The following is a 269,106-nucleotide window of genomic DNA, read 5'->3' as shown; positions in this document are numbered from 1 at the left end:
TCAAACCCCACCTCTCATGGGTAAGGCAATATAGCTACTTATATATTATCTCGGGTCGGGTCGGGTCTAATTTTTTATGGGGAAATCCGAGATTCATAAACCTTACCCTACCCAAAGACAGTTTCTTCTCAGGTTGGGTTTTTATTTTTTTAGTGTAGGATAATGACTAATTTCAAAAATTGTAAAAAAAAAAAAAAAAAAACAAATTTCACCCCAAAAATCACTAAATTTATGTCATCATGTGTATAAATTTAAGAAGGAAACTATTTTTCTCACATGAGAAGCATGTTCTGCAAACAGTAAGGTTGCTTGGGGGCAACGGTTGCTCGATTGTGACCCGATGGTCATGGGTTCGAGTCATGGAAATAGCCTCTCTTCAAAGCAGGGGTAAGGCTGCGTACATCCAGCCCTCCCAGAATCCGCAATGGCGGGAGCCTCGTGCACTGGGCCATCCTTTTTTTAGAAGCACGTTCACCTCAATAAAAACAATTATATCCATATAGTGGAAAATAAATTGTGAGGTTATTCAAGAGATATTTAAGAAAGTCATTGTACACCTATAAGAGTAAAAGTCAGGTTTCGAGTTTTTTTTTCTTCAAACCCGACCCTACCCAAGATTGGGTCGGGTTTTTCAACCTAAAACCCAACCCTAACCAAGAACCATGATTTCTAAACCTGACCCAAGTTATTTTCGAGTTGGGTCAATGTGGGTCGGGTTATCTCGACCCAAGTTGCAACCTTAATTATACGGTAAATGTGCAAGAAAAGCCTTGAAACCTATTTGTGAAAGTATAGTTGAGGACCAAATCTTAGATAAATTATGCCCAAAAAAACCCCATTGCTAGCCCTTCAAATTTTTCACTATAAAAATGGACATTTCGAAAAATTTAAAAATTCTAATATTAGCAGATCCGGGTCCATAATCGTATGTTCTAATACGCGAGATCTTGCAGCACTTACTAACGAGGCCCTATAATTAGTATTACACAAAAGAACTCACTTGTAGGCACCACTACAATTAGATAAGCTCTTCACAAACAAACTTGGGATTTGCAAAATCTCCGTGTAAATCAAAAGGTTTGTTGTAAGTTGTTGGAAATTTTTGACATATGACCCATCCCCGATAGCTAAATGGGCTAGATCACAAACCAATAGACCTTAGCCACCCCAATCAACCTAGAATAGGACCTTCTCCCTCCTGCGGATGCTTGTTATTTTGTTGTCTCCTTTCCTAGATCATCTCTCCTAGAGCTCCTTTTTTTGTTTTAATACTTCTTTACCATTAAAAAAATAGACCTTAAATGTATTTTTTTGGCCATGTTTGGCAACCATGAAATATTTTGGGAAATGATAAATGCGCCCATTTTCATTACTTGGGACACCCAGCTACAGTGTATCTATGACTTGGACAAACTGGGTTAGGGAATGCACCTTCTCTCCCTCATTCTCTATCCTGATTAATGGTTCAGCTAGAGGATTCTTCAAATCCTCAAATGGTTTGAGTCAAGGGATCCTCTTTCTCCTTTGCTGTTTTGTATTGCAATGGAAATGCTTACAATTATTCTCAAAAAGGCCTTAAACTCTGGAATTATCAACTCCCCGTTCAAAAAAAGAGATATCCAGATCAGTCATTTACTATTTGCTGATGATCTGATGATTTTTGCAGAAGCCTCTACTCACACAGCAACAGGTATCAAGCATTGCTTCTAACAATTCATGGAATGCTCGGGTCTTGAAATGAACATTCACATAAGTAACATCTTTTTTGCTGATGTCGAGCACTGTCACAGAATTCAATTATGCAATATTCTTTCTATCAATGAAGGCCAGCTACCCATCAAGTATTTGGGTCTTTGATAACTTCTAGACTCACTGCCCATCATTGCCAGCCTCTCATCAGTAAAATCCGGTCCAAAATCGCCTTTTGGACTAATAGATTTCTTTCTAGAGCAGGCCGGATTGAGCTTGTAAAGACAGTGTTGAACTCTTTTCAAATTTATTGGTCAGTTGCTTTCAACATACCCCAAGGAGTTCTTAATACTGTGGAGAAGATTTTTCAGAATTTCATCTGGACAGGTCTAGATCATCAGAAATCTTATCACCCCATCAGTTGGGAATCAATGTGCCGTCCAAAAACTGAAGGGGGATTGGGTTAAGATCTCACCGTTGGATCATCTTAGAGGTAGATTGGGTAAGTTGGCTAAATGAAGCAACTAGATAAATTAGCCAAGTGGATTAGAAGAGGCAAGCAAGAGAGATTAGGAAAGTAGATTTGATTAGGATTATTTCCTTCTATAATTATCTTAATTCCATTCTATGTTTATCATGTAAGTGCTCTATATAAGCACACCTTGAGATTATTGTAAATCATCCAAGAAATCCAAGATTAGTGATAATCTCCAAAAACTCTTCATGGTATCAGAGCCAACGATCCTGCGCTGACCACAACGCTAGCGAATCCGTCCTCCGGCGGACGGCAGATCTAGCCGTCCGCCCGTCCACCATCTTTCTACCATCCTTGTATCCGATCCCCATCATAGCCGCAAATCAGCTCCTTCTTGTGCCCATTCCTTGCACTCCATAGATGACGCAATAGCCCTCTAGCATTGCCTTTGCTGTATCAATCCTGACTCCTCCCTCTGTCTCGAACCTACATCCTTGCCAGAAATACATTGGAAGCCACCAGTTGCAGAGCTTCTTTTAGCAGGAAAGAAAGACATTGATTTTTCTTTGGCGATGCCATGGTTGCAAAACCTCCAGACTGCCGATTTGGTGCCAATTTGATGCCGGTTTGGTACTGCGTCTGACTACCGGTAGCAACTCATCAATGCTAAATACGCTGATTACCATCGATCGATTGCAACGGCTCCTATGCCCATGCTTGGATCCATGACATCATCATCTCTCTCGCTGCATCCATTGCTGCTTGGATTGTGACATACACACCGTTTACATGGCAATGTGTGACCCTTTTTTTGTTTCAGGGATGTTTTTCTTGATATAAACAACAGTATTCATGTAATATATATTGGAGATGGTGCGGGTATTGAGATTGTTCTGTGATGCTACTTGATATCCGTGAAGGAAAAGGTAAAGTAGAGCAAAAGAGAGAAGAGTTCAAGCATGGCCTCAGAGGAAAGAAGGAAGTAAATTAAGAGCTGGTAATGGCACACTCTTATTTTACACAAAACACCCTCCGTATCTTCCATTTAAATTCCACCCCAAATTTAATATCAGCAACCCATTTCATTTCCATTTGCTTGCTTTTCACTCCCTTGCAAAAGCATGTCTAATCATTTGTCATGCAAAACCTCTCTTTTGTCATTAAAAGTGAAATATCCGTGTTGTCGTATTTCTCCAAATTCTCAATTTTTTTATTTTTTTTAATTTCAGTTGAGGTACCTTTTCTTAAGGTGTGTGCCTGAAATAGTGCTCTACTCGGTTGAGGTGCGTGCCCGAGAGTAGTTTCGAATTCCCATGAGGATCGGTATTCTAAAACCGACCCATGTTGTCTTGCCTATTGTGGCCATTTCTTGCCCATTCCGGCATCGGTCCATAGTGACCCATATCTACTCGCCCACCAAGGCTTGAGTATCCTCTAGCCCCATCGAGGCTATGATCTAATGGCTTTTAAGCCCTCTTCGTGACAAAATGTCAAGCGGCATCTTCTTTGGCAACCATCATCAATCATCATTGGCAGCAACATCAATCTTTATCAGAGGATCTTCGTCATCGACTTCTGGAAGTGTGCATCAAATCGGTTGATTTTGATTACATTTGTAATTTGGGGAATTCTATTGTATTGGGATTTTTTATTATTGTCAAACGTATATCGATTTTCAATCCATATACGTTTGAGGAGGCATGTTAGAATATGTGTGTGAGATCCAACGGTTGGATTGGGTTAAGATGTTAAGATCTCACCGTTGGATCATCTTAGAGGTAGATTGGGTAAGTTGGCTAAATGAAGCAACTAGATAAATTAGCCAAGTGGATTAGAAGAGGCAAGCAAGAGAGATTAGGAAAGTAGATTTGATTAGGATTATTTCCTTCTATAATTATCTTAATTCCATTCTATGTTTATCATGTAAGTGCTCTATATAAACACACCTTGAGATTATTGTAAATCATCCAAGAAATCCAAGATTAGTGATAATCTCCAAAAACTCTTCAATCTCTAGACCTCAGTCGACTTTGTCATCCTGGTTTCTTCATAAATACATCAAAGGGAGGAGCCTCTGGTCATCCCCAATCCCTTACCCATCCTGGATCTTTAGGAGTATTTTCCAAATCAGAGAATCTTTCAGTTCCCATGTCTGCTATCTCATTGGCTCTGGGAATAAATTCAATTTCTGGACTGACCCTTGGCACCCAAATGGATCAATAGATGACCAATCTCCTATTGGAAAATGGTTTTCAAGCATCCCAAGAAATGCCACCCTGAGCTCCTTGCTTTGTAATGGTCAATGGGATCCATTGTTTTCATCACCCCAATTCGCTAAACTTCAACCAATTTTATCTGAAACCATTCTAAACCAAGCTTCTGAAGACTTGCCTATCTGGAAACCTTGTACTAATGGAGAGTTCTCCATTAAAAGTGCTTGGAACCAAATTAGATCAAAAGACCAGAAAGCAGATTGGTTTTCCTCAGTGTGGTACTTGGGTCACACCCCTCGCCATAGTTTCACAACCTGGCAGGCTTTACACAAGAAACTTAGTACCAGAGATCGTCTCTTATTCCTTGGCTCCTCAAAAAAAAAAAAAAACTAATTGTGCTCTCTGTGTACATGGAACAGAGGATACAAATCACTTATTCTTTTCTTGTCCCTACTCTGCCTGGGTATGGCGCTCAATTCTTTGGAGGTTTGAATGCCGCAGAAAACCAAAAAAAACTTTGCTCCTTGAAGAACTTTGGATCAGAGAGCAATTCAAGGGGACAACCCAATCATCCATTGTTGTAAGAATTGCTTTCTATGCCACTGTATACCACCTCTGGCAGGAAAGAAACAGAAGAATTCATGGTGAGGCTCCATCTCATAAGCAAACCATTCTGCACTCTATCATCTCCATCATCAGAGATAAGTTGATTCATCTAAACCTCCCAGACTCTCCCAACCCCAGAGTTTTATCAATTGCAAAGCACCTCAATCTCTCAATCCGCAAACTCAACAAACCAGCAAAAACCTGTAAGTGGTCCCCCTGGTCACAATGAACTAAAGCTTAACATAGATGCCTCCATTACCAGTTCAGTAGCTGCTATTGGAGGTCTCATTCGTGATTGGAATTGCAATACACTGGCCATATTCTCCACTGAAGTGAAGCAAGACTCCATCAATGTTCTAGAAATGCAAGAGATTAGCAAAGGATTATCTATTGCAACAAACTTCACTTCAGGAAATCTTTGGATTGAATCTGACTCCAAAATAGCTGTGGAAGTGATAAATGGTTCATATAAATGCCGCTGGCGTTCTTGGTCCACTCTCACCAATATTTGGAAATGCCTAACCAGATGGTCCTCATGGAGGATCACCCACATTCTAAGAGATGGTAACAGTGCAGATGACTTCCTGTCCAAATCAAGCTGTCCCTTCAAAGGTATTGCTTACCATTCATGGCCATTGCCCCGCGCTCTTCTCGAACATTGTTTTGGCTAATTAGAGAATGACTCCTTAAGTGTTGTTTGGTTCTATTCTGTTGTTGTTTTGATGATCTGATTGTTGTATTTCTTTGCTCCTGGAGCTTGTTGGCCGTTATAGCCCGTCTCGTCCTGTAATTCTCTTCTTTTTCAAATATATCTGGTAGGGGTCTGCGTAACCCCAGCTTACTCACAAAAACAAAAAGTGTATCTATGACTGCAAAGGGGTTGATGTTCATCACATTTGAAGGAGTGAATGGACCTGATTGCCATGTACAATGCAGCTGGGTGTTCCAAGTGATGAAAAAGGGGCGCATTTATCATTTCGATATTTTTTAATATTAGTTTGCCAAGTGGTGAGCGAGGGGTAGAAAAAGAGGGAGAAGGAGACAAATTTGAGAGGACTGGAGTGAGGAGATGGAGCTAAGTGGCTGAAAATAGGAGAATAAAACTCTATTTTGAGTAGAGTTTTTCTTTTCCCATTCAACCACTTCTCACCCTCGCCACATGGCATGGGAGAGGGTAGTTTTGCCTTTTAAGAAAAAAAAAAGCCTAAAAGAGAACAAGATTTCTAACGTGTGAAGAGGCTATTTGTTCGAATACTATTGGAAAAAATTAATAATCAAAATGCTACGATTCTTAAGATTGTTGAAAAATGATATAGAAGATGGACTAATCTTTTGATTACTCGAACACGAATTGGTGACACTTGAATCCAAAATTGGTTACTTGAACCAGAATTTGGTGTTACTCGAACCCAAGTTTTATGTACTGTTGTAAAATTAAGAATAAGAATAAAAATGTAGAAGTCGGTTTCCAGTTATCGATTTCACGAAAATCCCTTTGTAAAAATTAGATTGTTGATGAAGAAGGAAGAACGGTTGAGTCGTGCCACATGGTCATTCTCCTTAAGAATCGTATTCGCCCCCTACGGTGCAACCGGGAACTGTGAATTGACGCTCCAAGATAAAACTGCCCTAACATGCTTAAACAAACGTGCACTCACTTACTGGTCCACTTCGAATCACCTTAGAAATATGCTCAGACACATATTGGAATGGGGGAACATAGAGTGAAAAACGGGATAAAAAAAGATTTATATTTCTGTAAAAATAATATGCAACCTCCTCTCTTGCATAGGAGAGACACCCCTTAGAGGAGAGAATGCCACTTCAATAAGAGAGAAGATGAAATGATTCAAAAACGGTAATAACCTTAATGGCGCAATTACAAACCCGTTTAGAAAATAAAAAAAAACCATTTATAATTTATGTAAAAATAAAAATCATTTTTGGAATAAAAAGATATTTTTCATTTAACCCAAACCCAAACCAAAATCCGGACCACTGCTCGGCCCAATGTGTGCGTGTGTGTGTTTAACTTTCTTCTTTGTAAAATTGGGTCAGCTAACAAATTCCAAAACCCCCAGAAAGGCCCAAGCCTTTGCTCTTATAAGAAGGTGAAAGTTTCTTAAACTTTACAATGTGGAACTAAAAAACTAGCATTGGAGTTCAAACTCACTCACACACCACTCTAGGTTTTGGGTTCAAATCTCAAAGCACCACAAAAGACAAGAGCTTTGGAAAACAAGAAGAGATTCTTTATTTTGAATCTACCATCCAAATTTTTTGTTCAAATTTTAACTTTCTGACTCCAAAATTTCCAAGAGTTACACTCTCAGTCCAATTGTGAGCGTAAGGCCCTATTTGTTTGAGATTGTAACAACCAATTGTGAGCCCAAAACCTATTATTGGACTTAAAATTACGTTTAAAATTGAGTCCGATAATAGGTTTTGGGCTCACAATCGATTGTTACAATCTCAAATGAACAAGGCCTAAAGAGATTGGGCGAGCTTAGCAAAAAGGCAGGGATGGGGATACGAGCTCTATTATTATTGGATTTAAAATTACATTTAAAATTGAGTCTGATAATAGGTTTTGGGCTCACAATCGATTGTCACAATCTCAAACGAACAAGGCCTATCGAGATTGGGCGAGCTTACCAAAAAGGGAGGGATGGGCATACGAGCTCTATGTGTATTTCTAGAGAACACTTTAGGTGCTTAGTTCAATACTTACTTACTAGGATCAAAATTTTATGATTTGAAACTTGAAGTAAACTTTCGACTCTTAAAAGTAACTTCCAGAGCTGCATGCTAGACAATAGAGTTTCAAATCACCCAAGTTTACTCTGTAAAACTACACTAATCACTACAAATAACAGTATATGATTAATTTATATTGAGTGATGTCTGTATATGGATCCTAAATGACAAAAATATGATGAGAAAACCAATATTTACACGGTTACAGCGCTGGTTTTGATAGGACAAAATTCAAATGGCACATCTTTGTAAATTACACTACCAGATCTCACGGGATTGATGGGCATCACTAGTATATAACTCTATGGGAAATGGCATATTCATCCTTTGTTTACTTGGGACAGTCCCCTCTAGTGTAAAAGCGTAGTCATAAATACACTAAGGGGGTGGTCCCATGTAAAAAAGGGGTGAATATATGACTTCCCTATACATGTGGGCCACGTTGGCTTTTCCAAATGACATGCAAACGAGAGGAATATCTTTTTAGGAAAAGGCTTTCTCTTAAGTATTTATTGTACCAAACAACGTCATAGCTAGAGAAAAATGCCTTTCCAGGATAGAAAAACCTTTCCTTCAAACCAAACAGGTCCTAACAGGAAAAAAAAAAGAAAGAAGCAAGCGTAGCACGAGGGACACGGCAGTGGTACAATTAGAATGTAAATTAGCCGTTGATTGCCAGTTGTAACGTGCGTCATGGGCTGGACCTTGGACATAAGTTGCCAAAATAGAAAGATCAAAGAAGAAAAGTCATGTGATTCTTCCAACTCCACAACAGCATATGCGTAGACAGTGGAGTAAAAATGACTTAGAAAGTGGGGTTCATGACCTACATATTTCACTTTCCTTCACTTTGTTTTTTTTTATTGGTAAGCTGGGGTTAGGCGGACCCCGACCGGATATATTAAAGGAAAAAAGAAAATTACATGGGGGGGGGGGGGGGGGGGGGGCCCTGAAACTTCACTTTCCTTCCTTGTCATGACTTAGAGAGTGGGGTTCATGACCTGCATATTTTTCTCTCCATCCTTGTGCCTGACCTTGACTTGAGAGCGGCCACTGAGAAAGTGACAAAGAAAGTTACTCTTAGCCATTGCATGGTAACGTGGAAATGTGTTGCACACTTACACATCTCTCTCTCTCTATATACACACACATCTCTCTCTCTATATATACATGTTAAAAGCAGTGTTGGTGTCACAGCCCTTTTCCCATGGATAACCATTCGCACGCCCTCTTCCTGTTCTCTTTGCTATCCACTTATCTTCTCTTTGCCTTTGGAATTGGAGCCGAGTCTGAGAGCTATTATCACGTCATCAAACTAACCTCTCTGCTACCATCCCCGCACTGTTCCACACCCAAAGGTTATGATACATATTCCCCATTTTTTATTTTATTCTAATTATCGTTTCATCACTTGATGCTTTTATAATTAAGGGATTTTTGTTGATTAGTCCCTACATGGCAAAATAATTGCTTATTAGTCCCTAAGAAAAGCATATTAACTTAGCAGTCCTACTTTTAGAAAATATTTGCTGAAAGGTCCCTAAAACTCACCAATGTAATTTTCTCCGTTAAAAATTTTAAAATGGCAAATTTACCTCCTAACTCATTCAATCCGTTTTAGCGTTTCTCGATTTCCCTTCCAATATTTTCGGAAAATAACTAGGAAATAAGTAAAAATATTATCTATTCTCGTCAAAAATTCTTCAACAAAAATATCATTTTAAATAAATTGAAAATCCTTCTAAAATAATTTAAATAGGGTCGTTTTGAGTTATCTTTTCTTCATGGATAAATAAAGTAAGAAATTTTAGGAATTTTTTTGTTTCAAACTTTTCCAAGAATTTCCTATCTTCGTTGGATTGCAAGAAAATATCTCTGATGGAAAATTAGTTCTATGAAAATCTTTTTCAATGATTTAAGAAGGGAATTATGTCTATTAATTTAGAGGGAGAATGTCAAAGGGAAAGTCAAAATGGGATAAAACGTTAACAACTTTGAAGGATTTTACAAGATTTTTGAAGAGAATATTGGAAAAGATACCACTTTTTCTTATTTCCTAAATTTTTTCAGAAAATATTGGAAGGGAAATCAAAATACGCCAAAACGGATTAAAGGGTTTGGGAGGGTAAATTTGCCATTTTAGAATTTTTAACGGAGAAAATTGACGTAGGTGAGTTTAGGGACTTTTAGCAAATATTTTCTAAAAGTAGGACTGCTAAGATAATATCATTTTCTTAGGGACTAATAAGCAATTATTTTGCCATGTAGGGACTAATCAGGGAAAATCCCTATAATTAATTGGATTAAAGAATGACTTTTATTTTGGGGGCTGATAAACTCGCCCCGTCTAGCTATGATAAGTTCACCCCTCAACCAACTCTCTCTCTCTCTCTCTCTCTCTCTCTCTCTCTCTCTCTCTCTCTCTCTCTCTCCCTGAGAACAAACCCTTGGTGGGGCCAACAATGGCCGGTCTAGATCTTTAAAGGTGGGCACCATAAAAGTGTAAAAAAAAAAAAAAAAAATACTTGGCCCCATATGGTTCAAAGATCCAAACCGTTCATTTGTTGGTCCCCAACGTAAATGGGCCTTGCCAATAAAATTATCTCCATAGGATGATCCAAACCCTCTAATTAGCCTCCACATATCAGAGAGTTATAATGATCATATGGAAATATTTTTTGAGGAAGGGCCTATTTACATGGGGATTTGCTAGCGTCCATCGCAGGGGCATTTCGCAAACCATCTGTCGCGTGTCAGACCAGCCACAAAGGATCAATTTTCAGCAGATTTTGTCATCATTCACGAGGTGGCTAGTTTGACATGCGACAAAGCATCTACAAAATTCCCTCTGCGATGGACACTAGCAAATCCTTTTACATTGAGGCCCATCAAATGAATGGTTTGGATATTGGAATAACATGGGCCGCAATGAATATTCTAATAATATGGTGTATGTACATAGGTGTATGTTTTTTAAAATAGTAGAGTAGGGCCCACCTTGTTCAAAGATCTAAATCATTCAGTTGTAAGGCCCCAACGTAAATAATAAGTTGTACCACGAAAATCATCTTGATGATCCTTAACTCTTAGATGTATAGAGATTTCTATATGGTGTAGTTTATATATCTACATATTAGAGGATTAGGATAATCCAATGGAGATGATTTTGGGCACTACAGTCTAGTAATACTGAGGCCGAACAACTGAATAGTTTGGATCTTCATACAAGGTGGATATGATTATATTTTTCAAAATGTATGCACACGTATGAATGGACATATACACTGGGGCCTACCAATTATATGGTACCTACGTGCGTAAATTCGCTGGCGCCACTTTGTTCAAAGATCCAATCCGTTCATTTGTTGAGCCCTAACGTATGTAGGCTGTTCCCCAAAAATCATCTCCATCAGATGACTCTAACCTTCCGGTTGGGAGCCTAACTTGTTCAAAGATCTAAATAATTCAGGTCCCGGCCCCACGTGTTAAGTTGACTTGAACATTGATACGAAAGAGAGAAGAAAACCAAAGCTAATTAATTTTCGTCTCTGTATCATCACAGGTTCCAATCATCATGAGAATAAAAAGGGGAGGCTGAAACTAGACCACCTTTACGGACCTTGCTCACCATTTGGGCATCGTAGAAAGCCCACTCCACGCCAAATCCTAAGCCAAGATCAAATCCGAGTCAACTCACTTCAATCCCGATTGAACCCACGACCCCACAACGTGGAGGACACCAAGACCACTACACTCCCCGCTCATATGGGAAAGGGTAATTACTTCTTCACCATCGGATTAGGCACCCCTAAAAGTGAGTTAACCGTGAGCTTCGACACTGGTAGCGACCTCAATTGGGTTCAATGCCAACCATGTGAAGGTCAATGCTACTCTCAACAAGACCCCATTTTTAACCCCTTAAACTCATCTACTTATCTCAACATATCTTGCACCTCCCCAGAGTGCTCCCAACTTCCTTCTGCCACAGCAAACCCCACCCTCTGCTTCTCCTCTACTTGTGTCTACACCAGCACCTACGGAGACGGGTCCTTTTCTAGGGGATACTTTGCCCATGAAACACTAACTCTAACACCCTCCGATGTTCCAAATTTCGCTTTCGGTTGCGGTGAATCAAATGTAGGTCTTTTCAACACAACAGCCGGGTTGATAGGGCTCGGGCGAGACGCCCTCTCTTTAGTTTCTCAGACATCTAAAGAATATGGCAAAGTTTTCTCTTACTGTCTGCCCTCAACATCGAGTTCCAGTGGAGGATATCTCAAGTTTGGGTCAGACGACGCCACCTCTGTGAAGTTCACGCGGCTATTGACAAACCCCAAGGCACACTCCTTCTACTTCCTCCAGATGGTAGGAATAAGCGTGGGTGGAAAACAATTGGACATTGCCCCGTCCACGTTTGCTTCTCCGGGAACACTCATCGATTCTGGTACGTGCAACCAATTACTTAAGCTGGTAGAGTTATATTTATTAGGTTTTGCTAAGGTGCATTGGAAACTTAATTTTGCAATTATTTTACACATATTTTGAGATTTTTACACAATTTTTAATAAAAAGAGTCTCAAACATGTGTACAGTTAAGTTTCCAATGCACTTTAAGGAGTGCCCTAAATGATTAGTGAAACCCATTGTCATTTAATCATTTATACTTTAAGGCTCCCCCTCATGTGTGGCCCCTCTTTTTGATTGGTGATACACGTGGATTCTTAATATCGAGTTATTGGGTTCTGAACCCAACCTGTGACCTGGAGGCAATACTATGTGAAACAACCAATTACTCCAAAGGCTAAAGCTGGTAGAGTTGGTGTTATTTAATCATTTATACTTCAACAGGTACCACCATCACTCGCCTGCCAATGTCGGCCTACATTGCCCTCCGATCATCTTTTCGGGAATTCATGTCCAACTACACGATGGCTCCCGCATTGGGGCCATTAGACACATGCTATGACTTCAGCCAACAAGATATGCAAGCTCCCAAGGTTGTGTTACATTTTGGGGGAGATGTGGACGTGGAGGTGGCAGAATCGGGGATTTTCTTCTTAGGTAGCCAATCACAGGCCTGCCTCGCCTTTCTCGGAAACAGTGATGCAAGTGACTTCGCCGTCTTTGGGAACCATCAACAACAGACGCTCCAAGTGGTTTATGACTTGACGAGCGAGAAGGTCGGATTCGGGGTTGCTGGTTGCAGCTAATGAAAGCAAGAAGGAAAGAAAAAAAAAAAACTCCTTCCCTTTCTCCTTGGCTATATTCCGACGAAAGACTGGAGAGGGAGAGTTGTAATATGCTGTAGAAATTGATATGCATTACCGTCTCTTAGAGAAGATAAGAGAGTAATAAAACGTAATAAATATTCGTATGTATGCCCTCCTCTCGGTGAGAGAAGAGATGAATCGTGATAAGGCTTAAATATGCTAATGTATTCCCCATCTTAGTTTATATTGTTAGAAATAAATCGGTTACCTCCGCCTATAATGATCAGATTGAAACTGTTGACGATGTACGTAATCCCACTGTTGCTGTTGCTGACGTTCCCCAGCTAATATCCTTAAATCAATGGGATCGCCAATTGTTATTGGTAGATCAGGACCACTTAGAGAAGACAAAGCCCTAAAAGCCTTTAATTACGTATAGCTTCCATTAAGCAAAACACATCTTTAAAAGTTAGGGATAAATCAGTTTCCTAATGACACTAAAACTCTTATTCACTTTAGACTTTTTTTTAGAGTTATCTCTAATAATCTAAAACCCATAAGTTAAAATCTAAATCAATGTGGGCCATCCTTAAGTGGAAAACACTTCTCCAACATATATGCCTACAACAACAAAAAAAAGCTATCAGGGGTTGTTTCGACGAATAAAAATGGGAAATGTTATCAGCACTTCCAATCTTCCATCTTTTGATATTCACGCTCTCCTAGATTGTCTTTTAGTACTTGAAGGGTGGTCAAAAGGTTATTACAGTTCCCAAAAGGCTCTCACAAGTCTATTAAATACTAAAAGACGAGCTAGAGAGCATGAATATCAAAAGATTGGAGTGCTGATATCATTTCCCATAGGAATTTTCTCCATGGGAAATGAATTTCTAGTGTTTGGTAAAGTTATTTTTCATGAAAAAAATTTCCCAAAATAAATTTTTTTTCCCTCTTTTCAAAGAAAATTTCAAGCCTACTAACATTGGAATATCTTTTCACTGAATTTTTTTCACAATCTCTTCCCTAGATACAAAAACCTCATAAAATCTGCACTTTTAAAATTTATAGGTAACTTCGAATTGAATTTCTCAACATTTAATTGTTTGTTATTTGCTAGTAGCTCAAAAGTGTGATCTCCCATCCCTTCTTAGTGTAGAGAAAACTTCTTGAGCTTCTATAGTAGGATTTATGCTTACAGGTGAGAACTCATGAGAAAGACTTGCCCATATTGTCGAGTGATTCTTTTTAATGTGCATTTTGGACTGGTCGTCATGTGCGTCTATTCCGTGTTCCATTTCCAATATTTTTACTGTGATTTATTTTGCGAAATGATTTCAGCACAACTATGTTTTGATACACGCTCATGTATCTTGTCTTTTATATTTAAAGGGCTGTAAAAGGGTTTTTATGGTCCCAGAAAGCACTTACTGACAATTAAATGACAAGAAACATGAGCGTCTTGTATCAAAACATGTTTGTGTTGAAATCATTTCCCTTTACTTTTAGGGCGATGACATTTTGATATTCACCCCCCCCCCCCCCCCCCCCCACACACACACACACATTACATATGCGCCCCCCTTATAACGTGATTTGACGTCAACATACTAATGTCACTAAATCAATTGCCTATATTAGACGAAAATACGTAGATGCATGTATTTGTTTTTAAAAATAGGGCGGGCCCCACCTTGTTCAAAGATCTAAACTGCTCAATTGTTAGGCCCCAACGTAAATACATTGCCCCACAAAATCATTTCCATTGGATGATCTAACTCTTCGATCTATAGAGATTTCTATATAGTATAGTTTATCTACAAATTTGAGGGTTAGGATCGTCCAATGTTGATGATTTTTGGGGCGCAGTCTAAAAAAATTGGAGCCTAGCAACAGAATTGTTTGGATCTTCGAACAAGGTGGGCATAATTGTATTTTTCAAAATATAGGCTCATCTACGAACAGATATTTTTTCATTGGCGTCTACCTATTATATGGCACTACATACATCATATAATGCATATTTTTTAGAAAAATTCATTGGGGCCTGGTTGAAGATCCAAAGCATTCATTAGTTGAGCCTCAACGTAAACAGGCTGTGTCTCAAAAATCATCCCCATTGGACGATCCTAACACCTCGTATAAAAAACTCTAAGGTTCCAAGTGTTGGGATAATCTTTGGGTGATAATTTTTGGGGCAAGGCCTATGTACAATGTGAGATCTTCGAGCAATGTGAGATCAAGTGATTTTTACATGTGCTTTTTTATGGTGACGACCTTCAAAGATCTAAACCATTCATTATTGTGCCCCCATTCGGGTTCAAATAGAAAAGATAGAGTATACTAGTTGTGAGAATACGTATGGGTGGGGCCTAGCATGTTCAGAGATCTAAACAACTCAGTTCTTGGGCCCCCTAGGCCCCTACCAAGGATTCAGGGAGAAGAGAGACAGTATGTACTTTACAGAGAAATCAGTGTAGGCGTGTAGCCCCTGTGCATTGTACCAATGTGGTACCGGTTGTAGCTTCACTGGGTGTGAATTTAGTCGGGACCCATCGATCATCGAATAAGGTGGGGGCCACTATATAATAAATAAGAAAAAAGAAAAGGGCGCTCATAAATTCGCCCCCTTTCACGGATAAATTCGCCCCTTTTTTTCTACCGAGTACAGGCCAATTTCCACTCGCTTTTCCCGCCAACTTTCATCTCCATCAACATCACAAATTAGAAACCAATTTTTTTTTATTTTAGGGTTTTGCGACCCAGACCAAACCCTAACTACGTGAGATTTCTTTCGATGCTTTCGATGCCCTTCTCGCATTTGAAAATGGCAGAAAACGACGAGAGAAAACTCCAAATCTCTCACAATCTCCTAAGTTTTATTTCGTTCCGTTTCGTTAATTTCCCTGGGTTTCAATTCGATCTTCGATGGGTGATTTCCCCATGGATTCTTCTTCGAGATTTCGTTTCAGAGATCAAGATATGGAGAATTCAACCGATTCCGAAACTAGCACGGAAGGTTCATCCGATTCCAGTACAGGTGATGACGAATTGAAGCTCGAATCCATGACTGGGAAGGTGATTTCTCAGAGAATTTCAATTTTCTAGTTTTATTGGGAATTTTATTTTGATTTTTCATTCTATCAAATTGATCAGTTTGTTTAGTCTTATCTCTCTTGTTATTGTGGGAATTTAAACTGCCTTTGGATTTGACTGAGAAGCTAATTCCTCGGTGATTTCGATTTTTCAGTTTTATTGAGAATTGGAGCTCGATTTTTCATTCAATCAAAATGATCAATTTGTTTACTCTTTTCTCTGTTGTTATTGTGGAAATTTATCTGCCTTTGGATTTTGACAGCCTGTTTAGGAGATTGCCCTAAACCAAGTACAAAGAAGATCCCTAATTTGGAACATATGACACAAATATCATTCTCTGGAATTTCTCGGCAAGGGAAAATCTCGGGATATTTGTGTCATATGTTCCAAATTAGTGTCATATGAAACTAAAAAAGATATTTGTGTTTAGTTGGTTTAGGGCAAGGGAAAATAACTTGGCGATGGCTCCTCGAACTAACAACTTGATTTTATTTTTTTCTTTGTTCCTGATGATCAGGGGATTAAGCAACTTTGTTCAGAGCTTCTCGAACTAAAGAAGGCATCAGATGATGATTTTCACAGAAATATCTACTCAAACCATTCAGCATTTGTTAGGTAACTGCCTCAGCAATTGTGACACATATTTAAGCAGATGGCTGAGGATATTGTGAATGCATCTGTAAAGCCTCAGCCATCGGCCTATTTATTATTGAGTTAGAATACAGGCAAACTTTATAGTTGTTAGAATGTAGACTGAATTGTTGTATTGCATTTTTTTTCTTGTCTAAATATCTACCCTGCATGACGTGATCTCTGGTGTCTGAAGTTGATGTGGTGGTTTCTTTTAGTATTAATGAGTGCGGTCATGGAATACACATACATTCCTAAAAGTGCTCTTTCGTAAGTTTTTTCCTGTATTGATCTTCAAAAGAAGTCTTATCAATGAAGGACGCTGCTGCTAGCTTGCTGCCCTTGCCAGGATACAGGTTTTAGTTGTATTAGTGCTTATTTGTCATAGCTAGACTAGACTCTTTCCTGGGATTGAACCATTGTTCATGGTGTAAGATTAAAAGTTATTTTTGGGCTAATGAAACTCCATATTGCGGTCTTCTTGGGTTTGTGGTTTGTCATTGCATTGCACTGTTGGAGAAGTCACATTGAATGTCCCGTAGGTTGATCATTTTATTTGCCCGTGGGTTTGGGGTTTGTTATTTGCTTATCCACTCTATTTTTGTTAGAATAAGCATGATATGTGGTAGAGGGGATTCTTCTGCAGGAGTCAGCATATTAAGCTAGATAGATTCTTACATAGGTTCAAGGTTTTAAATGTTAAAAAATTTCGCTTTCGGCTGAAATTTTGGCAGAAATCATGTAAAATTTGGTATAAAAAAATCGGTGGAAATTTTGTAAATTTCAGATTTCGGTGATCACGATCCTGTAAAAAACCAAATCAATGTACTTTCGGTTTCGGTCCAAACCGAAACCGAAATATTTCGGCCAAAATTTAATATGCATAGGTTAATCATTATACTTGATCATATCATGTGGTTGTTATATGAGAGCCGTCGATCATACAAGCAACGAGATAGATGGTTGCTCTCGTGATACTATGTTTCCTTTTCTTCTCATCTTTTTTCCTTGTGGAGATTAAAAATGCTTGTTAATGGTTACCTTCTTCTGATGATCATCATTATTGATCCAGGAATTCCAATGGTTCTTTAGCCCAAGAAACTGACAGTATTTTTTTTATGTGCAGGATATTTGAAGAAGTGGCAAGCTTGGACAGTGAACTGATGGAACTGAAACAACATGTTTCAACCCAAAGAAAACTGGTAAAAGATCTTACGAATGGGATCTTTCTAGAGATTTTATCAAAGGAGTCAATAGAATCAATTATTGAAGAAGCTATAGATCCTGAGCTGTGTCCGCCGAGTAAGTTAGAAATCCACACCAATGAAATTACAGACATATTGGATATTCTTCTGTTGGAACAGAGACTAGAACAAGCACTTCTCATTCTAGAATCGGAGCCCACAGCCTTACAGAATATACAGTCAGAAGAAATTCCCCCACTACAAATTGTAATGTCTTACAACTTCGCAATATCAGAAAGAAGGAGAAGGCTTTCAGATCAATTTTCCCTGGTGGCTGAACACCCAAGAGTATCTCTACCAGAATTTCAAAAAGCTTTATCTGGGCTTTGTAGGCTTAGTGACGACCAGCGAGCGAACTTTTTATTGCTCCAATTTTATCGTTCACGTCTTGCAAATGGTATAAATGATTTGCAGCGCTCAAAACCTTTTTTGCGTGAAACATACATAAGGGAACTTGCAAAGTTTGTCTTTTCTATGATTTCTCAAGCAGCTAGGAGCTTTGCAATGTTATATGGCGAAATGTCTCCATACACCTCGGAACTTGTTCAGTGGACAAGGGAAGAGACAGAAGTGTTTGTTCGCCACTTTGAGAAGTATGTTAAGTCCATCTCGGAAACAAGCGGTGGATTGTCTTTGGCAGTCGAAGCTGTCCAGCCTGTAATTTCATTTTGTTCTTTGTTAGAATCCCAGAGAATATTATTGCGGCCATATTTGGTAAAGCTAATTCGCCCTTGCATGGAAGAGGTGCTACAGATACATTTAGACCATTTTAAGAAAGTCATCAGTGTCTTTACAACAACTGACACTTGGGTGCTAGGTAAGTTCCTCATTTCGGGACTCCTAAGGGATAGATTCTCTCATTTAGAGCGTGGTGGAAAACTCGAATATTGCCTGCTTACTAACAGCGGACGGAAGTTTGTTACACTAATGCAGGTGTGCTCAAATCCTTTCATCTTTATTTATTATTTATTATTGGTGCAGAAAATAACAAACACCGACATTATGAAGGGCAAAAACGTATAAGTAAATAATAGGGCATGCTACGCTAGTGTTAGGGGTGTTCGCAAAATGAAGAAAACAACACAAAAAGAAGCCATATCATATAATCACAGAAATCATCTAAAAAATAATTTTTTGAACCAAATTGGAAAAGAACTTCATTTGACATGATAACCAACTCCTTGGACACTACTACTGATTATAGTTTAGTGTGTTGAATGCTTTATAGGTTGCAATTTGCAAATGTATCGAGTGGTTATTTCTCATCTACTCACCTGTTAATGTCAATCAAGTCAACTACTTGGTATCAACTATCAATGTAGATTTGTGATAAACTATTAACCATGAGCTATAGAGTATATATGCAGGCTCTAATATTTGCTTTTTACAATTTGATTGCCAACGAAGTCCTCAAATTTTATCCTTAATTTTGAGCCCAAAATGAAGGAAAATGCGTGAGAATGGTTTCACTTTCAAGTCCATCGTTGTTTGTAGGTTGTGAACGAGCAGCACATGGGGCTTGTTCCGTGCCTCTCTATAACTTTTCGTCCAAAGCATACCTGTTTTGGTATCAAAACTTATGTACAATACATTATGATTTGCATACTGTTTTCAGATTCTCTTAGGCCGGAACCAATGAAACAATAGCATGACTTGCATATTGGCTGATATATCAATCTGATCTCTGCTGAAATCTCAAATATGATATCATGGTGGGACTGGCCTGGTAAGATAGCCTGGTATGATATGCCCTGCTCCCCCCTATACTATCATGGGTCTTATTGATTCCGTCAACTCAAGGTCAAACTACTTCCCTTATGCTGCTAGGTCATTTTTTTATTTTCACTTCAGTCTCCAAATTGTTTGCTTTAGGGTGTGGGTCGCAGGGGATATCGAACTCTGTTTGAACAATGCGATTTGGGTGGGATTTAGGAGTCCTAATCCTCCCCTAATCATGAATTTCGTATTGATGGGGTTTATGAGTCCTAATTCTCCCCTAATCATGAATTTCGTGTGGTTTGAAGTACTTATAAATTGTAATGGCCTATGACCTTAGCTACGATGATTTGATTGAATAAAATTGAGTTTATACTCTCTAGCTTGGTTGTCAACCTTTTGGTCTCTCTCCTTTTTTAAGGGAGTATCAATCTTCCCTCCTCCTTCCCTTTCTTTCCTTCTACTCTCTTTCTTTCTCTTCCCAAAAAAGTAGTCAAGGATCCCCAAATTCGTATCAATTTGGTATCGGAGCCTACGTTCGAATGACTACTTGGAATATCAGATTATGGCGGGAAGATCCAAGCCTATGGATCATAATCAATATACTATGAGGATTAGAGACCTACCGGAATTTTACGGAGTTAATGAACGGGAATGTCAATTGTGTAGAAGCACTGGAGACGTATTTATGACCGCACAATCTGGGCGATGACCAAATGATTTGCATTACCCAAGATACATGATTGCAGAAATCAAGAAAGCATCCCCTCTTGCATCCTACTTCTACCCCTTTCCTTTGTTACTTTATTTTCTTCTTCCCTTTCCCCTCTTCTCAGCTAGGTGCTACAGAACATCACTCCCTTTTCCCCATCTCTTTCCTTCCTTCTCCTTCCTCCCTTCCCTCCTTTCTTTTTTCTTTCCTTTTCTTCCTTGCTCACCCACTCGGCTAGCCTGCAGCCGAGAGGACTGCGGTCCCATATCTAATCATCTTCCTTTCTCCCTCTCATACACAACTCCCTTCGCCCCTCCTAATATCCTTCCTGTCATCTTCTTTCCCCTTCTTTTCTGTCCTTTCCCCCTTTAATTTTCCCCTCCTCGTTTCTCATCCTTTGGCTGTTGTTACAGCACCCTTCCCCTTCCCTAGCTGCAATAGATCACAGCCCCTCACTCTTATCCCCATTCTTTCCCCTCCTTTCTCTACTTTTCTCCTTTTTTCCTTCCCTCTTCATATTATCTTATCCTCTTGTGGCTGAAACAGCCCCTTGCTTATTATCTTACTAGCTCCCTCTCTTCCTCTCTTGGAGCCCTTTAGACCAGGGCGACCAAGGCCAAGACCCTGCACGACCCAGGTACAAATTTTCCTATTTATGCTACCATGATCCCTCTTAGCTTTGTTTGGTTTCCCCTAGAATATTACTTTTCTTTACACTAACCACCCCCTTCTTCATCACACCCGACCTCCTTACCTCACACATACCCTTAAATTATCCCATGATCCCTCGTAGCTTTGTTTGGCCATAGATATTCTTGAATATTTAAGTATGGGTAATTAGTGAAATGATTTCTTAGCCTTACTATCTATTGTTTGAAAATTCACTTGGGTACTTGCTTTTATTGATGATGAATGTATTTTATTAAAACATTGACCGTTTATTGACTATAATGTGGTGCTATTTAGTTGTGGGAATGTTTTTTACTGTTAAACTAAATAAGAAGCCATTTATAAGCTCCTGAGTTCCCAGAAATTCATTTGCGAACCCTAGGTTTGCATCAATTTGGTATCAGAGAATGACTACTTGGAATAACAGATTATGGCGGAAAGATCCGAGCTTATGGATCGTAATCAATATAATCAATACACTGAGGATTAGAGATATACTAGGATTTTATGGATTTAATGAATGTGAATGTCTTGATTGGGTAGAAGTATTGAAGATGTATTTGTGGCAGCATAATTCGTGCGATGAACAAATAATTTGCATTCCAAGATTTAACTTTGGCTGGGGGTGCCTTAGAGTGGTGGCTAACTGGTGGCTAACACCGAAGCAGAAATGACACATAATGGGAAAATTACTTGTCATTCGTTGGATTGATACAAGGGATTAAATTTTGAAAAAGTTTGCTCCGAAGACTTTTCAGGAATGTAAAATACTATGAACTAGAACGATACATAGGTAGTTAAGGCCATAGGCCTTTTTTTTGTATATAGTCCTTTACAATGATATAATTGAATTACATTGAGTTTATACTTCCAAGCTTAGCGTCCAAACATTGCTTTCTCTCTCTCATTCTCTCTCTTTTCTCTCCCCTCTTTAAGGGAGCATCAGTCCTCCCTGTTCCCTCCCTTCCCTTTTTCTCTCTCTTTCTCTCTCTTCCCAGAAATGTAATTTGTGAGCCTCATATTCACATCAAAACCCTAGCTCCATCCTATTAGATTTTCAGTTGTTCACGCATCTTAAACTTCCGAAGTCCTTATTAAGCTGGAAGCGCAACACTTAGGTCAGTATAGCCCACAGTTGTGGCCACATATTCTTTTGTGTTATACAATGTTAAAGAGTTGTGAAACATTAACTGACCTGCAACCATATCCGGGGAAGCATGGAACAAAGCTCAAAATCAAAGCCATAATCATACACTAAATTGGAACTGAATGCTCTGAGTTGTTCATATACTGACCCTTTATTTATAATTCCGACCCGATGTTATAGTTAAATCTTAAGTCTTATCATTTGCTAGTAATGGGTTTTCGTTTTTATCAATCAAAATTTAACTCGTACTATGACATTAATCAACTCTCAATCACACAAAGAAGGTAAGCAAGCTCATACAATTGTGCATCAGACATGACTCAAAATTATCATCATTAATTACTCACATCACATCTTTTATTATGATAAAGACTGATAAGGAAAAAGAATTCCAAGAACTTGAATGGAACAATGTGCTAATTACGTTCAGAGATAAAGTACACTACCCAAATGTTTCTTATGTAATTACCAATCAAAAGAAGAAAAGGTAATCACACAGTTGTTTACGAAATAATGCTGTAAGCATTAAAAAATAGTCCCACAATGGTCGGAGTTTGTTTGAAACTAAGAAGCAGGCTCGGATATATTTTACCTAAGAACTTTAAACCAAGAGTTCCCATTGTTTTGTTCAAGTTTTGTAAATGGATCGCCTTTGTTACTACTATTAGATTAGTACTTTATTTATTTTAAGCTTTTGTTTGCTAGTTAGGTATCTTTTGTGCTATTAAAGTAGCTCATCCATGTCATATGCATTCAGCGTTTTGCTCAAAGCATACATCCTGCTACTGTGCCCAATTTTTCCCATGGCCTTTAACTTGTTAGACTGTAATGTTACATTTTCTTGTCTATTTTCAGGCTGTCATGGAAGATGTCTCCCCATTGGTTATACTCCAAATGGAAAATTCAATCCTCAAGGGCTTCGCATATCTCTTTACTGAGTACATTGACATTCTACATAGATCCATCCCAAGAAAAGGAAATGGTGTAGAAGTGGGCAGCCCAAGAGTCAATTCAGCAAAAACATTGCCCCAACAGATTTCTCTTTTGGCCAATTCCTCAACTCTTGTTACACATTTTTTATTGAGCACTGCAGGAGGCATCTTTGAGGGAATCAAACATTCGGACAATGAGCCATTAACAGACGGTACCATGCATTCTCGACATGCGGAACTTGATAATTGGATATCCTCAATTTTAGAAGCTGATGATCGACTTAGAAGTCATTTTTTCCAGCAGTTTGTCTTTAGTATTGTGGCCCCGATAGAAGGTGGGCCCAAACTAAGCCCAGAAGCTTATGTTGATGGTCCGAGTGAATCTGGTTCATTGCAAGATCCGATGCCTTCTGCCGTATTTCAGGTTTAGCTACAGAATTGTATATTTCTGCTTTCCTATGCTCCTGATCTTTTATAAATTCCATTAATAATTGCTCCTCAAGTGGTATGTGTGTGTGTGTGTGTGTGTGTGTGTGTGTGTGTGTGTGTATATATATATATATATATATATATATATGAGTTAAGTGAAGCTACACATACGTGTAGCTAACTTAGCTACACCGACGGCTTAAATACAGTGGGCCCACATTGTTTGAGTGATCCAAACCATTCATTTGATACGCCCTCACATTGATAGGGTGTGCCCAAAAAATCAGCTCCATTGGATGATCCCAACCGTTCAAACTGTGGAGGCAAAAATGGACAGATTTGTGAAGGTTTTTACACGTCCATTTTTGCCTCAACAAATCGTAGGGTTGGGATGATCCTATGGAGCTGATTTTTTGGGCACACCCTATCTATGTGAGGGCCCGTCAAATGAATGGTTTACAACACCGAAACAATGTGGGGTCCACTGTATTCTAAGGCGTCGTGTAGCTAAGTTAGCTACACGTATGTGTAGCTACACTTCTCTCTCTCTCTCTCTCTCTCTCTCTCTATATATATATATATATATATATATATATATATACATAAACATTTTTTTTGTGCGCTTAAGTCATTATGACGCCTCCCATATATATATATATATATATATATATATATATATATATATATATATATATATATAGAGAGAGAGAGAGAGAGAGAGAGAGAGAGAGAGAAGTGTAGCTACACCGACGCCTTAAAATACAGTGGACCCCACATTGTTTTGGTGATGCAAACCATTCATTTGATGGGCCCTCACATAGATAGGGTGTGCCTTAAAAATCAGCTCCATAGGATCATCCCAACCCTACCATTTGTTGAGGCAAAAATGGACGTGTAAAAACCTTCACAAATCTGTCCATTTTTGCCTCCATAGTTTGAAGGGTTGGGATCATCCAATGGAGCTGATTTTTTGGGCACACCCTATCAATGTGAGGGCCTATCAAATGAATGGTTTGGATCACCCAAACAATTTGGGCCCACTGTATTTTAAGCCGTCGGTGTAGCTAAGTTAGCTACACGTATGTGTAGCTTCACTTAACTCATATATATATATATATATATATATATATATATATATATATATATATATAGAGAGAGAGAGAGAGAGAGAGAGAGAGAGAGAGAGAGAGAGAGAGAGAGGAAAGTGAAGCTACACCGCCGGCTTAAAATACAATGGGCCCACATTGTTTTGGTGATCCAAACCATTCATTTGATAGGCCCTTACATTGATAGGGTGTGCCCAAAAAATCAGCTAGGTAGGATCATCCCAACCCTTCAAACTGTGGAGGCAAAAATGGACAGATTTGTGAAGGTTTTTACACGTTCATTTTTGCCTCCACAAATCGTAGGGTTGGGATGATCCTACCTAGCTGATTTTTGGGGCACACCCTATCAATGTGAGGGCCTATCAAATGAATGTTTTGGATCACCAAAACAATGTGGGCCCATTGTATTTTAAGCCGGCGGTGTAGTTTCACTTTCTATATATATATATATATATATATATATATATATATATAATACAGAAACATGACTCCTCCCATTGGTTCCTGTATGTGGGACCCAAACATTTAAACCAATGGGAGGTGTCATAACGACTTAAGCGCACCAAAAAAATGGCCCTCTTAAGTGCACCAACACTTTCCTCATATATATATATATATATATATACATATAAGGAAATTTTTTCTAGTCGGCCGACTAGAGAAGCTTCTCTAGTCCGTCGACCAAAAAACACAGTGGGTCCATGTTGTTTGGATGATCCAAAGCATTCATTTGATGGGCCCTATCATAGATAGGGTGTGCCCAAAATCAGCTACATAGGTTCATCCTAAACCTTTGATTTGTGGAGGTTAAAAATGGACAGATTTGTGGAGTTTATACGCATCCATTTTAACCTCCATAAATCGAAGGGTTAGGATGATCCTATGGAGATGATTTTTTAGGCACATCCTATCTATGTCAGGGCCCATCAAATGAATGCTTTGGATTATCAAAACAACGTGGGGTCACTGTGTTTTTAACCTCCACTGTCCATTTTTAACCTCCACAAATCGAAGGGCTAGGATGATCCTATGGAGCTGATTTTTTTGGCACACCCTATCTATGATAGGGCCCATCAAATGAATGCTTTGGACCATCCAAACAACATGGGCCCACTGTGTTTTTGGTCGGCGGACAGTATCGATACTTGATATATCATGAAACCTTGATGAACACTAATATATAGTCTGTAAATTCTCCTGACATAAACAGTCTCTAGGACTTGATAGAGTGGTTGGTATGTGGCTGATGGGTTATTTCTTGCATGATCTTTTTCCTTTTTAGCATAAAAAAAACATTTAGAAGTACAAGAAGTAGATAGAAAATTAATATTCCAATTAACATTCATATGATTAGTTGAGATTAACCTACCAGCACTCAAATTTACTAAAGTAGTCGCATTCAAGAATTGATGTTTATTACCATAAATTAGCTGCTTCTTATATTATCAATTTTGGGAAATAATGATCAGGTACTATATCTACAACTGAGGGAATTACAGAATGTTGCTAGTGACGTCTTTGATGGAGTGGATGGGATGGTGGTGGAGCTGCTAAGGGACCTGATGGAAGCCGTATTTGATTGGCTTTCAAATAACCAAGAGTTCTGGGCAGTCATTGAGGAGAACTCGATTGTCCAACAATCCAGTGGTTTTGAGCAGGTACATGGATTTATTTTCTTACTGTGGTAGAAAATTGCAGAAAACTAAGTTTCATTAATCTCTCTCTCTCTCCCTCTCTCTCTCTCTCTCTCTCTCTCTCTCTCTCTCTCTCTCTCTCTATAGATAAATGTATCTGAGGTGTGTGTGTGTGTGTGTTAAAGTACAAAATGGCACATGTGGTCCCACTTTGGGCCTACAATCGCAGGTCGATTTTTGCTATCCCTGAGGTTTGAACTCGAGACCTTTGGCTCTGATACCATGTTAACTTACCAACTTCTCCAAAAGCTAATGTTACTGCTTCTTAAGTATTATGCTTTGTTGAATTCATTTTTTCTTAATTACTTAATCATTCATCAAATAATCCTTTGTATTTCATTGTTAGTGTATCCATGCACATGCTGGTGCAGCTATCTAATCTTGTTCTTATTGTCCTCTACCGACGGAATAGTTTGTTCTAGATATGCAATTCCTGGTGGAAGTCGCAAGGTTTGGAGGGTACATTTCGAACAATATGACAGATGCTTCCTCAGCCCTCATAGTTCGCATGGAAATGGCATTCTTTGCAGATGAATTGGACTCCAACAGTTCCCTACTTGATGATGAATGGGTGGCAAGTGCTGCTAGAGGAGCCATTGACAAGCTACAAGAGATGGAGAAAACGGAGTCAGCACCCATGGAAGAATACACAGATATTATTGAAAAGCATTCTGAGAATCAGCAACTTAGGGATACAAATAATTCTCCTGAGCACAGTGCCATAAGTACCTTGGAGAGCTCTCTAGACTTGGAAGATGGACCCACTACAAAATTGGCTGAAGAATCAACAGGTGTCCCTGAAGAGGTTGACTTTGATGAAGAAAGTTCTCGACATTCCTTCAACAATTCCGTGGATTTGGAAAATGTACGAGAAACAAATGTAGCTAATGTAGCTAGTAACAGGTCAGAAAATTCAAAAGACTCCATTGCTGTTCTTGAGGAGGATTCTGATAAGCTGGGAGAAAATGCCATAGTCTTGCTAGATGAAAGGGTAGCTAATGTAGAGGTTGACAAACTACAAGAGATCACAGAAACAGAATCATCGCTCTCGAAGTGACTGAGTTTGTCTTAGAAGAAAATTCTTATAAACTTCACGGTGGAGATGCAAGCGATTATTCTGAAGAGGATGCAAAAATTTCTTCTGAAAATTCAGTGGATTCACAAAATGGGCGGTTGGAAATTGCGGCTAAAACATTAGTTGATGAGCTGCGAGAATCGGATAGAGTAGACTTACCATCTATGGAAGGGTACCAGTTTGTTCTTGAGGAAGGTTTTGAGGAACATCAAGGAGATATCAGGCGAGTCTATTGAGGATGAGGACACTGGTGGTATTTTAAATAGTTCATTGGAATTGGAATTGGAATTTTGCATTGAATTTTCATAGACATTAATGCAGCACACCTCAGAAGAGGAGACGAAGATCGGGCGTATCTACATTCACTGTGTAAGAAATTTATAAATGTTATAAACTAATTACCATTCCAAAAAAACATGTTATAAACTAATTTATGGTCAGCAAGAAATAAAGACAACGATTTAGTTCGGAATATGCATACGAAAGTATTAATTGTTTGAAAAAGTACCAAAATATTTGAATTTTATCAGCTTAATTGTGACAGGATAATGATGATGCAGGACTCATTTGTTCTGATCTTCGTAGCTTTTCATATTCTGTGCGCGCGTGCGCACACATAGATTGCATTGTTTTCGAAGCTGTAATATATTGTACGTAAAAGTTTTTTAAAAATAAAAAAAATGAACTATACTTCTTGAAAAGAAGAATTGAAGTCTTCAAATAAAATTCAATAAACTTGTTGTGGATGGAAGTCGAAAGTGTAAAGAAGAGTACAATTTTAAAAGAGAGGACAGATATAATTCCGATTTATGTCGATGGTATATAATCCAATGGGGTGCAGATGCCATTTTATATACAGGGCCTGATCCAAAGAACAATGTTTTGATAATGAGACGAACTCACCTTGTTTTACATTCTTTAACTAGCTGTAAAAGGCTTTAACGATTCCCAAAAAACTCTCAACAGCCGATCAGAGAAGCATATAATATAGTGAGTCATCTCACTATCAAAACATGGTCGTGCAGATATCAGTAGCCTTTTTAAAATCCAAACGAAGCTGATGCCCCTGCTCACTTTTTTTTTAGGGAATGTCTACGATAGCTTTTATTGAATTTCAGAAAATTAGAATAATGAAAACTGAATAGAAGAGTTGTTAAAACAAAGGGGAATTATATCACCACTACTGTATTTTGATGATTGCACTCCTCACTTTATTACAAAGTACGGTATGGCCCGCACCATAGAATGATCCAAACCATCCATTAGATGGGCCACATCCTAAATAGGTTGTGCCCTAAAAATCATTTCCATAGGTTGATCCTAACCCTCCGATCTAAAGAGGGACTGAATATTAGAGGGTTGATCCTAACCATCTTAGATCGGAGGGTTAGGACCAACCTATGGAAATGATTTTTGGGGCACAACCTATTTAGGCTGTGGCCCATCTAATGGATGGTTTGGATCATTCTATGGTGCGGGCCACACCCCACTTTTTAATAAAGATAGGAGTGCGATTATCAAAATGCATATAATCCAAAGGGAGCTGATACTAACATCAACGAAAGGTAGCTGATATTCCCAACCCTTTCCTTGTACTGGTGCCTTCCAACCCCACTACTTGAAACTTTTAGATTGTAGTTTTATAATTCCACATGACCTGTCTATGCCCAATGAAAAAATATCTGAAAAGATGGAGGGTACTAAAACCTAGGGTGGAAATATCAACGTCAAGAAAAAAATTATAAGATGACAGAACAGAATCAAACTTGGCCAGTAAAGAAAAACATTGAAATAATTAACAAAGACTAGGGCAAATGGGTGGAAAAGTTGTTGACAATTATGAACATCAGAGGCAAATTATAAGATAGTCTAGCATCCACTGCACTAAAAAGATTTTGTAAACGATGATGAAAATAGTTAGGATCCATACACTCTTCAGATGCATAACAAAGTCCTACCAACACAAAACTAACATTCTAACATTCCTCCCAGCTTTTTAATAATAATAATCATCATCATCATCATCATCACTCAGAAAAGTTTTGAATCTCTTCCACGTCCATCAAGTATACAGTTGAGCGCTTCATCGCTGGTTTTCCCTGCGCCTTACATATCGGGTTCTATCATTATATCTGGGCCTGTCTTGAGCTCTCTGAGGCACGGGCTCAACCCTCCTCTGCCTTTCTGGTGATCTTTGAACTATCTCCCCATTGACGAGTAGTTCAGCTGCAAACGGGAAAGTAGAGAAAAAAGTATGATTAGAGCAAACTTCATTAAGGCAAAAAATAACAATATCCAAAGCCTCTGAAGATCAACAAAATTTTAAATTCACATTGAGTTTGGCTAAGCCCATGAAGGGGTGGTTTACATTGGTTTATGTGAGTCTAATAGAATTCAAAGCAAGCTATAGCCTTTTTAAGGCTTATCAGATCTGCCAAGATGGACTGCAGGAGTTTTACATATAGCATGCATCCATTATTAATCTGCTCCAAAAATAACTTGGGCCTTTAAACAATGATGGTGCAAGTCTTTAGAATTGAATGTTTCCTCCTTACTGATCCCATTTTTATTTTATTTTTGTTAAATATGAAAAATGAGACTCCTTGAAAGAGGTTTGACTTGAGTCCATTAGCATTCAAAGCAAGTCATTGCCCTTTAAGGCTTATCAGCTCTGCCAAGATGGACTGCAGAAGTTATGAATATAATGCATCAATTATCAATCTGCTACAAAAATAACTCGGGCCTTTAGACATTGACCATACAAGACTGTAAAATTGAATGTTACCTCCTTACTGACCTCATTTTTTGTTAAATATGAGAAATGAGAATCGTTAAGAGAGGTTCGATGTGAGTCCATTAGCATTCAAAGCAAGACATTGTCTTTTAAAGCTCACCTACTTTGCCAAGATGGACTGAAAATGTCCAAAACATATGATGAAATGTGAACATATAAATAGAGCATGCATCCATCATCAATCTGCTCCAAAAATAACTTGGGCCTTCAGACATTGACTATACAAGGCTGTAAAATTGAATGTTTCCTCCTTACTGATCTCATTTTTTGTTAAATATGAGAAATGAGAATCGTTAAGAGAGGTTCGATGTGAGTCCATTAGCATTCAAAGCAAGTCATTGCCTGTTAAGGCTTATCAGCTTTGCCAAGATGGACTGAGGATATACTAAAATATAACATGCATCAATTATCAATTGCTCCCCAAATAACGTGGATCTTTAAATTGATGATCTAATGCTGTAAAGTCGAATGTTCCCTCCCTCTCAATCTCATCTTTGTTATAAATGAGTAATGAGAATCATTAAGGGTCTGGTTGGGGGGGGGGGGGGGGGGGGGGCGGCAGCATAGACTTGAAGAGTAGTGGAATTAGTCAACAGGGAGAAGACAAGCATTAGATATGCTTGGAACTTAAATCGGAGAATAGTGGTAAGTAGCGTCAACCTCGTATGATAGTAGGGGATGTCATTACCAATATAGACTTATATATATATATAGATAGATAGATAGAGAGAGAGAGAGAGAGAGAGAGAGAGAGAGAGAGAGAGAGAGAGAGAGAGAGAGAGAGATCATCATTCCAAGAAAGCCAAGCAAAATTCCACCCTTTTGTGGTTTTGGGTTGGGGTATATCATAGGGAGGAGAAAAAGGGTGACACATTAGCAAACATGCAATGAATTACTAGGAGACATCCCTGGGAGTCTCCAGGGATTTCAATGCTATATTGGCAACCAGACAGTTTTGCTGACATGGCACCCAAATGGCAAGCAAAACCCCTAGGCCATCCTGGCTTTTTTGTGCAACCAAGCACGGCCTAAGGGAGGTTTGATGGGAGTCAATTAGTATTCAGAGTAAGACATTGTTTTTTAAAGCTCTCCTACTTTGCCAAGATGGACTGAAAATATCCAAAACATATCATGAACTATAAACATATAAATAAAGCATGCATCCATTATCAATCTGCTCCAACCAAAAATAACTTGGGCCTTTAAACATTTGACTATACAAGGTTGTAAGATTGAATGTTTCCTCCTTACTGATCTCATTTTTTTGTTAAATATGAGAAATGAGACTCGTTGAGAGAGGTTCAATGAGAGTCCATAATCATTCAAAGCAAGTCATTGCCAATTAAGGCTTGCCAAGATGGACTGAATATGTTCTAAATATAGAATGCATCCATTATCAATCTGCTCCAAAAATAACTTTGACTTTCAAACAATAATGATCTAAGACTGTAAAGTTGAATGTCCCCTCCTTACTGATCTCATCATTGTTATATGTGAGTAATGAGAATAGTTAAGGGAGGTTTGATGGGAGTCAATTAGCATTCAATCATCTTTTAAAGCAAGTCCTACTATGCCATGATGGACTGAAAATGTCCAGGACATATCATAAACTCAACTCAACTCAACAAAGCCTTTGTCCCAAACTAGTTGGGGTCGGCTAAATGAATCCTTTAGAAGAAAAAAATTCATGAGGGAGGTAAAAGGAATCTACCCAGAACATATCATAAACTATAAATCTATAAACATATAAATATAGCATGGATCCACTATCAATCTGCTCCAAAAATAACTTGGGCCTTTAAACATTGACGATACAGGGCCATAAAATTGAATGTTCATAGAATTGAATGTTTCCTCCTTACTGATCTCATCTCTTTGTTATATATGAGAAATGAAAATCGTTAAGAGAAGTTTGATGCGAGTCCATTAGCTTTCAGAGCAAATCATTGCCTATTATGGCTTTATCAGCTTTGCCAAGATGACTGGGGATGGTCTAAATATAACATGCATCCATTATCAATATGCTCCCCTCAAATAACTTGGACCTTTAAACAACGATGATCCAAGGTTGCAAAGTTGAATGTTCCTAGGGCTGGCAATTAAACCTGCCAAAAAGGGGGATCCGCCCCGTTCGGGACAGGGATTTCCCAATTAAAGCGGGGTATGGGGGACGGGGATTGAAATAATCACCCGAAACAGAGATAGGGCGGGGATGGCAATTGCTATTGCTTTGGCCCCACCCCGCCACGTAACCTCCGTACAAAATTGAATATTCCGCTATTAAATTTGGGTTTGTCGCTTTTAATTTGGGTCGTCGCAACTTGCCATAGAACAAATATCGTTTGGTATTCCTAAATTTTCCCTAATATCTTTCTCAAATGCATTTTTATTAGAATTTTGCTATAAAGAATCTATTAAACATGTTTCCCCATAGTGTGCGGGGTGGGGATGGGGATTAGATTTTCCCCGCGGGGCAACGACGGGGATTTCCTGCCATCCCCGAGGTAGGTCGGGGAATTTTCCTTGATGCGGGAGCGGGGCGGGGAATGCAACATCCAGCCCCGCCTTGTTGCCGCCCCTAAATGTTCCCTCCTTACTCATCTCGTATTTCTTATGTATGAGTAATGAGAATGGTTAAGGGAGGTTTGATGCGAGTCAAATTAGCATTCAAAGAAAGACATTACCCTTTAAAGCTCTCCTACTCTGCCAAGATGGACTGAAAATGTCCAAAACAAATCATGAACTGTAAACATATCATCGATTGAACATGTTCAACACTGTTTCTATTAGCTATCTTCTTCTGAAAAAAAGAAAATTTGGAACAACCTAATTCCTCAGCAAACCCTAAAGTGCATTTCTCCAATTGGCAATAATGACCAAAAAGAAAAGAACATGACTTATAAATATCATATAAAGCAAACAAATTTACACCAATGTACATATGAAAATAAAATGGCAGATGAAAATTCAGGTAAGAGAAAAAATGAGATATAAAGAAGCCAAAAGAACACCAGGCCAATTTAAGATGCAGAAATGCTTACCTCCATAGTCCTTGTTCTCAGCATCAACATAAGAATCTGGGAGCACAAAGAGAACACCAGGAAGGCCTGTGGAAGAAGGGAGACAATTAAGCGCAAAGTATAGCAGGCAGCAATTTTATAAAAATATCTAATGGAAACTAACCTTCAAGCTTATTTGAAGTCTCCTCATCAATCTCACACCCGAAACCGAAGTATCTCTCACAAGAAACATTATAAATCTTCTTCTTTGCTTCCTCTTCACTGATTAAGCATAACAAAACAATACATGCATGCATGATAAAAGGAGCAATGGCAGAGAAAAGTCCAACAATTCCAGAATATTTTAAACACGTCAAAATTAATCAGACTGAGATTCCTCAGTTTACTAAGAATCGCAACAATAATCGAAATTCCTTTATTTTTCATACACCTATGTGTATATAGAGTACCAAAATCTAAAGATGAAAGAAAACAGCAAACACAGTGTTTCACATATATCCCCAAAAGGAAAAATAAGAGACATAATACAGCAATTATGACAACTAGAACCAAACAAGAAGATCATTGCAATACCAATCTTGGGATGAAATGAATCTTGAAGAGGGGGGGGGGGACTAAATGGTTAGAAGAAATATATATAAATACCAAACATACATACAAGAGGAGAAAAGTCAAATAAATAAAAAGAACCATATCGAGCTGTTTCCATTACAAAAGGAAATCCTTTATTTAGAGACAGCATAATGAATAGGCATTAGATTCATATAATTATGCATGGTTTAAATTTTTTCTAAAATGACCAAAATATTTCCATTTCCATTCCCCACCGAAACAAAATCTACATAATTTCCTTTTACAACGTTATTTTCCTAAAATTTGACCGAAATTTCCATATTTTGGCCGAAATTTCTGAAATTTGACCAAAATGGTCGGAACGACAAAAAATGGAAAGATATTATATGCATCATTTCATTAATGTAGAGAATGATATTTGGTAAGCAACATCATTAAATTGCACAACAAAGTAACAGTATCTTATGCATAGGATGTCAGATCGGCATGGGACCAATAATACCTCGCAACTCTATGTGGTATGGACATAGAGTTGGATATGATTCCAGAGGGGATACGGGTCATTGCACTCTCTTATACTTCATTATATTGTACTTCTTTATGAACTTTACTATTCCAAACATGTACCAACAACGCATGTCACTAGGTGTTCGATGTGATTTTCCACAAGTCAATGGTATTTCTTCCCGTCGCCCACTTCGAATGATTGAGGTTTTATACAACTTCTTCCACTTGCTTTAGTACTTAACTCAAGGAGCTACTTTATACCGGATTTTCTCTTAGAAAGTGTGCGTCGTCTTTCATACCATGTTCTACCAATTCGAGTTGAAAACTTGACTTCCGGCCGGAGATTCGTTCTTGCTTGCCTACTTCCTGCTGCTTGAAGTACGTCCGCTCTCGTTTCCGAAGAACCTGCCTTGCTAGGCCCAGGCAATGACGCATCGACTCGATTCGTAAGTCAATCCTTATATAAATCCGCTACCGAAGGTCCTTGGTTTGCATGTTATTCTAGATCATTCAAGTGGTCTAGCTTATTCCCCATCTAACCAATAGAGGGGGTCTGGGGCTCATTCAAAGTCAAATCAAGGGGAGGGGTCCTTGGTTTTTCAGAAATCCTATCAGTTGGCCTTCTTTTGGCAAATTTAGAAGATTGATGTCTCAAGAAAATGTTGAAGCATAGCAGAGTGACTCCCTGTTTGGATAATATCATCTACATATATAAGGAGACCCATGACCCCACAAAGAGAGGAAGGAATCAGGGAAAGGAGGCCTTCCCCAATCAGCTGAAGCTAGGTCTTAAGCAAATGACGGCCTAAGAATGGATCTACCATTCCGACTGAAATCGAGAAAGCAGCTCATTCAGAAGCCGTCTGATCCAGAAAAGACCAACGAATCGGCTTTCTTTCCACTCGACCGAAGCTTGAGATTGGATCACACCCGTGGTCTTAGGGGGTTGATGCTCAAGAGCTGGGACGAATTATGGGATAAGTGATAGTGATTGAACGAAAGTCATTATGGATAGCTTTCTTGCTTGTGTGATGGTTTCTAAGTATGTACTTATGCTTATTCTAGCATTTCCCAAAGTTTCATCTTAAAATTTAATCATTTGCATATGTTTTTTAAAAGATTAAAAAAGTCATCATTTGCAAGTGTTTCCATACATAACAGAGAACATGACCTTGGATAGGATAGAATGGAAGAAAATGATCCACGTAGAAGAACCCAACTAGAACCAGGATTAGAGCGGGGTAGATTCCTTTTCCCTTCTTCATGATTTTTTTATAAAGGATTCATTTAGCCGACCCCTACTAGTTTGGGAAAAAGGCTTTGTTGAGTTGAGTTGCATGTGTTTCCATATGTTTTCATGATTTTACAAGATTTCCACCGAAATTTCAACCGAAACCGGAATGTTTCCGTTTCCGTACTGACCACCAAAACTGACACCGAAACCAAAATTCAAAACCTTGTAATTATGATGGAACCGGCTACAATGGGCAATGCTTGAGTAGCCCACCGATTCAACAAATTCAATTATGTACATGTGACATGCATTAGTGTATACGTAAAAAATAATCATTTTAAAGGAATGCATGTATTATTATGTACTCTATAACAATGTGGTGCAAATATTCTTCACTGGCAGTTTCCTAAAAAGAAGAAAAGAAAAATTACAAACCAACTATCTTACAATCTAAATTCAAAGATTTTTGACACAAAAAAGGAAGGAAAAAGGGAGAAATAGCGGAAAAAAGGAAAGTTGTCTCAAGACCCATGCATGTAACATGTACATAATTGAATCTGATGAATTGGGGGACTACTCAAGTATTGTTCATTGTAGAGTGTTAGATTTGACAATCCGCAAAAAGAATTATTTGTGCACTCGCTGAAATCTTTTAATCAAACCTCAAATTTCAATGGTTATAACAAGTAATACATTGAAAATTTTAAAAGTAGATAAAATAGTTTTTTTCCCATTTGAGAAACTTACTATTAGGATGGGTAAAACTCAAAGCATGCAGTAATTGTAAATTGTTGGCAGTAGTATGCCAAAAAATAAACATAATAGAAGAGATCTATAAAATGGGCGAAGTACCCGTGTCGGATACATCCTGGATTCCAATATTTCAATATGGTTATTTTTTATGTATGGTATTTAAAAGCTACACACAAACTTATATTCATAAGATATATTTAATAACTATAGAGAAACTCACATTGTTGTATATAAATTTATGTTAATAAGGTATTTAATTCTCAACTAAACTCAACTCAACACAGTTTATATTTATAAAAAATTGGGGTCGGCTAAATGAATCCTTTATAAAAAATTCATTACGAAGGAATCTACCCACTTAATTACTATAGGGAAATTTATATTTATAAGGTTTTAAATAGCCTATGGACTTATCCATGGTCCAGCCAACTTCTTATTATATAAAAAATGCAAAAAAGAAGTACTGAAGAAAAAAAACCCAAACCTGCCTAGGACCTTGGCTAGGGTTTGAATGTAGCAATCAATCATCTGATGATACCCTTCTAAATTAACTATAATCATATCATTTCACTCTAAATAATGGAAAGAAAACAAAATTCCAAAAAAAGAAAAAAAATTCCTTTTTCTTGAAATCCAACCAGGGCCTAAAACCCCAAAATATTACCAAAAAAAAAAAAAAAAAAAAAAAAAAACCAAGTGCTGAATAAGAAAAACCCTAACCCGCCAAGGACTTTGGCTAGGGTTTGAATGTAGCAATCAATCAGAAATCAAACAAGGCCCTGTTTGAATGTAGGAATCAATCAACTAATCATATCATTTCACTCTAAATCATGGACAGAAAAACAAATCCAAAAAAAAAAAAAAAAATTCCATCTTGCAATCCAAATCACCTAAAACCCTAAAATATTAAAACAACAACAACAACAACAAAAAAGAAACTACTACAGAAGAAGATAAACCCAAACCTTCCAAGGACCTTGGTTAGGGTGTAAATGTAGGAATCAATCATCTGCTGTTTGGTAGTGCCCTCACCGGGCTTGTCCATGACGATGAGCCAGTGCTCGTAATCGCAACCCGGAAATAGCGGGGCCATTTCCGTGGGCGGCCGGTCACTAAAGTTGGACCCCGAGTTCAACGGTGAGTAGGCCGAGTCACCGCCAGAGCGTTGAACTCGGCACCGGATCTGATTCAGCCGGGTAGCGGCAGGGCCGGCGAATCGGACCGCATGGGTGAGGGGTGTGGGTTTAGGGTGGGACCGAGCGAGACCCACGAATGGAGAACCCAAAGATTGGGAGAAGAATCTTTTGGGAAAGAAAAGATTGGGAGAGCGAGAGATGAGTGCTCGGCCTAAAGCTGCCATGGCCATTGAAAATGGGGAAGAGATTAGGAGATAGGGTTGGGGTTTTTGAGGGGTTGAGGGTTTGGAGGGTATTTATAGTAAATGTGTATTCTAGATATTTCTGGTGCAGTGAAATGACGATACTATCTAATTGGATTGGTAGCTTTTTGGGGATAAGTTATACGGTGTTTGTTTAGTCTAATGGTAACTTCTCACGAACTAGGTTTATACTATCCATTTGATCATCCCATTGGAACAATTTTGGGTGAGAGCCCCACATGGGGTTGACTCATCATTTGGATATCCTGGATCAAACGTTATTTGAAGTGACTATATGGTCGCATATGCATTATCATTCCTTTCAGATATCAGCTTTTTAAACTTAGCCAAATTTGCATCAGATTAGAGAGGTCTCAAGGGATGTTGAAATCTGGATCCAATTTGTATCTGATGTAATATGATGTTTCTATAACATGAAACATACGAAGGAGATACTATAAACAGGGTAGACAAAGCAATGGTACGAAAAAAAGGTTTATAGGCAAAGCAATGCACGGAAAGCATCGTTTTTTACTTTTCCTTGGTTTAAAAACCAAGGCAACAGTTTTTGTCTCCTTCCGCCTTTTACATTTTGACGGTCGGGCATCATATAATTTCTCATTTTTTAATCCCATCTTTCCAAAAAACAAAAAAAAAAAGTGCTTGGTCATTATGCACTTAGTCGTGGTGGAGGTGAAACAAGCTCCTATTTTGAGGAGTTATTCGTCCCTACTCAGGGGCTGCATCTCACATCACACCGATTCAAGACATCGACTTTGATGGACACTTATGAGTTATGAGAGAGAAAGAGAGGTTTTCGTCGCATAAAAAATTTCCCACTAAGATTTATGAAGGTTGTTAAATTTAGAGATTTTACTAAACTTGGATATATTACAAAGACAGTCAATCGGTGCTTATAAAGAGCACTTGCATGATAAACATAGAATCAAATCTAGATAACTATGGAAAGATATTATTCCAACTCAATCTAGGTATCTAATTTATCTAGATTACCCAAACTAACCAACTTGCCTAATCTACCTCCAAGATTATCCAATGGTTAGACTTTCCCACATCAGATCTGACAAATCTTATCACGCCCCCTCAAACGTATATAGATTGAAAATCAATATACCTTTGCTTACAATAAAAATTCTCAAATTGATTACAATAAAATGTCCCCAACACATTTAGTGGGCACAATGCCAAATCTTCTTGTGCAATGCACATCAAGCAGATGAAGAAGGTCTTGATTGATGTTTTTTGCCAAATGTAAGCGAAAACTGGTTGCTGAAAGAAAGCCACAATTGACTAGATGAGACTCAAGGCTCCTATGGATGAGTCTACATGAAATGGGTCACTATGGACCAATGCCAAAATTGGCGAGAATGAGCCTCTATGTGCAGGAAAACTCTCTCAGGCAAGCACTCCAAGGTCCGAGGCATACACCTCAATAGACTGATGCACCTCAACTAAGTAGAGTGGCTACCATTTCAGGCACGCACCCCAAGGGTCCGAGGCATATAGCTCAACGGACTGAAGCACCTCAACTGAAATAGTTTGAAGAATGAAGATTTGATAGAAATGGAAAGACATAGAGAAGAGGGACAACTAGCGGCTCAATTATTGGCAAACATCAAAGAATCAGGGGGGTGCAAGTATCAAATATGAGGGCAGACATCTCAATTTTGGGGTTAAGATGTTTGGGTAAAACCAAAAGGGTGTAATTATCAATATCAGAGATGAGTTTATTGCAAAAGATAAAGAAAGGGGTGCATGATTATTAATACCTGGGTAGCTATTTTGGAAGGACAAAAGAGTGAGGTGTGAGGAAGAAGAGAGGATCAAAGGAAAGAAAGAGAGTAAGTGGTTGAGGACATGCATGACATGCCACTATATAACTGCCACTTGCACTTGTTTTCAAAGAAAACAAATGAGAGATAAGTTTCTCCAGAAAGAGAACTTTTCTTCGTTTTTTTTTGTTTGTTTTTGAACTTTTTCAACCGGTAAACTCTCTTTGAGCCCTTTTTTTTTTTTTTGTAGGCACCATCATTGCTAGCAACTCTTCTCCCGCCGTTCCCACCTTTGGAGTCTTACATATGAAATGATCTTGAGCTTTTTGCTTTCTGCGTAAATGCTCGTTCTAGCATACAAAGTGTTTGCAGATATTCAGCAAAGAAAAAAAAATCCATAGAAGGATGTGGCAATGGGGATTCGGCGAGGGCGCGGCTTATCCGGCGTTCGATCTACTGAGCAAGATGTGGATCGGAGCCACAAAGACCCCGGTGGAGGCGGCTACTCCTATCTTGCCATGCATGCTGGGAGGACAAGCCCTCTGCGGTAACCTGGCAGATGTTACTGGATTAATGGAACCCAATTCTTCACAACTGGTGATGTGATTCCTAGGTGGTTTTCCCATGAGAAAGGGACACGAGAATAATAAGAAGAGTGGTTTTGATTTGCAGTGGAAGTATCTATGATAGCCGGGCGGACGACCAATGGTTAGATCGGCGCTGGAGAAGTAGTCACTAGGGCTGTGATCAGGCCCAAGCTCTGATATCATGTTAACTAGCCAACTTCTCCAAAAGCTTAAGCCAGTGGAGAAAGGTGTTATTTATCTTTTATACTTTAACACTCTCCCGCACGGGCGGCTCACTTGGCAAACACGTGGCACATGTGGTCCCACTTTGGACCTATCATCGCATGTGAATTTTTGCTATCCGGAAGGTTTGAACTCGAGACCTTTGGCTTCAATACCATATTAAATTTAGAGATTTTACTAACACGTGGCACATGTGGTCTCACTTTGGGCCAACAATCGCATGTGGATTTTTACTATCCGGGTGGTTTGAACTCGAGACCTTTGGCTCTGTTACCATGTCAACTTACCAACTTCTCCAAAAGCTTAAGCTGTTGGAGAAAGCGGTTAGGTAACAAAGGTGATCAAGAATTTAACAGGGCTGGTATCATAGCGAATGAACAATGGTGCAAGAATTATGTCTGTTTTCTCCTAGCCCCTTGGTTAGTGACTTAATAATGAGTGATTAGGATTACTTGATCAATGAAATTGATCACCGTGTAAACACTTTACCGCCATGTGTAAGCCCCATGTAGATGCAGATTAAATAGGCCAACATCATGTTATGGTGAACCCCTCCTGAGAGAGCGAGGGGGGAGGATTTGGGTAATTTCATCCTAGGTATTTGGGTAATTTCAACCTAGTAATAAGACAAACTTTGTTCATTTAATCGAACCCTACGCAGAATCTGCACCATCAATTTCTCTCTCCAAACTAAAAAGATTCTCACCGTCTACTCTATTTTATCTCACCAGTCAAAAAGGAATTTTTCCCTCTCGTCTCCTCTCTTGTTTTCCTTCCAAAGATATTCCTCTCAAAGCCCAAGTACGCCATTTTTGGCACAAAACCCTTACCTCATTTTCCCAACGCACCCCATTTATCTCCTTCAAAGAGCAAAAAACACACAGAGAAAAACAATAGAGACAAAGAGAGGCATGGATTCAGATCAGGGAAAACTTTTTATTGGTGGGATTTCTTGGGACACGTCGGAGGATAAGCTTAAGGAGTATTTTGGGAAGTACGGGGAGGTTTTGCAGACTGTTATAATGAGGGATAAAGTCACTGGAAGACCAAGAGGATTTGGGTTCATCGTATTTTCAGATCCTTCGATCTTAGATAGGGTTCTTCAAGACAAGCATACCATCGATGGGAGAACGGTGAGTTTTTAGGTTGATGATTCTTTGGACTGATTTGCTCTTATTTTAATTTGTTGTGATTCGTTTCATTAATGGGGATTTTGGGATTTGGTTCTTTTTATTTCAGTTAATGGCTATAAACTGATATGTTGGGGGGTGATTGGGTTTTTCTTTACCATTTGTTCCTTTTTTATTTTATTTCTTAGTGGGGTTTGTATTGTGAGATGTTAGGTGCTATGGGTTTTTTTTTATTGATTGATGCTTGGAGTTGGAAAAGACAGAAAAAAGAGAGCGGAAGGGTTGATTTGTGGCAATTGAACCTCCTAACAGTTCAATTCGAGAGGAACCGTGATTAGTGAAATATAAGTTTATGTTTTGGTTGCAAATTTTCTATATTTTCATTAAGACACAACTCCTTAAATACAAGGACAAAAGTATGCTATGTCACCAACCCATTTACCCACCTACATGACACATAATAAGTAACTAACACCCACAAATCTAAAATGCATGATCGTATGATAACTACTTTGTAACTACATCATATACACTGTAACATGTACATATAATTGACTTTATGGTTATTGTGGTCATTTGTATCTTGTTTATTTATTTTCCACGATAATTAAACAGTGAAATGTTTGGAATTTTTTTGTTTCGTATCGTGTTTCCTTTTTTCTTTTCTTTTTTGTTTGTTCACATATGACATATGTTCACTTGTTCTCTAGATGGAAATGCTGCGTTGCGTATTCCTTTATCAGCTGCTGATACACCAATGATCTTTTATTGTATACATGACTTAAAATTGTTAATTTGGTAGTTTTATTTTGTTTCTAAGGTGTCTTTTATTGTGTTTTGGGTGGTGGATCTTTTTACCATCTGCCTTTGTTTATCTTTTTATCTTTTATGTCATCCTGGGTTATCTTTGTCTTACAATGATCCTCCCAGTGGAGAAAACTTTAACTGAGGTTTCATCTCATTTTTAAAAGACATTGTGCTATTTTATTTGGCAATGCTTACCGAAAATTAGTGAATTCTTTGTTATGTTCTTTGAAATCACTTCTATGCTGACTTAAATCCTACATTTGGTCAGCTTTTTTTGGTAAATAATGGATATTCGTGTTCTAAATTTTCTTTTCAAGGTCTGCTGAATTTGAAATCTAAGGTGGCCCTTTGTTGATATCTTGATGTCATAGCAGTTTTCATCGCATGTTGGCAATGTGAATTGTTTGTGCTTTTGTATTTGTATCTTCTAGATTGTATTGACATAACTACTGCTTGCTCAAAAATTTTGGGGCGTTGTTGCGATGGGCATTACTCGTGTAGACCCATTTAGTCATTGCTGGGCCTAGGTAGTTGTCATTGACTCGGGATTTCGTACCCCTGTAATCATCATTTTTGTAGGCTGTTCTCCTATTAGTTATTTCGGTTATTTTAAGAAATGATAAGATACTAAATGGTGTTTTTTCTTGCATTTATAATATTTTTGTTTTCCATGGCTAATGTTACACATCGTGTTGTTTATTTTAAGGTATGATAAGATACTAAAGGATATCTTTTTGCCTTATATTATTCATTGTTTTCCATGATTAATGTTACACATCACGTTGTCTAGTTCATATCTTTCTTTAATCATTCATGTCAAAGTATATATGCTCTCTGATCTTTTGATGGATCACACATTGATTGTGTTGGTGTACAGTGTGGACTGTGGACCTGCTTATTGATCACCCTTTGTGAATCCTTTGAAATTATTGATACATTTTAACCAGTACATTGTTTTAAACATCTATGATGGATGACTTTGCCATGGTCTCTGAACCACTTTTTTAAAATTCATTATGTATTTCTTCCATGAACTAGATTCAAGGTACCTTTATTAACGGGCTTTATAATTAATGGATGTTGTATTTATTCATCCACTCTTTTTTCTATGAAACATTTTTCTTTAATAAATCTATTACCATTTTTAAGTATTCATTTTGTTGCTTCTCTTCTGGAAATTATACATACACACACATGTATGTATCAATCTTCATTAGTTATGCTCTTATTCATTTTTTCCTGCTCGAGTGTAACCCCTGCTTTGGTTATTCAGGTGGAGGCTAAAAAGGCTTTATCAAGAGATGAACAGCACACCTCATCTAGAACTGGAAATCCCAATGCAGGGAGGAGCTTTTCTGGAGGTGGCAATCTTAGGACCAAGAAGATATTTGTGGGAGGGCTGCCTCCCACCTTGACGGAGGGAGAATTCCGTCAGTATTTCGAGAGTTATGGCTTTGTAACTGATGTAGTAGTAATGTACGATCAGAACACCCAACGTCCCCGTGGATTTGGATTTATCTCCTTTGATACTGAGGATGCGGTTGACCGAGTCCTACATAAGTCATTCCACGAGTTGAATGGTAAACTTGTGGAAGTCAAACGTGCTCTTCCGAAAGATGCAAACCCCGGCAGTGGGGGCCGCTCAGCAGGTGGTGGGCCCTATCAGGGCTATGGTGGTTCTGATGGTAGAATGGATGCTAATAGGTACATGCAGCCTCAGGCTGCTGGCGGTGGTTTTCCAGCTTATGGTTCGTCTGGCTATGGTGCGCCGGGCTATGGACATGGAGCAGCAAATAATGGTGTTAGGTATGGCAGTTATGGTGTTGGTGGCTATGGTGGTGCTAGTGCTGGGTACAGTGGTCCTGCCGGGGCTTATGGAAACCCAAATGCCCCAAATGCAGGTTATGTGAGTGGCCCGCCTGGAGCCCCAAGGAGCCCCTGGAACAACCAAGCCCTTTCGGGATATGGTTCTACAGGCTATGGTACAAATCCAGGCTATGGAGCTGCAGGTCCTTGGAGTGCTCCTGGTGGTGGTGGTGGTGGTTCTGCACCAACTGGTCAATCTCCAAGTGGAGGCACTGGTTATGGGAATCAGGCTTATGGGTATGGTGCTTATGGGGGGAACGTGGGATCCTATGCTAATCCAAGTCCCTATGGTGCTGTTGGTGGACGTGCTACTAGTGGCCCAACTAGTAATGCCAGTGGTGGTGGTGGTGGTGGGGGAGACCAACAAGGGGCAGGTACTGGTTATATGGGCAGTGGGTATGGTGATGCTAGTGGGAACTCAGGGTATCCAAATGCGGGTTGGAGGTCAGACCCTTCACAAGGTGGAGGTTATGGGGCTGCCCAGGCAAATGTAGTCTCTGGCGGGAAGGTTGGTTATGGTGGTGGATATGGTGGTGCTCAGTCCAGGCAGTAATCTTGTTCTGAAGAAATTCTGTTCTTGGCTTTCTCTTGATGTGTGGTGGTTCATTTCGTTGCACTGCTCGAGGAACAGAAGGATGCTTCTCCAGATGGAAGCAGAACTTGGGCTGGTTGGATTGCTTGAATCCCAGTAGTTAGCAGTATTAGCTATTTTGCAAATATATAATGAGTAGTAGTTCTGTGGACTAGTATTTACCTACCTCTCTTTATTTGCTTTCAAGCTGCAGCTCTTATGTTCGGTTTGTTTAGGTGTGTCTGGTAGCTTTATCTGTAGCTTTTACCTTCTCTAGTGTTAAAGCTAGAGTTAGCTTATATTAGACTTTTTTTTACCTTGCGTGGTTGAATACATTAGTTGCTAGCTTATTTTATTTTATTTTTATGATATTACTTTAGCATTAATATTTCGAAGCCGAGTAGGGAATCTGGCAATGCTGTTAGTAGTCTTTATGATTACAACTTGTGCTTCATACTCGGTAGCTTTCCTGCTATGATATAGAGTAGAGATCTAAAGAGTAGCTTGTGTTAAGGATGGAGCTGTATAGATATAGTTGGGTTGAATAAATAATCAACACTTCAACAGGATAGGGATAATCATATTAGTAGTTGAGATATTTGTCAATGGCATAATCGTTTTCCTCCTATATTTGCCCTTTTGTACAGGAGATGCTGCATTCTAATTTGGAATCAGATGTCTACCTACTTTGCCGAGCTCAAAGTTTTTTTTTTTAATTGGGGTGAGGCGTGAAAAGCATCAATGACTCTGATTTGCTCGAATATTTGGTGTTTAACTTGAAGCCAATGTGTGGGGGAAATGCAGCCAAACTCAAGGTTTCTCTTTGAGCCCAGTTCATGTTCTTTTGATGGTCACGACTATGTACTTTCTCCCCGGTGCTATGTCTGACAATTTTATGTGGCAAGAATTCGTTTGACTCTCTGTTGCATTGGGTTTTTATGTTGCTTTTTGTGAAACATGTGCACAAAATCATTCTTGAAAGTCTAATATGAAAAATCTTTTGAAGTGAACTCATGGGTAACCAAGTAGGTTGATATCTCTAAGATCTATTTGATAATTTAAACTGTTAGACTAGACCAACTTTCCTGCCTTTTTCATGCGGCTGGATGTAGTATATGTTGCATAGAAGATATTTGCACTGTTAGGTCCATATATCCTCATTATTATTTTTTTATTTTTTATTTTTTTGAATGATAAACTACATTATTATATGATAGCAGATTCTTATGTGAGACTTTTCTTGTCTCTTTGGTTAGAAGTGTAACAGGGTAGTGGGTCTTATTTTTGGAATAATGTTAGTGCCATAGCGTGAACTAGCTACATGGCATTTGGTTGAAAAATGTATGGATGGATCTTAAGACGGGAGAACTATAGGCCATTTAAAAAAAGACTGGAGAACTCTAGCCACTTTTGCACTTCACAATTTCAGTGGTTTTGCATGGGCGAACCACACCGCTTGAATAATAGGAACTTGTTTGGCCCCGTGGGAAAGTGCGAAGTATCTAGCACTTGGCCAAAAGATAATCGGCTTAAAGATCGATCCTTACTAGCATTTTAGCAAACCATGTCTTTGAGCTCTGGGCTCTGCATCTTGGGTCTGTTTGGTTTGCAGATAGCAGAGCCAGGAACGAAACTCACTCAGGGTTCCACTTCATCTGCTGTTTGGTTCACTCACTCACTCACTCTCTCTCTCTCTGGGTTTCTGGTTGACCCTATTTTTCTTTCTTATCTGCAAAGTTTTGTAATTGAAACTGCTGTTTTGGTGAATGAAATTCACCCTCATCTGCACATCGAACAGCCTCTTGCTCTGTTTGGTTGCACTTAGTTGCCTCGTAGAGTAGTGGTGAATTAGAACTGACGTAATCAACAGGTGTAATAATAGTGAAGTAGTATCCCCGCATAGAGCAGTGAAGTAGTCTCATCAAGGTTCCACCTCATCTGCTGTTTGGTTCACTCTGTGTGTGTTTTTTGAGAGGTAACAATTTATTCTAACTGAAACATGTTACATCTATGATTTGGCCGACACTTGGAATTTATTGCCGACACACGTGTTGTGTCGTGTCCCCAGGACACCCGTGTCCACACGTGTCGACACTTCTTTAGACACTTTTAGATGTACTGCTAAAAGTGTTAGCAACTTTATGTGTATATGTATGTGTATGAGTGTGACACTATTTCTAGTTTTTTAGGGGTTTCCATGTCACATACCTCGTATCCGTGTCAAAACTTTATCGAAACTCGGCACACGAATCCGTGTCCACAAATCATGAGTAAATGTACTTTCTATTTTAACCGTCCCCGTTTCTAAATTTTGGGAGTTTGCCGTGTCCGACATCCCGTGTCCATGTCAAGACGCGACACTCGTATCCATGTCCACAAATTATAGGTTACATCATTTTGGGACAAGGCGTCCCACTAGTGCAATACAAATACAGACAAAACCGCCAAAAGACAGTATTACCCCAAACCTCACTGTTATGTCACTTTACATAACAGTTCACCTAATCAGCATAATCGAGGACACCGCCCTTAACTTATATCAAGTCCCACTCTTGTGTTTCTGGTTGACCCTATTTTTCTTGCTTATTTTTCTTGCTTATCTGTAAAGTTTTTTAATTGAAACTGCTGTTTTGGTGAATGGACCTTTTTTTTTAATGGCACTTGGAAGGGTTCACTAATGCGGACTGCAGACAGGAGGTCGACTACATGGTACTGAACCTTTGTTGGAGGGAACTTAGTCTCAGAATGAAATTCACCTCGTCTTCACATCAAACAGCCTCTTGCTCTGTTTAGTTGCACTTAGTTGCCTCGTAGAGTAGCGGTGAATTAGAACTGACGTAGTCAACAAGTGTAATAGCAATGAAGTAAAAAAAAAATAGCAATGAAGTAGTCTCCTCATAGATAATTGTTTCATTTACAACTTGTGCTTCATACTCAGTAGCTTTCCTTCTATGGTATAGAGTAGAGATGTAAAGAGTAGCTTATGTTAAGGATGGATCTATATAGACAGTTGGGTTGAATGAATAATCAGCAGAATAGGGATAATCATATTAGTAGTTGAGATGTTTGTCAATGGCATAATCGTTTTCCTCCTGTATTTGCCCTTTTGTACAGGAGATGCTGCATTCTGATTCGGAATCAGATGTCTACCTGCTTTGACGAGCTCGAAGTTTTTTATTGGGGTGAGGGGTGAAAAGCATTTATGACTATGATTTGCTCAAATATTTGGTGTTTAACTTGAAGCCGTGTGGGGGGGAAATGCAGCCAAATATGTTGCTCGAATATTTGGTGTTTAACTAGAAGCCATGTGTGGGTCAAATGCCGCCAAACTCAAGGTTTCTCTTTGAGCCCAGTTCATGTTCTTTTGACGGTCACTAACTGGGTGCTTTCGCCGCGGTGACAGTTGTATGCGGCAAGAATTCGTTTGTCTATCTGTTGCCTTGCGCTTTTATGTTGCTTTATTTGGAACATGCTGCACAAAATCATTCTTGAAAGTCTAATATGAAAACCTCTTAAAGTGAACTCATGGGTAACCTAGTAGGTTGATACCTGTAACATATACAGTTACAATAAATCTTTCCTAGCTTTTTCCATGTGGTTGGATATAGTAAAGATTGCATAGAAAATATTTACATTGTTAGGTTATAAAATTACTTTCGTGCATGGTTTTAATTTTTTTTCGAAATTTCCTCGAAATTACAGAGATGTTTCCATTTTCATCCCCACTGTAATGATATATCTACATGATTTCATTCCACGTCATTATTTCTCCAAAATTAAGACCGAAATTTTTGAAATTCGTCTAAAATCCTGAAATTTGATTGAAATGTCTGAAATTCGACTGAAATTGTCAGAATGATAAAAAAATAAAGATGTTATGATTTGCATTTCATTTCATTAATGAAGAGATGATATTTGGTAGGAAACATCGTTGGACTGCACAAAGTAACCGCATCTTATGCATAGGATGTTAGATTGGCATGGGACTAATAATCCATCATCACTCAATGATATTGACATAGAATTGGGGTCCTTAGAGGGCAGACTATATTCTTCATTACATTATATATCTTTATTGACTTTATTGTTCATGTGCGACAATGCATGTCACTAGGTGTTCAATGCGATTAAGCCATATGGATGGCTTCTTGCTTATTTGATGGTTTCTAAGTATGTATCTGTGCTTATTCTAGCATTTCTCTAACTTTCATTTTAAAACTTCATCATTTGCATGTGTTTACGTTTCTCTAATTTACAAGATTTCCACGAAACCGAAATGTAACCGTTTCTATGCCAACCGAAATTTAAAACCTTGCATTCTTCTATGAGCAATAGATTCTTATGTGAGACCATCTTGGCTCTTCAATTGACTATCTTGGCTCTTCAATATTTTTTTGTTTGAAAATTGACATATTTCATTAATATTGAGATAGCAATCGGGGCCAGTAGTTTCATCTTGCATTACAAAATATTAAGGTGGATTGGACCAACATACCGGCACCAATCCAATTGAGCTAAACAGAATATTGACATTGGATCATCCCTGCACTAAACAAAAACGGTATCCTTTACATCTAATTACAGCCATAATGTATGTACCACCTGTGCGTGATAAGGCCACAATTTACTAGTGGCCAACAACTTAGGATCTCAGAGACGCACCTCGAAAGACTGGTGCACAAAACAGATGGCTAATGCCTCCTGTTTTGAACTAATCCACTCCTAGGAAAGAAGACATAGCTAAAGTGTCCACACAAAACGAAGCGAAAGAACGAATCTCTCAAGCTACGGCATTAGAAAGTAAATTATGGTTATGTTACATGTCGATCAGCAAGCCATTTAGTCAGTAAATTTCTGGGTAGGAGTGTGTCTTAATCTTTGGCATATATTAGTGGCCATTGCTTGAACTAGGTACAGAGCATTTGGTTAAAAATGTATGGATAGAAGGTGATCCCTACTTGTACTTTTGGAAGGGGAGCGCATGCGTAATGCAGGGGGGGGGGGGGGGGGGGGGGGGATGATCTCCTTTTGGAAAGCCCATAGAAGGCGAATGCTAACAACCCACCCTCAATGCAGGGGGGGGGGGGGGGGGGATGATCTCCTTTTGGAAAGCCCATAGAAGGCGAATGCTAACAACCCACCCTCGGCTTTATGATCAGTATTACTTGGCTTTCTTTCGAAAGTCCATTCAATTCGACACAATCATCTTAGATTCTGTACTTTCAAATTGGATAAAATGTATTAACCCTATGGTAATTTGCAATTATATTGCAAGTTAATTTTAATTTGCGGAAGGAATATCTATTTGAGTAATGATAGATGGAAGGGCGCCCTTGCATTGAGTCGGAAAAGGGCCCTTGATTGGTTCCACACGTCATTTTCGGGAACGGTTTAAAATTGGTTGAAAAAGTAAATCCGGTTTACTTAATGATGTGGATCCAACCAAGGGCCCTTTTTGGCTCCTTATGCAAGGGCATCCTTGTATCTAGCATTCCTCTATTTTTTTAAGCTGAGATTTCAATCCTCTCTGCCCATCCCATTGGTGAAAATACAGGGCGATCACCGCCTTTTATTTTCTCCCATCTTAACCAAAGCAGATCTGAGAGTTCACCCCAAAAAAAATAAAAAAAACTTTTTTTTAATGGCCCTGTTTCCACCTTCCTCACAGCTATCCATGGTTTCTCAAATGCCGGTCCCAAACAGTCATTGTGGAGGCTGGGATAACAATCCCTGGATAAGCTGTTCCGGAGTTCGGCTATTCCCCCTGGATAAGTTTTTGAAATATCCAAGATTCGTGAGCATAATATTGTTGTAATAGTATTTTATCCGGGGAGAGAGGTACAAGTGAACAGAAAATGGCAGGTTTATCCAAGGATAAAATAAACCCCGGCTTGCGGCTCCCATGGTGAACAACCCGATTGCTTAAAATTAGTTATCAGAAGAAAAGAGAAAACCCTCCTTATTAGTAGGTATTTTTTCATGGAATTGTCTACCAAACAACATATTCAAGATTCCAGGAAACAAATAGTTGCAAACCAAACAATAGGGAAGACATTTTAAATAGAAAGAGTTTTCCCAATAATCCAAACCTAACAAAGTTTTGGAGAGTGAGCAATAGATCCACGCGAAATTGTGCTTGATCAAGAGGCCAAGATCACTCATTTTGGTTGTACAGCTGAGCTCCAATCATCCTAACATGTGCCCCGAAAAGGAAGGGGGAGAGAGTGATATTAGCAAATCTAATTTAATTATAACTGATGATTAAGTCTGCAAATGAAATCACTACCACTAACAGCTTATTTCTACGAAGCCATCAAACTGCTAATATCAAAATAATTCCGATTTTGTTAAAAGAGAACAATGTCTCCCTGCTGCTCGTTTTCTAATGTGATGAAAGATAAAATGCTTGAAACTTTGAAGGGAAAAATAATGTGATGAAAGATAACAGGGAAGTGTCAGGGGCCTTACTTGATGTGAGGACCATGGTAGCTGAGCAAGTATCAATATTCGCCTTTGTATGGATCAGCAAATGCCACAAGGTTTCCAGGGCGAGAGAATACAATCTACAAATCATAACCCCAAGTATTAGATCTATCTCCCAAGGTTAAAATCTGTTCAATTAATCTACTGCTATGTCAATTAGAAGCAGAAACTTGTGTTGGTGTCCATTATCAGTACAAAGAAAAGCTAACACTAATGCATCAGTTATGTGAGAATATTGGAAAGCTTATTATTGTAAGATTATTCGTTCATGTAAGTATATAACATTTGAAAAAAAAAAGCAAGATGGCAGCACCTACTATTCAAGGGACAAGAACGGATATGCATCGAATTAGAATCTTACAAAAAAATAGAAGAGAGAAGATCGTATGTTAATAGGATCGTCTTTAGAAAGGGGCATGTGGCAAAAAGTGGTATATGAAGGCATCCCAAGCTACTAGGCCATGAGAATGACAGATATAAGGCGGTGAAAACCCAGGTAGGAAAACTGTTAGAGAAATAGATAGGATACTGTGATAAAGAAAACCGAGCTGGCATGGGTGGAAAAACAACCAGGGACGGAGGGTGAGATAGAAAAGGAATAAGTCGACCTGGGAAAAGAAGTGTAGGATAAGGCCCTAGAGGCTGCACAAAAAGATTAAATGGAAATCCAATATGCAGAAAATGTAGAGGGAGACAACAATGAGACTAAAGAGAAAAGCAAAGAGAATTATGTAAAACATGGGCTGCTATCTGACGACAAGAAAGTTCTTGTAGAGGAGTTGGAAAAGGTGCAAAATCAACTGAAGGCAACAAGGAAGGATTCTTTTGTCTAATCTAGAAATGTTAGAACCAAAAAAAAAAGAACTGGAGGCAAATGTGTAAGAAGATTTGACTCCGGTCACATCTAAGGAAAAAAAAAGAAGAATCGAGTAGGTGTCACCACCCGGATTACAAAAAGATCTGGAAACCAGTCATTTTTTTTTTTAATGGTTCTGGAAACCGATCTTTATGATTAATGAATTGGTCTGTGATGCGACATGCGAGAGGGGTAGGCAATATAGCCACAATTGGTAGGATTAAAAAGCTAATTGAAATACACAAGATGTTGTTTTGTGCTATTATGGAACCCATGATTGGAGAGGACAAGATTCGAGAGTTTACAAGGAAGATTAAAATGGAAAACTACAGTACAAACCAGGATAGCAACTCTCAAATTTGGTAGTTATGGGATGAATCTCTCGAAGCGAACACAATCTCTAGAAACCAGCAAGCCATAACTGTTAAAGTAGGAAGGCCTCAAAGCCATAAATGTTCACGCTAGAAGCTCTGTGGTGGTTAGGAGAGAGATGTGGGAATACTTGGAGGAGTGTAGAAACAACATATCAAAACCATGGGCTGTAGGAGGTGACTGCAACACCATCCTAAATTGAGAGGGAAAATTAGGTGGGAGCAATGTATGAGTTTCAGGAGGCTGTGGAAAAATCTGGACCAATAGTGTCAGCTACGGAGGAAACAAATTTACTAGATATAATAATCAAGTGGTGGGTGATTGTATATGAGCTAGGCTAGATACGGTTCTAGTAAACACTGCATGGATGTCGCAATTTCATTCGACAAAAGTGAAACACTTGGCCAGGATCGGTTCTTCCTGATCATTGCCCTCTCTTGATTTAATGTAAAGAAGACAAAAATCCAACTACATGCCCCTTCAAATTCCAAAACATGTGGACGCTGCATAAGGGTTTTATGGACATTGTCCGTGTCGAATGGATGAAACCAATGGAAAAAAGGCCTTTGGACGCAGTGACTATGAAGCTTATAAACCTTAAAAGCGATTGAAAATATGGAATCTTGAAGTATTTGGTAATGTCCAGCAAAGGGTCAACGACGCCGGAGACAATGTTATAATGGCAGAATCTAACTTGAATGATTCTCCAACTTCTGATAATAAGATTCAAAGAAAACAGTCTTTTATTAGCAGTTGATTATTTTAGAATCTATTGATGGAGGGGGGCCATGTGTAAATGTGGAAATGCTGGATCATATACCAAGACTAGTAACAAATGAAGAGAATCAATTTTTGATGCAAACCCCATCCAATGAAGAGGTATACGAAGCGGTTAGGACTTAGGAGTATTCTCCAAGAAAGCTCTCCCGGATTGGATTAGGTTCAATGGAAGATTTTTTGTGTGTTGTGGGGAACTCACCCAAAATGACATGGTTAAAGAGATTGAAGAATTTATTGAGAGAGGACAGCTGTCCAGACATTATACTTCCTTTTATAATGTTGATCTCCAAGAATGAAAGCCCACAGTATTTTTCTAACTTCAGACCCATTAGCTCTTGTCATTTCATATACAAAATAGCTGCAAGGTGATGTCGAAGAGATTAGTCACTCCGTCTCCCAAAATTATAGGTGAGCAAGCAGTGCTCACTAAAGGGAGAAGCATGATTGACAACATATGTCTTTTGCGACAACATATGTCTTGTGCAGGAATTGATGCAAAGCATGGAGTAAAATCAACGGTAGGGAATGTGATGTTAAAATTTGATATGGAGAAAACATATGATCGACTTAATTGGAAATTCATGCAAAATGTGCTGGAACGTTTTGGGTTCAAGGAGAACCGGATAAACTTGGTCATGAATGCGACTCAAGAATGTTAGCATTCAGTTCTTATTAATGGAGAGCCTCAAGGGTATTTTAAATCAACAAGAGGATTGCGTCAAGGAAACCCCATCTCCCCCGGTCTGTTTATTATAGATTAGGAGGTTTTTGGATTGGGGAATTAAGCAGATTTTTCAAGGAGGAGCAGTCCAATACTTCAATGTGCCGAGGAATTGCTTTCCTATAATGCATAGTTCATTTTTCGATGATACTATTATCTTCTCTAACAGATCCAAGCAGACTCTTCAAGAAATCATAAAGTTCCTTGGTCGCTATGAAGCTACATTGGGTCAGAAAATTAACAAAAGCAAAAGCTGCTATATATTGTCGAGTAAAACTCCTCCCACCAGAGACCAAATTATTGCTAATACAACAGGCTTTTTGTGAAAGGAGGGTTACTTTGAGTACCTGGGAGCTCAAATATGCAAAGGAAGATACAAGGCTGAACATTTTGAAAAGCTTACAGATGAAATCAGATTATAAGTGGAAGGATGGAGGAGTTAGTTACGGTCTAGTCGAGGAAATGCAATACTTACGAACTATGTCCTTAACAGTATGCCCATTTTGACCATTTCTCTCGTGCATACAAGCTCTATTCATAACCGGGTTGAAAAGATTATGCTGAACTTTTGGTGGGGGCAAGATGAGGAGAAGAGGAAAAGGCACTGGGTTGATTGGGAGAATATTTGTCGGCCATGAGTAAAAGGTGGTCTAGGGACCATTCCTCTAAAGGAGTTTGGTATGATATTCCGCCTAAAAGTAATTCATTATCTATCCATGGACAGATCCATCTAGAGCAGATTCATGAAAGCCAAAGATAATTAGAAGTGGGAGCTTCTATAAAGTGCATTATAAAAGGCTTGGATTTAAACAATGGAAGGAAATGTTAAAACTAAGTGAGACCTGGTTCAAGCATAGAAGGTGAAAGAGGAGAGGTGAAGTTTTGGATTGATAAATGGGTTGGGTGCTGCCCTTTAATAGATCTTGTATCTGATGAGGACGGGATAAACCTGGAATAACAGATAAAGGACGTAGTGGAAGGGAATGGTGTTTAGAATGTAGCAAATTTTAGCAACAACCTCCCAATTAGGGTAGTTGAACAAATTCCGCAAGTTAAAGATCTGTCTGAATTATGAGGAAGATAGATTAGTTTCACTTCCATCCAATACGATTGAATTCAACATTAGAACGACAAGGAAGGTTGTCCGAAATGGAGGATCTGATCAAGCTTGGGGTGAGCAAATTCGGGAGCAAATTTCTCCCAAAGTGAGTGCCTTTATATGGAAAGTCTTCCATAATGCTGTTGCGGTGGACCTGCACATCAAGGATGTGAACATTTCTCTAGTGTCCAAGTGCAATTGTTGTGATAAATCTGGTGAGGAAGATGTCAACCAATTTGCAGCTTGGAGTCGGAGATTCCCAGTGGCAGAATTAAGAATGGATGAGGGGCAAACAATTTTGCAGACTCAAAATATGGGTTAAAGAAGCCAGCAAAAATCTCTTTATCATGGGATTTATTAATAAGGTGGAGGCTATGTTCCTAGTGAGGGAAGTATGGATTAAGCGCTGTGCGAGAAGGATGGAAGGAAAGATCATGAACCTGGGGAGGATTATAAAAAAACACAATGAGATGGCTCATGGATTCGGTTAAGACAGTCAAACTGAAGGGTATCCTTTGTAGTGAAGGTTTGGAATTCTACAGGTTCATTGGAATTGAAGTAAGGAACCCAAAGATAAAATCGATCCAAATTATCTCCTGGACGTAACCTGAGAAAGGTAACCTCAAGCTAAACATAGATGGGCCATCGAAAGGGAATCCAGGGCTCTCTGGTGAAGGAATTCTCCCGAACTACAAAGGGAAAATGGTTGTGGCTTTCTCATATTTTTATGAAGAAGTGATTGGCACGCAGGCGGAATGTAGAGATCTTCTTTCTGGGCTTCCCATCTGCAAAAGTCTACACATCAACAAGATTCAAATTGAATTAGACAACAAAATTCTGGTGGATCTTGTGAAGTCTAATAGTAGATGGCCTTGGGCCGTTAATTACTTTTTTTAGTATCCAAGCTAGGATTAAACCTTCGACCTCTGACATGAAGAACAAATCCTTAACCACTTGAGCTAGAGATTCAATCCCAGACTGTTAATTGCCATCGCCATGAGATACAAGATCTTCTATCAGAAATGGATTTCTTGGTTTCTCACCAATACAAGAAGGGGAACTTGGTGGCGGATGTGCTAGCAAATGAGACGTGTAAAACCAGAGTAAGTAGAATCTTTTCATCATGGGATGAGCTACCTGGAGAAGCAAAGGGGCTGTTAGGTGTGATAGGTTGGGGATTCCCAAAATCTGCATTTAACCCTTAGGATGCTTTTGCTTGGGATTTTCGGCCTTGCTTGGTTTTGGTAGGGGGAAGGCGGCATGTCCTCCCCTTGTAGCTATTTCTTTGCTTACTAATAAATTTAAGGTGCCGGCCCGGGTTCCTAGCTAAATTCCGAGTTAAAATAATAAAAATAAAAAACAAATAAAATAGTATGCAAGTAAAACAGATACAATTGAACCATATAAATAGTAGATAATCATACAAGAAAGTAAGGAAAGTTTTGGTATTTGTTCTTTTACTTCATCAGTAGGCTGCAGGTGATTTTTTTTTATTTTATTTTTTTGTAAAAATTTGCATGGAGTTATATTACTGAAGACCAAAACTCTCCATACAAGTTTCCAATCACCACTATAAAATTTTCAACAATCTATTGGAGCTAATGGTTGAAAAATTTAGGAAGAATCATGCGCCGCAAAGTTGGTCGTGCTTAAACTACGTAGCAGTAGAGCATTACGACTATGAATTTATTATAAGAATTATGGTTTAAAATATAATATAAGTTAATAACACGTATGAATTGCTGAACCACTTTGCTGGAGTCATGGTTTTCAAGTCCAAATGAATCAAGTCCGTCAACTATACACTTCAAAACAAGATCACATTTGGTACCGTTGTTGTTCGATAAATAACTGGAAGTGGACACATAATTTGTTTGACAATTTGAGCCTCCCATTATGAGCAATCACCGGATGCTTCTAACAATGGGAAAGATAAGCCAAAAACCTGATATGCTAACCAAATAATACCTGATAATTTCCAAGTGTATGTGTCTTGAACCCAGCTGCACAATAAAGAAAGTAATACTCCCATGTCCGTATGAACTTCTCATCAAATCCCAGTGCAAAAATTTCACTGAAAGGAAAGAATAAGTGATAGATATCAAAATCAACAACTTTTTGCAAAGCCAAGAACTCAGTATTTGATTGAGATGGATTGAGTGCAAATTAAAACATAAAAGACCTAATGAAGAGTAATACAAAGGATATCACCCAACATGAAAATGAGGCATCAAATAGAACCAATAAGCCCAAAATTTAAAAACCTAAAACTCTATTCCTATCAGGAAAATAAATCCTTCCCATGAAAATAATTTAACGTAATTTTGTAGGGATTTTCTCATGAAGTTTACAGGTGCTTTCTGCCAAAAATCCATGCATGTATGGCCATATAATTGATTAAGGATATTTTAGGGGTGATTTATGCATTACTATTTTATCCTTTATGCATGAAACATATTCTAATTCTTTTGAGTTAATTGTGCACCATGTATTGAGGCAGGGGAGACGGTGGACCACTTATTAGTTCACTGTAAAGTGGCAACAGAAGTTTGAGGCAGATTATTGAGTAAATTTGGGATTGTATGGGTACTCCCGGAAGCCTCCTGGAGCTTTTTGAAAGTTGGGCAATGGCTCCATGGAAGCGGAAAGGTAAAATTTTGTGGCATGTTTCATTTTTAGCTACTATTTGGGTACTATGAAACGAACAGAATGCTAGAATATTCAAGGGAGTGACCAAGGGAGCCAAATTCTTGTTAAACAAGGTGATAGCTTTAACTATATCATGGGTTAAAAATTTAGAATGTTTTAGATTTGTTTTGGCCTATGACTCGAGGTATGGATGTAAAGGGATTTGCTGTGAATCTAGTAATGATCCCAATTCCCAGAGTTATTCAAGTGTGCTCCCCGCCATCACAAGGAATCCTCAAACTGAATTTTGACGGTTCAAGTTTGGGAAACCCGGGCCGGTAGTGGAGATTTGTTGAGGAATAAGGAGGGGGAAGTGATTTGGGCTTTATGGTCCCATAGGAGTAGCAGATACCAATGAAGCGGAGGTTCGAGCCATCCACCATGGTATTAAGTTGCTCCAAAATGAAGATCTAAATAGGGTGGTACTGGTGGTAGAAGGGGATTCTCTCAATTTAATAAGATGGCTAAGAGGCCCACATACTGTCCCCTGGAGGTTTGGCGCATTTATGGATGAGATTCTAGATAGAATTGGCTCTTCTTCAATTTCCTTGAATCATATAAGGCAGTCAGCGAATGGAGTTGCTGACAAATTGGCTAAAGGAGTCTCTTGGGAGAGAGTTGAGCTTTTCGACTTTCTTCCCCCTTAGCTATTCTTAACTTGTTGTAACTTTTGGGTTGATCGGCCCCTATCTCTCTTGTATTCTTTGGGACCCTTTTAATGAAATTTCCATTACCATTTAAAAAAAGAAAAAAAATCTTTTGAGTTGATTAACACTATAGCAGCTCTCAGATTTTGGAGAGTTTTCATGGTGTTAGATCTGGGTTTGGAATTGGATCATTTTTCAAAGTCCAATGATTCAAACCTTGATCCCCATTTTTTTCTCATGAAGTTTACAGGTGTTTTTTGCCAAAAATCCATATATGTATAGTCATATAATTGATTAAGGATATTTTAGGAGTGATTCCTGCATTACTATTTTATCCTCTATGCATAAAACATATTCTAATTCTTTTGAGTTAATTAAAACTATAGCAGCTCTCAGATTTTGGAGAGTTTTCACGGTGTTAGACCTGGGTTTGGAATTGGATCATTTTCAAAGTCCAATGATTCAAACCTTGATCCTCTTTTTTTTTTTTTAAATGATAACCTTGATCCTGTTATTAAGGTATTAATTTCATGCATTTATTTCTCACAAACTCAGAATCCCAACTGCTTCTGTTCATGTCCATATGTCAGACACCACATCCATACAACTGTTACCAGCTATCAATTTACTTTTCAATCATAGGGATCTGAATCAATTTTATTTTTTGGAGCTGTGGTATTTTTCTTCACAATTTTTTAAGGCCATCTTGAGGTGTTTTCGAAGAGATCTACCATGGAAAATCGAATGTGCAGATTCTGGTTTGATTCATCTTTGGGTTTATCCAGTCAATACTTTGGTGGATTTGAATATTTTATTATGGGGAAGAATTCAAGACAAGTTTGGTCTGATTTGCTGAGAATCAAGCTCTTGATCTTTTTTTTTTTGAACTTTATCCATCTCTAGCAGTATGATTCCGTTAGATTTGAGTAATTTGCGTTCTTTTAATTAGCTGCATTGTTGGACCCATCTTTGCTTTTGGAATAATTGGTTCCCATTTGAAAATCTTTTTGTGCTTTTCAACCGATTTTTTTCTTCGAGTGTTGAAACAGAGTGTGAACCTCTACAAGCTATTCCTATTCAGTTAGATGGTAAGAATTAAATATTTTGAGAATTCTTTATGAAGAATTTTCTTGCTGGTTGATCTATGCAATATCTTGACGGTTCTATCGAAGAGCCAAAGACAATAGAAGAAAGCTATGCCAAGATCGTTGAAGAATGCAAGTGAACAATCGAAGACCATTGCTTGGATTGCTAACTCAATTGTGCAGATTACGATGACCTTAGTAAATTTTAGGACTGCAAAGGAATCCTGGGACTACTTGCTTGATCATTATGTGTATTCTAGTTTTGCTAAAGCCTATTTTTGGAGATAAATATTTGGGCTTCTAATAAGGGAGGATTAGCAAATTCTCAATGGTTTCTTTTGATCCATTGTGAGCTTGAGGTGGGGTAAAGTGCTAACATGTATATGTTTATCAGTCATATAACTTGAATAAGGATAGTTAGGTATTATTCTTTTAGTATTCATTTATAAAGCATATTGTAGATCTTTGTTGAGTAAATGGAAACTATATCAACTCTCATAACTTTTTGGAGTTTTTTCCATTTTAGGTTATGTATAGCTCTTGTGTTTTTAGGCTTTTAGCCTCACAACGCTTAAATAGTTGAAAGTTCAATATAGATAAATCTCCATTTTGGTTATCTATAGCCCTTATGTTTTAGGCTTTTAGGCTCACAATGCTCAAATAGTTGAAAGTTCAATATAGATAAATGGGTGACTGAACTAAACTATGATTCATACCTCTGTTTGGCCATTAAATTTTTCCTCCAATGCATCAATGTTTGATAGTAATGGATGCCTATGTTTTCCAGGTGCTCCACACTGCATTTTACAATATGTAATGTGGGTGAATTTCCAAACTAACAAGTGAGAGAGAAAATGAAAACAAATGTAGTGATTGATAAGATTAAAGTTGACCTGAGTCGGGATGCAACTGCCATGGCTGATGTTACCCTACTCAAAGAAGGAGAGCATACTCCAGGGAATATGTATTCCTTTATAAAATCAGAGCTTCTCCTGTATTCATCATATCCTTCATCTGGTATTGATGTAAACTGAGCAGAAAAATGCACCTCAGCCAACCTTTAAAAAAATATGAAGTAAAATGATCTCTATGCCTACCATTCAAAAAAAAAAAAAATGCTCTATGCCCAGAAATTCTCTAAATAATTTACCTTTTAAGGCATAAATACACGATTGATGTCATCCAGGGAGGGGGGAAATCGAAGATAGAGGGGAAAAGAGAAGAAGAAGAGGAAGAGAAGAAGAATAGAAGAAGGGAAAGAGAAGAGGAGAGGAGAAAAAGGTTAAGAAAGGAGAAACAGGGAAGGAAGAAGAAGAGAGAAAGGGAAGAAGAGGAGAAATAGAATCTGTATTCTCAATTCATTAATTCATCCAAAGTTCTAAAATCCCAAATACATAAGGACCTTATATAGGCAATTGAAAAAAATTCCATGGAAATAAATGAAAATCCCTAACTCTAAATAACATGGAAAATAAATTCCCTAAAACTAAATACCAAGTAAATAAAAAATCCTAAAACTAAATAACAAGAAAATAAATTTCTAAGAAGTCCTAATGACATATACCGCTTATGGGGCCTACAATCTGCGTCAACGATAGAAGGAAATATTGAGAAAAAATAAACTCAAATAGTCAGCCAGGATGGGCATATTTTCAATTCAGGAATAACTAAAACATTGTAGAAATAGGGAACCAGTATTTTTAGTGAAAATATAAGGGTGTACCAAAGAAATAAAGGCTATTGGGCATACTTGACTAGATCTTTTTCCGTATAAAAAACAAAAGGCATCGGTGAATAAGTTTATGATTCTCGAGGTGTATATCAAAAAACCAAAGGGCAGTGATAGATTCATCCCCTTGAAGGATGAATTCACCCCTTTAAGGTTAATCGTTAGAAAAAGTTTAAAGGTGGAAGGAGGAAGCGGTGACAAACGATTAAAGTTCCCTTAGCCACCTCTAGGAAATAAAAAGCATTAGTGATAAATTTATGCTTGTCAATGTGTTATATCATTGACACCAAACCATACAAAGAAATTCCCTTGGTGAATATTATGACCTGTAGAACAAGTAGACCATCTTTATCTAAAACTGATTCACAGCAGCCAAAGAACTCCTCAATGTATTCATGACCAACTGCTTCTATCATCTCACTGTTATAAAAAAAATAGTCAGATGGAGTAACATTTAATTCTGTAAGTAAAAAATGATCAAGAATTCACCAAGATATAATCCTGTCATATTTGTGAGAACTGGGCAGCTGGCGGTAGTCACATAACAAGAACTTTATGTGGCCCTGGAAGTACAAACAATTTAAGTCAAAAGTATAAACTGAAGTAGAAATATAAGGCCAATCTTTTTGAAGCATAATAATGTCTAAATACATGTAGGATTAATATATAGAACCAGTGGACAATAAGAAAGCCTTCATGGGTTACACATACATGTGGGAAACAGAAGCAATTTATGGACAAAGAAAGCTTCAGAGGAATGACTTCTGTTGTCATATTGGGAATGCAAACCAGAGATAAGTTCCCTAGAAACTACCCAACAACATTGTAAAATATTAGGCTATTAGCTGACAGCCAGAAAGCGACTAGGCAGATGCACAGTTAAAAATCATTCAAAAAAAAAAAAAATGCACAGTAAAAAGAAATAATGCACATACCCATTGCTCTATTGCGTATTTGTTTTGCTCAAGGAGATGTGTCTCCCATTCTTCATTTCGGTATACTGTTTTCTAACCCGAAATTTATCTAGGAACCTGGGCCGGCACCTTAAATTTTTTTGATATGATAAAAGCATACAAAAAAGGGAACATGCCACCTAACCTCCAAATCCACACAATTAATACAAAAACACCTACGTGCTACAAATACTTGGAATGCCCAAGAAATCACAAAAGTACATGGGAGGGACATACCACCTTACCTTAGGAAATAAAAAACTAAAAAATACCCAAAAATCTTACTGGCTACAAATGCCAGGGATTCCCTATAAATCACATCTCATAGAGCATTTAGCCAATGTAGGAAGATCTCTCCAATGCCAAAAAACAATGTTTTCCTTACACTTAAAAGCATAGTTAGCCAGGTGATCCGCAACCTGGTTACCCTCTTTGAACTGATGTGTCATTTTAGGCTTCAAATCAAGGATAAGAGAGTGAAGCTCCTACCAATAGTATTTAATCGACCAAGGAGGATCTTTGTTAGAAACAATCATGTCAATAAGACCTTGCTATCAAATTCCACCCAAACATGTAGGAATCTAAAGGTTTCACAATATCTATGGCCATCATGAATGCTTCTGGCTTTTGCCTGGATATTACTTCCCACACCATAATAATGAGAGAACGCAAAGATAGTCCCACCAACATGATTTCTAACGATCTCACCACCCCCAGATAAGCTAGGATTGTCCTTTGACACCCCATCAGTATTCAATTTTATCTCACCTAGCTTGGGCCTTTTCCAACACACACGAGTAACTTTAAGGCTTTTCGATGGTTTAGAAATATCTCAATGTCACAAAGAACAATCTCTTCCCAAGAAGAGCAATCTGAAGATTGAGAGAATGAAATGGCAAGCATTTTTCCCCAGGTAGTCACAACTTCAATTAACAAATTTATTGGCTTAGAGGAACCCTCCACACGCCTATTGCATCTGTCCTACCATATCTCCAGGTTTTAAGTGAATGAATGACTGTCAAAATAAAATAGAAAGTTGACTTACTTGTCCTCTTGGATAGATCGAACCACTAAAGCAGTCTAGTTATAATGGATTAGTTCACAAGAAAAGGCATCCCAAGATAGATAGAAAAATGATACCATATAGCTCTCGCTGCATCATTGTCAATGAATACATGATTCAGCTCCTCTTGTTTAGGCATGGCACAACACATATACTTGAAAGGAAGAGGGATAAATATTCCATGAGTAGTGAAGTCGTCCGATTTATTAGGGGTCCAAACCAACACATCTTCAGTATCAGTTATCCTGACCATAGATGTTTAATAACATTAACACAACTCCTTGCGAAATATTATGCTCTACCAGTGAAAGATTCCACACTACAGCTTCATTTATATCATTCTTGACCAGCAACTTCAGATTTAACTGCTCCAAGTTGAATACCTAATTAATCAATGCGTAATTGCCAAACCATTTATCAGTCCAAAAGGAAACATTAACTTTCTCTATGATCCATATACTAATCCACTCATTTTTCATCATAATCAAATCCTTCCATTGCTTGGAAGTACCTGTTTTTCTTTCCGTATGATAGAAGCTTCCACCCTTTAGATACTTGGCTTCCATAAAGTCACTCCATTATCTTGGAATACTTGTTTTTATCGTGTTAGTACCTTCATGGCACATACATATTGATTACAGAAACAAGTACCCTGCAAAATGGCTGTTGTTTCAACCAAGGCAGAACTCGATGCAATCAAATTCCAGACCTTGTAGCAAGAGTACAACAAACCACGCAAATCCTACACTAACTGGCAAAATAAATTTTCTTTTTGAATGGTGGCAAAATAAATTTTTCTTTTTCTTTTTTGGTAGGTAAAAATGCAAATGCTTATTTAAAGGATGGTGAATCCCAAACCCATACATAGGTGGATCCGATCCAAATTGGGTCCACTGGCAGCCCTACAAGGCATGATATGGGTTTAGCGACCACAACATTTGAACACCATCAGGGTCAGGCTTTGATTTTAACACCTACAATTGCCTTATCCATCGGAAAATATCCAAAGGTTTCTAGAGTTCCAATTGAAATATTATTTAAAAAATATAAAAGAAATAAACCAAGATTTATATATTAAACATTTAGCTGATATTTTTTTACTTATCCATTAGTCTATCAATTAAAAACGTTTTTGCATAACTATTTTGAAGTGCATATAATATATATAACTTAGAAATAATTGTTCCGTATTCATTGCGTGATGCAACTTCAGAATTAGAAAAAATTCAAAGAAACTGCACACCTCAAGACCAGCTTCTTTCACTTTCCTTTCTGCGAATTTCAATTGCTCTTCAGATAGTGTGATGCCTGTATATTTGCATCCAGTTCGTTTGACGACTTCTATGGCAAGGCTTCCCCAACCACAACCAATCTCAAGAATTTCATGCCCACGATCAATTCTTGCCTACATATTTTTGGAAAGTATAAAAAAAGTCACAAAAGCAATTGGTAAGTGAAATATATCTGTAATACATTAAGTAGAAACTGTTCAGAAAGGGCCTCACCTTTTCAATTAGGAGAGAAATTTTTCGTAGTTGTGCAACTTTTAAGTCTTCATCCTCCATCTTTCAAACAATTTCACAGATGGAAGTCAAAATCCTATAAACTATCATATAATATGGAAATACAAATGTTAGTTCAAGCTACTGTTACAAGGAATTGAGGCAAACCTTAAATATTGCACAGGAATATGTCATTGTTTCGTCCAAGAATAGAGCAAAGAGGTCATTACTCTACAAACATAAAATCAAGGACATGCTATCAGATTATATTTTTTTTACATAAAACATATACGGTGCGGTGATATCAAGACAAACATGAAGGCCATGTTTAGCTACACGAAAAAGAAGTTAAAAAAAAATTTTGTTAAAAATTTTTCATCGAGAAATCTCCCAAGAGTAAAAAAACAGCTTGGAGTCTTGGGGTCCTCCTCCCTTTCGTTTTTATCTCTATTGGTTGGATGAGCCTAAGATGGATGAGAAACTTGGCAAATGGTGGAATGAGGTGTCAGTTGCTAGCCCAGCTGATGTCACTATTGGACATAAACTTAGAGCTCTTAAGTCTAAGCTTAAAGCTTGGGATAAGGATAGAAAAAAGGAGGTGGCTGTAAAGAAAGTCTCTCTTATGGCGAGGATCCGGGATTTAACTAGTAGGGTAGAAGCCAATCTGATCAGCCTAGAGGGATTGGAAGAGTTGGAGCGAGTTAAGGAGGAACATTGACAAATCATTCTTCAAGAATAAATATCGTGAAGACAAAAATCTCGAGTTAAGTGGTTGAAGGAAGGGGACAAAAATACAGCTTATTTTCATGGGATAGCTAGTGCGAGGAGAAGGGGAAATCGCATATCCAATTTAGTAGCAGATGGAGTGGTGGTTGAGAAGAAGGATGAGGTGGTAAGGGAGATAGTATCTTTTTATGAGAAGATCTATTCAGCAGAGGATGTATTGCTCCCTAAACCGAAAGGTGTTGTATTCAATACGCTAAGGGTACAAGATCAGGAATGGTTGAAGAGACCTTTTGTCGAAGAGGAGATTAGAAAGGCTCTGTTTGCTCTGGGAAGGGATAAGGCGCCTGGGCATATGGTTTTTGTCGAGCTTTCTTTCAAGAATGCTGGGAGTATGTACATACAGACATGTTGGGATTTTTCTTGGAATTCTACGACGGGCATCAGTTGGATAGGAGTACCGGAGCTACGTTTATTACCCTTATCCCGAAGGGTGAGGGGGCTTCCAGTATGAGGGATTTTCGTCCTATCAGTTTGGTGGGATGTCTGTATAAGTTGTTGGCGAAGGTCCTTGCCGAGAGACTAAAGAAGGTTCTCCCAGATTTGATTTCTTCGAACCAATCCGCTTTTGTGAGGGGTAGACAAATTATTGATTGCGCGTTGATGGCTAACGGGGTTGTGGATTGCTATTTTAAAAATGAGAAGAGCGGAGTGGTTTGCGAACTTGAAAAGGCATATGATTGAGTGGAATGGGATTGCTTAGTTTATCTTATGTGTAGAATGGATTTTGGTCGGAGATGGCGGAGTTGGATTTATAGGTGCATCTCCTCTGCTTGGTTTTTCATTATTGTAAATGGGTCGCCCAAAGGTTTTTTAAAGTCCTCCAGAGGGTTCAGGCAAGGGGATCCCCTGTCTCCTTTCCTCTTTATGATTGTTGCAGAGATGCTGAGTAGATTGTTAGACAGAGATAAAGTTCTGGGGTTAATGAGTTAATCAAAGGCTTTAAGCTGAGGAAGGATGGAGATTGAATTTCCCATCTTCAGTTCGCTGACGACACTTTGATGTTTAGTGTCCCTTCTTTTGAAAAAATGTTGAATCCGAAAGCAATTCTAAGATTTTATGAGGTTATCACCGACCAGAGATCTAATTTCTCCATGTCAAAGATCCTTCATATTCTTGTGGCTCAGGGGGAATTAGAAAGGTTAGCCTATCTTCTTTGTTGCAGTACTGACTCTTTCCCAACCTCCCATCGAGGTTTCCCGTTGGGAGGGGTAGACCTAAAAAGAAACAATGGGATCCTATTGTTGATAGAGTGGAAAGAAGGCTAGACAATTGGAAGCGAAATTTGGTTTCTTTGGGTGGGAGAATTACCCTCATTAAGGCGGTTTTGACCAATATTCCAATTTTCCAATTATCCGTATTCAAATGTCCAATGAGTATCATAAAGCGAATTGAACTTATTCAAAGAGAATTCCTCTGGGGAGGCCCTAAGGATAAAAGGAAAATGGCTCTTGTGAGATGGAAAACTGTAGGAAATGAGCAGACCAAGTTTGGATTAGATTAAAAAAAAATTAAGATGAACATTCTCCATAAAGTTTCACCAGTTATTCACGATGTACTGCACCAAACCATATAGTGCAAAATCAGCAAACATAGCTCATAATAGATATGAAAACTTAAAGAGTGAAAATTGTTAATCTTAAGTTTGAAGAGGCAGATTGCAGCAGGACAGAGACCAAATGCAAAACAGAAAGCCAAAAAGGGCAAATGCATTGTTGATGGATTTTTTTTTTTTTTGAAAACAGTAACATTATATTGCATAAATTAAGATTGTTACACCGGGACAAGCCGTCCCCCAAGGCAAACTACGCATGATTGATAGATGTATATTTAAAATGCAGACCAGATCATAATGACGAGAGATGTTCCGGCAAGCTTGCGTGAGGGCATTTTTCCTTGAAATGTGCCGAAAGTAATATTTTGCAGAGCCCAACCCAGCTGTGAGAAATGGTGGGGTCCACCAACCCCTGGAGCAAGAAAACAGTGTTCCGTATGAGATATTAGAAGTTGGGAGATAGATGCAACAATACCTATTCCATAATTAATGGATAATCAGCATAGAAAATATTTTGAAGATAAATTTCAATTCAGAGAATACCTTTTCTTATTATGCTTTGTCCCAGAACTACTCATATCCTTGTTGGCAATGAAAATCTGCAGAAAAGTACGAAGGCATATTAGGAGAAATAAAAATATCAATTTCTTTGATCATTGACATTGAGATGCCAGATATCTGCACTGAAAATTATTATTTTACCATGAAAAAATTTAAAAAACCTTCGTCTTTATAAGCAAAAGAAAAATCCCCATTGATATATGCATCTGCAAGGCCTAAATCAGCTTGTGTAGCAACCTGGGCAAACAAGACTAAGGCTAATCAATACATGGTTGTGCATTTTATGTAATATGAAAATCCATTTAAATCATTGCATCTACCTTTTGGTGAACAAAATCAATATCAAGTGGGATATGATCAGTATGGAGTATTCTTTAATATAAATTAAGAAGTCATACCTTCCAATAGAATAAAGGATGATGAACTTTAAGGACCGATTTCAGGCGACTCTTTTGGTTGCTTCCTTGAAAAATAAAAATTGTACCTCCTTCTTCTAGCAAACTGTAGATATCACAATATACTCAATACCAAAATATTTTCTGTAAATTGTGGGTCAATTTAATATGAATTAGGAAAGTGACATAAACATCTAGACAGAAAATGTAAAGACCCAACCCCACACAGGCCTAGAAAGTTAATAACCTTAATTAAATCTGGACCGTAGATCCCAAGACTAAAACTCACAACAGTGTATTTTCGTTTTTTTTAGTATAACCAATTTTTTGGGCATAAAATATTGTCCGTTCGACATGATTTTGGTCCCGGTAGATGGGTATTTCGAATACCTATCCAACAGATCCAAGATTTAGCGATTCGGACGTGATTTGAGCAAGTTATGACCTTTTTCTATTAGGGTTAGGCATAGTGACGGGTTTTGTCTTATTAGGCAACTTTTGGGTTTTTATTTTTATTTATAACTATAGTTTAGTTGTTAAATTTGATAAAGTACGCCCTTAGGGAGTTTTAATAAAGATAGGAAACTAACTTTTAACATTAAATCTAATGGGGAAACCTACTTTAAGCACAAAACTCATTAGCTATTAAAAATCCAAAACATGGGCTTTTGCAACCCTACTTGTGCACACCAAGAGAGAGAGAGAGAGAGAAGAAAAAAAAAATCAAAAGAGAAGAAAAGGAGAAGAAGATTGGTGTTTTTCGTCGTTTTGGGTTTTCGTCTTCGAATGAGTGCCCGAAAACTATGTTTTTCGTAATTTCTTATTTAAATTCAAAGTTTTGCTTTTATTTATCTTAATTCAACCTAATTAGGGTTTCTAACAATGTTTTATTGATTTCTTTACTTTCTTTTAAATAAAAAAACTTATTTTAAATTTTCTTTTTTAAAATTTTATGCCTTAAAAATATATGTATTGTATTTACTTACTAAAAATCCCAATTGGAGTAATCTAGAGTATAGTAGAAATTATTTTTGGATGTCTAAACTTATACGTGTGATTTTCTAGAGGATTTGTCATTGTTTTCCTCAAAAATCAGCACTTAAAAGTGATTGTTTTTCCGAGATTTCATCGAGTATTTCTCATATAAATTATGTAAGATGTTTTTCATGAAAGATATGATACATAGGTGTGTTATATATGATTTTTATGGTAGTTTTTCAACAAAATCAGCACAAAAACAGTGTGTTTAAGGACTGTTTTGTAAAGATTCTATCGTATATAAGTTATATAACTCATGTAAGTGTTTTATGTAATGTATGTGATATATAAATAATGTATCTAAGTCTTATAGTGCTGATTTCCAAGAAAATCAATAAGTATGGGTGTTTAAATGGGTTGTTTTGTATACACATCTTCGATAAAATTATTATAGAACATACCTATATGGTTTTGCATGAAAGAGATAGTATATGTGTGTATTATATAAGCATTAAATGGCTGCTTTTCATTAAAATCAGCACCTAAAAGGGGTTAAATAATCATTTTATTTTGGTTTTCAAAAGAAATCAGATTTATAAATAATGATACAATAAGTTATAACAATTGCTTTACGAAGAAATCAACTGTTAGGTTTGAGTTGAAGCCTCTCGAGTTTTAGTAATAAATTTGGTATAAATACGAACAAGTTTAGTACAAAAGAATTGAACACTTGAACCATTGGTAACACGCTTGATATGTAAACTATACAGGGTTGCTTCTCGATTGATACTTAGAGCCTTTCATCTCCTTCCAGTCAAACACTAAGGCAAGTGATAGTGGACTCTCATAATAATAGTTCTTTTAATGGTTTTGATATTATAGTTTTATTCCCTATGTTCATGCATCATATTTCTGTACCTTGGAATTTTTTTTAAAAAAATGAGAGTTTTGAAAGGATTTAATTTGAAAAAAAAGACTAATGCATATATTCCTTGTCGCCGTATGGTAACATTATTGACCTATATATATGAATGACATATATATAAAGACCTATGCTTCCACCCGCTTCGGCCTGGTGATGATGACTTGGGATATATACATATGATGATTTGGATTTGAGACCGCATACTTTGGTATACGATGTGACTTTTTTTTTCAGTGCTTATCTATGTTTTTCCTCCAATACGAGGTTTTGATTCTTGCGTTATTTATCTCTACTATGATCCATTGATGTCCTCTTTGTTTGTTCTCATGTCTTTTGACTATCGTACTCATACTCTTATTTCGATTTCCATATCTCTATTCAAGTTGTTGCCTATTCTGTTAATTGATATAAGGATCATTGTTATAATGCAATTTCATTACTGTGCCCTTTTATTATGTGAGCCCACTAAGGGATCTTGTTCAGCTCGTTCTGACTCAGTTACTATAGTTCTTGTAGGCTGACACGATGACATCAAAATAAGGGAGTTTAAAGGGATCGAGGAAAGAGTGTTTGGCCATGTGGCCTTGTCGGGCAAAGTGCCTTTACCTTGTGAATTGTAGTGGGTTTTTTTAGTCCGCTTGTTTCCCTTTTGGGGTAGCGATTCGGATTTTGGGATTTATTTATTTTTAAATCATGTCTAAAAAATTTGCCCCAAATCCGGGTCGTTACAGAAAATAAATAATAGCTTGGAACCAAGTAATGTACATAACGAGTCATGAAACAATGTCAATAACTGACAGAAAAATTCTGAGCTTATTAACTCTTTGTTTGCAGAAATACATGATATTCCATGCTATAAAGATTCAGACTTACGTTAAACAACCTGTGGAAATATAACGCTCGAGGAACCTTGTAATAATAAGCCTTGCCCCAGTTTCCGCCAGAGAAAGTACCATGTGTTCTCTGTTCCTCGGGAGAATGCAGTTCTTTCCAAGAACACTATTTGCTGCAACCATGCCAGCCTGTAGCTAAAATCTCATGAGTTGCAATCTATTTGATGAGTGTCATTGATATGAGAATTCTAGATGAGTGAAACCAAACAAGTCTAAGGTACTCGGTATGTCTTAGAAAAGCTACTTTTGGTCATTATATTGTTATAGAAGAACCATATAAAAAATCCCCTTGTTTTCCATGTATGTATTTGATTAAGTCGAATTGCATGCACCAAAATCTCATGCATACTCCTTACCTTAAATCCATCCTCTTGAAATCCATAGCCTGCAGATAAAACCCTCTTTGTTATAAGGCATTGGACAATGCTTATATAGACCAGGAAAATAAACAACACCATTATATTTGTGACAAGAAAATGAAAGATAAATGACCTAACATGGTTTTGGAAAAACAACTTTCCATAAAGTGAAAAAAAAACCTTTAGAGTCGAACTTTGTTTCTTGTGCTGAGTCTGATGACATACTCCATAAGGGTGGAGGTAAAGACATGTATTGAGTAGATGTTTGCAATTTTTCACCAGATCTTTACAACTTAGTTTGCTTGTTGCCTTGCCCTTGTCTCATTGTATATTAGTCTGAAACTAACATAGGAGGATTTCGCTACTCGTCTGAAAGATAGTAGACTTGTATTTTACGTATCTTAAGTTACATGTCTACCACTTAGGACAGTTTTCCTACTTTGCCCTTATGTCATTCTATATTATTGTAACTCAATGGGTGCATTTGTAACTTGCATTATGATTAATATAAACTGGGGAGGAGACAAGTCATGCGGCAATACTTGAACTCCAATTCCTATAATTTTTGTACACCTCAGATGTAAATCTTTGTCGTTTTTTTTGGTAGGTCAGCTGGGATTGAAGCTCTGACCTCCGGGTTGAAAGTACAAAGCCTTGACCATTGAGCTAAAGGCTCAATCCCCTCAGATGTAAATCATTTTTTTAGTGGTAGATGTAAATGTGAAAAAGTAGCATAGAGGTCAATTCCATTCCATTTTGGATGGAATTATCAGAAAGTTACATTCCAATAACAAAAGTAGGGGCATTGCTACGGACCATCGCAAAAGGCATTTCGCATTACGGCTGTTGCATGAGAGAGCAGCCACCTCAGAAGGATTAAATGAATAAGACAAAATCTGTTGAAAAGTGGGCCTATGTGGCTGCTCTCTCTTGCAACAGCCGGCCCGCGAAATGACTTCTGTGATGGTCCCTAGCAAATCCCCAAAAGTAGAACCTCTTTTTACATAGATATCGGATTGTACTTAGATTACATTCGCTCTAGTCTAGATGGATGTTGACATTATTTTGATGAACATTAAGTCTAGTAAAATGTGGTAAGAGTTGATATGGTTGATGAGGTCCATGAACCTTCCTATGTCCTAGGTGAGAGAGATCACCTTCCTGTTGGTCAGTGAGAGAGCAGATTAGCTAGCCAGAGATGGTGTGTAACAGTTGTCGTTGATTACTTTGAGCGGTCTTCCTATGGGTTAGGGGTGCTTTGCCTTTTTTTTTTGGTCTGTGATGTTTGTATTGGTTTCTATTGGTTTATCTAGGGTTTTCTTACATATTTATAGTTTTTTAATAGCCTTCAACTTGTTTAAATTTGCGTCGTGTCTTTTCTAAAAGCGAACACCGAAAAAGACAGAAAACTAAAACAATTCAAATTGAAACAAAAACAAACTTCCAATGGAATGGAGTGATACCTATGCAACTTAGATAAAACCCTCCCGTGTTCTGATTTACCATAAAGTGTGAACAAAGATAAATTCAGATCCATTTAGACAGAACTTGACAAAATAGTCATATAAAACTACGTTTTTGTGGTGACATGATATTTCGGATGGAGTGCAAATTTTACACTAAGCCTTCTAATGGAAGTAAAAAAAAAAAACATTTTATCCTTGTACTTTTTAAATTTTAAAATATCTTACCATCTCAAAAAATCCTTTTCCAATTCTGCAGTATTTATTGAAGGGAAGTGATATATCCGCCCCTTCTTATTACTTGGAACACCCAACAACAGTGTATCAATGACTGCAGAGGGGCTGATGTAATTCACGTCAGAAGAATTCAATGGGGCTGATTGCCACGTACACTGCTGCTGGGTGTCCCAAGTAAACAAAAGGGGCGGATATATCACTTTCCTTTATTGAATGGTTTTCTAGTTGATCTGAATCACCTGCCTGCTATAAAGTAGACAAAAACGGAAACTAAGTCTCACCTTGGTATGTCCTACAAAACCATATTCCTCTCTTCCCTTGGATACCATCGAACTCGAGCAAAGCTTTTGAAGCCGCAACTGATGGAACAGGACGGCTTGTTGACCATTTAAGCAAATTATACTGTGGCGTATGAGGTGGATTGAGAGTCACAAGGAAAGGAAGACTGGTATCTTCAATATTCTGCTAGTTCAATAATTCATAAAATAATTAGAGTTATCGATTAGAGGCAATAAAGTCTCTTCTATTGAAGGTAGCAATTTCATGGCCATCATTTGGCACCACGAATAAACAATGAAACCCACAACACTACCATTCGGGAAAAAAAAACCCCACAAATCATTTCAAAACAAAACCCACAACATTCTTTTCTATGTTCACCAAGGCACCCACACGAAGACTTCAAGAAATAATAAGTTATCAAAACATACTAATGCTGAATTAATGATGTATAGCACTGAGAATAACTTCAGAGCATGTACAAAGAGACTTTATTACAAACCTGAAGCACATTAAGCCAATATGTCAAACATACTTTGTTTCCTGTGGTCCCAAGAAAATTCCATGCACTCCACGCTGTTGGATTTTGGGGCATTAAGCTTTTGTCACGGTGAAGGAATACATCACTGCCAATACAGCATCATAGAAGGATTGCATTTACATGAGAAAGACTAAATGAAAAACATATTGTCAGTTTTGACCCAAAGGTCTGAAACAAAATGCTCACTATTTATAAAGCACTAAGATAAGGCTGCAAGCCTTGGCGCAACGGTAAGGTTGCTCCATTGTGACCTGGTGGTCACGGGTTCGAGTCACGGAAACAGCCTCTCTGCAAAGCAGGGGTAAGGGAGCCTCGTGCACTGGGCCGCCCTTTTTTTAAGATGCATACTAGTATTGGCCATATCTGTAATCGTTTAATTTACACTTTTCCATTTTCTAAAGTCTTTGCTTTGAAGATGCACATATCAAACACAAGCTTAGTTATCAATTCCATTCCGCTCCATCCGGAATGCTCAGAAGTTACGTTTCAGATTGGAAAACAGAGCATAAATTCAAACAAAACAAAATGCCCATCAGAATGAAATTGATAAGAATAGGAGTATATAAAATATCAGAGATAGGGTGCAGGTTCCTGGAGCAATCAAGAGATTAACGACATTGGTGGCCACTCTTGGACATGAAAAACCAAAAGAAACCTCCACCAATGATAATTTGAAGATCTCCCTGAAGCTGGAAACAACCTCATAAAACACCCTCAGTTCAGGTTACAATTGGCATCAAGTTATCCTCTACTAAAAATTCAAAGAAGCTAGATCTTTGATGGTCATCTTTAGTGGGCGCTCTTTTCCTTGGAGCCTGTCATTTTTTATTTTAAATGATAACGAAATTTTATTGGAGCTCCATTGCTAAAACAATCCTTTTTTAAGGGGATTTGCTAGCATCCATCGCAAAAGACATTTCGCGGATGGGCTGTCGCATTGCATGTGAGAGCAGCCACACAGGCTCACTTTTCAGCAGATTTTGTCTTCATTCAAGAGGTGGCTGCTCTGACATGCAACAGCCCATCTGCGAAATGCCTTCTGCGATGGACGCTAGCAAATCCCTTTTTTAAGATGATGATACAAATTTTATTGACAAGAAGAAAATGTATTACAAAGGTGTTGGGGATTGACCAAAAAAAAAAAATTCCTTTGGAATGCCACTCATGGTAATAGAATCCACTAACTCATTACCGCTTCTAGAGCATGCAAAAAGAAAACTCCTCTCCACTACATAGGCAACAATCTTATCTATGATGTGTATGCCAAGGTTCTCAATTACGATTCTTCGTGCAAGCAGTGACGTCAGTAGAGTCACTCTCCGTGCTCCACTCATAAGCCCCCAACAAATTTGTTGACAAAAAAAAATTGCAGACTGGTTAAGAGAGCGCACTTCTCCGCTTAAAGCAAGTTAGTCACACAAAGTGTGTCGGGAAATTGCATCACAATCACCCCCAAATTATTCAAAAATAATATCTAGGGACCTTGCGAAGGATATCTAGGCGTTGGGAATGCCTTGTGGCAAAAGGCCTCACACAATTGAGTGGCATTGACCATCAGGAGACTTCTACCCTAGTGCTAAGTTAAACTCAGACGAAATCCCATTGATAGATATAAAACTCGCCCTGTGGCAAAAGGCTTCACACAATTGAATGGTATTAACTATTAGGATACTTTCTCCATTGTTGCTAAGTAAAACTCTGAATGTTAGTACGTGCTCTTGTCCATTACATCGGCTAGACGTGAAGAATGTATTTCTTCATGGAGATCCCCGGGAAGGTTTTAAATTTCAGTTTTGGGCCGAAATTTCGACTGAAATCATGTAAAAATATGATTATGATTTCGTTTATTTTTTTTAAATTTCGACCGAAATGTCTAAAATTTCAGTGTCAATTTCGGCGATTTCGGTTGAAATTTCAGATATTTCGGTGGAAATTATAACATTTCAGTGTACATTTTTAACATTTCGGTGGAAATTTTGTAAAGAAATCCAAAATAAAATTTCAACCGAAATTTCGGTGACATTTTGGTCGAAATCTTGTAAAGAAAGGACTTCATGTGAATTTCATCTCGGTTTGTGCCAAAACCGAAAATTTCGGTCAAAACGAAACGTTTCAGCCGAAATTTAAAACCATGATCCCCAGAAAAGTAAGTCTACTTGGCATTGCCTTAGGGTTTCATACTGAGCGGCTCAGTATAGTTCTTTCTCAATATGACTTTCGCCGGAGTAACTACGATCACATAGTCTTTATCAGGAAGATACCAAATAATACTATTATTTTGACACTACGTATGGGAAAACACTGCTAACTGGTGATAGTTCGAGAGAGATTGAGAATGTTAAACAACATTTGCAAAGTGTGTTTGATATAAAGGATACAGGGTTTAGGGTTTCTTAAGTAATTTATTGGGATTGGAGTCGCTCATTCTAAGTGAGGTATCTTCATTTCTCAATGCAAATATGATTTATAACTCCATAATAATGCTGGTTTACTAGGAGCACAGTTGGTTGATAGTTCGCCGGAAGTTAATCATCAACTCTTCAGTAAGACTAAAACTCATTCGCAAGATTATGTCACGCCCCGACCCCACTGTCTAGATATTGTTTGGTTCTGGGTCATCTACCATCCCCGGTTTTGTTTTCCAGCAGCACTAACCGTGCCCGACCCACTCCGCGGGGCTCGCCCCATGGAGATGCTGAAAACGTGTCTACATAGGAAGAGGAGAAATCCACATATATAGCCTGGTAACTTTTCCTCCCTTTCCGATGTGGGATCTGTCAATCCACCCCCTTAGGGCCCAGCGTCCTCGCTGGCACACCGTACTGTGGGAGGTCCCACTCTGATACCATAATGTCACGCCCAAGAAATATTGTCCATAATACCAGGGCGTTACTAATTATTATAATATAAGTGTGAAAAATAAAACCGGGGAGGGCTGCGGCCTAGAACCGTACAATATCTACACGGTGGCCGGGGCATTACAAATTTGGTATCATAGCAGTATCTCCTCTAGTACAGTGTGCCAGCGAGGATGATGGGCCCTTTAGGGGGGTGGATTATAATAGTCCCACATCGGAAGAGGAGAGAGAAAGTTTCTGGGCTATATGTATAGACCCCCATCTTCCCTGTGTAGACGCGTTTTTTGAGGAAAAACAAAACCAGTGAGGGCTGCGGCCTAGAACCGGACATTATCTACACGGTGGCCGGGGAGTTACAAATTTTGCAAATATCAACAGTTGGGTAGAAAGCTTATATACCTAACCATCACACACCCAAACATTATATATGTCGTGAGTGTGACTAGTTAATTCATGTGTTCTCTATGCCATCATCATTGGGAAGCTGCAGTTCGCATAGTCTAATATCTTGAAGGATCTCCAGGAAAAAGTTTGTTGTATCAAAATCATGGGTATTTGGAAGTAATGGGATATTGTGATGCAAACTGGGTGAGATCTCCATATGACACAAAATCAATCAATGGCTATTGAATGTTTTTTTGCGGTAACTTACTGACTTGGAGCAGTAAGAAACAGTAAGAGGCGGCTCGTTCGTCAGCTGAAATTGAGTAAGATCTATGGCTCATGCTACTAGTGAGTTAATATGGCAATGTTAGTTGAGGTTTCTATTCCCATGAAACTTCATTGTGACAACCAGCCTGGTATTCACATTGCATCCAATCTTGTCTTCCATGAGAGGACAAAGCACGTAAAAGTCAAATTGTCATTTTGTTTGAGATCAAGTGGCTTCCAAGACCACTGCTACACCATTTGTCTGTTTTCCTTCTCAGTTAGCCGACTTCTTCACCAAAGAGACTATTCAAGCTATCTTTCATGATATTTTGGGCAAGCTGAGCAAGTGTGATATTTATGCACAAGCTAGAGGGAGAGTGTAGAAGATTATAATACACACACACACACACACACACACACACACACACACACACACACACACACACACGATGGAGTTTCTTGGGTTTTTTTATCTTTTCGTAATGCGCTTAAGTCACTTGAGTGACTTAACACAAGGATTGAACCCACCTTAGGAATTGCACAAATGTTAAATGGTTTGTGGGTTGGTTTTTTCCGTCTCTCTTCCAATGTTTTCTCTTCTTCTCCTCGCTTCACATCATCTTCTATTCTTCTTCCTTCTTGTCTACTTCTGATTCCTTGTGTTGAGAGTTTATATTATGTTGTAGATTAATAAAAATCACATTTGCAGAATCACCTTCCATACACAAATTTCCACTCACCTTGTTGACAAAAAATCTGGATGTCGGTATGTAACTATGTACACATCCTTGCTACCATTGACGACATGTAAAACAAAGAAACAAGACGTCCATCTAAAGCAGTGAGTGATTGAAACTATAAATACTTTTGAGTCGCATTGATTGGTGAATGCTCTAAATCGATGAGAAGGCAAACTTACCCACTTCAAAATCTCAAGACGGGTTCTGTTATCGAGTAACCATTGAGACAGTTTTGATAAGATATACTAGTAAAAATTTTGGATTTAATTATTACGCTTAGAATCAAACATAAAACCCAGATGGTCACTAGTCAGTGAACTGATCTATATACCAATTCTACACAGCATGGTTTTAAATTTCGTCCGACACACTGAAATTTCGGATGTAGGACCGGACTGACACCGAAAGTACCAATTTCGGTGTCGGTCCAGATTTAGGCTGAAATTTTGGGAAAATGTAATTTTTTAATTTGTTTTTTTTCCACAATTTACCTTTTTCCAAAATTTCGGCCAAAATTTCAGCCGAAACCGAAATTTTAAACCTTGCTACACAGTGCATAGTGATAGGAAGAACATTGCATAAATTGGTGTCCTGCTCTACACAGATGCATGTACCCTATTGGACATAATTTAACGAAGTTCATTCAATTGGATCTGTAAAACAAAACTACAATCTCAGGTCCATCCAACACCTGTTCAAAAAAATTTAGTAAGTTTTCTGCAAGTTCATCATGATATCTTAATGAGTGTAGTTTAGCACTAAGACCTGCGGTTAAATTACATTTAAGTGGCAGTTAAACGTGATTAGTCCATTCTGCAATATAATAATCCACTGTTATGTTACGTTCTCATAAATGGTGTCAATGTCAAGAGGCATTCTGAACAGAGAACTAAGTTATGGAAATGTGAAGTCGAGGCTACCTGTAGACATATTGAAAAGCGCCAAGTACTCTTGATTCCTCATATGTTGCTCCTCCTCCTAATGTCCTCAAAGCATCTGGTGCATTGATGGCCATTATACACCCATCATACATCTCTTGTGAACCATGTACATCTAACACACAGCAACCTGCCATAACATATTTAGCCTTGGTAATGAAATAGATAAGTAATATAAATACAATTTGTCTGGACAATCGGTTCTATTTAAAATGCTTGGCTAGTCGTACTTCATATTAAATTCTTATCAGAGATTTGTATGGACTTAATAATCCCAGTTTTAAAGATTTTCTTATTCAAATCTTGTATCGCCAAGCCAATCAATATTTGTTACCTACCGATATCACTTACATTAAGTTTTCTACAAAATTTATGCTCGGAGGCTGTCAAGGACTTAAGTTCCTAAACGTGGAGGATATGCTCCAGGACCAAGCCCTCTTGCATTCTTGATGGCGGCCTAAGAGAGAATTTGACAAGGAGTGCAAAATTCATCTGGTTGTTTGGCACAAAGTACTTCATGTCATAAATCGTTTGCAGTGAGTAGAAACTCGAACTTAGAGATGGACTCATCTAATGGACTGGCAAGTTGACTCAGACAAGTCATTTTTCATTGACTTGGCTGAATTTTTTGTCTGTTTGTTAATTTTTTTGTTTTCTATATAAACCCATCCATAAGTATCGAATAGATTTAGAAAATTGCTACTAGTCTGGAAATTTGACACCTTAAAGTTCATGGACTTGCTTATCAACAACACCAAGGTAGTTGGATGCACAAAATTTGTAATGGTGCAATCAACATTTTCCTCTGGCCGACCTGCCCCTAGGGTGTGCAAGCATTAAACAAAAAAGATAATTCTTCTTGAGGCCTCCACTAACATCTCTGGACTGCCGAATGTTTTTGGCTGCCCAATTCCTTTCGAAGCTCGCGTGTTGTACGCTCTCTGATTGGCATTTCCCTGTCTCATAGGATCGATATGTGCAAGTGCCAAATTATACTAACATTATTTTGGGGTGATAACTGATTAGTACATAGAACTTACACAATTAATAATGCAAGAGCACTGAGTTTCAAAAAAGTTCTGGCGATGGTCTTTATTAGCTTGTACATCATTTGTTGGAGATTTTATTGAAGAACGTCTTTCTCGGTCCGATGATATTTTCCCAAGATGATGAAGGAAGCCGCCAACGGTGCAAACCTAGGGTTCGCATGTTATTTTCTGGGAACTCTAAGAGCTTAAATATGGTTTCTAGTTCAATTTAGTAGCATCATACACCCCCAAAATAGAATAAACGGCCAATAATAATCAAAAGACAGCCATGGTTTCCATAAAGATTCAGAGCTTTTAAAACATGTCGTCAATGGGAATCAACTCATCCAAGTAAGTTCCAACAATAAGTTCTAATCAATGCAAATCATCTAATAAAACAATAAAATTCGATCTCAAGATAGGTCTATCAAATAAATCAGATTTTAAAAAAAATACCAAAGGCACAACGGAAATTTAGGCAGATATTGAAAGAAGGGTGGTTGATAGGCTCAAGGTATACTGTAGGGACCTGAGATGGGAATGATTGGTAGGGTGAGGTTGAGAGGAAAGCTTCAAAAGGGGGAGACATGGGTAGGCTATAGGGAAAAGAATTATGGGATCTGTACCGGGAAGAACTCAACTTTCTCCAGTAATTTCTTAGACAACATGGAACATGGTAATATTGATCCTCTAGAAGTCGTCGTACCTTAGCCTCGTCAATAGACGAACAATCGATCAAGGCTCAATCTTGTCAACAAACAAGATATCTACAGTGTGGTCTGCGACGACCATCTGTACTCTGTAGTCATGATATACACAATCTCGTCAATTTGATCCTCTGTAGATGAGCTCACTCTAAATAGTAATGTGGTGATGTTGTCAGGCTCTAGCAAGTCTACATGAAATAAGAATAGATCGACAATGTTGAAGATGGGAGAATTCATCACATCCTCGGGGAGGTCCAATAAATATGCATTTGGACCCAACCACTTGAGGATCTTGTATGATCCAAAGTCCTTTCTCTTCAACTTGTCGTACGCTCCAATCGAAATCATTCTCGTCGAAAATTCGCCACACTAGATACCAACACTAAAAGAATGGTCTCTCTTGTGCTGATTAACAACGATCTTCTCGTTACTCGCTCTAACACCTCTTGTTGTACCTCCTTGATGTGATGAACGAAATCCTCAGCCCTGGCATTACGTCTCCCAGAGAAGCATAGAGGGGTATGAACTAGGAGGTGAGGAATGACTCGGCCATAGATAGCTTCAAAAGACTTTTTTTTGGGAAATGATTAATGGAACTATTGTAAGCCAACTCTAACTAGGGTGGAGTTGTCCCATTGATGAGGTCTTTCGCCAGCTAAGCATCTCAATAAATTTCCTAGGTTGTGATTGACCACTTCCGTTTGTCCATTCGTTTGGAGGCTAATAGGCACTATTGAATTGAAGTGTTGTCCTCATTTTACTCCACAGAGTTCTCAATAAATGACTCCATGGAGATGTACAGCCTCTCTAAAGAATAACTCAGCAACATGAGACACTTGAATTTTTCTGAAATGGGATGAGATGGGCCATTTTAGAGAATCTATCGACAACAACGAAGATGGAATCAAACTCGCTAGCAGTTTGAGGTAGAACTATATAAAATCCATACTAATAACCTCCCAAGGTCTACTAGGAATCCGTAGAGGAGCATAAAGACAAGTATTCCCAGTTATCCTTTAAAAGAATGGCACATACTGAACTGACATACATAATGAATCAATACCCTTTTGAATTGGAGCCACAAGTACCGTTGCTCCTCTAGAGCTATGGTCTTTGCTTGCATAAAGGGACCAACATTACGAAGCTTGTGGATAAGGCTCTCTCATAAAGATCTCTTAGATATACGAAAGCAAGTGCCATAGAACATAAATCTATCATAGATGACGTAAGCTGGGCACGAGTCAGCGCCCGTCAACTGACACAACTCCAAGTTATGACCGCGTCAACCGAGTACTCAGCCGCATCAACTGTGTTCTTGGCCGCATCCGTGCCGAGTCGACAAGCATTTCTCTTGGCCGCATTCCGCCTCACATCCGTGTTTTTAAACACCGGTCCCGAGTAAATAGGACCTCCTACTTAACCCATTGGACACGCGATTCATAACCCCAGGTTTGTATGTGAGATTGAACGTGTATAAGAATGTAACCCACTTCGCATTAATCTTATTCAATATATTTTGATAAATTAATGTAGAGCAATGTATGATGGTTTGAATTAAACACAAATTCATGTTGGATTAAGTAATGCTCCAATGTTTGAGAGCTTGAACGACGGTGTATGTTGAGTACCTCAAGTGTGCACATTTTGCGCCTCTTTTTTTATGATGAAATTTTATTATGAAAAAGGACAAGGCCCCACGATCGAGATGGTCTGATACAATAAAAGAGAAGGTGAAAAGAAAGAGAAAATAATAGAACAAACACCCTCAAGTGGGAAGAAAATCAAAGATCTCCAAAGAGGCCCTATCAACTCCCGACCAGACTAATCTTCCAGCGTCACTATTATCCAATCTTCTCACGTGCTGGAAAGAAATAGAGGAGCCCGCCACTCGGTCATGTATCTCGTCGAATATATGAGTAAATCTCCAAGGATGGGGATGGATCCCATCTAGCAACGCACATTCTTCACGTCTCATCATTTTTAGGAGTTAAAAGGGCAGGCAAAACACACGGGCTTATAATTTTTGTAAAATGTAGCCCTTCTTCAACAAGTCTAAGATTTGCACATCATACTTGGCTAGGCTCAGAAGATAATGAGGTAGGTGGGGCTCAGGACAAGATCGGTACAATGTTGAATTCCAAAAAAACCCTTCCTCAACAGTCATAATATTAAATATTTGAAACCTAATAAAACTTATGAATTTGTTCACTATAATGTTAAATTCCTTCTAATAAATATATGAGAAGCATGCACTACCTTTATACTCTCATCAATCAAAATAGAAAAACTAAATCTGCACAGATTCATCCTTCAAGGTAACTTGGATATGCATTACCAATCTATGATTGATTGCCCCAAAAATGAAGTTATGAACCCAAGATCAATAATAATTACATGAAATTATGCTTCTTGAATTACGACCCAAGCGAACTAACACTCTCTCAGAAAAAAACTACTCACCCCCATTAGCTCTTGAAACAGACTGCACCGCGCAGCCTTTTCTTATCTGACAACGTCTACTCTCCAGCTCTTCTCTCACCTGTCATTTTTCACAATGATTACCAAAAATGCCATGGCTGAAATATATAAGTACACCTAAAAGTTTTACTACCTGGTGTATTCCGAAAGAAAAGAAACAGACAAGTCACCTTATTGACATAAGTATGAGAATGCCATCTAACAGTAAGCCATTGTGGTCTGCCAAAGAGCTACAGTGAAAATCCAAAGTAAAATAAGATTCCACAACATTATTTCCAATTGCTTCTAGATGAAAACCTCCAGCGCCCCATGGAAACAGGATTGGAACAATGCAATAAATGAATGAGAAAAATAATATTGGAATGCATATTTACAAATGCCAACATCCAAGGTTTGACTTAAGAAATATACCTCAAGAAGGTGATGATTGTGGAAAAATGAAAGAACAGAACAAGCTGAAAAGTTCATTACTCCTTCTGAAGGACAGGACCAGATTGAAGCACAGATAGGCACCTGCATGGTTTCATTATTGAGATATAAACATGGTAGCAACAGGGAAAAACAAATATAAGAGAACTTTTCATACTACAAATATATAAAGGAAAGCCTAAGAGTGTGAGAGTTGCATTCTCCAGTAATCTCACAAGATAAGCCTCCTGAAACAACTGGGAATAGCCATGTGATTCAATGAAACGCCCCAAGGTTTCGTTGCGATCAATGACAGGGTTGTTCTCAAGTACTTCAAGGTACCTGCAAGAAGTAAATAAAATTTATTTTTAGATGAATAGTATATAGGAAAGAAAAGATGAAGTTAGACAAGTGACTGCCCAAACCCAGAACACTGTAAAAATAAATTCTTGAGATACCAATTATACAAGATTTTAGTATCCTTGTGGAAGAGAATAGACCTAACATAGGCATAATTATCTCTTAGTCAAGGTGTTAGTTGTGAAATTAATGATATCATCATTGTACTTCTGCCATAAGTGGCTTGCATTTTCATATTCCAATCTGTGATCAGCTCCAGTTATTTGGAGGATTTCAGGGGCAGCTGAGGGCAACAAAAATATCTCCATGATTTTTTATTCTACTACTGCTGCACTATTTCGGGTATACACCCGGAAATAACTTGGGGCATTAAGTGCAATCTCTTCCAGAAACATCCCGACAAAGGCTTTAAACTATTCCTAAGCAACTTAATGAATTGTAGAAATGATTTCTGAAAAGGTCAGCTTGATCAGGTTTATTGTCATGCTTTTGGTGTCATCTATTGATTTAAGAAATGAGAAAATTGTTTACTTGTGACCATAGTTGTCAGAGTGGGAAGCAAGTGCGAGAGGCGAAAGTGGGAAGTGAGAGCGGGAAGCGATTGGTTTAGAAAAGAGAAAAATGCAAGAAGCGAAAAGCTCTAAAGAAAGTGAAGAGAAAATGTATGTCTTCCCGTCATTGAAAGTTAATATGAAGCATGTAAGAGGCTTCATTAGAAATGAACAAGTACATAGAAATAGTAAGATTGAACTACGCTAGGATTCTAGGAAAGAATGGTTTTTTTTTAAGGAAAGAATGGTTAATATAGGTAAGTATTATAAGTAGAAAAAGAAGACTTCATGACTAATTAGAATTGCAAGTTTTAGGAATTTACAATTTCACATGTTTTATTCATGTATATTTAATGTTTAGTTTTTTTTTTTTAAATATCCGCATAATTTTCATTTAAAACTTAATATCAGTTTGCAAGTTGTAAATGGTTTTTTTTTTTTTTTAATACGCTCCTTCAACGTTATCAAACGGGAAAAAATATTCATTTAGAAAAAACCCTGACATTGATCGTGTGGGAAGCGTATGGGAAGCATGCTTCCCCTAAATTTGGAAAGCGAGAAGAACTTAGCTTCCAAAGCAAGCTTCCCATCCTACTAGCAAGTTTCCGATAACTATGCTTATGACACAATTATAGGTACCCAAGTATCTCAAAACTTTTTCCTTCTATAATTGTAAACTGGTATAGTTGAGATCTCAGTTGTATACACATATACTAACCAGAAATGGTTTCAGGAAAGCATGGTAATATACATTTATAGATGAAGAAACATATGCAAGTAGCTGAATTTATAGGGGCAGTTTGAGAAAGTTCGCACCGGGTGCTAATAATCGAATGCTCATCACATATTTTCTAGTGTGAGTGAATGGAGTTCTTCTTCAATCTTCTTCACGAGATGCACCTTTTCTTCTTCAGTCAGCTGCTCAAGCGGCGAATTTTAAGAGTTAGGTCGGGAGGTTTTTACGGCTCCATGCTTTCAAGGGTCTGTGTATGGTTCTCGGGTCTTCTTCAACCTCCAGACACAAGCTCCTCTCATATTTTTTGTCAATGAAACCAGATAGTCTCTTGGACAGAATTCCGAGAAACCCTAATCCAAGAAAACCCTAACTCATAAAAGAAAACTCAGCAAGGGCAGAGTATTCGGGTTTGGGGTGTAAACCCTTGAGGAAGATCTGTCAAGCTGAAAAGCTACAAATTTGAAACCTTCCTCTTCTTCCTCGTCTTCTTCTCTCTCTCTCTCTCTCTCTCTCTCTCTCTCTCTCTCTCTCTCTCTCTCTCAGGCACCGAAGAACAAAACCAAAGGTTGTTCTCTACTCCTCTGTTTTCCTCTGGGGAGATTAATCCAAACGCCAATATCCAGTTTTGAAGAAGGCAGGGCGCCACCCATAGGAAAACAGAAGAGTAGAGAACAACGTGATTCATGAAAATTAAATAAAAGAAACTTTCACTTCGTACGCATCAAGGGTTATGTCCTTTTTTAGTTCTCTAGAAAACAAAAGTACCTTCTGAATATATCCGCTTAGCCAAAATCCAGCCATCAATGGCCTGGCCAAAGTAGAAAGCGCCGTGCTTTGTTGAGAAGCTGCTTCTATCCCAATGGCGAGCCGGGAGGATTTGTTTTTTTAGGTAAGCTGGGATTGAACCCAGGACCTCAAAGTTGAGATACAAAACCTTAACCATTGAGATATAGGCCCAACCCCGACTTTACTCGCCACTGGGATAGAAGGAGCTTCTCCGCAAAGCCTCAGGCCAAAAGTATTTTAAAGGGCGGATTATGTCGCTTCTCCGCCGAGGATTTGAATGATGCAGAGATATCTATGTATATAAAGAGGAAGGGTTGTTTTACTGTTCACGATGACGGAAAAATACGACAACATATTTGAAGGGAATTGGAAACGATTCCATATAATCTAAACGCCCTTCTCAGTATTTATTCACATTAGTCCAAATTAATGGAAATCATCCATTTCGCCTTCCAACAATATCTCTATAAAACAGACTCCATTAGAAGCACGTCAGACCCAATTGATCCATAAAACTGACTCCATAAAAATGTTTCCATCTCCCCTTTAACGCATCGTACCATATTAATAAATCCTTCCTCAACACGTAAAATACCCTTTACGTTTTCAACAATATTAATCCATTACCTCTCTCTCTAGAAGAAAATGCTTTTCCACTGAGAAATGGGCATCTCCATCCACCACCAAATGCACATCCAGACAAATCTCCAATTTGGATTTTTTATCTGTAAGTTTGTTTGTATTCAGTTTATCTGCAGCTTCGATCTCTAACTATCAACTCCTTTTGTAATTTAATTTCAAGCATTTCTTGCATCGATCTAATGATTTGTTGGTTTCATGTTGGTTGATTTTGGTAGGCGGTTAATATGTAATTTCATATGGAAGTAGCCAAGTTTTATTCAGCCTGGGTGTGTCTCTTTTTGTGATGAAAGTAATGCAATTTCATGTTTTATTGGGTTTTTCTATTTCGGTTCTCAATTTTTTTCCTTTGATCTCTTTCTTTGTTTCATGATTTATCGGTGTTTAATTTTCTCTTTCTTACTCTGTTTATATGTTGAATTGCGCTTCCGATGGGCAGATGTCCGATGGGTGAATTTTCATTTGCACATGTATGCATGTACGTATGTAAGTACAAAACAAAAGTACCTTGTGAATATATCCGCTTAGCCAAAATCCAGCCATCAATGGCCTGACCAAGTTCTCTGGAAGAGTAGAAAACATCATAGCCATTCTTTGTTGAGAAGCTACTTCTATCCCAATGGCGAGACGGGAGTATTTGTTTTTTAGGTAAGCTGGCATTGAACCCACGACCTCAAAGTTGAGATACAAAACCTCAACCACTGACATATAGGCCCAACCCCGACTTTATTCGGCACTGGGATAGAAGGAGCTTCTCCGCAAAGCCTCAGGCCAAAAGTATTTTAAATGGCGGATTATGTCACTCCTCCGCCTAGGGTTTGAAAGATGCATAGATATCTATGTATATAAAGAGGAAGGGTTGTTCTACTGTTCACGATGACGTGAAAACATGACAACATATTTGAAGGGAATTGGAAATGATTCCATATAGTCTAAATGCCCTTCTCAATATTTATTCACATTAGTCCAAATTAATGGAAATCATCCATTTCGCCTTCCAACAATATCTCTATAAACCCGACTCCATTAGATGCACGTCGGCCCCAATTAATCCGTAAAACCGAGTCCATAAAAATGTTTCCATCTTTCCTTTAACGCATCGTACCATATTAATAAATCATTCCTCAATAACCTTTACATTTTCAACAATATTAGTCCATTACCTCTCTCTAGAAGAAAATGCTTTTCCGCCGAGAAATGGACATCTCCATCCACCACCAAATGCACACCCGAATAAATCTCCAATTTGGATATTTTATCTGTAAGCTTGTTCGTAATCACTTTATCTACAGCTTCGATCTCTAACTATCAACTCCTTTTGTAATTTAATTTCAAGCATTTCTTGCATCGATCTAATGATTTGTTGGTTTCCTATTGGTTGATTTTGGCAGGTGTAGACACCCCATTTTGACCGTGCCCTAAACCTCTTTGTGTAAATAGAAAATCCTTCAAATAAAAAAATTAGGGCTCTTAATCTAATTTTAGAGAGAGAGAGAGAGCTTTCTAGAGAGAGATAAGATTATAGAGAGAGATAGAGCTTTCTAGAGAGAGAGAATTCTAGAGAAAGAAGGAGATATAGAGAGAGAATGAATGAGATCTAGAAGGAGATCTAGAAAGAGAAAGAAGGAGATCTAGAGAGAGAAATAATTTTTCAATGAGAGATCCAAGAGAAGAGCACAAGGTTAGTGGATTTTGAGTTTTATTTTGAATTTTCTTTGAAAATCTAGCATAAAATGGAAAACTTAAAAATGGTTAGATCTAGTAATCTAGGGCTAAAATCTACCAAAATATGTTTAAAAAACATGTCTCATTTAAAGATCTAAAGCAATTCACCTCAAATTTTGAGTTCTAGTTGAATTTTGATGTAAAGATGGCAAAACTAAGTGCTGTCTAGCCTAGTTTTTATCATTTTTATCAATTTTCGGTTGAAATTCGTGGAAAATTTTCATGAAAAGGTGTAGTACTCGTTGAGATCTTAGATTTGGAGTATAAGACCCAAAATTGGCCAAGAAACGAAGAAGTTATGGCTGTTTTAAGATTTCAGCTCAAAATTCAGTGCAAAATGATAAATCTATGTGTGTTTTTGTGAAAATTCCTTAAAGATCTTCAAAATTGAAACTAACATGATTAGATCTAAGCTTAATCAACATGTATTATCATATATTTTTGTCAAATTCCCATAGATCTTGTGTTTGAATGAAGTTTTGATGTGAAATGTCATAAAATTGTGTTGAATTACATGCTGTCCAGATTTTATTTTCAATTTTTTACTAAAATTCGATTAGATCTAGCAAAAGTGATACACACGAAGGTTGTATATTTTTTCGAGATCTTCGATTTGACATCTTTTGGATCACGTAACGATGAGAAATGAAAAAATTTATGCTACTTTTAAGATATCAGTAAAAAACACTACATTTACAGATTTGGACTTGATAAAAAATGACCGTTTTCCGGCCACTTCTCGCAAGATCCAGTCGAAATTGCCAACAGAGAAAAGTTTATTGGATCAATTTACTAAAACTTTTTAGTTGAACACTTTTCTTGAAAATGCATATTTGATCCCCTTTTTGCAAAACAAAATCAGAACTTTTGAAAAGCAAAACTGCATAAATGAAATATGAAATCAGCCCAAAGATAGCCGTTTTTCGGCCACTTCAGGCAAGATCCAGCAAAGTTGTCAACGGAGAAAACTTTATTTGATCAAAGTTTTCTAAAACTTTGTAGTTGAACACTTTTCTTGAAAATGTATTTTTGATCATCGGTTTTGCAAAATCAAATCAGAACTTTTGAAAAAGCAAAACTGCAGAATTGAAATATGAAATCTGTCGGAGATGGTCATTTGTCGGCCACTTCCGGCGAGAACCGGCCGAAGTGCATAACTAATACAATGTTTCCCGATGTGTATCACGTTTGCTAGTTTTGTCATTTGGATAGTGTAATATTAAATACAAATTTTCAGCTTCCATGTAAAATGCAAATGCGTGCTTTTGATGCTTGATTCATGCTTAGCCTAATTGGCAATGAAGGCATTAGCCCAAGCCAGTCCTTAAAGGGACCTACTTGGATATGGTAGTACCCTCTTCCCTCTTTCTTTAGGAAGAAACCTTCTTAGCCTTTTAGGTACCCTTTGAACCCTCCCCCTTTCTCATTGTGAAAGAGTGATGAAGGCGTTAGCCCAAGCCCATCCTTAGAGGGACTCACCATGTCATGGTAATACTCTCATTCTTCTTCATTTCTCCTCTTTAGGTAGAGAGTTGCTTATATCTTTTGACGTTAGTGACCATTTAATTGCAAAGGCGATGAATGAGTCATCTCAAGCCCATCCTTAGGGGACGTACTTTAGTCTAGTTAGCACTCCCCTTAAAGAATATATGTTAGGAGTCATCCATAGACTATAAGTTAGCCTCGTGGTTTAGGAGTCAGTCAATTAGTAGCATAGGAGTCTGTCCTTATCTAGAAAATCCTTCATCTAGATAGGAGTCTGTCTTTTAGTGTTAGAGAGTCAGTATTTTAGGAGTAGGTCCTGTCATCATAGGGAGTTAGGATTCTATCCTACCTTTCATAAGTCATGTGATTCTGTCCAATCCTTGCAAGACATAAGATTCTGTCCAACCCTTGCAGATTCGTGATTTTGTCTAATCCTCCGCAAAGTATAAGATTCTGTCCAACCTTTGCGAGATATCAGGAGTCTGTCCTACCCTTATGATGATAGGAGTCTGTCCTCTTAAGTCAAAAATAACAAAAACACTTGGAAACTTGAAAATCCAAAAAACATCATAAATTCAAAACTCAAAAAACACTCGAAAACATTTTAAAATTAAAAAACAACAGAAACTCAAAACATAAAAAATATCTGAAAACTTCAAAACATTCTAAATTCTAGAGTCATTAGGATAGTAGTTAGGAAAGTTTGTTCTGAACTACGTTGGCTTGATCCTCTTCCACGAGGTACGTAGGCAGCTTGAGATTCTTATCCCAAGTTCAGTTAAACATTTCAAACCTTCCAAAAATATAAAAAAAATCCTTCAAAATCTTTTTCAAAAGATCTTCCCCTAGAGTTAGGAGTATGTCCTAGATGTTTGGGTTGTCGTGTGAGTGTCCCTAGAGTTAGGAGGCCTAGAGTCGTGGTCGGTTAGCCACTTAGTCAAGCCGATGGCTAGACTAGGAAGCACTTAGTTAGCCTATTATTTTCTTTAGGACATACAACCTAGTTACACATAGGATGTAGGGCTCACTTGCATAGATTAGGTTGACTTGCATTAGTTTAGGACCATATATGTGTGTCTAAAATACTTAAACAACTTAAACAGGAGTCGTGTCGTGTCGTGTCGAGTCTAGTGTGGTCTAGGCACATTTAGGCATTGTAGCTTAGAATAGGCCACCGAACTACGTCGACTCTGATTCTTCCTGAGGCCGGGATACGTAGAGCAGTCGGGATGGCCATCCTGGTCCGAGTCAAATTTCACATTAGAGTCTAGTGTTTGTCATGTTGTATCATGTGTGGTGTCAAGTCGTGTTATGTGTTTTGTTATGTTTTCTTATTTTCTTGTATAGACCTTATACCTTTAGATGTAGTATGCATGCGTTTGCCCACCAGAACTTAGACACTAATTAGGTATGCCACTCATAACCTAGCTATGCTTAGGTGACACTTCTTTCATTTATTTTGTGTGTGCTTGTTATTCCCATCCCCGGGACATGCATGCTTAGGTAGACGTTATCTCGGGAATATCCGTTCCCATTTCACATGATTTTCGCCCAAAATTCTTTAAAATTAGTAAATAAATGGCATAAGAGACCAGGTGTTTACACTCGGGCGAATTGGGTGAGCCTAACACCTTCCCCATTCATCATCAGGCACAGACTTTTGTATCTCTGGTTATCCGTTGCGACAGAGTATAGTATGGGATCCAAGGCCTATTTCCTTGGATAGCGACTCTGAGTTATTTTAGGTACGTCTCGATTCCGGGCTCGTCCCCGAATCAAGAGGTATCTCATTTTACATCGCCACTCATGCTGTGAGAGATACTCTTTTGAGAGTTCCTTGGTAGAGCTCTCATTCACGTGTGGAGATCTCAGAGGATCGACAGGGATCTCATGTCCTCGCCACCTTCCTCGGGATCGGGGTCCACAACAGGCGGTTAATATGGAATTTCATATGGAAGTAGCTAGGGGTGTAAACAGATCGAATTCGAACCGGATATGCCTATATCCGAATTCGAATTCGATTACAGTATCCACTATCCGAATCCGAATCCGAATTCGACGGATATTTAGTATATTTCACCGAATTCGATTCCGACGGATATTATTCGAATCCGGATAATATCCGTATCCGTTTATCTGATGAATTCGAATTTGACTTCATATTCGAAAGTCCGAATTCACATCCGAATTCAAAATTATATTCGAAAGTCTGAATTCAGGTAGTGTATCCAGATTTCTAAGCTCATGGCTGTCAGATAACAGAGACAATTCAAGCAAACAGATTATGATTGATCAAGATTCATAAAGTTAAAAAATTATATAATCCAAACAAGCATCAAGATTTAAGAACCAAAAGAGACATAAACACATGATTAGAATGGTTGATGGTATTGGGGCCATGGAGAATCCAAGGTGGGGCCTTCTCTGTGTCTTCTTCTTCTTCTTTTTGGATCAAATGCAAAGGAGGTGGCAATGGTTTGGTTTTGCCCCCCTTAAATTTCTTATTCTTCTCATCTATTCTCCAACTCCACAAATCCTAAATCAAATCCTCTTTCCTCTGTTTTTTTATCAAATCCTAATGGAGATAGAAGGGTTCGGTGGTAATGGTGATGATGATGATGATGAAAAGGGGCCAAGTGAAAGAGACAATGAAGTTTGGATGGAGAAAATGGTGGTGGCTGTGGTGGGAGAAGTAATCTGTGGTGGGAGAAGTAATCGGATTCCGACGAGGTCGCCGGAGAGAAGGGTTGTGGTTGTGGTTGTGGGTTTTAGGGTGGGTGAACCAAATGGGTTAGATAGAGAAAGTGGAGAGATGGGTGTAGATTGGAGGGTTATTTTTTTTCCTTTTTTTGGGTTGAAAAGAGGATTTGCAAAGGAGGTGGGGTAGAGAAAATGGTGGTGGTTAGGGTTTGGTGGGGATGGAGAAGAGGTAGAGGGAATGGAGGTGGCCGAGGTCGGAGTGATGGCAGGCGGATCTTCCTCTCCTTTCTCCCTCTTTCTGGACGAAAATGGAGAAAAGTAGAAAACCCTAGTCGCCACCCTTTCTTCTCTTCTCCCCTAAAAACCCTAAATCTTTGGTTTTTACATTTTATATACACAGGGGGACTGATATCAGCACACCAAAGCTTTGATTTCCACACAAACCTAGCTTGCCTTTTCCTTTTTCAAGCGTCTTGCACATTTTGATAATGGCACAAATTCAACTTGTCTTTTCTACATTTTTTTGGGAGTGATATCTCCTCTAAAACTCTATAGCCGGTACAGCTCCAACCGGTCTCTCTCTCACACACACTTGGTGGGTCCAACAATTAATTTGTTGAAATCTTTGAACAAGATAGGCCCGCCAATATTTTTCAAAATGAAATATACTACCCACACAATAGGACGATCCAAACCGTCCATTTGATGGGCCAAACGTAAATAGGTGCACCTCAAAATCTCATTTCCATAGGATGATCCTAGCCCTCCTATCTAAAGAGAAACTGCATATTATGGAAACCTCTTTAGATTTGAGGGTTGTGATCATCCCATGGAAATGATTTTGGGCGTAAATAGGTGGCACAACCTACTTACATTGGGGCCCATCAAATGGATGGCTTGGATCACCCTATGGTGTGGGTCGTATAGTAACATTAAGATCCAATTGTAGGCCCACGCATATTTTTCAAAATGAAGTGTACCATAGGATGATCGAAACCGTCCATTTGATGAGCCGCAACGTAAATAGGTTGTGCCCCAGAATCATTTCCATAGCATGATCGCAACCCTACGATCTATAAAGTTTCCATAGTATGCAATTTCTCTTTAGATCGGAGGGCTAGGATCATCATGTGGAAATGATTTTTGGGGATACATTCTATTTATGCTGTGGTCCATCAAATAGACAGTTTGGATCATCCTATGGAAATGATTTATTTGTTATTACTTATTTCAATTATTTGATGATATTATTAATAATTAATATTAAAAATAATAAAATGAATTCGGATATACGGATGCGGATGCTGATTTTTGGGATAAACGGATGTACTTCTCGGATTCGGATGTTAAACGGATCGGATGTACCATTTACCAAATTCGTATCCGTTAAGAGCCGGATATCTCATAAACGGATTCGGATAATATCCGCTTGAAACGGATTCGGATAATATTCGCTTTAAACGAATTCGGATGCGAACGGTAATCGAATTTTCGAATATCTATTTACACCCCTAGAAGTAGCCAAGTTTTATTTAGCCTGGGTGTGTGTCTTTTTGTGATGAAAGTAATGCAATTTCATGTTTTATTGGGTTTTTCTATTTCGGTTCTCAAATATTTTTTTCTTCGATCTCTTTCTCCGTTTCATGATTTATTGGTGTTTAATTTTCTCTCTCTTAGTCTCTTACTCTGTTTATATGTTGAATTGAGGTTCCGATGGGCAGATTTCCGATGGGTAAATTTTCATTTGCACATCTATGCATGTACATATATAAGCAGAAAACAAAAGTACCTTGTGAATATATCCGCTTAGCCAAAACCCAGCCATTAATAATGGCATGGCCAAGTTCTCCGGAAGAGTAGAAAACATCGTAGCCATACTTTGTTGAGAAGCTACTTCTATCCAGTGGCGGGAGGATATGTTTTTTAGGTAAGTTGGGATTGAACCCACTACGTCAAAGTTGAGATACAAAACATCAACCATTAGTTAGGCCCAACTCAACATATAGTTAAGTTGGGATTGAACCATTAGTTTTTTAGGTAAGTTCGGACTGAATTGAACCTCAATTCAACATATAGTTAGGCCCAACCCCAACTTTATTCGCCACTGGGATAGAAGGAACTTCTCCGCAAAGGCTCAAGCCAAAAGTATTTTAAAGGGCGGATTATGTTGCTCCTCCGCCTAGGGTTTGAAAGATGCAGATATATCTATGTATATAAAGAGGAAGGGCTGTTTTATTGTTAACGATGACGTGAAAATATGACAACATATTTGAAGGGAATTGGAAACGATTCCATATAGTCTAAACGCTCTTCTCAATATTTCTTCACATTTGTCCAAATTAATGGAAACCATCCATTTCGTCTTCCAGCAATATCTCCATAAAACCGACTCCATTAGATGCACATCGGACCCAATTAATCCATAAAACCGACTCCATAAAAGCGTTTCCATCTTCCCTTTAACGCATCGTACCACATTAATAAATCCTTCCTCAACACATAAATACTCTTTCAGTTTTCAACAATATTAGTCCATTACCTCTCTCTCCCTCTCTCTACAAGAAAATGCCTTTATGCCAAGAAATGGGCATCTCCATCCACCACCAAATGCCCATCCGGCCAAATCTCCAATTTGGATTTTTGATCTGTAAGTTTGTTCGTATTCAGTTTATCTGCAGCTTCGATCTCTAACTATCAACTCCTTTTGTAATTTAATTTCAAGCATTTCTTGCATCGATCTAATGATTTGTTGGTTTCATGTTGGTTGATTTTGGTAGGCGGTTAATATGGAATTTCATATGGAAGTAGCAAAGTTTTATTCAGCCTGGGTGTGTCTCTTTTTGTGATGAAAGTAATGCAATTTCATGTTTTAGTGGGTTTTTCTAGTTCCGGATTTTATTTCCGGATTTTTAGCCGACTTCATCCTCATCTCCACTTGAAGACGCCCAATTTATAATGAAAAACAATTCTTGGTAGCCAAATGTGCCCTAATTGCGTCATTTAGAAATCAGCCTTTAACTTATTTATGATGAAATGAGATTAAAAATCATATATTTTTTTATTGAGATTAATCTCATCCCTTCACATAAAAGTAAAAGGTTGGTTTTCCAGCGGAGCACTTGGGGCTTGTTTGTTTTAGATTTTGAGCCCGAAACTGATTATTGGACTCAAAACTGAACGCAATTTAAAGTCGTCCAATAATCGGTTTTGGACTCAAAAACGATTCTCAAAATCTAAAACAAACCGGGCCTTAGTCAAGTAGGTGAGACTACTTTTCACACATATATTGCATAATTTTAACAAGCATTTCTCATGACAGAAAATAGTATGAAGACACACTCGTTAAAATAGCATAATTAAAAAACGGAAACACAAAAAAATGCATGTAAAATATTGTCATTTACAGAATATAGTGGGGCAAAGTTGGAAAGTTGGCCAAAAACGCATTTTAAACATGTTTACAATGTGTTCTTTAAAAAATAGTAAATGTTTTAAACAGAGTATTCAATGGCAAACCAATAAAATGCGTTTTGCTAACTATGTTGCCTTCCAAACATACCTCGTACTAGAATTTAGAACTTAGAACGCAAGCATGATTAAAGAGGGACTTGAAATGGATGACTTACTCGATAACGTCATTCTTGAACTTCATGATATCTCGCATCATTTTCCAGAAGTAGGGATTCAATGCCTTGCTCTTTTGCGCAAACAAACTAGAGAGACCATTTCGGCTCCCCCATTCACAGCCCTTGCCATTGTCCAAGCTCACGGAAAAGGACATATTAGATGCCTCCGTTTCGATTCCAAGGCTCTCAAAGAACTCCATCATATTTGGATACGTTACCTGTCCAAACCAGCCCTTCTTTCTTTAGTCTCACAAATCATGATCTAAGTAAGGAAATTAAATTTTTTAAATCTAGAGTCATTTTTTCGTTTCTTTTTATTTTCTTTGGAATTTTTTTACCCATGATAAGACCTAGAGGATTTGGTATCTGGGGGTGATAAAAGAGAGAATTGGTTGAAAAATTTAATCTTGAAAATCAGGGGTATTGAAATCTGAGGAGTGATATGTATTTTACCAACCCGCAGGGATTAAAGTATTTCTAAAATTTCTAAATTTTTTCTAAAATTTCCTAGTAGTTTTACAAAAGAAAAAAGATAACTTGAGCCAACCCTTCTCAATTTTTAATTAGAGGGACCTTCAATTTATGATAATATGCTCTAAATTATTCTTAATCATATAATTTCCCTCTAAATCGTGGAAAGATAATAATTTCTATCAGAAATGTTTTTCTTTCAATCCATACCGGGACGAACAAGGCAGAAAGTCACTTCAAAAAGCATTGGGGTACAAGGCAATTTTTGAGTCCTATAAGAGGGCACAATTAGAAAATGCATGTGAGATCAAAGCTCTTGATCTTATCTGGTAATCTCTACCTACGTAATCTAGCACCCTAATGCTACAACGGTCAGATCACACCTTAGTATGATGGGTAGGGGTGCAACTCGGGACGGGTTGAACCCGAATTTGGGTTGGGTTGGCCCTTTTTAAAAATCGGGTTGGGTTGGGAAAAATCAACCCGAATTGGAAATCGGGTTGGGTCGGGTTGGGGTGTCGGGCAACCCGACCCGACCCGAAACCCGATTTCCAATTCCGATATGTATAAAATTTTAAAACGGCAAACGAGTGAATATTCCAATTTCCAGATTTTATTCCATCTTTCACATAACTATTTTCTAATTTCTATCTTTCCCTTATTTTACTATTTTATTATTTTCTAATTACTATTTTCTATTTACCTAAAAATTAAACATATATGTATAAGAGGTCAACATAAATTTATCCTTAAGTTACAAAGAGTTTTTATATGGTGGATGCCTGCGTAGGAATGTGAGCAAAAAAAAAAAAAAAAACAGTGGGGCCCACAAAAAAAACATGTGCATGATGGGCGGGTCAACCCGACCCAACCCGAATTAGAAATCGGGTTGGGTTGGAAAAATGGGTTTCTCGGGTTGGGTCGGGTTGGCCTCAACCCGACCAACCCTACCCGAGTTGCACCCCAATGATGGGCAGGTGGAAGATAAATGACATCAAAATTCAACAGTCTAGTTTTAAAGAGTTAAATTGGTGTTCAGTGATTGGGCCCACCGACAACTCTATAGAAAACACACAAAAAGGCCACTACACGTGCAATTGTGCAAAGACCCCATTTCCTGAAAAGAGAATAAATGGATTTGTAGATAACAAACACGACGTGAATAACAATATATAATGTTTTTTGGGAATTGATACCCGCACTACCTATAATGGATTCCGTAGATAACAAACACTTCTAATTAGCTTCAGAAGGCTGTTCCAAATTACAATTCCCAAAATGTTCTCGGCATCCAATCAAAATAGTGGTCCATAAAGTTTATGTATGGAGTGTCATTATCAAAACAGGCGGTTACGGATATCCTGATAAATAAAGGAGTAGGGCCCACTCCAATACTGTTTGGAAGTGATTTATTCGCCACCTTACCGGGAAGGCCGTCTTGTGTGGATTTTTAGGCTAGTAATGAAAGGGGTGAATATATCACTTCCTTTAGGCCACGTTTGGATACCCACAAGATTTAGATTTGGATCTCTCACATCTCCGTTGAGATTTCTAAATCAGCTACAACAGTGGAAAAAAAGATCTTTCAAATCCGTTTTGCAAGACATTATTTGAAAATCAGTATTTGTTGCAATTACCTTCACCCTCACTGCTCCTTGACCTTGCTGGCACAACATGAGCATCAGAATTATTGATGTATTTTTTTTGTACAAAACTCAAATCCAAATTCAAATACAAAAACATGAGGTACCCAAACGTGGCCTTATATTTTAAGGAAGCGATAATAATATTATACCCGCTATTGTTACTCGGGACAGCACCTCTGGTGTATTATAGATCATTCATTTTAGGGAGGAATAACCTACAGGGTTAAACAGCATGAATCCAAGATCTAAATCTGTGTTATCGAAGGTGACGGACATGGCGTGGCCGCCCAAGTAGTTCTCCTTTTCGTATAGCACTACATCAACTCCAGCTTTTGCAAGGACGTAAGCAGAAGCCAAACCACTGATCCCCGCGCCAATCACCGCAATCCTCATTCTCCACCGAAATCTTCTTCAAATGTATACACTTCTATGCACCTGTCATGTCGTTAAGCGAATTTAAACTAAGTTTATAGTAAGATAATCTCGTTCCATAATCACCTCGTAAAATTGTAAAAAAAAAACAATGAGAGATAGAGATAGAGATTGATAAATCTAAATCAAGACTATGTTTCATTCTCCTTTAAGCATAAATTAAGCCAGACTCTTTAAAGTCAAAGAAAATTACAACAGAAATTCGTCATCTAAAGTTAAAGAAAATTTGAACTAAACCTTCAAAATCGAGAACTAAAACAAAATGGAAAGATAATGCCTCTAGTCTTTCACCAAAATAGCTGGCAACAGTTATTATTGATAAGAAGTTCTGAAGCTAAGAAAAAAACACATGAAAATCTTACCACAAATCCTCCAAATTACATGGATTTCAAGGAGAGCATAAAAATCACCTGGGTAACAGAAAGAGCTTTCCAGAATCTGGAACTCTCCGATCTACCAACCTATGTTAATAATTACTCTCTCATACAAACGGACGGTCAGATTTTACTTAGACCATCCGAGGTTGTTTTAATAAAAAATACTAATTAAGAGACTGCAGCAAAACGAGGGCTTCCTTCTCAGAACACGTGTACTAGAAGACAACAAAGAGGCATCAATTGTCAATAAATTAAGGACATTTGGTGGGAGCAGGGAAACGTGGAGTGATTTATTTAATGAAATGATATTAGCACAATCATACATTATTAATGATCGCATAAACTCACCTTATCTTTACTTTTTTTTATTGGCTTGTGAGATCTTCTTGGGAACTGCAATGTCTTTTGACGAATCTTTAAATAATAAAAGACAAGATTTGTTAGCTAGTGCAATTCTCATATCATTTCTATATTTATTGTCAAATTCTGAGAATGTTCAATGGCACCCTCTTCAATAAGAATGTGGTTGTCATTTTAATAAAATTTAATTTCTCTCTTGGGTTCCTCTGCCATTAGCCCATTACCTCTTACAAAAAGGGTATTTTTGCAGAGGGAGATGATATCAGCACGACCGTGTTTTGACATTTGAACTAAGGCATCTTCTATTTTATTATCTAAAGAGTTGTCGAAGCCCAAAGGTCTGTTCTCATAGAGCTTTCACAAGTCAATTTAAAAAGAAAAATGGCATTAATTTGTGACCAAAATACCCATTGGTTGATTTTTTGGATTCCTATGAAAACCCAAAATATCATTGAGAGATGCTTAGATTCAAAGGTGCCCTTACAAAATAAGGGGCAAAGGGTGCCCCTATTGTTTAAAAAACGTTTAAAGACGGTTATGATTGCAATTTTCTGTACCATTTTCTTAATGGTATTTGACTAATGGGGGCGCCTTTTGGCCCTTATTTTGCAAGGGAGACTGTGAATCTAGCATTCCTCAATATCCTTATACAGGAAAAGACAAAGATTATCTTGTAAAAAGACCAAAATACCCATGACATTTAATGAAAAGTTTTGAATAAGGGTGTGCGGATATCATTTCTATATATACTAGCATTCTTATGCACGGGTGTAAAATAATGGGCCCATCCTATCAAAACAAAACATGACATGTAAAATTATGGGTCCCATGCATACATGGGCTCAGGTGGAGATCGTAGGACCTACGCCATCAAAGCATTAGGCAAAATGGTGGGCCCCACCCTATGCATGGGTTTATATGGAGAGGGTGAGACCCGCTATCAAAACATATCACTGAGTTTCATCAGTATTTTGGTCTTTTTACAAGGTAATTCTCATCTTTTCACATGTAATAACATTTTGGCCTTTTACGAGTCAAAAAATCTATCACGGGCATTTTGGTCATCTTTTCACATGTAAGGACATTTTGGCCATTTATGAGTAAAAAAAATCTATCAAGGGCATTTTGGTCAGAAATTGATGGCATGACAAGATTTGCAGAATTCACTCACCACAAGACTGTTTTGCAAATAAAGCAGATGACTTCTTTTGCTAAAAACCCTAAATTAAATTTTGATTGTGTTGTGGTCTATTGTGTTTCTCCATATCAGTGTAACATCTTCTCTCATATCTTCCATAAGTTTATTAAATCAAGTTCTAATTAGTTGTCAAATAACTATGAAATAACCAAGCACTCTATTCCATTGCCTCTAACACTAGATTACTAGTGTTACACTATCGTAAAATGCACAGCTTGGATAACTAATCACAGTTCAATAAACCTCTCAACTCCACGAAAAAAACCCACACAATTACAAATTGAGAAGCTTGCTCAAATCCCACAGATTTATTCTCATACACATCCCTCCTCCCTTCAATCCCTCACCTGCAAATTGATTAGAACTTTCATCTCCTCGTTGCTAATTGAAATGTCCTCTTTAAAAACCGGTTGGCCGTGTCGTCATTCCGGTGGCACAACACCCTCAATATAGTGTTAGGATCAGACCTGTTCCATCTCCCGGTGGTCGGCGGCATAGGCACCTTCTGTCCATCTCCGGTGAGCCCGAGTCCGCTAGCCTCACACGCCACAATCGTAAAATCTTCCAACAGTTGATCAGTGCCTTGTCCCATAAGTGCAACCACCCCTTCCACCACCTCTGATTCTCTATCCACCACCTCCTCAGCCACCAATCCTTCCCCACACGTGCAAAACACACGCTTCAAGCTCCCAAAATCCTCCACAACCATCTCGTGATCCGACCTTGAGAAGGTCCGGGAACCTCCCCCGGCAAGCAAAACCATTAGAAATGCTTCAAAAGACGCCTTCATTATTTCTTTTATGGCCAACGCTTGAGACCGATCGGTGAGAATTGCGGTTAGAAGAGTGAGGTTCTGTTTTAGTATTCGAACCGCGGGTCTAATTCGTGATTCAGAGACTCCATCAGAGTAGAGGCAGTCATAGAACACGGATTTGGAGTCTAGGAAGATGAGGCGGAAGGCGGCCACTTCGGAGACGTGTTGGGTGGCGGTTTGGATGGAGGAGCGAGCGAGGTCAAAGTAAGAGGTGGTGGTGAGGCGGCGGCGGGAGTTGGGGAGGCGGGAGCGGGGGGAGGGAGTCGGGCGAGGGGAGAGGGAGATGGATTTGTCTAGGGAGTGGAGGTGGAGGAGGATGTAGTGGAGGGTGTTTAGGCGGATGTAGAGGCGTTGGGTGCCGCGGCTAGTTGAAGGGCGTGGGTCATGGTCTTGGGTTAAGTCCTTGCTGCTCGAGTTGTCTGCACCAATTTTGCAAGGGCTGGCCTTCTTCCATAGTTTCTTGAACCTGGAGTCTTGGTTGCATCTTGATGGGGTCCGGACTCAGCACTGAGGGAATCCGGACTCAGCACTGAGGGGTCCAACTGATGGGGTCCGAACTCAGCATTGAGGGAATCCGGACTCAGCACTGAGGGGTCCGAACTCAGCATCCAATTAGCTGCTGGCACGTGGCCCTCACAAGGACCGTTGGAAGGCCAACACCTGTCTCCACTAGGTGTGGCACCTGGACCAATCAGGGACCTCCACCTGCCCTCCTTAGGTATGAGACCTGGTCCATACAGAGGCCACCACCTGTCTCAGAACTACCACCTGTCCTAGACAGGTGGCTCAGAATCACTATAAATAGCCTTCACTTGTACTAAGGTGAGGGTCCTGAAAAATCTGAGAACCAAAACTCTAAGCTTTTGCTCTGACATTGCTCTGCACTCCTGCTCATACTGACTTGAGTGTCGAAGCGCCCGTCCGGAGTATCACTCCGGGTTGGTCCTCTGACCCTTTTCTTTCTTGTCTGTACTCTTGTGCAGCGCAGGACTCAACCAGCCCCTCAGTCGTGGCTTGTTAGCTCGGACGACCCAGCCCTACCATAACCTGTTACCGATTTTAGGCCTAACAGATTTGGCGCCATCCGTGGGACTACGCAACAAAAGGCTGTTCGAAATCTCACTCAGATAAAAATGGTAGGACAGACCGGCAAGCGAGCACCTCCGACTTCTCGGGCCACTCGGGCTACGGCCCCCCGTGAAGGACGAAGTGAGCGGCTGGCCTCGCAGGTGGAGGTCGGGGCGGCCGTGGAGCGGACTTCGCCCCACTCGGACCGTTCAGACCCTACCCCGACCCCAAGGGAGATGCGGGCCCTTTTTCAAGAAATGACTGCTGTAGTCGCGCAGTTCAGGAATGCGGCCCCCGCACTCCAGCAACACCCAGTCGAGGTTTCTCGACCCGTTCAGAGGGGAGAAAGCTCCCGCAGAGAACGCACGTCTCCACCCCGGGACCAAACTCGTCACTCCACAAGAAGAGACCACCCCTCGCGGGACAGGAACGTGCGCCCTGAGCCTCGTCAGCATCACCGGTCACGATCTCTCTCCGTGCAGAAACGTGGCAGCAAGAGAGACCCTATGCACGGAGAGGGATCGCGGCACCGGCGAAGGAGTCCCCTCAGCCAGTCCGGATCCGCAAGGAGCCCATCAGCCGTAAGGAGTAGACCTGCCCGTCTGGCCGAACAGAGGGATGGTCCGATGTTACTGAGAATCCAGAAGATCGATAATAGAATCGAAGAGCTGGCTAGAGATCATGGCCGCCCTGCTTCAAAGATCTTCAGTAGCAATCCCCCTTTCACAGACAGGGTACTCGGTGCGGCAGTCCCCTTGGGCTTCAAGATGCCGCAGATCCCGCAGTACGATGGGACCACCGATCCCGTGGATCATCTGCAGACCTTCAGGACCACGATGCTTCTCCACGGGGCGTCGGACGGGTTCCTTTGCAGGGCACTCCCCACCACATTAACTGGAGCCGCGAGAGACTGGTACTCACGGCTGAAGCCCAAGTCTGTGGACAATTTCGACGACTTCGGGGACGACCTGGCCCGACATTTCATGAGCAGCAGAAGACCTCGAAAGACAACGGCTTCACTGATGGCCCTGAGGCAGGAAGACGGTGAGGCCTTAAAAGCGTTCGTTGGCCGGTTCAACAGGGAGGCCCTGCAGGTACCCAACCTGGACCCCTCCGCGGCAACGAATGCTCTTCTAGCCGGAGCCCGGTCCACCGACTTCAGAAGAGCAGTCGCTCGACGCAATCCGCAGTCCTTGGCAGATCTGATGACCGGGGCGGAAGAGTACATTTCCGTCGAGGAAACTCTCTGTAGACACCCACATTTTGCTTTACTTTAACCAACAATAACCTAATATATGTTTTAGGTCATTAATATCTTGATCTGACTTTACGGATCATCAATCGGGACAAAATAAGATAGGGTCACTTCATAGCCCGAACCCTGATTCCATTCCGAGACCCGATTTCCGTAAATCGTTAGATCAATGGCAGATCTTGACCTGGGTCTAACCATCCAAAACCACCTAACCTCTCCTCTCATCCTAACCATCCAAACCTCACCTAACCTCACCTAACCTCTCCTCTCATCCTAACCATCCAAACCTCACCTAACCTCACCTAACCTCACCTAACCACCTAACCTCACCTAACCTTACCTAACCTCACCTAACCTCACCTAACCTCCTATCCCATTCTCCTATAAATACCCTCTCATCCCACCATCCAAGAAGGAGAAGAAAAAAGAACCCCTCTCTTAGAAAATTCATCCCTCTCCCTCATCTCTTCAAGGGTTCGGCCATCCTTGCCGGATCGGGTGATTTTATACGTTGGGTGATATATATCAAAAGCAGTCATTATCAAGCAAGGAATCATCTTCAAGGAATTAACATCAAAGAAAAATCAAACACAAAGTGGGTTTCCAAAGAGGTAGGCATTTATTTCAATTCTATGTAGGGTCTGTTTTCATGCATATCTTTTACTTTAAAAGAAAAACCATGTTAGGAAGCATGTAGGGTCCGTTTTCCCCCTGGTTAGCCTCTGGTTAGACCCTGGTTGCACCCAGGTTCGCTGCTGGTTGCACCCAGGTTCGATGCTGGTTGCACCCTGGTTCCCTACTGATTCGCACCCTGGTTCTCCTGCTGGTTGCACCCTGGTTCCCTACTGGTTGCACCCTGGTTCCCTGCTGGTTACACCCTGGTTCCCTACTGGTTCGCACCCTGGTTCGATATTGGTTCGCACCCTGGTTCCCTGCTGGTTCGCACTCTGGTTAGACCCTGGTTGCACCCAGGTTCGCTGCTGGTTGCACCCAGGTTCCCTCCTGGTTGCACCCTGGTTCCCCTGCTGGTTCGCACCCTGGTTCCCTGCTGGTTCGCACCCAGGTTCGCTGCTGGTTGCACCCAGGTTCCCTGCTGGTTGCACCCAGGTTCCCTGCTGGTTCGCACCCTGGTTCCCTGCTGGTTCGCACCCTGGTGCACCCTGGTCCGCACCCTGGTTTGTACCCTGCTTCCTCCTAGTTAGACCATGGCTAGTCTCGGGTTTGCTCCTAACTTAGACCCGACTCACTTGACCCTAACCATTAACCCAATCCAACCAAGTAATATCCCAACACAATCCGAGTCGCATGTCTGAATCCATTTGGCCGAATCTCATAAGCCCGCCCACTTTGAATTCCGAAAATTCAAACCCTTGATGATTCCTATATGCTCAATTCTTTGATGCAAATTCCCAATTCCAAAATCCCATTGCTAGATCAATGTTTCTGAATCTCAAGTCCAATGCTCAAATGCAAACCCGATTCCAGATACAAATACCAATTCTGTCTTCCAAAATCCAAGCAACCTCGCCAGTGGAACTACGTGTGGCTTGATCCCCATCACGGGGTACGTAGGCAATTTGGCACTCCCAAGTTCAGTCGCACCTTTCTCTATCTTTCCCATTCCCTCACACTATTCATCATCTCGATTCATCTCGTGTCTCTCGGAACCATTGGATTATGATTTCCGTCGTAAGGACCCTTAGAGCCCAATTTAGGAACACCGGTGTCGTGTCGTGTCCTAAGTTTTAGGGAGTCTTAGGTTTTAGGGAGTCCTAGAGTTAGGAGTCCAGCCTCATCACGGACGTTTGCTATGTATAGCAACCGTGCCATAGGTCTAGTTACACTAGTCACCCAATCTTTCCCTAGGACAAGCCTAGTAAACTAGGATGTAGGCAAACCTGCATTAGTCTAAGGGACCATTTGCATTTAGATGAGAATCATATAGCATCTTAGATGAAATCCTAAGATAATAAAATCCTCAACTTGAATTAAATAACTTCTCCTAAAACTGTTGAAACAGTCAATCCCGTCTAGGTCGGTGTCCTAGTTGAGTTAGGCATATGTAGCTTAGCTTAAATGCACCGAACTACGTCGACTCTGATCCCAGTGAGGCTTGGGTACGTAGGCAGCTTGGATGTCTGATGGCATACCACCCGCGAGTCGGCACCACAAACAAATTGTGGTGTTTTGTATATTAATTTTCTTGTAAATGCTTAATCAAATCACTTAGGACTTTCCATGAAATTAGAATTTTAGGAGAACTTTCACTTAGATTGAATCCAGACAAATTAATAAATCAAGATACACATTTAGGATTCACATTGAAATTAGATCATAGGATGCATGTCACTTAGTTCGCACATTAACATAGAGTTGAATGAGCCATTTAAAATAAATTTAAAAGAGTTAGCTTTTGGAATCGAAGACCGATTATCGGGCAAGAATGGTGCATGTGGCGGATAACTCCCCATACCTTCCATTCTCGTAACCAGGTAGCGAGTCTAGATTTCTGGTTAATTACGGGTCCTAGATCCCACATCTAGGTGGCGACTCTGTCAGTCTCTTTCGTGTGGAATTCGGATTGCCTTAGTGATCCCAAGTTCACAGGAAAGATTAATTCAAATCAACATTAAAATGCACACGCCAATCGCGTGGATACGAGAGACCAAGAGAGAGAGAGCGGCGGCTCGCGCCCCACACCCCTCTCGCGGGATCAGGGTACCACAGTCTGGCGACTCTGCTGGGGATCACCTAACTTCATTAAAATTCCAAAAGATAATTCATTTGAATTTAATTTAACTGGCTCATAAGAACTCTATCTCTTGTATACTTGTCAGATTAGTTTGTCTTGTTTTATTTTCTCATCACATTTTACTCAAACTTAATCTAACAAAACCTGAAGGCATCATAGATCGCGCGAACTTATTGCACACACTTACATCACTTGCATCTAAACCCTTGCATCTCACGTGCACACACGTCCTATTTTAGGAACCCGGAGTGTTATCTAGCATGGTTGACTGGGATTTCATCACCTGGTGCCTCTGTGCTAGAGAAGCATTCCACCCTTAGCCTGGTACCTTTATGGTACGTAAACGGATCTCTTGTTCACGTACTGATACGCCGGACACTGGTACAGTATATCGAGCAGGGATTCGCGCTAAGGGAACTCTTGGCCTTACCCCTAGATTAACCCACACATGCATGTAGTATACGAACACATGTGCATCACGTGTGTGAGCCTAGTTTAGGATATCCTACCCATTGGTGTCTAGATTAGGCCGTGGTCCATCTTCCAAGGGTCACGATCGGTCCTTATATACACGAACAAAGTCATGAGTCGAGATTCTCTCTCCACTCCGATAGATTAGGATTAAGGTTGATGCCTTCAGGTAACACTGATAAAATGTGAAAAAAAAAAAAAAAAAAAAAATTTCCCTTTGGGTTAGGATATAAATCCCATAATTTTCAAAGATCTCATAGGATTAGTCATTCATGATCTATCCGTTGAAAGCAATCTTATGCTATCTCATCTAATCTTTTGATCGTGCGTCTTTCGTTCTTCTGTCATACGATTCGATCGTATCTTCATGCCATCCCCTAACTGGCAGATGCAGAATCTCACAATCTTTCGATTATGCGTTCTCATGATCTGATCATGCCTGGTCCAGATAATCCAATCTTGCTTGTACCCCTGGTCTGTTCCTCCTCTAGGGGCTACCTTTTTCAAGATTATTTTGCTAAGTCCTTCAGAGTTCACTCTCAGAATCATTGAGCTAGGGGCATTTCCCTATGCGAATCAGTCATCATTGTCCAAAATTGAAAGTATCAGCCATGATGATGTTCAGAACGAACCAGCCTTCGCCGAGCCTTCAACGCCAAACAGTTGCAGCAGTTAAAGTTTTAGTCACTTACTATTTTATGTTGAGTCAGTCATCATGGTCAGTATAATTGTTGAGTCCGGTCTTACAGTTAAAGGTCAATGCCTAGTCCAGGCAAGTTATCTTCTGTTTCTCTTTCTTATTTAGAGTTGTGAATCGTGAGCATGTTCAGGATAGGTCGTCTGATGTAATAGCTTTTCTTTAAATAAAATTTCAGTCAGTTCCAAAAAGTTCACTTGTGTCTGTTCTTAAGTGTGCTTCTGGTCTTAAAATAAGACTCCCTCCTCAAATGAGGACAAAATTGACGAAACTCCACTTGAGTCACAGCAATTACTTGAACGAGAGGAGGAGCGCCAATCCCAACCTTTCAAAGATGAAATTGAAATGATAAACACTGGCACTGAAACTTTGATTCAGTGAATGCCGATTGAAAATACATTACCCTCTAAAGAGTGTGAAGAATTGATAAAATTATTTCAAGAATAAGAAGATTGTCTAGAAAAGCTACAACCGATACCAGGGGCAAGACATAGATGGAAAGCTCAAAGAAAATGAAGAAAGTAAGAAGATATATGCTATACAAGGGGCATAGAGTGGAAACAACTTTCATATTTCCAATCAATGACCTTGGTTCTCAAATTCATAAAGCCAACAAATTCAAGATGAAAAGTTCAAAAGCAAACAATGAAAAGTGATCATCAGATATCGAGAGTACGAATCCATAGATGGAGGATGTCAAAGAACAAGTTTCGCTCTATGAAAGTCAAAAGCACATATTAGAATCTTGAAAGAAGAAGATCCATTATCTCTTACCTGGAAATGCCGTCAAACTCCGCGAAAAAAAAAAACAAAAGAGAAAAAAAAATAATCAGTACCAGAGGGACTCTAGTAACCTAGATCGATTCCCAATCTGAACATCGAAAGGCCTCCTTTGGCCGATTAAATCCCAAAATCAAAACCCAATGTCAAAAGAATACCGATTTGCAAACCCTTCGAGCCTAAATCAAATTTTCTTGAAAACCCATCAAACTTGGGGCATTCCCCCGAACTACGCGAGACCTGATCCCTATACTGGGGTACGTAGGCAACTCGGTTGAACCGAGTTCGGTCGATTCAAAAGGAAAAGAAATTCAATCCTTTCAAAAAAAAAAAGAGAGGGACAAGTTCCAAAAGAAGAGAAGTTAATTGTTCCAGAAAGAAAAGAAAAAAGGAAAAAAAAAATCAAACAATTTATCTTCAAACTAGGGGCATTCGCCCTGAACTACACACGACCTGATTCCTACCTTGGGATATGTAGGCGACCTGTTCACAGGTTCGGTCGAAATCTTTGTTGAGCCTTAAGCCATTCTTTGAAAAGCCCTATCCTACCTATAAAAGTCCTTCTGGTGTTCAGAACTAATGAGCTAGGTCCTGAGATACAATAAAAAAATGAAATGATGATGAATAAGAAAAATAACGGAGTTTGAAGATCTGCTAGACTGAAAACCTGAAAGGGCGGTCTAGGCAAAATTTAAGATCATTCCCCTGCTAAGTTGAAAACCCGAAAGGGCGGCTTAGGCAAAAGCTAAGGGGATAGCCTGCTGGATCGAAAACCTAGAAAGGTGGTTCAGGCAAAAGTTAAGGCTAGCGCGGTCCGCCAAGTTAAAAACCCTGAAGAGGTGACTTGGTCACGGTAAGAGAATCAGTATAAGAAGGCAACAGCCGGTATCAAGACTGAAGATCAACTGAAGTTCAAGCAAATTCAAGTGATATCCTCAAAACTGGGGGCATTGAAGCTAAGCAATCTTAGGGGGCGTAATTAAATCCTTGAGGCATTACTGTTTTAAGGAAAAAGTCCAGTGTTTACCAATTGAAAAACTATTCCTCGAAAGGATAGACTTACCAAACAAAATATTAACTAAGTCAGAAGCATCACTGTGTTTGTCAGTATAGTCAGTCAATCTTTGTTATTCTAAGTTCACTCCTTCAGGGCTGCTCAATCCTTTGAGTAGTGCCTTTCATCTAAGTTTTCTCTTTAGAAAGAGTCAATCGTCGTTCCTATGTCCAAATGATGTAACTGTCTTGGTGAAGGAGGCCCGGCCTAGGCAGCTCCCTGCAATTATACCTGAAAGGGTTCGAGAATCTAGTCAAACAGCTACATTTCAAAGAAGATCAACTCAGAAGAGTTCAGAAGTAGAAACATCAGAAAGCCCAGCTTCCGTAAAAAGATCATACCCCAGGAAGGCACCTTAAGCTTGGAAGAGCCCCAGATGCAATGGTGGTTGAGCTAATTTCTCAGAAAGATGAACCATTAAAATTCAGAATTTCCTTCCGGTTAGTTAAATACTATCCTGGTCAAGAAATGTTCATCTAAGCACCTGTCAAAAAACAGATCCCGCTTTTCCATGTTAGAGAGCCGTTGTTCTAAATTACCAATTTCAAGTATCTTGTTCAAGGTTTCAGTTATCAAAATCCCCAGAAGACAAGACCAACAGTCTCATTGAGAAAAATCTTGTTGAAGTTTCATAAAAGTGTTCCTAATCCATTCTTGTTACTAATGGTTCTTCGTTCATAAGGTTGGTCGTCTCATCATTCGTCAAAGTCTTGGTTTCCAATATCTTTACTGGGCACGATCTATAATGTCCCCGATTTCATTGAGTTCAAAAAAAAAAAAAAAAAAAAAAAAAAAAAAAAAAATCCAAAATTCATCAAATCCAATCCCCGATTCAAACAAATCCAATCTTACGTCAAATTCAAGTTCATGAAAAATCTCATGTCCTCTTTGAGCCCTTTTGTGAAAGGTGCCTCATTTCTCGAGTCCATTTGTGAATGGTCTCGTCTTCTCCTTGAACCCGTTTGTGAACAGGTTTCTCATTCTCTGAGTCCATTTGTGAATGCTCTAATGTCCTCTTTGAGCCCGTTTGTGAACGGTGCCTCTGTTCTCGAGGCCATTTGTGAATGGTCTCATCTTCTCCTTGAGCCCGTTTGCGGACGGTACCTCATTTTCCAAAAATAAAAAAATTTATCAAATCCAAATCCTTAATTAAAAAAAAAAATAAAAAAAATCCAATCCTACGTCAAATTCAAGTTCATAAAAAATCTCTAAATTCTTCGAGCCCGTTTGTGAACGGGGCCTCATTTCTCAAGTCCATTTGTGAATGGTCTCGTCTTCTCCTTGAACCCGTTTGTGAACGGTGTCTCATTCTCTGAGTCCATTTGTGAATGGTCTCATCTTCTCCTTGAGCCCGTTTGTGAACGGTGCCTCATTTTCTGAGTCCATTTGTGAATGGTCTCGTGTCCTCTTTGAGCCCGTTTGTGAACGGTGCCTCATTTCTCGAGTCCATTTGTGAATGGTCTTGTCTTCTCCTTGAGCCCGTTTGTGAACGGTGCCTCATTTCTCGAATCCATTTGTGAATGGTCTCGTCTTCTCCTTGAGCCCGTTTGTGAATGTTGCCTCATTTCTCGAGTCCATTTGTGAATGGTCTTGTCTTATCCTTGAGCCCATTTGTGAATGGCGCCTCTTTTCTCGAATCCATTTGTGAATGGTATCGTCCTCCTTGAGCCCGTTTGTGAATGGTGCCTCATTTCTCGAGTCCATTTGTGAATGGTCTTGTCTTCTCCTTGAGCCCGTTTGTGAACGGTGCCTCTTTTCTTCGAGTCCATACAACTATGGTCTCTTATCCTCTTTGAACATCATACATCTATGATGTCTCATTTCCTTGGAATCCGTACAAATACGGTATTTCATTCTCTTCGAGTCCATACAACTATGGTCTCTTATCCCCTTTGAACATCATACAACTATGATGTCTCATTTCCTTGGAATCCGTACAAATACGGTATTTCATTCTCTTCAAGTCCATACAACTATGGTCTCTTATCCTCTTTGAACATCATACAACTATGATGTCTCATTTCCTTGGAATCCGTACAAATACGGTATTTCATTCTCTTCGAGTCCATACAACTTTGATCTCTTATCCCCTTTGAACATCATACAACTATGATGTCTCATTTCCTTGGAATCCTTACAAATACGGTATTTCATTCTCTTCGAGTCCATACAACTATGGTCTCTTATACCCTTTGAACATCATACAACTATGATGTCTCATTTCCTTGGAATCCGTACAAATACGGTATTTCATTCTCTTCGAGTCCATACAACTATGGTCTCTTATACCCTTTGAACATCATACAACTATGATGTCTCATTTCCTTGGAATCCGTACAAATACGGTATTTCATTCTCTTCGAGTCCATACAACTATGGTCTCTTATCCCCTTTGAACATCATACAACTATGATGTCTCATTTCCTTGGAATCCGTACAAATACGGTATTTCATTCTCTTCAAGTCCATACAACAATGATCTCTTATACCCTTTGAACATCATACAACTATGATGTCTCATTTCCTTGGAATCCGTATAAATACGGTATTTTATCTTGCCCAAGCCCATTCAAAAATGATGCTGCATTTTCATTAAGAATCTTTCAAAAGTCATCCATTATTCTCTCTGAGACCATTTGAAAATGACGTCTCATTTCCTCTGAAGCTGTTCAAAAGCGATATTCCTTTCCCTCCGAAAATCCATTTGAAAATGGTATCCCATTTCTCTCGTTGCCAGCGGCACCGCAGCGGGTTTGTTTTATTGCATTCCAATTCTAGGATTTCATCTAAGGTCTTGCATTATATTAGGTTGCATTGTGTTTAGGGGGTTCCTTTGTCGATTAAAGTTACGCAAAATGGTTCTGTCATTTTAACTTTGGTATTCGATGACTACGTCGTCTCTACCAAAGAGGGGCATCTGTAGACACCCACATTTTGCTTTACTTTAACCAACAATAACCTAATATATGTTTTAGGTCATTAATATCTTGATCTGACTTTACGGATCATCAATCGGGACAAAATAAGATAGGGTCACTTCATAGCCCGAACCCTGATTCCATTCCGAGACCCGATTTCCGTAAATCGTTAGATCAATGGCAGATCTTGACCTGGGTCTAACCATCCAAAACCACCTAACCTCTCCTCTCATCCTAACCATCCAAACCTCACCTAACCTCACCTAACCTCTCCTCTCATCCTAACCATCCAAACCTCACCTAACCTCACCTAACCTCACCTAACCACCTAACCTCACCTAACCTTACCTAACCTCACCTAACCTCACCTAACCTCCTATCCCATTCTCCTATAAATACCCTCTCATCCCACCATCCAAGAAGGAGAAGAAAAAAGAACCCCTCTCTTAGAAAATTCATCCCTCTCCCTCATCTCTTCAAGGGTTCGGCCATCCTTGCCGGATCGGGTGATTTTATACGTTGGGTGATATATATCAAAAGCAGTCATTATCAAGCAAGGAATCATCTTCAAGGAATTAACATCAAAGAAAAATCAAACACAAAGTGGGTTTCCAAAGAGGTAGGCATTTATTTCAATTCTATGTAGGGTCTGTTTTCATGCATATCTTTTACTTTAAAAGAAAAACCATGTTAGGAAGCATGTAGGGTCCGTTTTCCCCCTGGTTAGCCTCTGGTTAGACCCTGGTTGCACCCAGGTTCGCTGCTGGTTGCACCCAGGTTCGATGCTGGTTGCACCCTGGTTCCCTACTGATTCGCACCCTGGTTCTCCTGCTGGTTGCACCCTGGTTCCCTACTGGTTGCACCCTGGTTCCCTGCTGGTTACACCCTGGTTCCCTACTGGTTCGCACCCTGGTTCGATATTGGTTCGCACCCTGGTTCCCTGCTGGTTCGCACTCTGGTTAGACCCTGGTTGCACCCAGGTTCGCTGCTGGTTGCACCCAGGTTCCCTCCTGGTTGCACCCTGGTTCCCCTGCTGGTTCGCACCCTGGTTCCCTGCTGGTTCGCACCCAGGTTCGCTGCTGGTTGCACCCAGGTTCCCTGCTGGTTGCACCCAGGTTCCCTGCTGGTTCGCACCCTGGTTCCCTGCTGGTTCGCACCCTGGTGCACCCTGGTCCGCACCCTGGTTTGTACCCTGCTTCCTCCTAGTTAGACCATGGCTAGTCTCGGGTTTGCTCCTAACTTAGACCCGACTCACTTGACCCTAACCATTAACCCAATCCAACCAAGTAATATCCCAACACAATCCGAGTCGCATGTCTGAATCCATTTGGCCGAATCTCATAAGCCCGCCCACTTTGAATTCCGAAAATTCAAACCCTTGATGATTCCTATATGCTCAATTCTTTGATGCAAATTCCCAATTCCAAAATCCCATTGCTAGATCAATGTTTCTGAATCTCAAGTCCAATGCTCAAATGCAAACCCGATTCCAGATACAAATACCAATTCTGTCTTCCAAAATCCAAGCAACCTCGCCAGTGGAACTACGTGTGGCTTGATCCCCATCACGGGGTACGTAGGCAATTTGGCACTCCCAAGTTCAGTCGCACCTTTCTCTATCTTTCCCATTCCCTCACACTATTCATCATCTCGATTCATCTCGTGTCTCTCGGAACCATTGGATTATGATTTCCGTCGTAAGGACCCTTAGAGCCCAATTTAGGAACACCGGTGTCGTGTCGTGTCCTAAGTTTTAGGGAGTCTTAGGTTTTAGGGAGTCCTAGAGTTAGGAGTCCAGCCTCATCACGGACGTTTGCTATGTATAGCAACCGTGCCATAGGTCTAGTTACACTAGTCACCCAATCTTTCCCTAGGACAAGCCTAGTAAACTAGGATGTAGGCAAACCTGCATTAGTCTAAGGGACCATTTGCATTTAGATGAGAATCATATAGCATCTTAGATGAAATCCTAAGATAATAAAATCCTCAACTTGAATTAAATAACTTCTCCTAAAACTGTTGAAACAGTCAATCCCGTCTAGGTCGGTGTCCTAGTTGAGTTAGGCATATGTAGCTTAGCTTAAATGCACCGAACTACGTCGACTCTGATCCCAGTGAGGCTTGGGTACGTAGGCAGCTTGGATGTCTGATGGCATACCACCCGCGAGTCGGCACCACAAACAAATTGTGGTGTTTTGTATATTAATTTTCTTGTAAATGCTTAATCAAATCACTTAGGACTTTCCATGAAATTAGAATTTTAGGAGAACTTTCACTTAGATTGAATCCAGACAAATTAATAAATCAAGATACACATTTAGGATTCACATTGAAATTAGATCATAGGATGCATGTCACTTAGTTCGCACATTAACATAGAGTTGAATGAGCCATTTAAAATAAATTTAAAAGAGTTAGCTTTTGGAATCGAAGACCGATTATCGGGCAAGAATGGTGCATGTGGCGGATAACTCCCCATACCTTCCATTCTCGTAACCAGGTAGCGAGTCTAGATTTCTGGTTAATTACGGGTCCTAGATCCCACATCTAGGTGGCGACTCTGTCAGTCTCTTTCGTGTGGAATTCGGATTGCCTTAGTGATCCCAAGTTCACAGGAAAGATTAATTCAAATCAACATTAAAATGCACACGCCAATCGCGTGGATACGAGAGACCAAGAGAGAGAGAGCGGCGGCTCGCGCCCCACACCCCTCTCGCGGGATCAGGGTACCACACTCTCGCTGCCCTGGATTCCGTCAGCAAGAGAAGACCAGAGGAGAAGAACTCCGCCAAGCAACGTAGGGACGACAGGCCCCAGAGGAAGGAGAGCAGTCCGTCCCGGAAGGAAAGGAGCTCCCCCCGGCCTCGAAAGGAGAGGAGCCCCCCGACGAGGGAGCGCTACACGCCGCTCACCGCATCCAGGGCTCAAATTTTGGCAGCCATTCGGAAAGAAGACTTCATCCGATGGCCGAAGAAGCAGACACCAGAGGCGGGCACGCAAGATATGTCCAGGTATTGCCGGTTCCATAAGAGCCACGGCCACGACACCAATGCCTGCATTCATCTCAAGGAGGAGATCGAGCAGCTGATAAGCAGAGGGTACCTCGGGAGGTACTTAAAAAATAATGACAACAGAAGGGAGCGCCAGGACAACCCGAGGCCCAGAGACAGAAGCCCTCGAGACGCCCAACCCCTAGGCGACCGCATCCAGGCTCCTGCCCCGGCCGTTCTCCCTCCTCAGGTACCTCAACCTCAACCTCAACCTCATGGTGTTATTGGTACAATTTCAGGAGGGCCGACCGCGGGAGGGACCTCTTCATCGGCCCGCAGGACCTATGCCCGACAGGTCAACGCCGTTCATGCCTGCAGCAAGAAGGCCGAGCCAGAAAATGAGATATCCTTTTCGGAGGCAGATCTTGACGGTCTGATCCTCCCGCACGATGATGCCCTGGTCGTCACCATGCTAGTGGCGAACTGGGAAATGAAGAAGATCCTGGTCGACAACGGGAGCTCCGCCGACATCCTCTACTATCACGCCTTCGAACAGATGATGATCGGAGCTGACCGTCTGAAGCCGGCCAACTCAGATCTGTTCGGGTTCTCAGGAGAAGTTGTCAAGGTCGAAGGGCAGATTGAGCTTCCAGTTCTTATCGGGGAGCCGCCCCGCCAGTCCTTCGCTATGGTGACCTTCCTGGTGGTTAAGGCCAAGTCGGCCTATAATGCCATTCTAGGACGCCCTGGTCAGAACCTCCTCCGAGCTATTCCCTCCGCTTATCATCAGAAGATGAAGTTCATTACGCCAGGAGGCGTAGGTGAAGTCAGAGGGGATCAGCCCCAATCAAGACAATGCTATGCGGCAGCGCTGAGAGGGAAGAATGCGTCTGAGTCTCTTCCAATCGAGCTCTACGATCTGAGAGACGAAGCGCAGGTCACAGTCAACGAGCCCGCAGAGGACCTCATCTCTATTCAATTGAACATCGATGACGAACAGAGGGTTGTCCAGATCGGCTCTGCCCTGCCAGAGGCCGCGCAGCAGGATCTCGCTCAGTTCCTCAGAGCCAATGCAGATGTCTTTGCCTGGACTCCTTCAGACATGCCCGGCATTGACCCGTCGATTAGCACCCACGAGCTCGGTGTCGATCAGACATGCAAGCCCGTGAAGCAGAAGCGGAGACACTTCGCACCAGAAAGGCGGAGAGCCATCAGAGAAGAGGTGGAGAGGCTTTTGAAGGCCGATTTCATCCGTGAGATCCAGTATCCGGACTGGCTCGCGAATGTGGTGATGGTGAAAAAGTCCAATGGGAAGTGGAGGACCTGTATAGACTTCACAGACCTGAACAAGGCCTGCCCAAAGGACAGCTACCCACTCCCAAAAATAGACCAGCTCATTGACGCTACAACAGGTCACGAGCTGCTCAGTTTCATGGATGCTTTCTCAGGATACAATCAAATCAGAATGTACGAGTCAGACATCCCGAAGACATCATTCGTTACCGACCAGGGGACTTATTGCTATCGGGTGATGCCTTTCGGACTGAAGAATGCAGGAGCCACTTACCAGCGTCTCGTCAACAAGCTGTTCAGAAATCAGATCGGTCGGAACATGGAGGTCTACGTTGATGATATGCTAGTGAAGAGCAGAAGTGCTTCCAACCACGTCTCCGACCTCGAAGAGGCCTTCCAAGTCTTGAGGGAACACAACATGAAGCTTAATCCGACCAAATGCACGTTTGGCGTCGGAGCAGGCAAATTCCTGGGCTTCATGGTAAGCCAGAGAGGAATAGAGGCGAATCCGGAGAAGATCAAGGCAGTAATGGAGCTGACTCCTCCCAACACTATCAGAGAAGTACAGCGGCTGACCGGACTGGTGGCAGCTCTGGGGCGGTTTATTTCTAAATCCGCCGAGAGATGCCTCCCGTTCTTCAATGCGATCAAAGGTATAAAAACCGCGCCCTGGACTCCGGAATGTCAAGCAGCGTTCGAGGAGCTGAAGCAGTACTTATCCTCCCCCCCTTGTTGTCCACGCCGGAGCCAGGAGAAGAGCTGATTCTGTACCTCTCAGCGGGACCCTTGGCAGTTGCAGCAGTACTGATCAAAGAAGAGTCTAACCAGCAAAAGCCGATCTATTATGTCAGCAAGGTCCTCCACGATGCAGAGACCAGATATCAGCGAGTAGAAAAGCTCGTGTGCGCCCTCATTATGGCGGCCCGGAAGCTAAGGCCGTACTTGCAGGCGCACACAATCAAGGTCTTGACAGGGCAGCCTCTCAGACAGATTCTCCACCGACCAGACACTTCGGGCCGACTTGTCAAGTGGGCCGTGGAGCTCAGTGAGTTTGATATCAAGTATCTACCCAGGCCGGCGATCAAAGCTCAGATTCTCGCTGACTTCATAGCCGAGTGCACAGTTCCGGACCCAGACCCCGGGCTGGTAGCAGTTCCGTCTCCAGAAGCAGAGCTGGCTGTACCGGAGCCTCGAGTCGTTTCCAGAGCATCACCGCCCCCCGGGACAGAGTCCGTCATCGCGCACCCAGTTTTTGATGAAGAGCCGCTCTGGGAAGTTTATGTGGACGGGTCATCGAACAAGACAGGGTGTGGTGCAGGACTAGTTCTCACTGGACCAGAGGACTTCGTCCTGAACTATGCCCTGAGGTTTGGTTTCCGTGCGTCCAACAATGAAGCGGAATATGAAGCGCTCATAGCCGGGATGAATCTCGCTGTGCAGACCCGTGCTCAGAGGTTAAGGGCGTACTGCGATTCACAGCTGGTCGTCTGTCAGATCCAGGGAGTATACGAAGCCCGTGAAGAGCGAATGATCAAGTACTTGGGAAGGGTTCGCAGTCTGGCCGTTCATTTCAAGAGCTTTGAGGTCGTCAGAATCCCCCGAGCAGAGAATGTAAAGGCAGACGTACTATCAAAGCTTGCAGCCTCAGGTTACACCGCCCTCAGAGAAATTCGCATGGAGTTTCTGAAGAGGTCCAGTATCGATGCCCAGTCTGTCGTGGTGATGCAGATTGACGACGAGCCGTGCTGGATGGATGAGATAATCAGGTATCTGCGCAGCGGAGAGCTCCCGGGAGAGAGAAAGGAGGCCCGTAAGGTCACGCAGAGGGCAGCGAGGTTTTCACTGGGCCGTGAGTTCGTCGTTGTCACCATTGATTATTTCACCAAATGGGTAGAAGCAGAGCCTCTGGCCAAGATAACAGAGCAGAATGTACAGAACTTCTTCTGGAAATCAGTGGTGTGCAGGTTCGGAATCCCCCGGGTCCTCATAACGGACAATGGCAAGCAGTTCGACTCGAGGAACTTCCGAAAGTTTTGTTCTGACCTGCACATAGAGCAGAGATTCACATCTGTGGCACATCCTCAGACGAATGGGCAAACAGAGGTGACGAACAGGACCCTCTTGCAGGGGATAAAGAAGAGACTGGATGGCAAGGCCGGACGTTGGGCGGACGAACTGTATCATGTGCTCTGGGCGTATCGGACTACCCCGCGTACGGCCACAGGCGAGTCACCCTTCAATCTCTCCTTCGGAACAGAAGCAGTGATCCCGGTTGACATCGGCGTCCCCTCCCCAAGGATCGTCCATTTCAGTGAGCAGCTCAACGGGGACGGACTCCGTGCCAACCTTGACTTGCTTGAAGAAGTCCGTGAGGAATCTCAGATCAGGGCGGCGGCCTATAAGCAGAAAATATCCAGATATCATGACGTCAAGATCCGACCAAGAGAATTCCGTGCCGGCCACCTAGTCCTGAGGAAAGTCTCCGTTTCCCAGCCAAGCAGCGTGGGCAAGCTCTCTCCGACATGGGAAGGACCGTACCGAATCAAAGAAGTCATCCGCCCAGGAAGCTATCGGTTAGAGTCCCTCGACGAACAGATGCTACCACACGCCTGGAATTCTAGAAATCTTCGGATCTACTATCAGTAATTTTGTTTGCCTTCATAGGCTTGTAAAGAATTGCTGTAATCATCCAAGTTCTGGAATGAATAAAATAAGTTTCCCGAACAAGTGTCCCTCTTTGAGTAACTTATGTAAACATCAGCATATAGCGGTAGTGGTGCACTCCGGCTCATCCTAGTGGCTTGGAGACCAGTTCCAGCCAGGACGCCCGCAGTGGAAACCACCTTCAAATATTTCCTAAGTGTTTGAGTACCAAGCTTCCAGCTCGGTTCTCGCAGACTTAGGACGAGCAGTAGTGGTGCACTCCGGCTCATCCTAGTGGCTTGGAGATCAGTTCCAGCCAGGACGCCCGCAGTGGAAACCACCTTCAAATATTTCCTAAGTGTTTGAGTACCAAGCTTCCAGCTCGGTTCTCGCAGACTTAGGACGAGCAGTAGTGGTGCACTCCGGCTCATCCTAGTGGCTTGGAGATCAGTTCCAGCCAGGACGCCCGCAGTGGAAACCACCTTCAAATATTTTCTAAGTGTTTGAGTACCAAGCTTCCAGCTCGGTTCTCGCAGACTTAGGACGAGCAGTATTGGTGCACTCCGGCTCATCCTAGTGGCTTGGAGATCAGTTCCAGCCAGGACGCCCGCAGTGGAAACCACCTTTAAATATTTCCTAAGTGTTTGAGTACCAAGCTTCCAGCTCGGTTCTCGCAGACTTAGGACGAGCAGTAGTGGTGCACTCCGGCTCATCCTAGTGGCTTGGAGATCAGTTCCAGCCAGGACGCCCGCAGTGGAAACCACCTTCAAATATTTCCTAAGTGTTTGAGTACCAAGCTTCCAGCTCGGTTCTCGCAGACTTAGGACGAGCAGTATTGGTGCACTCCGGCTCATCCTAGTGGCTTGGAGATCAGTTCCAGCCTGGACGCCCGCAGTGGAAACCACCTTCAAATATTTCCTAAGTGTTTGAGTACCAAGCTTCCAGCTCGGTTCTCGACGCAGCACAGAAATAATGCGTACAAAAAATAAGAATGCCGTACAGACAGTTGAACAAAAATGTATTTGTATTCAGTATTCATATTACAAAATTGCTCTCTTCGCCGAGCTGGCTTACAAAGAATGGGCATTACAAACTGTGCAAAAAAACATATCACCAAAAAGAAAGAAGGCTGCTACTCAGGCCTCCTCGTTTGCCACCACCTCGGTGACGACCTCTGTGGGAGTGAGGGCTGCAAGCTCGCCGCCCTCCGCAGAGGAGACGGCGGCCACAGTCACCTCCGCATCTACCTCAATAGGCCGGGAGGAGTCCGGTTCGTCTTCCTCCTCATCTTCCTCCTCCTCCGGAGGTGCATACGGGACGGTTAGCCCGTCCAAGGAGATGTCGGGGTGAAGCCTCTTCACCTGCTCGGAGCAGAGAAGGAAACCCGCCCTGTAAGCCTGGAGGCCTAAGTCGAAGTGCTGAGCCTCCTTCCTCTCCTCGGTTTCCTTCACGGCCTTCTCCACGGCCGCCTTCTCCTTCCTTCCGGCCCTCTCTGCCGAACTTAGGAGATCCTGCACGGCCTGGTTTTTGACCCTCTGCAGTTCGTCCTGTAAGCTGTTGAGTTCGGCTTCTTTGATCTGGACGGCTTCAGTGAGCTCGCCGTTCTCCTTCTGGAGCTGGGCCTTTTCAGATTCGATCCTTGTGATCGTCTCAGAGAAGAGATATCGCTTCTTGGCCATATCCCTTGAGTAGACCTGGAGTTGATAGAGGGCGGAGCTGATTGCAGCTTCGCAGGTCTCCGGCACCTCTTTTTCGACTTCTAACCGGTCGCGTGGGAGGACGCCCTTGTACATCAACTCTGTGGCCACCCGGGTATCCCCCAGACCGGTGTCCGTTTTCTGCACGGCCCAGTTCGGACGGAAGACGTTGTCGCCTCCAACTGATGCGGCGGCCGGAATACCCAGTACTGCCCCGCCGTGTTTTGGCCCTGTCGCCGCTCCGGACTTGGAGCTCTGACCCGGGGTATCTGCCCGGCTCGATAGGGCAAGCTTATGCGTCGCCCGGCTGCTTTTCAGAGGCTTAGCCAGTGCGACCATCGGCGGAGTCGACTCCGGCACCTTCCTCTTCTTGCCCTTTGTTTGGGGCTGCTCCTGCGCTGGGGACGCGCCAGAGGTCTGCTTGATTCTGTCCAAAAGGGACATCTGCTTCACCATTTCTGCAAAAGAGAACGGAGCGCAGTCAGAAATATGAAAATTGAAGAACACTTCAGAAAAACAAAATGTTATCCTAAAAGATCTACGTAAGTGCCGGCGTCGCACGACTGACCCCGAGTGCGACCAGCTCGGCCTCTTCTTCGAACTCTGAGCAGTGTATTGGACCTCGCTTGAGCTCTTCTTTGATCAGAGCGAAGGTCATATGGTCATAGTCCTCGAGGGCTGGTTTTTTACTAAGGCGGCGAGTGTCCGGCGTTCTCCATTGTAATGAGAATGGCCAGTGCGAGCCCGGCACGGTGTCCTTTACATAGAAGAACCTGTTCTTCCATGTGTGAATGGAAGAAGGTATCCCAGTGATCATTTTCATTTCAGGCCTCTGGCTAATGTAGATCCAGCCGCCGTCCTTATGCCTCTTCAGGTGCGCACACATCCTGAAGACGGGCACGGTGGGGTTCCTACGGAGCCGGACTTCAAGAAGGTACAAGAAGCCGATCAGCGTTCTCCAAGAGTTTGGGACGACCTGTGTAACTGCCAGCCCGTAATAATTCAGTACGTCCGCAAAAAAGGGGTGGAAGGGGAGCCTAAGCCCGGCCTGTAAGGCCTCTTCATATACGCAGAGGTCTGCACTATCGTTGCTGGCCCGATCCCCTTCGACAGCCGCCCTCAGAATGTACCGGCTAGGAATACAGTATTTGTCCCTGACGATCTGAAGCCTGTTCGGCCACAGATGGTTCACCTCGTATAGGGCCCCGATGTTATACTGTGGGTTGGCTTCCATCTGTGCCTCCGCTATCACCTCGACTGGCATGCGCGACGATTGAGGAACTGCCGCTTCGACGTCCTCATCATCGTCGCTGGTTTCTACCCGGTCCGGTCCGTCCCCACAGGCCGGGATTGTGTCTAAGTCCACACTCATTTCCTCACCGCTCTCCTCGTCTATTACGATTACTAGCTCTTCGCCCTCAATACCGGCCTCCACTATAGGTGAGGCCGGCACCGCCCTCTCCGACGCCCCGGACCCCGTGGTGGTACTGGTCGAACCGGACTCCTTTGAGCTGGAGTCCGTCTCCGAACTAGTGCTAGACATAAAAAAGGGAAGAAAAGAAAAGCTAAAAAAGATTACCGAACTGAAGTGTTGGACGAGGACCTCCGGGCTCACTGATCCGAAGCGGGCAGAAAACTTGAATGGCCGAACAGAGGAGGAGAGTAAAAGATGAAAAGTAAGAAATGAAGAGTAAACTTCAGTATTTATAGAGAGGCTGGGAAGAGCGGGAAAAATCCCGCCCCTTTCCGCCAGCCGGAGTGTGCCACGTCGCCTTCCGCATTAAATGCGCCGTTCGCATTAAATGCGCCGACCGCATTAAATGCGCCGCCTGCATTAAATGCAAGGCACAGGTCCCAAAGCGCCAGAAGACAAAAGACCTGTCCGGCTGTCCGGACAGGATATGGCGCATTCAGAAGACAAAAGACCTGTCCGGCTGTCCGGACAGGATATGGCGCGTTCGCTAGACGACAAAAGCGCTAGAAGACAAAAGACCTGTCCGGCTGTCCGGACAGGATATGGTGCATTCAGAAGACAAAAGACCTGTCCGGCTGTCCGGACAGGATATGGCGCGTTCGCTAGACGACAAAAGCGCTAGAAGACAAAAGACCTGTCCGGCTGTCCGGACAGGATATGGCGCGTTCGCTAGACGACAAAAGCGCTAGAAGACAAAAGACCTGTCCGGCTGTCCGGACAGGATATGGCGCGTTCGCTAGACGACAAAAGCGCTAGAAGACAAAAGACCTGTCCGGCTGTCCGGACAGAATATGGCGCGTTCGCTAGACGACAAAAGCGCTAGACGACAAAAGACCTGTCCGGCTGTCCGGACAGGATATGGTGCATTCAGAAGACAAAAGACCTGTCCGGCTGTCCGGACAGGATATGGCGCGTTCGCTAGACGACAAAAGCGCTAGAAGACAAAAGACCTGTCCGGACAGGATATGGCGCGTTCGCTAGACGACAAAAGCGCTAGACGACAAAAAACGCTACAAGCAAAGACCTGCCCGGCTGGCCGTTCACAGCCTTAGCCGAACAGGACCACATAACCTCCTGAACCAAGGACGTCCAGGAAGCCTGGCCGCCCAGACCTCTGGTCAAAAGTTTAGCCGTGCTGGATAGCCGAATGCCTTCTGCCCGGCCTTACTCCTTCAGGCCAAACTCCAAGGCCAGGCCAGGGCGCCCAGAGTCTCCTGTCCGGCCACTATTTCTCCTAGCTGAGTCTGAGCCCGGCCTAAGCTGCCTGGAGGCCTTAAGGCCGGCCCGACGCTGTCTTTACCTTCTCTTTGCTTCTTCTAGCCACTTTCATGGCTTGAAGAACCAGGGGGCAACTGATGGGGTCCGGACTCAGCACTGAGGGAATCCGGACTCAGCACTGAGGGGTCCAACTGATGGGGTCCGGACTCAGCATTGAGGGAATCCGGACTCAGCACTGAGGGGTCCGAACTCAGCATCCAATTAGCTGCTGGCACGTGGCCCTCACAAGGACCGTTGGAAGGCCAACACCTGTCTCCACTAGGTGTGGCACCTGGACCAATCAGGGACCTCCACCTGCCCTCCTTAGGTATGAGACCTGGTCCATACAGAGGCCACCACCTGTCTCAGAACTACCACCTGTCCTAGACAGGTGGCTCAGAATCACTATAAATAGCCTTCACTTGTACTAAGGTGAGGGTCCTGAAAAATCTGAGAACCAAAACTCTAAGCTTTTGCTCTGACATTGCTCTGCACTCCTGCTCATACTGACTTGAGTGTCGAAGCGCCCGTCCGGAGTATCACTCCGGGTTGGTCCTCTGACCCTTTTCTTTCTTGTCTGTACTCTTGTGCAGCGCAGGACTCAACCAGCCCCTCAGTCGTGGCTTGTTAGCTCGGACGACCCAGCCCTACCATAACCTGTTACCGATTTTAGGCCTAACACATCTGGTTAGAGGGGGGAGTATTGGGATGTAGCTTTGCTTGGATCCTATGAAGAGAAAAAAAATAGTTTTTAACTGTCAGATAGAAAGCAGAAAAAGAGGAATTGTATCTCTACTCGGTTTTTAGTAATGATATGTTTTTCTTTGTTCTATAAAGACTATTGGAATTAGATGTTAGAGGGTGGTACACTTCTCAACATGACAAATTTAGGAGATTTCACTAGATTTTTGGATCCTTTTACAAGAGGATTGATATGTGCTTATATAGAGCACTTACATGATGAATATAGAAAGAAGATCATGGTAAACATGTAAAGAGATAATAGCCGAATATTCTAATTTAACCTAGTTACTAATTTAATCTAGGTGCCTAATCTAGCAAGGTTACCCCTTTAACAAACTTACCGAATCTACCACCATGATGATCCAACTGTGGTATTGAGACCCAATCCGACAGTGAGATCTCACATTCTAAGACAACAAATCCATTCAACATGGGAGTTGCTAGCGTCTATCGCAAAAGGCATTTCGCGGATGGTCTATTGACTGTTGCATTTGACAGAATCCACCTTGTGATGAAGACAAAATCTGCTGAAAAGTGAGCCTGTGTGGCTGCTGTTAGATGAAACAGACCATCCGCGAAATGCCTTTTGGATGGACACTAGCAAATCCCATTCAACATTGAATAAAAAGGTATTTGATAAAAGATGGAATACCATCACCAAAACAAGAGTGTGTGAATATCGCTTTTCCCCCCAAAAATCATGAGAATCCTTGAAAGCCAGAGATATCTCTAGAGCTCATTTCACACCAGAGTGAAAAGCAAAAGAGAAAAAACCGTTTTTAACACAAAAGAAAAGGGAATTGAACTTTTCTTTCTATGTTTTCATATGTTAGGAGAGTCAAGTCACAAATATTGTTCTCTGGGATGTCTCGACAAGGGAAAATCTTGGGGTACAATAAATTTTATTTTATCTTTTTTGGGTTTATATTGGAAAAAATGATAAAAAAATTTATTTAAAATATATAAACATATATAAATTAAGAAAAATTTTAAATAAAAAATTCGTGGTATTTTCGTCGTAAATGAAAATGTCGCTATATATATATATATATATATATATATATATATATATTAAATTCTTAGAATTTTGTTGTTTTATCAAAATGTCGTGATAAAATCTCTATATTTTGAAAACATAGAAGATATTTGTGACATAGTTGGAGAGAGGCCTTACCACATGCTGCGACAAAGGAAATGTATTCTTGCAACAGGGTTTCTAAGCCATCCGCAAGGTCTTGCACCAAATCATCGCATATTCCAACAGGGACTTCATAGAAATCGTCAACAGTATCCTTTGCCAGCTTCATTATATCCACAGCTGATTGTGCATATGGCTCCGCTTTGGACCGGGGATTCCATGTTTGCAACAAAAAAGACACCATTATTTTCTACTCCCCAACCCATAGTTGCCGGAAACTCCTTGGGCGGGTGGGAAACCCGTTTCCCCTAAAATGCGTTTCCCGCGGTTAGGAAACGAGTTTGAGAAATATGAGGGAAACACATTTCGAAAACGTTTCCAAAATATGATACTAAATTTGAGAAAAATTTCTAAAACACATGGGAAACATATGAAAAACTTTTGTAAATAATGTGGAAACGCGTGATAAACGTATGCAACACTCGTAGGAAATGCATATGAAACCTGTAGGAAACATGTGTGGAACTTACGAAAATTATTGTGGAAAAAACACATCATTTCCTGGAATGTTTCTTGTACGATTTTCTATTGTTTCTCGTTTCCCCTGTATTTTTTTTCATGTGTTTCCCGTTTCCGTTTCATGTTTTGTTTCCCGTTTCCGTTTCCCACGCTAGTAACTATGCCCCAACCTCCTTTCCATCACAGTGAAGATAAATGCAGTAAACGGCTGATCTACTATGGCTATTAGTCCAAAAGCTTAAGCAGTTAGAGTTGGAATTATTTAATCATTTATACTTCAACACTCACCCTCACTTTGGTGGGTTGGTCATACACCTGAATTTTTAATATCAAGGAGTTGTTAGGTTTAACTCAATATGTGGCGTGGGGCAATAGCTTGATACCATGTGAAACAACCATTACTCCAAAAGCTTAAGCTGCTAGAGTTGGTGCTATTTAATCATTCAACTTCAATTTTTTGGTTGGCTATACATGAGGAACATGTAGCCTCTCTTTTTGGGCTGGCCGTATGCATGGATTATTAATATCAAGGAGTTATTGTGTTTTGAACCTAAGATTGGCCGTGAGTCAATAGCTCTGATACCATATGAAACAACCAATTACTCCAAAAGGTTTGTTAAAGTCGGTGTTATTTAATCATTTATAATTCAAACACTTACCTCGGTCTCTCTTACCTCGGTCTCTTTTGCTCTGCTTAGGCATTCCTTCCCTCTCTTCAACCTCTCATCGACCCATGTTTTCATGAGGCTTAGAATAACAGAATCAACCTCATAAGGCAACATTTCCCTAACAATGGCCTTCCCCCCAACTTCACAGTCCACGGCGTCTTCCACAACTATCTGAACCAAGACCTTCTCCAGTTTTCCGGCGGTCTGAAAAACCTGAATTACATGGTTTGTTAATGTCGAAACACTGGTTAAGTACTGTTTCAACACAACTCCATAGCAATTGTGAAGAGTTGCAGCGGCAACTCCGGCCGCAGTCGGGTTTATTGGGAAGTAATATATGGGCCCCCTTTTCTTCCTAGGCCAGCCGCCTCTATTGTATGTCTGACTATCCTTTTACACTACAAGCCACAAGGGGCGGCTCAGGGAAGAAAAAGGGGCTAATATATAATTTCCCATTTAAAAGCATACTAGCATTCTTCGAACACGCTATGAATGCGTGTAAAAGAATGGGTCCCACTCAGTCAATAAATGAGGAGCAAAAACGCTGGGCCCCATTCTATTCATTGGCTTGAGTGGAGATCATCCACCCAAGCCATCAAAACATGAGTTAAAATGGTGGGCCCCACCCTTCGAATAGTTTGAATGGAGTTGGTGGGACCCAAACTAATCCATGGACTTAGGAGGAGTGGTGGGCCCACTGGTGGGCCGACTCATAGGTGTAAAATGATGGACCCCACCGTACGCATGGGTTTGGATAGAGTGGTAGGCTCACAAATGCCATGTAAAACGATGAGCCCCAGGGGGGATTTTAATTCAAGTAGAGAATTAGTGTTTTTTCTACCTTAGGTAAGCATTTTTTTTTTGAGGTTGAGGACGGTAATCTTCTTCGTGTTTCTTTCCGTTCTTTGCCATGTTACGATGTAGGATTGCATTCTATTAAGATCGGTTGAGACTCATTGAATTAGATAGGCCGCTGACTCGAATGATATTGGCCTCTCATCACCATTATCTGACCATTATCAAATTCTCAGTGAAGTGATATATTTACCCCCTTTTTTTACTTTGGACAGCCCCCCTCTAGTGTATTTATGATCATGGTTTCAAATGTCGACCGAAATATTTTGATTTCGGTTGCTACCGAAACAAAATTCACTAGGAAAAGTACATGATCTTACTTGAAATTTCTCTTAATGTTTTGGTCGAAATATATGAAACATGCAACTTTTTGAAAAAAGAAATAAAAGACAAGATAGGAACCCATACAAAAATTAACTGCACTCGAAGAAAGGACTAGAACCATGAGATTCATTTCTTGAAAAAGGTAACAAAATAAAACGAAAAACTAGCGGTGAATAATAGTGTTTGGATTTCGGCCGTGATTTTGTACTGAAATGTTTCTGTGATTACAAGATTTCAACCGAATTCAATGTAGCATCCTATGGGAATGAGGGTTATGGGAATGGTGCTTATGGGGGGAACGTGGGATCCTATGCTAATCCAAGTGCCTATGGTGCTGTTGGTGGACGTGCTACTAGTGGCCCAACTAGTAATGCCAGTGGTGGTGGTGGTGGTGGTGGTGGTGGTGGTGGGGGAGACCAACAAGGGGCAGGTACTGGTTATATGGGCAGTGGGTATGGTGATGCTAGTGGGAACTCAGGGTATCCAAATGCGGTTTGGAGGTCAGACCCTTCACAAGGTGGAGGTTGTGGGGCTGCCCAGGCAAATGGACTCTCTGGCGGGAAGGTTGGTTATGGTGGTGGATATGGTGGTGCTCAGTCCAGGCAGTAATCTTGTTCTGAAGAAATTCTGTTCTTGGCTTTCTCTTGATGCGTGGTGGTTCATTTCGTTGCACTGCTCGAGGAACAGAGGGATGCTTCTCCAGATGGAAGCAGAACATGGGTCTGGTTGGATTGCTTGAATCCCAGTAGTTAGCAGTATTAGCTATTTTGCAAATATATAATGAGTAGTAGTTCTGTGGACTAGTATTTACCTACCTCTCTTTATTTGCTTTCAAGCTGCAGCTCTTATGTTCGGTTTGTTTAGGTGTGTCTGGTAGCTTTATCTGTAGCTTTTACCTTCTCTAGTGTTAAAGCTAGAGTTAGCTTATATTAGACTTTTTTTTACCTTGCGTGGTTGAATACATTAGTTGTTTGTTTTTTTTTTTTTAATGATATTACGTTAGCATTAATATTTCGAAGCCGAGTAGGGAATCTGGCAATGCCGTTAGTAGTCTTTATCATTACAACTTGTGCTTCATACTCGGTAGCTTTCCTGCTATGATATAGAGTAGAGATCTAAAGAGTAGCTTGTGTTAAGGATGGAGCTGTATAGATATAGTTGGGTTGAATAAATAATCAACACTTCAACAGGATAGGATAATCATATTAGTAGTTGAGATATTTGTCAATGGCATAATCGTTTTCCTCCTATATTTGCCCTTTTGTACAGGAGATGCTGCATTCTAATTTGGAATCAGATGTCTACCTACTTTGCCGAGCTCAAAGGTTTTTTTTTTTAATTGGGGTGAGGCGTGAAAAGCATCAATGACTCTGATTTGCTCGAATATTTGGTGTTTAACTTGAAGCCAATGTGTGGGGGAAATGCAGCCAAATATGATTTGCTCGAATATTTGGTATTTAACTTGAAGCCGTGTGTGGGCGAAACGCAGCCAAACTCAAGGTTTCTCTTTGAGCCCAGTTCATGTTCTTTTGATGGCCACGACTATGTACTTTCTCCCCGGTGCTATGTCTGACAATTTTATGTGGCAAGAATTCGTTTGTCTCTCTGTTGCATTGGGTTTTTATGTTGCTTTTTGTGAAATGTGTGCACAAAATCATTCTTGAAAGTCTAATATGAAAAATCTTTTGAAGTGAACTCATGGGTAACCAAGTAGGTTGATATCTCTAAGATCTATTTGATAATTTAAACTGTTAGACTAGACCAACTTTCCTGCCTTTTTCATGTGGCTGGATGTAGTATAGGTTGCATAGAAGAAGATATTTGCACTGTTAGGTCCATAAATCCTCATTATTATTTTTCTATTTTTTATTTTTTTGAATGATAAACTACATTATTATATGATAGCAGATTCTTATGTGAGACTTTTCTTGTCTCTTTGGTTAGAAGTGTAACAGGGTAGTGGGTCTTATTTTTGGAATAATGTTAGTGCCATAGAGTGAACTAGCTACATGGCATTTGGTTGAAAAATGTATGGATGGATCTTAAGACTGGAGAACTATAGGCCATTTAAAAAAAGACTGGAGAACTCTAGCCACTTTTGCACTTCACAATTTCAGTGGTTTTGCATGGGCGAACCACACCGCTTGAATAATAGGAACTTGTTTGGCCCCGTGGGAAAGCGAAGTATCTAGCACTTGGACAAAAGATAATCGGCTTAAAGCGATCCTTACTAGCATTTTAGCAAACCAGTCTTTGAGCTCTGGGCTCTGCCTCTTGGGTCTGTTTGGTTCGCGGATAGCAGAGCCAGTAACGAAACTCACTCAGGGTTCCATTTCATCTGCTGTTTGGTTCACTCACTCACTCACTCACTCTCTCTCTCTCTCTCTGGGTTTCTGGTTGACCCTAATTTTCTTTCTTATCTGCAAAGTTTTGTAATTGAAACTGCTGTTTTGGTGAATGAAATTCACCCTCATCTGCACATTGAACAGCCTCTTGCTCTGTTTGGTTGCACTTAGTTGCCTCGTAGAGTAGTGGTGAATTAGAACTGACGTAGTCAACAGGTGTAATAATAGTGAAGTAGTGTCCCCGCATAGAGCAGTGAAGTAGTCTGGTCAAGGTTCCACCTCATCCGCTGTTTGGTTCACTCTGTGTTTTTTTTTTTAGAGGTAACAATTTTTTCTAACTGAAACATGTTACATCTATGATTTGGCCGACACTTGGAATTTATTGTCGACACACGTGTGGTGTCGTGGGTGTCCGCCACGACACCCGTGTCCACACGTGTCGACACTCCTTTAGACACTTTTAGATGTACTGCTAGAAGTGTTAGCAATTTTATGTGTGTATGTATGTGTATGAGTGTGACACTGTTTCTAGTCTTTTAGGGGTTTCCATGTCACATACCCCGTATCCGTGTCGAAACTTTATCGAAACTCGGCACACAAATCCGTGTCCACAAATCATGAGTAAATGTACTTTCTATCTGTTAGAATATGTGAGATCTCACAGTCAGATTATGTTGAATTCACACCGTTGGATCACCATGGTGCTAGATTAGGCAAGTGGGTTGAATGGGGTAACCTAGCTAGATTAGGTAGTTAGCTTAAATTAGCAATTAGGCTAATCTTAGTAGGTAGGATTTCTAGAATTATCTCTTGCCTTGATTATGTTTATTTCTTTCTATGTTTATCTTGTATGTGCTCTATATAAGCACACCTTGAGATCCATTGTAATTCATTCAAGAATAATAGAAATTCTCTAAAATTCTTCACTATCTTAGCCGTGTCCCCGTTTCTAAATTTTGGGAGTTTGCCGTATCCGACACCCCGTGTTCGTGTCGAGACGCGACACTCGTATCCGTGTCCACAAATCATAGGTTACATCATTTTGGGACAAGGCGTCCCACTAGTGCAATACAAATACAGACAAAACCGCCAAAATACAGTATTACCCCAAACCTCACTGTTATGTCACTTTACATAACTGTGGACCCCGATCCGAGGACGACGAGGGAATGAGTCCCTAACACCCTCTGGATCATCCACGTGAATGGAGAGCTCTACCAAGGAACTCTCAAAACGGATGCCACCATCATAGCATAGCACGAGTGGCGATATAAAAAGAAAGAGATATGTCTTGATCCGGAGCCAAGGCTCGAAACCAAGACATACCTAAAATAAACTCAAAGTCGCCATCCATGGATAAGCCATGGAACCCCAAAATCAAATCCTCTGTGCAATGGATAACCAGAAATATATATGGGTTCGTGCCTGATTACGAATGGAGAAGGTCTGAAGAGCACCCCCAATTCGTCCGAGTGCAAGCACTTGGTCTCTTATGCCATTTTCATTAACTCCAAAGAAGTTTGGGTAAAAATCATGTGAAATGGGAACAAATATCCCCGAGTGAACGTCTACCTAATCATGCATAACTCGGGGATGAAATAATAAGCACACACAATATAAAGTAAGATAAAAGGTGTGTCACCTAATAACAACTAGGTTGTGAGTGACATGCCTAACTAGTGTCTAAGTTCTAATGTGCAAACACATGCATGCTACAGCTAAAGGTATAATATCAGTACAAGAAAATAAGAAAACACATCAAAACATAAAACACTAATCAATTCTATACATAACAGGACAAGACAAATCCTAAAACTCTAATGCAGGACTTGACTCGGACCAGAATGGCCATCCACCCTGCCTGCGCTACGTATCTCGGCCTCGGAAAGAATCGGAGTCCACGTAGTTCGATGACCTATTCTAAACTACGATGCCTAACCATCTAGAACCGCTATCATAGACTCGATCCACTAGACTTGACTGATCTTTAAAGCTTTTTACACAATTGCTTAAGTTCATGTGAATTGTAAGTTTTAGGACTCTCTATATACCCTAACTAATGCAAGTTGGTTAACCTTAAGCTAATGCAGGTGGGCCCTACATCCTATGTGTATCTAGGCTGTGCAACCTAATGAAAACCATGGGCTGACTATATGCTTCTTAGTCTAGCCATCGGTTCGACTAAATGTCTAACCGATCGAATCGAGGCCTCCTAACTCTAGGGACACTCACACGACAGGACACACCATATCAATACAAATCAGGACAGCCTCCTAACTCTAAAACTCCCCAAACAGCTAGGACAGACTCCTAACTCTAGGGGAAGATTTTTTGAAAAGGTTTTGAAGAAGCTTTGTATTTTTTTTGAATGTTTGACAAATTTATTTTTAAAGGTTTGGCTGGACCTGGGATGTGAATCCCAAGCTGCGTTACGTACCTCGTGGAAGAGGATCAAGCCAACGTAGTTCGAAAACAAACTCTCCTAATTACCACTAAAAAGCTTAACACTCCGAATGATTTAAAGCTTTTGATATTTTTTAAAGTTTTCATATGTTTTTAAATTTTAAGATATTTCAAATGTTTTTGTTTTGAATTTTAAAGTGTTGAAGTGTTTTTTAGATTTTTAAATCGTTTTCACTCTTTTGGTCAAAGACTCAAAGGGAACACACAAAGCAACAAACTAGGGCAAAATCCTAAAGCTACGGGAAAATTCCGAACAAGCAAACTAGTGTCAAAGACACTTGAACTAAACCACAAACAAGTAATTAAAATCCAAAGTAAAAGAGAAAGGATAAGATCTCTAACAAATCAAACTCGAACAAGACTAAGCTAGTCTCTAAGGATAAACCTCTAAACCAAGCGGCACTAAAGAGGGGTTACAAATTGAGGTACAAGTAAGGGAGGTTCTATAAATGAGACAATGTATGCCTCCTATGGGTACCTTTCTATTAAACCAGGGTACACTCCCTAAGGGTAAGCTTTAAATGAGGATTATCTCCAAATGAGAACTGCCTAATGAGACATAGTGTGTCTCCTAATGAGGGCTCTACTATCTAAAAGGTGTCTAAAAGACTGTGTTAGTCTACTTAATAAAGAAGAGAGCACTGCTAGGACTGAGCAAGTCCCCTAAGGATGATGGGCTTGGGCTAACGCCTTCTTCGCCTTTTCACAATGAATGGGGTTAAGGTCTAAGGGTACCTAAAATGCTAAGAAGGTTTCTTCCTAAAGAAAGAGAAAAGAAGAGGGAAGAAGGTACTACCATATCCAAGTAGGTCCCTCTAAGGATTGGCTTGGGCTAACGCCTTCATTGCCAATTAGGCTAAGCATGAATCAAGCATCAAAAGCACGCATTTGCATTCTACATGGAAGCTGAAAATTTGTATTTAAAATTACACTATCCAAATGGCAAACCTAGCAAAAGTGATACACATTAAAGTTGTATGGGACACATCGGGAAACATTTGATTAGTTATGCAATTCGTCCGGTTTTCACCGTAAGGGGCCGAAAAACGACCATCTCCGGGCAAATTTCATATTTCAATTCTGCAGTTTTGCTTTTCAGAAGTTCTAATTTGATTTTGCAAAACAGATGGTCAAAAATACATTTTCAAGAAAAGTGTTCAACTACAAAGTTTTATAAAATTGATTAAATAAACTTTTCTCTGTTAACAATTTTGGCTGGATCTTGCCGGAAGTGGCTGGAAAAGGGCCATCTTTGGGCTGATTTCAGATTTCATCTATGCAGTTTTGCTTTTCAAAAGTTCTGATTTGGTTTTGCAAAACAAAGGATCAAAAATACATTTTCAAGAAAAGTGTTCAACTACAAAATTTTCGTAAATTGATCCAATAAAGTTTTCTCTGTTAACAAAATTGGGTGGATCTTGCCGGAAGTGGCCGGAAAACGACTATTTCCGATCAAGTCCAAATCTGGAAATGTAGTGTTTTTGGCTGATATCTTAAAAGTAGTATAACTTTTTCATTTTTCATCGTTACGAGGCCCCAAAGATGTCAAATCGAAGATCTCGGAAAAATATACAACTTCCGTGTGTATCACTTTTGCTAGATCTAACAGGATTTTGGTGAAAAATTAAAAATAAAATCTGGATAGGATGTAATTCAACACAATTTCATGACATTTCAAATCAAAACTTCATTCAAACACAAGATCTATGGAATTTGACACAAATATATGATAATACATGCTGATTAGGCTTAGATCTAACCATATTAGTTTTAGTTTTGAAGATCTTTAAGGAATTTTCACAAAAACACAAATAGATTCACCATTTTGCATCGAATTTTGAACTAAAATCTTAAAACGGCAATAACTTCTTCGTTTCTTGGCCAATTTTGGGCCTTCATACGCCAAATCGAAGATCTCAACGACTACTACACCTTCTAGCGTAAAATTATCACGAATTCCAACCGAAAATTGATGAAAAATGGCGAAAACGAACCTGGACAGCACTTTATTCTGCCATTTTCACATCAAAATTTAACTAGAACTCAAAATTTAAGGTGAATTGCTTTAGATCTTCAAATGAGAAATGTTTGTAAACATATTTTGGTAAATTTTAGCTCTAGGTTGCTAGATCTAACCATTTTAAAGCATTTTTCACTTAGATTTTCCAATTTAGGCTCAATTTTCAAATCAAACTTAAAATCTACTAACCTTGTGCTCTTCTTCTTGGATCTCTCATTGAAAGCTTCTTTCTCTCTCTAGATCTCCTTCTTTTATCTTTAGACCTCCTTTCTCTCTCTAGATCTCTTTCTTTCTCTCTCTAGATCTCATTCTTTTCCTTTCTAGATCTCTTTCTTTCTCTCTCTAGACTTCCTTCTTTTCCTCTCTAGATCTCCTTTCTCTCTCTAGATGTCCTTCTTTTCCTCTCTAGATGTCCTTTCTCTCTCTAGATGCCCTTCTTTCTCTCTCTAGAAAGCTCTCTCTCTAGAATCTTCTCTCTCTAGAAAGCTCTCTCTCTCTCTCTAAAATTAGATTAAGAGCCCTAATCCCCTTTCAAATGAGAGCCCAAATGCTCTATTTATAGAGTTTTTCCTTAATTTTTGTCCCCTATTAGTTTATAGGACAACCCCTTTTCAAAAATTTTGCTTTGGTTTTGGTTGTAAAACGGTGGCCATTTGGAAAAAGTTTAATGAAAAATTAAGCAAATAAATTTCGGCCCTTTCCATTGCCCAGGAACACCCCTCATTATAAATTACACACGTTTTATTTTTCCCAGGCAACCCCCTGGCCGGGATAAAACACCCCCCTTCTGCTACACTATACCACACAACGCTACAAACTACACTCGTCTTATTTGCCATTTCTTGGCGGATTTCGACAAAATTTTAAAGGGACCTAAATGGGATCCTAACCTACTATAGGGACAAATTTAGGACTCTAATGCATTAATTTATTAGGGCTTTTATTCAAAATGACGGGTTAAGGGTTCGGTCAAAATGGAGTGTCTACAATAACAGTTCACCTAATCAGCATAATCGAGGACACCGCCCTTAACTTATATTCAGTTCCACTCTTGTGTTTCTGGGTGACCCTATTTTTCTTGCTTATCTGCTAAGTTTTTTAATTGAAACTGCTGTTTTGGTGAATGGACCTTTTTTTTTTAATGGCATTTGAAGGGTTCACTAATGCGGACCGCAGACAGGAGGTCGACTACATGGTGCTGAACCTTTGTTGGAGGGAACTTAGTCTCAGAATGAAAATTCACCTCGTCTTCACATCAAACAGCCTCTTGCTCTGTTTAGTTGCACTTAGTTGCCTCGTAGAGTAGCGGTGAATTAGAACTGACGTAGTCAACAAGTGTAATAGCAATGAAGTAAAAAAAATAGCAATGAAGTAGTCTCCTCATAGATAATTGTTTCATTTACAACTTGTACAGGAGATGCTGCATTCTGATTCGTAATCAGATGTCTACCTGCTTTGCCGAGCTCGAAGTTTTTTATTGGGGTGAGGGGTGAAAAGCATTTATGACTATGATTTGCTCAAATATTTGGTGTTTAACTTGAAGCCGTGTGGGGGAAATGCAGCCAAATATGTTGCTCGAATATTTGGTGTTTAACTAGAAGCCATGTGTGGGTCAAATGCCGCCAAACTCGAGGTTTCTCTTTGAGCCCAGTTCATGTTCTTTTGACGGTCACTAACCGGGTGCTTTCGCCGCGGTGACAGTTGTATGCGGCAAGAATTCGTTTGTCTATCTGTTGCCTTGGGTTTTTATGTTGCTTTATTTGGAACATGCTGCACAAAATCATTCTTGAAAGTCTAATATGAAAACCTCTTTAAGTGAACTCATGGGTAACCTAGTAGGTTGATACCTGTAACATATGCAGTGACAATAAATCTTTCCTAGCTTTTTCCATGTGGTTGGATATAGTAAAGATTGCATAGAAAATATTTACATTGTTAGGTCATAAAATTACTTTCTTGCATGGTTTTAATTTTTTTTTTCGAAATTTCCCCAAAATTACAGAGATGTTTCCATTTTCATCCCCAATGTAATGATATCTACATGATTTCATTCCACATCATTATTTCTCCAAAATTAAGACCGAAATTTTTTAAATTCGTCTGAAATCTTGAAATTTGATTGAAATGTCTGAAATTCGACCGAAATTGTCAGAATGATAAAAAAATAGAGATGTAATGATTTGCATTTCATTTCATTAATGAAGAGATGATATTTGGTAGGAAACATCGTTGGACTACACAAAGTAACCGCATCTTATGCATAGGATGTTAGATTGGCATGGGACTAATAATTCATCACCACTCAATGATATTGACATAAAATTGGGGTCCTTAGAGGGGAGACTAATCTTTGTACTTTCATATTCTTCATTACATTATATATCTTTATTGACTTTATTGTTCCAGACATGTGCAACAATGCATGTCACTAGGTGTTTAATGCGATTAAGCCATTATGGATGGCTTCTTGCTTATTTGATGGTTTCTAAGTATGTATCTGTGCTTATTCTAGCATTTCGCAAACTTTCATTTTAAAACTTCATCATTTGCATATGTTTCCATACGTTTCTCTAATTTTACAAGATTTCCACCGAAACCGAAATGTAACCGTTTCTGTGCCAACCAAAATTAAAACCTTGCATTCTTCTATGAGCAATAGATTCTTACATGAGACCATCTTAGCTCTTCAATTGACTATCTTGGCTCTTCAATTTTTTTTTTTGAAAATTGACATATTTCATTAATATTGAGGTAGCAATCGGGACCAGTAGTCCCGGACCAACATACCGGCACCAGTCCAATTGAGCTAAACAGAACATTGACATTGGATCATCCCTGCACTAAACAAAAACTGTATCCTTTACATCTTCTTACAGCCATAATGTATGTACCACCTGTGCGTGATAAGGCCACAATTTACTAGTGGCCAACAACTTCGGATCTCAGAGACAACACCTCGAAAGATTGGTGCACAAAACAGATGGCTAATGCCTCCTTAAACACAACACTTCCGAACTAATCCACTCCCAGGAAAGAAAACATAGCTAAAGCGTCCAGACAAAACGAAGCGAAAGAACGAATCTCTCATAGAAAGTAAATTATGGATATGTTACATGTCGATCAACAAGCCATTTAGTCAGTAAATTTCTGGGTAGGAGTGTGTCTTAATCTTTGGCATATATTAGTGGCCATTGCTTGAACTAGGTACAGAGCATTTGGTTAAAAATGTATGGATAGAAGGTGATCCCTACTTGTACTTTTGGAAGGGGAGCGCATGCGTAATGCGCGGGGAGGGGGGGGGGGGGGGGGGGGGGGGGGATCATCGCCCTTTTGGAAAGCCCATAGAAGGCGAATGCTAACAACCCACCCTCGGCTTTATGATCAGTATTACTTGGCTTTCTTTTGAAAGTTCATTCAATTCGACACAATCATCTTAGATTCTGTACTTTCAAATTGGACAAAATGTATTAACCCTATGGTAATTTGCAATTATAGTGCAAGTTAATTTCAATTTGCGGAAGGAATATCGATTTGAGTAATGATAGATGGAAGGGCGCCCTTGCATTGAGTCGGAAAAGGGCCCTTGATTGGTTCCACCCGTCATTTTCGGGAACGGTTTAAAATTGGTTGAAAAAGTAAATCCGGTTTACTTAATGATGTGGATCCAACCAAGGGCCCTTTTTGGCTCCTTATGCAAGGGCATCCTTGTATCTAGCATTCCTCTATTTTTTTAAGCTGATATTTCAATCCTCTCTGCCCATCCCATTGGTGAAAACACAGGGCGATCACCGCCTTTTATTTTCTCCCACCTTAACCAAAGCAGAGCTGAGAGTTCACCCCAAAAAAAAAAAAAAAAAACCTTTTTTTTAATGGCCCTGTTTCCACCTTCCTCACAGCTATCCATGGTTTCTCAAATGCCGGTCCCAAACAGTCATTGTGGAGGCTGGGATAACAATCTCTGGATAAGCTGTTCCGGAGTTTGGCTATTCCCCCTGGATAAGTTTTTGAAATATCCAAGATTCGTGAGCATAATATTGTTGTGATAGTATTTTATCCGGGGAGAGAGGTACAAGTGAACAGAAAATGGCAGGTTTATCCAAGGATAAAATAAACCCCGGCTTGCGGCTCCCATGGTGAACAACCCGATTGCTTAAAATTAGTTATCAGAAGAAAAGAGAAAACCCTCCTTATTAGTAGGTATTTTTTCATGGAATTGTCTACCAAACAACATATTCAAGATTCCAGGAAACAAATAGTTGCAAACCAAACAATAGGGAAGACATTTTAAATAGAAAGAGTTTTCCCAATAATCCAAACCTAACAAAGTTTTGGAGAGTGAGCAATAGATCCACGCGAAATTGTGCTTGATCAAGCCTTGCAAGTTTAAACAACTGAAATTTTCACCTCAAAAGTTCATCTTTCAATCGAGACGCCAAGATCACTCATTTTGGTTGTACAGCTGAGCTCCAATCATCCTAACATGTGCCCCGAAAAAGGAAGGGGGAGAGAGTGATATTAGCAAATCTAATTTAATTATAACTGATGATTAAGTCTGCAAATGAAATCACTACCACTAACAGCTTATTTCTACGAAGCCATCAAACTGCTAATATCAAAATAATTCCGATTTTGTTAAAAGAGAACAATGTCTCCCTGCTGCTCGTTTTCTAATGTGATGAAAGATAAAATGCTTGAAACTTTGAAGGGAAAAATAATGTGATGAAAGATAACAGGGAAGTGTCAGGGGCCTTACTTGATGTGAGGACCTTGGTAGCTGAGCAAGTATCAATATTCGTCTTTGTATGGATCAGCAAATGCCACAAGGTTTCCAGGGCGAGAGAATACAATCTACAAATCATAACCCCAAGTATTAGATCTATCTCCCAAGGTTAAAATCTGTTCAATTAATCTACTGCTATGTCAATTAGAAGCAGAAACTTGTGTTGGTGTCCATTATCAGTACAAAGAAAAGCTAACACTAATGCATCAGTTATGTGAGAATATTGGAAAGCTTATTATTGTAAGATTATTTGTTCATGTAAGTATATAACATTTGAGAAAAAAAAGCAAGATGGCAGCACCTACTATTCCAGGGACAAGAACGGATATGCATCGAATTAGAATCTCACAAAAAAATAGAAGAGAGAAGATCGTATGTGAATAGGATCGTCTTTAGAAAGGGGCATGTGGCAAAAAGTGGTATATGAAGGCATCCCAAGCTACTAGGCCATGAGAACGACAGATATAAGGCGGTGAAAACCCAGGTAGGAAAACTGTTAGAGAAATAGATAGGATACTGTGATAAAGAAAACCGAGCTGGCATGGGTGGAAAAACAACCAGGGACGGAGGGTGAGATAGAAAAGGAATAAGTCGACCTGGGAAAAGAAGTGTAGGATAAGGCCCTAGAGGCTGCACAAAAAGATTAAATGGAAATCCAATATGCAGAAAATGTTGAGGGAGACAACAATGAGACTAAAGAGAAAAGCAAAGAGAATTATGTAAAACATGGGCTGCTATCTAACGACAAGAAAGTTCTTGTAGAGGAGTTGGAAAAGGGGCAAAATCAACTGAAGGCAACAAGGAAGGATTCTTTTGTCTAATCTATAAATGTTAGAACCAAAAAAAAAAAGAACTGGAGGCAAATGTGTAAGAAGATTGACTCCGGTCACATCTAAGGAAAAAAAAGAAGAAAGAATCGAGTAGGTGTCACCACCCGGATTACAAAAAGATCTGGAAACCAGTCATTTTTTTTTTAATGGTTCTGGAAACCGATCTTTATGATTAATGAATTGGTCTGTGATGCGACATGCGAGAGGGGTAGGCAATATGGCCACAATTGGTAGGATTAAAAAGCTAATTGAAATACACAAGATGTTGTTTTGTGCTATTATGGAACCCATGATTGGAGAGGACAAGATTCGAGAGTTTACAAGGAAGATTAAAATGGAAAACTACAGTACAAACCAGGATAGCAACTCTCAAATTTGGTAGTTATGGGATGAATCTCTCGAAGCGAACACAATCGCTAGAAACCAGCAAGCCATAACTGTTAAAGTAGGAAGGCCTCAAAGCCATAAATGTTCACGCTAGAAGCTCTGTGGTGGTTAGGCGAGAGATGTGGGAATACTTGGAAGAGTGTAGAAACAACATATCAAAACCATGGGCTGTAGGAGGTGACTGCAACACCATCCTAAATTGAGAGGGAAAATTAGGTGGGAGCAATGTATGAGTTTCAGGAGGCTGTGGAAAAATCTGGACCAATAGTGTCAGCTACGGAGGAAACAAATTTACTAGATATAATAATCAAGTGGTGGGTGATTGTATATGAGCTAGGCTAGATACGGTTCTAGTAAACACTGCATGGATGTCGCAATTTCATTCGACAAAAGTGAAACACTTGGCCAGGATCGGTTCTTCCTGATCATTGCCCTCTCTAGATTTAATGTAAAGAAGACAAAAATCCAACTACATGCCCCTTCAAATTCCAAAACATGTGGACACTGCATAAGGGTTTTATGGACATTGTCCGTGTCGAATGGATGAAACCAATGGAAAAAAGGCCTTTGGACGCAGTGACTATGAAGTTTATAAACCTTAAAAGCGATTGAAAATATGGAATCTTGAAGTATTTGGTAATGTCCAGCAAAGGGTCAACGATGCCAGAGACAATGTTATAATGGCAGAATCTAACTTGAATGATTCTCCAACTTCTGATAATAAGATTCAAAGAAAACAGTCTTTTATTAGCAGTTGATTATTTTAGAATCTATTGATGGAGGGGGGCCATGTGTAAATGTGGAAATGCTGGATCATATACCAAGACTAGTAACAAATGAAGAGAATCAATTTTTGATGCAAACCCCATCCAATGAAGAGGTATACGAAGCGGTTAGGACTTAGGAGTATTCTCCAAGAAAGCTCTCCCGGATTGGATTAGGTTCAATGGAAGATTTTTTGTGTGTTGTGGGGAACTCACCCAAAATGACATGGTTAAAGAGATTGAAGAATTTATTGAGAGAGGACAGCTGTCCAGACATTATACTTCCTTTTATAATGTTGATCTCCAAGAATGAAAGCCCACAGTATTTTTCTAACTTCAGGCCATTAGCTTTTGTCATTTCATATACAAAATAGCTGCAAGGTGATGTCGAAGAGATTAGTCACTCCGCTTCCCAAAATTATAGGTGAGTGTAGACACCCCATTTTGACCTGACCCAAATTTCCCAAAAAGTTTTGAATAAATCCCGAAATCCGAGCCCCGAAGCCGAGCAAATAAGAGCTAAATGTTCCACCCCCATTTTCTACCTAGACCACCCCTTGTAGTTAAAAATAGTAGTCATAAATACACTTGAAGGGGGGTGTCCATGGAAGGAGTAGGGGCAAAAATGCCATTTCCCCTTTAAAGAGGGTCGATTAGGGCTTAAAAGGGGAGAGCCCCATTCTCTAAAAAAAAGAAGGAGCAGAGAAGAGAGAAGAGAGGGAGCCAAGGCAACAACACCACCGTCATCCACCACCAATCTCCACCATCAGAACCCACCACCATCTCCTCCACCGTTTCCCATCATCAAAACCCTCTTCGTTATCCCCTTCTGCAAGCCCACCTCCATTGATTCCGGCAAGCTTGCCGGAATCCGACCACCCAAACCTCCATCGAAACCAACCTCCACCGAACCACCACCACCACCTCCATCTCCACCGCACCAGCCACCATCCTCAATCCCCAAAACCCAAACCCATTTCCTCCACTCCAACAGCCGAAACCCACCACCACCACCCATTCGAAAACCCTCTCCCACCCTCATCTCCTCCAACCCTCACCTCCAAAATCGAAACCCATCTCCACCCCAAACCCTTCTTCAAAACCCAAAACCCAAATTCATTTTCTCCACTCCAACAACCGAAACCCACCTCCACCGAACCACCACCACCACCACCCATTCGAAAACCCTCTCCCACCCTCATCTCCTCCAACCCTCACCTCCAAAATCGAAACCCATCTCCACCCCAAACCCTTCTTCAAAACCCAAAACCGAAACCCATTTTCTCCACCATCCTCCTCCACAACCCACGGCCATCATCCACCACCTCCATCTCCACCCCAACACCACCCTTCGAAAACCCTCTTCCATCTTCATCATCACCATCCCCAACCTCTTAAACCCACATTCATTTGCAAGAGATTAGCAGAGAAAGAAAAAAAGAAAAAAAGAAAACAGAGAGCTAAGAGAAAGAGAGGTGCTACGTCTTCTTCAACCCCTCCCATCTCCGACCAATCCCTCTTCTCCGGCCACTCCTCCTCCAGCCGACCCCTCCATTACCGCCACCATCTCTCCTCCTCCCTCCACCACCACTATCCCCATTTTCAAAAAAAAAAGGGAAAACAGAGAGAGAGAGAGAGAGAGAGAGAGAGAGAGAGAGAAACAGAGAGAGAGGAGGGAGAGCGAGGTTTGGGGTCGTTTTCCCCCAACCTCATTCCTGCCGACCGTTTGCTCCGGCCACTCCCCCCACCACCATTTTCTTTTAGCCATTAAACCCACTTGGGTTTTCTTCCATTTACAGCCACTCCTCCCTTCATCTACCAAAACCATTTCTCATTTCTAACACTACTGATTCCGGCAATCTTGCCGGAATCCGGCTGTGTCGCGCCACCATTTCAGGCCATCACCTCTATCCCACTAATTCCCCTCTTCAATTTCAATTTCTTAATCCCAATTGGTCCCATTTTGGCCTCGTTAATACCCACGTCAAATACCCCATCAAAACCCATTTCAATTCCTATTATTTCAGCTTTCATCTCCGACCTCTTAATTCAAGCTTCACCATCAGCTTCTCTTCCGGCATTTCCGGTACCGTCACCGATACTCCAATGAGCATTTGGTGACACCGATACTCCAATGGGCCTTTGGTGACTGCGATTTCGTCCAGCACAGGTATGTGGAATTGCTATGTGTTAAGGGGTTTCATGGTTAGGGATACCCTTTATTATTTTCCATCATTCTCTTGAGAATATTATCAGTATAACTATGTTGGGTTAGTGTATAATCTCAGCTGGTCTTCAATATTTAGTTGCATGTCTTGGGCTTGCAAATCTGCAACCTCTTTGTTTCCCTGGGATACTCTTTGTGCTTCGGGATCCCCATCGATTTTGGGAACGCTTTGTCGGGTTTAGGTGATGTCGGACGGCAACCTCTTGAGCCATAACCCCTTTCAATCAAAAGGGATAAAAAAACTCATAAAAATCAAATAACAAAAAAAACAACAAAAACATCAAAAAACAACAAAAGCGTTTTTCGAAAAGCTGTTCGAACTACGTCGGCTTGATCCCTTTCTACAGGGTACGTAGGCAGCTTGGGATTTTCATCCCAAGTTCAGTCAAACTTTTCAATAAAATCATTTAAACCCTTCAAAAAAAAATCATTTCAACATCCAAAAATATCTTTCAAGCTTTTCTCAAAAATACAAAAACCAAAATGGGCAAGGATGGTGATTGCCAGGTCACTCGGAGCCTTCTTTTCATTTCATTTCCGATTTTGATCGTGGTTTTCCAGTTTTATCGGTTTTCCGACGTTTTATCGGGTTTTGGGACGGGCGACGACGTAGCGTGGCCCCTTCACAGGGATTGTCCTCGCTGAGCCCAACGATAGGCTATGACGATCGTGAGACTTATCTGATCTTCAGCGGATCAGGATCGCTGAGCTTGATTCATTAGAATCGCTCCCTGAGCCTATCGTACGCTCCCTTTTATTTTCCCTGGCATTTTCGGTCCTCATGTACCGTTGATTTTTCGATTCATTTCTTTCCTCGAATCTTTTAGCTTATCGTGTGTTTGTCTTTGATGTCTTGTGTGTTTATTTGCAGCTTGCTTATTCCTTGTGCGTTTAGTTTCACATGCTTAGCTGTAGATATTTACTGCTTCTCTGCTTATCATATCTGCTATTACTTGCTTAGCTGTAGTTGTGCATGCGGATGTTATTGCTTTCCTAGATGTGATGGGTTAGGATTAGATGCGGTGGGTTAGGATCTGAATGTTTATTTTATTTTGCTCATCCCCGGGTCATGCATGCTTAGATAGACGTTTTCTCGGGGATGCTCGTTCCCATTTCACATGATTTTAGCCCAAAACTCTTCAAAATTAATTAAAAATGGCATAAGAGACCAGGTGCTTGCACTTGGGCGAATTGGGGGCGCTTAATACTTTCCCCATTCGTCATCAGGCACGAACTTTTGTATCTCTGGTTATCCGTTGCAACAGAGTATTTCATGGGATCCAGGGCCTACTTCCTTGGATGGCGACTCTTCTTTGTTATAGGTACATCTTGGTTCCGGGCTGGTCCTTGAATCGAGAGGTATCTCATTTATACCGCCACCCATGCTGTGAGCGGCATCATTTCGAGAGTTCCTTGGTAGAGCTCTCCTTCACATTGTGGAGATCTTAGAGGACTCGGCGTGGGATCTCGTGTCCTTCGCCCCGCCGTCCTCGGGATCGGGGTCCACAGGCTGGCGACTCTGCTGGGGAATTCTTGGAACATTGCCTAACTCTGTAAAAATGCCATTTTCACTAATTTTGGAAGAAATTTGGACTAAAATCATTTTAAATGGGAACATTTTTCCGTTAGAATGCCAGGGGCACCAAATAGGTACAAAATAAAACAAGGGCTCACACACTCACTTTCATCCCTTGCATATTTTATCTGTTTTGTGGTTGCTTTTCTGCTGTGGATATACTATCAGGTTACTCTCGGAGAGATACTATAAGTAGGAGCCGTGAGGGTTATACCCGCCTTCTAGTGCCACCGCACCAGTAGTATCTCAACACCTGGACACCTTGTGTGTAAAACGGACATAGTTCGTATGCTGGGCGATAGTCACAGCATACAAGTAACTATGCACCCGGCCAGGTGGACCTCGCGACATTACTCTCTCTATATATTGCATGGTCCTTTTGTTTGCATTTAGGGACGAACATATGTGTTGCTTACACATGTGGAGCCTAGAGTTAGGGACCCTATCCTATTTTTTTAGACTAGGGTAGCTCACTTTATGTGGCTACAGACGCAGTCCTAGTACACTCACATGTCTGTCTTGAGTCAAGACTTTCTTGACTCCTCTAGATTAGACTAGGGTTGGTGCCCCTGGTTAGGATGTATATGTATATATATGTATATATATTTATTACTAGATTAGGGCCTGCTTCTTAGTTAGGTTTTCTTTCCTAATCTAATTTTTTTTCCCATCTATCCATCTTTTGGATTATGATCAGATTATTGGTTTCACATCATTATCTTTATAGCCATGATCTATCTTCCCTGAGCTTGATCATTTGATCGATCTTGATCAGATCGCTCCGCATGTCGATTATGAGTCTATCTTGCCATTATCATTACCAGAGTGTGTACTCTTGCTGAGAACCATGTTTCATCCTTGTCGGCGTACTCTCTATACTTGGGTATTTAGCCCCTTCGTATAGCCGTTGTGCTGTCGGATTTTCTCTAAAAAACTTGAGTGTAATCATTAGCCTCATAAGCTTGTTGACAAACCATGTGTCTATCTTGCCCCATACAGTTGTTGTGCTGTCTGATTTTATCCCACAGAAGGATGTGTTGGTGCTACCTTTTGTCTCAACTTGCGCATTACATTGCCATGCGATTTCTTCTCATTGAACCTAGTGTTTGTGATGTCCATGATAGGAATCTTGCCCGGTTGGTTAATCATAGCTCTCGAAAGATTCACCTTTTCAAAACCCATTTGGCCTCGCCCAGCTTCAAGGCTTAACCGCAATTCTGCTTCACCCATTTCACCCCTCACATTGCCCAGATGGCTGAGTATACTAAAAGTCTCGTCTTGGCAGAAATGAGAGAGATGATGTTGAAATCCAGGACCTGATAGACGGGGCCCTCACTCTTCTCGAACCCAAATGCTTCCGAGAGCTCTGCCCCTAACCATGTTGCACCTCTTTCACCCACCATGGGAACCACTCTACCCATTCAGCCCTTCATAGGTCCCACCACCTTTACCTATACCACCCTGGGGCTGGGAAGTAGATTGACTGCAAAGGGAAAATAAAATAAAAAAATGTCAGAGCTTGAGCCCCTTGAAAACATCATGCCAGAGAAAGCCTCGCCATTATCAGGTGTTGAAAATCAGTTTGAGCCAGGTCTACAGAAACTAAAGAGGCCGCCCCTTCCGAGATTCCTATTCCAGGGTCGAACTCCATAGTCATCACCATTGTGGAGGAAGGCACGATGTCCATGAACTTCCAGCGCTAGTCTATTGCCTCAAAAAAAAAAAAAAACTAAGTCTCACATCTCTTTGTCAGCTGCATACTCTCTGGTCAAAGTGGGTATGTCTAAATAATTGTGTCAATGTCAAGTCTGAGTATGTTGTGTCCGTTGATCTTTCTTATTGTGAGTCAGTGTCCAGTCCTCTGTTGAGTTTGGTGTAGAGCCCATCGTGGAGTGTCAAATATCACTGATATACTTGAGATCTTCTATGAATTGAACATATGATTCCAGTGTTGTCAATATTCTTGTGTATTCGCTCTTGGATCTAATGTTAATAAACAAACTAAGACACCCTCCTCGGACGAGGATGCCGACGAAATTCCCCTCGAGATCTGAAAGATGGTCAAACGAGAGGAAGAGCGTCGAGCAAAGCCACTTGAAGATGAAATCGAAACTGTGGATAGTGATATTGAAATCCAAGACTCGGGAAATACGGATTGGCAAAACTTGATCTTCTGAAGAGCGCGAAGAATCGATAAACCTATTTAGAGGGTTCAAAGTAGTCATGCTTGGTCCCACAAGGATAAGCTGGGAACTTGCCCTGGCACTGTTCAATGTAAGTCTCCCTCAACTTTAGACATCAGGTCGGAGAAGCGAAAATTTCAAAGGAAGAACATTAGACATCAAGTGAAGATAATGAAAAGATTGAGAGAAAACTCTCGGACAACAAAGTCACAATCATAGAGCATGAGCCCCAAAAGAACACTTGGGCTATACATTGCGATGGAATTTCAAGCTAAAGCATTCAAGGTGTAAGGGCATTCCCCACATCCAAAAAAAAAAAAAAATCAGAAGAAAAAGAACATCCAGAAGAAAGAAAGATAGAATCCAGAACAAAAAGGAGAAGGGAACGTGCCCCTATGTCAACTCCTTAGAAATATCAGAATCCCAAGAAGTGGAGTCGGTTTTAAAGCATCTTCAGCATATAGAGAAGACCCTGAGTCTTAGAATACTGAGCATCAGTGCAAGATCCCAAAGACAAAGTGGGAATTCAATCAGTCAAGTTTGTGCAGTACAGATGAAGTCTTGCCAGGAAATGCCGCCAGACTCCTTAAAAGAAAAAAGAAAAAAGGAGAGCGAAAAAGATTCAAAGCCGTTGAACCTCAATCACTTCAGAAGCCTGTTCACAAGAAGGCCATCATTGGCTGTTTGAACCTTCAAAACCAAAAATCCCAAATTCAAAAAATCGTTTTGCAAACTCCTTTGGGCCTTAACAAAATCAAACCTTCTTTTCAAGCGCTCACAAACCAGGGGCATTTTAACCTTGAACTACGCGCGACCTGATCCTCATCCTTTGGGGGTACGTAGGCAACCTGGTCTTCCAGGTTCGGTCAACCTTTGAGTTAAAAGCTAAATCATTCTTTTCCAAACCCCAAGCGAACTACGCGGACCTGGTCCTCCATTTTTGGGGTATGTAAGCAATCTGGTTAGACCAAATTCGGTCGAAATCGTTTGAACCAAAGAAATATCCAACCCTTTTGAACCCACGCCCACCTAGAAAGTCCTTCTGGTGAACAAGGAAAGGTTTGAGGCAAAAGAAGAAAGAAAAGAGAAAAACGATGGAGTCTGAAGCCCCGCTAGGCTGAAAACCCGAAAGGGCGGCCTAGGCAAAATTTAGGGTCATTCACCCGCTAAGTTGACAACCAAAAAGTCGGCTTAGGCAAAAGTCAGGATACTCAAGCCCGCTGGACCGAAAACCCGAAAGGGCGATCCAGGCAAAAGATAGGGCAAGCGGTCCGCCGGATTGAAAACCTGAAAAGGCAATCTGGTCAAGGGCAATGACTTCCTGCAAGGAGCGAATCAATGAGGTGAAGAAAGAACCTTCAACCGGAGCAAAATCTTAGAGTCCAAGGAGTGCCAGCAAGCTTACTTTGACGCTTCTCTAAACTAGGGGCATTGAAACCGAGCAATCCGAAAGGAGATAATAATCATGCCAGAAATACCGAAAGAGGAGATTAATGCCTCTTGACACGGTATTCGAAATACTCTAAGAGTGGCTAGGCCATACCCTTAATAAATAACACATTAGATCCAAAAGTCAGCCTTCAGTGAGTTGAGTCCTTGAAGTTATAGTCGTCTTTGGATGAGTCCATTCAAATCCATTCCTACTTTTCCATTCATTTTCTTTTTCCTTTGAAGTCAAAGTCACTGGCGTTGAAAGAACTGCAGCACGCCCTCCAAACGATGAAAAAATTTCAGAGTAAATCCTGGTTTAGGTATCAGAAGGGGCAAGAGTCATCTTATTCAAACCTACCAGAGACCTTAAGCCACCAGAAGTGAGCAAAGCAAGAAATAGATTCTTAGACTCAGCCATCATGGTGATTGTCCTACTCTCTCCTTACCAAAAAAAAAAAAAAACCATGCAACTTAAAGCCTTCACAGAAAGAAGCATCTTTTCTTCAACCTCCATTGTTTTACAGCCCTAAGACTCTTGTCATGGAAGTACAATACACTAGGGGCATCTTTTGTGACTTGCGTCATAAAAAATGTCAAGAACAATCAGAATAAACCAATGTCTCCAGCAAGTTGAGATGAGAGAAGCTCGAGCACATCTCGAGTCAAACCTCCAAATTCCTCAGCTAAGCCTACTCCGTAGTCAGTTCATCAGCAAAGCTAATCCCCAATGGAGTCTGACATCTATTTCCCAGAGATTCCGCTGGCAATCGCTCAAAGCGTTCAATTCCTAGCAAAAATCTAATTCATTCAAACATGGGTCAGTACCCAAAATCCCAGCAGATCATGTGAGTCTGATCCTCAGCAAAGAACTCGCACTCCCATTTTCTCGGCAAGAGACAAAGCAATTTTCAAATGAATCAATCTGAATCAATAAATCAATCAATCAAAATCAAAAGATTATCAATCTCTTCAAAAAAATTCACTCAATCAAGTTTCCTGTTAGTTAGCGTGTGAAGGTTCCACCTAGCTAATTTTCCCCTTTAATTAGCGCGTGAAGGTTTCGCCTAATTAAAATCCAAGCCCGTTCCTACATGGCATCAAAGCCCGTTTCTACACGGCATCCACGTCAGTTTCTACACAGCTTCCGCCTTCCACAGCACCTCGCCTTCTGCGGCATTCTGCCATTCTCAGTATCCCTTCTTTCTAAAGACCCCTGAGGCATCCCTTCTGTGTAAGACCCCTGAGGCATCCCATCCGTGTAAGACCCCTGAGGCATCCCATCCGTGTAAGACCCCTGAGGCATCCCATCTGTGTAAGACCCCTGAGGCATCCCTTCTGTGTAAGACCCCTGAGGCATCCCATCCGTGTAAGACCCCTGAGGCATCCCATCTGTGTAAGACCCCTGAGGCATCCCTTCTGTGTAAGACCCCTGAGGCATCCCTTCTGTGTAAGACCCCTGAGGCATCCCTTCTGTGTAAGACCCTTGAGGCATCCCATCCGTGTGAGACCCCTGAGGCATCCCATCTGTGTAAGACCCCTGAGGCATCCCTTCTGTGTAAGACCCCTGAGGCATCCCATCTGTGTAAGACCCCTGAGGCATCCCATCCGTGTAAGACCCCTGAGGCATCCCATCTGTGTAAGACCCCTGAGGCATCCCATCCGTGTAAGTCCCCTGTGGCATCCTTTCCAAAGTCCCCTGCGGCATTCTTTCCAAAGTCCCCTGAGGAATCCTTTCTAAAGACCCCCGAGGCATCCCTTCTTTCTAAAAACCCCCGAGCCATCCATCCTTTCCAAAGTCCCCCGAGGCATCCCATTTGTGTAAGACCCCATAGGCATCTGATCCTTCCCAGAATTCAATCTTCACAAAATCATTTACTTTACGTTTTCCTTCTTTAACCAAGTTTTCGGGGCAGGTCAAAATGCGTCGTCCTTTTGGCTTTGGCATTCGTGCGACAAGCACCCTCTGCCAAAGAGGGGCATCTGTAGACACCCCATTTTGACCTGACCCAAATTTCCCAAAAAGTTTTGAATAAATCCCGAAATCCGAGCCCCGAAGCCGAGCAAATAAGAGCTAAATGTTCCACCCCCATTTTCTACCTAGACCACCCCTTGTAGTTAAAAATAGTAGTCATAAATACACTTGAAGGGGGGTGTCCATGGAAGGAGTAGGGGCAAAAATGCCATTTTACCTTTAAAGAGGGTCGATTAGGGCTTAAAAGGGGAGAGCCCCATTTTCTAAAAAAAAGAAAGGAGCAGAGAAGAGAGAAGAGAGGGAGCCAAGGCAACAACACCACCGTCATCCACCTCCAATCTCCACCATCAGAACCCACCACCATCTCCTCCACCGTTTCCCATCATCAAAACCCTCTTCGTTATCCCCTTCTGCAAGCCCACCTCCATTGATTCCGGCAAGCTTGCCGGAATCCGACCACCCAAACCTCCATCGAAACCAACCTCCACCGAACCACCACCACCACCTCCATCTCCACCGCACCAGCCACCATCCTCAATCCCCAAAACCCAAACCCATTTCCTCCACTCCAACAGCCGAAACCCACCACCACCACCCATTCGAAAACCCTCTCCCACCCTCATCTCCTCCAACCCTCACCTCCAAAATCGAAACCCATCTCCACCCCAAACCCTTCTTCAAAACCCAAAACCCAAACCCATTTTCTCCACTCCAACAACCGAAACCCACCTCCACCGAACCACCACCACCACCACCCATTCGAAAACCCTCTCCCACCCTCATCTCCTCCAACCCTCACCTCCAAAATCGAAACCCATCTCCACCCCAAACCCTTCTTCAAAACCCAAAACCGAAACCCATTTTCTCCACCATCCTCCTACACAACCCACGACCATCATCCACCACCTCCATCTCCACCCCAACACCACCCTTCGAAAACCCTCTTCCATCTTCATCATCACCGTCCCCAACCTCTTAAACCCACCTTCATTTGCAAGAGATTAGCAGAGAAAGAAAAAAAGAAAACAGAGAGCTAAGAGAAAGAGAGGTGCTACGTCTTCTTCAACCCCTCCCATCTCCGACCAATCCCTCTTCTCCGGCCACTCCTACTCCAGCCGACCCCTCCATTACCGCCACCATCTCTCCTCCTCCCTCCACCACCACTATCCCCATTTTCAAAAAAAAAAAGGGAAAACAGAGAGAGAGAGAGAGAGAGAGAGAGAGAGAGAGAGAGAGAGAAACAGAGAGAGAGGAGGGAGAGCGAGGTTTGGGGTCGTTTTCCCCCAACCTCATTCCTGCCGACCGTTTGCTCCGGCCACTCCCCCCACCACCATTTTCTTTTATCCATTAAACCCACTTGGGTTTTCTTCCATTTACAGCCACTCCTCCCTTCATCTACCAAAACCCAAAACCATTTCTCATTTCTAACACTACTGATTCCGGCAATCTTGCCGGAATCCGGCTGTGTCGCGCCACCATTTCAGGCCATCACCTCTATCCCACTAATTCCCCTCTTCAATTTCAATTTCTTAATCCCAATTGGTCCCATTTTGGCCTCGTTAATACCCACGTCAAATACCCCATCAAAACCCATTTCAATTCCTATTATTTCAGCTTTCATCTCCGGCCTCTTAATTCAAGCTTCACCATCAGCTTCTCTTCCGGCATTTCCGGTACCGGCACCGATACTCCAATGAGCATTTGGTGACACCAATACTCCAATGGGCCTTTGGTGACTGCGATTTCGTCCAGCACAGGTACGTGGAATTGCTATGTGTTAAGGGGTTTCATGGTTAGGGATACCCTTTATTATTTTCCATCATTCTCTTGAGAATATTATCAGTATAACTATGTTGGGTTAGTGTATAATCTCAGCTGGTCTTCAATATTTAGTTGCATGTCTTGGGCTTGCAAATCTGTAACCTCTTTGTTTCCCTGGGATACTCTTTGTGCTTCGGGATCCCCATTGATTTTGGGAACGCTTTGTCGGGTTTAGGTGATGACGGACGGCAACCTCTTGAGCCATAACCCCTTTCAATCAAAAGGGATAAAAAAACTCATAAAAATCAAATAACAAAAAAAACAACAAAAACATCAAAAAACAACAAAAGCGTTTTTCGAAAAGCTGTTTGAACTACGTCGGCTTGATCCCTTTCTACAGGGTACGTAGGCAGCTTGGGATTTTCATCCCAAGTTCAGTCAAACTTTTCAATAAAATCATTTAAACCCTTCAAAAAAAAATCATTTCAACATCCAAAAATATCTTTCAAGCTTTTCTCAAAAATACAAAAACCAAAATGGGCAAGGATGGTGATTGCCAGGTCACTCGGAGCCTTCTTTTCATTTCATTTCCGATTTTGATCGTGGTTTTCCAGTTTTATCGGTTTTCCGACGTTTTATCGGGTTTTGGGACGGGCGACGACGTAGCGTGGCCCCTTCACAGGGATTGTCCTCGCTGAGCCCAACGATAGGCTATGACGATCGTGAGACTTATCCGATCTTCAGTGGATCAGGATCGCTGAGCTTGATTCATTAGAATCGCTCCCTGAGCCTATCGTACGCTCCCTTTTATTTTCCCTGGCATTCTCGGTCCTCATGTACCGTTGATTTTTCGATTCATTTCTTTCCTCGAATCTTTTAGCTTATCGTGTGTTTGTCTTTGATGCCTTGTGTGTTTATTTGCAGCTTGCTTATTCCTTGTGCGTTTAGTTTCACATGCTTAGCTATAGATATTTACTGCTTCTCTGCTTATCATATCTGCTATTACTTGCTTAGCTGTAGCTGTGCATGCGGATGTTATTGCTTTCCTAGATGTGATGGGTTAGGATTAGATGCGGTGGGTTAGGATCTGAATGTTTATTTTATTTTGCTCATCCCCGGGTCATGCATGCTTAGATAGACGTTTTCTCGGGGATGCTCGTTCCCATTTCACATGATTTTAGCCCAAAACTCTTCAAAATTAATTAAAAATGGCATAAGAGACCAGGTGCTTGCACTTGGGTGAATTGGAGGCGCTTAATACCTTCCCCATTCGTCATCAGGCATGGACTTTTGTATCTCTGGTTATCCGTTGCAACAGAGTATTTCATGGGATCCAGGGCCTACTTCCTTGGATGGCGACTCTTCTTTGTTATAAATACATCTTGGTTCCGGGCTGGTCCTTGAATCGAGAGGTATCTCATTTATACCGCCACCCATGCTGTGAGCGGCATCATTTCGAGAGTTCCTTGGTAGAGCTCTCCTTCACATTGTGGAGATCTTAGAGGACTCGGCGTGGGATCTCGTGTCCTTCGCCCCGCCGTCCTCGGGATCGGGGTCCACAGTGAGCAAGCAGTGCTCACTAAAGGGAGAAGCATGATTGACAACATATGTCTTGTGCGACAACATATGTCTTGTGCAGGAATTGATGCAAAGCATGGAGTAAAATCAACGGTAGGGAATGTGATGTTAAAATTTGATATGGAGAAAACATATGATCAACTTAATTGGAAATTCATGCAAAATGTGCTGGAACGTTTTGGGTTCAAGGAGAACCGGATAAACTTGGTCACGAATGCGACTCAAGAATGTTAGCATTCAGTTCTTATTAATGGAGAGCCTCAAGGGTATTTTAAATCAACAAGAGGATTGCGTCAAGGAGACCCCATCTCCCCCGGTCTGTTTATTGTAGATTAGGAGGTTTTTGGATTGGGGAATTAAGCAGATTTTTCAAGGAGGATCAGTCCAATACTTCAACGTGCCGAGGAATTGCTTTCCTATAATGCATAGTTCATTTTTCAATGATACTATTATCTTCTCTAACAGATCCAAGCAGACTCTTCAAGAAATCATAAAGTTCCTTGGTCGCTATGAAGCTACAATGGGTCAGAAAATTAACAAAAGCAAAAGCTGCTATATATTGTTGAGTAAAACTCCTCCCACCAGAGACCAAATTATTGCTAATACAACAGGCTTTTTGTGAAAGGAGGGTTACTTTGAGTACCTCGGAGCTCAAATATGCAAAGGAAGATACAAGGCTGAACATTTTGAAAAGCTTACAGATGAAATCAGATTATAAGTGGAAGGATGGAGGAGTTAGTTACAGTCTAGTCGAGGAAATGCAATACTTACGAACTATGTCCTTAACAGTATGCCCATTTTGACCATTTCTCGTGCATACAAGCTCTATTCATAACCGGGTTGAAAAGATTATGCTGAACTTTTGGTGGGGGCAAGATGAGGAGAAGAGGAAAAGGCACTGGGTTGATTGGGAGAATATTTGTCGGCCATGAGTAAAAGGTGGTCTAGGGACCATTCCTCTAAAGGAGTTTGGTATGATATTCCGCCTAAAAGTAATTCATTATCTATCCATGGACAGATCCATCTAGAGCAGATTCATGAAAGCCAAAGATAATTAGAAGTGGGAGCTTCTATAAAGTGCATTATAAAAGGCTTGGATCTAAACAATGGAAGGAAATGTTAAAACTAAGTGAGACCTGGTTCAAGCATAGAAGGTGAAAGAGGAGAGGTGAAGTTTTGGATTGATAAATGGGTTGGGTGCTGCCCTTTAATAGATCTTGTATCTGATGAGGACGGGATAAACCTGGAATAACAGATAAAGGACGTAGTGGAAGGGAATGGTGTTTAGAATGTAGCAAATTTTGGCAACAACCTCCCAATTAGGGTAGTTGAACAAATTCCGCAAGTTAAAGATCTGTTTGAATTATGAGGAAGATAGATTAGTTTCACTTCCATCCAATACGATTGAATTCAACATTAGAACGACAAGGAAGGTTGTCCGAAATGGAGGATCTGATCAAGCTTGGGGTGAGCAAATTCGGGAGCAAATTTCTCCCAAAGTGAGTGCTTTATATGGAAAGTCTTCCATAATGCTGTTGCGGTGGACCTGCACATCAAGGATGTGAACATTTCTCTAGTGTCCAAGTGCAATTGTTGTGATAAATCTGGTGAAGAAGATGTCAACCAATTTGCAGCTTGGAGTCGGAGATTCCCAGTGGCAGAATTAAGAATGGATGAGGGGCAAACAATTTTGCAGACTCAAAATATGGGTTAAAGAAGCCAGCAAAAATCTCTTTATCATGGGATTTATTAATACGGTGGAGGCTATGTTCCTAGTGAGTGAAGTACGGATTAAGCGCTGTGCGAGAACCGAGAAGGATGGAAGGAAAGATCATGAACCTGGGGAGGATTATAAAAAAACACAATGAGATGGCTCATAGATTCGGTTAAGACAGTCAAACTGAAGGGTATCCTTTGTAGTGAAGGTTTGGAATTCTACAGGTTCATTGGAATTGAAGTAAGGAACCCAAAGATAAAATCGATCCAAATTATCTCCTGGACGTAACCTGAGAAAGGTAACCTCAAGCTAAACATAGATGGGCCATCGAAAGGGAATCCAGGGCTCTCTGGTGAAGGAATTCTCCCGAACTACAAAGGGAAAATGGTTGTGGCTTTCTCATATTTTTATGAAGAAGTGATTGGCACGCAGGCGGAATGTAGAGATCTTCTTTCTGGGCTTCCCATTTGCAAAAGTCTACACATCAACAAGATTCAAATTGAATTAGACAACAAAATTCTGGTGGATCTTGTGAAGTCTAATAGTAGATGGCCTTGGGCCGTTAATTACTTTTTTTAGTATGCAAGCTAGGATTAAACCTTCGACCTCTGACATGAAGAACAAATCCTTAACCACTTGAGCTAGAGATTCAATCCCAGACTGTTAATTGCCATCGCCATGAGATACAAGATCTTCTATCAGAAATGGATTTCTTGGTTTCTCACCAATACAAGAAGGGGAACTTGGTGGCGGATGTGCTAGCAAATGAGACGTGTAAAACCAGAGTAAGTAGAAGCTTTTCATCATGGGATGAGCTACCCGGAGAAGCAAAGGGGCTGTTAGGTGTGATAGGTTGGGGATTCCCAAAATCTGCATTTAACCCTTAGGATGCTTTTGCTTGGGATTTTCGGCCTTGCTTGGTTTTGGTAGGGGGAAGGCGGCATGTCCTCCCCTTGTAGCTATTTCTTTGCTTACTAATAAATTTAGGGTGCCGGCCCGGGTTCCTAGCTAAATTCCGAGTTAAAATAATAAAAATAAAAAACAAATAAAATAGTATGCAAGTAAAACAGATACAATTGAACCATATAAATAGTAGATAATCATACAAGAAAGTAAGGAAAGTTTTGGTATTTGATCTTTTACTTCATCAGTAGGTTGCAGGTGATTTTTTTAATTTTTTTTTTGTAAAAATTTGCATGGAGTTATATTACTGAAGACCAAAACTCTCCATACAAGTTTCCAATCACCACTACAAAATTTTCAACAATCTATTGGAGCTAATGGTTGAAAAATTTAGGAAGAATCATGCGCCGCAAAGTTGGTCGTGCTTAAACTACGTAGCAGTAGAGCATTACGACTATGAATTTATTATAAGAATTATGGTTTAAAATATAATATAAGTTAATAACACGTATGAATTGCTAAACCACTTTGCTGGAGTCATGGTTTTCAAGTCCAAATGAATCAAGTCCGTCAACTATACACTTCAAAACAAGATCACATTTGGTACCGTTGTTGTTCGATAAATAACTGGAAGTGGACACATAATTTGTTTGACAATTTGAGCCTCCCATTATGAGCAATCACCGGATGCTTCTAACAATGGGAAAGATAAGCCAAAAACCTGATATGCTAACCAAATAATACCTGATAATTTCCAACTGTATGTGTCTTGAACCCAGCTGCACAATAAAGAAAGTAATACTCCCATGTCCGTATGAACTTCTCATCAAATCCCAGCGCAAAAATTTCACTGAAAGGAAAGAATAAGTGATAGATATCAAAATCAACAACTTTTTGCAAAGCCAAGAACTCAGTATTTGATTGAGATGGATTGAGTGCAAATTAAAACATAAAAGACCTAATGAAGAGTAATACAAAGGATATCACCCAACATGAAAATGAGGCATCAAATAGAACCAATAAGCCCAAAATTTAAAAACCTAAAACTCTATTCCTATCAGGAAAATAAATCCTTCCCATGAAAATAATTTAACGTAATTTTGTAGGGATATTCTCATGAAGTTTACAGATGCTTTCTCCCAAAAATCCATGCATGTATGGCCATATAATTGATTAAGGATATTTTAGGGGTGATTTATGCATTACTATTTTATCCTTTATGCATGAAACATATTCTAATTCTTTTGAGTTAATTGTGCACCATGTATTGAGGCAGGGGAGACGGTGGACCACTTATTAGTTCACTGTAAAGTGGCAACAGAAGTTTGAGGCAGATTATTGAGTAAATTTGGGATTGTATGGGTACTCCCGGAAGCCTCCTGGAGCTTTTTGAAAGTTGGGCAATGGCTCCATGGAAGCGGAAAGGTAAAATTTTGTGGCATGTTTCATTTTTAGCTACTATTTGGGTACTATGAAACGAACAGAATGCTAGAATATTCAAGGGAGTGACCAAGGGAGCCAAATTCTTGTTAAACAAGGTGATAGCTTTAACTATATCATGGGTTAAAACTTTAGAATGTTTTAGATTTGTTTTGGCCTATGACTCGAGGTATGGATGTAAAGAGATTTGCTGTGAATCTAGTAATGATCCCAATTCCCAGAGTTATTCAAGTGTGCTCCCCGCCATCACAAGGAATCCTCAAACTGAATTTTGACGGTTCAAGTTTGGGAAACCCGGGCCCCTCAGGTAGTGGAGATTTGTTGAGGAATAAGGAGGGGGAAGTGATTTGGGCTTTATGGTCCCATAGGAGTAGCAGATTCCAATGAAGCGGAGGTTCGAGCCATCCACCATGGTATTAAGTTGCTCCAAAATGAAGATCTAAATAGGGTGGTGGTAGAAGGGGATTCTCTCAATGTTATAAGATGGCTAAGAGGCCCACATACGGTCCCCTGGAGGTTTGGCGCATTTATGGATGAGATTCTAGATAGAATTGGCTCTTCTTCAATTTCCTTGAATCATATAAGGCAGTCAGCGAATAGAGTTGCTGACAAATTGGCTAAAGGAGTCTCTTGGGAGAGAGTTGAGCTTTTCGACTTTCTTCCCCCTTAGCTATTCTTAACTTGTTGTAACTTTTGGGTTGATCGGCCCCTATCTCTCTTGTATTCTTTGGGACCCTTTTAATGAAATTTCCATTACCATTTAAAAAAAGAAAAAAAATCTTTTGAGTTGATTAACACTATAGCAGCTCTCAGATTTTGGAGAGTTTTCATGGTGTTAGATCTGGGTTTGGAATTGGATCATTTTTCAAAGTCCAATGATTCAAACCTTGATCCCCATTTTTTTCTCATGAAGTTTACAGGTGCTTTTTGCCAAAAATCCATATATGTATAGTCATATAATTGATTAAGGATATTTTAGGAGTGATTCCTGCATTACTATTTTATCCTCCTTGCATAAAACATATTCTAATTCTTTTGAGTTAATTAAAACTATAGCAGCTCTCATATTTTGGAGAGTTTTCACGGTGTTAGATCTGGGTTTGGAATTGGATCATTTTCAAAGTCCAATGATTCAAACCTTGATCCTGTTTTTTTTTTTTTTAAATGATAACCTTGATCCTGTTATTAAGGTATTAATTTCATGCATTTATTTCTCACAAACTCAGAATCCCAACTGCTTCTGTTCATGTCCATATGTCAGCCACCACATCCATACAACTGTTACCGGCTATCAATTTACTTTTCAATCATAGGGATCTGAATCAATTTTATTTTTTGGAGCTGTGGTATTTTTCTTCACAATTTTTTAAGGCCATCTTGAGGTGTTTTCGAAGAGATCTACCATGGAAAATCGAATGTGCAGATTCTGGTTTGATTCATCTTTGGGCTTATCCAGTCAATACTTTGGTGGATTTGAATATTTAATTATGGGGAAGAATTCAAGACAAGTTTGGTCTGATTTGCTGAGAATCAAGCTCTTGATCATTTTTTTTTTGGACTTTATCCATCTCTAGCAGTATGATTCCGTTAGATTTGAGTAATTTGCGTTCTTTTAATTAGCTGCATTGTTGGACCCATCTTTGCTTTTGGAATAATTGGTTCCCATTTGAAAATCTTTTCGTGCTTTTCAACCGATTTTTTTTATAAAAAAAAAATCTTAGTCTCTCTTCAAGTGTTGAAACAGAGTGTGAACCTCTACAAGCTATTCCTATTCAGTTAGATGGTAAGAATTAAATATTTTGACAATTCTTTATGAAGAATTTTCTTGCTGGTTGATCTATGCAATATCTTGACGGTTCTATCGAAGAGCCAAAAACAATAGAAGAAAGCTATGGCAAGATCGTTGAAGAATGCAAGTGAACAATCGAAGACCATTGCTTGGATTGCTAACTCAATTGTGCAGATTACGATGACCTTAGTAAATTTTAGGACTGCAAAGGAATCCTGGGACTACTTCCTTGATCATTATGTGTATTCTAGTTTTGCTAAAGCCTATTTTTGGAGATAAATATTTGGGCTTCTAATCAGGGAGGATTAGCAAATTCTCAATGGTTTCTTTTGATCCATTGTGAGCTTGAGGTGGGGTAAAGTGCTAACATGTATATGTTTATCAGTCATATAACTTGAATAAGGATAGTTAGGTATTATTCTTTTAGTATTCATTTATAAAGCATATTGTAGATCTTTGTTGAGTAAATGGAAACTATATCAACTCTCATAACTTTTTGGAGTTTTTTCCATTTTAGGTTATGTATAGCTCTTGTGTTTTTAGGCTTTTAGCCTCACAACGCTTAAATAGTTGAAAGTTCAATATAGATAAATCTCCATTTTGGTTATCTATAGCCCTTATGTTTTAGGCTTTTAGGCTCACAATGCTCAAATAGTTGAAAGTTCAATATAGATAAATGGGTGACTGAACTAAACTATGATTCATACCTCTGTTTGGCCATTAAATTTTTCCTCCAATGCATCAATGTTTGATAGTAATGGATGCCTATGTTTTCCAGGTGCTCCACACTGCATTTTACAATATGTAATGTGGGTGAATTTCCAAACTAACAAGTGAGAGAGAAAATGAAAACAAATGTAGTGATTGATAAGATTAAAGTTGACCTGAGTCGGGATGCAACTGCCATGGCTGATGTTACCCTACTCAAAGAAGGACAGCATGCTCCAGGGAATATGTATTCCTTTATAAAATCAGAGCTTCTCCTGTATTCATCATATCCTTCATCTGGTATTGATGTAAACTGAGCAGAAAAATGCACCACAGCCAACCTTTAAAAAAATATGAAGTAAAATGATCTCTATGCCTACCATTCAAAAAAAAAATGCTCTATGCCCAGAAATTCTCTAAATAATTTACCTTTTAAGGCATAAATAACACGATTGATGTCATCCAGGGAGGGGGGAAATCGAAGATAGAGGGGAAAAGAGAAGAAGAAGAGGAAGAGAAGAAGAATAGAAGAAGGGAAAGAGAAGAGGAGAGGAGAAAAAGGTTAAGAAAGGAGAAACAGGGAAGGAAGAAGAAGAGAGAAAGGGAAGAAGAGGAGAAATAGAATCTGTATTCTCAATTCATTAATTCATCCAAAGTTCTAAAATCCCTAATACATAAGGACCTTATATAGGCAATTGAAAAAAATTCCATGGAAATAAATGAAAATCCCTAACTCTAAATAACATGGAAAATAAATTCCGTAAAACTAAATACCAAGTAAATAAAAAATCCTAAAACTAAATAACAAGAAAATAAATTTCTAAGAAGTCCTAATGGCATATACCGCTTATGGGGCCTACAATCTGCGTCAACGATAGAAGAAAATATTGAGAAAAAATAAACTCAAATAGTCAGCCAGGATGGGCATATTTTCAATTCAGGAATAACTAAAACATTGTAGAAATAGGGAACCAGTATTTTTAGTGAAAATATAAGGGTGTACCAAAGAAATAAAGGCTATTGGGCATACTTGACTAGATCTTTTTCCGTATAAAAAACAAAAGGCATCGGTGAATAAGTTTATGATTCTCGAGGTGTATATCAAAAAACCAAAGGGCAGTGATAGATTCATCCCCTTGAAGGATGAATTCACCCCTTTAAGGTTAATCGTTAGAAAAAGTTTAACGGTGGAAGGAGGAAGCGGTGACAAACGATTAAAGTTCCCTTAGCCACCTCTAGGAAATAAAAAGCATTAGTGATAAATTTATGCTTGTCAATGTGTTGTATCATTGACACCAAACCATACAAAGAAATTCCCTTGGTGAATATTATGACCTGTAGAACAAGTAGACCATCTTTATCTAAAACTGATTCACAGCAGCCAAAGAACTCCTCAATGTATTCATGACCAACTGCTTCTATCATCTCACTGTTATAAAAAAAAATAGTCAGATGGAGTAACATTTAATTCTGTAAGTAAAAAATGATCAAGAATTCACCAAGATATAATCCTGTCATATTTGTGAGAACTGGGCAGCTGGCGGTAGTCACATAACAAGAACTTTATGTGGCCCTGGAAGTACAAACAATTTAAGTCAAAAGTATAAACTGAAGTAGAAATATAAGGCCAATCTTTTTGAAGCATAATACTGTCTAAATACATGTAGGATTAATATATAGAACCAGTGGACAATAAGAAAGCCTTCATGGGTTACACATACATGTGGGAAACAAAAGCAATTTATGGACAAAGAAAGCTTCAGAGGAATGACTTCTATTGTCATATTGGGACTGCAAACCAGAGATAAGTTCCCTAGAAACTACCCAACAACATTGTAAAATATTAGGCTATTAGCTGACAGCCAGAAAGCGACTAGGCAGATGCACAGTTAAAAATCATTCAAAAAAAATAAAAAATGCACAGTAAAAAGAAATAATGCACATACCCATTGCTCTATTGCGTAATTGTTTTGCTCAAGGAGATGTGTCTCCCATTCTTCAGTTCGGTATACTGTTTTCTAACCCGAAATTTATCTAGGAACCTGGGCCGGCACCTTAAATTTTTTTGATATGATAAAAGCATACAAAAAAGGGAACATGCCACCTAACCTCCAAATCCACACAATTAATACAAAAACACCTACGTGCTACAAATACTTGGAATGCCCAAGAAATCACAAAAGTACATGGGAGGGACATACCACCTTACCTTAGGAAATAAAAAACTAAAAAATACCCAAAAATCTTACTGGCTACAAATGCCAGGGATTCCCTATAAATCACATCTCATAGAGCATTTAGCCAATGTAGGAAGATCTCTCCAATGCCAAAAAACAATGTTTTCCTTACACTTAAAAGCATAGTTAGCAAGGTGATCCGCAACCTGGTTACCCTCTTTGAACTGATGTGTCATTTTAGGCTTCAAATCAAGGATAAGAGAGTGAAGCTCCTACCAATAGTATTTAATCGACCAAGGAGGATCTTTGTTAGAAACAATCATGTCAATAAGACCTTGCTATCAAATTCCACCCAAACATTTAGGAATCTAAAGGTTTCACAATATCTATGGCCATCATGAATGCTTCTGGCTTTTGCCTGGATATTACTTCCCACACCATAATAATGAGAGAACGCAAAGATAGTCCCACCAACATGATTTCTAACGATCTCACCACCCCCAGATAAGCTAGGATTGTCCTTTGACACCCCATCGGTATTCAATTTTATCTCACCTAGCTTGGGCCTTTTCCAACACACACGAGTAACTTTAAGGCTTTTCGATGGTTTAGAAATATCTCAATGTCACAAAGAACAATCTCTTCCCAAGAAGAGCAATCTGAAGATTGAGAGAATGAAATGGCAAGCATTTTTCCCCAGGTAGTCACAACTTCAATTAACAAATTTATTGGCTTAGAGGAACCCTCCACACGCCTATTGCATCTGTCCTACCATATCTCCAGGTTTTAAGTGAATGAATGACTGTCAGAATAAAATAGAAAGTTGACTTACTTGTCCTCTTGGATAGATCGAACCACTAAAGCAGTCTAGTTATAATGGATTAGTTCACAAGAAAAGGCATCCCAAGATAGATAGAAAAGTGATACCATATAGCTCTCGCTGCATCATTGTCAATGAATACATGATTCAGCTCCTCTTGTTTAGGCATGGCACAACACATATACTTGAAAGGAAGAGGGATAAATATTCCATGAGTAGTGAAGTCGTCCGATTTATTAGGGGTCCAAACGAACACATCTTCAGTATCAGTTATCCTGACCATAGATGTTTAATAACATTAACACAACTCCTTGCGAAATATTATGCTCTACCAGTGAAAGATTCCACACTACAGCTTCATTTATAACATTCTTGACCAGCAACTTCAGATTTAACTGCTCCAAGTTGAATACCTAATTAATCAATGGGTAATTGCCAAACCATTTATCAGTCCAAAAGGAAACATTAACTTTCTCTATGATCCATATACTAATCCACTAATTTTTCATCATAATCAAATCCTTCCATTGCTTGGAAGTACCTGTTTTTCTTTCCGTATGATAGAAGCTTCCACCCTTTAGATACTTGGCTTCCATAAAGTCACTCCATTATCTTGGAATACTTGTTTTTATCGTGTTAGTACCTTCATGGCACATCCATATTGATTACAGAAACAAGTACCCTGCAAAATGGCTGTTGTTTCAACCAAGGCAGAACTCGATGCAATCAAATTCCAGACCTTGTAGCAAGAGTACAACAAACCACGCAAATCCTACACTAACTGGCAAAATAAATTTTCTTTTTGAATGGTGGCAAAATAAATTTTTCTTTTTCTTTTTTGGTAGGTAAAAATGCAAATGCTTATTTAAAGGATGGTGAATCCCAAACCCATACATAGGTGGATCCGATCCAAATTGGGTCCACTGGCAGCCCTACAAGGCATGATATGAGTTTAGCGACCACAACATTTGAACACCATCAGGGTCAGGCTTTGATTTTAACACCTACAATTGCCTTATCCATCGGAAAATATCCAAAGGTTTCTAGAGTTCCAATTGAAATATTATTTAAAAAATATAAAAGAAATAAACCAAGATTTCTATATTAAACATTTAGCTGATATTTTTTTACTTATCCATTAGTCTATCAATTAAAAACGTTTTTGCATAACTATTTTGAAGTGCATATAATATATATAACTTAGGAACTACACATCCAAGGATCATCTTTTAGCATGTGGTAGAAATAATTGTTCCGTATTCATTGCGTGATGCAACTTCAGAATTAGAAAAAATTCAAAGAAACTGCACACCTCAAGACCAGCTTCTTTCACTTTCCTTTCTGCGAATTTCAATTGCTCTTCAGATAGTGTGATGCCTGTATATTTGCATCCAGTTCGTTTGACGACTTCTATGGCAAGGCTTCCCCAACCACAACCAATCTCAAGAATTTCATGCCCACGATCAATTCTCGCCTACATATTTTTGGAAAGTATAAAAAAAGTCACAAAAGCAATTGGTAAGTGAAATATATCTGTAATACATTAAGTAGAAACTGTTCAGAAAGGGCCTCACCTTTTCAATTAGGAGAGAAATTTTTCGTAGTTGTGCAACTTTTAAGTCTTCAGCCTCCATCTTTCAAACAATTTCACAGATGGAAGTCAAAATCCTATAAACTATCATATAATATGGAAATACAAATGTTAGTTCAAGCTACTGTTACAAGGAATTGAGGCAAACCTTAAATATTGCGCAGGAATATGTCATTGTTTCGTCCAAGAATAGAGCAAAGAGGTCATTACTCTACAAACATAAAATCAAGGACATGCTATCAGATTATTTTTTTTTTACATAAAACATATACGGTGCTGTGATATCAAGATAAACATGAAGGCCATGTTTAGCTTCACGAAAAAGAATTTTAAAAAATTTTTTGTTAAAAATTTTTCATCGAGAAATCTCCCAAGAATAAAAAAACAGCTTGGAGTCTTGGGGTCCTCCTCACTTTCGTTTTTATCTCTATTGGTTGGATGAGCCTAAGATGGATGAGAAACTTGGCAAATGGTGGAATGAGGTGTCAGTTGCTAGCCCAGCTGATGTCACTATTGGACATAAACTTAGAGCTCTTAAGTCTAAGCTTAAAGCTTGGGATAAGGATAGAAAAAAGGAGGTGGCTGTAAAGAAAGTCTCTCTTATGGCGAGGATCCGGGATTTAACTAGTAGGGTAGAAGCCAATCTGATCAGCCTAAAGGAATTGGAAGAGTTGGGGCGAGTTAAGGAGGAACATTGACAAATCATTCTTCAAGAATAAATATCGTGAAGACAAAAATCTCGAGTTAAGTGGTTGAAGGAAGGGGACAAAAATACAGCTTATTTTCATGGGATAGCTAGTGCTAGGAGAAAGGGAAATCGCATATCCAATTTAGTAGCAGATGGGGTGGTGGTTGAGAAGAAGGATGAGGTGGTAAGGGAGATAGTATCTTTTTATGAGAAGCTCTATTCAGCAGAGGATGTATTGCTCCCTAAACCGAAAGGTGTTGTATTCAATACGCTAAGGGTACAAGATCAGGAATGGTTGAAGAGACCTTTTGTCGAAGAGGAGATTAGAAAGGCTCTGTTTGCTCTGGGAAGGGATAAGGCGCCTGGGCATATGGTTTTTGTCGAGCTTTCTTTCAAGAATGCTGGGAGTATGTACATACAGACATGTTGGGATTTTTCTTGGAATTCTACGACGGGCATCAGTTGGATAGGAGTACCGGAGCTACGTTTATTACCCTTATCCCGAAGGGTGAGGGGGCTTCTAGTATGAGGGATTTTCGTCCTATCAGTTTGGTGGGATGTCTGTATAAGTTGTTGGCGAAGGTCCTTGCCGAGAGACTAAAGAAGGTTCTCCCAGATTTGATTTCTTCGAACCAATCCGCTTTTGTGAGGGTAGACAAATTATTGATTGTGCGTGGATGGCTAACGGGGTGGTGGATTGCTATTTTAAAAATGAGAAGAGCGGAGTGGTTTGCGAACTTGAAAAGGCATATGATAGAGTGGAATGGGATTGCTTAGTTTATCTTATGTGTAGAATGGATTTTGGTAGGAGATGGCGGAGTTGGATTTATAGGTGCATCTCCTCCGCTTGGTTTTTCATTATGGTAAATGGGTCGCCCAAAGGTTTTTTTAAGTCCTCCAGAGGGTTCAGGCAAAGGGATCCCCTGTCTCCTTTCCTCTTTATGATTGTTGCGGAGATGCTGAGTAGATTGTTAGACAGAGATAAAGTTCTGGGGTTAATGAGTTAATCAAAGGCTTTAAGCTGAGAGGAAGGATGGAGATTGAATTTCCCATCTTCAGTTCGCTGACGACACTTTGATGTTTAGTGTCCCTTCTTTTGAAAAAATGTTGAATCTGAAAGCAATTCTAAGATTTTATGAGGTTATCACCGACCAGAGATCTAATTTCTCCATGTCGAAGATCCTTCATATTCTTGTGGCTCAGGGGGAATTAGAAAGGTTAGCCTATCTTCTTTGTTGCAGTACTGACTCTTTCCCAACCTCCCATCGAGGTCTCCCGTTGGGAGGGGTAGACCTAAAAAGAAACAATGGGATCCTATTGTTGATAGAGTGGAAAGAAGGCTAGACAATTGGAAGCGAAATTTGGTTTCTTTGGGTGGGAGAATTACCCTCATTAAGGCAGTTTTGACCAATATTCCAATTTTCCAATTATCCGTATTCAAATGTCCAATGAGTATCATAAAGCGAATTGAACTTATTCAAAGAGAATTCCTCTGGGGAGGCCCTAAGGATAAAAGGAAAATGGCTCTTGTGAGATGGAAAACTGTAGGAAATGAGCAGACCAAGTTTGGATTAGATTAAAAAAAAATTAAGATGAACATTCTCCATAAAGTTTCACCAGTTATTCACGATGTACTGCACCAAACCATATAGTGCAAAATCAACAAAGAGTGAAAATTGTTAATCTTAAGTTTGAAGAGGCAGATTGCAGCAGGACAGAGACCAAATGCAAAACAGAAAGACAAAAAGGGCAAATGCATGATTGATGGATTAGATTAAAAAAAAATTAAGATGAACATTCTCCATAAAGTTTCACCAGTTATTCACGATGTACTGCACCAAACCATATAGTGCAAAATCAACAAAGAGTGAAAATTGTTAATCTTAAGTTTGAAGAGGCAGATTGCAGCAGGACAGAGACCAAATGCAAAACAGAAAGACAAAAAGGGCAAATGCATGATTGATGGATTTTTTTTTTTTTGAAAACAGTAACATTATATTGCATAAATTAAGATTGTTACAAGGGGACAAGCCGTCCCCCAAGGCAAACTACGTATGATTGATAGATGTATATTAAAATGCAGACCAGATCATAATGACGAGAGACGTTCCGGCAAGCTTGCGTGAGGGTATTTTTCCTTGAAATGTGCCGAAAGTAATATTTTGCAGAGCCCAACCCAGCTGTGAGAAATGGTGGGGTCCACCAACCCCTGGAGCAAGAAAACAGTGTTCCGTATGAGATATTAGAAGTTGGGAGATAGATGCAACAATACCTATTCCATAATTAATGGATAATCAGCATAGAAAATATTTTGACGATAAATTTCAATTCAGAGAATACCTTTTCTTATTATGCTTTGTCCCAGAACTACTCATATCCTTGTTGGCAATGAAAATCTGCAGAAAAGTACGAAGGCATGTTAGGAGAAATAAAAATATCAATTTCTTTGATCATTGACATTGAGATGCCAGATATCTGCACTGAAAATTATTATTTTACCATGAAAAAATTTAAAAAACCTTCGTCTTTATAAGCAAAAGAAAAATCCCCATTGATATATGCATCTGCCAGGCCTAAATCAGCTTGTGTAGCAACCTGGGCAAACAAGACTAAGGTTAATCAATACATGGTTGTGCATTTTATGTAATATGAAAATCCATTTAAATCATTGCATCTACCTTTTGGTGAACAAAATCAATATCAAGTGGGATATGATCAGTATGGAGTATTCTTTAATATAAATTGAGAAGTCATACCTTCCAATAGAATAAAGGATGATGAACTTTAAGGACCGATTTCAGGCGGCTCTTTTGGTTGCTTCCTTGAAAAATAAAAACTGTACCTCCTTCTTCTAGCAAACTGTAGATATCACAATATACTCAATACCAAAATATTTTCTGTAAATTGTGGGTCAATTTAATATGAATTAGAAAAGTGACATAAACATCTAGACAGAAAATGTAAAGACCCAATCCCACACAGGCCTAGAAAGTTAATAACCTTAATTAAATCTGGACCGTAGATCCCCAGACTAAAACTCACAACAGTGTATTTTCGTTTTTTTTTAGTATAACCAATTTTTTGGGCATCAAATATTGTCCGTTCGACATGATTTTGGTCCCGGTAGATGGGTATTTCGAATACCTATCCAACAGACCCAAGATTTAGCGATTCGGACGTGATTTGAGCAAGTTATGACCTTTTTCTATTAGGGTTAGGCATAGTGACGGGTTTTGTCTTATTAGGCAACTTTTGGGTTTTTATTTTTATTTATAACTATAGTTTAGTTGTTAAATTTGATAAAGTACGCCCTTAGGGAGTTTTAATAAAGATAGGAAACTAACTTTTAACATTAAATCTAATGGGGAAACCTACTTTAAGCACAAAACTCATTAGCTGTTAAAAATCCAAAACATGGGCTTTTGCAACCCTACTTGTGCACACCAAGAGAGAGAGAGAGAGAGAAGAAAAAAAATATCAAAAGAGAAGAAAAGGAGAAGAAGATTGGTGTTTTTCGTCGTTTTGGGTTTTCGTCTTCGAGTGAGTGCCCGAAAACTATGTTTTTCGTAATTTCTTATTTAAATTCAAAGTTTTGCTTTTATTTATCTTAATTCAACCTAATTAGGGTTTCTAACAATGTTTTATTGATTTCTTTACTTTCTTTTAAATAAAAAAACTTATTTTAAATTTTCTTTTTAAAAATTTTATGCCTTAAAAATATATGTATTGTATTTACTTACGAAAAATCCCAATTGGAGTAATCTAGAGTATAGTAGAAATTATTTTTGGATGTCTAAACCTATACGTGTGATTTTCTAGAGGATTTGTCATTATTTTCTTCAAAAATCAACACTTAAAAGTGATTGTTTTTCCGAGATTTCATCGAGTACTTCTCATATAAATTATATAAGATGTTTTTCATGAAAGATATGATACATAGGTGTGTTATATATGATTTTTATGGTAGTTTTTCAACAAAATCAGCACAAAAACAGTGTGTTTAAGGACTGTTTTGTAAAGATTTTATCGTATATAAGTTATATAACTCATGTAAGTGTTTTATGTAATGTATGTGATATATAAATAATGTATCTAAGTCTTATAGTGCTGATTTCCAAGAAAATCAACAAGTATGGGTGTATACACATCTTCGATAAAATTATTATAGAACATACCTATATGGTTTTGCATGAAAGAGATAGTATATGTGTGTATTATATAAGCATTAAAGGGCTGATTTTCATTAAAATCAGCACCTAAAAGGGGTTAAATAATCATTTTATTTTGGTTTTCAAAAGAAATCAGATTTATAAATAATGATACAATAAGTTCTAACAATTGCTTTACGAAGAAATTAACTGTTAGGTTTGAGTTGAAGCCTCTCGAGTTTTAGTAATAAATTTGGTATAAATACGAACAAGTTTAGTACAAAAGAATTGAACACTCCATTGGTAACACGCTTGATATGTAAACTATACAGGTTGCTTCTCGATTGATACTTAGAGCCTTTCATCTCCTTCCAGTCAAACACTAAGGCAAGTGATAGTGGACTCTCATAATAATAGTTCCTTTAATGGTTTTGATATTATAGTTTTATTCCCTATGTTCATGCATCATATTTCTGTACCTTGGAATTTTTTTAAAAAAAATGAGAGTTTTGAAAGGATTTAATTTGAAAAAAAAGACTAATGCATATATTCCTTGTCGCCGTATGGTAACGTTATTGACCTATATATATGAATGACATATATATAAAGACCTATGCTTCCACCCGCTTCGGCCAGGTGATGATGACTTGGGATATATACATATGATGATTTGGATTTGAGACCGCATACTTTGGTATACGATGTGACTTTTTTTTTCAGTGCTTATCTATGTTTTTCCTCCAATACGAGGTTTTGATTCTTGCGTTATTTATCTCTACTATGATCCATTGATGTCCTCTTTGTTTGTTCTCATGTCTTTTGACTATCGTACTCATACTCTTATTTCGATTTCCATATCTCTATTCAAGTTGTTGCCTATTCTGTTAATTGATATAAGGATCATTGTTATAATGCAATTTCATTACTGTGCCCTTTTATTATGTGAGCCCACTAAGGGATCTTGTTCAGCTCGTTCTGACTCAGTTACTGAAGTTCTTGTAGGCTGACACGATGACGTCAAAATAAGGGAGTTTAAAGGGATCGAGGAAAGAGTGTTTGGCCATGTGGCCTTGTCGGGCAAAGTGCCTTTACCTTGTGAATTGTAGTGGGTTTTTTTAGTCCGCTTGTTTCCCTTTTGGGGTAGCAATTCGGATTTTGGGATTTTTTTTTTTTAAATCATGTCTAAAAAATTTGCCCCAAATCCGGGTCGTTACAGAAAATAAATAATAGCTTGGAACCAAGTAATGTAGATAACGGGTCATGAAACAATGTCAATAACTGACAGAAAAATTATGAGCTTATTAACTCTTTGTTTGCAGAAATACATGATATTCCATGCTATAAAGATTCAGACTTACGTTAAACAACCTGTGGAAATATAACGCTCGAGGAACCTTGTAATAATAAGCCTTGCCCCAGTTTCCGCCAGAGAAAGTACCATGTGTTCTCTGTTCCTCGGAAGAATGCAGTTCTTTCCAAGAACACTATTTGCTGCAACCATGCCAGCCTGTAGCTAAAATCTCATGAGTTGCAATCTATTTGATGAGTGTCATTGATATGAGAATTCTAGATGAGTGAAACAAAACAAGTCTAAGGTACTCGGTATGTCTTAGAAAAGCTACTTTTGGTCATTATATTGTTATAGAAGAACCATATAAAAAATCCCCTTGTTTTCCATGTATGTATTTGATTAAGTCGAATTGCATGCACCAAAATCTCATGCATACTCCTTACCTTAAATCCATCCTCTTGAAATCCATAGCCTGCAGATAAAACCCTCTTTGTTATAAGGCATTGGACAATGTTTATATAGACCAGGAAAATAAACAACACCATTACATTTGTGACAAGAAAATGAAAGATAAATGACCTAACATGGTTTTGGGAAAACAACTTTCCATAAAGTGGAAAAAAAACCTTTAGAGTCGAACTTTGTTTCTTGTGCTGAGTCTGATGACATACTCCATAAGGGTGGAGGTAAAGACATGTATTGAGTAGATGTTTGCAATTTTTCACCAGATCTTTACAACTTAGTTTGCTTGTTGCCTTGCCCTTGTCTCATTGTATATTAGTCTGAAACTAACATAGGAGGATTTCGCTACTCGTCTGAAAGATAGTAGACTTGTATTTTACGTATCTTAAGTTACATGTCTACCACTTAGGACAGTTTTCCTACTTTGCCCTTATGTCATTCTATATTATTGTAACTCAATGGGTGCATTTGTAACTTGCATTATGATTAATATAAACTGGGGAGGAGACAAGTCATGCGGCAATACTTGAACTCCAATTCCTATAATTTTTGTACACCTCAGATGTAAATCTTTGTCGTTTTTTTTGGTAGGTCAGCTGGGATTGAAGCTCCGACCTCCGGGTTGAAAGTACAAAGCCTTGACCATTTAGCTAAAGGCTCAATCCCCTCAGATGTAAATCATTTTTTTAGTGGTAGATGTAAATGTGAAAAAGTAGCATAGAGGTCAATTCCATTCCATTTTGGATGGAATTATCAGAAAGTTCCATTCCAATAACAAAAGTAGGGGCATTGCTACGGACCATCGCAAAAGGCATTTCGCATTACGGCTGTTGCATGAGAGAGCAGCCACCTCAGAAGGATTAAATGAATAAGACAAAATCTGTTGAAAAGTGGGCCTATGTGGCTGCTCTCTCTTGAAACAGCCGGCCCGCGAAATGACTTCTGTGATGGTCCCTAACAAATCCCCAAAAGTAGAACCTCTTTTTACATAGATATCGGATTGTACTTAGATTACATTCGCTCTAGTCTAGATGGATGTTGACATTATTTTGATGAACATTAAGTCTAGTAAAATGTGGTAAGAGTTGATATGGTTGATGAGGTCCATGAACCTTCCTATGTCCTAGGTGAGAGAGATCACCTTCCTGTTGGTCAGTGAGAGAGCAGATTAGCTAGCCAGAGATGGTGTGTAACAGTTGTCGTTGATTACTTTGAGCGGTCTTCCTATGGCTTAGGGGTGCTTTGCCTTTTTTTTTTGGTCTGTGATGTTTGTATTGGTTTATCTAGGGTTTTCTTACATATTTATAGTTTTTTAATAGCCTTCAACTTGTTTAAATTTGCGTCGTGTCGTTTCTAAAAGCGAACACCGAAAAAGACAGAAAACTTAAACAATTCAAATTGAAACAAAAACAAACTTCCAATGGAATGGAGTGATACCTATGCAACTTAGATAAAACCCTCCCGTGTTCTGATTTACCATAAAGTGTGAACAAAGATAAATTCAGATCCATTTAGACAGAACTTGACAAAATAGTCATATAAAACTACGTTTTTGTGGTGACATGATATTTCGGATGGAGTGCAAATTTTACACTAAGCCTTCTAATGAAAGTAAAAAAAAAACATTTTATCCTTGTACTTTTTAAATTTTAAAATATCTTACCATCTCAAAAAATCCTTTTCCAATTCTGCAGTATTTATTGAAGGGAAGTGATATATCCGCCCCTTCTGATTACTTGGAACACCCAACAACAGTGTATCAATGACTGCAGAGGGGCTGATGTAATTCACGTCAGAAGAATTCAATGGGGCTGATTGCCACTTACACTGCTGCTGGGTGTCCCAAGTAAACAAAAGGGACGGATATATCACTTCCCTTTATTGAATGGTTTTCTAGTTGATCTGAATCACCTGCCTGCTATAAAGTAGACAAAAACGGAAACTAAGTCTCACCTTGGTATGTCCTACAAAACCATATTCCTCTCTTCCCTTGGATACCATCGAACTCGAGCAAAGCTTTTGAAGCCGCAACTGATGGAACAGGACGGCTTGTTGACCATTTAAGCAAATTATACTGTGGCGTATGAGGTGGATTGAGAGTCACAAGGAAAGGAAGACTGGTATCTTCAATATTCTGCTAGTTCAATAATTCATAAAATAATTAGAGTTATCGATTAGAGGCAATAAAGTCTCTTCTATTGAAGGTAGCAATTTCATGGCCATCATTTGGCACCACGAATAAACAATGAAACCCACAACACTACCATTCGGGAAAAAAAAACCCCACAAATCATTTCAAAACAAAACCCACAACATTCTTTTCTATGTTCACCAAGGCACCCACACGAAGACTTCAAGAAATAATAAGTTATCGAAACATACTAATGCTGAATTAATGATGTATAGCACTGAGAATAACTTCAGAGCATGTACAAAGAGACTTTATTACAAACCTGAAGCACATTAAGCCAATATGTCAAACATACTTTGTTTCCTGTGGTCCCAAGAAAATTCCATGCACTCCACACTGTTGGATTTTGGGGCATTAAGCTTTTGTCACGGTGAAGGAATACATCACTGCCAATACAGCATCATAGAATGATTGCATTTACATGAGAAAAACTAAATGAAAAACATATTGTCAGTTTTGACCCAAAGGTCTGAAAGAAAATGCTCACTATTTATAAAGCACTAAGATAAGGCTGCGAGCCTTGGCACAACAGTAAGGTTGCTCCATTGTGACCTAGTGGTCACGGGTTCGAGTCACGGAAACAGCCTCTCTGCAAAGCAGGGGTAAGGGTGCGTACATCCAGCCCTCCCCAGGCGCCGCAATGGCGGGAGCCTCGTGCACTGGGCCGCCCTTTTTTTTAAGATGCATACTAGTATTGGCCATATCTGTAATTGTTTAATTTACACTTTTCCATTTTCTAAAGTCTTTGCTTTGAAGATGCACATATCAAACACAAGCTTAGTTATCAATTCCATTCCGCTCCATCCGGAATGCTCAGAAGTTACGTTTCAGAATGGAAAACAGAGCATAAATTCAAACAAAACAAAATGCCCATCAGAACGAAATTGATAAGAATAGGAGTATATAAAATATCAGAGATAGGGTGCAGGTTCCTGGAGCAATCAAGAGATTAACGACATTGGTGGCCACTCTTGGACATGAAAAACCAAAAGAAACCTCCACCAATGATAATTTGAAGATCTCCCTGAAGCTGGAAACAACCTCATAAAACACCCTCAGTTCAGGTTACAATTGGCATCAAGTTATCTTCTACTAAAAATTCAAAGAAGCTAGATCTTTGATGGTCATCTTTAGTGGGCGCTCTTTTCCTTGGAGCCTGTCATTTTTTATTTTAAATGATAACGAAATTTTATTGGAGCTCCATTGCTAAAACAATCCTTTTTTAAGGGGATTTGCTAGCATCCATCGCAAAAGGCATTTCGCGGATGGGCTGTCGCATTGCATGTGAGAGCAGCCACACAGGCTCACTTTTCAGCAGATTTTGTCTTCATTCAAGAGGTGGCTGCTCTGACATGCAACAGCCCATCTGCGAAATGCCTTCTGCGATGGACGCTAGCAAATCCCTTTTTTAAGATGATGATACAAATTTTATTGACAAGAAGAAAATGTATTACAAAGGTGTTGGGGATTGACCAAAAAAATTAATTCCCTTGGAATGCCACTCATGGTAATAGAATCCACTAACTCATAACCGCTTCTAGAGCATGCAAAAAGAAAACTCCTCCCACTACATAGGCAACAATCTTATCTATGATGTGTATGCCAAGGTTCTCAATTACGATTCTTCGTGCAAGCAGTGACGTCAGTAGAGTCACTCTCCGTGCTCCACTCATAAGCCCCCAACAAATTTGTTGACAAAAAAAAATTGCAGACTGGTTAAGAGAGCGCACTTCTCCGCTTAAAGCAAGTTAGTCACACAAAGTGTGTCGGGAAATGGCATCACAATCACCCCCAAATTATTCAAAAATAATATCTAGGGACCTTGCGAAGGATATCTAGGCGTTGGGAATGCCTTGTGGCAAAAGGCCTCACACAATTGAGTGGCATTGACCATCAGGAGACTTTCTACCCTAGTGCTAAGTTAAACTCTGACGAAATCCCATTGATAGATATAAAACTCGCCCTGTGGCAAAAGGCTTCACACAATTGAATGGTGTTAACTATTAGGATACTTTCTCCATTGTTGCTAAGTAAAACTCTGAATGTTAGTACGTGCTCTTGTCCATTACATCAGCTAGACGTGAAGAATGTATTTCTTCATGGAGATCCCCAGCAAGGTTTTAAATTTCGGTTTCGGGCCGAAATTTCGGCCGAAATCATGTAAAAATATGATTATGATTTCATTTATTTTTTTTAATTTCGACCGAAATGTCTAAAATTTCAGTGTCAATTTCGGCGATTTCGGTTGAAATTTCAGATATTTCGGTGGAAATTATAACATTTCAGTGTACATTTTTAAAATTCGGTGGACATTTTGTAAAGAAATCCAAAAATAAAATTTCAACCGAAATTTTGGTGGCATTTCGGTCGAAATCTTGTAAAGAAAGGACTTCATGTGAATTTCATCTCGGTTTGTGCCAAAACCGAAAATTTCGGTCAAAACGAAACGTTTCAGCCGAAATTTAAAACCATGATCCCCATAAGTAAGTCTACTTGGCATTGCCTTAGGGTTTCATACTGAGCGGCTTAGTATAGTTCTTTCTCAATATGACTTTCGCCGGAGTAACTACGATCACAGTCTTTATCAGGAAGATACCAAATAATACTATTATTTTGACACTACGTATGGGATAACACTGCTAACTAGTGATAGTTCGAGAGAGATTGAGAATGTTAAACAACATTTGCAAAGTGTGTTTGATATAAAGGATACAGGGTTTAGGGTTTCTTGAGTAATTTATTGGGATTGGAGTCGCTCATTCTAAGTGAGGTATCTTCATTTCTCAATGCAAATAAGATTTATAACTCCATAATAATGCCGGTTTACTAGGAGCACAGTTGGTTGATAGTCCGCCGGAAGTTAATCATCAACTCTTCAGTAAGACTACAACTCATTCGCAAGATTATGTCACGCCCCGACCCCACTGTCTAGATATTGTCTGGTTCTGGGTCATCTACCATCCCCGGTTTTGTTTTCCAGCAGCACTAACCGTGCCCGACCCACTCCGCGGGGCTCGCCCCATGGAGATGCTGAAAACGTGTCTACATAGGGAGAGGAGAAATCCACATATATAGCCTGGTAACTTTTCCTCCCTTTCCGATGTGGGATCTTTCAATCCACCCCCTTAGGGCCCAGCGTCCTCGCTGGCACACCGTACTGTGGGAGGTCTCACTCTGATACCATAATGTCACGCCCAAGAAATATTGTCCATAATACCGGGGCGTTACTAATTATTATAATATAAGTGTGAAAAATAAAACCGGGGAGGGCTGCGACCTAGAACCGGACAATATCTACACGGTGGCCGGGGCATTACAAATTTGGTATCAGAGCAGTATCTCCTCTAGTACAGTGTGCCAGCGAGGATGCTGGGCCCTTTAAGGGGGGTGGATTATAATAGTCCCACATCGGAAGAGGAGAGAGAAAGTTTCTGGGCTATATGTATAGACCCCCACCTTCCCTGTGTAGATGCGTTTTTTGCGGAAAAACAAAACCGGTGAGGGCTGCGGCCTAGAACCGGACAATATCTACACGGTGGCCGGGGCGTTACAAATTTTGCAAATATCAACAGTTGGGTAGAAAGCTTATATGCCTAACCATCACACACCCAAACATTATATATGTCGTGAGTGTGACTAGTTAATTCATGTGTTCTCTATGCCATCATCATTGGGAAGCTGCAGTTCGCATAGTCTAATATCTTGAAGGATCTCCAGGAAAAAGTTTGTTGTATCAAAATCATGGGTATTTGGAAGTAATGGGATATTGTGATGCAAACTGGGTGAGATTTCCATATGACACAAAATCAATCAATGGCTATTGAATGTTTTTTTGCGGTAACTTACTGACTTGGAGCAGTAAGAAACAGTAAGAGGCGGCTCGTTCGTCAGCTGAAATTGAGTAAGATCTATGGCTCATGCTACTAGTGAGTTAATATGGCTATGTTAGTTGAGGTTTCTATTCCCATGAAACTTCATTGTGACAACCAGCCTGGTATTCACATTGCATCCAATCTTGTCTTCCATGAGAGGACAAAGCACGTAAAAGTCAAATTGTCATTTTGTTTGGGATCAAGTGGCTTCCAAGACCACTGCTACACCATTTGTCTGTTTTCCTTCTCAGTTAGCCAACTTCTTCACCAAAGAGACTATTCAAGCTATCTTTCATGATATTTTAGGCAAGCTGAGCAAGTGTGATATTTATGCACAAGCTAGAGGGAGAGTGTAGAAGATTATAATACACACACACACACACACACACGATGGAGTTTCTTGGGTTTTTTTATCTTTTCGTAATGCGCTTAAGTCACTTGAGTGACTTAACACAAGGATTGAACCCACCTTAGGAATTGCGCAAATGTTAAATGGTTTGTGGGTTGGGTTTTTCCGTCTCTCTTCCAATGTTTTCTCTTCTTCTCCTCGCTTCACAACATCTTCTATTCTTCTTCCTTCTTGTCTACTTCTGATTTCTTGTGTTGAGAGTTTATATTATGTTGTAGATTAATAAAAATCACATTTGCAGAATCACCTTCCATACACAAATTTCCACTCACCTTGTTGACAAAAAATCTGGATGTCGGTATGTAACTATGTACACATCCTTGCTACCATTGACGACATGTAAAACAAAGAAACAAGACGTCCATCTAAAGCAGTGAGTGATTGAAACTATAAATACTTTTGGGTAGCATTGATTGGTGAATGCTCTAAATCAATGAGAAGGCAAACTTACCCACTTCAAAATCTCAAGACGGGTTCTGTTATCGAGTAACCATTGAGACAGTTTTGATAAGATATACTAGTGGAATTTTTGGATTTAATTATTACGCTTAGAATCAAACATAAAACCCAGATGGTCACTAGTCAGTGAACTGATCTATATACCAATTCTACACAGCATGGTTTTAAATTTCGTCCGACACACCGAAATTTCGGATGTAGGACCGGACTGACACCGAAAGTACCAATTTCGGTGTCGGTCCAGATTTAGGCCAAAATTTTGGGAAAATGTAATTTTTTAATTTTTTAATTTTTTTTCCAAAATTTACCTTTTTCCAAAATTTCGGCCAAAATTTCAGCCGAAACCGAAATTTTAAACCTTGCTACACAGTGCATAGTGATAGGAAGAACATTGCATAAATTGGTGTCCTGCTCTACACAGATGCATGTACCCTATTGGACATAATTTAACGCAGTTCATTCAATTGGATCTGTAAAACAAAACTACAATCTCAAGTCCATCCAACACCTGTTCAAAAAAATTTAGTAAGTTTTCTGCAAGTTCATCATGATATCTTAATGAGTGTAGTTTAGCACTAAGACCTGCGGTTAAATTACATTTAAGTGGCAGTTAAACGTGATTAGTCCATTCTGCAATATAATAATCCACTGTTATGTTACGTTCTCATAAATGGTGTCAATGTCAAGAGGCATTCTGAACAGAGAACTAAGTTATGGAAATGTGAAGTCGAGGCTACCTGTAGACATACTGAAAAGCGCCAAGTACTCTTGTTTCCTCATATGTTGCTCCTCCTCCTAATGTCCTCAAAGCATCTGGTGCATTGATGGCCATTATACACCCATCATACATCTCTTGTGAACCATGTACATCTAACACACAGCAACCTGCCAAACATATTTAGCCTTCGTAATGAAATAGATAAGTAATATAAATACAATTTGTCTGGACAATCGGCTCTATTTAAAATGCTTGGCTAGTCGTACTTCATATTAAATTCTTATCAGAGATTTGTATGGACTTAATAATCCCAGTTTTAAAGATTTTCTTATTCAAATTTTGTATCGCCTTAAAGCCAATCAATATTTGTTACCTACTGATATCACTTACATTAAGTTGAGGATCTTGTATGATCCAAAGTCCTTTCTCTTCAACTTGTCGTACGCTCCAATCGAAATCATTCTCGTCGAAATTCGCCACACTAGATACCAACACTAAAAGAATGGTCTCTCTTGTGCTGATTAGCAACGATCTTCTCGTTACTCGCTCTAACACCTCTTGTTGTACCTCCTTGATGTGATGAACGAAATCCTCAGCCCTGGCATTACGTCTCCCAGAGAAGCATAGACGGGTATGAACTAGAAGGTGAGGAATGAGTCGGCCATAGATAGCTTCAAAAGACATTTTTTTGGGAAATGATTAATGGAACTATTGTAAGCCAACTCTAACTAGGGTGGAGTTGTCCCATTGATGAGGTCTTTCACCAACTAAGCATCTCAATAAATTTCCTAGGTTGTGATTGACCACTTCCGTTTGTCCATTTGTTTGGGGGCTAATAGACACTATTGAATTGAAGTGTTGTCCTCATTTTACTCCACAGAGTTCTCAATAAATGACTCCATGGAGATGTACAGCCTCTCTAAAGAATAACTCAGCAACATGAGACACTTGAATTTTTCTGAAATGGGATGAGATGGGCCATTTTAGAGAATCTATCGACAACAACGAAGATGGAATCAAACTCGCTAGCAGTTTGAGGTAGAACTATATAAAATCCAGACTAATAACCTCCCAAGGTCTACTAGGAATCCGTAGAGGAGCATAAAGACAAGTATTCCCAGTTATCCTTTAAAAGAATGGCACATACTGAACTGACATACATAATGAATCAAAACCCTTTTGAATTGGAGCCACAAGTACCGTTGCTCCTCTAGAGCTATGGTCTTTGCTTGCATAAAGGGACCAACATTGCGAAGCTTGTGGATAAGGCTCTCTCATAAAGATCTCTTAGATATACGCAAGCAAGTGCCATGGAACATAAATCTATCATAGATGACGTAAGCAGGGCACGAGTCAGCTCCCGTCAACTGACACAACTCCAAGTTATGACCGCGTCAACCGAGTACTCAGCCGCATCAACTGTGTTCTTGGCCGCATCCGTGCCGAGTCGACAAGCATTTCTCTTGGCCGCATTCCGCCTCACATCCGTGTTTTTAAGCACCGGTCCCGAGTAAATAGGACCTCCTACTTAACCCATTGGACACGTGATTCATAACCCCAGGTTTGTATGTGAGATTGAACGTGTATAAGAATGTAACCCACTTCGCATTAATCTTATTCAATATATTTTGATAAATTAATGTAGAGCAATGTATGATGGTTTGAATTAAACACAAATTCATGTTGGATTAAGTAATGCTCCGATGTTTGAGAGCTTGAACGAAGGTGTATGTTGAGTACCTCAAGTGTGCACATTTTGCGCCTCTTTTTTTATGATGAAATTTTATTATGAAAAAGGACAAGGCCCCACGATCGAGATGGTCTGATACAATAAAAGAGAAGGTGAAAAGAAAGAGAAAATAATAGAACAAACACCCTCAAGTGGGAAGAAAATCAAAGATCTCCAAAGAGGCCCTATCAACTCCCGACCAGACTAATCTTCCAGCGTCACTATTATCCAATCTTCTCACGTGCTGGAAAGAAATAGAGGAGCCCGCCACTCGGTCATGTATCTCGTCGAATATATCAGTAAATCTCCAAGGATGGGGATGGATCCCATCTAGCAACGCACATTCTTCACGTCTCATCATTTTTAGGAGTTAAAAGGACAGGCAAAACACACGGGCTTATAATTTTTTTAAAATGTAGCCCTTCTTCAACAAGTCTAAGATTTGCACATCATACTTGGCTAGGCTCAGAAGATAATGAGGTAGGTGGGGCTCAGGACAAGATCGGTACAATGTTGAATTCCAAAAAATCCCTTCCTCAACAGTCATAATATTAAATATTTGAAACCTAATAAAACTTATGAATTTGTTCACCATAATGTTAAATTCCTTCTAATAAATATATGAGAAGCATGCACTACCTTTATACTCTCATCAATCAAAATAGAAAAATTAAATCTGCACAGATTCATCCTTCAAGGTAACTTGGATATGCATTACCAATCTATGGATTGATTGCCCCAAAAATGAAGTTATGAACCCAAGATCAATAATAATTACATGAAATTATGCTTCTTGAATTACGACCCAAGCGAACTAACACTCTCCCAGAAAAAAAACTACTCACCCCCATTAGCTCTTGAAACAGACTGCACCGCACAGCCTTTTCTTATCTGACAACGTCTACTCTCCAGCTCTTCTCTCACCTGTCATTTTTCACAATGATTACCAAAAATGCCATGGCTGAAATATATAAGTACACCTAAAAGTTTTACTACCTGGTGTATTCCGAAAGAAAAGAAACAGACAAGTCACCTTATTGACGTAAGTATGAGAATGCCATCTGACAGTAAGCCATTGTGGTCTGCCAAAGAGCTACAGTGAAAACCCAAAGTAAAATAAGATTCCACCACATTATTTCCAATTGCTTCTCGATGAAAACCTCCAGCGCCCCATGGAAACAGGATTGGAACAATGCAATAAATGAATGAGAAAAATAATATTGGAATGCATATTTACAAATGCCAACATCCAAGGTTTGACTTAAGAAATATACCTCAAGAAGGTGATGATTGTGGAAAAATGAAAGCACAGAACAAGCTGAAAAGTTCATTGCTCCTTCTGAAGGACAGGACCAGATTGAAGCACAGATAGGCACCTGCATGGTTTCATTATTGAGATATAAACATGGTAGCAACAGGACAAAACAAATATAAGAGAACTTTTCATACTACAAATATATAAAGGAAAGCCTAAGAGTGTGAGAGTTGCATTCTCCAGTAATCTCACAAGATAAGCCTCCTGAAACAACTGGGAATAGCCATGTGATTCAATGAAACGCCCCAAGGTTTCGTTGCGATCAATGACAGGGTTGTTCTCAAGTACTTCAAGGTACCTGCAAGAAGTAAATAAAATTTATTGTTAGATGAATAGTATACAGGAAAGAAAAGATGAAGTTAGACAAGTGACTGCCCAAACCCAGAACACTGTAAAAATAAATTCTTGAGATACCAATTATACAAGATTTTAGTATCCTTGTGGAAGAGAATGGACCTAACATAGGCATAATTATCTCTTAATCAAGGTGTTAGTTGTGAAATTAATGATATCATCATTGTACTTCTGCCATAAGTGGCTTGCATTTTCATATTCCAATCTGTGATCAGCTCCAGTTATTTGGAGGATTTCAGGGGCAGCTGAGGGCAACAAAAATATCTCCATGATTTTTTATTCTACTACTGCTGCACTATTTCGGGTATACACCCGGAAATAACTTGGGGCATTAAGTGCAAACTCTTCCAGAAACATCCCGACAAAGGCTTTAAACTATTCCTAAGCAACTTAATGAATTGTAGAAATGATTTCTGAAAAGGTCAGCTTGATCAGGTTTATTGTCATGCGTTTGGTGTCATCTATTGATTTAAGAAATGAGAAAATTGTTTACTTGTGACCATAGTTGTCAGAGTGGGAAGCAAGTGCGAGAGACGAAAGTGGGAAGTGAGAGCGGGAAGCGATTGGTTTAGAAAAGAGAAAAATGCAAGAAGCGAAAGGCTCTAAAGAAAGTGAAGAGAAAATGTATGTCTTCCCGTCATTGAAAGTTAATATGAAGGATGTAAGAGGCTTCATTAGAAATGAACAAGTACATAGAAATAGTAAGATTGTACTAGGCTAGGATTCTAGGAAAGAATGATTTTTTTTTTAAGGAAAGAATGGTTAATATAGGTAAGTATTATAAGTAGAAAAAGAAGACTTCATGACTAATTAGAATTGCAAGTTTTAGGAATTTACAATTTCACATGTTTTATTCATGTATATTTAATGTTTAGTTTTTTTTTTTTTAATATCCGCATAATTTTCATTTGAAACTTAATATCAGTTTTCAAGTTGTAAATGCATTTTTTTTTTTTTTAATACGCTCCTTCAACGTTATCAAACGGGAAAAAATATTCATTTAGAAAAAACCCTGACATTGATCGTGTGGGAAGCGTATGGGAAGCATGCTTCCCCTAAATTTGGAAAGCGAGAAGAACTTAGCTTCCAAAGCAAGCTTCCCATCCTACTAGCAAGTTTCCGATAACTATGCTTATGACACAATTATAGGTACCCAAGTATCTCAAAACTTTTTCCTTCTATAATTGTAAACTGGTATAGTTGAGATCTCAGTTGTATACACATATACTAACCAGAAATGGTTTCAGGAAAGCATGGTAATATACATTTATAGATGAAGAAACATATGCAAGTAGCTGAATTTATAGGGGCAGTTTGAGAAAGTTCGCACCGGGTGCTAATAATTGAATGCTCATCACATATTTTCTAGTGTGAGTGAATGGAGTTCTTCTTCAATCTTCTTCAGGAGCTGCACCTTTTCTTCTTCAGTCAGCTGCTCAAGCGGCGATTTTTAAGAGTTGGGTCGGGAGGTTTTTACGGCTCCATGCTTTCAAGGGTCTGTGTATGGTTCTCGGGTCTTCTTCAATCTCCAGACACAAGCTCCTCTCATATTTTTTGTCAATGAAACCAGATAGTCTCTTGGACAGAATTCCGAGAAACCCTAATCCAAGAAAACCCTAACTCATAAAAGAAAACTCAGCAAGGGCAGAGTATTCTGGTTTGGGGTGTAAACCCTTCAGGAAGATCTGTCAAGCTGAAAAACTACAAATTTGAAACCTTCCTCTTCTTCTTCTTCTTCTCTCTCTTCTCCTCCCTCTCTCTCTCTCTCTCTCTCTCTCTCAGGCACCGAAGAACAAAACCAAAGGTTGTTCTCTACTCCTCTGTCTTCCTCTGGGGAGATTAATCCAAACGCCAATATCCAGTTTTGAAGAAGGCAGGGCGCCACCCTTAGGAAAACAGAGGAGTAGAGAACAACGTGATTCATGAAAATTAAATAAAAGAAACTTTCACTTCATACGCATCAAGGGTTATGTCCTTTTTTAGTTCTCTAGAAAACAAAAGTACTTGTGAATATATCCGCTTAGCCAAAATCCAGCCATCAATGGCCTGGCCAAGTTCTCTGGTCACAGTAGAAAGCGCCGTGCTTTGTTGAGAAGCTGCTTCTATCCCAATGGCGAGCCGGGAGGATTTGTTTTTTTTTTTTTAGGGAAGCTGGGATTGAACCCAGGACCTCAAAGTTGAGATACAAAACCTTAACCATTGAGATATAGGCCCAACCCCGACTTTACTCGCCACTGGAATAGAAGGGGCTTCTCCGCAAAGCCTCAGGCCAAAAGTATTTTAAAGGGCGGATTATGTGCTGCTCCGCCGAGGGTTTGAAAGATGCAGAGATATCTATGTATATAAAGAGGAAGGGTTGTTTTACTGTTCACGATGACGTAAAAATACGACAGCATATTTGAAGGGAATTGGAAACGATTCCATATAATCTAAACGCCCTTCTCAGTATTTATTCACATTAGTCCAAATTAATGGAAATCATCCATTTCGCCTTCCAACAATATCTCTATAAAACCGACTCCATTAGAAGCACGTCAGACCCAATTGATCCCTAAAACTGACTCCATAAAAATGTTTCCATCTTCCCTTTAACGCATCGTACCATATTAATAAATCCTTCCTCAACAAGTAAAATACCCTTTACGTTTTCAACAATATTAATCCATTACCTCTCTCTAGAAGAAAACGCTTTTCCACTGAGAAATGGGCAACTCCATCCACCACCAAATGCACATCCAGACAAATCTCCAATTTGGATTTTTGATATGTAAGTTTGTTTGTATTCAGTTTATCTGCAGCTTCGATCTCTAACTATCGACTCCTTTTGTAATTTAATTTCAAGCATTTCTTGCATTGATCTAATGATTTGTTAGTTTCATGTTGGTTGATTTTGGTAGGCGGTTAATATGGAATTTCATATGGAAGTAGCCAAGTTTTATTCAGCCTGGGTGTGTCTCTTTTTGTGATGAAAGTAATGCAATTTCATGTTTTATTGGGGTTTTCTATTTCGGTTTTCAATTTTTTTTTTCCTTTGATCTCTTTCTTTGTTTCGTGATTTATCAGTGTTTAATTTTCTCTTTCTTACTCTGTTTATATGTTGAATTGCGCTTCCGATGGGTAAATTTTCATTTGCATATGTATGCATGTACATATGTAAGCAGAAAACAAAAGTACCTTGTGAATATATCCGCTTAGCCAAAATCCAGCCATCAATGGCCTGACCAAGTTCTCTGGAAGAGTAGAAAACATCATAGCCATTCTTTGTTGAGAAGCTGCTTCTATCCCAATGGCGAGACGGGAGTATTTGTTTTTTAGGTAAGCTGGCATTGAACCCACGACCTCAAAGTTGAGATACAAAACCTCAATCACTGACATATAGGCCCAACCCCGACTTTATTCGGCACTGGGATAAAAGGAGCTTCTCCGCAAAGCCTCAGGCCAAAAATATTTTAAATGGCGGATTATGTCACTCCTCCGCCTAGGGTTTGAAAGATGCATAGATATCTATGTATATAAAGAGGAAGGGCTGTTCTACTGTTCACGATGACGTGAAAACATATTTGAAGGGAATTGGAAATGATTCCATATAGTCTAAATGCCCTTCTCAATATTTATTCACATTAGTCCAAATTAATGGAAATCATCCATTTCGCCTTCCAACAATATCTCTATATACCCAACTCCATTAGATGCACGTCGGCCCCAATTAATCCGTAAAACCGAGTCCATAAAAACGTTTCCATCTTTCCTTTAACGCATCGTACCATATTAATAAATCCTTCCTCAACACCTAAATAACCTTTACGTTTTCAACAATATTAGTCCATTACCTCTCTCTAGAAGAAAATGCTTTTCCGCCAAGAAATGAGCATCTCCATCCACCACCAATTGCACATCCGAATAAATCTCCAATTTGGATATTTTATCTGTAAGCTTGTTCGTAATCACTTTATCTACAGCTTCGATCTCTAACTATCAACTCCTTTTGTAATTTAATTTCAAGCATTTCTTGCATCGATCTAATGATTTGTTGGTTTCCTATTGGTTATTTTGGCAGGTGTAGTCACCCCATTTGACCGTGCCCTAAATCTCTGTGTAAATAGAAAATCCTTCAAATCAAAAAATTAGGGCTCTTAATCTAATTTTAGAGAGAGAGAGAGCTTTCTAGAGATAGAGAAGATTATAGAGAGGGATAGAGCTTTTTAGAGAGAGAGAATTCTAGAGAAAGAAGAAGATTCAGAGAGAGAACGAATGAGATCTAGAAGGAGATCTAGAGAGAGAAAGAAGGAGATCTAGAGAGAGAAAGAAGCTTTCAAGGAGAGATCCAAGAGAAGAGCACAAGATTAGTGGATTTTGAGTTTTATTTTGAGTTTTCTTTGAAAATCTAGCATAAAATGGGAAACTTAAAAATGGTTAGATCTAGTAACCTAGGGCTAAAATCTACCAGAATATGTTTAAAAAACATGTCTCATTTAAAGATCTAAAGCAATTCACCTCAAATTTTGAGTTCTAGTTGAATTTTGATGTAAAGATGGCAAAACTAAGTGCTGTCCAGCCTCGTTTTTATCATTTTTATCAATTTTCGGTTGAAATTCGTGGAAAATTTTCACGTAAAGGTGTAGTACTCGTTGAGATCTTCGATTTTGGATATAAGACCCAAAATTGGCCAAGAAACGAAGAAGTTATGGCCGTTTTAAGATTTCAGCTCAAAATTCAGTGCAAAATGGTAAATCTAAGTGTGTTTTTGTGAAAATTCCTTAAAGATCTTCAAACCTGAAACTAAGATTGTTAGATCTAAGCCTAATAAACATGTATTATCATATATTTCTGTCAAATTCTCATAGATCTTGTGTTTGAATGAAGTTTTGATGTTAAATGTCATAAAATTGTGTTGAATTACATGCTGTCCAGATTTTATTTTCAAATTTTTACTAAAATTCGATTAGATCTAGCAAAAGTGATACACACGGAAGTTGTATATTTTTTCGAGATCTTTGATTTGACATCTTTCGGATCTTGTAACGATGAAAAATGAAAAAAGTTATGCTACTTTTAAGATATCAGTAAAAAACACTACATTTTCATATTTGGACTTGATAAAAAATTATCATTTTCCGGCCACTTCTCGCAAGATCCAGTCGAAATTGTCAACAAAGAAAAGTTTATTGAATCAATCTCCTAAAACTTTGTAGTTGAACACTTTTCTTGAAAATGCATGTTTGATCATCTGTTTTGCAAAACAAAATCAGAGCTTGTGAAAAGCAAAACTGCATAAATGAAATATGAAATCAGCCCAAAGATAGCCGTTTTCGGCCACTTCAGGCAAGATCCAGCAAAATTGTCAACGGAGAAAAGTTTATTTGATCAATTTTCTAAAACTTTGTAGTTGAACACTTTTCTTGAAAATGTATTTTGATCATCGGTTTTGCAAAATCAAATCAGAACTTTTGAAAAAGCAAAACTGCAGAATTGAAATCTGAAATCTGTCGGAGATGGTCATTTTTCGACCACTTCCGGCGAGAACCGGCTGAAGTGTATAACTAATAAAATGTTTCCCGATGTGTCCCTTATAACTTTGATGTGTATCACGTTTGCTAGTTTTGTCATTTGGATAGTGTAATGTTAAATACAAATTTTCAGCTTCCATGTAAAATGCAAATGCGTGATTTTGATGCTTGATTCATGCTTAGCCTAATTGGCAATGAAGTCATTAGCTCAAGCCAGTCCTTAAAGGGGCCTACTTGGATATGGTAGTACCCTCTTCCCTCTTTCTTTAGGAAGAAACCTTCTTAGCCTTTTAGGTATCCTTTGAACCCTCCCCCTTTCTCATTGTGAAAGGGCGATGAAGGCGTTAGCCCAAGCCCATCCTTAGAGGGACTCACCATGTCATGGTAATACTCTATTTCTTCTTCCTTTCTCCTCTTTAGGTAGAGAGTTACTTAGATCTTTTGACATTAGTGAACATTTAATTGCAAAGGCGATGAAGGAGTCATCTCAAGCCCATCCTTAGGGGACTTGCTTTAGTCTAGTTAGCACTCCCCTTAAAGAATATAGGTTAGGAGTCATCCATAGACTATAAGTTAGCCTCATGGTTTAAGAGTCAGTCCATTAGTAGCATACGAGTCTGTCCTTATCTAGAAAATCCTTCATCTAGATAGGAGTCTGTCTTTTAGTGTTAGAGAGTCAGTCTTTTAGGAGTCGGTCTTGTGATAATAGGGAGTTAGGATTCTATCCTACCTTTCATAAGTCATGTGATTCTGTCCAACCCTTGCAGATTCATGATTTTGTCTAATCCTCCGCAAAGTATAGGATTATGTCCAACCTTTGCGAGATATCAGGAGTCTGTCCTACCCTTATGATGATAGGAGTATGTCCTCTCAAGTCAAAAACAACAAAACGCTTGGAAACTTGAAAATCTAAAAAACATCATAAATTCAAAACTCAAAAAACACTTGAAAACATTTCAAAATTAAAAAACAACAGAAACTCAAAACATAAAAAATATCTGAAAACTTCAAAACATTCTAAATTCTAGAGTCATTAGGATAGTAGTTAGGAAAGTCTGTTCTGAACTACGTTGGCTTGATCATCTTCCACGAGGTACGTAGGCAGCTTGAGATTCTTATCCCAAGTTCAGTCAAACATTTCAAAATAAACATTTCAAACCTTCCAAAAATACAAAAAAAATTCTTCAAAATCTTTTTCAAAAGATCTTCCCCTAGAATTAGGAGTATGTCCTAGATGTTTGGGTTGTCGTGTGAGTGTCCCTTTGTTAGAAAGCCTCAAGTCGTGGTCGGTTAGATACTTAGTCGAGCCGATGGCTAGACTAGGAAGCACTTAGTTAGCCTATTGTTTTCTTTAGGACATACAACCTAGTTACACATAGGACGTATGGCCCACTTGCATTAGACTAGGTTGACTTGCATTAGTTTAAGACCATATATGTGTGTCTAAAATATTTAAACAACTTAAACATGAGTCGTGTCGTGTCGTGTCGTGTCGAGTCTAGTGTGGTCTAGGCACATTTAGGCATCGTAGCTTAGAATAGGCCACCGAACTACATTGACTCTGATTCTTCCCGAGGCCGGGATACGTAGAGTAGTCGGGATGGCCATCCTGGTTCGAGTCAAATTTCACATTAGAGTATAGGGTTTGTCATGTTGTATCATGTGTGGTGTCAAGTCATGTTATGTGTTTTGTTATGTTTTCTTATTTTCTTGTACATACCTTATACCTTTAGATGTAGTATGCATGTGTTTGCCCACCAGAACTTAGACACTAATTAGGTATGCCACTCATAACCTAGCTATGCTTAGGTGACACTTCTTTCATTTATTTTGTGTGTGCTTGTTATTTCCATCCCCGGGACATGCATGCTTAGGTAGACGTTATCTCGGGGATATCTATTCCCATTTCACATGATTTTCGCCTAAAATTCTTTAAAATTAGTAAATAAACGGCATAAGAGACCGGGTGTTTACACTCAGGCGAATTGGGTGAGCCTAACACCTTCCCCATTCGTCATCAGGCACGGACTTTTGTATTTCTGGTTATCCGTTGCGACAGAGTATAGTATGGGATCCAGGGCCTATTTCCTTGGATGACGACTCTGAGTTATTTTAGGTATGTCTCGATTCCGGGCTCGTCCCCGAATCAAGAGGTATCTCATTTTACATTGCCACTCATGCTGTGAGAGGCACTCTTTCGAGAGTTCCTTGGTAGAGCTCTCATTCACGTGTGGAGATCTCAGAAGATCGACGGGGATCTCGTGTCCTCGCCACCTTCCTCGGGATCGGGGTCCACAACAGGCGGTTAATATGGAATTTCATATGGAAGTAGCCAAGTTTTATTCAGCCTGGGTGTGTCTCTTTTTGTGATGAAATTAATGCAATTTCATGTTTTATTGGGTTTTTCTATTTCGGTTCTCAAATATTTTTTTCTTCGATCTCTTTCTCCGTTTCATGATTTATTGGTGTTTAATTTTCTCTCTCTTACTCTGTTTATATGTTGAATTGAGGTTCCGATGGGTAAATTTTCATTTGCACATCTATGCATGTACATATATAAGCAGAAAACAAAAGTACCTTGTGAATATATCCGCCTAGCCAAAACCCAGCCATCAATAATGGCATGGCCAAGTTCTCCGAAAGAGTAGAAAACATCGCAGCCATACTTTGTTGAGAAGCTACTTCTATCCAGTGGCGGGAGGATATGTTTTTTAGGTAAGTTGGGATTGAACCCACTACGTCAAAGTTGAGATACAAAACATCAACCATTAGTTAGGCCCAACTCAACATATAGTTAAGTTGGGATTGAACCATTAGTTTTTTAGGTAAGTTCGGATTGAATTGAACCTCAATTCAACATATAGTTAGGCCCAACCCCAACTTTACTCGCCACTGGGATAGAAGGAGCTTCTCCGCAAAGGCTCAGGCCAAAAGTATTTTAAAGGGCGGATTATGTTGCTCCTCCGCCTAGGGTTTGAAAGATGCAGATATATCTATGTATATATAGAGGAAGGGCTGTTTTATTGTTAACGATGACGTGAAAATATGACAACATATTTGAAGGGAATTGGAAACGATTCCATATAGTCTAAATGCTCTTCTCAATATTTCTTCACATTAGTCCAAATTAATGGAAACCATCCATTTCGTCTTCCAGCAATATCTCCATAAAACCAACTCCATTAGATGCACATCGGACCCAATTAATCCATAAAACCGACTCCATAAAAACGTTTCCATCTTCCCTTTAACGCATCATACCACATTAATAAATCCTTCCTCAACACATAAATACCGTTTCGGTTTTCAACAATATTAGTCCATTACCTCTCTCTCCCTCTCTCTACCAGAAAATGCCTTTATGCCAAGAAATGGGCATCTCCATCCACCACCAAATGCCCATCCGGCCAAATCTCCAATTTGGATTTTTGATCTTTAAGTTTGTTCGTATTCAGTTTATCTGCAGCTTCGATCTCTAACTATCAACTCATTTTGTAACTTAATTTCAAGCATTTCTTGCATCGATCTAATGATTTGTTGGTTTCATGTTGGTTGATTTTGGTAGGCGGTTAATATGGAATTTCATATGGAAGTAGCAAAGTTTTATTCAGCCTGGGTGTGTCTCTTTTTGTGATGAAAGTGATGCAATTTCATGTTTTAGTGGGTTTTTCTAGTTCCGGATTTTGTTTCCGGATTTTTAGCCGACTTCATCCTCATCTCCACTTGAAGACGCCCAATTTATAATGAAAAACAATTCTTGGTAGCCAAATGTGCCCTAATTGCGTCATTTAGAAATCAGCCTATAACTTATTTATGATGAAATGAGATTAAAAATCATATATTTTTTTATTGAGATTAATCTCAGCCCTTCACATAAAAGTAAAAGGTTGGTTTTCCGGCAGAGCACTTGGGGCTTGTTTGTTTTAGATTTTGAGCCCGAAACTGATTATTGGACTCAAAACTGAACGCAATTTAAAGTCGTCCAATAATCAGTTTTGGACTAAAAAATGATTCTCAAAATCTAAAACTAACCGGGCCTTAGTCAAGTAGGTGAAACTACTTTTCACACATATATTGCATAATTTTAACAAGCATTTCTCATGACAGAAAATAGTATGAAGACACACTCGTTAAAATAGCATAATTAAAAAACGGAAACACAAAAAAATGCATGTAAAATATTGTCATTTACAGAATATAGTGGGGAAAAGTTGGAAAGTTGGCCAAAAACGCATTTTAAACATGTTTACAATGTGTTCTTTAAAAAATAGTAAATGTTTTAAACAGAGTATTCAATGGCAAACCAATAAAATGCGTTTTGCTAACTATGTTGCCTTCCAAACATACCTCGTACTAGAATTTAGAACTTAGAACGCAAGCATGATTAAAGAGGGACTTGAAATGGATGACTTACTCGATAACGTCATTCTTGAACTTCATGATATCTCGCATCATTTTCCAGAAGTAGGGATTCAATGCCTTGCTCTTTTGCGCAAACAAACTAGAGAGACCATTTCGGCTCCCCCATTCACAGCCCTTGCCATTGTCCAAGCTCACGGAAAAGGACATATTAGATGCCTCCGTTTCGATTCCAAGGCTCTCAAAGAACTCCATCATATTTGGATACGTTACCTGTCCAAACCAGCCCTTCTTTCTTTAGTCTCACAAATCATGATCTGAGTAAGGAAATTAAAATTTTTAAATCTAGAGTCATTTTTTCGTTTCTTTTTATTTTCTTTGGAATTTTTTTACCCAAGATAAGACCTAGAGGATTTGGTATCTGGGGGTGATAAAAGAGAGAATTGGTTGAAAATTTTAATCTTGAAAATCAGGGGTATTGAAATCTGAGGAGTGATATGTATTTTACCAACCCGCAGGGATTAAAGTATTTCTAAAATTTCTAAATTTTTTCTAAAATTTCCTAGTAGTTTTACAAAAGAAAAAAGATAACTTGAGCCAACCCTTCTCAATTTTTAATTAGAGAGACCTTCAATTTATGATAATATGCTCTAAATTATTCTTAATCATATAATTTCCCTCTAAATCGTGGAAAGATAATAATTTCTATCAGAAATGTTTTTCTTTCAATCCATACCGGGACGAACAAGGCAGAAAGTCACTTCAAAAAGCATTGGGGTACAAGGCAATTTTTGAGTCCTATAAGAGGGCACAATTAGAAAATGCATGTGAGATCAAAGCTCTTGATCTTATCTGGTAATCTCTACCTACGTAATCTAGCACCCTAATGCTACAACGGTCAGATCACACCTTATTATGATGGGTAGGGGTGCAACTCGGGACGGGTTGAACCCGAATTTGGGTTGGGTTGGCCCTTTTTAAAAATCGGGTTGGGTTGGGAAAAATCAACCCGATTTCCAATTCCGATATGTATAAAATTTTAAAACGGCAAACGAGTGAATATTCCAATTTCCAGATTTTATTCCATCTTTCCCATAACTATTTTCTAATTTCTATCTTTACCTTATTTTACTATTTTCTAATTACCTAAAAATTAAACATATATGTATAAGAGGTCAACATAAATTTATCCTTCAGTTACAAAGAGTTTTTATATGGTGGATGCCTCTGTAGGAATGTGAGCAAAAAAAAAAAAACAGTGGAGCCCACAAAAAAAACATGTGCATGATGGGCGGGTCAACCCGACCCAACCCGAATTAGAAATCGGGTTAAGCCCAGCCGGGTTGGAAATCGGGTTGGGTTGGAAAAATGGGTTCCTCGGGTTGGGTCGGGTGATGGGCAGGTGGAAGATAAATGACATCAAAATTCAACAGTCTAGTTTTAAAGAGTTAAAGTTGGTGTTCAGTGATGGGGCCCACCGACAACTCTGTAGAAAACACACACAAAAAGGCCACTACACGTGCAATTGTGCAAAGACCCCATTTCCTGAAAAGAGAATAAATGGATTCCGTAGATAACAAACACGTGAATAACAATATATCATGTTTTTTGGGAATTGATACCCGCACTACCTATAATGGCACTTCACTCCAACACTTCTAATTAGCTTCAGAAGGCTGTTCCAAATTACAATTCCCAAAATGTTCTCGGCATCCAATCAAAATAGTGGTCCATAAAGTTTATGTATGGAGTGTCATTATCAAAACAGGCGGTTACGGATATCCTGATAAATAAAGGAGTAGGGCCCACTCCAATACTGTTTGGAAGTGATTTATTCGCCACCTTACCTGGGAAGGCCGTCTTGTGTGGATTTTTAGGCTGGTAATGAAAGGGGTGAATATATCACTTCCTTTAGGCCACGTTTGGATACCCACAAGATTTAGATTTGGATCTCTTACATCTCCAGTTGAGATTTCTAAATCAGCTACAACAGTGGAAAAAAAGATCTTTCAGATCCGTTTTGCAAGACATTATTTGAAAATCAGTATTTGTTGCAATTACCTTCACCCTCACTGCTCCTTGACCTTGCTGGCACAACATGAGCATCAGAATTATTGATGTATTTTTTTTGTACAAAACTCAAATCCAAATTCAAATACAAAAACATGAGGTACCCAAACGTGGCCTTATATTTTAAGGAAGCGATAATAATATTATACCCGCTGTTGTTACTCGGGACAGCACCTCTGGTGTATTATAGATCATTCATTTTAGGGAGGAATAACCTACAGGGTTAAACAGCATGAATCCAAGATCTAAATCTGTGTTATCGAAGGTGACGGACATGGCGTGGCCGCCCAAGTAGTTCTCCTTTTCGTACAGCACTACATCAACTCCAGCTTTTGCAAGGACGTAAGCAGAAACCAAACCACTGATCCCCGCGCCAATCACCGCAATCCTCATTCTCCACCGAAATCTTCTTCAAATGTATACACTTCTATGCACCTGTCATGTCGTTAAGCGAATTTAAACTAAGTTTATAGTAAGATAATCTCGTTCCATAATCACCTCGTAAAATTGTAAAAAAAAAACAATGAGAGATAGAGATAGAGATTGATAAATCTAAATCAAGACTATGTTTCATTCTCCTTTAAGCATAAATTAAGCCAGACTCTTTAAAGTCAAAGAAAATTACAACAGAAATTCGTCATCTAAAGTTAAAGAAAATTTGAACTAAACCTTCAAAATCGAGAACTAAAACAAAATGGAAAGATAATGCCTCTAGTCTTTCACCAAAATAGCTGGCAACAGTTATTATTGATAAGAAGTTCTGAAGCTAAGAAAAAAACACATGAAAATCTTACCACAAATCCTCCAAATTACATGGATTTCAAGGAGAGCATAAAAATCACCTGGGTAACAGAAAGAGCTTTCCAGAATCTGGAACTCTCCGATCTACCAACCTATGTTAATAATTACTCTCTCATACAAACGGACGGTCAGATTTTACTTAGACCATCCGAGGTTGTTTTAATAAAAAATACTAATTAAGAGACTGCAGCAAAACGAGGGCTTCCTTCTCAGAACACGTGTACTAGAAGACAACAAAGAGGCATCAATTGTCAATAAATTAAGGACATTTGGTGGGAGCAGGGAAACGTGGAGTGATTTATTTAATGAAATGATATTAGCACAATCATACATTATTAATGATCGCATAAACTCACCTTATCTTTACTTTTTTTTATTGGCTTGTGAGATCTTCTTGGGAACTGCAATGTCTTTTGACGAATCTTTAAATAATAAAAGACAAGATTTGTTAGCTAGTGCAATTCTCATATCATTTCTATATTTATTGTCAAATTCTGAGAATGTTCAATGGCACCCTCTTCAATAAGAATGTGGTTGTCATTTTAATAAAATTTAATTTCTCTCTTGGGTTCCTCTGCCATTAGCCCATTACCTCTTACAAAAAGGGTATTTTTGCAGAGGGAGATGATATCAGCACGACCGTGTTTTGACATTTGAACTAAGGCATCTTCTATTTTATTATCTAAAGAGTTGTCGAAGCCCAAAGGTCTGTTCTCATAGAGCTTTCACAAGTCAATTTAAAAAGAAAAATGGCATTAATTTGTGACCAAAATACCCATTGGTTGATTTTTTGGATTCCTATGAAAACCCAAAATATCATTGAGAGATGCTTAGATTCAAAGGTGCCCTTACAAAATAAGGGGCAAAGGGTGCCCCTATTGTTTAAAAAACGTTTAAAGACGGTTATGATTGCAATTTTCTGTACCATTTTCTTAATGGTATTTGACTAATGGGGGCGCCTTTTGGCCCTTATTTTGCAAGGGAGACTGTGAATCTAGCATTCCTCAATATCCTTATACAGGAAAAGACAAAGATTATCTTGTAAAAAGACCAAAATACCCATGACATTTAATGAAAAGTTTTGAATAAGGGTGTGCGGATATCATTTCTATATATACTAGCATTCTTATGCACGGGTGTAAAATAATGGGCCCATCCTATCAAAACAAAACATGACATGTAAAATTATGGGTCCCATGCATACATGGGCTCAGGTGGAGATCGTAGGACCTACACCATCAAAGCATTAGGCAAAATGGTGAGCCCCACCCTATGCATGGGTTTATATTGAGAGGGTGAGACCCGCTATCAAAACATATCACTGAGTTTCATCAGTATTTTGGTCTTTTTACAAGGTAATTCTCATCTTTTCACATGTAATAACATTTTGGCCTTTTACGAGTCAAAAAATCTATCACGGGCATTTTGGTCATCTTTTCACATGTAAGGACATTTTGGCCAGAAATTGATGGCATGACAAGATTTGCAGAATTCACTCACCACAAGACTGTTTTTGCAAACATAGCAGATGACTTCTTTTGCTAAAAACCCTAAATTAAATTTTGATTGTGTTGTGGTCTATTGTGTTTCTCCATATCAGTGTAACATCTTCTCTCATATCTTCCATAAGTTTATTAAATCAAGTTCTAATTAGTTGTCAAATAACTATGAAATAACCAAGCACTCTATTCCATTGCCTCTAACACTAGATTACTAGTGTTACACTATCGTAAAATGCACAGCTTGGATAACTAATCACAGTACAATAAACCTCTCAACTCCACGAAAAAAATCCACACAATTACAAATTGAGAAGCTTGCTCAAATCCCACAGATTTATTCTCATACACATCCCTCCTCCCTTCAATCCCTCACCTGCAAATTGATTAGAACTTTCATCTCCTCGTTGCTAATTGAAATGTCCTCTTTAAAAACCGGTTGGCCGTGTCGTCATTCCGGTGGCACAACACCCTCAATATAGTGTTAGGATCAGACCTGTTCCATCTCCCGGTGGTCGGCGGCATAGGCACCTTCTGTCCAGCTCCAGCGAGCCCGAGTCCGCTAGCCTCACACGCCACAATCGTAAAATCTTCCAACAATTGGTCAGTGCCTTGTCCCATAAGTGCAACCACCCCTTCCACCACCTCCGATTCTCTATCCACCACGTCCTCAGCCACCAATCCTTCCCCACACGTGCAAAACACACGCTTCAAGCTCCCAAAATCCTCCACAACCATCTCGTGATCCGACCTTGAGAAGGTCCGGGAACCTCCCCCGGCAAGCAAAACCATTAGAAATGCTTCAAAAGAGGCCTTCATTATTTCTTTTATGGCCAACGCTTGAGACCGATCGGTGAGAATTGCTGTTAGAAGAGTGAGGTTCTGTTTTAGTATTCGAACCGCGGGTCTAATTCGTGATTCAGAGACTCCATCAGAGTAGAGGCAGTCATAGAACACGGATCTGGAGTCTAGGAAGATGAGGCGGAAGGCGGCCACTTCGGAGACGTGTTGGGTGGCGGTTTGGATGGAGGAGCGAGCGAGGTCAAAGTAAGAGGTGGTGGTGAGGCGGCGGCGGGAGTTGGGGAGGCGGGAGCGGGGGGAGGGAGTCGGACGAGGGGAGAGGGAGATGGATTTGTCTAGGGAGTGGAGGTGGAGGAGGATGTAGTGGAGGGTGTTTAGGCGGATGTAGAGGCGTTGGGTGCCGCGGCTAGTTGAAGGGCGTGGGTCATGGTCTTGGGTTAAGTCCTTTCTGCTCGAGTTGTCTGCACCAATTTTGCAAGGGCTGGCCTTCTTCCATAGTTTCTTGAACCTGGAGTCTTGGTTGCATCTGGTTAGAGGGGGGAGTATTGGGATGTAGCTTTGCTTGGATCCTATGAAGAGAAAAAAAACAGTTTTTAACTGTCAGATAGAAAGCAGAAAAAGAGGAATTGTATCTCTACTCGTTTTTTTAGTAATGATATGTTTTTCTTTGTTCTATAAAGACTATTGGAATTAGATGTTAGAGGGTGGTACACTTCTCAACATGACAAATTTAGGAGATTTCACTAGATTTTTGGATCCTTTTACAAGAGGATTGATATGTGCTTATATAGAGCACTTACATGATGAATATAGAAAGAAGATCATGGTAAACATGTAAAGAGATAATAGTTGAATATTCTAATCTAACCTAGTTACTAATTTAATCTAGGTGCCTAATCTAGCAAGGTTACCCCTTTAACCAACTTACCGAATCTACCACCGTGATGATCCAACTGTGGTATTGAGACCCAATCCGACAGTGAGATCTCACATTCTAAGACAACAAATCCATTCAACATCGGATTTGCTAGCGTCTATCGCAAAAGGCATTTCGCGGATGGTCTGTTGCATTGACAGAAGCCACCTTGTGATGAAGACAAAATCTGCTGAAAAGTGAGCCTGTGTGGCTGCTGTCAGATGAAACAGACCATCCGCGAAATGCCTTTTGGATGGACACTAGCAAATCCCATTCAACATTGAATAAAAGGGTATTTGATAAAAGATGGAATACCATCACCAAAACAAGTGTGTGAATATCGCTTCCCCCCAAAAAAAATCATGAGAATCCTTGAAAGCCAGAGATATCTCTAGAGCTCATTTCACACCAGAGTGAAAAGCAACAGAGAAAAAACCGTTTTTAACACAAAAGAAAAGGAATTGAACTTTTCTCCCTATGTTTTCGTATGTTAGGAGTGTCAAGTCACAAATATTGTTCTCTGGGGCCTGACATAGAGACGGTGTCCACAAGAAATTAGCTTCATAGGATCATCCCAACCCTATGATTTGTGGAGCTTAAAATGGACGGCTATAAACCGCCACAAATCTGTCCATTTTTTAACTCCACAAATCGAAGGGTTAAGAAGATCCTATGAAGCTGAATTTTTGTGGACATCCTATCTATGATGAGGCCTATCAAATGAATACTTTAGATCACCACAAAATATGTGGGACCCATGTGTTTTTGGGTGGGGGACTAGAGAATGATCTCTAGTCGGCCGGACTAGAAACACTTTCCTCATATATATATATATAAAATTCTCATAATTTTGTCATTTTGTCAAAATGTCGTGATAAAATCTCTATATTTTGAAAACATAGAAGATATTTGTGACATAATTGGAGAGAGGCCTTACCACATGCTGCGACAAAGGAAATGTATTCTTGCAACAGGGTTTCTAAGCCATCCGCAAGGTCTTGCACCAAATCATCGCATATTCCAACTGGGACTTCATAGAAATCGTCAACAGTATCCTTTGCCAGCTTCATTATATCCACAGCTGATTGTGCATATGGCTCCGCTTTGGACCGGGGATTCCATGTCTGCAACAAAAAAGACACCATTATTTTCTACTCTCCAACCCATAGTTGCCGGAAACTCCTTGGGCGGGTGGGAAACCCGTTTCCCCTAAAACGCGTTTCCCGCAAGATGAGGGAAACACGTTTCGGAAACGTTTCCAAAATATGATACTAAATTTGAGAAATATTTTTAAAACACATGGGAAACATATGAAAAACTTTCGTAAATAATGTGAAAACGCGTGATAAATGTATGCAACACTCGTAGGAAATGCATATGAAACCTGTAGGAAACATGTGTGGAACTTACGAAAATCATTGTGGAAAAAACACATCATTTCCTGGGATGTTTCTTGTATGATTTTCTATTGTTTCTCGTTTCCCCTGTATTTTTTTCATGTGTTTCCCGTTTCCGTTTCATGTTTTGTTTCCCGTTTCCGTTTCCCACCCTAGTAACTATGCCCCAACCTCCTTTCCATCACAGTGAAGATAAATGCAGTAAACGGCTGATCTACTATGGCTATTAGTCCAAAAGCTTAAGCAGTTAGAGTTGGAATTATTTAATCATTTATACTTCAACACTCACCCTCACTTTGGGTTGGCCATACACCTCAATTTTTAATATCAAGGAGTTGTAAGGTTTAACTCAATATCTGGCGTGGGGCAATAGCTTGATACCATGTGAAACAACCATTACTCCAAAAGCTTAAGCTGCTAGAGTTGGTGCTATTTAATCATTCAACTTCAATTTTTTGGTTGGCTATACATGAGGAACATGTAGCCTCTCTTTTTGGGCTGGCCGTATGCATGGGTTATTCATATCAAGGAGTTGTTGTGTTTTGAACCTAGGATTGGCCGTGAGTCAATAGCTCTGATACCATATGAAACAACCAATTACTCCAAAAGGTTTGTTAAAGTCGGTGTTATTTAATCATTTATAATTCAAACACTTACCTCGGTCTCTTTTGCTCTGTTTAGGCATTCCTTCCCTCTCTTCAACCTCTCATCGACCCATGTTTTCATGAGGCTTAGAATAACAGAATCAACCTCATAAGGCAACATTTCCCTAACAATGGCCTTCCCCCCATCTTCACAGTCCACGGCGTCTTCCACAACTATCTGAACCAAGACCCTCTCCAGTTTTCCGGCGGTCTGCAAAACCTGAATTAAATGGTTTGTTAATGTCGAAGCACTGGTTAAGTACTGTTTCAACACAACTCCATAGCAATTGTGAAGAGTTGCAGCGGCAACTCCGGCCGCAGTCGGGTGCCATCTCTTAAGGACTGGGCTGAAATTCTCTCTTTCTCTCATGGCTAACTCATCGGTTTCTTTAGCTAAGAGAAGGAGAGCTTCACTCATATATTCTTCTTCCATTTCTTCCTTGCTTCTCTTGTGGTATTTCTCACCCTCTAATATCTGCTGATCATAACCAAAATAAAATGTTAGCTGCACAGTATGTATATCAAATCTAATATTTTATTGGGAAGTAATATATGGGCCCCCTTTTCTTCCTAGGCCAGCCGCCTCTATTGTATGTCTGACTATCCTTTTACACTACAAGCCACAAGGGGCGGCTCAGGGAAGAAAAAGGGGCTAATATATAATTTCCCATTTAAAAGCATACTAGCATTCTTCGAACACGCTATGCATGGGTGTAAAAGAATGGGTCCCACTCAGTCAATACATGAGGAGCAAAAACGCTGGGCCCCATTCTATTCATGGGCTTGAGTGGAGATCATCCACCCAAGCCATCAAAACATGAGTTAAAATGGTGGGCCCCACCCTTCGAATAGTTTGAATGGAGTTGGTGGGACCCAAACTAATCCATGGACTTAGGAGGAGTGGTGGACCCACTGGTGGGCCGACTCATGGGTGTAAAATGATGGACCCACCATACTGGATAGAGTGGTAGGCTCACAAATGCCATGTAAAACGATGAGCCCCAGGGGGGATTTTAATTCAAGTAGAGAATTAGTGTTTTTTCTACCTTAGGTAAGCATTTTTTTTTTTAGGTTGAGGACGGTAATCTTCTTCGTGTTTCTTTCCGTTCTTTGCCATGTTACGATGTAGGATTGCATTCTATTAAGATCGGTTGAGACTCATTGAATTAGATAGGCCGGTGACTCGAATGATATTGGCCTCTCATCACCATTGTCTGACCATTATCAAATTCTCAGTGAAGTGATATATTTACCCCCTTTTTTTACTTTGGACAGCCCCCCTCTACTGTATTTATGATCATGGTTTCAAATTTCGACTGAAACATTTTGATTTCGGTTGCTACCGAAACAAAATTCACTAGGAAAAGTACATGATCTCACTTGAAAATTTGAAATTTCACTCGAAATTTCAGGATTTCATTAATGTTTCGGTCGAAATATATGAAACATGCAACTTTTTGAAAAAAGAAAGAAAAGACAAGATAGGAACCCATACAAAAATTAACTGCACTCGAAGAATGGACAAGAACCATGAGATTCATTTCTTGAAAAAGGTCAAAAAATAAAACGAAAAACTAGCGGTGAAGAATAGTGTTTGGATTTTGGCCGTGATTTTGTACCGAAATGTTTCCGTGATTACAAGATTTCAACCGAAATTTCATACCGAAATATTTCGGTTTCACTGATGGCCGAAACCGAAACCAAAATTTAAAAGCTTATGTGTGACTACTCTTTTACATTGTAAGGGGTTAAGCATAAACACTCCCTTTTATTTGCCGAGTTATTTTCATATCAGTTTCTTTTGACGTAAAAATGAATGTAAAATTTGTTTTACGCCCATTTTTTCCGAGCCAAAATGACAAACAAAAGGGTGTGGATATATTGATTTCCTGTTTATAATATTAGCCAGTCAGCAATTGTCCAGTCAACGTTGACCACAGCAGCAAAACCAAACCCACAATGCAACCATACGCACCTTGGCAAATGCATTCCTCAACGATGACCTTATGTAGTTATCCACCCTATTCCCGGCAGAATCCACGACCGAGCAATCACCATCATGCAACACTACACCACCATTCGAACCCTCCTCCTCTAAGATCTTTGCTGCCCAAAGCGCCAGAGGAAGAACATTCTCCATCAACCCAACACCCTTATCAAAATTATCATGATAATCCACCATTTTCTTCTCAGCCCAACCCTGCATAGACGCCAACACCGCTGACAAAATCCTCACATAATTAAATTCCCTATCGCCCCTCTTCGCATCGTTGGCCACGTCGGCAAGCATCGTTAGAGAAGCTGATAAAAGATCTAGTTCTACTTGGCCAGTTATAACAAATTGTTGGAATAGTAGCCATGTAAAACACACATTATGGATAGGCTTAGTCATCCCTAACATAGTCCAAGTCTTCTTCATCAGCTCTAGCAGCTCATCTACTTCATCTAACACTGTAGTTTCGTCGTCCCTTGTATCGAAAATCGACTGAAGAAGAGCGAGGTAGAGGTGGAGATTGAAAGGGAAGCCGTCGGCCCAATGACATGGGTCTAGAGTGTCACCGTTAGGACTTGGGGGACACTTAGGTTTATGGGTTCGGAAGGCTAATTTGAGGACACAAGTGTATAGTGCTTGCATGGTCTCGGAATTTTTGTTAGTGTCGATAGGTTTCGACTCGCTATATCGGATGATCTCTCGAAGGCGGAACACACATGAGTTTGATCGGTCTAAGGGGATGGCGGGGTAGAGGAGGAGGCCCGCTTCGAGGATTTTTAGCTGACGTTTTTGCCAGATATGGTATTCGTGAGTATCAGTGAATTCGGATGGTTTTAGGTGGCGAAGGAGCTCTAGAGGGAGGATCAACAGGTCCGCTCGCCGGCCGGCCTGTTGAAGAGGAGAGGAGAGAACAATGAGTATAAGCATGAAGAAAAGAGAGCACAGAAAAGCTGAACCTACAAAATCTAAATTGGAAACAGATAATAAGAGCATGAATAGGAAGATTAAAACAAAATATAATATAACCTTTAAGAAGAATTCGAAAAATTTTAAAAAAAAAATGCAAGTCAGATTAGTTTTGACCCAATTGTCATTTTCAATAATTTTGAATTTCTTACTAGATTTATAACAACTATATGAGAAATTGATGAATCAATCTCAGTAAAACTTTTACTGTCGTAAATCAATTTCCTGAGTAAAACATTTACATGGTAAAAATTTTCAACGTAAAGTTTTCAATTTTTCGTTGATTCATTACATGCATGGGATGTAAAATTGTAAATCAAATACAGCCAGAGCGGAATTTAATTCGTCCCTTTTTTCCAATGAAATTACGTCACCATCCTAAACCATAAATTTGGCCGCTTTTCCTAAATTAAATTCTATGTGTAATCTTTGAATTCTCCGTCCGTCACTGAGTGATCCTAACCGTCCAATCTGTGACAATTTTTTCCAACAGAAAAAATAACTATCTGCAGCAGGCCATACATTACTCGGTTGAAAACGTCAGGAGCGTACATTAGCAGACTACCAATGGTAAAACCTAACATGCACTAGGGAGAAACAATACCTGTCCAACAAGGGCCCTCATAAGGGTCTTCCTAAGCCTACCATCGCTCTGTTCAGAAACCCTCATCTGATGTCTCATAAGCTCCGCTGACGTCAGCGGCCGTTTCGGCCTCAAACTCCCCGCCGGCGGGATATTATTGCCGGAAACCGGCGGATTCGAAAAAGAAACCGCCCGTTTCGGAGAGCTCCGTTTCGCCGCTTTAAGCCCTAAAACTCTTTTTGTCCGACTCGCGGCCAAACTCAACCCGTACTTGGCCCCACCACCACCACCACCAGCCGCCGTGGGGGACCCACCCCCGCCCTCACCTGCGCCGCTAGTGCTATCCTGCGCCGAGTAGTAATTCAACGCATTCCTCCCCCCGAACCCCGGTGAGGACCTACACGCTGTGAAAAAGACTTCATAAGCGGTCTCTCTAAGATCGTCCTTATCCACGCCGTTGATTTTTTCGAAGGGGTAATCGAGATCTAACGGCTCGGATTCGAAGGAATCCCATGATCGAGAGAGAAAGGACGACGAGGATCCCGCCAGGGATTCCCGGCGGGAGTGTGGGCCCATGCAGGTATTGGGTTTTTGACGAAAGGAGGAGGAGAGGGAGAGGAAGAGGAAGAAGAGAGAGGTGGTGGGGTCCTTTTTGCATGGGGGGAGAGATAAAAGAAGGGGATTGGGGTTGAGGTTCTGGGTTGGTTGGTTGGTTTGTTTGGGCGAGCGTTGTTATCGTCGAAAACGAGGAAAGAGTTACAGCTAAGGAGTCTCCCATGAACAGAAAGAAATGCCGAATCCTTGCATGTTCCAGTTGTGTGAATCTTTGACCCTCCTTTTACTGGGGACTCTTAAAGTCATCATTTGGATGGTTAGGATCACATTCATATCATAACCATCTTTTGGATGGTTAGGATCGAAATGCACTGTTACAATATGAGTCACACCACACTTAGCAGATTGTTAACACGGGATCATCATTGGGTCCCACATTTGGTTTGAGACTGTAGATGTGATGGACCCATATTTTGATTGGTCAACCCATCTTTCCTATAAAAAAAATATAAGCTACAGCTTCATTGGATTGAACAGTAAACTAGGCTTTATTGGATTAAGGGGTTAGGGTTATCCGATTTAGGTGGAACTAACAAAAGTGGCCCTGACTACTGTTTGCCATTTGGGTTTGCATGTCACACATGTGGGACCCAAAAAGTGATTATTAGGAAATAATCTAGATATTTTTTAAGCATTTGTATCGTAGAATTTCTCCATGCGTTCTTGGGCCATGATCAGCTGCTCTTTCAACTCCTCGAGGACTTGCTCTCTAGTTCCACTTAAGTAGTTTCAGGTAGGGTTGCAACTTGGGTCAGACAGGTCGGGTTTTAAATAACCCTACCCTACCGAACGGGTCTAGTACGTTTCTTATGGCAAAACCTTGGATTTAGAAACCTGACCCTACTCGAGATAGTTTCTCTGGTCGGGTCGGGTCAGGTGGGGTTTTATTGTTTAGTGTAGGATGATGACTAATGTCAAAGATTCTAGAAAACAAACCGTCCAATTGTTGGGCCACAACATAAATAGGTCGTGCCCCAAAAATCATTTCCGTAGGATGATCATAACCCTCTGATTTATTGAAGTTTCAATAACGCAGAGATAATATGATCCGTGGCGCTATAAACCCGTATTTTTCAAAATGTACGCGGTACAGCCCACTTCACAGGATGATCCAAACCGTCCCAAAAATCATTTCCGTAGGATGATGATCTTAACCCTCCGATCTATAGAAGTTTCCAATCTATGGAGTGGGCTAGCTGTACCGTACGTTTTGATCAGGTACAGGTTTATACAGCCGCACATCATATAATTTCTTGATCATATATATTTCTAACTGTCCATTTAAGAGCCATCATTTGGATGGTTAGGACCAACTGGTTAGTACGATATCCGATCAAGCTGGGGCCAACCAAAGTGGCGGGTTAATCGATCCGATGGCGTGTCACACATATGGGACTCAAAAACTGATCATTAGGAAAGAACCAAACAATGATAAATTTTGGGGAATGTTAATTATCAGCACAACCATGTTTTGATATTATTTCAAGTCTTTCCATGACTCCATCTCGGGACCATCTTTCAGAACTGGCCTACAAATATCCCATGGAATATTTATTCATGTTGGCCAAACATGGCCATGGAGAATACATTTTCACACACTTGAATAGGCGAGGGTCTTTTCTTTAAATTATAGAAGTCGCATTGGTATTTATTGAAAGGTACACAATAAATTTACTAATTAGTCCGGATAACAAGCTGAGCTTATTTATTCTTTTCATCTCATAGTAATGTAACACCCTTACTGTTGCAAATACATATGGGGGATAGATGGTATGGTTTTATTTTTTCTATAACGAAGAGTCACACGTGCGCAACTGGAAGGAAACCGTGCTGAAGGGCAGCATTCCATACTTCCTCAATATCGAGCATTTTGTCCCCACACTCGTGTGCATCCCACCCCTCCAAGGCATGTATTATTCCTCCAACACGCCATGCGCTCATAACCCTTCTAGGCAACCAGTTCTGTCACACGTGCAAACACCCCCAAAAAATTAACTATATTGTATCTTACTGTATCAAATCCAAAAATAACGATACTCCACTCCCAAACCATAGGCTTGACATGCAATTACTCCACCTTATCTTTCCTCTTATGTGTAGGCAGCACGAATAATGGGAACAATTTATCAAGGGCGATGATATATTCACACCCCCCAGTAGGATGATTCACACCCCTTTTACACAAAAAAAGATTTATAAGTCTGCCACAATTCATGTTAAAAGGGGCGCGAATCATTCTACAGGGGGTGCGGGTTTATCATTGCCCTTTTATCAAATGCAATATGATAAATTCGTATCATGATGAAGATGAGGGGAGGTTTGTTCAATGTGAAATGCAATATCAACATTCAAGAAAGTACTGACCTCACATGAGTGTATATTCTCAAGAGCTTTGGGGATCTTCAACGCAGGAGTGGTGTAATAAACACAGTCTCTGCGCACTTTCTTCGGAGGGAACTGTGAGAAAGGAATGAAACGAGTCCCCTTTGGTGCTCTCCTCTGTTCTTCCTCTGTCAATCCATCTCCCACCAACCATATCTGCACAAACTAAACGCATTTTACTTGTACCTCCTCTTAAGGCCCGTTTGTTTTCTATTCCACATGTGTGCTGCACAAGGCCATTTATCTACTGGGCTACCATATTTGGGCAATCTTAGCCATTCAATCAATCATTGATTGGAAACGTTAATCATCAACATTCAACAATAAAAAGCCCAAAACGTCCGGTTGTGATTTGCGTCACCAGGATCATAAATCTGTTCCCTTTTGTTGGTGGGTCCACGTGAAAGAAAATATCCCACATCGAAAAAGTGTTAGAGATGTGGATGGGCCTATAAGGGAATGGCCGAATGGGCACCCTCCTCTTAATGGCTAGCTTTTAAAGGTGAGTTCTACCCGGGTCCCAACAAGTGGTATCAGAGCCGGGGTGTGGTAACTCTGGTATGCCTCCCGAGGACTGAATAGTCCCTCGGGAAAGATCTCAGTAACTTCGGTATGCCTCCGAGGACGGACAAATCCCTCAGGGAAGATCTCATAGTTCCCACGTTCCAGGCTTCCAGCTGCATGGAGGGGTGAGATTGTCCATGTTGCTTCCACTAAAGGTTTAAAATTTCGGTTTCGGTAACCGTTTCGGACCTCACAAAAAACCGAAATTTCGGTCCGAAATTTGGTAAATGGCGAAAAATTGAATTTCAGAAGAAATTTGGTAAATGGTGAAAAATTGAATTTCGGAAATTTTCGGTTTAGGTCCCCACCGGTATCCGAAATTTCGGATTTTGGTTGAAATTTTAAACCATGCTTCCACTTAGAGTGGGAGATTGCTGGGGGTTTCACATGAAAGCAAAGATCCCACATCGAAAAAGTGTTGAGATGTGGATGGGTTTATAAGGGAGGACGCCCTCTCCTTAACAGCTAGCTTTTAAGGGTGAGTTCTACTGGGGTCCCAACACATTTTGGCATGTTTGGACATTATTTAGGTGACCCACCAAATCAATGACCCCGATATCACTATATTTGTCACTTGTCATGTGGAGCCATCACAGCTTCAGAATTATTAAGGATGCTTGGATTTTTAGCACTTTTTTTTTTTTTTTTTTCGTTTTAATTTATAGCTAAGATTATCAGATCAAAGTTGGGCCAGCTGCTCAAAACCTTACCTCAGTATTGTAACTACTACAAAGAACCAAGTGACTTCCCATCTTTGCCGGGAACAGTAATTTCAGCTTCTCAAATTCATCCCTACGAACCGTGATTACCTGCTTCAACACAAACCATATTAGAAAATGTACAAATTTAGGGTTGAGCCCCATTCTTAAAGGGTTAGGAGATATCGGTTGCAATCTTTTTGCCATGGGTTTGACCCCAACTGATCCATTAGCATCTGCAAGTAGAATGAATCAACGTACCTGGATACCCTTGTGACATAAGGCTAGTGCAACGGCATAGCCCGTTTTAGAAAGTTTTCCTCTGAGAAGAACTTGTTTTGTTCCTAAGGGAATGCTATATAGCACAACGGCAACTGCTAGGGCAGTCCCATCTACAATTCTGAGCTTGAGTTTTGGGTGCTTTTGAAGATAATGTTCACCATTTCTGTTAAGTTCCTCACCCTGTAATTTGAGACTAAGTTATAGCCTTATTGAAACAACCCATTAAGTCTTCTTCAGTTAAAAATATCTGAAAACATTATGCCGTTTGTTTTGGATTTTGAGAACCGATTTGAGTCCAATACTGACTATTTAGACTCAAAATTAAGGCTCTGGTTTTTTGGGATTTTGAGGATCGATTGTGTCCAAAACTGATTATTGAACTCAAAATTAAGGTCCTATTCGTTTAGGACTACGACAACGGATTGTGATTTATAAAACCGATTATTGGACTCAAATTTAAACGTAATTTTGAGTTCAATAATAGATTGGACACTCACAATCAGTTGTCATAATCTTAAATGAACAGGGCCTAAACATTAATTTGAGTCCAATAATCAGTTTTGGACACAACCGGTTCTCAAAATCCAAAACAAACAAATTTTGAGTGCAGTAGTCAGTTTTGGGCTTACAACCGGTTCTCAAATTCCAAAAAAAACAGGGCCCAAGTGACCCTAACAATCACTTGCAGTTGATTCTTGAAGCAAGTGGCCTAAGTGACCCTAGTAATCACTTGCAAAGAATTCTCACAGCGAGTGATTACAAGAGATCACTTTGAAGAACTAATTTGTAAGAAAATGGAAGCAAGATCTAAATCCTAAATAAAGAAGGGGTTGAACTTACCTGATTTAGAAGACCCAAGCTAATCACCTTGACCCCACCTGCTTCTGCCTCAAGTATGGCTTTCTCAATCAAACTATTGATTGCAGCCCTTTGCCACGATAATGAATACTGAACATGAAAACCATCGGATTAATTAAACTACTGTCCAAATCATTAATACACAGGCAAAGCAACTACGGGTGCAACTCGAGCCTGGACCGGGTTGGGTAAGGTTGAGGCTAACCCTAACCCAACCTAAGGTAGCTAGCACTACCTCAACCCTAACCTGACTCAACCCGAAAGTCAGGTTGGTTGAGGAGGGAAACATTAACCCAACCCCCCATGAAATCTATCAACTCTAACCCAAACCATCTAATCTGATTTTTCGAATCGGTCCGGGTTGGACCCGGACCATGGCAAAACGAAAAAATATATACAAAAAATAGATATTAGGTTTGGGTCAGATTGAAAAAAAAATACAAAAAAATAGATATAGGTTTGGGGTCAGATTGGGTGAGGACGGGTTCAGGTTGCAATAGCATCATGATAAAATTAGGTGGATGTGATCGGGTTCATGCTGGGTTGGGTTGCCGAAGGCCTCAACCCGAACCTAACCTGGTGTGAAAAATCAATTACTCCAAAAGCTTAAGCTGTTAGAGTTGGCGTTATTTAATCATTTATACTTCAACACACCCCCTCACATGCGGCCCCTCTTTTGGGTTGGCCTTACACGTGGATTTTTAATATCAATGAGGTGTTGGGCTTTGAACCCAAGACCTACGGTGAAGCAATAGCTCTGATAGCATGTGAAACAACCGGTTACTCCAAAATCTTAAGCTATTAGAGTTGGCGTTATTTAATCATTTATATTTCAACACTTGGAATCAAATCGGGTTGGGAAAAGCCAACCACAAACTAACCCAACCCAACCCAACCTGAGCTGAAAATAGGGCTAAACCCGTCAGGTATGGGTTGGGCACTTGGGCCCTACACAAGTTGCACCCCTAAAGGCAACAGAAACAGCAATCTAAAATGCAGGATTATCATATCTCTTACCTGAAAACTATTTCTTGGTATTGCCCAAGTCTGCATTTTTCAAAGAAGTATACATTTGTGGGTTGAGTACTTACGAGGGGGTGTACATGATGTATTTGAGAGGTGGGAATATTTGAAAGAGGCGATTAGGAACAATCTCAAAATTGCAATGGCCAAGGTTGTTCATGAAGTCAATATAAGTTTCGTAACCTGCCAACGCTACAATGGAAAGAGTTCCAGAGAGTGACAACGTCATTAGTGGGATTGTGAACAGTACGAAATAAGTCAAGTTCTCCACGAAGGGATGAATAACAGCTGCCACAAAACAAAAGACAAAGAAAATTAAGCAAGGAAACAGATATGTAGAACAAGATTTTTCAAAAAAGCACAGTGGAGTCCACTTCATAGGAAGATCCAAACCGTTCATTTGTTGGGCCTCAGCATAAATATGTTGTATCTTGAATATCATCTCCATAGGATGAGTAACCCTCCGATCTTAATAGGGACTTCACATTGTAGAATTCCCTATAGATCGGAGGGTTAGGATCATCCTATGGTGAAGATATTTCAGGTACAGTCAATTTACATTGTGGCCCAGCAAATGAACGGTTTGGATCGTCCTATAAAGTGGGCCAAACTGTATTTTTGAAAAATACTGTACTTCACATGCAAACACCATATAAAATCTCTACACATGTATGCCTTGGAACACACACACACTCTCTCTCTCTCATTACTTATAAAATGTCATTAGTCACAAAACTATAAACAAGCAATTAGAAAAACTGTTTAAGAAAGTAAGGAGCGTCATGATAGAAAGAGAAATGCTAAAATGAAGGTGCCCTTGTAAAAATCCAAGTAGAGACGGTGCCCCATTGAATCCACTTCACCTAACCAAATTTAGAACCCCATTGAAGAGAAGCAAAATTAATGGAATTATAAATACTTTTGGTGACACCAATCTAGTGGGCCTGCCTCAAGGGTCCCTTTACTTTAGCATTCTATAAAGAAAATCGAAATGCTCAAGTATGATGGGACATCATTTTAAAACATTGAGGCCCGCCACTGCAGCTTGGTAGGTCCCACTTTTGAATATCTAAACCACCTATTTGATATGTTTCACTTTGGATTTTTTCAGGGAAATGTTATCAGCACTACTGTATTTTGATGAGGGCACTCCTCACTATTTTAAAAGTATGGGATGGCCCGCACCATAGGATGATCCAAACCGTCCATTAGATGGGCCACAACCTAAATAGGTTGTGCCCCAAAAATCATTTCCATAGGTTGATCCTAACCCTCCAATCTAAATAGGATTAGGATCAACCCTCTAACATGCAGATCAGAGGGTTAGGATCAACCTATGGAAATGATTTTTGGGACACAACCTATTTAGGTTGTGGCCCATCTAATGGACGGTTTGGATCATCCTATGGTGCGGGCCATACGGTACTTTTAAGAAAGTGAGGAGTGCCCTCATCAAAATACAGCAGTGCTGATAACATTTCCCTTTCTTTAACCCTCAAAATCACACCAATTATGAAATCCTAATTTCTAGAGTTGTGTATTTTTTTGGGCGTTGATATTTTCACCCCCTGCATTATGCGCATGCCCCCTTATGATGTGATTTGCCGTGAAAGTGGGCAACTTTACCGCTTTTTGACGTTAAATCACATTATAAGGGGAGCGTGCATGTAATGCAGGGGGGGTTGAAAATATCATCTCCCTAAAAGAAGATAACGTATTTTTGTTATGTCTAACTGCCAATGTTGAATTAAATGATGAAATATGGTATTTAGATAGTGGTTGTCCACATGACTGGGAACAAAGATTATTTTCTCGAAATAGATGAAACTGTGAAACCACGAGTAAGAATGGATGATAACAATCATGTTAATGCCCATGGTATTGGTCCCATTGTAGTTTCTACAATGGTTGGTAAGAAACAAATTCAAGATGTTATGTATGTTCTTGGGTTGGCTCAAAACTTGATGTGTTCTAAATAAAAACACATCAAGTGAAAATCCTTCTCTTGATGTTTGTTTATCAAATCCTGATGAGTCATCAAGTTCATCTGGTGATTCCTCTCCCATGAGAATGAGAAGTCTTGCTGATATTTATGATTCATGTGAGTTTGCCTGCTTTGCAATGAAGCCTTCTAGTTTTGTTGATGCAGTGAAAAATAAAGAATGGTGTGAAGCAATGAAGGAAGAGATTGATGTAATTATGAAAAACAATACTTGGACATTGGTGGATTTGCCACCAAACAAAGAAAGCAAGCATCATTTTGGAGCAGCAAAAAGAATTATGAGATATATCCAGGGCACAATCAATTTTGGTGTTGTGTACTCAAAAGTCACTAACAATAAATTGAATTATTTTTCTGATAGTGATTGGACAGGTTTTATTGATGATCGGAAAAGTACAACGGGCTATTGTTTTAGCCTTGGATTGGGTGTCATAGCTTGGGCATCTAAGAAGCAACTTACTACGGCGCTCTAAAGCACGGAAGCCGAGTATATTGCTGCTACAACTACAGCTTGTCAAGTACGAATAATTTTGCTTGATTTGAAGGATGAACAAGGTGGACCTACGTGGATGTTTTGAGACAATAAATTCACAATTGCCTTGACAAAAAATCCAGTTCATCAAGAGAGGATGAGGCACATTGAGATTCGTCACCATTTCATTAGAGAAGTCACAACCAAAGGAGAAGTTAATTTGAAGCATTGCAACACTGAAGATCAAGTGGCGGATATTTTTACCAAAGCATTGCCTGAAGAGAAGTTCAAAAAATTTCATCATAAGAGTGCAATCATTCACATAGTTTGAGTTAAGGAGGTGTGTTAGAATACTAATTCAATCTATGATTGCTAGTGGCCCCACCAAAGTCTTTTACGCTTTTAGAATTTGAGTTGAAGTCGGTTTCAAGAGGTGTGACGTTCCAAGAGTTGAACGTGACTTAGAGTTAATATTGAAAAAGGATTTCTTTATTATATTTGTCTTTAGTTAATAGATAGGCTAGGAAAGCTATTTTATAGCTAGTGGAGTTTTTACTAGAGGTAGAGTTAGACTAGAAGTGAAAAAGTGTGAAACGGTGAATTGCCTATATAAAGGGCTGATTATTATTGTTTTAAAAAATGAATGAATATGTGAAACGTTGGAGAGAAAGAGAACCGTTCCAGCCTCATTTGTGTTCTTAATAAAAATAAAAGCTCTTTTATTCTCCTCTTGTGATTTATATTCTAGTTCTTTTAATTCTACACTCATCCCTAGGTTTGTCTTGATCTTTGATGAAATTCTGGGCTGAGTAGGGACTCGATTATCTTATTTTAGCCCGTTAGAAGATCCGCCAATGGTGAAGCTGACCGGCTAGCCAAGGATGGGGTGTCCAAGGAGTGAAGGAGGGGCTAAAACGGTTTGATTTTCCCCCTCCTTACGGGTTCCATTCATTGTAGGCCCTACTCGTTCCTTTTTGGGATGCGTAAGTAGTGTTTATGATGTTATCTGCCTTTGTTTTCTCTTCTTGTGTATTGACCATCTCACTCTTGGCATTTTTTAATAAATTTTTTGCTGCCATTCAAATAAAAGAAGATGAAGACATATGGAGATGTGAAAGAGGAACGTACATGTAATGGGTTCTGTAACAATAGATGAATGGTGGTGCGAATGGTAGCGATTATACAGGTAATGATGGTGTAATGCTCTGTGAAGCCAGTAGTAGAGGAACTCCACTGGACCCGCATGAAGGAGAATGGTGATTATTAAACCATCTATTCTCCAAAAGGGTAAGTGACTTGCCCCTAGAAGAAACTTACTAGACAAGTAGAGAAATGTTCCATTTAGAAGGATTTGATCATCCCTGCCATTCATGTACCAAATCCTTTAGATAGATAAATAAGAGAGATATATATGAGAGATAGAGATAAAAGAGAGAGAGGGCTCTGACCAGTTTCCTTCTCTGTCAACCTGTTCAAATTCAATGCCCTTATGGACTATGGTATGTTTACTTCTAGCCGTTTGAAAACGAGATAAGCTTATCCATATCTGGTTATGAAGAAATCTCCACAACAGAAAAGGAAAGATGAGGACGTTTGAAAGATCCCTCTCCCCTTCTCCTTTAGTCGTGTATGAATATAAGCTCTCTGCCACCCAAGGGATCAAAACAACGTACTTGGAAAAACAAGCACAAAATCAGTTACAAAACCAACAATAAGGAACAAAGATAACAAATATGTATATGGAAAATAGGAGGGCAAACGTGGGAATATATACCTTGAAACTTCCTAGTTTCTGCCATGGCCATTCTGTGAAAATGCCTGGTTTGGAAGCCATGGTTTCTTGACTCTTCTTTTACCCTTCTCTTTTGGAGACTCTCCTAGGGGAATTTATATAGATGGATTTCTATAAATGCACTGAATCAAGTACACTGGCTACAATAATGACGTGTCAAAGAAAGAGATGGATTCCTAGAGAGTACCCTGCTTAACAGTTTCTATCACTTTCCGTAAGCTTAAAATTCCATTGTGAATTGTAACTGTCAAAGGAAGAGTTTATGGTGGGTGTGCTGTGCTATCCAAGATTTAGAAAAAAAGGCTGAACTATGAAGTAGAGACAAAATATTGGGGTGGATATCTCGATACGCTGCAATTTCTCTAGCCCTGTTTGGATTGCAAGAAAATATTTCTGATGGAAAATTATTTCTTGGGAGATTTTTTTTTTTTGCTTCCACTATGTAGAGTAAAATAATATAATTTTGGTTAATTTAGAGGGATATTATCTTAGGAGATTTGCTAGGGACCATGCAGAAGGCATTTCGTAGAACAGTTGTTGAATGAGAGAGCAGCCACATAGGTTCACTTTTCAACAGATTTTGTCTCATTTAACTCATCTGAGGTGGCTGCACTCCCATGCAACAGCCATTCCGTGAAATACCTTCTGTGATGGTCCTTACCAAATCCCTTATCTTAAAGTAAAGGTCCCACTAAATAAAATTTAAATATAGTTGGTTGAAGTAATAAATACTTTTCCGACCTAAACTTCTCCTCACGTATAATCATGTGCTGCATTGATCACTGTCCCCCCATCTACGGTCTGCCTCCACTCTCGGCAGGAAATGTCTTTTTTCTAGTCATCACCAGGGAAGTTGTTGACCCTAAAATAAAGTTACCAAATTGAGGTCTCTAGACTAACTTTTACCGGAGAGAACAGCCCTACAGGCTTACTTTTTAGCATTGTCATTTTCATTTAATTCATCTGAGGTGGCTGTTCTCTCCTGCAAAAGTGAGCAGCTAAATGGCTTTCTATGAAATTACCTAGCATATCCCTTAATATAATTTTGCTTGTAAATAAGGTCCGATAGTAATATAATCTTGTTTGTAAATATGGTCAGATGGTAATATAATCGAGTTTGTAAACGAACGTATCCAAAGAGGTTAGGAATTTGCTGGGCAATTTCATGGAAAGGCATTTAGCAGCTCACTGTTGCAGTAGAGTGTTGCCAAATAAGATGAATTAAATGAATGGCAAAATCTACTAAAAAGTGTGCATGTGTGGTTGTTTTGTCATGCAAAAGTCAGCCGCGAAATGGCTTTCCTCAAAATTACCTAGCATATCCCTCTATGCAAATAGGAAATTAAGACCATTCTAAGACTATTATAATCATATTTAAGATTTAAACCGTTTGCATATAAGATTGTTAAATTTTTAGTGGAGTGGGAGAAGAAGAAAAACGAATAGCAAAACCCAAAATAAATTCAACTAACTTCGTTTATGGTCCTCTGCCCAATTGTAACACAAAGAAGAAGAAGAAGAAGAAGAAGAAGAAGAAAGCAAATTGTTTTTTTCACGTTAAAAAATCCCCTTTTTCTTTTCCATCATCCAATATATAGCTCGAGATAAAAGAAATCTTTCCTAACAAAAAAGATTCCTAAAAGCAACAACCACTAAACATTTAATAAATTTCTTTAGCTAGCTTTTCTAATAAAAGATAGAGATTATAGCATATTAAGAAACATAATCTCTAAGTTATGGAGGTTTTCTAACTATCCTCAAAGGCTAAATTTTAGGAAGAAAACTTTCCACATTCACAAGATGATCTTTTCTTTCTCGGGCGCATTCAAAAGATATAAGGAGTTAAGGGGTTCACACTCGTGGGTAATCCTGTGAGGGGTGGGCTTTCTCATTCCAAAAATCTGGCTTTCTATACATACATAGGACCGTGTTCTGCATGTGGTTCTCTCTCAATTACATGTTCCAATATTCCTTTCTCCTTCATGTGTTTCCAAAAGAGGCCCTAAATCTTAAGAAAGAACTAACTATGGTATTTTCAATCCTTTTGCATTCAGGCTTAATTTTAATAAAATAAAATAAAATTAGGGGTTTAGTGTTTGAGCATTCTGTTCATTCTTTCAGTAGTAAAATCTATTTTTAACCAACAAAGGTGATATTTCCACCCCTTTTTTTGTCAGCAACACCCGGTCTATTTTAATACTTCCATTGGGAATCACAAGTCTTAAGTTTCCCAACGACCAGTCCCAACTAATGAAAGAGCTTAAAACAAAGAAAGTGATGGAAGGAATAAAAACAACGGTCGGTGATCCTAGCTCCCTTTGGTCAATTGCATGCAATATCTTACTCCAATTTTAGGTCGAAAGAAACAGAGCCTAGCCCTACGATCTATAGAGGAAATGCATAGTATGGAATCCTCTACAGATAGGATGGTTGGGATCATCTTATAAAAATAATTTTTGGGGCACCGCCTACATGCGTGTGGGCCATACATTATATGGGTGTGGCCCATCAAAGGGTCGGTTTGGAACGTCAAAATAGTGGACTATACAGCTATACCCATATAAAAACTCTGAAAACAGATACTAACATTTTGTATTTATGACTAGCCTCTTACACTGCAAAGGGGTGACCCGGGGAAGAAAAGGGGGCTTCCATATTGATATTGATATTGATATTTATGGAGGTAGATGAATTCAACTACACTTCGTTCACGTCCACCAACCAGATTATGTATGTGGTCCTGCTGAATCAGACGTTCTTTCAACAGCCATCGTTGTGGAAAACATCTCTCTCCGTATTGATGTTATATTAATACAAGAACAAAACCAGCTTGCATTTAGTAGGGTAGACAGATCTAATAGAATGCCATAATGTTGAAAGGTGAAGGATGCCTTGTACACAGATTATAAACTGTAGGGCTCCTCTATAAATGTGATTTTATGGTCAATTTTTGTCTACCATATGGGAAACAAGGGTATGGGTAAGCTTATTGTTGATCTTATCTCAATCGTCCATTCCAAGGCTTTTTTATTTTTAATGGCTCCATTTCCGAGCCTTTTGATTGGACGATTGGGAATTTGGGATGATCTAATACGTGTGGTTTGTGCTCATATCGATCTGTGATAGGGCCTACCAAATGAAAGGTCCAAGTCACACCAACACCAACATATGAGCGGCCCAATGCTCATTTTTTTAACCATCCATTTAGAAGACATCGTTAATCGGACGGACGGATGATCCTTTCATTGTGATTTTTTACCCATCTCAGATGAAGGGTCCGAGGTTATAGAATTCCTTTTGGGGGGGGGGGGGGGGGGGGGGTTCATTTTTCATTTATCAATTGTAAGCCATTGTCCATTGACATAATAGTCGGGATCATTTGATAGTGTGTTTTTCAGTGGCGCAATCTCCGCGATTAGACCTGCAAAGTACTAAATCCTAATCAGGCTAAAGGCCATCCAATGAGCACTTGGCATCATTATAAGTGTCATTAAGAGTCATGTAATCTCCGGGGTACAGACGAACCACACCAACATCATGTCTGTAGGACTATAAGTGCACATTAGTTCGCCCGGGGGATGAATCACTGCCGGAATACAAGACATTATGCACGACAATTTTAACACCTATTTTCAATTGATTGATCAGCAACTTGGAATCATTTGATAAATATGGATTTATGGTAGTGTGACGTGTCATCTTAATGTTAGGGCGGTTGTAAATTAGCTAGCGTTATGTGGTGGGTCCGTTACCTATTTTTTCCTATCTACCAATTAAAAGCCTGACCAAAAAAATTGAGATCATTTAATAAGGATGATTTTGTGGTCATTGCATTTCCACAGTTGGCCTAACAGAAAGTGTTTGAAACACGCTAATGTTACTCAACCTCTTGGGCCGTTAGGATGCATGGATTTTATAATCCCGGATTTACATACTAAAACATTGGTTTTATAAGCTAAAACCTGAAATCCAGGATTTTTACAATCCAGGATTTTACAATCCAGGATTATAAAATTCATGTCTCCAAACAGCCTCCCTGTATAGGGGTGTAAACGGATCGAATTCGGAGTGGATATGGCTATATCCGAATTCGATTACAGTATACACTATCCGAATTCGAATTCGGATTCGGATTCGACGGATATTTAATATATATTACCGAATTCGTATCCGTCGGATATTGTTCGAATTCGGATATTATCCGTATCCGTTTATTCGGTAAATTCGAACATTTTATTGCAGCGCTTTATCTTTTTTCTCCTACTTACTCGAATGAATTTTCCAAACCTTAAAACTAGACCTCTACATTCTCTTCACAAAATTAACTCTCAAACCTAAAATATATGAGATCATCTTCTTCCTTTTAGAAACAAAGGCAGAGAGAGAGAGAGGGAGGCGATGGGGATGGATGATAGTGTTGGTAGTGGTCTTTGGGTTTTTCCTTTTTTTTTTTGTATATGATGGAATGAGTTTGGGCTATTTTGATGGAATGGGTTTGGGCTATTTTTGTTTTTATATTTTTTTCTAAAAAGAATATTCACTTTTCTTATAGAAACAAAAGATAGTGTGTCATTACTAAAAATAAATATTAATGATATTATTAATAATAAATAAAAATGATTTACTTCTCGGATTCGGATGTTAAACGGATCGGATATACCATTTACCAGATTCGCATCCGCTAAGAGCCGGATATCTCATAAACGGATTCGGATAATATCCGCTTGAAACGGATTCGGATAATATTCGCTTTAAACGGATTCGGATGCGGACGGTAATCGAATTTTCGAATATCCATTTACACCCCTATCCCTGTGTTTGAATGCTCCCCACCAGCATGCAAAGCATGTGGTTCGATAAAACACGGAAGAAAATGACAAGTTAAGGAGCAAAGAGAAAAGGTAAATAATCAGAATACTAAAGCCACTTTAGCTCAAGAAATTTATAGCAGATTTTTTATATATAATTCCAGCAGGGAAAACGAAACTCTAAAAATCGCCACCAAATTAACCCCCTAAACCATTGAAGGTCATAAGTAATACAATTTTGTTGCTTGTTGACGGCTGCGGAAGCATGCTGAAAGAAGGCGAAGATCACTGGCTCCAACTTGTTGAAGAAGAACAGTGTCTCCCTTTGATGAAAAAAAAAACCCTCGAATCCACAAAAAAATAAGAGAAAAACTACAATTAGATTTACTACCAACTTACAAGGCTAGAGTGGTGTTGTTCATTTTGAGTGTTGACCCACATATATCTCAGTACATGCATTTGTGCAGATCCTCTCTCTATGGCCTTGAAACATCTTCCAAGCAACCAAATGGCATTTGCATATTCAGAATGATTGTGGGTTTTTAAATTACAAATAATTTACCCTCTTCTTTGCCATCCTTCTATTCTTTGCTAATATACTTTGTTATTTGATAGAGAAAAAAAATGCTAAAGAAAATTGGTTTTAGGGGAAAATAGCATATTTTAGTGATTAAATAATATTAAACCAGAGGTTGGCTAGGTAAAGGGTAAATTTGTAATTTAAAAATAATATTAAACCAAAAGTAATGGCAGTTTATTTTAGGGGTGTTGTGGCAATTAATTCCTAAAAACTTAATCTTTTGGGGAAATAGCATATTTTAGTGATTAAATTGGGGCTTTTTGGCAAATATCCCTAAAATAAACCCCTACGAGGTAAACTGAGTCTCAAGATCTATCAGACCACACATTGCCAGTTTGCCACCCCTACTCGAAAGCAAAGTAAAAATTTTAAATATTCAAATAAAAATGTAAAGTAAAGGAGATGACTTCATTAATCACTACTTACTTACATTAGTCATAATGAGTGCTTACATAAAGAGCTTACGAGATAAGCATGATAGGATAGAGATAAGAAGATAAGAACATTTTCAAGAACAGAATCCTATGCTAAAACAGTTCACTAACCTATTCTAACTACCTCTCATTTAACTCTCAGCTAATATTTGATGATCCAATGGTCATATCTCACCAAATTTATTCTAATATATTCTCACATGGAAATCAACATACGCTTGATTATAATAGAATATTCCCATTAATTAAAATCTGCCTTCTTGATGCACACTGTCAAATGATATCCGGTGACTGATGCTTGCTGTAAATGATGCTGAAGATGAATACTGATGTTGATTGCCAAAAAAAGTGCTGCTTGTAAGATGTGTTGAGAAGAGCTGCAACAGCTAGATAGGACTCAAGCCTCTATGGGTGAGTCTTCATGACCTGATTTTGGATACTAATCCTCATGGAAATGGGTCAATATGGACCAATGCCTCAATGTGAAATTCATTGAGAGCCCCAAGCTCGGTGACACACAATCTCCCCGAAGAAGCAAATGGAGATTATATGATTTTGGAAGAATCGACCCATTATTGATTGGAACCCCAAGCTTGGAGATAGGCAATCTCCCTGAAGAAACAAGACGGGTTTAGGAATTGATAGGGGACCAAATGGAGATTTTTATGATTCTGGAAGAAATGTGACGGGTTTTTAGATGGAGAGATAGTGCCAGGGAGATGTCTCCGTCAGCCGCCGGAGATAGAGGTTTAACAGATTCTGGTCAGCCGGTCGATAGGATCAAGCTCTAGATTTTGGTCATCCAGTCGATACAATCGGGCTCTGATACCATGTAAAGTAAAAGATGATGATTTCATTTGTCTCTGGTTAATTACATTAAGTCAAAGTGCTGAAACACTTAAGAGATCATCATGATAAGATATAGATAAGAAGATAATATCATCCTTAGGAAGAGAATCCTATTCTAAACCAGTTGCCTACTATATTCTAACTATCCCTCATTTAACTCTCATCTAATACTTGATGATCCAACTGTCAGATTTGATCGGATCTTCAGATTTGAACAGATCTGATCTAATAAATTCTAATAAAAAGAGGCATTTTCAATGCCTAATCCCAAAAGAGGTTTATGTTTCCAATCCTTGTATATCCCTCTACTTCATAATTGGCAGCATTCCTCTTAATAATAGGTTCAGGATGAAAAGAGTTTTAGCCCAATTAAGACTAATCACTGTTATGTATCCGTAAATACAGAGTTTGATCACAATACAAACACTAAAACACATTATAGTGTTCAATACACACCATATTATCTTATATACTTCCAATCACCTATTGTACTAAAGACATAGATCACATAGCTTTAAGTTCTTTCCATGCAATTTCAATTTCTTTATAAGTAACATAGGACGTACTCTAGTGTATATACTAAGAGAAGCATTTCTTTCTCCAGTGCATGACAGAATCACTCCTGCACGAGGGGACGGAACCCGTGCTGAATGGCGGCATCCCATACTTTGCCGACGTCAAGCATCGTGTTGCCGCACTCGTGTGCATCCCACTCTTCTAATGCGTGCACAATTCCAGCCACGCGCCATGCGCTCATAACCCTCCTAGGCAGCCAGTTCTGTTACACATGCAAAATAACAAAATGACATGTATTATATATATATATTTTTTTTGAAAAATGACAGAAATATATTAAAATCATACGAAGAATACATGCATGTGGGACCAGTAGTCCTGAAAAAAATAAAAAATAAAATAAAAGTTCCATATGCTTGAAGTTTATCTGATTCCTTTACTGTGCTTTGAAGAAGCATTCTAAGGTTAAGAAACACTATTGTAAGAAAAAGGTAAGCCTTTTCAAGGATATATGCATCTTTTTAAGAGAAGTGAGAAGGGTGAGAATTTAGAGTTGTATAACAAATTTGAAGACAACCTCTTAATGCCTTGGGTGACTTTGCATTCTATTTATATACTTTTACATTTAAGACATGAAATATATGTGCAAAACTACCTTAGGTAAAACTACTAAAACTGTCTATAATTAAAATTCAAAACATAACTAAAAGGGTTTTGCTAGGGACATTGCATGAAGGCATTTCGCGGCTGGCTGTTTCGTGGGAGAGCAGCCACACGGCTCATTTTCAGCAGATTTTGTCTTATTCATTCAATTCATATGAGGTGGCTGCTCTCAAATGCAACAGCCAGCCGCGAAATGCCTTTCTGCGATGGTCCCTAGCAAATCCCTAACTAAAATTAACTACAAAATAACTACTACGTTCCCTAATCTACCAACCTAATGATCCATGATCTGATATAGTTTGACTAGAAGATCATAGTGGGTTACTAGCAATCTTCAATCAACCTAGGTTGGGTAAGGTTGATATTTTGCTAAACAAATGAGTGAGATTCAACTTGGACCCACACATTTGAAAAGTTAAAAGTCTTGGTTCGATGGATTCAAGTCCTTCAATCAGTACTTTATGCTTTCTCATATGAAGGTTTGGACGAGTCGACTCATATAGCTGTCAAGTAAAATCAACTAGGATGAATTTTGATTTGACCCAACTGAGTTACCAATTGACTTGATAAAAACTTGAGTCCAGTAGAGCACTATAAACATACATATATTTTTCTAGATATAATAGATTTTTTAATAATAAAGCACGGCAAACATGTGTGTGTGGTAGTGTATTACTGAAGGCTTTATGATTTTAAGTCATGGGTACGAGTCTTTGAATCATATTTTATGTATTTCTGTTTTATGGAATTTTGGATGAGTCAACTCATTTTGCCAATTTGAGTTAACTATGCTGAATTTTGAGTTGACTTGTAAAGCTTTAGAACTATGTGCAATGGGAAAAATCTATACATACCATGATGGAGAAGAAAGAAATTATTTTCAATGAGAAATTAAACAAACAATAGTCACAAGGCACTAACCTCACAAGCGTGCATGTTCTCAAGGGACTTAGGGATCTTCATTGCAGGAGTGTTGTAATAAACGCAGTCCTTACGTACTTTCTTTGGAGGGAACTGAGAGAAGGGAATGAAATGAGTCCCCTTCGGTGCCCTCTTTTGCTCTTCCTCTGTCAACCCATCTCCCACCAACCATATCTGTAAAACATAAAATTGTCACGCCAAGAGACCAAAAGGAGAGAATGCACTCGTGCAAGAAATCACGAATAAAAGAATTCATGCCTTGAAAGGCCTCTTTAAAAAGTCCCCATTTTTGTATGCCCGATTTTTAACTTCAAAATCCAGATAATTTCAAAACTCTCACATTTTTTTGAATTAAATGTGACGTTTCCGACTTAAACCCGAATCAAGCAAGAACTTAATGCATCAATTTCTGATATATTATTTGCTAATCATGTAAGAAATCTCACATGTATTAAATCGGACGAGTCAAAGGAGTTTTAATTTAACTCGTAGCGTTAAAACTGAGTCGATGATTGATTCGGAAAGTTCTTAAACAACCACGAAATTAATCCTCAGGCTTAAAAGGAAAAGAGATAAAATTTCACCTGGGAATTGAAACTATTAGAAAGGGCCAATAGACTCCCCAACTTTGCTGGAAACTGTAATTTCAGCTTCTCAAATTCATCTCTGCGAGCCATTGCTACCTGCTCCAACTCAACTCATGTTAGAAATATGAAAAAGAGGGTTGGGCCCTGTCCCTTAGGCCCTGTTGTTTTGGATTTTGAGAATAGGTTGTTAGCCTAAAACTGATAATTGACTCAAAATTACCCACAACAATCAGTTCTCAAAAGTCAAAACAAATGGGACCTTAGAGGTTAGGCCATAAGGGTGAAATATCAAGGTCAAAAGTTAGGCCCCAAATGTGACCATAACTGGAAATAAGAGCCAAATTCTACACCATTTAGAGATAGAAATTAGCATTAGGACTGCAATTAAGCAATGTACCTGTATACCCTTCTGGCATAAGGCTTGGGCAACAGCACAACCTGTCTTTGAAAGATTTCCTATCAGAAGAACCTGTTTTGTTCCTTTGGGAATGCTCTTGAGCACAACAGCAACTGCTAAGCTACTCCCATCCATAATTTTGATCTTTAGATTTGGGTGCTTCCGAAGGTAAAGTTCGCCGTTATTGTTCAGTTCCTCCCCCTAAAATACAAGGCAGAGTTATAAATTCTTAATTAAGAAATAAGAAGTCATCTCCTATTATAATTTATATATCTGAAAGAGAAATGGTACCGACGCTTAAAAATTTAGCATCCCACCATATCAAATTTTAATCTGTGCATAATGTTGGAATGAAACCCGCGAGCTGGTAGTAGAAGATGAGATTCAAGACAAGAAACTTGTTCTCTTGATTCCAAACAAATAAAGAATGAAAACCAAGTTGTACTTCTCAAATCATTTCAAATGTCACTAAAATGACTTTATGTAGAAGATACAAAGCCCAAATTATAGACTGTATATATTTAAAATCCTAGTTGACACTTCTTAACTATACTTAGCTTTCCTAAGCAACCACTTACACACTAAGGCTTAGCTTTCCTATGAACAAGGTTATAAATTTCAACCGAAATCCGACGTTCAAGACCGAAATTGAAACGTTCCAAAACCGAAATGGGCAAAAAGGCGACATATCAAACCTTTCTACCAAATTTCGCCCAAAATTTCAGGATTTCGGCGGAAATTTTGGTTTCGGATAGGACCAAAATTCATGCCGAAACCGAAATTTAAAACCTTGCCTACGAAACCACCAACACAGTAACACTGTCAAATGCAAAACATAAATATACTAAATGACATAAAATTCCAAGATAAAAACTAAGTCCCAAGAATAAAACAAACTCCCAACGAGATTAAATTTCCAATGTAGCAAACTCTCAATGTAGAAAGTCAGTGTAGCAAGTTTCAATGAAGAAGGTGGCAAGCTCCAGTCATATAGCAAGTTCCAAGAGAGGAGGCAGTCAAATGGTTAAACTTCATTAGAATTCCAACATAGACAAAGTAAAAGCAAATCGATGAGAACAAATGATCTCATTAGAAAAAGTCTAATTTAAGAGTGGCAATACCATTTCTCTGTCTCAAAATACAACAAGAGAACCAAATAAAATCACCTGCATGGAGTTCTTCATGCAAAGTAATCACAACCCATCATTTTCTTACAAACACGAATTGTAAACTCGTTTATAAGAGAAATTAAAAACAAGATTTTGATTCTAATCTAAAGAAGGTATGAACTTGCCTGATTTAGAAGGCCTAAGCTTATAACCTTCACTCCCCCTTGGTCTGCCTCTAGTATGGCTTTCTCTATAAAGCTATTGATTACAGCTCTTTGCGACGACATGAAATACTGCAAATGAACCCATCACATTAACCTAGCTATTTCCAAAACCATCATAAGAAAACACAAAGGCAAAAGATAAAAAAAAATGCAAAATTTTATTTCTCTTACATGAAAAGTGTATCTTGGTAATGCCCATGTCTGCATTTTGAGTTTGTCCAGCCTATTACTCTCCACAGTGAAGGTAGAACCAAAGATCCATGTTATCAACATAGAAATCATTGTCAACGGCCATATCATCCACAAATACCATTTGGAAGCATAAGGTTTAGAAGCCACGGAGGCAAATCCAAGCCGTAGATGGTAGATGGAGTGTAATGTAGTTGGATGGGTGAGGTGAACTACATCAGGCATCTCCTCTTTTCCTTTGAGTGAAGTTTCATATAAGACATCTGAAGACTTGTCCACTGTACCATAGAGGTAATCGTACAATGGCATGAACAATGCGTAATTTGTTCGAAACTGAGTGTGATGGAGAGAATGATACCTGTTGGGAAAAAACAACTTAATTTCAGTGTAATTTCAGGAAAATAATGGGGAGATTGGGGTCCTCGTCCTTGGCTCAATATACTAGTGTTTCGTTGAAACTCAAAACCCATCACGACTTCCCTTATTTATTTTGAAATGGTGAATCATATTAGAATGGAAAGGGAAGCCCGAGGTGGGACAGCCCAATAGAACATATTACAAGATAAGAAAGCAGAAACATAAAATACACAACAACAACAGAACAAGACATGGCTGATCAAGGGGGAAGATAATCAAATCATTGTAAAGAGTCACTATTCCACCCCTCTTGGCTAATAGATCAACCTTCTTATTGGCCGCCCTCCTCACATGCTTCAAGACAGCCGATAACCCTGATATAATCTCGTGGATCTCATCTATGAACGGCAAGAATATCCAAGGAGGCGCCACTCCCCCCTTAAGCCACCGGATAACATTTGAGGAATCCCCTTCAATAATAACCTTGTCAAGACAATCACCACTTATTTTCTTGATACCGTAGAATACCGCCTTAACTTCTGCCTCCGAAGCATCGCATACACCAATCGGACCAAAGAAGGCCCATTGAACAACGCCCTTGTCATTACGGCATAACCCTCCCACCCCGGCCGGCCCGGGATTACCAAAAGAAGCACAATCAAAATTAAGTTCGAACATACCAAGAGGAGGTGGATCCCATCTTTGGATGATGCTAGGCAATCTTTCACTACTAAAACACACTCCACCCATCACGACGTCCCTAAGCAATCTTTCAAACATAACCCTCCCACCCATCACGACTTCCCTAAGCAATTAAATCTCCATTTTCCCATACCCACCACTAACACTTCGCTAAGTCATTTTTCCATTTTTCCATACTCAAATCTGTCTTTCTTTAATGTGACATGAGTTGCTCTAGCCGCCACTACATGTGCCATGAGTTGAATTTAATATCCTCCAAAGGACCTCATTGTCTATGTATCTATACGTTTGAAACTCTATTATGAAAGCATCAGCACTCCCTACTTAGGCGGAGCTGAGTTCGGACATGACTAAATTAGATTTTAGACCTGAGGTGCTCAAGCTCAGTCCATGTCTATACAACGGGCTATGAGCACCTCAGACCTAAGCTAGTGGCCAACTCGGTATTTCATGCTCGAACAAAATATAGGGATTTAGATTTTAGACCACCACTTTGTTTGGGGAGAGTTGCACAAGGCCGCACTTTGTAGAACAACACTCTGTTGCTTGTCTTGGGTTGGTTGGTTGGTTTGTTTGGGCGAGCGTTGTTATCGTCGAAAACGAGGAAAGAGTTACAGCTAAGGAGTCTCCCATGAACAGAAAGAAATGCCGAATCCTTGCATGTTCCAGTTGTGTGAATCTTTGACCCTCCTTTTACTGGGGACTCTTAAAGTCATCATTTGGATGGTTAGGATCACATTCATATCATAACCATCTTTTGGATGGTTAGGATCGAAATGCACTGTTACAATATGAGTCACACCACACTTAGCAGATTGTTGGGTCCCACATTGGGTCCCACATTTGGGTCCCACATTTGGTTTGAGACTGGAGATGTGATGGACCCATATTTTGATTGGTCAATCCATCTTTCCTATAAAAAAAAAAATCTAAGCTACAGCTTCATTGGATTGAACAGTAAACTAGGCTTTATTGGATTAAGGGGCTAGGGTTATCCGATTTAGGTGGAACTAACAAAAGTGGCCATTTGGGTTTGCATGTCACACATGTGGGACCCAAAAAGTGATTATTAGGAAATAATCTAGATATTTTTTAAGCATTTGTATCATAGAATTTCTCCATGCGTTCTTGGGCCATGATCAGCTGCTCTTTCAACTCCTCGAGGACTTGCTCTCTAGTTCCACTTAAGTAGTTTCAGGTAGGGTTGCAACTTGGGTCAGACAGGTCGGGTTTTAAATAACCCTACCCTACCGAACGGGTCTAGTACGTTTCTTATGGCAAAACCTTGGATTTAGAAACCTGACCCTACCTGAGATAGTTTCTCTGGTCGGGTCGGGTCAGGTGGGGTTTTATTGTTTAGTGTAGGATGATGACTAATGTCAAAGATTGTAGAAAACAAACCGTCCAATTGTTGGGCCACAACATAAATAGGTCGTGCCTCAAAAATCATTTTCGTAGGATGATCCTAACCCTCTGATTTATTGAAGTTTCAATAACGCAGAGATAATATGATTCGTGGCGCTATAAACCCGTATTTTTCAAAATGTACGCGGTACAGCCCACTTCACAGGATGATCCAAACCGTCAATTTGTTGGGCCACAATGTAAATATGTTGTGCCCCAAAAATCATTTCCGTAGGATGATGATCTTAACCCTCCGATCTATAGAAGTTTCCAATCTATGGAGTGGGCTAGCTGTACCGTACGTTTTGATCAGGTACAGGTTTATACAGCCACACATCATATAATTTCTTGATCATATATATTTCTAACTGTCCATTTAAGAGCCATCATTTGGATGGTTAGGACCAACTGGTTAGTACGATATCCAATCAAGCTGGGGCCAACCAAAGTGGCGGGTTAATCGATCCGATGGCGTGTCACACATATGGGACCCAAAAACTGATCATTAGGAAAGAACCTAACAATGATAAATTTTGGGGAATGTTAATTATCAGCACAACCATGTTTTGATATTATTTCAAGTCTCTCCATGACTCCATCTCGGGACCATCTTTCAGAACTGGCCTACAAATATCCCATGGAATATTTATTCATGTTGGCCAAACATGGCCATGGAGAATACATTTTAACACACTTGAATAGGCGAGGGTCTTTTCTTTAAATTATAGAAGTCGCATTGGTATTTATTGAAAGGTATACAATAAATTTACTAATTAGTCCGGATAACAAGCTGAGCTTATTTATTCTTTTCATCTCATAGTAATGTAACACCCTTACTGTTGCAAATACATATGGGGGATATATGGTATGGTTTTATTTTTTCTATAACGAAGAGTCACACGTGCGCAACTGGAAGGAAACCGTGCTGAAGAGCAGCATTCCATACTTCCTCAATATCTAGCATTTTGTCCCCACACTCGTGTGCATCCCACCCCTCCAAGGCATGTATTATTCCTCCAACACGCCATGCGCTCATAACCCTTCTAGGCAACCAGTTCTGTCACACGTGCAAACACCCCCAAAAAATTAACTATATTGTATCTTACTGTATCAAATCCAAAAATAACGATACTCCACTCCCAAACCATAGGCTTGACATGTAATTACTCCACCTTATCTTTCCTCTTATGTGTAGGCAGCACGAATAATGGGAACAATTTATCAAGGGCGATGATCTATTCACACCCCCTGTAGGATGATTCACACCCATCTTACACATAAAAAAAAGCGTTACGAGTCTGCCACAATTCACGTTAAAAGGGGCCCGAATCAATCTATAGGGGGTGCAGATTTATCATTGCCCTTTTATCAAATGCAATATGATAAATTCGTACCATGATGAAGATGAGGGGAGGTTTGTTCAATGTGAAATGCAATATCAACATTCAAGAAAGTACTGACCTCACATGAGTGTATATTCTCAAGAGCTTTGGGGATCTTCAACGCAGGAGTGGTGTAATAAAGACAGTCTTTGCGCACTTTCTTCGGAGGGAACTGTGAGAAAGGAATGAAACGAGTCCCCTTTGGTGCTCTCCTCTGTTCTTCCTCTGTCAATCCATCTCCCACCAACCATATCTGCACAAACTAAACGCATTTTACTTCTACCTTCTCTTAAGGCCCGTTTGTTTTCTATTCCACAGGTGTGCTGCACGAGGCCATTTATCTACTGGGCTACCATATTTGGGCAATCTTAGCCATTCAATCAATCATTGATTGGAAACGTTAATCATCAACATTCAACAATAAAAAGCCCAAAACGTCCGGTTGTGATTGCGTCACCAGGATCATAAATCTGTTCCATTTTGTTGGTGGGTCCACGTGAAAGAAAAGATCCCACATCGAAAAAGTATTGAGATGTGGATGGGCCTATAAGGGAATGGCCGAATGGGCACCCTCCTCTTAATGGCTAGCTTTTAAGGGTGAGTTCTACCTGGGTCCCAACAAGTGGTATCAGAGCCGGGGTGTGGTAACCCTGGTATGCCTCCCGAGTACGGAATAGTCCCTCGGGGAAGATCTCAGTAACTTCGGTATGCCTCCGAGGACGGACAAATCCCTCAGGGAAGATCTTATAGTTCCCACGTTCCAGGCTTCCAGCTGCATGGAGGCGCGAGATTGTCCATGTTGCTTCCACTCAAGGTTTAAAATTTCGGTTTCGGTAACCGTTTCGGACCCCATAAAAAACCAAAATTTCGGTCTGAAATTTGGTAATTTGGTAAATGGCGAAAAATTGAATTTCGGAAATTTTCGGTTTCGATCCCCACCGGTATCCGAAATTTTAAACCATGCTTCCACTTAGAGTGGGAGATTGCTGGGGGTTTCACATGAAAGCAAAGATCCCACATTGGAAAAGTGTTGAGATGTGGATGGGTTTATAAGGGAGGACGCCCTCTCCTTAACAGCTAGCTTTTAAGGGTGAGTTCTACCGGGGTCCCAATACATTTTGGCATGTTTGGACATTATTTAGGTGACCCACCAAATCAATGGCCCCGATATCACTATATTTGTCACTTGTCATGTGGAGCCATCACAGCTTCAGAATTATTAAGGATGCTTGGATTTTTAGCACCTTTTTTTTTTCGTTTTAATTTATAGCTAAGATTATCAGATCAAAGTTGGGCCAGCTGCTCAAAACCTTACCTCAGTATTGTAACTACTACAAAGAACCAAGTGACTTCCCATCTTTGCTGGGAACAGTAATTTCAGCTTCTCAAATTCATCCCTACGAACCGTGATTACCTGCTTCAACACAAACCATATTAGAAAATGTACAAATTTAGGGTTGAGCCCCATTCTTAAAGGGTTAGGAGATATCGGTTGCAATCTTTTTGCCATGGGTTTGACCCCAACTGATCCATTAGCATCTGCAAGTAGAATGAATCAACGTACCTGGATACCCTTGTGACATAAGGCTAGTGCAACGGCATAGCCCGTTTTAGAAAGTTTTCCTCTGAGAAGAACTTGTTTTGTTCCTAAGGGAATGCTATATAGCACAACGGCAACTGCTAGGGCAGTCCCATCTACAATTCTGAGCTTGAGTTTTGGGTGCTTTTGAAGATAATATTCACCATTTCTGTTAAGTTCCTCACCCTGTAATTTGAGACTAAGTTATAGCCTTATTGAAACAACCCATTAAGTCTTCTTCAGTTAAAAATATCTGAAAACATTATGCCGTTTGTTTTGGATTTTGAGAACCGATTTGAGTCAATACTGACTATTTGGACTCAAAATTAAGGCTCTGGTTTTTTGGGATTTTGAGGATCGATTGTGTCCAAAACTGATTATTGAACTCAAAATTAAGGTCCTATTCGTTTAGGACTATGACAACGGATTGTGATTTATAAAACCGATTATTGGACTCAAATTTAAACGTAATTTTGAGTTCAATAATAGGTTGGACACTCACAATCAGTTGTCATAATCTTAAATGAACAGGGCCTAAACATTAATTTGAGTCCAATAATCAGTTTTGGACACAACCGGTTCTCAAAATCCAAAACAAACAAATTTTGAGTGCAGTAGTCAGTTTTGGGCTTACAACCGGTTCTCAAATTCCAAAACAAACAGGGCCCAAGTGACCCTAACAATCACTTGCAGTTAATTCTTGAAGCAAGTGGCCTAAGTGACCCTAGTAATCACTTGCAAAGAATTCTCACAGTGAGTGATTACAAGAGATCACTTTGAAGAACTAATTTGTAAGAAAATGGAAGCAAGATCTAAATCCTAAATAAAGAAGGGGTTGAACTTACCTGATTTAGAAGACCCAAGCTAATCACCTTGACCCCACCTGCTTCTGCCTCAAGTATGGCTTTCTCAATCAAACTATTGATTGCAGCCCTTTGCCACGATAATGAATACTGAACATGAAAACCATCGGATTAATTAAACTACTGTCCAAACCATTAATACACAGGCAAAGCAACTACGGGTGCAACTCGAGCCTGGACCAGGTTGGGTAAGGTTGAGGCTAACCCTAACCCAACCTCAGGTAGCTAGCACTACCTCAACCCTAACCTGACTCAACCCGAAAGTCAGGTTGGTTGAGGAGGGAAACCCTAACCCAACCGCCCATGAAATCTATCAACTCTAACCCAAACCATCTAATCTGATTTTTCGAATCGGTCCGGGTTGAACCCGGACCATGGCAAAATGAAAAAATATATACAAAAAATAGATATTAGGTTTGGGTCAGATTGAAAAAAAATACAAAAAAATAGATATTAGGTTTGGGGTCAGATTGGGTGAGGACGGGTTCAGGTTGCAATAGCATCATGATAAAATTAGGAGGATGTGATCGGGTTCATGCTGGGTTGGGTTGCCGAAGGCCTCAACCCGAACCTAACCTGGTGTGAAAAATCAATTACTCCAAAAGCTTAAGCTGTTAGAGTTGGCGTTATTTAATCATTTATACTTCAACACACCCCCTCACATGCGGCCCCTCTTTTGGGTTGGCCTTACACGTGGATTTTTAATATCAAGGAGGTGTTGGGTTTTGAACCCAAGACCCCCTTTTGGGTTGGCCTTAGATTTGGATTTTTAATATCAAGAAGGTGTTGGGTTTTGAACCCAAGACCTACCGTGAAGCAATAGCTCTGATAGCATGTGAAACAATCAGTTACTCCAAAAGCTTAAGCTATTAGAGTTGGCGTTATTTAATCATTTATATTTCAACACTTGGAATCAAATCGGGTTGGGAAAAGCCAACCACAAACTAACCCAACCCAACCTGAGCTGAAAATAGGGCTAAACCCGTCAGGTATGGGTTGGGCACTTGGGCCCTACACAAGTTGCACCCCTAAAGGCAACAGAAACAGCAATCTAAAATGCAGGATTATCATATCTCTTACCTGAAAACTATTTCTTGGTATTGCCCAAGTCTGCATTTTGACCCTATCCAGTCTATTCATCTCCACAGTGAAGGTGGAACCAAAGATGGAAGTTAACAGCATGGAAGCCCATGTAAGCGGCCATATCATCCACAAGTACCATTTGGAAGAAACATAAGGCTTAGAGGCGAAGGAAGCGAATCCAAGGCGTAGATGGTAGATGGAGTGTAAAGTAGTCAGATGGGTAAGGTGGACTACATGTGGGATCACCGCCTTTCCTTTGTGTGAAGTTTCGTATAGAGAATCCGAAGACTTGTCTACTGTACCGTATATGTAATCGTATATAGGCATGAACAGTGCTAAGTTGGTCCGAAATTGGGTATGATGGAGAGAGTGATACCTGTCAGGCAAAATCAATTACTGTAAGACTTACACCATAGGATGATCCAAAACCGACCATTTGATGTGCCCCAACTTAAGCCCGTATAGTTCAGTATTTTTCAAAGAAGTATACATTTGTGGGTTGAGTACTTACGAGGGGGTGTACATGATGTATTTGAGAGGTGGGAATATTTGAAAGAGGCGATTAGGAACAATCTCAAAATTGCAATGGCCAAGGTTGTTCATGAAGTCAATATAAGTTTCGTAACCTGCCAACGCTACAATGGAAAGAGTTCCAGAGAGTGACAGCGTCATTAGTGGGATTGTGAACAGTACGAAATAAGTCAAGTTCTCCACGAAGGGATGAATAACAGCTGCCACAAAACAAAAGACAAAGAAAATTAAGCAAGGAAACAGATATGTAGAACAAGATTTTTCAAAAAAGCACAGTGGAACCCACTTCATAGGAAGATCCAAACCGTTCATTTGTTGGGCCTCAACATAAATATGTTGTATCCTGAATATCATCTCCATAGGATGAGTAACCCTCCGATCTTAATAGGGACTTCACATTGTAGAATTCCCTATAGATCGGAGGGTTAGGATCATCCTATGGTGAAGATATTTCAGGTACAGTCAATTTACATTGTGGCCCAGCAAATGAACGGTTTGGATCGTCGTATAAAGTGGGCCAAACTGTATTTTTGAAAAATACTGTACTTCACATGCAGACACCATATAAAATCTCTATACATGTATGCCTTGGAACACACAGACACTCTCTCTCTCTAATTACTTATAAAATGTCATTAGTCACAAAACTATAAACAAGCAATCAGAAAAACTGTTTAAGAAAGTAAGCAGCGTCATGATAGAAAGAGAAATGCTAAAATGAAGGTGCCCTTGTAAAAATCCAAGTAGCGACGGTGCCCCATTGAATCCACTTCACCTAACCACATTTAGAACCCCCTTGAAGAGAAGCAAAATTAATGGAATTATAAATACTTTTGGGTGACACCAATCTAGTGGGCCTGCCTCAAGGGTCCCTTTACTTTAGCATTCCCCTTATAAAGAAAATAGAAATGCTCAAGTATGATGGGACATCATTTTAAAACATTGAGGCCCGCCACTGCAGCTTGGTAGGTCCCACTTTTGAATATCCTAAAGTTCTAAACCACCTATTTGATATGTTTCACTTTGGATTATAAAACATTATCAGCACTACTCTATTTTGATGAGGGCCCTCCTCACTATTTTAAAAGTATGGGATGGCCCGCACCATAGGATGATCCAAACCGTCCATTAGATGGGCCACAACCTAAATAGGTTGTGCCCCAAAAATCATTTCCATAGGTTGATCCTAACCCTCCAATCTAAATAGGGTTAGGATCAACCCTCTAACATGCAGATCGGAGGGTTAGGATCAACCTATGGAAATGATTTTTGGGACACAACCTATTTAGGTTGTGGCCCATCTAATGGATGGTTTGGATCATCCTATGGTGCGGGCCATACGGTACTTTTAATAAAGTGAGGAGTGCCCTCATCAAAATACAGCAGTGCTGATAACATTTCCCTTTCTTTAACCCTCAAAATCACACCAATAATGAAATCCTAATTTCTAGAGTTGTGTATTTTTTTGGGCGTTGATATTTTCACCCCCCTACATTACGCGCATGCCCCCCTTATGACGTGATTTGCCGTGAAAGTGGGCAACTTTACCGCTTTTTGACGTTAAATAACATTATAAGGGGAGCGTGCATGTAATGCAGGGGGTTGAAAATATCATCTCCCTAAAAGAAGATAACGTATTTTTGTTATGTCTAACTGCCAATGTTGAATTGAATGATGAAATATGGTATTTAGATAGTGGTTGTCCACATGACCGGGAACAAATATTATTTTCTCGAAATAGATGAAACTGTGAAACCACGAGTAAGAATGGATGATAACAATCATGTTAATGCCCATGGTATTGGTTCCATTGTAGTTTCTACAATGGTTGGTAAGAAACAAATTCAAGATGTTATGTATGTTCTTGGGTTGGCTCAAAACTTGATGTGTTCTAAATGAAAACACATCAAGTGAAACTTCTTCTCTTGATGTTTGTTTATCAAATCCTGATGAGTCACCAAGTTCATCTGGTGATTCCTCTCCCATGAGAATGAGAAGTCTTGCTGATATTTATGATTCATGTGAGTTTGCCTGCTTTGCAATGAAGCCTTCTAGTTTTGTTGATGCAGTGAAAAATAAAGAATGGTGTGAAGCAATGAAGGAAGGGATTGATGTAATTATGAAGAACAATACTTGGACATTGGTGGATTTGCCACCAAACAAAGAAAGCAAGCATCATTTTGGAGCAACAAAAAGAATTATGAGATATATCCAAGGCACAATCAATTTTGGTGTTGTGTACTCAAAAGTCACTAACAATAAATTGATTTATTTTTCTGATAGTGATTGGACATGTTTTATTGATGATCGGAAAAGTACAACGGGCTATTGTTTTAGCCTTGGATTGGGTGTCATAGCTTGGGCATCTAAGAAGCAACTTACTACGGCGCTCTAAAGCACGGAAGCCGAGTATATTGCTGCTACAACTACATCTTGTCAAGCAATTTAGCTACGAAGAATTTTGCTTGATTTGAAGGATGAACAAGGCGGACCTACGTGGATGTTTTGAGACAATAAATTCACAATTGCCTTGACAAAAAATTCAGTTCATCAAGAGAGGATGAAGCACATTGAGATTTGCCACCATTTCATTAGAGAAGTCACAACCAAAGGAGAAGTTAATTTGAAGCATTGCAACACTGAAGATCAAGTGGCGGATATTTTTAACAAAGCATTGCCTGAAGAGAAGTTCAAAAAATTTCATCATAAGAGTGCAATCATTCACATAGTTTGAGTTAAGGAGGTGTGTTAGAATACTAATTCAATCTATGATTGCTAGTGGCCCCACCAAAGTCTTTTACGCTTTTAGAATTTGAGTTGAAGTCGGTTTCAAGAGGTGTGACGTTCCAAGAGTTGAACGTGAGTTAGAGTTAGTATTGAAAAAGGATTTCTTTATTATATTTGTCTTTAGTTAATAGATAGGCTAGGAAAGCTATTTTATAGCTAGTGGAGTTTTTACTAGAGGTAGAGTTAGACTAGAAGTGAAAAAGTGTGAAACGGTGAATTGCCTATATAAAGGGCTGATTATTATTGTTTTAAAAAATGAATGAATATGTGAAACGTTGGAGAGAAAGAGAACCGTTCCAGCCTCTTTTGTGTTCTTAATAAAAATAAAAGCTCTTTTATTCTCCTCTTGTGATTTATATTCTAGTTCTTTTAATTCTACACTCATCCCTAGGTTTGTCTTGATCTTTGATGAAATTCTGGGCTGAGTAGGGACTCGATTATCTTATTTTAGCCCGATAGAAGATCCGCCAATGGTGAAGCTGACCGGCTAGCCAAGGATGGGGTGTCCAAGGAGTGAAGGAGGGGCTAAAACGGTTTGATTTCCCCCCTCCTTACGGGTTCCATTCATGGTAGGCCTTACTCGTTCCTTTTTGGGATGCGTACGTAGTGTTTATGATGTTATCTGCCTTTGTTTTCTCTTCTTGTGTATTGACCATCTCACTCTTGGCATTTTTTAATAAATTTTTTGCTGCCATTCAAATAAAAGAAGATGAAGACATATGGAGATGTGAAAGAGGAACGTACATGTAATGGGTTCTGTAACAATAGATGAATGGTGGTGCGAATGGTAGCGATTATACAGGTAATGATGGTGTAATGCTCTGTGAAGCCAGTAGTAGAGGAACTCCACTGGACCCGCATGAAGGAGAATGGTGATTATTAAACCATCTATTCTCCAAAAGGGTAAGTGACTTGCCCCTGGAAGAAACTTACTAGACAAGTAGAGAAATGTTCCATTTAGAAGGATTTGATCATCCCTGCCATTCATGTACCAAATCCTTTAGATAGATAAATAAGAGAGATATATATGAGAGATAGAGATAAATGAGAGAGAGGGCTCTGACCAGTTTCCTTCTCTGTCAACCTGTTCAAATTCAATGCCCTTATGGACTATGGTATGTTTACTTCTAGCCGTTTGAAAACGAGATAAGCTTATCCATATCTGGTTATGAAGAAATCTCCACAACAGAAAAGGAAAGATGAGGACGTTTGAAAGATCCCTCTCCCCTTCTCCTTTAGTCGTGTATGAATATAAGCTCTCTGCCACCCAAGGGATCAAAACAACGTACTTGGAAAAACAAGCACAAAATCAGTTACAAAACCAACAATAAGGAACAAAGATAACAAATATGTATATGGAAAATAGGAGGGCAAACGTGGGAATATATACCTTGAAACTTCCTAGTTTCTGCCATGGCCATTCTGTGAAAATGCCTGGTTTGGAAGCCATGGTTTCTTGACTCTTCTTTTACCCTTCTCTTTTGGAGACTCTCCTAGGGGAATTTATACAGATGGATTTCTATAAATGCACTGAATCAAGTACACTGGCTACAATAATGACGTGTCAAAGAAAGAGATGGATTCCTAGAGAGTACCCTGCTTAACAGTTTCTATCACTTTCCGTAAGCTTAAAATTCCATTGTGAATTGTAACTGTCAAAGGAAGAGTTTATGGTGGGTGTGCTGTGCTATCCAAGATTTATAAAAAAAGGCTGAACTATGAAGTAGAGACAAAATATGGGGGTGGATATCTCGATACGCTGCAATTTCTCTAGGCCCTGTTTGGATTGCAAGAAAATAATTCTGATGGAAAATTATTTCTTGGGAGATTTTTTTTTTTGCTTCCACTATGTAGAGTAAAATAATATAATTTTGGTTAATTTAGAGGGATATTATCTTAGGAGATTTGCTAGGGACCATGCAGAAGGCATTTCGTAGAACAGTTGTTGAATGAGAGAGCAGCCACATAGGTTCACTTTTCAACAGATTTTGTCTCATTTAACTCATCTGAGGTGGCTGCACTCCCATGCAACAGCCATTCCGTGAAATACCTTCTGTGATGGTCCTTACCAAATCCCTTATCTTAAAGTAAAGGTCCCACTAAATAAAATTTAAATATAGTTGGTTCAAGTAATAAATACTTTTCCGACCTAAACTTCTCCTCACGTATAATCATGTGCTGCATTGATCACTGTCCCCCCATCTACGGTCTGCCTCCACTCTCGGCAGGAAATGTTTTTTTTCTAGTCATCACTAGGGAAGTTGTTGACCCTAAAATAAAGTTACCAAATTGAGGTCTTTAGGCTAACTTTTACCGGAGAGAACAGCCCTACAGGCTTACTTTTTAGCATTGTCATTTTCATTTAATTCATCTGAGGTGGCTGTTCTCTCCTGCAAAAGTGAGCAGCTAAATGGCTTTCTATGAAATTACCTAGCATATCCCTTAATATAATCTTGCTTGTAAATAAGGTCCGATAGTAATATAATCTTGTTTGTAAATATGGTCAGATCGTAATATAATCGAGTTTGTAAACGATTGTATCCAAAGAGGTTAGGAATTTGCTGGGCAATTTCATGGAAAGGCATTTAGCAGCTCACTGTTGCAGTAGAGTGTTGCCAACTAAGATGAATTAAATGAATGGCAAAATCTACTAAAAAGTGTGCATGTGTGATTGTTTTGTCATGCAAAAGTCAGCCGCGAAATGGCTTTCAGCAAAATTACCTAGCATATCCCTCTATGCAAATAGGAAATTAAGACCATTCTAAGACTATTATAATCATATTCAAGATTTAAACCGTTTGCATATAAGATTGTTAAATTTTTAGTGGAGTGGGAGAAGAAGAAAAACGAATAGAAAAACCCAAAATAAATTCAACTAACTCCGTTTATGGTCCTCTGCCCAATTGTAACACAAAGAAGAAGAAGAAGAAGAAAGCAAATTGTTTTTTTCACGTTCAAAAATCCCCTTTTTCTTTTCCATCATCCAATATATAGCTCGAGATAAAAGAACTCTTTCATAACAAAAAAGATTCCTAAAAGCCACAACCACTAAACATTTAATAAATTTCTTTAGCTAGCTTTTCTAATAAAAGATAGAGATTATAGCATATTAAGAAACATAATCTCTAAGTTATGGAGGTTTTCTAACTTTCCTCAAAGGCTAAATTTTAGGAAGAAAACTTTCCACATTCACAAGATGATCTTTTCTTTCTCGGGCGCATTCAAAAGATATAAGGAGTTAAGGGGTTCACACTCGTGGGTAATCCTGTGAGGGGTGGGCTTTCTCATTCCAAAAATCTGGCTTTCTATACATACATAGGACCGTGTTCTGCATGTGGTTCTCTCTCAATTACTTGTTCCAATATTCCTTTCTCCTTCATGTGTTTCCAAAAGAGGCCCTAAATCTTAAGAAAGAACTAACTATGGTATTTTCAATCCTTTTGCATTCAGGCTTAATTTTAATAAAATAAAATAAAATTAGGGGTTTAGTGTTTGAGCATTCTGTTCATTCTTTCAGTAGTAAAATCTATTTTTAACCAACAAAGATGATATTTCCACCCCTTTTTTGGCCAGCAACACCCGGTCTATTTTAATACTTCCATTGGGAATCACAAGTCTTAAGTTTTCCAACGACCAGTCCCAACTAATGAAAGAGCTTAAAACAAAGAAAGTGATGGAAGGAATAAAAACAACGGTCGGTGATCCTAGCTCCCTTTGGTCAATTGCATGCAATATCTTACTCCAATTTTAGGTCGAAAGAAACAGAGCCTAGCCCTACGATCTATAGAGGAAATGCATAGTATGGAATCCTCTACAGATAGGATGGTTGGGATCATCTTATAAAAATAATTTTTGGGGCACCGCCTACATGCGTGTGGGCCATACATTATATGGGTGTGGCCCATCAAAGGGTCGGTTTGGAACGTCAAAATAGTGGACTATACAGCTATACCCATATAAAAACTCTGAAAACAGATACTAACATTTTGTATTTATGACTAGCCTCTTACACTGCAAAGGGGTGACCCGGGGAAGAAAAGGGGGCTTCCATATTGATATTGATATTTATGGAGGTAGATGAATTCAACTACACTTCGTTCACGTCCACCAACCAAATTATGTATGTGTGGTCCTGCTGAATCAGACGTTCTTTCAACAGCCATCGTTGTGGAAAACATCTCTCTCCGTATTGATGTTATATTAATACAAGAACAAAACCAGCTTGCATTTAGTAGGGTAGACAGATCTAATAGAATGCCATAATGTTGAAAGGTGAAGGATGCCTTGTACACAGATTATAAACTGTAGGGCTCCTCTATAAATGTGATTTTATGGTCAATTTTTGTCTACCATATGGGAAACAAGGGTATGGGTAAGCTTATTGTTGATCTTATCTCAATCGTCCATTCCAAGGCTTTTTTATTTTTAATGGCTCCATTCCGAGCCTTTTGATTGGACGATTGGGAATTTGGGATGATCTAATACGTGTGGTTTGTGCTCATATCGATCTGTGATAGGGCCTACCAAATGAAAGGTCCAAGTCACACCAACACCAACATATGAGCGGCCCAATGCTCATTTTTTTAACCATCCATTTAGAAGACATCGTTAATCGGACGGACGGACGGATGATCCTTTCATTGTGATTTTTTACCCATCTCAGATGAAGGGTCCGAGGTTATAGAATTCCTTTTGGCGGGGGGGGGGGGGGGGGGGGGGGGGGGATTCATTTTTCATTTAGCAATTGTAAGCCATTGTCCATTGACATAATAGTCGGGATCATTTGATAGTGTGTTTTTCAGTGGCGCAATCTCCGCGATTAGACCTGCAAAGTACTAAATCCTAATCAGGCTAAAGGCCATCCAATGAGCACTTGGCATCATTATAAGTGTCATTAAGAGTCATGTAATCTCCGGGGTACAGACGAACCACACCAACATCATGTCTGTAGGACTATAAGTGCACATTAGTTCGCCGGGGGATGAATCACTGCCGGAATACAAGACATTATGCACGACAATTTTAACACCTATTTTCAATTGATTGATCAGCAACTTGGAATCATTTGATAAATATGGATTTATGGTAGTGTGACGTGTCATCTTAATGTTAGGGCGGTTGTAAATTAGCTAGCGTTATGTGGTGGGTCCGTTACCTATTTTTTCCTATCTACCAATTAAAAGCCTGACCAAAAAAATTGAGATCATTTAATAAGGATGATTTTGTGGTCATTGCATTTCCACAGTTGGCCTAACAGAAAGTGTTTGAAACACGCTAATGTTACTCAACCTCTTGGGCCGTTAGGATGCATGGATTTTATAATCCCGGATTTACATACTAAAACATTTGTTTTATAAGCTAAAACCTGAAATCCAGGATTTTTACAATCCAGGATTTTACAATCCAGGATTATAAAATTCATGTCTCCAAACAGCCTCCTGTGTAGGGGTGTAAACGGATTGAATTCGGAGCGGATATGGCTATATCCGAATTCGATTACAGTATACACTATCCGAATTCAAATTCGGATTCGGATTCGACGGATATTTAATATATATTACCGAATTCGTATCCGTCGGATATTGTTCGAATTCGGATATTATCCGTATCCGTTTATCCGGTAAATTCGAACATTTTATTGCAGCGCTTTATCTTTTTTCTCCTACTTACTCGAATGAATTTTCCAAACCTTAAAACTAGACCTCTACATTCTCTTCACAAAATTAACTCTTAAACCTAAAATATATGAGATCATCTTCTTCCTTTTAAAACAAAGGCAGAGAGAGAGAGGGAGGCGATGGGGATGGATGATAGTGTTGGTAGTGGTCTTTGGGTTTTTTTTTTTTTTTTTTTTTGTATATGATGGAATGAGTTTGGGCTATTTTGATGGAATGGGTTTGGGCTATTTTTGTTTTTATATTTTTTTCTAAAAAGAATATTCACTTTTCTTATAGAAACAAAAGATAGTGTGTCATTACTAAAAATAAATATTAATGATATTATTAATAATAAATAAAAAGGATTTACTTCTCGGATTCGGATGTTAAACGGATCGGATATACCATTTACCAGATTCGCATCCGCTAAGAGCCGGATATCTCATAAACGGATTCGGATAATATCCGCTTGAAACGGATTCGGATAATATTCGCTTTAAACGGATTCGGATGCGGACGGTAATCGAATTTCCGAATATCCATTTACACCCCTATCCCTGTGTTTGAATGCTCCCCACCAGCATGCAAAGCATGTGGTTCGATAAAACACGGAAGAAAATGACAAGTTAAGGAGCAAAGAGAAAAGGTAAATAATCAGAATACTAAAGCCACTTTAGCTCAAGAAATTTATAGCAGATTTTTTATATATAATTCCAGCAGGGAAAACGAAACTCTAAAAATCGCCACCAAATTAACCCCCTAAACCATTGAAGGTCATAAGTAATACAATTTTGTTGCTTGTTGACGGCTGCGGAAGCATGCTGAAAGAAGGCGAAGATCACTGGCTCCAACTTGTTGAAGAAGAACACTGTCTCCCTTTGATGAAAAAAAAACCCTCGAATCCACAAAAAAATAAGAGAAAAACTACAATTAGATTTACTACCAACTTACAAGGCTAGAGTGGTGTTGTTCATTTTGAGTGTTGACCCACATATATCTCAGTACATGCATTTGTGCAGATCCTCTCTCTATGGCCTTGAAACATCTTCCAAGCAACCAAATGGCATTTGCATATTCAGAATGATTGTGGGTTTTTAAATTACAAATAATTTACCCTCTTCTTTGCCATCCTTCTATTCTTTTCTAATATACTTTGTTATTTGATAGAGAAAAAAAATGCTAAAGAAAATTGGTTTTAGGGGAAAATAGCATATTTTAGTGATTAAATAATATTAAACCAGAGGTTGGCTAGGTAAAGGGTAAATTTGTAATTTAAAAATAATATTAAACCAAAAGTAATGGCAGTTTATTTTAGGGGTGTTGTGGCAATTAATTCCTAAAAACTTAATCTTTTGGGGAAATAGCATATTTTAGTGATTAAATTGGGGCTTTTTTGGCAAATATCCCTAAAATAAACCCCTACGAGGTAAACTGAGTCTCAAGATCTATCAGACCACACATTGCCAGTTTGCCACCCCTACTCGAAAGCAAAGTAAAAATTTTAAATATTCAAATAAAAATGTAAAGTAAAGGAGATGACTTCATTAATCACTACTTACTGACATTAGTCATAATGAGTGCTTACATAAAGAGCTTACGAGATAAGCATGATAGGATAGAGATAAGAAGATAAGATCATTTTCAAGAACAGAATCCTATGCTAAAACAGTTCACTAACCTATTCTAACTACCTCTCATTTAACTCTCAGCTAATATTTGATGATCCAATGGTCATATCTCACCAAATTTATTCTAATATATTCTCACATGGAAATCAACATACGCTTGATTATAATAGAATATTCCCATTAATTAAAATCTGCCTTCTTGATGCACGCTGTCAAATGATATCCGGTGACTGATGCTTGTTGTAAATGATGCTGAAGATGAATACTGATGTTGATTGCCAAAAAAAGTGCTGCTTGTAAGATGTGTTGTGAAGAGCCGCAACAGCTAGATAGGACTCAATCCTCTATGGGTGAGTCTTCATGACCTGATTTTGGATACTAATCCTCAAGGAAATGGGTCAATATGGACCAATGCCTCGACGTGAAATTCATTGAGAGGCCCAAGCTCGGTGACACACAATCTCCCCGAAGAAGCAAATGGAGATTATATGATTTTGGAACCCCAAGCTTGGAGATAGGCAATCTCCCTGAAGAAACAAGACGGGTTTAGGAATTGATAGGGGACCAAATGGAGATTTTTATGATTCTGGAAGTAATGTGACGGGTTTTTAGATGGAGAGATAGTGCCAGGGAGATGTCTCTCCGTCAGCCGCCGGAGATAGAGGTTTAACAGATTCTGGTCAGCCGGTCGATAGGATCAAGCTCTAGATTTTGGTCATCCAGTCGATACAATCGGGCTCTGATACCATGTGAAGTAAAAGATGATGATTTCATTTGTCTCTAGTTAATTACATTAAGTCAAAGTGCTGAAACACTTAAGAGATCATCATGATAAGATATAGATAAGAAGATAATATCATCCTTAGGAAGAGAATCCTATTCTAAACCAGTTGCCTACTATATTCTAACTATCCCTCATTTAACTCTCATCTAATACTTGATGATCCAACTGTCAGATTTGATCGGATCTTCAGATTTGAACAGATCTGATCTAATAAATTCTAATAAAAAGAGGCATTTTCAATGCCTAATCCCAAAAGAGGTTTATGTTTCCAATCCTTGTATATCCCTCTACTTCATAATTGGCAGCATTCCTCTTAATAATAGGTTCAGGATGAAAAGAGTTTTAGCCCAATTAAGACTAATCACTGTTATGTATCCGTAAATACAGAGTTTGATCACAATACAAACACTAAAACACATTATAGTGTTCAATACACACCATATTATCTTATATACTTCCAATCACCTATTGTACTAAAGACATAGATCACATAGCTTTAAGTTCTTTCCATGCAATTTCAATTTCTTTATAAGTAACATAGGACGTACTCTAGTATATATACTAAGAGAAGCATTTCTTTCTCCAGTGCATGACAGAATCACTCCTGCACGAGGGGACGGAACCCGTGCTGAATGGCAGCATCCCATACTTTGCCGACGTCAAGCATCGTGTTGCCGCACTCGTGTGCATCCCACTCTTCTAATGCGTGCACAATTCCAGCCACGCGCCATGCGCTCATAACCCTCCTAGGCAGCCAGTTCTGTTACACATGCAAAATAACAAAATGACATGTATTATATCTGAAAAAACAAAAGTTTTTTTTTTTTTTGAAAGATGACAGAAATATATTAAAATCATACGAAGAATACATGCATGTGGGACCAGTAGTCCCGAAAAAAATAAAAAATAAAATAAAAGTTCCATATGCTTGAAGTTTATCTGATTCCTTTACTGTGCTTTGAAGAAGCATTCTAAGGTTAAGAAACACTATTGTAAGAAAAAGGTAAGCCTTTTCAAGGATATATTCATCTTTTTAAGAGAAGTGAGAAGGGTGAGAATTTAGAGTTGTATAACAAATTTGAAGACAACCTCTTAATGCCTTGGGTGACTTTGCATTCTATTTATATACTTTTACATTTAAGACATGAAATATATGTGCAAAACTACCTTAGGTAAAACTACTAAAACTGTCTATAATTAAAATTCAAAACATAACTAAAAGGGTTTTGCTAGGGACATTGCATGAAGGCATTTCGCGGCTGGCTGTTTCGTGGGAGAGCAGCCACACGGCTCATTTTCAGCAGATTTTGTCTTATTCATTTAATTCATATGAGGTGGCTGCTCTCAAATGCAACAGCCAGCCGCGAAATGCCTTTCTGCGATGGTCCCTAGCAAATCCCTAACTAAAATTAACTACAAAATAACTACTACGTTCCCTAATCTACCAACCTAATGATCCATGATCTGATATAGTTTGACTAGAAGATCATAGTGGGTTACTAGCAATCTTCAATCAGCCTAGGTTGGGTAAGGTTGATATTTTGCTAAACAAATGAGTGAGATTCAACTTGGACCCACACATTTGAAAAGTTAAAAGTCTTGGTTCGATGGATTCAAGTCCTTCAATCAGTACTTTATGCTTTCTCATATAAAGGTTTGGACGAGTCGACTCATATTGCTGTCAAGTAAAATCAACTAGGCTGAATTTTGATTTGACCCAACTGGGTTACCAATTGACTTGATAAAAACTTGAGTGCGGCAAACATGTGTGTGTGGTAGTGTATTACTGAAGGTTTTATGATTTTAAGTCATGGGTACGAGTCTTTGAATCATATTTTATGTATTTCTGTTTCATGGAATTTTGGATGAGTCAACTCATTTTGCCAATTTGAGTTAACTATGCTGAATTTTGAGTTGACTTGTAAAGCTTTAGTACTTTGTGCAATGGGAAAAATCTATACATACCATGATGGAGAAGAAAGAAATTATTTTCAATGAGAAATTAAACAAACAATAGTCACAAGGCACTAACCTCACAAGCGTGCATGTTCTCAAGGGACTTAGGGATCTTCATTGCAGGAGTGTTGTAATAAACGCAGTCCTTACGTACTTTCTTTGGAGGGAACTGAGAGAAGGGAATGAAATGAGTCCCCTTCGGTGCCCTCTTTTGCTCTTCCTCTGTCAACCCATCTCCCACCAACCATATCTGTAAAACATAAAATTGTCACGCCAAGAGACCAAAAGGAGAGAATGCACTCGTGCAAGAAATCACGAATAAAAGAATTCATGCCTTGAAAGGCCTCTTTAAAAAGTCCCCATTTTTGTATGCCCGATTTTTAACTTCAAAATCCAGATAATTTCAAAACTCTCACATTTTTTTGAATTAAATGTGACGTTTCCGACTTAAACCCGAATCAAGCAAGAACTTAATGCATCAATTTCTGATATATTATTTGCTAATCATGTAAGAAATCTCACATGTATTAAATCGGACGAGTCAAAGGAGTTTTAATTTGACTCGTAGGGTTAAAACTGAGTCGATGATTGATTCGGAAAGTTCTTAAACAACCACGTAATTAATCCTCAGGCTTAAAAGGAAAAGAGATAAAATTTCACCTGGGAATTGAAACTATTAGAAAGGGCCAATAGACTCCCCAACTTTGCTGGAAACTGTAATTTCAGCTTCTCAAATTCATCTCTGCGACCCATTGCTACCTGCTCCAACTCAACTCATGTTAGAAATATGAAAAAGAGGGTTGGGCCCTGTCCCTTAGGCCCTGTTGTTTTGGATTTTGAGAATAGGTTGTTAGCCTAAAACTGATAATTGACTCAAAATTACCCACAACAATCAGTTCTCAAAAGCCAAAACAAATGGGGCCTTAGAGGTTAGGCCATAAGGGTGAAATATCACGGTCCAAAGTTAGGCCCCAAATGTGACCATAAATGGAAATAAGAGCCAAATTCTACACCATTTAGAAATAGAAATTAGCATTAGGACTGCAATTAAGCAATGTACCTGTATGCCCTTCTGGCATAAGGCTTGGGCAACAGCACAACCTGTCTTTGAAAGATTTCCTATCAGAAGAACCTGTTTTGTTCCTTTGGGAATGCTCTTGAGCACAACAGCAACTGCTAAGCTACTCCCATCCATAATTTTGATCTTTAGATTTGGGTGCTTCCGAAGGTAAAGTTCGCCGTTATTGTTCAGTTCCTCCCCCTAAAATACAAGGCAGAGTTATAAATTCTTAATTAAGAAATAAGAAGTCATCTCCTATTATAATTTATATATCTGAAAGAGAAATGGTACCGACGCTTAAAAATTTAGCATCCCACCATATCAAATTTTAATCTGTGCACAATGTTGGAATGAAAACCGTGAGATGGTAGTAGAAGATGAGATTCAAGACAAGAAACTTGTTCTCTTGATTCCAAACAAACAAAGAATGAAAACCAAGTTGTACTTCTCAAATCATTTCAAATGTCACTAAAATGACTTTATGTAGAAGATACAAAGCCCAAATTATAAACTGTATATATTTAAAATCCTAGTTGACACTTCTTAACTATACTTAGCTTTCCTAAGCAACCACTCACACACTAAGGCTTAGCTTTCCTATGAACAAGGTTATAAATTTTGACCGAAATCCGACGTTCAAGACCGAAATTGAAACGTTCCAAAACCGAAATGGGCGAAAAGGCGACATATCAAACCTTTCTACCAAATTTTGCCCGAAATTTCAGGATTTCGGCAGAAATTTTGGTTTCGGATAGGACCAAAATTCATGCCGAAACCGAAATTTAAAACCTTGCCTACGAAACCACCAACACACTAACACTGTCAAATGCAAAACATAAATATACTAAATGACATAAAATTCCAAGATAAAAACTAAGTCCCAAGAATAAAACAAACTCCCAACGAGATTAAATTTCCAATGTAGCAAACTCTCAATGTAGAAAGTCAGTGTAGCAAGTTTCAATGAAGAAGGTGGCAAGCTCCAGTCATATAGCAAGTTCCAAGAGAGGAGGCAGTCAAGTGGTTAAACTTCATTAGAATTCCAACATAGACAAAGTAAAAGCAAATCGATGAGAACAAATGATCTCATTAGAAAAAGTCTAATTTAAGAGTGGCAATACCATTTCTTTGTCTCAAAATACAACAAGAGAACCAAATAAAATCACCTGCATGGAGTTCTTCATGCAAAGTAATCACAACCCATCATTTTCTTACAAACACGAATTGTAAACTCGTTTATAAGAGAAATTAAAAACAAGATTTTGATTCTAATCTAAAGAAGGTATGAACTTGCCTGATTTAGAAGGCCTAAGCTTATAACCTTCACTCCCCCTTGGTCTGCCTCTAGTATGGCTTTCTCTATAAAGCTATTGATTACAGCTCTTTGCGAAGACATGAAATACTGCAAATGAACCCATCACATTAACCTAGCTATTTCCAAAACCATCATAAGAAAACACAAAGGCAAAAGATAAAAAAATCTGCAAAATTTTATTTCTCTTACATGAAAAGTGTATCTTGGTAATGCCCATGTCTGCATTTTGAGTTTGTCCAGCCTATTACTCTCCACAGTGAAGGTAGAACCAAAGATCCATGTTATCAACATAGAAAGCATTGTCAACGGCCATATCATCCACAAATACCATTTGGAAGCATAAGGTTTAGAAGCCACGGAGGCAAATCCAAGCCGTAGATGGTAGATGGAGTGTAATGTAGTTGGATGGGTGAGGTGAACTACATCAGGCATCTCCTCTTTTCCTTTGAGTGAAGTTTCATATAAGACATCTGAAGACTTGTCCACTGTACCATAGAGGTAATCGTACAATGGCATGAACAATGCGTAATTTGTTCGAAACTGAGTGTGATGGAGAGAATGATACCTGTTGGGAAAAAACAACTTAATTTCAGTGTAATTTCAGGAAAATAATGGGGAGATTGGGGTCCTCGTCCTTGGCTCAATATACTAGTGTTTCGTTGAAACTCAAAACCCATCACGACTTCCCTTATTTATTTTAAAATGGTGAATCATATTAGAATGGAAAGGGAAGCCCGAGGTGGGACAGCCCAATAGTACATATTACAAGATAAGAAAGCAGAAACATAAAATACACAACAACAACAGAACAAGACATGGCTGATCAAGGGGGAAGATAATCAAATCATTGTAAAGAGTCACTATTCACACCCCTCTTGGCTAATAGATCAACCTTCTTATTGGCCGCCCTCCTCACATGCTTCAAGACAGCCGATGACCCTGATATAATCTCGTGGATCTCATCTATGAACGGCAAGAATCTCCAAGGAGGCGCCACTCCCCCCTTAAGCCACCGGATAACATTTGAGGAATCCCCTTCAATAATAACCTTGTCAAGACAATCACCACTTATTTTCTTGATACCGTAGAATACCGCCTTAACTTCCGCCTCCGAAGCATCGCATACACCAATCGGACCAAAGAAGGCCCATTGAACAATGCCCTTGTCATTACGGCATAACCCTCCCACCCCGGCCGGCCCGGGATTACCAAAAGAAGCACCATCAAAATTAAGTTCGAACATACCAAGAGGAGGTGGATCCCATCTTTGGACGATGCTAGGCAATCTTTCACTACTAAAACACACTCCCACCCATCACGACTTACCTAAGCAATCTTTCAAACATAACCCTCCCACCCATCACGACTTCCCTAAGCAATTAAATCTCCATTTTCCCATACCCACCACTAACACTTCGCTAAGTCATTTTTCCATTTTTCCATACTCAAATCTGTCTTTCTTTAATGTGACATGAGTTGCTCTAGCCGCCACTACATGTGCCATGAGTTGAATTTAATCTCCTCCAAAGGACCTCATTGTCTATGTATCTATACGTTTGAAACTCTATTATGAAAGCATCAGCACTCCCTACTTAGGCGGAGCTGAGTTCGGACATGACTAAATTAGATTTTAGACCTGAGGTGCTCAAGCTCAGTCCATGTCTATACAACGGGCTACGAGCACCTCAGACCTAAGCTAGTGGCCAACTCGGTATTTCATGCTCGAACAAAATATAGGGATTTAGATTTTAGACCACCACTTCGTTAGGGGAGAGTTGCACAAGGCCGCACTTTGTAGACCAACACTCTGTTGCTTCTCTTTTCCTAAAAATGACTATCTTTTTTTTTTTTTTGAAATGGCAATAATTATATATCAAAGCAAATTAAGGAGGCCGAGATGGACCACCCATATCTACAAAAGGAAGCAAGAAAGAAACATGAACGAAGAAAAAACAAAATACAGAATGACTATATCTACGCCCCCATTGTTTGCCTTTTCTTAAAATCGTCTTCAGTCTCAAGAAAAGACAAACAAAAGAGGGTGAAATGCTTGGAAAGGGGATGGAAATATCGGTTCCCTAACTACAAAACCGTTTTAATGAAAAAAATGAATAAATAAGAAGGTTTAGGTTGTGGAGTGGAGACTTACGAAGGAGTATACATGATGTATTTAAGAGGGGGAAAGATTTCGAAGAGCCACTTTGGAACTATCTCAAAGTTGCAATGGCCCAAGTTATTCATGAAGTCAGAATAAAGCAAGTAAATAGCAATTCCTGCTATAGAACCCGTTCCTGTGAGTGTCATACCCATCTGTGGAATTGAAAAGAGTACCACATACGACAGGAGTTCTGCAAACGGATGAACCACAGCTGCCACACATGAAAAAAGAGTAAAAAATGGAATAAACACATTATTAGAGAGTAGATATGCTGCAGCGAAAAGTGCAATCTATTGAATATAAGTAGTAAGGAAAACCACAGACAATATAAGTTACAAAGGGGAGAGAAATTAAATTGAGAGGAGAGAAATGAACTAGTGGGAAATAATTTTTTTGAGCTACTGAAGAAACTGCCTCCATTATAAAAAGACATCATTTAATTAGAAACTACCTATTCAAAAAGCCATCGCACTTATAAACTACTAGCTTTGATTTTTCTACTCCCATGTTTATACACAAATCCCATAATACATCTTTGTAAGAAGGCAAACCATACATGCTACTTTTTTCATATCTGCTAGCTAAAAAAGGCACCATATGCGCATGCGAGAGTGGGGGAAATTTTTTTTTTTTTTTGCGAGAGAGAGAGAGAGAGAGAGAGAGAGAGAGAGAGAGAGAGAGAGTTTATTATGGTGTGAGAGGTCCACCTGAAGCTTAAAATCGATAGGGTACTTAATCAAATTCGATTTCCTAAGTTTGGTGTGGAGGGGGTGGATCGACCTTCGAGAGGATGAGATTGGGTCCTATGAAAAATTGAACCATCAGTGGTAGTACAATTGTCATTAAGAGGCCCAACCCAATCGACATCAGAGAAGGCTGGAATAGTGAGATCACATGATGAATGAAGGTGAAATGGTGGGCAGTGGGTCCTTTAACATATCTGAGAATATGCTACGCTACTATTATTTTTTTAATGTATAAAGAGTAGGCTGGAAATATGCTACACTACTTGCATGAGTGGTATTGGTTTTGTGCATAAATTGATAAGCCTAATTTACGACATATGAGATGTCAGACCTTGTTAAAATCAAAGATATTGGAGTATATTGACAATGCTTTAAGTAGTGACATTAGATAGAGGACCCCCGTCGAAAGTGGAGAGCTTGAAGCTACAAATAGTAGGGGTAGAGACTGGTTTAGCACTCAACATATCAAATTGTTGGAGTAAATCAATCGCATGCCTTGATTGAGTCAGTGTTGGAGTAAACTTCTATACCGAAAAAAAAAATAGTTTAGAGGATTGAGATCACACATGTCAAAACTCGAAACACTAAGAGAGGCAGACAAGGAGAGAAGTAATGCTGGCATAGTCATTAACTTCGCCATTAACAGTGATGACAATGTCAAAATCGTTAACTAGTAGAAAGATGGATCATGTGCATGGTGGCACTTTTGAAGAATAAAGACGAATCACTTCTGCTGCAGGATAGAGCATGGTTGTGTGAAGTGCCAAACTAAAGCGGACAAACCAAGATTGCAAAGCTTTTTTGAGAACATAGATTGCACTTTTGAGATGTCATACGTGAAAGGAGGAAGTAGGATCTTAAAAATAAGAGGAAGTGGCGTGTCCTCATTTGTGTAACCATGGAAGAATGCATTGATAATGTCGAGTTGTCTAAAGGGCCAGTTGTTGGAGAGAGCTACGGTGAGGACATGACAAATGGGCAGAGCCTTAACCATGCAAAATCAATGACCAGTTGTTGACGGAAACCTTTGGCTTCAAGATAAGTTTTATGATGCTAGATGGAGCAAACAGATTTGTGATTGGGTTTGAAAACTCATTTGCATCACACTATGTTACTCTGTGGGGGAGGCAGAACCAAGTACCAAGTGTAGTTGCGAAGGAGGACTCTGGACTGATACTGCAGTTGTTCAATCTTAGAGGCTTGTGTGAAGTGGGATCAGAATTGGGAGCAAAAATGATGAGAAGGCTATGGGTAAAGGATGTTTAGTAGCAAACAATGCCTTAGGTTTATGGAACCCATCCTTACTTTAGTCACCGTGGGATATGTATTGAGGATTGGTGTGACGGTGGTAGAGGTGGACCCAGGGGACACATGAGATGGTAAGGATGAGAGAGGGTTAGCAAAAGAGGAGGGTGGGTATTAGTATCTGAGGTGGATTATGATTGATAGGAAGTGGTGGTGAGGAGAGGCTATGGAGATTATGGATGAAGCATGATACACTGTAGAGTGCTAAAGGTGGAGGGAGGTGATGGTAAATTTTAGATATTCCTACAAAAGAAAGGAGATTTTCATCAATACGAATGTGTCGAAATGTGTAAATATGGACGAAGGATGGATCCAGGCAATTGTAATCCCTTTTTGAACTCATATCCAATGAAGATGCATGGGCAGATGTGTGGATCATGTTTGAAGTTGTTGCAATGAACGAGAAGAGGATAGCATGTGCAACCAAAAGCTCCCAATCCACGTCGGGTTTTTTTGTCCAAAGAAAATTCTATATGAAGTCTAGCATTGTAGATCAAATAGATACTAATTTGAGAAGCTTCCAACTAAAATGGTCATAGTAGACGAGCCTATCAAGGAGGGACTAATGTGGCAATGTTTACGCTCAGCAAGTTCAGTTTTTTTGGGTGTATGTAGGCATGTAATAAAATGATGAATCCCATGTTCAGTTAAGATTGAGTGAAATCAAGTCACGTGTACTATCACCCACCATCAGTTTGTATAGATTTAATCTCTAGAGATAAGTCATTTTAAAGAAAAAATCTTTAGAGATAAGGCATTCCCATTTATTTCTTTTCCGTCTTTAAATGTCCAATGAGCGTGATCGCATTGAGCAAATACAGAGAAGGTTCTTATGGGGGGATCGAATGATAAGAAAAAAAATGCACTTAGTAAAATGGGAGGAGGTATGCAAGCCAATAAAAGCAGGCGATCAAGGCATCGGAAGATTAAAATCAATAAATATTGCTCTTTTGGGAAAATGGTTGTCTTATGTGATAAGTCATGCTTCCTCTCATGTCTAACCCATAGTTACTAGAGTGGGAAGCGAAAGCGAGAAGCTCTAAAGAAAGTATGGGAAGAGAAAAGCTCTAAAGAAGGTAAAGATAAAATGTGAGGGATGCGTCATTCAAAGTTACTATGATGCATCTAATAGGCCTTATGGGAAGCGAACAACAAGTACATCGAAAGAGTAGGATTATAGTAGGTTAGGGAGGAAGGGTTAATATGGTTAAGGATTACAAGTAGAATGAATACTCCGTGACTAACTAGAATTATAAATTTACTGAATTTATAGCTTCACATGCTTTATTCATGTATATTTAATGTTAGTTTTTGAAAAAAGATCCACATAATTTTTATATAAAACTTAAGATGAATATTCAAATTTTAAATGCCCTATTTTTAAAATGTGTTTCTTTCTTATTATCTTAAGGAGAAAATATTCTTTTATGAGGAAATAATCACCTAAATAGGCAGCGTACTCTTAATTAAGAGCAAATGCATAGGAAGCGTCTGGGAAGCGTGCTTACCCTAAATTTGTGAAGCGAGTTTATGGGGAAGCGAAGTTCCCATCCAAGTAGGAAGTTTTCAGTAACTATGGTCTTATTTGTATAAGATAGACATTTTGGATTATAATAGTCATTTGCAGATTATGTTGTTGAATGTGAGCCCTCTATAGTTATCTGATTGAGCAAATTTTTGGTGATAAACTTCATTATTGTAAACATGAAAGATGGATAGCTGGGATTCAAATTCCCTTCTGAAAAAAATTTAAAAAAATCAGTCAGAATTATTGAATGAAATTCTAGCAATCAGTTAGTCCTATTTTTTGGAAGTTTCTTGAAACGATCGAAGAAGATGGAGATGTTTTGGAAATCGACTATAGAAATTAAAAAAGAAAAATTGGAATGTAATCAATCTTACATTGGTATAACTTCCAACCATTTATCATCTATCAATTACAAGCCGTTGGATTGATCTCAAATCAACCTCGGCCATCTATCATGATTGAATCCTCGCTAGAGTACTTCGAAAATTATGTCAAATAGGACAATTAACACAATATTTAACGAAACTAAGAAAATGAATGGAACAAATTTTCTAATTTGGAAACGACGAATCCAACCCATCCATACCCTTTATAGGGTTGACTAGTTTTTTGGATCTCCACATCTACATGAGTTAGCATGCATATCCCGATTCAATAATGATTCTCCAATTTTGACCATGTTTAATTAAAAATTAGGATCAGAAAATGGAAATAGGTCTAAATAATCAGATCATAAATCAAAATAATGGTCAGGGGCTCTCCTAATTAGGTAAGTTTGACCATACAATGAATTAATTGAAGATTTTATTATTATTTAAAACTAACGAATTGTATAATCAAACAATTGGGCAAGAAAAAACAATTAGGTGCTTGTAGACACCCCATTTTGACTGTGCCATAAATCCTCCAAATTTGTGCAAAACCCCATCAAATGAATGAATTAGGGTCCCAAACTTCACCCTAGGCTAGGTTAGGGTCCCACCAAGGTCCCTGCAAAATTTCGTCGAAATCCGAGTGCGTTTGCCTAGCGAACGAGTGACGCAATATCGTAGTGCAAATACGCATAAGGGGGGTGAATTATCCTAGAACGGTACAAAGCAGATTCCGAATAGGACACGATCCGAAGGTGCGCCCATCAATTTTTGCGTCGACCGCACGCCCTATCCACTTGTAGTGTGAATATTAACCTTCTGAAAAGTCTATAAATATCTGTTTAAACCCTCATTTTGGATGAATTAAGTTTTTCCTCAAATTTTTAGAGAGAGAGAGAGAGTGAGAGAAAACGAGAGTTTAAGAGAGAGAAACTAGATCTCATTTTTCATTTCTTCCGATCGTTCTTCATCTTCTCTGGTCGAGCTCCGGTGAGATTCCGGCCAACATTCCGATCGATCATTCTTCTGCACTCGGATTTGTCCTTTTCTATTTCCTTTGAGCTCAAATCTAGATCTTTACTTTATCAAAACCCTAACTTCATCGTTCTTTCTTTTCTCCGATCGGCTATTTCTCTCCGGCAGATCTCCGTTTGATCTTCGGCCTAGCTTTTATTTGTTCGATCACCATAAATCTTTTCTCACTTTCATTTTTTTTTAACATATCTAATTGTTCCTTACTGTTAAAAACCCTAACTTTTCCCTTGTCTTTCTTCTTCGGCCATTCTTGCCGAAGCACCGGTGAAACTCTGGTCAATACATTTACTTCTGTATCTTCTATCCTTAGCCATATATCTCCTCTTGATTTCATCTAAGGAGCCATAGATCTGCTACTCTTTTGTTTTTGAACCCTAGTTTCTTTCAAAATTAGGAAGCTCTAATTACAAGTGATTTTTCTTCAATTGGAGCGTGCAACAGAAATTCAAGGCGTGATTGGTTTCAGCAGATTTATTTTATGTTATAAACACTTGAGTTGAGTGGAATTTGGATCAGCAGCTTAAAGGATCATTTTTACGTTTTGAGATTTGTGGAAGAATTTGGAAGGCTATGGAGTTTATATTGAAGGGTATTTTGGTGCTAAAAGGACTCAGGTAAGTCTTTTGTTCGGAAAATTGATTCTATTTTGGAATGCAATGGAAAATAACTTAGATACGTGATTTTATATATTTGATTTCATCAAAATTGTTCAGTTAATTAGATTGTTGTTGATTTCATTAAAGCTTTATGTCATACCACGGTTTACAAGTCATGCCTTGATAAATTTTTTTTTTTTTGGCTATATTTGTGCATCTTATAAGTATTTTAGAAGGTATTCATCTGGTCTGTTGGAGCTCATATTACATTGGAATTATATGATGATTGATTAAGAGGATGATAGGTGGCCTATTCAGAAAAATTGAGTTTTAAAATTATGTAGATGCTCCTGTTATATTCTAGTTCAAGAGTGGGTGGAATTTTTTACCTTAAGATTGTAAACTCCACTGCATTGTTGAGTTTTAGAATTATGTAGATGCTCCTGTTATATTCTAGTTCAAGAGTGGGTGGAATTTTTACCTTAAGATTGTAAACTCCAGTGCATTGATTACATGTAGAAGTTATTTCATATGGATCGAAGGAGGGCATATGAATGGATTGTGTTTGTTCTTTGAATTGAACATGAGTACAGTAATTAAAAAATAGGCTTTGTTTGTTGACATTGAAGCATTGAATCGAACTTGAGTAATACTTGTTCATTGCCTGTTTTTCAATTTAGTCATCTATATACTATTAAAAAGGCAAGATGTGGGATGCAAGTTTAGGTGTATCCGTTGTTCCCTTATATGTTTGGATTTTTAGCATTATACAACAACAATTCTTTCTTTTGTAGTCAAGATATAGTGAAGTCCATAGCAGCCCCAATGCCTTTGATAATGGCAGCCCCTTTTGATACCCTCATTTCATTTTTGATATGTACAATCATCTTCACTATGATATTAGCAATCCTCATTTCAACCCTTTTTCACCATGTCTTGTCCCTACACAGACCACCATCTGTATAAGCTCACTTTCCCTTGTTTTTATCCCGCAGCCAACATCTTTTTACCCAATTTTTTTTTAGCCAATTGTTTTGGTGTGTCTACACTATATTCTGTCATTTCACATTATTAATAGATGGCCCAAATGAGAATGTGAGATAATTTTATCCACTCTTTATTCCAGCGTGATTATCAGTTTAGAGTGAATTCTTTTATGTTCAAAAACTTTAACTTGTCGAGACCATTACTTTGTTCAAATGATCTCATTAGGATAGCTTCCCTTCTTTGCCCAAATTAATTTTACATTATGTTTAAAGTTGTAATGGTCTTTGATGCTTGGGTCAGGTAGTATGCAAGTTCAGGACTTTCTTCCTTTTATAATTATAGCCTTAAATTTGAAGCTTTCTTGATTGATTCTTGTATTTCGATTAAGGGATAAATTTCTCGGCATTAGAACCCATGTTTGTTGGAAGAATGACAGTAATCAGTAGTATATTATAATCTGTCAGTACTAATGCTATCATACTCAATTGTTGGATAAGCTTGGCCTGCATATTTTATACTATTTCTTAGACCATAATTATCGTGTACATTGGCTAGTGTAAACTGTAAAGGGTACAAAGCCTGTTGTGATGGAGTTTTTCATTTGAGTCCCTATGTTTAACACTATCTCTATCATAAAAAAAAAACTGGAAGTATTATCAGTTTCTGTTTTAGATTTTTTTTTTTGGGTTGAGAAATAGTTAAAGTCTTTTATGATTGCATTATTAGACTTTAACATTATCACCAAGTTATTCATTCTCAATAACCATAGTTTATTCAGGGCTCATGATGTCAATATTACTAGTAAAGATATGAGTATAATTTAGATCCCCATTATTTTTCTTTAGTAAATAATATGGGTTACAGCCATGTTGGTAAATATTTGTATTAATAAGTATTACTTCTTTTTGGGATATTTGATATTTACACTGTCACAGTGGAAGAATAGAATTACTTGAAACTGTTATTTCACATGATTGAAATACTAAGAATTTTGTCATTGTTAACTGAAATAAGGAATGACAATTCTATTATTAAAAGTGGAAGTCTGAAGAATTTTTGCCGTGGTTTTACTTGTTGACCATCATATAGAATTTTTATATATGAGCTTTTCAAGTTTGTCCTGGATTTTATGTTTAGATCACCAGTTACATGCTCATTTAGCTGTCTTGCTACATATCACCTGTATACATGAATTATTCTGCTTAGATTTATGATGGTAATCAAATGTTGCTGATTAAAGTTATTATGTTGAAGGTTATATCTTAGTATGTACAAATATCACTTGCTCAATTACTTGTTATATCATATGACATATGTTCTGGTGATTTGTTTTGTTGGATTCAATGATAATCATTTTATTTTATTTTAAAAAAAATGGTTGTGCGGATACTTTTTAAACCAGAATATGGCATGAGGATGTTATGATATTTTAAGATCTCTTAAGAAATTAGAAAATAGCGATTAGAGTGATACTAATATGTTTTTATTATAAGGTCTAAGCTATAGGAATTCCCATCTTTAGAGAGACCTACCCAGTCGTGGTAATATTCCTTTCTTTCTTCTTTTCTCTATGGACTTGCATAGTCTTTAGAGATCCTTAGAATTTGTCCTCTCATTGCATGGGCGATGAAAGAGTCATCTAGAGCCCCCTTTGAGGAGACTGTCTATGTCTCATGTAGGAAAATTTAAACCCTTTGGAGACAGATTTTGGCTCATTGACCCTAGTTATCCTTTTGTTTTATGAGACATGTCATGTCTCATTAGAGTCTTTCTCAGAGTCACTAACATAGGATTCTGTCCCTAGCCAGAGAGTCAGTCTTTCAGGAGTCCGTCCTATCATAATAGGGGTTAGGATTCTGTTCAACCTCTCATCAAGTCATATGATTTTATCCAACCCCTGTAAGGTATAGGATGCTGCCCAAACCTTACAGAGTTATGATTCTATTCCCCCGCAAAGCATAGGATGCTGTCCAACCTTTGCGGGATATTAGGAGTCTGTCCTACCCTTATGATTATAGGATTCTGTCATCTTGTGTCAAAAACAATAAAAACACTTGAAAAACATCTCAAAAAACCAAACATCTGAAAAGTCTTGAGTCATTAGGAGCAGTAAGGAAAGTCTGTTCCAAACTACGTTGGCTTGATCTCTTTCCACAGGGTACGTAGTGCAGCTTGGGATCCTTATCCCAGGTCCAGCCAAACATTTCAAACCTTCCAAAAATACAAAAAATCTTCAAAACCTTTTCAAAAAGATCTTCCCCTAGAGTCAGGAGTCTGTCCTAGATGTTTGGGGTGTTTTGGAGTTAGGAGTCTGTCCTGATTGTGTTGATATGTTGTGTCTTGTTGCGTGAGTGTCCCTAGAGTTAGGAGGCCTCGAGTCGTAGTCGGTTAGACACTTAGTCGAACCGATGGCTAGACCATGATGCATTTAGTTGGCCATGGTTTTCCTTAGGATGCTCAGCCTAGTTACACATAGGATATAGGAACCACCTGCATTAGCTTAAGGCTAACCAACTTGCATTATTTAGGGCAAATAGGGACTCCTAAAAATTACAATTTACTTGAATTTAAGCAATCGCATAAGAAGCTTTAAAAACTAGTCAGGTTTAGTTGATTGAGTTTAGGATAGCGGTCTTAGATGGTTATGCATCGTAGTTTAGAACAGGTCATCGAACTACGTTGATTTTGATTCTTCCCGAGGTCGGGATACGTAGAGCAGCCCGGATGGATGACCATCTTGGTCCGAGTCAAGTATTGCATTAGAGTTTTAGGATTTGTTATGTCGAGTCAGGTGTAGAGTTAAGTCGTGATGTGTGTTTTGTTGTGTTTTCTTACTTTCATGTACAGACCCTATACCTTTAGCTGTAGCATGCATGTGTTTGCACACCAGAACTTAGACATCATTTAGACAATTTACTCAAAATCTAGCTATTCTTAGGTGACCCTTATTTCATTTATTTTGTGTGTGTTTATTATTCATCTCTGAGACATGCATGATTAGGTAGACGTCTTCTCGGAGATATATGTTCCCATTTCACATGACCTTTGTCCAAAACTCTTCAAAATCAATAATAAATGACATAAGAGACCAGGTGCTTGCACTTGGGCGGACGAGGTGCTCTTCGGACCTTCCAAATTCGTAACCAGGCACAAACCTTCTTTTATATCTCTAGTTATCCATTGCAACAGAGCATAGTATGAGATCCAGGGCCCACTTCCTTGGATGGCGACTCTTCTTTGTTTTAGGTACGTCTCGAATCTGGGCTAGTTCCCGAATCGAGAGGTATCTCACCTTACATCGCCACTCATGCTGTGAGAGGCACTTCTTTCTAGAGTTCCTTGGTAGAGCTCTCCATTCGCGTGGATGACCTAGAGACTTCCGGGGGCTCGTCCCCCGCCTCTCTCGGATCGGGGTCCACAGTGCTAAATAGGTTCAAATAATGACAATGAATATATGAATATAATAAATATATAATTGCAATACTCATATCATGGTTGAATAATGATAATGAATATATGATTGTTGCAATCATATGTGAATAGATGTTTTAGAAACAATTCATTATTTTATCAAAGAGTGATGACTTTGGCCTTTCTAGGGCCTGAAAGCAATATAGTCTCTATAAGTTAGTCGTAGTAGTGGACACCTAACCTTTGTGAATGGAGATCTTATGAAAAAGTTTCAGCGGGTAGAAACAAAATTGTAGGGTGGTTGAGAGGAGACTGAATATTTTGAGGGGTATTCCTTAGTCTCGTTACTATGGTGATAGTACTCATTATCGTGATAGCTTTAGGATGGGTATAAACTCTTAATGAGCGTAAAGAAGGATTTTGTAAGGTGTAGGACGCAGAGCACCCTTGGAGGATTCACATATATAAGTACAGTAGTGAGGTTGCTATTGTGGCAAGCCATGCTCCTCCATAAACACACTCATGAAAACAAAATGCGCGTGTATGACTGTAAAGCATCAAACTGGTTAGAACTCAATTATTTGTCCCTACTGTTTGTGTTGTAAGATGAAGTCTAAACTGAATAACTTTGTTCAAAACCTAGTTTACTACAGCTCCTTCAGACATAAACTTATTAACACTAAGTGTAGGTTAATGTCCGAAAGACACTTGCTCCTGGTGGACCATAAATCAGCTCGCCTGTTTATTAAAAAATTTTAAAACATGTGACAGACTTTTAGTTTTGCTTTAAAAGTTCTAATAAATTTTCTTTTGATTTTTTGCTAATTTTTAGGAGCATAAGATTTTTTAAGAAGATTCAAGGACGTTAAGAGATTTTTTTTTTTTTTGGTGGTGGGGGGGGGGGGGGGGGGGGGGGGGGTGGTTGTCATCCTCCTAAAAAGAGTTTTCTCAAAAAACTAATTCTTTCTTCTCTTCATTTCATTCTTGGTTTTTTTTATATTTTATTATTTTGCAATACTGGCAATTACAAGCACAGAAATTACCCTAGAGGATCATTGTATGCTAGGAGATAAATGTCAGCCAACCTAGTCCAGTTCAGTAGGTGACATATTGTGTCTCTAAGCACTAAACTTTTTCTTATTTATATCTTTATTATTTTGATTTATTGTTATTAAATCTGTAATAAAAATATTAACAGAAATTTCATGTTTGAATTTACGACCATATCCGCAAAACGATATTGATCAAGGAGCGTGGAGAGAAGATGGTTGATGTTCGAGTGGTGAGATAGGGATTGGCATTGGAGTTGACGTTCGAAGAAAGCTCATGGGCCGGCCATTATCAAGTGCGGAAGGAGAAGGAAGAGAAGGAAGAGGACAATAGGATCAACGCAATGAGAGAAAACGATTGCTCTCTAATAACATGTAAACTTTTTTGATCTCTTAGGCTTAGTGTTTGTCGCTCATATGTACTGAGCCTAGGGGTGTAAACGAGCCGTGTTGAGCCGAGCTTGGCCAGGCTCGGCTCGGCTCGGCTCGTTAAGCTCAAAAGCTCGGCTCGGCCAGGCTCGCGAGCCTTATCGAGCTCGGGTTATATTAAGTTCACACCCCTCATCTTCTCTGGACAGCCCTATCTAGTGTAATTTGACTACTCTTTTTACACTACGGGGGGTGGTCCAAGTAACAAATGAGGTTCCAAAAAATAAGTGACATATTTTGCCTCTCCCTTTCACTCCCTAGACAACCGGCTCGTTAAGGATTCGAGCCGAGCTCGAGTGAGCTTCCGAGCCCGAGCCAAAATTGACACCCTTAACTGAGCCTTGGTTCTCCCTCTCTCGCATGTTCCAAGTTAGCGTTAGTTTTGTGCTTTTATTGTATCATCTTTCTCTTTATCAAATAAATCTGTAGGGGTCTCCGCTAAACCCCAGCTTACCCATAAAAAAAAAAATGTAAACTTTTGTAGTTAGAAATCTAATCGTGGTACACGCTTGACTCCTTTGTGTTGGGAAAGTTGACTTGTTTCCCACCACCACCACTTTCCTATTCTAGCTAGGATTGTGCAGTGTGGTGGGAAGGCAAAAGGAGAGAGTTTCCTAATATTATTAGGAAAGGGAAGAGAGTGAAATCGTGAGATAAGAGTGACGTTTGGGTCTTTTGTGGGTTGCGGCAAACAAGAGAGGGAGAGTAAGAAAGAGAGAAACGGAGAGAGAAAGGGTGAGAGAAGAGGTTTTCTTCTCGGGCTTCCTCTTGAGTTTTTCTCAGGTTTCTCTTGTTGGGAAGCAAGGGAAAGGGTTGCGGTTTGTGGGTTTGGGGCTATAATCCACTATAATCGTTATATTGTTTTCTCATAGTGGAAGATCGTGTTTTCGCCCGTGGCCATAGGCATCTTGGCCGAACCACGTAATTCACGCTGTTCATCTTGTGGTTTGCTTCTTGTTTTACTTTTTGTTTAATTGTGCACGATCGGATCAGATTTGCCTGGTTGCGGTTTTCAATATATAAAGATAAGTACATGGTAGTAATTAGCAATTATGTAAGGGAAATGATTTCAGAGCTACCATGGTTTGATAAAGATGTGTGACACATCTTGTCGTTTAGTATTTAAAGGCCGGTAAGAGCTTTTTGAGAACCGAAATATTCTTCTCAACGCGCGCATCTTATCAAAACATGGTAGCGCTGAAATCATTTCCTTATCTAATGATAGTATTAATCACTGATATACATTGAAAGAGTCAGTGTCAATCCAATCTCTTGAAATAGAAGAAAAATATTGGTATCCATAGAAAGAGCTGAAAGTAATCCAAATTCTTGAAATAGAAAGAAAGATATATATACCTACGCAAAAAAAGAAAGAAATTAAAGATATGAGACAGGAAGGAAGATGATATGAAGACCGACCAATGGGAAAGCCCAACAATGAGAATGTATCTTATATCAGGACGCACAAAAACAAAAAACAAAGCAAAAACACAAAAACAAAAACAAAAACAAAGATAAACACAAAAACAAAGCAGCCAAACAGTACTTAAGAAGCAAATGGTTGCATGTTTGAAATAAAATAGGTGGGGCCATTCTGAAATAAATGTGTCAATTTGTATGTAGTGAGTAACGAAAGAAGGACGATCAACAGTAGAAAACCCGCCTCACATATCATGTTCAGTTCACCATATATAATATAAAGTTTAATATCACATAGTGAGAGGAACTTACATGTTATTGGTTCTGTAACAATGGAGGAATGGTGATGCGAGTGGTAGCGATTATACAAGTAATGATGGTGTAACGCTCTATGAAGCCAGTAGTAGAGGAACTCCACAGGACCCGCATGTAGAAGCATTGCAATAATTATACCATCCGTTCTCCAAATGGGTAAGTGGCCAGCCCCTGGTATAAATTCACTAGATATGTAGAGAAGAATTCCACCCAAGAGTATATGATCATCCCTGCAATTCATTTCTGATACACATAAGAAAGAGAGAAAGGAGAGACATTGTGAAACAACGAATTACTCCCAAAGCTTAAGTTATTAGAGTTGGTGTTATTTAATTATTATTTATACTTTAACACCCCCTCACATGTGGCCCCTCTTTTGGATTGGCTGTACACATGGATTTTTAGGATTTTTAATAAATCTGGCAAACGGGCGGGCCGGGCCGGTTTTGACCCGGCCCGTACGGGTCCGGGGTCAAACGGGCCTGGTCAAAATGACCCGGAAATTTCTACAAGTCACTAAACTTGGACCCGGACCCGGCCCGTATGGGCCGGGTAGACCCGCGGGCCACCTTGATTTTTGACATTTTTTTTATTTGTATAGGGATTTGCTAGCCACCTTCACCAACCATTTATGTTGACTGTTTGAGAGATTTGTCTTATTGTCGCGTGTGCAAACTGCAAAGATTGGTTGAAGTACGATTTGTGAAAAGGTGGCTAGCAATAAATAATAATCATGGGTACTAAGTTTTAAATGAGAAATTACGGGAAAATGGAACAAAAGTAGAAAAATTACGGGAAAAAAACCGAAAGAAATATGACAATTACGGAAAAAATACATAGAAAAACCAAAAGTTATGACAATGACGGAAAAAAATACACGGAAAAAGTAAAAATTATGACAATTACTGAAAAAAAGTGCCAAAAAGGTGCCAAAATAAAACCTTCGCACTTCTCTACAGGCGCCCGCGGGTCCACCCGGCCCGGCCTAGTTTTGACGGACCGGGTGGACCCGCGGGTCAATTTCAAACGGGTCACTGATTGGTGACCCGGACCCGTAATTTATGGGCAGGTCCGGGTCACTTTTTGCCATGTCTAATTTTTAATATTAAATATTTGTTGGATTTTGAACCCAACAAGGCAATAGCTCTATACCAACCAATTACTCCAAAAGCTTAAGCTAATAAAGTTGGTGTTATTTAATCATTTATACATTGAGAGAGAGAGAGAGAGAGCACGAACCAGTTTCCTTCTCTATCCACCTGTTCAAATTCAATACCCTTTCGAACTATGGTATGCTTGTTTCTAGCTGTTTGTAAGCGGGATAAGCTTATCCAAATCTGATTGTGAACTAATCTCGACACCACTAGAAGGATGATGAGCAAGTTAGAGAGATCCTTCTCTTCTTGTCCTTTCGTCATGAACGAGTGTATGCTATGTACTACAAATGGTGTCAAAACCACGTACTTGAACCACAAGAAAAACAAAAGCATCAGCAAAATAAGAACATAAATAAAAGAGGACTACGTGGAGTTTAAGACAAGATTACGTAGTTAAGTAAAATATGTACAAAAGTTGGAGGAGAATTATAGAACAAAAAAAGGAAGGGTAATATGGGAATACCTTGTAGCCTCCGAGCTTTTGCCATGGCCATTGGGACAAGAGGCCTGGTTTGGAAGCCATAGTTGTTTCTTTCTTGGGTTCACTGATTTTTTTAGTTTAGGAAATTTATACAATTTGAAGGTATTTGTTCACGAGGGTATATAAATGCCACCACCTCTCAATTTACGTAGGCCTGCAACTGCATCGCAACTACTCCAACTAAATTATAATAAAACTCAATGAGGGATGGTATACTGAGTCATGAATGGCAACGCTCCCGTCCACCCACTGGTGTGTTCTAAATGATTCAAGTACCCGTCTTAATTAATGCTCGGGGGTCGGGCATGAAATGTCGCATTTCATACTTGATGGGGTAAGTGGGCATGGGCCAAAATTACAAGTTGGGGCCCCATAACATCTAAGATCTTAGGAATCTGAACCATTCATTCACTTGTTGTGCCTTGCTTCACTCTCTAAAAAGAGGTAGTCCCAGTTGCAACCATGGTTTCAAATTTCGGTTTCGGAATGTGTTTCTGTCCTCACCATAACCGAAACTTCTGCCAAAATCCAATGAAATTAAATAAACTATAATATTTTATCTCGTACAAAATTTCGGCCGAAATTACCGAAATTTCAGCCAATAATGAATAAAATCTAGATCCTTTGGTGAAATTCCTTAAATTTCAGAAAAACAAAATTTCAATAATGGAAGGGTTCGGGTATTACCTATTTCGATTTTGGTATTAACCGAAATCCAAAATTTAAAACCATGGTTGCAACTCAACATCAGGCCATCAGCGGTTCATTCTTTTGTGAAAAGCTGAGATTAAAAATCAAAAAAGGTCTTTGACTGAGTCAGCCACCATTTATTTTGGCCATTAGATAGGACTCTGATAGAAGAGGATATTTTAATATTTCTGTGAAAGGGGGTGTATTCTTCTTTCCCCTCAGATGGTGAAACCGTATTCTTCTTTCAAGGGGGTGAATTTATCACTGCCCTATTTTAGTCATGTTCACTGCAACTATATATTATATAATATAGGGTGATATAGGAGATATGGCTAAAATTTGATAAGAAAAGCACACTGTCAAACCACATGATATTAGGAGTCTTTTGCAATATTCCCTTCTTTCCCGTTAAAAAAACCACGACTTGTATCTGATGAATCTCATTAGCCTCATTTATACATTTATGCGTGTGTGTGTGTTTGCCCCGGCGGTGGTATGCAACTATATGTAATAGAAATCCCTAGGCTTTGATTTTATTAAATGATCGGCCGTCATGAAAAGTTGATACTCTCTCTCTCTCTCTCTCTCTCTCTCTCTCTCTCTCTCTCTCTGGTGTATCACTTGCCTTCTGCTAGTACATGTAATGAGAAGGGCTATTCACCTTGTTCTCATACAGTTGAGAAGATCTCTCAAACACTTGTTTCGGATTCTTTTAGATCTAGTGTATTGTGCTCAGCTATATCAATAGGCCATTGGAAACATGTTTTCATAAGGATGACCCACATTGACTTTGCCTAGTTAATTAGGGGAAGTCTAGATGGTTTCTAATTATGAATTTTGGGCAAGCTAGCTAAAGGCATCAAGAGATCTGGGTAAGCAAGAGTATGGAGCAATTTGGGAAACTAACTCATTCCCTAATCCTTTAAATTAAGGAATTGCTTGATGTGGACAACTTTTCCATCAGGAACTAAGCGTTGCTTAAGTTCGATTAAAATTCTAACATTAGCCACCTAATCACTTAACATTCTTACACATGTCAATGAGACGTGCTTGTCTAATTTAATTTGGAAGACCATTAAATTCCACTATGTATTGTTGATGAGAACCAAATTTTGAACACTAACTATTCTAATTATTTTGGGTAAATATGACTCTAACGCAGTTGCAATCATCGTAGGTGTTTGGTCTGTTCATTTGGTGCAAATCCCAAATGAATAGCAGGCTGTGGCTGTACAAATCAATTAATTGCACTTTATTGGCATCATATAAGTGGCTAAGTGACAATTAAAAACAAATTGGAAACGTGCATCAGAAATTTGTACTTGTATTTATGATGCAAAGGAAAGGGATGTACATCTGCGAATTTATTCTTTCTTTACCAGTCCCATCCGCACTATGGGTCGACATAAATTTTTGTTGGTTAGCAAAAATAGATTTTTTAATGGATTCTTATTTGGGTTGTACGGATTGAAAGGGGTTGTACGGATTGAAGGGGACAGTATGTTACTGATTTTGGATTTTCAAAATCATGTATTTTGCATGTTTTAGTGTTTTTGAAAAATATATTAATCAAAAGCGTTTGGGAAAAAGAAAATGTTTTCTTAGAAAGATTTGCTTTTTACAAGAGGGTGTAGAAGTGTAGTTGAAAAGATAGTCCCGTATCGAATGAGAAAAATGAAAGAGAAGGGCTTATAAAGCCTTACCGTTCTCTACTACTTGTTTGATTGCACATTGGGTTAAACTCATGGGTGGACCCGCGGGACGGTGCAACGCACCGTTTGCACAAGCTCGTGCGGCAAGGGCAATGGGCTATAGGGCGCATAGTAGCGCTTTTTTAAACGCACTTCGCAAG

The 269,106-nt window shown here is 39.4% G+C and overlaps 9 protein-coding genes and 1 pseudogene across 22 annotated transcripts; 3 read left to right on the top strand and 7 right to left on the bottom strand.

Annotated features, from left to right (window-relative positions):
• Positions 1–8,912: 8,912 nt before the first annotated feature.
• On the top strand, positions 8,913–13,258 carry LOC143892229 (aspartyl protease family protein At5g10770-like). Its single transcript, XM_077396695.1, has 3 exons — positions 8,913–9,098; positions 11,303–12,184; positions 12,589–13,258. The coding sequence occupies exons 1-3, from the start codon at positions 8,948–8,950 to the stop codon at positions 12,948–12,950; spliced, it is 1,395 nt and encodes a 464-aa protein (XP_077252810.1). The 5' UTR covers positions 8,913–8,947; the 3' UTR covers positions 12,951–13,258.
• Positions 13,259–15,667: 2,409 nt separating this feature from the next.
• LOC143892228 (exocyst complex component EXO84B-like) lies at positions 15,668–27,938 on the top strand (annotated as a pseudogene). Its single transcript, XR_013255458.1, has 6 exons — positions 15,668–16,025; positions 16,561–16,658; positions 17,800–18,850; positions 23,017–23,517; positions 26,098–26,286; positions 26,735–27,938. The product of XR_013255458.1 is annotated as an exocyst complex component EXO84B-like (transcript).
• Positions 27,939–29,277: 1,339 nt separating this feature from the next.
• On the bottom strand, positions 29,278–37,702 carry LOC143892227 (multiple organellar RNA editing factor 2, chloroplastic-like). Its single transcript, XM_077396694.1, has 4 exons — positions 37,244–37,702; positions 33,375–33,472; positions 33,233–33,298; positions 29,278–29,623 (listed from the first exon to the last, which is right to left on the bottom strand). Exons 1-4 carry the CDS (start codon positions 37,642–37,644, stop codon positions 29,481–29,483), a joined length of 708 nt encoding a protein of 235 aa, XP_077252809.1. The 5' UTR covers positions 37,645–37,702; the 3' UTR covers positions 29,278–29,480.
• A 3,115-nt stretch (positions 37,703–40,817) lies between these two features.
• LOC143892226 (heterogeneous nuclear ribonucleoprotein 1-like) lies at positions 40,818–48,225 on the top strand. 2 transcript variants are annotated; one of them, XR_013255457.1, is made up of 4 exons: positions 40,818–41,391; positions 43,469–44,725; positions 45,280–45,447; positions 47,747–48,225. XR_013255457.1 is itself a non-coding variant. In XM_077396693.1 (2 exons), exons 1-2 carry the CDS (start codon positions 41,170–41,172, stop codon positions 44,612–44,614), a joined length of 1,368 nt encoding a protein of 455 aa, XP_077252808.1. In that variant the 5' UTR covers positions 40,818–41,169; the 3' UTR covers positions 44,615–45,001. The 2 variants fall into 2 exon arrangements, 1 of the variants encoding a protein (XP_077252808.1); XM_077396693.1 differs by lacking the exons at positions 45,280–45,447; positions 47,747–48,225 and having other exon boundaries at positions 43,469–45,001.
• Positions 48,226–50,564: 2,339 nt separating this feature from the next.
• LOC143892223 (uncharacterized) lies at positions 50,565–98,547 on the bottom strand. 7 transcript variants are annotated; one of them, XM_077396684.1, is made up of 25 exons: positions 98,332–98,547; positions 95,996–96,213; positions 83,624–83,729; positions 83,391–83,492; positions 83,150–83,209; positions 82,962–83,040; positions 78,749–78,896; positions 73,541–73,664; positions 73,041–73,221; positions 71,057–71,085; positions 70,681–70,829; positions 67,908–68,010; positions 67,651–67,746; positions 67,492–67,547; positions 67,237–67,360; positions 64,779–64,841; positions 64,614–64,673; positions 64,352–64,513; positions 61,582–61,655; positions 61,419–61,512; positions 60,257–60,393; positions 60,080–60,160; positions 56,912–57,017; positions 51,101–51,195; positions 50,565–50,823 (listed from the first exon to the last, which is right to left on the bottom strand). In XM_077396684.1, the coding sequence occupies exons 1-24, from the start codon at positions 98,503–98,505 to the stop codon at positions 51,133–51,135; spliced, it is 2,589 nt and encodes an 862-aa protein (XP_077252799.1). In that variant the 5' UTR covers positions 98,506–98,547; the 3' UTR covers positions 50,565–50,823; positions 51,101–51,132. The 7 variants fall into 7 exon arrangements, 6 of the variants coding, with proteins under 6 accessions (XP_077252799.1, XP_077252797.1, XP_077252798.1 ...); XR_013255456.1 differs by lacking the exons at positions 50,565–50,823; positions 51,101–51,195 and adding exons at positions 55,651–55,738; positions 55,832–56,080; XM_077396682.1 differs by lacking the exons at positions 50,565–50,823; positions 51,101–51,195 and adding an exon at positions 55,650–56,080.
• A 40,343-nt stretch (positions 98,548–138,890) lies between these two features.
• LOC143892225 (uncharacterized) lies at positions 138,891–195,864 on the bottom strand. Of its 4 annotated transcripts, none has more exons than XM_077396689.1 (26): positions 195,767–195,864; positions 195,144–195,359; positions 192,910–193,127; positions 182,827–182,932; positions 182,594–182,695; positions 182,353–182,412; positions 182,165–182,243; positions 179,610–179,757; positions 174,395–174,518; positions 173,895–174,075; positions 171,923–171,951; positions 171,547–171,695; positions 168,797–168,899; positions 168,540–168,635; positions 168,381–168,436; positions 168,126–168,249; positions 165,501–165,563; positions 165,336–165,395; positions 165,074–165,235; positions 162,264–162,337; positions 162,100–162,193; positions 160,941–161,077; positions 160,764–160,844; positions 157,572–157,677; positions 139,472–139,566; positions 138,891–139,193 (listed from the first exon to the last, which is right to left on the bottom strand). In XM_077396689.1, the coding sequence occupies exons 2-25, from the start codon at positions 195,315–195,317 to the stop codon at positions 139,504–139,506; spliced, it is 2,589 nt and encodes an 862-aa protein (XP_077252804.1). In that variant the 5' UTR covers positions 195,318–195,359; positions 195,767–195,864; the 3' UTR covers positions 138,891–139,193; positions 139,472–139,503. The 4 variants fall into 4 exon arrangements, with proteins under 4 accessions (XP_077252804.1, XP_077252805.1, XP_077252803.1 ...); XM_077396690.1 differs by having other exon boundaries at positions 195,719–195,787; XM_077396688.1 differs by lacking the exon at positions 195,767–195,864 and adding an exon at positions 195,594–195,703.
• A 1,503-nt stretch (positions 195,865–197,367) lies between these two features.
• On the bottom strand, positions 197,368–205,310 carry LOC143892222 (protein unc-13 homolog). 2 transcript variants are annotated; one of them, XM_077396680.1, is made up of 5 exons: positions 204,546–205,310; positions 202,958–203,863; positions 200,996–201,460; positions 199,879–200,065; positions 197,368–198,594 (listed from the first exon to the last, which is right to left on the bottom strand). In XM_077396680.1, exons 1-5 carry the CDS (start codon positions 205,098–205,100, stop codon positions 197,621–197,623), a joined length of 3,087 nt encoding a protein of 1,028 aa, XP_077252795.1. In that variant the 5' UTR covers positions 205,101–205,310; the 3' UTR covers positions 197,368–197,620. The 2 variants fall into 2 exon arrangements, with proteins under 2 accessions (XP_077252795.1, XP_077252796.1); XM_077396681.1 differs by having other exon boundaries at positions 197,369–198,594; positions 200,996–201,457; positions 204,546–205,308.
• Positions 205,311–206,733: 1,423 nt separating this feature from the next.
• Positions 206,734–215,272, bottom strand: LOC143892057 (very-long-chain aldehyde decarbonylase CER1-like). The gene is made up of 10 exons (XM_077396526.1): positions 215,195–215,272; positions 214,869–215,092; positions 214,549–214,781; positions 211,015–211,234; positions 210,941–210,977; positions 209,906–210,013; positions 209,045–209,245; positions 208,796–208,894; positions 207,504–207,677; positions 206,734–207,101 (listed from the first exon to the last, which is right to left on the bottom strand). The coding sequence occupies exons 1-10, from the start codon at positions 215,252–215,254 to the stop codon at positions 206,940–206,942; spliced, it is 1,518 nt and encodes a 505-aa protein (XP_077252641.1). The 5' UTR covers positions 215,255–215,272; the 3' UTR covers positions 206,734–206,939.
• Positions 215,273–222,225: 6,953 nt separating this feature from the next.
• LOC143892219 (very-long-chain aldehyde decarbonylase GL1-5-like) lies at positions 222,226–238,645 on the bottom strand. Of its 2 annotated transcripts, none has more exons than XM_077396678.1 (10): positions 238,568–238,645; positions 238,242–238,465; positions 237,922–238,154; positions 234,371–234,590; positions 226,472–226,847; positions 226,262–226,369; positions 224,968–225,168; positions 224,568–224,666; positions 223,984–224,157; positions 222,226–222,661 (listed from the first exon to the last, which is right to left on the bottom strand). In XM_077396678.1, the coding sequence occupies exons 1-10, from the start codon at positions 238,625–238,627 to the stop codon at positions 222,500–222,502; spliced, it is 1,857 nt and encodes a 618-aa protein (XP_077252793.1). In that variant the 5' UTR covers positions 238,628–238,645; the 3' UTR covers positions 222,226–222,499. The 2 variants fall into 2 exon arrangements, with proteins under 2 accessions (XP_077252793.1, XP_077252792.1); XM_077396677.1 differs by lacking the exons at positions 222,226–222,661; positions 223,984–224,157; positions 224,568–224,666; ... (1 more) ...; positions 226,262–226,369; positions 226,472–226,847 and adding exons at positions 229,696–230,009; positions 230,414–230,587; positions 231,650–231,748; ... (1 more) ...; positions 232,759–232,866; positions 233,857–234,235.
• A 6,925-nt stretch (positions 238,646–245,570) lies between these two features.
• Positions 245,571–266,700, bottom strand: LOC143892218 (very-long-chain aldehyde decarbonylase GL1-5-like). The gene is made up of 10 exons (XM_077396676.1): positions 266,547–266,700; positions 266,166–266,389; positions 264,924–265,156; positions 251,727–251,946; positions 249,767–250,142; positions 249,557–249,664; positions 248,263–248,463; positions 247,863–247,961; positions 247,279–247,452; positions 245,571–246,006 (listed from the first exon to the last, which is right to left on the bottom strand). The coding sequence occupies exons 1-10, from the start codon at positions 266,604–266,606 to the stop codon at positions 245,845–245,847; spliced, it is 1,857 nt and encodes a 618-aa protein (XP_077252791.1). The 5' UTR covers positions 266,607–266,700; the 3' UTR covers positions 245,571–245,844.
• Positions 266,701–269,106: the final 2,406 nt, after the last annotated feature.

Source organism: Tasmannia lanceolata, unplaced genomic scaffold (genome assembly GCF_043159265.1).
Source record: "Tasmannia lanceolata isolate RefF3 unplaced genomic scaffold, GAP_Taslan_0.1 ptg000015l, whole genome shotgun sequence".
NCBI classification, from domain to species: Eukaryota; Viridiplantae; Streptophyta; class Magnoliopsida; order Canellales; family Winteraceae; genus Tasmannia; species Tasmannia lanceolata.
This window is presented reverse-complemented; position numbering and strand designations above follow the sequence as displayed.

Coding starts and splice junctions, on each gene's coding strand:
- LOC143892219 (XM_077396677.1), bottom strand. CDS start 238,627: ATGGCTTCCAAACCAGGCATTTTCACAGAATGGCCATGGCAGAAACTA. Junction 234,236..234,370: donor TACATCATGTACACCCCCTC/GTAAGTACTCAA, acceptor TTTGCCTGACAG/GTATCACTCTCTCCATCATA. Junction 232,100..232,758: donor GCTTGGGTCTTCTAAATCAG/GTAAGTTCAACC, acceptor CTCAAATTACAG/GGTGAGGAACTTAACAGAAA.
- LOC143892226 (XM_077396693.1), top strand. CDS start 41,170: ATGGATTCAGATCAGGGAAAACTTTTTATTGGTGGGATTTCTTGGGAC. Junction 41,392..43,468: donor ATACCATCGATGGGAGAACG/GTGAGTTTTTAG, acceptor TTGGTTATTCAG/GTGGAGGCTAAAAAGGCTTT.
- LOC143892227 (XM_077396694.1), bottom strand. CDS start 37,644: ATGGCCATGGCAGCTTTAGGCCGAGCACTCATCTCTCGCTCTCCCAAT. Junction 33,473..37,243: donor CTAACCAAGGTCCTTGGAAG/GTTTGGGTTTAT, acceptor ATGCTTAATCAG/TGAAGAGGAAGCAAAGAAGA. Junction 29,624..33,232: donor TGAGAACAAGGACTATGGAG/GTAAGCATTTCT, acceptor TCCCGTTTGCAG/CTGAACTACTCGTCAATGGG.
- LOC143892225 (XM_077396689.1), bottom strand. CDS start 195,317: ATGAGGATTGCGGTGATTGGCGCGGGGATCAGTGGTTTGGTTTCTGCT. Junction 182,244..182,352: donor CTCATACTTACGTCAATAAG/GTGACTTGTCTG, acceptor GAAAAATGACAG/GTGAGAGAAGAGCTGGAGAG. Junction 168,437..168,539: donor GTTTTTTAAATTTTTTCATG/GTAAAATAATAA, acceptor ACTTTTCTGCAG/ATTTTCATTGCCAACAAGGA.
- LOC143892057 (XM_077396526.1), bottom strand. CDS start 215,254: ATGGCTTCCAAACCAGGCATTTTCACAGAATGGCCATGGCAGAAACTA. Junction 215,093..215,194: donor AGAAACTAGGAAGTTTCAAG/GTATATATTCCC, acceptor TGTTTTTCCAAG/TACGTTGTTTTGATCCCTTG. Junction 211,235..214,548: donor TGTTACAGAACCCATTACAT/GTACGTTCCTCT, acceptor GTTTTGTGGCAG/CTGTTATTCATCCCTTCGTG.
- LOC143892229 (XM_077396695.1), top strand. CDS start 8,948: ATGGATAACCATTCGCACGCCCTCTTCCTGTTCTCTTTGCTATCCACT. Junction 9,099..11,302: donor GCACTGTTCCACACCCAAAG/GTTATGATACAT, acceptor GTATCATCACAG/GTTCCAATCATCATGAGAAT. Junction 12,185..12,588: donor GGGAACACTCATCGATTCTG/GTACGTGCAACC, acceptor ATACTTCAACAG/GTACCACCATCACTCGCCTG.
- LOC143892223 (XM_077396682.1), bottom strand. CDS start 98,505: ATGAGGATTGCGGTGATTGGCGCGGGGATCAGTGGTTTGGCTTCTGCT. Junction 83,730..95,995: donor TTCAAGAATGACGTTATCGA/GTAAGTCATCCA, acceptor TACTTCTTGCAG/GTACCTTGAAGTACTTGAGA. Junction 67,548..67,650: donor GTTTTTTAAATTTTTTCATG/GTAAAATAATAA, acceptor ACTTTTCTGCAG/ATTTTCATTGCCAACAAGGA.
- LOC143892222 (XM_077396680.1), bottom strand. CDS start 205,100: ATGGGCCCACACTCCCGCCGGGAATCCCTGGCGGGATCCTCGTCGTCC. Junction 201,461..202,957: donor TGAGGAATGCATTTGCCAAG/GTGCGTATGGTT, acceptor GGTTATGATCAG/CAGATATTAGAGGGTGAGAA. Junction 200,066..200,995: donor ACAGAGCAAAAGAGACCGAG/GTAAGTGTTTGA, acceptor TTTTTGTTGCAG/ACATGGAATCCCCGGTCCAA.
- LOC143892218 (XM_077396676.1), bottom strand. CDS start 266,606: ATGGCTTCCAAACCAGGCCTCTTGTCCCAATGGCCATGGCAAAAGCTC. Junction 250,143..251,726: donor TACATCATGTATACTCCTTC/GTAAGTCTCCAC, acceptor TTTTCCCAACAG/GTATCATTCTCTCCATCACA. Junction 249,665..249,766: donor TACCAAGATACACTTTTCAT/GTAAGAGAAATA, acceptor GTTCATTTGCAG/TATTTCATGTCTTCGCAAAG.